Source organism: Diadema antillarum, unplaced genomic scaffold, assembly GCF_040938485.1.
Source record: "Diadema antillarum isolate AM-2024a unplaced genomic scaffold, OU_Dant_1.0 seq00000503_RagTag, whole genome shotgun sequence".
Classification (NCBI taxonomy): Eukaryota; Metazoa; Echinodermata; class Echinoidea; order Diadematoida; family Diadematidae; genus Diadema; species Diadema antillarum.
This window is the reverse complement of record NW_027271460.1, coordinates 250,118-473,484: the sequence shown is the minus strand read 5'-3', so window position 1 is coordinate 473,484 and position 223,367 is coordinate 250,118. Positions and strand designations below refer to the sequence as shown.

The window sequence follows — 223,367 nt, the reverse complement described above, 5'->3', positions numbered from 1 at the left end:
TTAATGGGTCACGAACTACTCAGCGCGTCTAAAGTTAGGCCTATTATATTTGGCTTGACAGATGGGTCAAGGCCCTGTTTTCCATGAAGAGTTATGACTTCTATATGTAAGTCTGTGGTGGCCTGTGTGGTAAGGAAATTTATAATCGATTATATTTTTTGATAAAACGGGGCCCAGTACATGTATAGGCAGAAATCAACAACAATCATAAAGTTCAACCGTAGCAACCTTCCTTGTGCCACACATCATTAAAAAAAAAAAAAAAAACTGCTTCCAGTAGTTGTAGTTTCATATACTAGTAGTAAGTATATAGAGACTGTCTGATAATGATGATACATTGGGTACTTCCTGTCATTTTATATGGTAATCGACAGGGATTAAGAAAAACAGTAAGCGAGTTTTATTCTTGTTACTCTACCCACACACGGCGTTAAAGGGATCGTAGCATGATTGCAGCCACTGGACTTTTTTTTCTGTCTCCCTTTATTGGGGGGGGGGGGGGGGGGGTAAACGTATTTGCGTCCGGTCGTGAGACTTGAACGTAAACCCTCCTAGGTGATATTCCTCATTCCGAAGGTTCGTTGATCTTAAACAAAAGAAGATGCGTATGTAGGCCTAGGTCTACTTACGAACGTTCGGAATTACGAACCCTATAGCTTTCGGATTTACGAACCTTCGGAATAACGAACCCCTATCCATTTTCGGATTAATAAACCCTGGGAATAACGGACATTCGGAATAACGAACTATAACCGAATTTTGCCACGGGGATGAGTGGATATGTTTAATTTAAGTGTAATCTTGATCAAGACAAGAATGTTAAAATGAAGGAAATTGGTATTGAGAGTGTAGTAAAAGGGATGATGTAGTTTTGGTTGAGATGGGGCTTCAGGTTTCCGACCCTTTTTATGTGAGATGAGAAACCGTTTATGAAATATGGAAGAACATCCAATTCTTTGAGGAATTCAAAGTTTATTGATGAAAACTGGTTTTGAAATGGCTGAGATATCCAAAACAAAACGTATAAAATATCAGTATTGTGTTCTTGTTTTTAAAATACAAAATAGTATTATACCGACACATTTAAAACCACTGATATGTTAACGAACTGTGGTATAAATTATAGGACACGTTATTCTGTGAAATGCCCCTTCAACTTCCCCGCCCATAAGGGCAGAATATAACAGACACTCTTTTTCGTATCTAGCGCACTCCCTGTGTATGTTCAAACATATGCACCCTTTATGGATAAAAAAAGGTGCAAAATTTTATATAACGATAATATAATCAATCGACTCTCGATGTTTATACTGTACAAAATTACCTATAATCATGCATGATAAATGTATTTTGTATCTTTATGTATAAGAATGATGTTTGTTTTTACCGCAGGGCGCCTTTGGAAAGCAGTTTTACAAAACTGACCAGGTCTTACACTTAGGCCTGCAGTATAACAAGACAAAATGAATAACTGAATTTGATAAATTATAATAAATCGGTGTTATATTGTGCTTTTGGATATCTCAGCCATTTCAAAACTGATCTTCGTCAAATAAACTTTGAATTCCTAATTTGGTTTCTGATTATATCGTAAAAAAGTTAAAAGCTGAATCCCCATCTCATCCAGAACTTTATGCCTTCCTTTTTGTTTGTTTGTTTGTTTTTTGCTGTTCTACTGAAGAATGCTCAATCTGTTGAAGAGATCAGTACAGATCAAACGTTTAATGTTATTCACGGATAGTAACAGCAGAAAAGAAAACCTCTTTGACTCTTTGTTTTACGCAGGTGCGTGCTTTAACAGCCATTTTGACGATACCCTTTCAAATGATGAGATAATGTCCGGTCAAACTTCTCGTTTATAAAGCTTATAAACAACTGTATCGTAATGTCCAGTCCCACACACTCAAAAGTATGTAGGACCTATTCAGGGGCGGATCCAGGAATTCTGTAAAGGGGGGGGGGGGCAACTAATATTTCTGGTGCCACATCCGGGTTTAATTTCATTTTTTTTCTATTTATTTCGGTTTCTGAGCGTGCGCCAGTTGCGCCCCCACCCCCACCCCGATCCTCCACTGCTATTCATGTGAAGAGACAAGAGATCGATGCTTTGATTATTCAATCAAACTTTGATTTAACATCTCCCCTGAATGATAAGAAATCAGCGCGGAAATCGCCATCACTAATCTGGTAACACATAAAACTGCATTATGAAGGAGTTTCTCTCCTAAAGAGACAGTATACTGGTTGAGGTGAGGATTCAGCTTGTAACGTTTTGCGAGATAATTAAGAAACCACTCTATACATAGAATTCTAAGGGAAATTAAAAGTTTGATGAAAATCGGTTTTGAAATAACTGAGATATCTAAAAACAAGGTAAAACAAAGAGATCCTAATAAAAATCTTGGCCTGTCAATTTTATTAGGATCGCTTTTTTGGATATCTCGGCCATTTCAAGACCAATTTTCATCAAATAAACATTGAATCCTTCTTGAAATCACATGCTATTTCATATTTCATAAGAGGTTTCTCATTATCTTACCAAAAAAATGTCAATAGCCTGATATTAGGTCTCGACCAAAACTATACGATCCCGATAATGTCTTATACGAGAGAATAAGTCTTGAGCTACAACTACAGCAAGAATCCACCATCAAATATAGTAAGAAAATGGTATTGATTATCGATCTCTATCTGATCCTCCTCTCTACGCTTCTCTTTCTTCTTCTAGTTCTTCCTCCCAATCACCATCTTCCTGTTCTATCGCGTTTTCCTCCTCCTCCTCCTCCTCCTCCTTCCTCCAATTATTATCATTACTGTTACATCTAAAAATAAATTACAGCTCACTGAAATAAAAACAAGTGGGACTATAATATTATCATTCAAAGTTTCTTCGGCGAAGAGTATTATTTTGAGAAAGATATGGAGAGGGTGAAATTACACACCTGTTCCACAGTCCATCACAGTAGAGGCTCTGAAACGTTGTTACAAAGATTACAGAAGCGAGCGCTCGTTCAAATTTTGTTTTTGTTTTTGTTTTTGTTTTTCTTCCTTTTTTTTTTGGGTTGTTGTTTTTATGAAGGAGCTAGTCAGAAGTGCCAGAATAAATCTGCAAGTTTTAATGTATTTCTTTATTCGAGCAATGTGAAAAAAAGATCAGCCTTGCTTCGATGATTATGAACCCATACGACACTCGTTGCTTTGACCTTGGAATGAAACCACGCATAGTATAAAGGGCCAAAGACATTAATTTCACTTCAGCGGTTTCGTGTTACAAACAATTATCGTATCTTGAACATGATACTTAATTTTGAACGATAAAATCCCACGACTGATTTATGGTCGACAGTTGGCATCACATATGTCACAGTATGTTATTTTCGTGAGAAATGAGCCAGCTGTGCGTTGACAATTGTAAATACAATATCAAGGTATATTGTCGTTCACACTTTTTGATCGGTTCAGTTCCATCATGTTCATGGATGGAAAACGTTTTACGGACACCGCAACTACAATTTCAGTCTCCTGTGACACTCGCTCCGGTCGTATTTCCTTCAAGGACTCATGTATAGATTATAGGGTTGTGATAGGGTTTAGGTTTAGTTTGATGTGAGAAGTAGGATTAGGATTAGTTTGAGGGTATAGAATTAAAATATGTTTGGCTTAGGCGTGCAAATATTTCATGGGAGCTATTGTCGCAGGAAAAAATGTCACGGAACCATAAATTTCTGCTATCTCGCTCATCGTTAAAAAGAAAAAGAAGCAATGGGATTGCCACGTTGGTTATAACGTCAAGCAATTAAAGCACAATTTTGTTCCCTGTTTCAGTTAACTATATAGACGGAATGGTGTCAGCCGAGCAGAATGGTCGATGTTCCATTGAAATCCGATCGAAATGCTCCCCATCTTAATCTTTAACTCGATTTTAACTGGGACCTACGCTCAACAAGCTCGCTTTTAAGTAGGTTCCTTCACATTTCTTTAGCATCCATTCACAGATTCAAAACGTCATAGATCGACCACTATATGTTTTATATATTTGCAATATTTTATGTATGTCTCCAGCTTGACATCATGTATTTCATTTGATTTTGTTATATTTGATGTATTTTTTCATCGAGAAATATGAAAATAAATCGAAATCGAATCGAAATCGAATCGAATCGAAATAGGAAATTTGTCGATATTGAAGTTTCATAATACTTCTGATCAGATATCAGATATAATTATCCGCATAGACAGCGTTCTGTTGCCGGAATGACGTCATCAGCTTACAAGACAGTCTTCTCTTGAACTGTACACAATTCTGAACCAAATTTCCATTATGACATGAAATCGAAAAGATTGCAATGTTTCCTTCATACTTAATCATTTCTGTCTGGGAATATGAATCTTTAGTAATGAATGAATTTCAGGGGAAAGAAACACCGTTGCTAAATCATCGGCAGAAAACATGATATCATCTGATGTCAGTCTACTAATTTTTGACAAAACAAAAAGATGTGAGATAATGATATCACCACCTTCTCCGATTTGCATCTGTGGTTGATACCAAAAGTACTATTTCTGTGAAAATATATGAAACTATGTGGTGATGATGTGTAACTCCCTTCTTCATGCCTGACGCAAGTCTGTTCGTCTAGTTTCATTCTATTGTTCACAACTGTCAACTCTTACATGCTGATGACGTCATCGCTAAGCAACTCTCCCTTGTCTCGTCCAAAAATGTACACAATTAATATTTCATTACTAATTCAGCATCTGGTGACACGACATTTGCTCCTGCGACAATTGCTCCGGTCTTATTTTCTCTAAGGACTTAGGGTTAGGGTTAGGGTTGTGATAGGGTTTTAGGTTTAGTTTGATGTGAGAATTAGGATTAGGGTTAGGGTTATATTTATGGGTTGAATTTACGTTTGGATTAGCATGCAGATATATCATGGGAGTAATTGTCGCAGGAGCAAATGTCATGGAACCCAGCATCTATAACTTGTCCCTAAGTGGTCTTCCTGACTAAGTAACTGGGGACACTGTCAATACAATGCGCTGATGCAAAGGACACGTTCTATTTTGTCTCATTTGACTTCGATAGAAAATGAATCTTATAAATCTTATAACATCCTGTGTGCAGGTAAGTGGTACTGGTATTAGAATTGTCGGGAGTACAATCAAGTATTTTCTTTAAACCTGTTTCATTTGTTGAATTAAGCGTGACATTAATACTGAAGTGAAATACTTTCTGCTTTTGCATAACGTGAAATTTAATCATTTCTGTGAATTTGATTGTATGAATTATAGAAGTTTTACTGGCGGCGTTTAAACAAAATTTAAGTATATGTCATTGGCATTATGTGTGGATAGGATATATACACTGTGTGCATTAGAGGGGGGATAGGAAGGGAATTGAGTGTGTGTGTGTGTGTGTGTGTGTGTGTGTGGTTTGTTTGTTTGTTTGTTTTTAATCTGTGCATGATCTTTTTTTTTTTCTTTTTTCTTTTTTTTTTTGGTGGTCTTGTGTATTATGGATATTTAGATTTGTCTGACAGGGAACAACTGAAAAACAGCCCGAGACTGAAACATGTGCCGTTGCTAAAACAGCTGATATTCGTTAATCCGAACATGTTTTTGTTTGTTTTTGTGTGTGTGTGTGTGTGTGTGTGTGTGTGTGTGTGTTAGTGTGTCGTTATTCCGAAGGTTTCTTAATCCGAAAATGAAATAAGATTCGTTATTCCGAGAGTTAGTTAATCGGAAAATGAAAAGCAGACTAGTAGGCCCTTCTAAACGAACCTTCAGATTAAAGAATCATATTCAGTCATTTTATAATGAACCTCGGGAGTAACGAATTCTCGGGTTGACGAACCTTAGGAATAACAAACCTTATTCATTTCCTGATTAACGAACCTTATTTCATTTTCTGATTAACAAATATTATCTTATTTTCGGATCAACGAATCTTCAGAATAACGGCGAACCTGGGGAATAGCGAACTGTGACTGCTATAACAAAATGGCCTGAAACAGTGAAGTTGAGGGTGTGATTCAGTGAGCACGTCGGTCCTGTCTCCTTGGCCTGGTGACCGAGACATAGCTTACGCTATTCCTCTCTCCTCAGTTGCGCCATTTCACTGTAAGCCTCGAAAGGTATTTTCTATGACTGTGCTGAAGAGATACATGTAAAGGGTGATTATATTCCATGCTAATACACACCCATGGAGACGGAAAAGATGGACTGCGTTATACTGAATGTGATAAATAAAAATCATGTCTTAGTGTTATATACATAAATGTGTGTGTTTGTGTGTGTACTGGTATATAAATCAAATGAGGATTTATGTGACGTCACATCACATGACAGACTATGCATATAATTATACATATTATGTACATAGTTTAAAGACTCTATTTGCACAACGAAGTGAGACGATAATGAATTTATTTAATGGTACATTGTAATATAATACTGTCCAATTTAAGTCGAACTTCCTGCTCTCTGTAATGTTCGTATGTGTATATATGTGAACATTTCCCAATACAGATCCTATAGTAGATGGGACCCACGAAAATGAATAATTGAATAAATAAAGTAAACTCAGTCCTTCCGGAGAAGATTTTTGCTACTCTCTGTTCATGATTTCTTGTGGTAGTGAATATAAAAGGAAGGATAAAAGGAGAGCATTTTCTTTTACACTTAAAACAGCAAATAAAACTCTGTAACGCCAATTATTTTTCGAGGTCACCTCCCCAGATTACTAACCCCTTGTACCAATCTATGGCTTGTTTGTGTGTCTGTATGTCTGTACACGTGTGTCTGTATGTCTGTACACGTGTGTGTGTATGTTGGGGGTGGGGGAAATAGTGACCCCTAATAGCACTAGGAGCACACAGAGAAACAGAGTTCATTAACTTCAACTTTAGTATTGTATTAACATTAATTGCATGTACATTGTATATTTAGAATACAATTTTTGTCACAGATAATATGGCGATCTAATTCTGTGTTAAAGAGCACAATCATTTTCTAGTGTAGACGAATTGCTAGTCCAGGAAATAATTTCTGTCTTTAGATGTATGCTACGGCAGCCACGAAATTGAAAATGAACCATGTCAATAAAGATCTGTCTCGTTACTTTCTGTTTTAGTCACGTGAGTTGAAAGGGGTCAAAGCCACTTGTAAAGTTTAATGATTAATCAATCAAATGGTCACTATAAAGTCGTATCTGCCCATCAGACGTTCTATGCAAGCTCACTTTCTTTTGCCCCTCGTTACAAAGTGTCTGGATTCCATTTTATGCCCAAACTCCTTCCCGTACTGTCTTTTTTTTTCTGTCTGAAATTCAGAATTTAAGAAAGCTTTGCAATTCAAAACTTCTCTTTGCGAAATTTATGGTGGCTTTGTATCGACGTATTGTGTTGAACTGCCTACATACTGACATGAGCTTCATGTCAACCAACCTTTTTTGTAAATCTGTGTGACTATTTGCTGGTACATTGTATTAGGTTGTTGGATATAGGGAGAGCCAAAATTTAATGTGTCAAAACTAAGACCTTGTCACACTGTATTGGTGATTTTTATCAACATTTTCTGGCAATGATTCACTTTGTTTATAAAGTTTTTGTCTTCTCTCATGGAGAGAATTACGTCCAAAGACTCTTCCTCCTTGACCTATTTCACACATTAAATTTGAATTGAATTTATATTGGATGGTGTCACCACCTCACAAATTTCCATACTTATCAAAAATTGAAAAAAAAAAGTTACAAAAGTGTAAAACGTGTTAGATATGGCTGAATATCTTCAAATAATGATCAGTCAAATAGATTAGGATTTCAGACTGATGGGGTATTATTGCATTTGAACACACACAAGAATAGAATCCTTCCAAATTTCAGGATTTTGTGTATAGACTACAACAGGAAAGTTGTGAGGTGATGACATCATCAACTCACCCATTTGCATGTGATATGACTGTTCAAGAACTGTTTTGTAAAAATAACCAAAAATTCATGATTTCATAAGTTCCTCAGTTTCTATCCAATATCTATCAATTTTTCACTATTGTGCTTTTTAACATTTTACATTTTCTAATCAGGCAAACTTTTAACTGGTCTTGAATTTTCCTGTAATCAACAAGTAAAAAGTGAACAACTTGCACAGCTACGTGGTCGCTGTGAATGGGGAGGTGAGATAAACACTCCCTGCTGTGACTATACAGCAGACCTTTTTGGTAGAACCTCTTGTTCCACCCCAACAGAAAAGAAACAACCCTACTAATTGTAAATCCCTTTGTCTAGAGGAGATTGTATGAGGAAGAAGGTGCTTTGTCACAAAGATTGAATAGTGACCATGCATGGCTGGTTTGGTTCTAAACCTGTACGCCCAAATCTCCGAAATCTGCATAATCGCCCAGTTTACAGGTCATGAGGACTCAGGAAGTTCATTCAACTTCGTCCCACCTACTATTGTACCATCAAAACACTGGCGTAGCCAGGGGGGGGGGGGGGGGGGGCGATGGGGGCGATCGCCCCCCCCCCCCCTAAGATTTGGACCGGGGATTTGGGAGGCGGAAAAAAAAAAATGCGTGTATACTGTATATGCATGCACATGAAGCGGGTCTCCTTTGCAACCTTTCATCAAATAAGATATTTTTTGAATATTTCACTCAAAGTGTGCACCAGATCGTTGAATTTCAATTCAAAATATGCAAAATCTCTCGTGCTTGGGAGGGGGATACCCCCTCCCAAACCCTCCCCCTCTGTGCCTCTTTCCCTAGCCTAGTACACTTTTTAGATTTACAAAAAATTATGAATAATTCTGAGTGCACAAGACTTATCACTTATATTCCGAAAACTCAAGGTTCCCTCATGTATAAGGGGAATTTCCCCTTTTAATCGACCCTTTCCTCCTCAGCCCCCCCCCCCATCAGTTTGTGCGTGTGTGTGTGTGTGTGTATTTCCCAAATGTTGATTCCATCAAAAATGCGTAGATGAGATATCTCAATTTCAACCTTAAAAAGGCAAAAGCTCGATCGGAAGGGAAGGGTGGGGATAACACTAGCCCACGCCTTCTCCCTGCTCCCCCGCCCCTCCCCCCCCCCCCTTCCACCATGCATAGAAGTATAGACTGTGGCTATACCCAGATCGCTTTATTTCAATTCTAAAAACGCAAAAGCTCCGCGAGCGGGAGGAGGAATCCCCCTTCCTCTATACCACTTTATGCATACACACAGATGGTGCACATTCGGAATAAGAGCTAAATTCCGTGATTTTATCACTTCGATGAAAAAGTATTGCACCAAAAATTTGCAACAGATCGCTGAATTTCAGGTCTGAAAACGCAAAATCACCTTCGTGTGGGAGGGGATATGCCCCTATCTACACCCTCGTGTGCATGCTTTTTCTGTTTGACTGCTGAACAGACGGTGTTCATGATGTTCAGTGTAAGAATTAATACAAGAAGATTATTTAAATGATACCATTCTATAGGCAAATTGTTCAATAATAATATACACTAAATTATACTGTAACTTTAAACAAGTGGGACTGTTTCATCACGTTAAAACACGCAAAAACATGCATCAAATTGCACCATTTGCAACATCAAAATGCAAAAAGTTCTCACCGTGGGAGGGGGACACCCCCTCCCACCCCCTCCCCTCCCCCTTCACTCGCTCCGCTCTCTTGGGTTCAGTCGCGTTCATGATATTCAGTGAAAAGAGTTAATACAAGAAGTGTATTTAACTTATAGCATTTTATAGGCAAATTGTTCTATAATAATCTACATCAAAATAAACTGCTACCTTAAACAAGTGGGACTGTTTCACGTCGATATAACGCGCAAAAACATGCATCAAATTGCCCCATTTGCAACATCAAAATGCAAACAGTTCTCACCGTGGGAGGGGGACACCCTCCCACACCCTCCCCTCCCCCTTCACTCGCTCCGCTCTCTCGGGTTCAGTCGCGTTCATGATATTCAGTGAAAAGAATTAATACAAGAAGTGTATTTAACGTATACCATTTTATAGGCAAATTGTTCAATAATAATCTACACTAAAATATACTGCTACCTTAAACAAGTGGGACTGTTTCACGTCGATAAAAGGCGCAAAAACATGCATCTAATTGCACCATTTGCAACATCAAAATGCAAAAAGTTCTTACCGTGGGAGGGGGACACCCCCTCCCACACCCTCCCCTCCCCCTCGCTCGCTCCGCTCGCTCGGGTTCAGTCGCGTTCATGATATTCAGTGAAAAGAAGTAATACAAGAAGTGTATTTGAATTATACCATATTATAGGCAAATTGTTCAATGATAATCTACATCAAAATATACTGCAACCTTAAACAAGTGGGACTGTTTCAACTCGTTAAAACACGCAAAAACATGCATCAAATTGCACCATTTGCAACATCAAAATGCAAAAAGTTCTCACCGTGGGAGGGGGACACCCCCCTCACACACCCTCCCCTCCCCCTTCACTCGCTGTGCTCTCTCGGGTTCAGTCGCGTTCATGATATTCAGTGAAAAGAGTTAATACAAGAAGTGTATTTAACTTATAGCATTTTATAGGCAAATTGTTCAATAATAATCTACATCAAAATAAACTGCTACCTTAAACAAGTGGGACTGTTTCACGTCGATATAACGCGCAAAAACATGCATCAAATTGCACCATTTACAACATCAAAATGCAAAAAGTTCTCACCGTGGGAGGGGGACACCCCCCTCACACACCCTCCCCTCCCCCTTCACTCGCTGTGCTCTCTCGGGTTCAGTCGCGTTCATGATATTCAGTGAAAAGAGTTAATACAAGAAGTGTATTTAACTTATAGCATTTTATAGGCAAATTGTTCAATAATAATCTACATCAAAATATACTGCAACCTTAAACAAGTGGGACTGTTTCAACTCGTTAAAACACGCAAAAACATGCATCAAATTGCACCATTTGCAACATCAAAATGCAAAAAGTTCTCACCGTGGGAGGGGGACACCCCCCTCACACACCCTCCCCTCCCCCTTCACTCGCTGTGCTCTCTCGGGTTCAGTCGCGTTCATGATATTCAGTGAAAAGAGTTAATACAAGAAGTGTATTTAACTTATAGCATTTTATAGGCAAATTGTTCAATAATAATCTACATCAAAATAAACTGCTACCTTAAACAAGTGGGACTGTTTCACGTCGATATAACGCGCAAAAACATGCATCAAATTGCACCATTTACAACATCAAAATGCAAAAAGTTCTCACCGTGGGAGGGGGGACACCCCCCTCCCACACCCTCCCCCCCCCCCCCTCGCTCGCTGCGCTCGCTCAGGCTCGGTCGCTTCGCTCCCTCGCAGACTAACCGCCCCCCCCTAAGATGAAATCCTGGCTACGCCGTTGCATCAAAAGCTGCTGTTTGTGTGTAAGCAAAATAAACTGTACGATGAACAGCACCATGTAAAGCCGGGGTTATTTTTGTGTTAAAAGTTGAATGTAGCAAGTAGCCTGTTTAAGCATTTTTTCCTTTTTTTTTTATAAATCAGAACATATGAGACCATCCAGCTAAAAACCAACAAAAAATAAGCCAAAATGAATTTCCACTTTTGTACAAATTTCAGGAGGAAGCTCGGAGCTTTAAAATGATATATATAACTTGTCGAAATTGGGCTATCCTAACCCATTCAAAAAGTGACTGAAATAAGAGAGAGTCATGAGGTGCAGTTTCATACAAAAGTAAGAAAAGAGGATTTAAAGATTAGGGTCACTTGGTCGTGCTGTGCAGGAGTACCTATCTATGAAAACATGTTTAATTTTACAGTGAAAGCAGCATGGCTGCACCTGTCAAAAAAAATGAATATATATATATATATATATATATATATATATATATATATATATATATATATATATATATATATATATATATATATATATATATACATAGATATATATATATATATATATATATATATATATATATATATATATATATATATATGTATATAATTATCTTCCAAAAAAACTGCTAATATCTCTATTTTGATTGTGTTTTAAAGTGCTAAATTTTCACATTACAGAGAAAAGATCACTCTCCTAGGTAAGGCTAACTTTAAGAATTGGAGTCTGTGAACCCAGATGACATGTTTTGGTCCATTGAAGAGAATTCTAATCTGCAACTTCATGGGTTTATCTTAGAGCTGGGTGGTAACATATTATGTGACACATTTGTTTGAGTGCATTTTGATCAGTTGTTATTTTTATTTCTTTCTCTCTTTTCTTTTTGAAAATACTATGTACATACACACAAACATACGAGCAATGCGAGATGATTAGTAGAATTTGCTGTAAACTAAAGTCTGGATGCATTTAGATACACAGCCAACCTCGTTGAAGTCAAATCCAAAGGGACTGGATCAAATCCTTTGACTTATGTAAATTTCAAATTACACAAATAGAATTAAAAAGTTTATAGCCATTCAGATTAGAATTTTTCTTTGATTTAGCCAATATTTCAATTGTGCCAGGGGGATGTAGGCGAGGTTGCCTGTATGTAGTCTAACAAATTCTGACCTGGACGGACACAGACAGGCAGACATCACAGACATCACACACACACATGCGCACACACACACACAAACGCACACACACGCACACACACGCAGACACACACGCACACACACACACACACACACACACACACACACACACACACACACACAGCTTATATTTTCTCCAGTCAATGTTTCCACAAAGTCAACCTTTCCATTGGACAGTACACACAGAACATAACTTGACACTGGGAATATAACTGAAGAGAGAAAACACGTTTTGTTTGTTTTAATGCTTCTTCATTCTTTGTGTGACTCTACAGCAGGAAAGATAGACATCCAAAATCTTCCTAGAATCATATGCCTTGGTTACACCTACATGGAAACATCACTTAATCTGTGTCTGAGCAAAGGCTAAATTTAATTGTTATCCTGGGGTATGCTAAACAATATCTACTCAAGCACCAAGCAACACACTCTGATTGCAAAACTGTAACAGACAACAGAAACATAAGAAGGAAAAACAATAACATCCCATTTAACCCACCAAGCCTCACCAGCTAACATGCTATGGACATTGTGCACATACAGATTGCTGGTAGTAATGACAAGGTTAAGTTAGTACCTCAAAGCACTTGCAATTTACATGATATAAAAGGAGCAAACATATAAACAATGAAACCAGTGCAATACCCACAGAATGCAGATAACTGATGTGTTTCACAATAAATAGCTATGACAGAACACATCTCTCTATTTACATATTTAAAGACATGTACAGGTATAGTTTCCTTTAACAACTGTAAATGCATTTTTTCCCCTTCTCTTTCTTTTTCTTCATTTCAAATAGTTAATGCATGTGAAGTACCATTATATCCATGTTTGGTAGTAGCCCAATGGAACAGATGCACACTGACAGTAGTGTTATGATCAAGTAAGTCCGCAATGATTCAGAGTAAATATTGGACTCCATCTTTGAAGGACTTTACATGACAATGGTACAGACCCCTCAGTCAGTGTGTGGCTAAGAGATACAAGCTTACTGTTGTGCATGTGACAATACATACTGTATCTACAAGCATTGCAAATTAACTTGTCTCATCAATAATTTGAGTTATTTTTTTTTCTTCTAGATTTCAAGGGTGCAATACTGTCTCTATATGAATAGACAGTTGACTTATCAATAAGGACCAGTTCATGCATTAAATTCATAAATATGATGAATACAGTTAGAAATAACTTTATATTATTATCTTTCACTTCTTCCTGTTCATTTACTTAAAAAATATAAAGGGCAGAATAAACAGAATGAGATGCAACTTTAATATCATTTTACACTTTAAAGACATTACTCCTCCATAAATATCCTAAAATGAATTCACACTATCTGTACAACAAACACTGGAGTGAAGAAAATGCTGGGAGTGACTTCACATCAACAAAACTGCAATTGAAGAAATATCACCCAAAAAAATTATTCACACTTTGATGAGTCAGTTATTGCTTATTTTTAAGATAAAAAACACGAACTAAGGTTTTCTATACATTTTAGTATAATACACATGTGAATTTCTTTGCCTGAATACAGCCTCTCACTGTAATCATCCTACATAAGTGCATGTAAATCAAACAGGAGTAGAATGTAGTTACATACACTTTCACAGTGCATCAGAGGCAGCTTGCAATCAAAAATGAAAAGAACAAAACATAACATCAAAACAAGAGTGGAGACTTACACTCTCAAATGCATACCAACAGGTATTTCATATGTGATGCCTCTGAGTTAACAATCTTGCAAGAAAAGGCAATTCAGTGCTGTATGTATGCATTCTTTTTTTCTTCTTCTTCATTAAGTAGATATAAAAGTTCAACTGAATGACAATCATTATAGCAACTTTTAAAGCACAAATTCAGAAAGTTGGACAGATCCAGAAAATTTGTTTCCCACTTGAGAGGTATCTACCCAGCCTCAAACATTGGTTTGTGTTACACAAGAGATATTTGTGTTACACAAGAGATATTTGTGTAGCACAGGGAAGACAGATACATTGCCTCAAGACATGAAAGATAATCTCATGGATAAGACTCTTTAGAATTCAAAACACACCTCTGATGAAGAAAGGGAACTAGTTCATATACAAGGACAGCATTTTACATGACAGTTCAGAAAAAGAAAATCACTACACTTCTCATCGTAGTCTTTGCGTATCTGCATTATTATACAGAGTGATTTCTCTGCAATGAATGAATATTTCTTCAAATGGTCAACACATGACTTCCTTAACCCTATCATGGATTGACTAATTTTGTTGAAAACTTGAGCTCTACACATAAAAATTCATGTAAACACCAAGAAAGAAAAGATTGCCCACTCCCATCAACAGCAAACAAAGTTATTCAAACCATATTTTAAACTCAAATTTCAGTTAAACCATGAGAAAAAAGAAAATTGTATGAGATAAAGGGATATTGTCTATTAAAAATAATGACAAAATTTGCATTGACAAATATAAAGAGAGTGTAACAAAGTAAGGAAGCTATAAAACCAAATGCCTATAACCATGTATTATCAGGTCTTGGGAAGTCTAAGCTGTTTTACATTTCTGACTTCTATGGGAATATACAAATGAAATTGACATTGAAACTCGGGGTTGTTTACTTGTGCTCTTTCTTTTATTTTGTGGGGCTCATTTGAAGTGGAATCAAAATTTGGACTTGGCATAATCTAATATCTGTACTCTGTAGGCCTTATTAGGAAATTATTAACATTATCAAATGAATTTCAGACTGTCTATTCATACTGCATACATATGCACACATTTTGCACCTCACCAGTCAGTATAGCGTGCCTGAGGCCTCTGAGTGTCATGAACATGCCTCATAATAAAAAAAAATGATAATTTTCCTTGGATGATGATGAAATGAACAGTGACTGCCAACATGAGGGATGTCTTGCAAAGCAGACTATTAAAGGAAGTTACTTTTTCCTTGTTTTTATCACTTTACGGCATGACAACACACATCAAGCTAGTAAACATCATTATAAAACTGTTTTTGGGTGACCGCACTGGTCTTTTGTTTACTAAAGAGCTAAAAAGATTCAGATGATTACGAAGAATTAAACAAGACTCTTAAGCCACCTCATACAATCAACATTTGTTTCCTGAATTTCATGCAATTTACACTCAAAATATCATTTTTAAAATTCTTTTTCTTCTTTTTGTTTTCACATCTGGGACATACAGGCAATGTTACTCATGATGCATGCTGAAAATATCCCCAAACACACACTCATGTACAACTTGCATAATTCTTTGAACTAAACTGTAATATATTCACATATTTGAAAACAAACATTATAGCACCACAAAATTATCAGTCAAAATAACCTTTTTTTTCTTTCTTTTGCTGTGCAGTCAAGAGCATGTTCATTTTCTTTTTAGCCATTTGTTCTAAGGTCCTACCACTCATCATTGCTTTTTCTTCTTCTTTTTTTTTATTCATAACCGAAGGTAACTTTATAAAATAGTCCCTGCTCACTGTGTGAAAATTTCAGTGTTACATCATCTAAGGCACTACAAACATTGTACAGTTTAATTCCACATTGAATTTATGTGCAAACTGTACACAAGACTTTCATATAAGGCAGTCTTTGATAGCAATTTTTTTTTTGTATATTGAACAGGTACAATGACTTTGCTATTCTTTTCCTTATTAGAACAATCATCTAACCTATTTCAACTGTTCTTTTCCTTATTAGAACAATCATCTAATCTTTTTGCAACTCTTTTACAGACACTTACAATGTATTTACATCAGAATTATTTTCCACACATTTCTGCCATTTTGTTCACACAAAATTTGCTACTAAGCTTTTTCCTACCTCAATGTGTACCTCTGACAGCAACCACCACACTACCACACTACATGAACACTCTATGCTGAAATTTCATGAAAAATCAATCCAAGTTGATACATGATTGGGGGGGGGGGGGGGGGGACAAGGTCATCTAAGTGGACACACAACCTGTGGTGTGATTAGTCGAAGGAAGTCTCCTCAATGATGCCATTTACAATGATAGTCTTAATTTCTGTGGTGTGAGGTACAGTCTTTTCCACATGATTCCCATTAGTCAACTTGGTCGGAACCTCAGCTCTCATTTTATCTCTGTCACCAATGTTTACTGACTGACTGACTTTAGGGACCTCCTCATTAGACACACCCTGGTTGACAGTATCTTGACTGGTTTTATCCAACTTGCTACCATTCTCATCATTCTTGCTCTGGGATTCGGGTTTAGCTACAACATTTTTGCCTTCCTCCCTATTGCTATTGCAAAAGTCGTCTAAATCTGTGCTGGCAAATGGTGACAGGGAAGAGGATGTCGTCATCTCCTTGACAACCACTGTCCCTTTCTGCTCCTGGGAGGAACGGCTGGTCACCTGTTTACTGCAAAGTGTAATGGACACTGTACTCGGCTCAACTGGCTTCATCTCAGTACTGACATTGACTGGCTTCGCCTCCTCCACTTTCGCTGTGGGAGACGACACTGAAGGATGAACTGGGGTGGATGATGTCTTCCCTGCTGGTGTTGATGTTGCTAATGGTTGCTGTGGTGATGGGGAGGATGTTGCAGCTGATGATGAAGATGATAATGCTGAAGGTGTTTGCTGAGATGGTTTGATTTCCTTCTTTTTTGGTGATGGTCCAGTGGCTTTGATGGGCACAAAGGCAGACGTCTTTCCACCCACCTTGCTAGGAGTGGTGGACTTGTCCCCTCTAGGAGAGAGTGGTTTAGGCTTGGTGGCAAAGCTTCGTGATGGGGACTGTGGCAACCTGATATGGGCATGCACAGGTTTCTGGATGGTTCCATTTGGTGAGGAGGGGGAACTGTGATGCAAAAATTGAGGGGATGACTTGGGGTGAGTTCTTCTACAGACAAACCATGCAGTGCATGATGGTGTTAGGGAATGGGATAACATGAAATAGGTTAACAGCATCATGAACATGCAAGACAGGAGGAAAAGACAAAAAAGAAACATAAAAACAGACCATTCAGTGTCACATTCTATTCACCATCAAAAACGATAATCACTAGTGTTTGTCTGCACAATTGTCCTTCAAACAAAAGATAAGCTTCATAAACTTTGAGATACTGATTTGCAATTGGTATGATAGACTTTATGAGCTTTTGAAGGAATTACTCATCCATGACTTTGAACACAGAAAGGAATCAAACTTGAATTGCAATAAATTATTTCTGCATTATTAGGTATGAAATTTTTTTTCTTCAATAAAGTCAGTTTGCCAACCATGCTTTTTGTTTTTTGTGTTGTTTTTTTTTTCAAATAGCAAAACAGAAAGATGATCACACTAATTTATAATTCAAGATTAGGATTTGGCTAGAAAAGTACAAATTGTCAGACAATAATGTATCCAATTTGTCATCTGAATTATGTATTCAGTTCTCTTGGTTTGCAAGAAATCAACATTCTATTCCTTTCATATTAGAATTGTTCAAATCATTACAGACTTTAGACCCATGTAAACAAAATCCATTCCATAACACACAAAATAAATAATCATTCGTGCAGGAGAAAGATTCTGAGCTTGCACAAACAGAAAAGAAACAAAAACTTACAAAATTGGCAACTATGCAAATAAAATGAAAAAGTCACAAATCAATACTGGAAGAATAACAAAATGATAAACGAACAAAAGACCACAACAAATCAAAGGATAGGGTAAGGTAGGTTTGGTATTAAGCTAGACTGTAAGGACTAAAAGTCATTTACTTGTGTATGTGATGCAGTGAACACATTATGCCCTGTGTGGGAATAGAGATTGAAAAAAAGAGAAGAGAATAGCAGATCACATGACATTCACAAATGAAAACAGCAAATCCACAGAGAGTGAAAGACAAGATGGAACGTAGCAGTCAAAAACAGTGGTAACTACAGCATCACTTCTCATCACTTTATAACAGTCTCTTTTTCAATGCAATCTTTCACAGTGGTAATACACTAAGTTACGACTGCCTTGGAAGAGAATACTTAAGAATAGAATAACACTGTCTTAACCCATTCCACATTTCAACACGTCGTGATCTTTACATATTTTTCATAAAATTAATGTATGGTAGCACCATAGGATTGTCCTCTCTCCAAAGTTTTGAAATGAAATATGTGATTTTCATATAATTTGGTTAGATTTGAAATTTTTGATGTGGTTGCACTAGTTCTCATGAAGATATGATTTAAATTTAAACCTGAAAATGAGTTCCCTCTTGTGTACGAGGGCACAATCAGAGACTATGCATGGCTACTACTATTACTTGCAATGCTGATGATATGATCATGATATTATGATCATCACTGCTAATGCTATTGTCATATTTATCACTAGTATTCCCAACTGGTGATAGTGTAATGGCACTGAATGTTTTCTTCTACATTTTATTTTATTTATCATCTATTTTCTAAATCCATGATGGTTTGAGCTTTATTCCTTATGCAGGGGCAGATCCAGGAATTCTACAAAGAGGAGGTGCCTTTACAAAATGAAAGGGGGGGGGGGGCATGCACCCCTCCCCCCATTTTTTCTTTTTATTTCTTTTTTTTAAAACAAAAAATAAAGAGGGCGCGGCGCCTGGTGCGCTCCCCCCCCCCCCCCCCCCCCCCCCCCCCGGATCCGCCACTGTTATGTAAGATAGTTCCTATCTTCGCATTTATTTTATTTATTCAAATCCCAGTAAATAAAGCACTACAGTTGCAGCCAAGTTTGACTGATTCATAGTTTCTAGAGATCATGTCCCATTTGCCGCTTCCTGAACATGACAATGTTTTAAGGCATATTTCCTAAATAATAAATACCAGCAGTGGGTTCTTCTGATTAATGTCTTAGAAGATTTGAAATTAAGATAAGGCCATTTCCTTTGACACCACAATATTAGTAACCATAAATTGTTTGTCATCTTACGGATCTTTGCTCCCAGTTTCTTTATGTTTTCATTTTTCTCTTTATACCCTTTTCTTTCTGCAAAGGTAAACACATAAATCCTGCCATTATGGCTTAAGCTGTCATATTTACATGACCTCAGAAAGTTTTATTCATACAGAGGAGACTTAAAGGGGAAATCCAGTCCAAATATAAGTTAGTCTGATAAAAAAGGAGTAAAATCTTATGAGTTCAACAGTAAAAATTGAGTTCAACAGTAAAAATTTGACTAGAATTAGATGAAAAGCAAGGAAGTTATGAAATTTTGAAGTTTTGCTCATTTCAGCAAAATGGTTCTTGTACAGGAGATATGAATATGCAAATGAGTGAGCTAACATGTCATAACCTCACAATTTTCCATTGATCGTGTACACAAAAATGACGAAAATTCAATGTTTCTGTAACTGAAGTCTGAAACATATTCTTGGTTGAATAACTTCAGAATAGTGATCAGTTAGATATAATACCAAGATTTAAGCCTCGGGCATAATTGTGTTTTAATGAAAAACTGGAAATTTCAAAATTTTATGTACAAACTATCTGGCAAGTTGTGAGGGTATGACATTCTCATTTTGCCATTTGCATATTCACAAGGTCCATTCAAAAACTGTTTCCTGAAAAATTAGCGAAACTTCAAAATGTCATAACTTCCTTATTTTTCACCCGATTTTAATCAATATTTTACTGTTGAACTCGTAATATATTACTCTTTCTATTCAGACTATCTTATATTTGGACTGGATTTTCCCCTTTAAAGACAGGTGTAGTGCTAACTAATGGAGGTTACTCTCACAGTCATATGATTGGAAGCAATAATCTGGCAATGCAGCTACTAATCAGGAGAACACAGAAAGGTGTTGGTAAAGAATAAATTTTCTTTAAAACTTTATTACTGGAATCTCCTACAAAAATTTGTCACTGTATCCATATCAGGTTGCTTTCTACAGGACAGGATTGTTCACTTGATATCAAACCCCCAACCTGAGGAAACAGGGATCAGAATATGTCAGACCTCTACCATTCACTACAGGCCTACCGGCATAATGGGCAGTAATCAATCTCCTATATGATAATGTTTTGTGGCCCATTCAAACACACCCAAAATAATGGTTTTAAAAACAGATCTTTTTTTTTCAATGTGATGCAAAGATTGATAATTCTTGTGTACACACACACACAAAAGCACACAAATAAATGTAATAAATCTAGCAATCTGTGTTGTGATGCAAAAATCGTTCCATCTTGATTTCATTTCAAGCCCTTGAAAAACCCTTGTGTGTGAATAGCACTTGAAGAAACAATTAAATCATTATTCTGAAGAAGAAAAAAAATCCACAATTGAAGCTTACTACACTCAGGTCAAGGGGAGATTGGGATTAGAAATGGAGAGGTCAGAGACTCAAATTTCTCTGTTTGAAAGAGTCAGTTTTTGATGACCCTATGTGAACCAGTCAAATAAAACTGATGGTTCTGATATCACACTCTAAAGACCAATAACTCTTGTGTGTGAATAGGCCTTTGGTCTTCTGGTCAGTTTGCAATGCAAAATCAGTTTTATTTGTCACCATTAATACATGCTGTGCAGGAAAAAATATCGTGCTGTTTTTGAAAAAAAAAAAAGTGACCGAAAACATAACCCCTGGCATTCCAAAAGTGTGGATCTACTGAAGTGGGTTGCATTGTGAGAATAAAAAAAGAAAGAAAAAGAGAAGAAGTTTCTCTTTGTGTGCTGTTCTAACACACCGGCCAGGGCAAATTATGGTAATGTTTCAAAAAAGAAAAATCAAGCAGGATTGGTTTTTGGATCTCAATGCAAACAGCGATAATAAACAATTTCTTTTTGTGTTCATCAACATAAAATAACAGTGTTTGTGTCGTGTTGCAAAACTAAAGTTTCAAAAGCATTAATTTGGGTGTGTGTGAACAGTATTGAAGGCATAATTTACCATTTGCAGATGAAACGAAAACCCAGCGTTAGTGCTTCAAAATAGTTCTAAAATGTGAGTTAGGGATAGAAACAAGCAATGTAAAAATGTGAATCAGTAAAACTGATGTTAAATTTTGTTAAATATACAAAATGTGAACAACACTTATAACAAGAATGTTTCCAGACTAAACCGTCTACAGTCATGGTTTATTGAGAAATATAGTGATATCTCATATTGTAGGCTTCATTGTGAAAATTTCATATGGTAGGATGTTTCGTAATACAATTGACCTACACAGAAATTATGCATCAAATGTGATATCTTGAACACTTTTAAAATCACTGCTCCCAAAGGTAAACAGGACCTTTAAAACCTTGTTGAATCTTACCTGTCCTTGATAGCCTGGGAATCCAGAGAGTCTTCAGTATCAGTAGCTTTGAAGGCAAGGCTCTCCAACTCATCCAGGGCTTGGTTCACGTCCTCAACCTGGTAGGCTGACCTCGTAGTCGTGGTGGTGGTCGTCGTCCTTGTCGTGGTTTTCATCGACTGCGGCTTGGCAGCAACTGGTGGAGGTGATTTCAGTTTTGTTTTCTACGAGGGGAGAGTTAGAAAGCATCAAAGTTGGAGTCTCTTGTCGGAATTGAGTGTAATGGAAATATAGTGGCACGCACACATTTCTATCATGCATGCATGAAAACTGACCCACAAAAACCATGCATGCACATGAACACACACACTTCTTTTGTTTTTCCTTGATATCTATTGATTTAATTCACACACACACACACACATGTAAGCACACGCAAACACATGCATCCACACACACACACACACACACACACACACACACACACACACACACTGACAGGTATGAATGATATGGATTTATCTACCTGTTGGCACTACAGCTGCACAAACCTACTACACCATAAGGAGAAATGTCTCTAGTCTGCTATCAAATGCCTGTGATCACGGACACCTTTGCAATTTAAACAAAACAGTCATTCAGCATTTTCGTTATAATTGATTTACATATATCAAGAGTTCTCTTCACTTGAATTGAAAAAAAAAGAAAAGAAAAGAAAAGAAAAGGAGAAAGCAGTCAACATCTGCTAGGCAGAGCAATTATTAGTCTGATCTACAGAGGAGTGATTCTACATGGAGTTAAGAATTACACTGACTCAACTCTTCATGTCAAATATTTTAGGGTGAACCCCCCCCCCCAAAAAAAAAAAAAAAAATTAAAAAAAATTAAAAAAAAATAAAAAAATGAATAATGAATAAATAAAAAAAATTACACTTTCTAATCTTTGTGTATGGTCCATCATCTTAAAGCTATTATTCCAAATCAGCATTGTCATAGCTTTTGCAAAGTCACATGTTTCTGATGGCAGACCTTTTCTGTTCACATTTCATTAAGAATAATAGTAATGATAATTATGTTGAGTGCTGGTAAGAATGACCCTATTCTGTAGAATTAAATGGCATGTGAAGGTGCATCATAACACTGGAATTCACCCCATCTTGGACTTGCAAAATGCTAACAAGAAGTGACAGAGGCTTTTCTATAACAATCTCTGTAAAAACAATATCACCATGATATCAACTCATTGCCCTGCATTGAAAGATAAAAGGAATCAAAGCAGCTAAAAACTTCATGGGTCAGAAATCAACTAAAATAGCTCTGTGCTCTTAAGTTGCCCCAAAGAATACACCTTAGTGCTTTTTTTTTTAAGGTGGATCAATTTGGGGTCACTGTTTGATTTTCCTATTTCTATCACTTCACAGGTATACAAAGGGAGAATGTTTGCACAGAAAGAAATAGATATAGAAAGAGAATACAGACCTTTGAACACCTTGAGCAAATATATGCACTAGAGGTATTTTGCTAGGAAGTGGGGGAATCCCAATGATGATAACGCTTGGGATTCTAATTCTAACTTTAAAGTTTGTTGTACAAAGACCTTATTCCCACACCAAAGTATTAATTTCTTGGTCGGTTTTATGAATTGTTTGCTGTTTTTGCTCGCTGTTTTTGTTTGCAGCTTGTATTTTTTATGGAGTTGGGGGATGTAATGAGGTATGATTCATTTAGATGGTGGAGTAGTTCCAATTTGCAAATAAACTCAAATAATTTAGTAGGAAAGTCTTGAGCAAAGGCAAAAAGCTGTGAGAACAGAGACACTTAGCTTTCATGGTCTACTCATCAAACTTTGTTTCACAGCAACAAAGCAAACTGGTTGTATTTATGGACACCATTATCAGAGGGCAGCAAGGAATTGATTGAAGAGCTGTTAGTGGGCCAACATAGATTATTGATAACTTGGAATTTAAACAGTACTGATTCTACTGACAAAATTTTTGCTTAACCCTGGCAATTGGTGTGTATAGGTGCCCCCTCCCCACCCTTAGCCCCACCAACTTCCTAGGGTTAAGCCTAGCATTGCATCTGTTCTCACTGGTTTACTGGAAAGTGGGTTAGCCACACTGATAGTATGGGACAAACTGCTTGAATTAGCACCGCGATTAAAAAGCCAGTGAAAACAGAAAGAGAAATACAAAAGTGCAGGGCTAAGGAAGTCAATGAAAAGAGGTTGTGCTGGATGCCAGATGAATCCAAGACAAAAAAGGGCTTTGATGCTCTTTGATCCTAAGTAAGTGGTTGAGAGCAAGGCGGGCAATGCATAGGGCTGGCAATGCATAGGGCTCACAGAATGTTGAACTCGTACAGTACAAAAATAAAGATCTTCATCACACGTTTTCTAAAAAAACTCCTACTTTTACAGATAGAAGATTTTTCATGAACATGGCTATAGCGAGAATATGCTTAATCCCTATCAAGCTAAATGATTCTGTTCTAATGGCCTGTTGAGACCATTTAAACCACATTCACACACAGGAGTTAACAGCTTTTGCATAGGGATGCAAAAATCAATCTTATTTGCCACTGTTCACATACACTGAACATAGGGCAAATTATCGCAAGTTAACCCCTCCCCCCTCCCCCCCCCCAAAAAAAAAAACAACAACACACACACACACACACACACAAAATAAAAATAAAAAATAAAATAAAATAAAAATGAATAAATATATAAAAATAAATAAATGAAAATAAATAAATAATAAAAAAAAATGAAATAAAATGAAATAAAATAAAATAAAAATAAATAAATATATAAAAATAAATAAATGAAAATAAATAAATAATGAAAAAAATAAAGAAAAAATTGCCAGTGAGCAGAATGTGACCCCAAGCATTGGAGTGTGGGGACAACTAAGAAGAATTGCATTATGGGACAAAAAAAACAAAACAAAACAAAACAAATGTCTCTGCTTGCCCTTCAGACACACAGCCCAGGGCAAATCATAATAATTACGAAAAAAATCAATAGAAATAATAATAACAAGGGTAGCAATGATAATGATAATACTAATACCATCAATAATAACAATAATATGAATATCACATTTTGAAAGTATTATTGCTGCTTCTAGTAGTACCATGTGAGCTCCACCTCTTTCACATCATGATAAACTGTACTCTAGCTAGAAGCTTATGAAACTGCTCAATCTTACTACCTGGTTACAACATTGATAGAAATACAATCGATACTGGTAACTTTTGTAAACTACATGATTACGCAGTCCAACCTGACAGCAAAGGTTTCTATCGATTCCTCATTTCTGTCTTTTGTAAGAATTTCTTGATGATGTATGAGTTCTCTTGAGAGCAGAGAACATGGGTAATTTGTCTGTCAAAGTCAGCATGTCTTTATGGCTTGCTGCTGCTGTGACATTCTTGCATTATTCCCCTCCCTTTCCTCCCCCCACCCACATCAATATAGGTAAAGTGACTATTGAAATATTCCAATCATCTTCCCCATGAATCAAATTGATCTCAATGAACATAAATATTGGGGAATTCCCCGTCTCCATGCATCACATTGACCTTCACACTGTGCATGCTGCCTTAATTTACAGCAAGATAAGCATGAGTGCATACATTTGTAGTTTTCAATGGGGAGATCTGTTCAATTTGTTGCTTAGCACTGCCGCACACAACAAAACAACATTCAGACATATTCTTTTATTTCTTCTAACAGACACGTGTCTCATCTCTTCAATTCAAATGGAAAAAGATATCCTGAAAGCTGCAATAGCTCTAGCACATGCCAACAGAATAGTGAAGATATTAAAAAGCAGCTTTGTGATGCTTCTCTGATTAATTCCCATTACACTCCCACGCATTATAACTGCATGAAACCATGCTCTGTTGAGAACTAGAAATCAACATTTGCAGGTAGGCCATCTGAAACGATGCAATACAAATAAATAAAACAAACAATAGAACACAAAGCTTGCATACCACGGCACCAATACCGTGTACACAGTGGCCACATGTGGCGCACACTGAAGCAGCTGATGATTGACTTGTCCACAACTTGTGCGGCGCGGATGTCAATGCGAACACTCACATCCCATATAGATTTTAGGCGGTGTGGTCAGGTCCTGCATAAACACCATCTAAAACTACTCCTCCTGCTGAGGAGACTTTATTGTGGAACTGATATCAGATCACTGCCACTGTGAGCCCAGCTCAAGAAGAGCCCAGACCTAGACAGAGGACACTTAGAACTCCGTCTGAATTTCTCAACATACGCCTTTGAATGCCAAATATCACTACCTGTGCTTGGTCACAAAAATCAAATCCAATTAGCATAGCAAATCCAATCAGCATAGCAAATCAGCAAAATTTGTGCTTACACATTTTGCACGGACAGCGGATGGCCAAATTAAGCGATTCATTGGTCAAAGTGACCAGCTAACATACAATTTGTAGTTAATGACTGAATTATTCAATAGGAGTGATGCCTTGGTTAGGCTTTCTCCCAGTCACTGATAATAGGAAGCTTTAGATTTTCGCAACGGAGACGTTCAGAGGAAAAAAAACAAGAGACCCACGGGTCTAGCGCTCACCTGAGTATCGCAAGTTCACCTTTCACGCAGTCACTTATCTAAAATTCACAGCTCTACCAAAATTTGACCAGGCATTGTCAAGTAGAAGATGAAAATGTATAATAAGGGCCCAAATTTTTAAAGATTCCCTAATTTGGGGGGATTGGGGCCCCCTGGGGCCCTCTGGGTTGGGCATGGTGCCCATTTTGATAAATTGAGATCCTGACCCCCTAGGGATGCTACCTGCCAAGTTTGACGAAAATCCATCACGAGGTTTTCAGGAAGAAGATGAAAATTTTGGACCTTCCCAAGCAACCACCCCTGCCCCAAGAGGGGCACCCCTGGATCTGCTATAAACAAACTTGGAACTACAGTCAGTAATGTACTCACTCATAGTATTAACTTAGCTCTATAACTTCTGATTCTAGAGAAGATTTTTTAAGATTCCTTCATTTTGGGGGGTTTGGGCCCCCCCCCCCCCCCCCCGGGGGCCCCCTGGGTAGGGCATGGTGCCCATTTTAACAAATTGAGATCCTAACCCCCTAGGGATGCTACCTGCCAAGTTTGGTGAAAATGGGTCATGGGGTTCTCAAGAAGAAGATAAAATTGTACAATTTAGGCCCCATTAGGACCCCTTCCCACCCCCTCCCCTGGGTCATAAGGGGGGGGGGGCACCCCTGCTTCTGCCATGAACAAACTTGAAACTACAGTCATCAATGTACTAACTCATAATATTAACTTACCTCTATCACTTCTAGTTCTAGAGAAGAAGATTTTTACAGATTCCTTCATTTTGGGGGGTTTGGGGCCCCGTGGGGGCCCCCTGGGTGGGGCATGGTGCCCATTTTACCAAATTGAGATCCTAACCCCCTAGGGATGCTACCTGCCAAGTTTGGTGAAAATGGGTCATGGGGTTCTCAAGAAGAAGATGTAAATGTACAAATTTAGGCCCCATCAGAACCCCTCCCCACCCCCTCCCCTGGGTCCCAAGGAGGGCACCCCTGATTCTGCCATGAACAAACTTGAAACTACAGTCATCAATGTACTAACTCATAGTATTAACTTAGCTCTATCACTTCTGGTTCTAGAGAAGAAGATTTTTACAGATTCCTTAATTTTGGGGGGTTTGGGCCCCCCTGGGGGCCCCCTGGGTGGGGCATGGTGCCCATTTTAACAAATTGAGTTTCTATCCCCCTTGGGATGCTACCTGCCAAGTTTGATGAAAATCGGTCTCGGGGTTTTCAAGAAGAAGATGAAAATGTGAAAAGTTTACGCACGACGCACGACGGACGACGGACGACGCACGACGCACGACGGACGCCGGACGAAGGGCGATCGCAATAGCTCACTTGAGCCTTTGGCTCAGGTGAGCTGAAAAAACTCTGATCTGAGCATGCGCATGCAAAATCATTTTATATCAAAAGCGATGTATTTATAGCTGACATCATCCAAGATTTTACTATGTGCTCTGGGCTATTTTTACGTCTGCTCAAATCACAACGTAGAGAGTGTACTTGATGCACTGCTCTTATGGGGGTGCCATTTTATTTTTCATAGTGTGCGTCCTCGCGTAATCTAAAGCTACTTTGCAACACGATGTAGGGAAAGAGGAGAACATCCAACGCAATTGTCGTCTCAGACGTCTGCATCGCAAATCTAAAGCTCCCTATTAATCACAACATCATGCTGACGTGCTCGTCTTCGGATCTGTACATCTTTGCTCAAAACTGTTCACACCAACAACAACGTGGGGTCTTTGAAAAGAGGCTTGGGGCTGTCCCACTGGTGGGGAAGACCAGCTCCTGGAACAGACATAGCTAATTGTCTTCACACGCATACCTTGAGACACTAAAGCCATCACATACCACAGAACAGTGCTCTGTTCAATGTGAATATTCCACATGCTTTGTGCTGGCAGCTATAATAACCTCCCTACGTCCTCAACAAAGTCTCACTTTAAACCTGGTGCAATGGTTGTAAACTTTTTCTCAGTCTGTTAATGTAATGCTCCATATCACCAAATGGATGAAGTGTGATCATGTAACTGCCTGTAGTTCTAACTTAACTTAGGTCTACACAGACATATATAATACATAAAATCAAGGGATAATGCAAAAATACAAAAGTTGAATAAATGCTTCAGAAGTCTGCTCAGGCCCTACACTGTTCAGAATACCATGGTACAGACTAAATCACAGAGTCTGCCCCAGTGGGCGGAGAGAACGAGTACAAAAGGTGTGCTCCTGTGAGGTGATGGACCAGCATAGTAGGCCTACTGGTCACAAAGTCATAACACTAAAAAACAACGGGACAACCCCTGCTATGAGGATATTAAATGCAGAATACTGTGTAAATATGATGTCTGCTTCCAAAAAGATTTGACCTTGATGTAACCTTCCCACAGTGCCCTGGTGCTTTATCAACTACATCACAGTTGCCTCTTACCAATAAATATATACACGTACCATACTTTCACTCCTATTGGTATCTACTTTAAAAAAATAAAAATAAATAAATGCTAAAAAATACATGTGCTACCTATAGAGAGATAATTAATAATAGCTGAAAAGTTGCAAATAAATGTTCAAACGAAAAAATCTGCAATATAGAAAAGGTAGCAAGAAAAAAAAAAATCAGGGCTTGACAGAAAGGCTCTGATTACAAGTTTGAAATCTGAAATATTAGGAATTAATAACGCAATCATTTACAGACCAGTTCACCCTGTGAAGACACCTACGGAAGAAAGCAACAACAACAACAAAGTGTGTATTTGTACAGTCAAACCTGTCTATAGTGGCCATATGTGACCGTGCACCTCAAAACGAACATAAAGTCGCACACACTGATTTTGCGTGGGGACTGAAAATAAGTGAAATGGGTCAACCTAGCCGAACTTGACTTTTTCATATTTTCTGAAAGAGCGGGTCTTCTTTTACATTATGCTAAAATTTGGTATCATAAAACGGGCAGGAAAGTGTGTTTTTTTTTAGCAGTTTATCTCGAACATTTTTGGTAGAATAGTGTGATTAGGTGTGTCTTTAGAATCCTTTTTTCATTTCTGAAAAACCTTGTCCACACTCTTCACTTTCAACTCTAATAACTTTTGAAAGGATAGTGCTACTGCTTTGAAAGTTGGCATTGATTGTGGACAGAATGTGATGATGAGGCATGCTCAATTTCACTTTAATCTGATAATCCCTTCATTGTTGTTACTCTGGTGGTTTACTTCCTGTTTTTTGTCCCATTCATAGCACAGCCAGCATGGTTTGGTAAAGATTAAGTGCTTGAATAGACACTGTACTTCAGAGCCTCTTTTCTCAGTTCACACTTTTCCTGAGTTTGTGCTTTCTTTCCAATATTTAGATAGGTTAGGAGAGTCCATTTGATTTGAGTTATACATTATTTTAAAGCTTAAAGTCTGCTCTTTCAGAATATGGTCTTAACTAAAAATTCATGTCCGGCGACTTTTTGTTTGTTTTGAGGTGCAGGGTCACAAGGGAGACAAAATAGTAGCTGCTATAGACAGGTGGCCATTATAGAAAGGTTCTATAAAATGGCTTTTGTTGGGTTTTTTTTTTTCAGAGGGAATTGTTTTTAGTTGGTTGTGGCAGTGGTAGTGGCAGGTGGCCATGATAGACAGGTGGTCACTAAGACAGGTCTGACTGTATCTGGGTGGTGCTCAGTCTTATGAATGCCAGTGACTCAGCACTCTAGGTTTCCTCTTACGATAGATAGTGAGTTACCTTACACACAATAGAGATAGCTTGTGGCTAGTACCTTTTATTTGCTGAGTACACATATGTGTATACACACATACCAAAAGAAATAAAAAGAAAAAAAAATAGACCACAGAAGAAAAACACAAAGACACCTGGACTTCCATGGAACTTTTTGAAAATGTTGGGCTTTCTGCATCTCTGAAAGAACAAAGTTTGAATGCAGTAACTAATATATATCCATTTGTATATATTTGAGATATTCGATATTAGATCTGTTAAGAAAACAACTGATAATAGAATTGAAATTTGTGATAATTTCAATAATATTTTCAAGAATATTTCTTCTCATTTAACAAACACAATATCACTGAAAATACTTTCATTTTTATACATTTGATGATGACCTTCCTTTTAAAAAATGTGAAAATTGCTACATTGCTTTTTGCATTCAAACTTGTAATAATAAGATCCTTGATGTTCTAGGACCAAAATCACGAGAACACGGAGTTATAAAAAGTGAAATGAGTGACTATTAAAGCAAAATATGGGGATCTTATACAACACAGCTATTACAAAGTGTGTATCATTCAAACCATTTCATTCTGAGACCTCCCAACTTTTCTAACTGAAAAGGAGTGATGATTTGGCTCAAAAGTTGGAAAGAAAGAATAGCTCCCACAGAAGTGTGTAGTAAAATCATCTCGAAAAATAAGAAATTTTTATTGAAACAAAGGTTGGGAATGGTCAAATTTCAGATTCTTTCCTCCAAATGCAGAATGGTTGAGAGGTCTGCATTCATTACATCCATTTATATTTCTCTCTTGATTTATCACATCAAATAAAAAACAAAATTCTGTTAAAAGTTAAAACACATTTGCCCTTTATAACCATTGTTAGTCACAAAGCCTCTCAAATGGTATCCTACAGAAGTTTACAGTCACATGACTCCTATCACATGACTACTATCACATGACTGCTGTCACATGACTCTGCTACTGAGATCTGTCACTTATTCCTTCTGTGAAAAAACAAAACAAAAACTAGTTCTTGATGCAACGAGTTTCCTAGAATATGCACAGGACTTGTTACATATCCATTTTTACACTTGTCTCTCTTTTTTTTAGCAATAATCCATAAAAATAAAGTTATTGATCTATTCCATGTAAAGAAATTTCACGGATGTGATTTTTTCCCCCTGTGTTTTCAAGGTACAGCTGTAAGATGTACGGGTGAGGGAATGGGGTAGAGTTACTAAACAGGATGTTCCATCAGTGATTCATGACTAATTAATAATGCCATACCTCTCTTGTCATTTTAGCTGATATTGCTCCCACTTCACTGGTGATTTGCTCATGTTTCATGTGCATTGATCTAGATTTTTTTTTTTTTTCAGGCTGCTCCCCTACGAGCAAGTGATGGGACTAGACTTCAGAGCCAACCCCCAATGCTTCTAGATCAAATGAAGCATAACCCCCCTCCCCCCCATGATCAGATGCTTAGCTATAGCTCTCAACAAGGACAATCATTTGGAGCAGGGAGGTGTTACAGAGATGGGGTGGCAACTCTTCGTAATTCATGCAAACACATGTTTGGGTTCAAGGCGTTACAATTGGATGTCTAGCATTCCACTACGCTTTGAAGTCATGCTCGCCACCGCTCTAGTTGCAAGATGAAGTTCGGAGACGAAGAACGCATTTCACCTTTCGTTGAATTACAAGCTTTATTTCATCATAAAATTTTAAATGAAATACTCGAATTGATTTAGAATAGTTTAGGAAAGAATTCAATATTATAAACACGTGTTTCTAGTTTCTTCGTAATGCGCAAATCGAAATGAAATGAAACTTAGGCCCTCTTAATAACCTAATATTTTTCTATAATGCGCACATTTCTGCATATTTGTTTTTCTATCTTTTAATCTGGGATATTTTGATCTTTCAACTAAAGTACTCCGCTGAAGCGTGTTCCAGTGTGCTTTTGAACTATTTGCTGTTAAAATTGTCAGTTTTACACTGCATTTTGATTCGCTGCTCCAATTCAAGGTACACAAATCCATTGTTGCCATCACATTAAAAGAGAGAGCGAATTGCAGCAGGGGCAGGTATTTCTAGATGATAGAGCGCTAGTCCTGATTATTGATACTCTCTTTTGTCAAAGCACCTGGTTTCCACCTGTAGTTAAGCGCATAACTTCTCGGCGGTGCCGCGCATGACTTCAAAGGAGAGCAGGAGTTGCATCTCCTTCTCAAGCACCTCCCTGTTTGGAGGATCTGTCAAGTTAATCTATTCATGCAACATATGAGATTCATTCATTTTGGGGTGAAGTTTAATACAAGCTATGAATGAAAGCAACATTTGGTGTAAATTTGAATAGAATCAGAACAGCATTAGGAATATTCAGGTCATTTCAATGTGAGGAATCATTTACATGGCAAACACAGAAATATTTTTAAAGAGTTGCTGCTGCATTATCACAAGAATCAACAAAGCGCAAGCATGACACCAATAATGTCTTCTTTTCTTCTGTGATGTGTAAATAATTTCATATTATACAAGAAGGCATACATGAATGTCACTGTCATTTCAGACATCCTAAAGGCCAACCAGTTCTTAAAACAACACACAAAATAAAGTGATGGAATATGATGTTTTGGTCACTGTGTACAACCGTCAGACATGTTAGGTACAAATTACAAAAATTACAAATCCTGCAGTCTTCCTCAAGTACGCTATGAAATTATCGCAACAGCGAGTGAGAGAAAAAAATAATAACTGTGTAAACATGTAGCCTATGTTGAAAGTTATAACAATGTGAAATTCATAAGTTCCCAAAACCTCTCTTAGTTGACCATACATCTTCTTTTCTTATTTTTTTTTTCTTGTTGTTGTTGCAAGAAATAGTATTTATCCATCTAGATGTAGGACATAACACCTGAGAAGAATGTTGGCTGTGAATATTTGGGTTATAAATAACTCAGGGTCTATTTCCTTCCTACCCTTTGACACATCCAACATAGTGTTCTGAACTTGTTGATGAATTTGAATAAGAGTTTCTCCATATATTTTTGGAAAGCTGCCATGAGAACAATCTGTGACCTGCTCAAACTCCTAGATCTATGTGATGTCATAGTATCAATTCAAAGAGGAGACATGTGGTTTCCATGCCTACCATGCTATTTTTAGACTGTTCACTTCACAGGATTATCTCTGCAGTCAATTCTCTAGGAATTCAGTACATAAATACAGCAATATTGTAGTATAGTTACATTATTATATAGTGTTTTCTTTTAATTTTCTACAAAAGAACTGTTGACCTTTTTGTTCATAACTCATTCCCGCAAATATGTATCTATGTACATTAAACAATCATAATGAATGGAATGTTATATGAAAGGATGTGGCAGATGGCCAGGACAGGAAATTAAAAAGAAATAGAGTAAAATCTGAGTGTCGTTTTGTTTTTGCTGTGGTCTGATACACAACTGTTTCTGTATTCAGACAATACTGATGATTGTAGCCTTTTTTTTTTTTCTTTTTTTTTTTGCAATAAGCTTTTGCACAGATCTTTGGTTTCATACAATAACAGAGAATAGTTCTCTCTACATATGTCAACATGTCCGTTACATTTCTGGTTTCCCTTTCATGCAGGATATAAACAATACAGTCCTCATAAATTCTAGTTACTTTACAGTATATCTGCACAAGCTTTCATAACTTTGTCTTCCATAGCAGCTTTTGCATGCACATTATGTGAGCCAGCCAGATAAACTTTGAAGACATAAACAAGAAATCTGCTGAGGTAAATCCCCTTTCTAGAAGCTAGGTCCTGGCCTTCTTTTGTCTACCAAACAACATGACCTTCCTTAAAAAGTGCAAATAAGTTCAGAGGTCAGGTGAGACAATTGGCATTGTAATGTTACTACAAAGTAAAACAAACAAACAAGCAAATGAACAAACAAACAAACTAAAGCAGAGAGATTCAATATTATCAAGTTCTGTAGATGACTCTATCATTTGGTATGGTCCAGTAGGTGTTATGGTCAATGACACAATCACTGATAAGAGAAACAATTATTGCTGCCCACTTACATCCCTCCAATGCCAATAAAGGAAAACAAAGCTAATGTCTTACTGACTGTTTTACGTTTTATTGGAAAGCTTGTCATGAGTGCGATCAAACAAATTCCTTTCTACAAGATTGCCAGTTTAGAAGAAAAAAAAAATAACCATAACGGGATTTTCTACCTATGGTATTCAATATTCACTTTAAAACGCTGCGATACTGGTTTTTGTTTTTGTTTTTGTTTTTCTAATGTATCTTTTTAAACATTCCTTGAAGTCCATGTACTACTGATAAACAAACTGAAACAATATCCTGAATGTTCTCAGTCTTTCTTGTTCATAACATACTCTATCATAGAGGTGTATCTTTATGTTATACTGGATATATGCCATTATTAGAGGATAAAATTTTGGTGATTATAAAGGCTTAAAGATTAGTGAAGGGAGACATGAAGTCATATGTCAAATACAGAGATGTAGACTTTTTACGGATTCTGTCCCTTTGACATCATTACACACAAGTAATAATGTATCAAAAAATACTTTTTCTGCAAGATGAATCAAAGATTAGGTGTATTCTTCAATTTTCTTTTAAATTCACAAATGTGACTTTGGAACACAGGACAAAGGGGACTTGGGTGTGTCTATTTGGGTATGCACTGTATACATGAAGGCACAACACTGTGCATGCTGTGGTCTTATTGGTACTGCAGTGAATATCTCCATAAGTACCTTGTTTAACCCATACAATATCAAGGACAATGACAGTTAGCTTGCTGTAGGGAACTTCCTACCAATGGTTTTTGATAAGCTACACGTATTTCAGTGAGTTTAAAAGACTTCAAATGAAAATGAGGAGCTAATAATCTCCCTCAAAACTACTGTATATCAAGCTCTTTAGATGGACTGTACTGTATGCTGCCTCCTACACCAGTCATGTTATTTACTTGTATAATAACATGAAATTCAAAAAGGAAAAAAAAAATCAAAAGCACAAAGTTGCATATAATCTGATCTGGTTCACATGCACAGAACTACTTTGAATATTGTTTGTAAAATTCTTAACAGCCTTTTGATTGGAGTCAAGTCTGACGTGAACTAGAGCGTATTATCTGACAGACAACTTGTAAACAGGATGTGAAGTGCCCTTTATACGCACAGTCTCCATACAACTTGCATTTACCAGGCAGCACATCTGTCCTTGCATTTTTCCTGGATTCATAAATACTTTAAAAAGCCTGTCATATATAAAGATAGATATATACAGAAATGCATGTACATAATTACATACTCCCACATGAGCATAAAGGGCAGAATTATGTTTTGCATAAATGAAAAAGTCAGCCTTTCAGAGCACATGTATAGAAGTCATCTCATAGAGCAAGTATTCCCACGCGGTAGGACCGGGTCTTTGTCTACTTTCATTAACACCCACAAAATCATTTCAGTATTCCTGGAAATAGGGTGATAGCAAATTTCTTACGTCATTAGGACAGACTGTTACAAGCTCAGAATTGTGGGTGGTGCGTGGGACAAGGATAACGAGTCTGGTACCAACACACGTAATGAATTTATGTGAGAAGAAGAATACAGACATTGCTACATAGCTGAATATAAACCATCCATCTGTCTCTTTATCTCTATATTTCTACGGCTATCTTTCTATCCATGCATAACGTATGAGGCATCTACATAACTTGTAAATTACCTAGGATTGAATATCAGTGACTGTAATAACAACATCATAGAGATCGATTTCTGCATTGTTACACATCTGTATATCAGACATGTGGTGATGCATAGTTTACAAAAAAGAAAAAAAAGTGGGCCTAAAACAATATTTTGTTTCTGGTAAAAAGATTGTAATATTGCATGTATCAAGCATGCAAAGTCAAATTTTATTAAAAACACTCCAAAACAAATAAATGAAATACACAAACATTTTGCTGTTTTTTTTCTCCATCCAAAAAAACATGTTTTTCATACTTTTGATGAAAAGCAAACAAATGTTACAAAAATACATGTTTGTACCATTTAGAGAATAACATTTGTCCGATTCATCTCAAAGGTAATGATTAACGTTTCCCATCTGAACAAGAACTATTCAACTGTTGTGCATGGCTGGACTGGGATGTCTCAACATCTCACGCATTCACAATTGATAGTAACCATAACAACATGCCCCTTCATTATATCTTAATGATGCTCTTTGGTCTTGAGCACCTGGCTGCTGAAAATGACTGCCAAAAGTTTCAAAAACTTACAAATCTGAGACACTCGATTTGCCAAACAAGATATATTCAAAGACAGTAGCGTGAGAATTTGGGGAAGATACTTTCATGGTGATATTTCTGAAATCATCACCAACACTGGATCACTTCAAACAAAATTTGAAGACCTCCTCATTTTGATGACCCTATATATGTACTGGACTGGTACTGTCACTGCCTGGTAATATGTATATATTTATCTCCTATGGCGTATCCAGTGGAAAAGGCACTCTAAAAATTTCACCTATTATTATTATTATTATTATTATTATTATTATTATTATTATTATTATTATTATTATTATTATTATTATTATTAATATTATTATTAATATTATTATTATTATTATTATTATTATTATTATTATATTATTATTATTATTATTATTATTATTATTATTATTATTATTATTATTATTATCATTATTATTATTATTATTATTATTATTATCATTATTATTATTATTATCATCATTATTATTACCATTATTATCATCATCATCATCATCATTATTATCATTATTTGTTTATATATAGATAAAATAGTGACAGTGTAATATCTAAAAATTTTGTACGCTCAAGTTTTTTTTCAATTCACATGAACAACTATGTCAGCCGAGTTCCAAAAATGTGTGAAATTGAGCTGTCACAATTCTAAGCTCTGTCTTTAACCATCAGTACATGACTGAGTGGGGCATCAAGTTGAAATTCTATCACACCTCAGGCTAAGAGAGAAAATAAATCAGCAAGCAGTGCGTCATAGGTACACTTCCTCTTTCATGACGTCATGTTCAGCCCCACAGAAGGGGAAAGCTGGCTGTGGAGTAGAGACCAAACTGACCAGTCTTGAAGCTTGATCACATGAAAGAGAAGAAGCACCTACCAAGTGAAAGTGTTTTGTTTCTGGTGTCGAGTTACTGATTTCCCCTTTTGTTGAGTCATATGTCTGGTATGTCAGATTTCCATCAAAACCAAGACATCCAAATTCAAAGTTTGTTCATTCATATCCTGGTCCTTCAGCTATCACTGAGTGCACACTAATTCATTGACTCGTGTAAAACTGAGTGACACATTCACTCTTACAGGAATATTCAAATTAAAGAAAGTAAAATTGGCCTATCTTCAGCAACAAACACAGAGAATGATAAATGCACTGATATGCAGAACATTCATGAATGCATCAAGGAATAGATTTTACATTCAGCATTTGAGTGTCTAACATTGCTTTCAATGTTCTGGTGGCTACATGCACACAGAACATCTAGAAATTGGTTTCACTTTCTGTCCCCTATTAAATTGTTATGACATTTGTGTGAGTTAAAGAAAACAAATCAGGGGGGCATTTCATGAAGCAATTTGTCAGATATTTTGTCTGACAAACTGTTAAAAGCTACTGAAATCCTTGCTTCTGATTGGCTGAAAGCAAATTTTGTCCGACAAGTTGTCGGACAAAATGCTTCATGAAATGCCCCCCAGTTCAGTGCCCCGTCAAACTTCCTATAGGAAGAAAATTGGAAACTTAACAGAACAGTGAGACAGACAAATTGACAGACATACAGACAGACAGACAGTCAAACGAGCCATCAGTTAAAGGGATGGTATAGTATTGGTGGAGATGAGGATTGGGCTTTCAACTTTTTGCGAGATACTAAGAAACCACATACGAAATAGCACAGAGCATACCATTCTAAGAGGAATTCAAAGTTTATTTGATGAAAATCGGTTTTGGAATGACTGAAACATTGAAAAACAAAGTAAAACAAAGCAATTGTAATAAAAGGTGGGTCCCACCTTTTATTAGGATCGCTCTGTTTTGGATATCTCAGCCATTTCAAAACCAATTTTCATCAAATAATTGTTGAATTCATCTTGGAATTACATGCTCTTTCACATTTCATATGAGGTTTCTCATTATCTCACCAAAAAATTGTTAGAAACTATACTATCCCTTTAAAGGAATGAAAACAGGAGAGATACAATACACATAATAACAACATAGGGACCTACCTACTTGGTTTTATGACACATCAACATCATAACCATAGTGGAGACTGTTACATTAGCCACAAGGTGTCATGAAGTACAGATCTCCCAAAAGCTACATTGTACTCATTGCCTGGTATATTACTCACATGTAGTCATTCACTCATCCTATCTCCATCAGTGGAAAGTAATTATCTCTTCCTACATTGAATAAAATTTACTATTGTGTAACGAGTAGAAGCCAGCCATCTCACCAGCACACTGCCAAGACTGGCAGGACATCATGAGGTGGGTGCCACCACTCAACTCTTTGTTGGAGTGAAAGGTATAAGTCAGGTCAATGAAACATGTTTGAATTAATTTCTTCATTCATCCAGACATTCACCAAGCCTGGCAGCCATCAGATCATAAGTCTATCAAGCAGTTCATCTATCCATCCATCCATCCATCCATCCATCCATCAATCAATCCAATAAACAATCTATCTATCTAACCAATCATATAGAATGTGAAAGTCCCATAATATCTCAATGTATCAGCTCCAGACTGTCAAGCATGTCTGGACATGTCTGAAACTCAAAACTCATCTCGAAACCATCTCGAAACCAACTCAAAACCATATCTCAAAATAGAGAACATTATAAGATTTTGTAACTGGCCTCCAGTTTTGGGCTGCAAAAAACCAAACAACAATTTTCCAGAATAGACGGAAACACATTGTTGTATTAACCGTTTTCATAGTAATCAGATCAAAGAGAGATTTTTTGTTTTTTTAATGCAATTTAAGATATTATAGGAATGTGAAGTATCCATTAATAAGTCTTCACTATATCACTTAAACAGTGTAAGTTCCATAGAGGAATAAGCTTTAGAGCTGACAGCACTGTTCTATCTCAGGACCAACACATTGTACATTAACAACAAATCATTAGAACTTTACAGTACAAATATAAAAATTCAACCAACTTAGCCTCCCCACACCAGCAAAGAAAAGGGATGACATGGCTTGTTAGTTAACAGGTGGAAAAATACAAATAAAAGGTTATTTATATTGATGGTATTTTTACATACATATATATGGCTTCTGCCAAAAGGGCTATAAAGAAACTCCACTTCAAGTCAACATTAAACATGAAATAGCGTAAAATCAAAGGAAACTAACAATTCAAGTTCTATTCAAATTTGGAAAACAAGTATGAGATTTTAAAATTTCATGTTAAATGAAATCACTCACAAAAATTATGCAAATTGGATAAGGTGATGACAATTTTTATTCATCCAAAGTGAATTGAAAAGGATAACATCTTTTGCAAGAAATCATTCTGGAATTGCTCTAATTAAGTGATATGATAGTTGAGGGGTAAGTATAGTTGCAAAAGCGATATTGACCAAGAATTGTGTACTCTTGGTGTATCATTTGTATGTATTCATCACTGAGAAAACTGTGAAATGCTGACATCACCTCATGAAATTTGGCAACATGGCTCTGACCAATATACCACTGTGGTGTGAAAATATGTCAAATGTTGCAGAAAAAAAGCCCATAATTTTCTTGTTACTTGTCGAATACAAACAAAAAACTGACAGCTTTGTAACTCTTTGAATAACCTCTTTTTATCACAGTTAGCTTGAACATGAAGTGGAGTATACCTTTAAAGGACAAGTTCACCTTCATAGACATAAGGATTGAGAGAATGTAGCAATATTAGTAGAACACATCATTGAAAGTTTGAGGAAAATCGGACAATCCGTTCGAAAGTTATGAATTTTTGAAGTTTTTGTGCAGTAACCGCTGGATGAGAAGACTACTGCAGTGTGTGAATAACTTAGATGTCACATGCGTACAACAATATAGGAAAATATAAAGAGAATTTCACAAAATTTCATCTTATGAAAAAAGTTCACATTCCCCCGACTCGTTACCGACGAATGTCATGGGTAATATTATTCCCCCTGCCTTTAGAAAGAGCCAAGTCAAGTGCTCTTTTATTTTGTGAAAAAAAGTGAAAATATGTTGAATTTTCTTTATATTTTCTTTATAATGTTGTACGCATATGACTCACAAGCTGTAGTAGTCTCCTCATCCAGCGGTTCCAACACAAAAATTTTAAAAATTCATAACTTTTGCATCGATTGTCCAATTTTCCTCAAACTTTCACTGATGTGTTCTACTAACATTGTTGCATTTTCTCAATCCCTATGTTTATGAAGGTGAACTTGTCCTTTAAGCCTAGTGAGAATGTCGCTTTGCAAATTATTGGCAGCAAAGTGTATACTGCAGTGTATATGTGTGCAGCTTAAGTTGGTTTTTAGGTTTTGGTTTGATGTAAGCATACAGATGATTACCCTGTGATAATATGATTACATGCATTTGAAATCTACCAACTGTCATGACTGAGATGCAAGCAAGCAAATAAATGGCTTGGTGGACAAGTTGTTGGCAAGCAGTGCATTTCTAGAAGAAGTCATTTCGCTCCTACTCAGAATCACAATGTGGGTGAATAACATCAAGTTTTCTTGGAACACACTACATTGTATTTCCTGGAGAATCCTGGCTACATCCGCAAGTCTACTCCGCTTTTTCTCGTAAACTATATGTGTGTTGCTATACAGCTGTTACAGCTTTTTCATTCTTTTCTTTGGGCATTTTGGGCATTCTTTGAGCAAGAAAATTTCTGTTTTTTAACAATTTCTCATTCTTTATAAAAATATTTCTCAAAATAATTCGTAAATAATTTTATTATGTAATGCTGGGCAATACACTCCAATAGATTATGATCAAACTGAATCGAATAGAATTAAAGAGAAAAAGAAAAAAATGAAAGAGGGAAACATCATTCCTTCTACCATAACATATACAATATCTGTGTTGTCAAATGTTCTCATTGTAATGAAAAAAAAAATGCTTAGTTCAGCTTTTTTCTTTAATGACTTTACTTGCTTAAAATGCAGAAAATGTCCATCCACATATTGAATAATAATAACTTAACTAAATTGACTACAGTATTTGACTGTGTCTAACATTCTTCATCTTCTTGTTTGTTTGTTTCGTGCAGTACTGGATGAAAACAGATACACAGTGGTGCATTGTTTGCAGTATAGTCTCCAACAGCTTCTGGTGAAGTTTGTGAAACTTGTGATGTTTAAACTACACAGCTGCCTTTAGCATACGACACAGGTAGAGTTTTTACACTGTGGAATGGAAGACTGAAAGCTGCTAGACTTGTCTGGATGTGTTCTGACAGGAGAATGAGGTTTCAGATCAAGGAAACAACTGACAAGAAATACACTGCTCACTGAATGCTAATGTTGTTAAACGTTATTGATACATAAAGAGCAGCTGAAAGAATTAATATGTGGTAGTTTTGTATGGTGGAACTGATACAGCCTGTGATGCGGTGTACACATGTATGTGTCAGTGATGGAGCAAAGTTGGATATCTATGATGTGCGTGTTAAGGTGTCTTTAATTGGCAAAAAACAAAAGAAAAAAGCTCATTATAAAAAGAAATAGGGGGAAAAAGAGACAGCAGAGTAGAGCCCAGTTACCACAACAAAAAATAATTGAAATGAAAAACAAACTAAGCGAGAGCTGTGACAGGAGGGGGGCGAGAAAAGAGAAAGTGTTGCTGGCTAATTTCAGTTTGCTTCACTTGATAAGGAGCATATTTCTGCAGAACGATGCGGTGGAAGCAGTGGTTGCAGGAAGTCTTGCCTCGGGAGAAGGGGTAGGGCACCTGGGGTAGGGCACCTGGGAAAATGCACTAAAGATAACATTTTCTGGAAAATGAAAGCAAATTTGAGCAAGGAAGGGTGGGGCCTTGATGCTTTTCTTTCATTCTTTGAAAGTGGAATTTTTGCTACTAAAATGAAATCACCTCATTTTGTGGTGCACTGGGTGCAGTCTGGTTACACTCTGCTGCTGAGCGATCTGCCTCTGGGTTGGGATGTGTTACCATGGCTACGGCAGGTTGAGAGGCCACTTTCTTCTCCGCATCCGTGCTGTCACGACATTGGGCAGATGATGCTTTTTCCTTGGCATTATTTTCTATCTGCATCTGGCGAAGTTTGGCATACTGGGCCTTGAGTTGTAACGTCCTGGAGTCCTCCAGCCCAGCCGACATTGACTTTGCTTTGGGACGAACAGAGGGCTCAGTGTCCCGTCTCTTGGTTTCCACACTGGAAGGCACTGATTTGGGCGACTCACCAGTCGATGACTCCGACAGGGTCCTTTCAGGAGAAGAAGGTGCCACCGTCATGGCCGTATTGCGCAGGGCTGAGGTACTAAGGGAGCGCGAGTCCTGGATGATCTGTTGCTGCTGCACATTGTAGATGCCTTCCGGAGGGTGGAGGTCGTGATCCTCCGGGGAACTTGACAGATTGAGATTCTCTGCAGACTTTGCCATCCTGCCCTGGTTGGCCACACTGCCAGAGCGCTGAGGGATGGTTACCTGCTTAGCATTGTTGTTGACATTACCATCATTGCGGATAAACAGCTTCTTGGTCTGCTGTGTGGGTGAGTCCATGCAGCCCCGAGGGGGTTTGGGAGGGGGATCTGATTTGGAATTGGGACTGTTTGCCTTCTGTGCACTATCTCCCTTCTCATGGTCCCTCCTAAGAAGCCTGGCCAGGGCTCCACCCATTTTCTTTGACTTTGACTTTGAATTGCTACTACCCTGCTGTCCACTTTTGGAAGGACTTCTACTCAGAAAGGACTTTTTGCTTTGTGATTTGGTCACTGTGGGCTCAGGTTCTTTTGCTACCTTATCACTGGAATGTGAAACACCCCCATTGCCTAATGATGCCAAGTTCTGTGAATGGAAGGATCCATTGACTTCTTGAGGGGTGTCTTTGACACCAAGAGATGGAGTGGATTTAGATGTCTCTTGTGATTTGATTGTATTTGTGATTGGAGGGGGATCAACAGACACGGCATGAATCAGGCAATCAGCAGAGGTACTTGGGACGGCACACAACACTTTAGAGCCGGCAGCAGCGCCCCCACACCCACCCACCTCACCCATCTCTCTCCTTCCCACAGTCCTCTCAGACTCCGCCACTCTCTCAACCACATCAGGTTCAGACTCGGTCACAGATTCAGTCCTGGACTCAAGGGGGGCTGTGGCCACTGGCTCCACCCTATCACTAGGCACCTTGTTGGTGGGTGTGGTCTGTGTGCTGGACCATGTGATCTTCTTGTTGCTCTGCTCCGGCACGGGTGATGCCGGGAAGTGTTTCCTCGGTGGAGGAGGAGGTGGTGGACCTTTCTTCTGACTGCTGGGTCCCGTAGCGGCAGCTTCCTTCTGCGCCTCTCGTTTGGCCGCCTTCTCGGGCGTGATGATTGGAGTCATGGTGTCATGATTCTCCTGGTCAAACAGCTCTCGCAGGGTACGCCTGTGGCGCACGGTGTTGGCGTCAACGTTGTGCGTCTGGCGCAGGGCTCCCTTTGTCTCAGACAATGTCTGCTCAAAGAGGTCCCGTTCCAGAGGGGACTTGAATCGGTGTGGTAAGTCATGCCGGACCACGGGCTCAGCCTGCAATGTTGGGATGAAAATGTTAGTTGAAAGAGTGCAGTTAGAGGATAAAAGAGAGAGAGAGCAGCTAATCACCAAGCAGTGTATCAGAGAGTCTGATAAGTAGCAATATATAACATATGCCTCAATGTACAATGTGCTATAGTATACTGACATGTACATGTATGGCATATATATGAAGGTGATGATCTATTGCAATGTGAAAATGCTTCTACAATGAAAAGCATAATGGTGCAAAAGTGATGATGGATTTTAAAAACACACAGACAGGAAAACTCTTCATTATATACATGTATTCATCTAGCTACACATGTATTACATGATTACTGAGAAATCATATCAATATTACAGAGTATAATACATATGTACAGGTATGAATCAGAAGGATATTGCAGAGGTACAGTATATAATATGATATCTGCTTGATAACATCCATCACATTTCATACATGCCTGCATGATGGACAAGTTGCATGCATTAAGTGACAAATGTAAGTAACATGTTCAACTTGGTGTGTGTCATACACTCCATAGACTTTCAACGCAAAGCCCTGACAACGCAATACATAAAAAGCAGTGAATACTAAATTCTAAATTGGATATTCCGTTCATTCATCATGACCAGTCATTCAAATAAAATGAATCTATGGGTCATGACGTCATAACAATACCCATCTGATGATACAATACAATGCAAGCTTTCCTACATTTCATATTTGTGTGCCTTCAAACTTGTCCTATTTTGGATGAGTAGACTCAATGATGCTATTGGACAAGGTAAATATTGACTTTTATTATCCACCTGAAGAGCCTACAATGGGATACACTTTGAATTTACCCTAAAGTCTTATCTACTGACATTGCTGAACATGAGAATATGCCATGTTCAAAATTGACTTGATCTCGTCATCATGTTAGCTGAGACAAATGGAAATAACCTTTCTTTGTTTTTACTATCCCTTCACTTTCTTGATCTCTCTCATATTTTTAGTAGGCCATACAGAATCTTTCAAGGGCTGAATAGGAAATAAGTAAATCAGTGAGGAGCACACATCACACATTGCATTGCAATGTGAACAGTGATATGTGTAAATACTTGATGAAACATCAAATCAAAGGATTCTACCTTTTAATACTTGACATGAATCATATGTGTATGTGTGTATGTGTGTGTGGGGGGATCCAAAGGTAATGAAGTTTTGTAAATTATACTTCAAGTGTTGGTATCAGCTGTAAATCTCTGTTCATAACTTCCTTCTATGTTTTCAAATGTAGGCATCTATGTTCCTTTAACCATTTAACCCATTGAGGATGAGCTGACTTCACTCTAACACACACTTCCCATAGACACCTGCTCAAGAATACTTGAAACAAGTCTTCACTGGGTTAAGCAAAATCACAAAACACAGCCATATTTACATATGTATTCTGATTTTATCCTTGGCAAAGTCCTATCTTCAAAAATCAGCCCACACTATGACAATACTAAGGTTATCCAAACATACTTCAGACTTGTGAGAAGAGGGTGGTGGAGCTGGAAGTTCATACCAGTTTCATCAATTATCCTTTGGCTTGGACAACATGTTATATCATTGCACTTGTTTCTTCATAGGGCCTTAATGTGATCGTGTCATAAATATTGTCTGCTCTGTTGTAGAGGAAACACCTAAAGCTAACTTGGCAAGCACTGGTGTGGATGAATCTTATTTCATCTTCCTGCAAAGGTTAGAGTCAAGCTATGCTGCACTGGCTCTCATTCAACTTTAACTAGAACAGAGTTAGAGGGACAGGGAAATGGGGAAAGGGGGGGGGGCAAAACCTAGAGGTGAGGCTAATTTAGGCTGACTGTCATGGTTCAAGTTTCAGTGAAGATGGGTGAATCAAACAAGAATCAGGAGAGGGGTAGACAGAACTTTCAATGCCTAGGATCATTTTGGGATCTTACACTACGACACTACATACCATTGGAACAAACCCTTCCATTATAGCTGGCCCACACATCTGTCAATTTGCCAAAATTGTGATGACAGATGAATAAATTGAGAGTTGGGTAAACGAAGAATTATGTTTCTATAGAAATTCAAATGTACCAGGAATGCTGTTACTGTACTAAAATGCATTGACTCTAAGCTATCATGCAGTGCAGCCTTGGCTGTAGAGTGAATTTATACACTGGACTGAAATGAATTGAATCAAACTTTGTGTTAGTTCAGAATCTCATACATCTGAATATTTTGCATGCCATTTCATTTGTACACCAGGAACTTGGAGTATAGTCCCCTCCCCCCATTTTCCTGGTATCCCTAAAATCTCACTGCCCCTAATCCAATCCCTCACTATTAATGATGTCTACGTGCCAGTGAGTGTGACATCTCACATCCCTATTGGCTCCTGGCCAACCATGACCTTTGACCCTATCGTTTTCTGGCATGACAGGTGAAAAGTTGTGGTAAAGATTCCAGACTGAGCAGAAAGTTTAGTTTGGAACAGATTCTGGGTCATGGTGACTCAAACGGATGTCTCATCATGTAAATAAATAACACTACATCATATGGTTTGAACTTTTACCCTAATAAAACAACTCATCATGGTCATAAGACGACATTGAGGTGATGAACTCACTTAAATTCATCCAAAGGAAACAGAATGTTGCCAAATCAGAAAAGGATTTTCATATTTGTACTTCATTGAACTAAATCTGCATACAGTGAGAGTATGATTGAATACAGACATACATGTTCAATGTATTTCAATAAATTTAGTGAATAGAGGTCATCTAGTAGTATTTCTGGTTTATTTCTGCTTTATGCTGATCATATTATTACTGATCAAGCCAATCATACCTGAATGATATTGATGGGGGGGGGGGGGGGATTGTGGGGTAAATACTCTCAAAGAACCCTGCAAGATTTACAATGTCAAACATATAACAGCTCCTAGAATAGATGTATTAAAACATTCTTGATGCAGTTTAAGTATCCATCATCAATGCATTCTTGGATGTTACACAGTGATCTGTTAGTTCTGGATTTTCAGAAATATGTGATATTGAAGTACAGGTTGTTTAGAGCAGAACAGACAATTTTGATGGGTTATGTCATTATATTGTTTACTTATGCATAGATAATAAGTATGGTGCAGCATATGTGTTGGTGTTTGATATATACTATTGAAATAGCATTGCAGAATATATTATCTATTGTACAATATATCTAAGTGCATGAAGGTATACATTATATAGTATAAATGATCCCCTATGAAAACATGTAAATATTTACATATAACAATTCTTCTGTGAATATTGTAAATACGTTATATTATAATCTATATCACTGAAAGGACTAGCCTCGGCTAGCCTGCACGCTATTGCCAGTTCTTTTTTGCCAAACTATAATTCAACTATTCATTGGTGTGACTTTGTTGACCATGTTTGTTTGTTTGGTAAATAAATTTCATTTCATTTCATTTCATTTCATTTCATTACTTTTAAGTTACAATTGCATTACATCTTTGTAAAATGGATATGAGTTATCCTCCTTGGAAAATAACCAATTAGTACTTAGTGGTTAATTATTTGAATACTGATGTTGATTAATCATTGCATGGTGCATTTTCATTGTAAATGGTCTGATGATATGATTTAGTCATTCAAAATAAAAACTTTGTAGCTTAAACCAGAGAGGTGGGACCCATCTCCCCGCTCAAACACACTTTTATTAATTATCTATAAACCTCTACTGCCCTCCAGCATTCACTCAAATACACTTGCCAAGACAAGAAGACAAGGCTGCATCAAAGTCTGGAGCAGAGCATAATGACATTAAGAATAATACTTGCACGAATATGATCATGATATGGACAGCATAGTAAAAATAAAGCAAGCGTTATGATTAAAACAAAAAAATAATCTTACCACTGAATATATGAAACAAGACAATGAAATGAAACGTGGTAAACTTTATCTTTGATTCGGCTAGCAAACATAAGTTATGACTGCAAATGCAAAATGGATTACAAAATGCAGAATGGAAACGATGAAAAGTCAATCTGAAACATCTGAAATGATGTAAAAATGAGACTTTCTAGGATTTTTACCTCATCATCAAGGATGGTCTGGCGCTGGATTACAGCAGACTGTGGGTAGGGTGCTGTGTCCACTCTAACCACATGCTTACTGGTCAATGTGGTGGATGGTGAGACAGAGGCTAATGTCGGTGAGATGACGTACGGCTCATCGTGTGTAGCGGCCATCCTGCAGCATGTAACAATCATGGCTCACTATGGCAAGGTATGTACGTCACAGCACAGCATGAAGTTATTCTCTCTCTTTTTTTTTTTTGTGGACATTTTAACAGCCATTTAAAGGTCCTGTTTACCTTTGGGAGCAGTGATTTAAAAAACGTTCAAGATATCACATTTGAGGCATATGTGTAGGTCAGTAGTATCACAAAACATCCTACCCTATCAAATTTTTGCAATAAAGCCTAAAATTTAAGGAGATATCACTATTTTTCTTAATAAACCATAACTGTAAACGGTTTAGTCTTGAAACATTTTCATTATAACTATTGTTAACATTTTGTTTATTTAACAATACTTAACATCGATCATACAGGTTTAAATGTTTACATTGGTTGTTCCTATCTCTAACTCACATTTTAGAACTATTTTGAAGCAATAATGCTGGGTTTTTGTTTCATCTACAAATGGTAAATTATGCCTTTTATGTCATGAATAATCAAGACTATTCACTGATACATTCTAACTTAAATCTTTTCAAAGTCAATAATCATATTTTAGCACTGGATAACTGAGTCAACCTGTACAAAATAAAAACACACTGTCTAGCCTCACATATGTTCTTCACAGGACCAAATGCCACATGTACAACTTGTTTCCAGGAAAAGGGGGGGGGGGGCAATGAATTCTGCATATGCATAACAAAGATGGCAACTTACTGGTAGTTACGGTGTACTGTCATTGTAATGAACTCAGCTCTGACAAAATTTTCTTACAGTAAAGTAAAAGGTCAGGTTCAAAACTGATCATCTACAATTTGGACATATCATTAATACTGTTCAGCTACAACAAAATTTCAAAATAACAAAAGAAAACTGTCAGTGCCCTGGACTTTTGAACAACAGGAGTCCCCTGAATACTGGCTTGAGCTCGCAACATGAGAGCTGTGAGAAAACTGACCTCTTGAGTGTGTAGAGAGTGCTGGTGACTTTCTTGCATCTCTTGAAATGGTCGTCTAGTCGCTGCGGCTCGTGCTTCATCCAGCTTCATGTAAAAATCACGACCATGGAGAAAGATCAAACAAAGAAGAAAATATATTACAGCAGAAATAAAAGAATTATCAACATCTTCCGAAATCTATTCACATGAAAGCAGTCTGTAAAAGGCTGACCTATAAAGGTAGACCTGTAACGGCTGATCTACAAACATCACGTTAAATAATTCCAAGTCTCCATCCTCCTCTTCCTCTCCTTAGTGTGTGCCCACAAATTAATAGAGAAAAATGATAAATCACTGAGTAAGGATGCTCGATCCATACAAAGGTATTATTAACCTGTTCCGAACAGGAACCTGGTATATCAGCTTCCTGTGGCATCAACTGATATACGGGAACCTGGTATACCAGGTTCCCAAAATATAGACAGGAGTGCCTGCATCGTGGCCATTCAGATTAATTTGTGTTGTGTTGCCTACAAAAGTGGCTGTAACAGAAACATTTAAGTTTTTTTATATCAATATCCGTTTTCTTTCTGTATGAAAATGGCCTACCTCCAGTTTAATTATCCTGTTAAGGCCGGTATGATTTTGCTACAACACGCATTTCCCATAGAAGCTTGCCCGAGTATACTCGGACTCGTCCTCAATGGGTTAATGAATCTTGGCATATCATCACCACGCTTCTCATAAGTTGTCTGTCTCATTTCTCTTCTTCCAGATTGTGATGTTCAAAACACCATTAATGGCATTTGTGATCTATTTGTCTGGAGGGAGATGCATGTACAAACCTCTTATGGGAATGTACACTGAAGCATGCATATATGATCACATACTATTGTCATTATTTCAAATACAACTTATGAAATGATTTAATGTACTTTCTTGTACAGCAACACATCAAAATGCTAGATACACAAACTTTAATATGTCTATGATATATCACATGGACTGTATAAAAACAAAACAAAACAAAAAAGCGCCTGGAAATAACAGATTCCTTTGAGAGGCAAACCAGAGCTAAATTCCCCACTAGGCCATCAGCCAAGTCAAGCCATTCTTATACTGGTCTCCTGCTTCCTTGTTGAGTCAAATGCACTGCCTTTCAAGACTTATACAACCACAAACTTTTATAATAATAATGCTGCAGCATTTCATGAAATTGTACTTTTCTGCAGTTACGCTTTACTTAATTCTTTGCAACAATATGATTCTATTTTGTTTTGATTTGAGAAGCAGAATCAATACAAATAAACAAACAGATGTGTCAAAGATTCTGGGTTTCTACAGTAGCTGTATTTCGATGACAGTGATTTATAACACCAGCTTACTTTTCTTCTCTCACGACGATCTCCATCTCTCCCTCTTGCACTGTTTTCAGCTTCTCGGCCAACACTGGGAAGTTTACTGCAAGGTAGACAGAGGTCAAGAGGTCATGATTATCAAAATCAATGATTAATCATTCATAGAGTGTTAGAGTCTCAGCTTAAGACAGTGTAAGAGCTTAAATAGCACATGAGCTTTATGCATACCACTCCAAGAATAAATTCTCGACAGATATGATTAAATTCTTCAGATGTACATGTATTTGTTGTTAGCTTTCTTTTCACGTGTTGATAGACACGTCAAGTTGTGAGACTTGACAATCCCATGCAAGATGTGGCTCAATGTAAAAGAATAATGCAATAATTCTTTAATGCAGAAACAATGCCCAATGAATGTCGACAATGAATATCTTCTGACTGCACTATTGTCATTTCTTCATTTTCTCCCTGTCATTATGACTGGCAGTCATGCTTTTGTGGAAGGCTACTCAAGATAGGCCATATCACAAAGGCAAGCATTCAGGGATGTCAACCTTGTAATGGCATTGCAGTATTCTGAGGGCTGAAAAAATAGTATTTGTACTTTTCCTGCAATAGACATGTGTAGTAAAAACATTTGAAAAGATAGATTTTCTATTAAACCTGGGCACTGTTTTATGAAGAGTTAAAATTGATTGTAAAGTTAATTTCTATGGTATGTTTATGACAGCCTGTGTGGTAAGGAAATTTAAAATTGATTATATCTTTTAATAAAACGGGCCCTGCAGTATTTTGGGCAAAAAACAGTACTTGATATATAAAAAAGTAAAAATTCTGAGCATTCATTTATTTTAACTAAACAGGATGACTACTTGACTTGAGAAATTAGGATTTTGAGACCACAAGGCACCCATACCTTTCTGTTCAGCAATTCTTCTGCTGCTGTTGCCTAGCAACTGTGCTAACTGGTCAATCTCTTCAAGGTTCACATTGCCACGCTTGTTGATTGTGTGGTCTCTCAGCTTGTCCACATTCTCATCTAGCTCCCTGCATTTAGCGGTATGACAGATGGGTTAAGTGAAAGATGATTAATTTCATGGTAATTATAGATATAATGTAAACGCAACTAGATGGTTATGATCAGAGAAGTCATAATGATCGTCACCTGATACATGACACAACCAATATAAACCACAGTTATTGTATGCTGCACAGAGAGACAAATATTCACTTATTACGTACTTTCATAGAAGTAAACATATGATCACATCAGTTTGAGTTTCAAATATGATAAAAACATGGATGTCTGCATCACAAAGGAAAGAATTTCAATGGAAAAAATGCTGAGAAACATATCATATTTCACATTATGCAGAGCATGTTAAAGATCATTTCCAAACATGTCCTTTGATCATTGCAAAAATTTGCGAAAGCAAGAAAACTTCAGAAACCAAATGTACAATTTGTATGGGTGGAAGAAGCAATTAGAAGTCAGCAAGTACATGTAAATGAATACATTAGTTTCATATCTCAGACAGTAGATTGAGTAAGGAGTCCAAGACTTACTTTCCTCTTAATATCTGGGGTCATTTGAGAAATATGACCTATCTGATAATTTGCTAATTACAGCAATAATATAAGCCTGTAGACACCATGGAGACTATCTGGAACATTGGCTCATTTTGTGAGTTTACCTGAGCTCTCGTTCAATGGTCTCTTGAGTCTGAAGATATCGTAGGTACTCCTGGTGCACCTTGGCACGCTCGTTCCTGATTGGATGGATATCTGAACCTGGGGCGCCCTCTAGGGCCATACGGATCTTGTGCGATGTTGACTTGAAGTTGTTGTTCATCTGCTGAACCTAATGAATCCAAGGAATATGAAACATATTCATCAAAAATCACATCACAGTCACGGCGTCCAGAAAGCAATTGCTGTGGAACAGCATCTGTATATTTTGATGTACATGTATACTCCCAAAATACAAATATGCAAAAATATAAATATCAACTCTTCCCCTCATTGAAAAAACAAAACAAAACAAAAACAAAAAACAAAACATCCCAACTTCTACTTGATAGCTGCTACAGTAAAGTATCACTTAAAGGGATCACGAGTTTAGTCTCCCATTCATACTTACTTATCTATGCTACAAAGTGAAACACAGCAAGTTGCCAAATGATGTTGTAGCTTTACCTCTACCTTTAAATCTGGTAGTTTAGAGCAAAGACTATCCTCACGTGAACATACAGTCAAGGAAGCTTTACATTCAATATAAAGTTAACACTCACCCACTTAACCCGTTGAGGATGAGCCCTGAGTATACTTGGGCAGGGGTCTATGAGAAATGTGCGTTGTAGCAAAATTAGCCCGTCCTTAACGGGCTAAAAGCCAAAATGGTGAGGAAAATATCCTGAAGCATGGAAGCTAGACTATCAAAGAACAGAGATCATTTTATTGACATTTTGCTTCTCACCATATTAAGGTGCATCTTGCGGACTTGTTTGAGCTGCATGCGGAGGTCAGTGACCCGATGCTTCATCACCATGGCGCTACGTTGGAGGTTGACCCCTGGTCCTCTGGGGCTTGTTGGAGCTCCAGGGTGGGATGATGGTCTCAAGTGACTATCAGGGGTGCGGGAGTGACCATCAGGGGTGCGGGAGTGGAGAGGTGGCTGGTGGGTGGGGGTCCTTGGCTGCTGTGTGATGGGCATAGCCTGCTGTGTGATGGGCATAGCATCTAAGAGACAGAGTCAATAAATAATGTCTTAAAGGTGAAAAGAACCATTTAGAGTTTCAGCATTGGTTATGATTAACTGAAAATAAAAATGCAACATTTCTACTAATAAAGTTCAGGAGACAATAGAGCCGGTAGAAGATATATCTCTTGGAATACAAAATTCTCACCACCTTGAGATGTAACCCTCACGATATTAACAAATATTTCACAAGAGAAGGGCTCATGGTTGTGAGTCAGCAGATATCAACTATTACATCATATTTTATCCCCATTTGATAGTGTGAACTTAATAATAATGTGAAATGTGAAGTTTTCTGTACTATGTGACCGTGCATCATCACAAAACGAACAAAAAGTCGCACACACTGATTTTGTGTGAGGACTGAAAATAGGTGAAATGAGTCAACCTAGCCCATCTTGACTTTTTAATATTTTCTGAAAGAGCAAGTCTTCTCCTACATTATGCTAAAATTTGGGATCATGAAACGGGCAGGAAAGTGTGTTTTTTAGCAGTTTATCTCGAACAGTTTTTTTGGGGGGTAGAATAGTGTGATTAGGTGTGTCTTCAGAGTCCCCTTTCCATTTCTTAAAAACCTTGAACACACTCTTCACTTTCAACTCTAATAACTTTTTGAAAGCATGATGCTACTGCTTTGAAAGTTAGCATTGATTATGGACAGAATGGGTTTATAAGGCATACTCAATTTCAGTTTAATCTGATAATCCCTTCAGTGTTGTTACTCTGGTGGTTTACATCCTGTTTTTTGTCCCATTCATTGCACAGCCAGCACGGCTTGGTAAAAATTTAGCGCTCGAATGTACACTGTACTTCAGAGCCTCTTTTCTCAGTTTACACTTTTCCCGAGTGTGTGCTTTCTTTCCAATATTTAGATAAGTTAGGAGAGTCCACTTGATTTGAGTTATACAGCATTTTAAAGCTTAAAGTCTGCTCTTTCAGAAGATGCTCTTAACTAAAATTTCATGTCTGGCGACTTTGTGTTCGTTTTGTGATGCAAGGGTCACATATTATACATTTTAGAGTGTGCTTGGACTCCAGGCAAGAAGCTCTGTATCTTGTGACTAATTGTCTTCATTATATATTATATGACATAACATTCTCATCCAAATAAATTTTTTCAAAGATCACAAACCTACACTATGTTGCAATCAAGAAGTGTTGCTTAGACAACACATTTTTTTAGGTGCCTCCCACGAGATGGAGTAGGAAAAGAAATCTCTGCTTGATTGAAGAGTTATTGAGAATATTATCCGCCTCCCACGAGATTGAGTAGGAAAAGAAATCTCTGTTTGATTGAGGAACTATTGAGAATATTATCCGCCTCCCACGAGATGGAGTAGGAAAAGAAATCTCTGCATGATTGAGAAGCTATTGAGAATGTTACCTGCTTCCCACGAGATATGGAGTAGGAAACGAAATTTCTGCTTGATTGAGGAACTATTGAGAATGTTACCTACCACCCACGAGATGGAGTAGGAAAAGAAATCTCTGTTTGATTGAAGAGCTATTGAGAATATTACCTGCCTCCCATGAGATAGAGTAGAGAAAGAAATCTCTGCATGATTGAGAAGCAATTGAGAATGTTATCTGCTTCCCATGAGATGGAGTAGGAAAAGAAATTTCTGCTTGATTGAGGAACTATGAGAATGTTACCTGCTCGTACAGGAGGTACTGGTCTGTGGTCTCCAGCAGGTCTCTGGCCATCCTGCCATGTAGAATACAGGAAAACAAAATTAGAATCATGACCTGATTGAATTTGACACAACTCTTACCAAACTAAGCATAACTTACACAATTTTTTTTAAGGGATTGTATAGTTTTGGTTGAGACCTAACCTCAGGTTTCTAACATGTTTTTTTTTTTTTTTGTGAGATAATGAGAAACCTCTTTAGGTAATATGAAAGAGCATGAATTCCAAGAGGGATTCAACATTTATTTGATGAAAATTGGTTTTGAAATGGCTGAAACATCCAAAACAGAGCAATCCTAATAAAAGGTGGGAACCACCTTTTATTAGGATCGCTTTGTTTTACCTTGTTTTTGGATGTCTCAGCCATTCCAAAACTGATTTTCATCTAATAAACTTTGAATTCCTCTTAGAATGGTATGCTCTGTATCATTTCTTAAGAGGTTTCTTGGTATCTCACAAAAAGCCCAAAGCCCAATCTTCATCTCCACCAATACTATACCATCCCTTTAACATAACAAGGTGTAATACATGTTAAACATCATCATGTGATGTTTACATATTGTATCCCTATTTGTTTCAATCAGTACAAAGATAAATACTAAGCTCAGATGTCTCACCAGTAACTGTGATATTTATACAAGTGCTGGTAATTTCCACCCACTCATGATATTTTGAGTAAGGCATGTACATCAAAACACCTAATCAAATAACATTATTTGCAAAAAAACAAACAAAAAAAAACATGTCAGTACTACTACAAACAGAAACATGAGCCAGTGGAATTCAACGTGATAAGATTACATAGTTATCTCTGATGTTGTGTCTCACCTGTGGGGGCGGTCCCTTCCTGGGGGAGCCATTACGGGTACCAATAACAGAGCGAACCATGCCTGCAAGATTGGCGATCTGCTGCTCCATGGCTGAGATTCGTTCACTGTACAGTTGGTGAAGCAGCAAAAGAAAAATGTGACAGTGTGCTATTTCAATATTTGCCAAAGCATTTAATCAAGTTCCACTTCATGCCATAATTGGTTTGGTAACTTGTAGAGTCAGTCAGTTTAGCCAAACCAGTGGTCTATGGCCCTTTTGGGCAACTCTTCTCATATTGATGTGTCTGAGCAATCTCATTTGTCTTCTTCCAGAAGGAAGACAAACATGTCAATCATCACAGAATTCATTTTATTTCTTTCTTACATGTTTCATAAGGATCATCACTCAAAAACAGTGAACATTGTCCTGAGAGGTCTTCTTGTACCATTATGATGATTTAAAGAAACTTCAAGTTGCCTTTAATAAAGAACTCTACACTAAAAACACAGCATATATGAGTATATGGAGTATTTCACCAGGCTGAATACATTTGCTACCTCCTAATTTGAAATTATGTGGGGAAAACCGTTACATTTTCTTTGCCTACTAAAGCACAAGATACGTCCTAAAACTGTTAAAATTTTGTGTCAAAAGTTAAGGGTGCAGTAAGCGACTGTCATGCAGTTGCATTGTTAGTTACATTACATGCTCTGAAGTTGGTAAGAATGTTTGGATATATATGGCAGGGTGTTAAGCCTCTCCTATCTGGTGCTACAAAGAGGAAGCTAGCCGTACCATTGCAGTGATACGGTGTGCTTGGGAATAAAACAATACACTCTTACGTATAGTGTGCATAGTGTTTGGGACGATAAAATCTGCATTCATAAGTGGCTCCATCATGCACTATTGACCATGCCTACCCGATACAATCCAAGCAGCTCCTGGGTATACCTGATTTGAGCCATTTTATGTTTTTGCTTTAAAACTAATTATCCTTTGTAATCATGCACACACTTTACCAGGACTCCACATCAGGGGATTTTCCCTCAAGTTTTGTCAAAGAATAGAAGTGTGGAATCTACAGTGTACCTCTTCACAGACATCATTCAATTGTAAACAGATGCGCTATTGAGCCTGTTGGTTTGATTGTATCATTTCATCTGAAAGCAGAGCCATAGCAAATGGTATTTCCTTCACTGAACCAGTCCAGATTCCAAAAGGAAATGACAACTCACTTTTACTTTAAGATGATTTGTTGTGTTTAAAAAAAAAAGAAGTAGCTGAACTGAACATGCTTTTGAATCCAACATGGCTGAATTTAGCAACAAGCTTTGGTTGTCAAGATAGTTCCAACAGCTAGTGTAATGAGGCTGACAGCAAATTTGAAAGTGGAGGGGGAGGAAACAAAAAAAACAAAACAAAAAAAGAAACAAAAATCCACTTTATATATGAGTTCATATGATATGTGCATACATTCAAAGCAGGCAAGATGGGTGGGTGGATTGGGGGATGGGTTGGATATACATGTATGATTCAGCAACCCCCTAGCTAGACACATACTTTGTGTTTTCTTCCATAGAGTGCGACCTCATTGGTGGGAGTGGTGCAGGCTGAGAGTAGGGCCGCTGGGGCCCCGCCTGATGGCCACCGGCCCGCATACCCAAGACCTCATCGACTGAGGGAGCGCTGTGAGGCCTATACATGTGTGTACAGCAATTAGTGGAGTGATGGCAGCACAAAGCACAAAACAGGTGAAAAACTTAACCCTCTTAACCCCACAGTATCATTTTGACACTACATGGAGGTACACATAGTGTACAACCAGATATTTGTTAATGGACGAAACTTTTGCAAATTTCACAAGGAGCCAAGATTCATGGAAGTAAAATGCACACAAAAGTTTTTGTCTACACATGGCATTTAATGCCACTGGCAATTTGCGAAAGTTTCATGTCACAGAAAATGTCATCAGCTCCAATCTGCAAAAGTTTTTTTTTTTTTTACAGCTACATCTCTGGCTAAAGTACTGTACATATAGGCCTTTATGTAATATGGCCAAAAGTGCTGTTTAATCTATAACAGGCCAAATAGTAGGTATAGTTGGTGACTGTCTGTTTGAGTCTGTCATTATCCAAACACATGGTAAAAAGAGGGCTAAGCTAAAGAGCAAAAGCTTTACAATGGCTCCCATTCTCACTCTCTGAATGCACTTTTCTCTCTACCAACCCTGTGCTTTTTGGTTAATTTTCTGTTCATTGGATAAGTGTATTAGAGATTTCTACACTCACGAAGCAGTAGCCACTCTGGACTTAATCTACACAGTGTCATCACTTCATCTCACGTACATAATACCAGTATCTGAAATAGTGCACACTGCTTCCAACCATCTTGGAGACTGAATGCCTTTCTAGTTTTTGACTACAGAGGGCACTATTCAAGTTCTTGCAAACTCCATCTAGACCTAGACACTGACAAGCCCTTGTTTTAGAGACCATTGAATCTCAGTCTCAGTCAAATTTCAATGCAACAAAATCGATGATTTAATGTCAGTTTTTTGTTAATAATGTTGTTATCTGAATGTGAAGTTTGCAGTGCTGCCATGAAGTTAAGATATATATCTCGGCATTGTTAGATGACTATGCAGTTAAGCATAATAGCTTTCAATGGCTATATAAGTGCTTTCATATAGCGAGACTGGCAGAGCATAACATCACCAGCAAGCACTACTAACACAACTCTGAGGGTGCCCCTCACCAGCTCCACAAATGGTACAGTTTTGTGAGAAGGAAAGAATGACACTCTTGCAGAAATAAAGAGATAAGTCAATGAATTATTCTGAAATAGCATCTTTCATGGCTCTTAAAACCATTGCCACATCACTTATACTGATCATCATTATCACATAAAATTGGCTTGCACTCAAAAACTTACACTGGCATCAATAAAATTATATTATGCAATTGTAAACATTTCAAGGTTTGGGTAAGGCACTGTTCATGGGGATGTGCCATTAAGTTTTGGACTTGCTGAGCTCTTTTCTCTGGCAAAAAATATAACCAGCAGGATTTTTCATTTGTCAAATCATAAATGACTAGAACTTTGATTGACTACTGGTACTGGTTCCTGAAGTCACATCACGGATGTTTTGTAACAAAAAAAAAGTCACTTGTTTTCAGAAACCATCAAATGGCAAGGTGTCAGTAGATAAAATCACAGTAAAACATTTATACTGGCCTAAAAAATTCTCAAATGAGATTCATCTCAGCTATTTTTGCTATTCTGATTGTATAAATTTGTATCAGATACAAAACATTTCCATGATATGACAAAACCAGAGATATCTTCTTTTGGTGATGTCTGCAGTAAATATGTCCATTCAATATTGGCTTCTTTACTTTAATACTCCAGTCTGGCAGAGTAAGCAAGGAGTTCCAAAATAATCGATCAGATTTTGGAAGAATCTCTTAAAGATAATAAAAAGTTTTGGTACCTCAAAAGTTTCCTTGAATTTCCTTGTCTTAATTTGTGTTTCAGGTTAAAGTACCTTTCATATAACTAACACTGTGAGACTTACTCGCCCCAAAGTGCTCTCATGTCTTAGTAATCATGCAATTAACTGCGACCAGCAGCCCCATACGCATAGCGACCAGCAGTCCCATACGCATATCATAATCGGGCTTCGCATTGTAGCATTCAGGATAATGACAGATTTAGTATCGCAGGATAAATGTCAACTTAAAGTCCCCAAAATTCTTCAATTTGAAGACTTACCAATTAAGGTGAAGTACTGAAAACAGGCTTCGGGCAACGTTTGGTTCTGCCTATAGTCCCTTTCTGTTCGAATTGATGACTGAATGTGACTCGGCCGAGAGGACCTTGGGAGAGCTACATACACTGAATACTACAGCCAGTGCATGCGAACACATCACATGCGCACAAATTTCAAATCCATCAACAGATAAGATGTTTGTGTGCGCATGCGCTGGCCGTAGTAGTCAGTGTATGTAGCTCTCCCAAGGTCCTCTCGACCGAGTCACATTCAGTCATCAATTCGAAAAGAAAGGGACTATTGGCAGAACCAAACGTTGTTTGAAGCCTGTTTTCAATACTTCAACTTAATTGGTAAGTCTTCAAATCGAAGAAATTTTTGGATTTTAAGTTGACATTTACCCGCGATACTAATTCTGTTATGATCCTGAATGCTACAATGCGAAGCCCCATTACGCTATGCGTATGGGGCTGCTGGTCGCAGTTAGCTATGCGTACAATGGGCTGCACGCTGCTGGTCGCAGTCAGTGGTTTCGTACAATATTTATCGACGCTGTACGGCGACGGCTCTGGTACGAAACCATTATTGCATGATTACTAAGACATGAGAGCACTTTGGGGCGAGTAATTCTCACAGACAACGTACTTTAACGTGAAACAGAAACCAAGACAAGGAAATTCAGGGAAACTTTTGAGGTACCAAAACTTTTTATTATCTTTAAGGAAATTTGGCAATGAACATCAAACAAACCAAACAGGCACTAGTTCACCACAATACAGCCAGACAAACTACAGACAAACAGACTAAAGACAAATTTGATGGAAGAAGAGCATGTAAAATCAATGTAACAAATTAAGACGATCCTGGTTTGATTACCATTTTCCTTTCTTGTTTTGATATTGAATCGATACATGCTCTTCTTTCATCAAACTCGAGCTTAAATCATATACATCCAGAGTATTAACAAACAGTACCAATGGCACAGCAAGACTCTGACTGAAAATGTCTGCTTTTCCCATCAAATTTGAGACCTCATTTACAACAAATACCCTGAAATATGGAGCTTACAACTTTCATTTGGAATGTAGACTTTGGAAATAAACAACCACACTGTTGATACTTCTCTGATACCCAAAAGTCAATAATGCTACATGTATGCTCTCTTGTCAAATATGCTCATGAGAATGATGGTTGGGAGCGGACTGTTTTCAATTCAGATAGCAAAGTTGAGAGTCAGAAGGAGTTAAGTGTGCATGAAACCTGTGGATTTAATGACCTTCTGGTCTAAACTTCTATAAGAAGAGATTGAGCCAGCTGCACACATATAAATATTCAAAATAGTTAATCAAACTATCCATTCAAGCAATGATTAGTGGTATAATATTTTAATTAATAATGACAAGTTATCTCTGGACATAACTTTATGATTATGGAATGCTATACGTTTCCAAGAAAGCATGAGTGAGAAGTTATCTCTTTGATGTTCAGTTTGCGAAACATTTAGTAACAATATTTTGGAAGATATTGTAGCACTGACCTTCAAGCCTGTATATACTAAGAGCCTGAGAAATGCTCATCTTTGACTAAAGCATAATTACAGCTTTACAAATGTTACGCACATGCATTACTAGGGAACACAATAACAATGTCAGCATGATGAGAAATTAAAGGAAGGATTAAAAGGAGAGAAACCAGATGGCTGTCTTTACCTGTCCTGGAAGGTTCCATCATGGCTACCATGGCGACGGAGCGGGGCCTGACCCCGAGGATGCCCAGGACCTGGTCCTGTGCCGTTGGGCATGGGATGCCTCATTCCAGGAGCACCATTCCTAGGCAAGGTGCCGTGGGGACCCATCGGGCGGCCAGGTGGTGTTTGCTGGTGAGGGTGCTGCTGGGGAGGGGGGCCACGCTGGCGGGGATGGCCATTGGGCATGGGGGCTGACATGACCTGGGGCTGGGGCCGTTTGGACACTACGCAGAGGGAGGGGAAACAAAGAACACTTGAGAATGCCATGTTCACAAAGACTTAAGATATCTTCCAAGACACAAACTGTATTTTAAATGTTAACAAATAAGAAATGCAAAACTGAGATACAAACCATGACAAGTTAATGTCACAAATAAGACATAAAAGTGGATTACTCCTCCCTCAGAAAACAGACAAAAAAAAAACCCGACCAGACTTACCTGGAGTGACATCCATGCGTCTCATATCACCACCAGAGGGCCTCCCGTCCACCATGGTGGGCCCTCCCCCTTTCTGTGATCGGGGGATGGTGGCACTCCCCTGGGGCCTGGGGCCCAGTCCATGGTGTGGGTCATGTTGGGGCATTCTCCTTGGCATTGTGGCACTGCCCTGTTGATTTGGTGGGGGGCCCCTTCGTCCATATGGGCCCTGGGGTCCTGGGCCATGACCGGGACCAGGACCCCTCTGGACAGGCCCACTGAGGGTGGCCCTCTCAGGGGCCAGACGCTGAAAGGCCTGGTTTTGTGCCACTGGACGCTGTAGTGTGGCACTTGCTCGTTCGGGAGTTCCACGTCTGAAGTTTTCCTGCAAGAAAATATCTTTGATTATAAGTACTCACAGGTTACATTGATTTCCTAATTCATTACTCATACAATGTCCAGTGTGCATATTGAATCCTTTACATTAAACTTTTTTTGTGATTTGAATCATTCAGATGAAATTCATATGATTTTATGCTATTATCACCTAAAAAATTGGCATTTTATAAATGCTTCTAATATTAAATGAAGATGTAGGTCACATCGGTACATTGCAATGATTCATCCACTGTGTGTCCATTGTGTCATTCCAACTAAACAACATTGAAGTTTCCAACTCTCAGAGAGGAATCCAATAAAGCGTGATGTGATTTATATGACACAGTCATACCTGCCCAATGATCAGTCACTCATTGGAAACAAGAAGTTGGTCTTTATAGATAGGTTGGCAGCAATGTTTTATCACATCTCAATCAATATTTATGACTTACATACCTCATGTCATTCACATGTTCAATTAGAAAAACACTCTGAGAGCACAGACCTCCGCCAAGCAGCTAATTTCCACCAATGATCTTGAACTTCCATAGAGATCAGTGATTTCCACCCATATGTATGTATGCTAAAAATCGCCCCAATTCCCAATATAGGAGTCTTTTGTTACGTCTCAACCCTCAGCTGCGCGGCCCGCCTTGCAGTAGAGCATGCACATTAGTGCACGTATGATGACCTAAAAAATGGGCAGCTTGAACTCCCAAGTTCATTGACCCTGCCTGCCAAAATATCGAAAATCCTTCATAAAATCCATAAAAATTTCTGGATCACTACCAAAATTTAATCATCTGTTCCTTGTGTCATTCCCGACCTTTCCTGCAAGTTTCATCTAAATCCATCCACAATCTTTTGAGTTATTATGAACACAGACAAACAAACAAACATTAACGAAAACATAACCTCCTCCCTTGGCGGAGGCACATATCAAGTCACTAGTTTTGTCATATCTACAATAAATGAGTTTGCAAGTCAGCAAGAAATGAAGCAAAAAACCCTAATGATGTGCTGGGTGTCACTGTTAGTAGTCACTATACTAAGTGGAATATTGACTTCAGGAAACAAATGGAGGGTCATCAACCACACTAGACAGGTGGCCTTTGTACAAAGGAATCTTCACCCAGCTTTGCTCAATGGGGGAATATCTTGATGTTACATACAGCAGGTGACCACTATAGAGAGGTGACCACAAACACAGGTTTGATGTTTTGATGACAGGTGTCTTGATGACAGGTGTCTTGTCTACTCCATCTTACCAAAGAACCAGTGTGTTTCCGATCCTGTGAAGGGTTAAGGTTCCCCATAGCTGCCTGCTGTCTGGCGCCCCCATCAGGCTGCATGTTGCTAGCTCCAGTGCGGGGCAGTGTCATGGTGTTGTAACGATTCTTCCGTACGTCCCTCTTCTGGTGATCAACCTCTGGTTCGGAGTAGTAGTCCAGCTCCACGGGGGTAGAAGTCGTGCTCCTGGGCGACGAGGGACCCGGTGCATTGGGGTCCTCCACAAACCCTGGCTCATAGATCTTTAGCACTGTTCTGTCGATGATTTCACTACAGGACACATCGGGAGGAAGAGGCAGGAGTAAAGAAATGAGAGAGGTCACTTTTCATTATCATGTCCGACTGCTTCTCTGCTATTTTCATAACCCAATATTTTCGCGCAATTAATTTTCCACGCTGAGCTGCTCAAACACATACCTGTATTCAAGGGTTCTTGAATTCACACTGTGCTATTGTCAACCCATTCAAAATGTGCAGAAAAAAATCTGAAGATATTTTCTCTGTTTTAGAATTCACACTAGCTAAAAGTAGTACAAACTGTGCTGAAATTATTGTCCCACAAAAAAAGTCTCTGTGTTTACAGTATCAAATAAAAGCACTGATTTCTGCCAAGAACTTCTGACTGATAGGAAAAAAATGTGTATGAGGTCTTGTGAATGAAAGCTTCTAATGTCAAACTTTTAAAACTCAAAGAGCTATTCAATGTTAGTGAAACTTCATTATTTCTTTGAAGCTTAAGTTGCCCTAAGCAATGCATAAGATTCCTAGTCTTATATTATCTTTTATTAGATATCTCTGCTGCTTGTAGCCATGCACTGTGCTAATGCCCATAAGTATTAAAAATGCTAATATGAAACACTTATCTTCTTTGCCTCCAACATGAGGTCCTCTCAATGTAAGTTTTATTCCCTAAAATTATGCCTTAATGTAAAGAAAGAGTCATACAAATTGGCAATGCCAACATATCTTCTTAGTTGTTTAAACTGGGTGCATATGAATACATTTCAAAAGACTTGATTCACTAACTCTGTGTTTTCAAGCTCATAGAATATGTCCGTGGAGGGGTCCATGATGTAGATTTTCCTGGCAGGTTGCTCAAGCATGGCCATGGTGAGTTGTTTTGGGAAGGCTCGGACATAGAGTGCCCTCACGGTGTCAATACCCGTCACCTCATTGGGCATCAAAGCACGTTTAGTTTCATTCTTGTACTGAAGGAAAATGAGACCTGCAGAAGTCAGGAAAGAGAATGCACTCACATCAGACTTAAAAAAAAAACCAAAAACAAACAAACAAACAAACAAAAACCCCATAAAACACACACCTTCCTTTCTTTGTATGGGGAAAGAATGCCCACTCATAAACTTCATGGTGTGGTCACATTTCGTAGCTGACTTTTGTGGGATTTTGTGGGGGGGAACCTTTTTCATAACTGCAAGCTTTAAATGAATTTAAATGGCAAGGTTTTGATTGTAAGATGGCATGAACACAAATGAAAGAGGAAATACAGTCAGATAATTGTGCCATGTGTATAATATTTCTAATCCTGATACACAAAGTCAAACTCAACAATATAAATGGGATATGTTGCCTATATTTCACAATTCTACATACTTGTTCATCAGATGGAGATATAGTTAACTTTCAAAAGGAAATTACATAGACGACAATTTCTGAGAGACTCTTGTTTCTCATACACAAATCTCATATAAAATTGGACAAACACATTTCCCATGCTGAATGCTCTCTACTAATGACATTTACTGAATTCAGAGACTCTAGAAAACACACCAAAACTCCATAAAGATAGCATCTGAGAGGTCCGACCCCCCCCCCAAAAAAAAAGAAGAAGAAGAAGAAGAAAGGAAATAAGGTTTATGTCCTGGTCTTACCTAATGGCTTCTCCTTCGTCTTGTTGACAACAGATCTCACGACCGGCATGCTGGACCTCAGTCGGCCCCCTCGCGAGAATCCCGTTGCCTCTGTGTTGATTTCTGACATCGTGTCCGTGTTATCCAGATCCGTCTCATAGAAGCCGTTGCTCATCACTGACTACAGGGGAGAGTCAAATCGCAAACGAGATCCCAGGAAACATTAACACCATGCGGAAGACCGTCTCCCAATCTAAGACACAATGAATCCTGACATCCAAGTCTTCTTTTCAACTCTTTGTCATAGATTTCAAAATAAGATGAGATGACAATGCTTTCCCTCCTCTCAAAGTTTAACAATCTTCCTCACTACAAACATCATCATAAAAGATTAAATCAGTTATCTCAGGCAACTGACTTTCTACGGAAGTATAACAGCTGCATTCATTGGGGGAGAATTTTTTACCAGTGTCAAATGAGACAAGACTGTGCACATGAATGATAGAGCGCACTTCTTGTAAGTGTTAGGTGTGATGGGAAAGTCCATAAAAAGGGGCTCACGCTGCAATAAATTTGTTCCTCAGGACCGAGGCAGAAGCACCATTATGTGGAGAAGCTTTGCAAACATCTTTCCTCTCCTCGAATTGATAGCAGCCGATTTATTGGGCATCAGTGAGATGTAGAAGACACAAAGATTTCTTTCTCTCTTTTCCCTTTTTACACAAAGAGTATGTTAAGTGATAAGACACTCAACATTACGTGCAATCATCTTCAATCCTCAGAGTCGTCATCAATGTTTATTTAAAGCTGCACAATCAATTATTTTGCATCACACACTTTAAGAAGAGTACTGGTGAGTGGTTTTACATCTTCTTCATATCCAACTCAGTCTTCATATTGATTGATCCATCAAAATGAGTCTTTCATACATCAATGAAATATAAATTTCATCGAATTTTTGTCTTTCAATCCCAATATTATGAAACAAAATTATTTTACATGTATCTGAAGTTGCCGAGCAGAACAAGCTCTGAACAATAGATACATTGTATAATCTTTCAGCTGTGAGGTTGCCCATGGAATGAAACACATTTACTGACATGTAACTTGTGGAGGATATTTCTCAAAATAATGCAAGTCATACTGTCTTCATACTGCCACTGATGTGGTTACCTTGGCAACCTCATAACTGGTCTACAAATTTTGAGTCATGAGTCCAACTGACATTCCCAGAATGTGTATTATACTACAAAGAGAACAGTGATTCTTGGCACAGAGTTCAATGGACTATTTGTAAGGATCACACCAGGGAATGAGTATCTAAAACCCATTTGAATACATGGTGGACATGACATATAAGTCATCAGAGCATCTATTGATACAGCTGTATAAAAATTACCAGTTATAATAGTATGAAATGTTTGATATGGGAGATGAAAGTGGGAAGGAAAAAATAGCAGAGGGACAAGCATTACTGGATACTACTTCAGTGTATTAGAAATGAAAAAAAAAAGAGTTCATATATAACCCTTTTTATCAATGAACTACTCTGTAGTCTTCAATTCTTTTTTTTTTTTTTCAATTTCAAATACATTTGTAAGGCTAAAAGGGCATTAAACAAGCATTTAGAGAGGCCTAGCAAGAAACTCCATAACAGGAAAAGAAAAAAAAAACCAACTAACACATTGCAAACCCATTTACTCTATATAAATAGCCATCTTAATTATATGAAAATAAACAATTTTCCATCTTTTCTAGGTCTTTTAGCATCTGTCTCTGGGTTAAAAAGTGCACGCAAGCCCTGAGGTCATGTCAGCCAGTTCAAGAACACTTTAGTATGCAGACAAATGCCTTTCCACCCACAGTCTAAATAGAGTAGGCTAGGCCTTCTTCAATACAAGAATTTATTTTGTCTTTCTCTCCTCTCCCAAGTTAGCGCCATTGATATTTGTTCTAAAAACATCGCAGTTGCATTGAATGAGGAGAAAACTGTTTACACTTAATTGAGTCAGAAGGCCCAATTTAGAGGCTCTGGGAGTAACTGAGTGTAGGAAAGAAAAATATCATCCACGAAGTAAATGTGCCATAGCAAAATATTTGCAAACTTTTCCCTTTGCTAAACCTCAAAATTAAGTACTACAAGGCATTTCCTATTTGTGATATTAAAGCAATATGTTTGCCTCTGTGGTGAATATGCCAGGAAGATTGTTGCACAGGAATGTCTCATGACTTTTAAAATGCACACATTATGTTCCATAACACCAGTGAAGTATTGTGAACCTTACATTTAAAATGCAGAGTAATAACTATTTGATTTGATTTATTCACAAAATGCATATACATACATTATTCACAAATATGCACATAGTTTGTACATGAAACATATTACACATTTTGTCTGGATCGTCATAAGCTATGAAAAGCTTGACTGGGACGTCCAGTATGGATAACGTACACATATTATTATGTACATAAACATCATTTTTTTTTAAATGTATTATGCGCGTTCAATTTGTTCATAGATAGGAAAATGAGAGAAAGAGAGAAAAAGAAAGAAAAGTGAGAGGAAAAGATAAGGAGAGGGATACTCTATATCATGGTAGTTAAAGGTATACAAGATTGACAATTCTGGTAACAACTAGCATCTAAAGACTCGCTGCTATTATGTACGTAGTGTACGTATGACAAAATAAACCTGTGAACCTGGGGTAAGACAGCAGGCAAGAACCATGCAACTATGCTATGCCTCCTTTTATAGGTATTGCATTTCCTCAGTAGTGACATATGTAGATGTACCTTTTGGCCTTCCTGATTCAACATCCTTCAATCTCAAAAATTGCACTACCAAAAAAACAAAAAACAAAAAACAAAAACCAAACAAACAAACAAAACAAGGCTTCAAATCTGCTCATATCTTAATGCTGAGGTAAATTACAGTCACATTTTTAAAATGTTTCCCACTGTAGAGACTGGAGACAGTCATTATTCACTGTAACAAAAATTCTTTTCAGCTCTGACAGTTCAAATATACATGTACTTATTGTTCAGCAAGTATTGATAACATGTTTCTAGAAACATTAGCTCTGTATTCCATTTCAACCAGTAGAAGACATCATTTCATTTTTCTATCCTTCAGTTATTTACCCTAAGTCTTCCTACACCATCTCCTCACCCACTTACAGGTGCAAGCTTCTGCCTCCTACCTTTCCTTTCCCTTTGGTGAGCCGAGCCAGCTCTCTCCTTCCCCTCCCAAATGAACCAGATTAGTGACTTGAATTTCTACAGTGACATTCAGGATGCCCAGCTGCTCGTGAGATGCCTAGCTTGCTAGATGCCACGGCTGCTGGCCTGCTATAAATACTCATGAATTCTTATTTGGACTTGTCAAGTACCGCACAAGCCTTTCGAATAAGGCTTTTGCGTACTGCACAATCCTTCCATAAGAGACAACTAATTTAATTCTTCTCTCAGGAGTTTTACCCCCTCCTGTAAACAAAACTAAAATTCACTCTTGCTTTTTAAGAAAGAAGGAAATATTTCTCAGTATCAGTCACTAACCACTGAATGTGTCATAGTATCACCACAAATTGAACTATCTGACAGTAAACAATGGCCCTGCCTGTTATCAATCCATGCTTTATTTTTTTTCAAATGAATAGAAAACAAACAAATAAACAAACAAAACTCAGTTTGGGAGAGGCCTGTGGTTTCTTTGGCAGTCTTCAAAATAAATGTCAACATGCAGCCTTTGTAGCTGTGGTATCTGTTAATACTGTAAAAGTTGTTGCCAGAATTATATCAGATTTAATGTCCATATTTAAACATGATATACATGATTAATGCCATTGAATGAACAATGTTCTCCCTTCTTTCTTCTGACATAAAAATTCACATTTGACTACCATCCTTGGCCAACACACACATACATGTACACTAAAAATATGAGCAAAAGAGCACCAAAGTTCTTCTCAGAATAATGATTTCTTGATTCTACCAGCATAAGACTATTTTCATAGCAATTATATAGAATCCTGAAGGACACTTAATGAATCCTAATTCAACAGACAAGGATGCCAGATATATCATACCTCCAAGCATATTGTCAACAGACTGAACAGTCTCACCTGTAAAAGAGGACTGAACACAGTGCAACTATAGATTTAAGTGCCCACTTCAGAAAGCACATGATATATTTGTAGAGTATCATAAAAATTAGAATCATGAGGAGAATTCCAAAGAACCCAGGCTTATTCCCTGCTCAAGTTTTCATGTATTTTTGACTTGTTTCTAGATTTGGTTCAAGCCTCTGGATAACTTTCCTTTTCATTCTGCTGTGGAGTAGTCACATTTAATAATCTAGAGTTGTTTTACAACCTTATTAGCATGAAACAGAGCATGTTTTAGAGCCACTTCCTTGTATGGGCATATGACAGTTTGTAAAATACATGACAAAGAGTGCAACACCATTTAAAACATCAGTTAACAGTATGCTTCCTATAAGGCATCAAAATACTTTATATCCCCATATGACCCATTTCAAGAAAATGTATATTTTATTAAACTATTATGTGTGAAATTAAAAAAAAAGACAGCAAATACTGACATAAGATCTTAATATTTGACTTGCCAGTTTTAAAGATAGTTCATTGGGTAGAAAAAAAAGACAGTCATGACTATCAGGAAAAATCATAATCTGAACATTTATTTGGAGAAGAGACACAGGAAGTTTCATTATCAAGGTTAAATTCTATTGAGAAAAATCCACTGAATTGCAGGTGCACATGGGGGTCTAGTCACAGATACGCTTTGTGAATCTCCACAACACATTTTAAGCAAAGCAATTTAAAATAATGTAGCACTATACAAAACTCTCTACATATCATGCCAAATTAAACAAGACTATTCATAAACCACATGTGCACACGTAAAAAAGTGTGATTTTTTTTTTCTGCAATGAGATAAAGATGGTGTTTTCATACCCTCTGAAGTTTTTTTTTTTTTCCTTTTCCAACAATGAAAGAAATATTCACAGAAACTCAGCCACTGGCAAATGCAAACAAACCGGTGTGGTATGAATGGCTGATCTTCCCATGAAATATCTCAAATCCTGTTTGTGCTGGGAGAAGGAAGATGCCATATCTTTCTCCAAACAATGCTCACAGACATATCAGCAAGGGTCACAATCGTCAACCCTGAATCCTGGCTGACTTGAGAATGGAGATAAATGGCACAAATTTATGGGGCATATACGTGAGACCTGGTGTAGCTGAAAGCATACTAATGCAAGCACAGTTACAGCATGGCATGCACTACTGAATAGGAAGATGTAAAAGTTGTATGCCTAAGTTGTATCTATACTGTACAATGTAGCTGCCAACAACTATTACTTTGTTGTCTTTATTCATTTTCGTGAGCATTCAATAAAAAAAAAATACAAGCATGTGTCATTTTAGGTAAAATTAAGAAAGAAACACAACCACACACACAAAAGGCAATAAATTGATGAAAATGCAAACTAATTAGACAAATGCTAAGGAAGGTGCCACTGGGTGACTGACTAGCTGTGATCCTGTCAATCTTTGTAAAAATCCAAACATTATAAACAATTGTCAATTGATAGTTTCCAAAAACATTTTCAAGTGAAACATATGAAAATGCAAATCATCTACAATTTTTACTGAACTTATTGACTATACACGAATTCATGAGGTGATAGTAAAATGGTGAAGCGAAAGCTCGAAGCAGAACGCCGTATGTGAATTGAACACGGCCTTTGAGGCACTGTGAGCAGGAGCAGGCACAGAATTGAGGTAATTCTACTGGTCACTATGTGATGTACAGCAATGCCGTCAAATCTCTCTTATCTCTCTTATTATGCATGCGTCTCTGGAGTCCCCTAATGAAAGGAATTAATGGAACCACTAAACGACAGCAAATTTAGTTCTACTCTGCAGGGAATTCAAGGCAGTTTCCTCCAACATATTAAATCAGAATAAAAACACAGACAGTAGTGCACATACGCTACACTCAACAATTTGGAATTTTGTGTCTTGGTGATTTATTATCCAGTGGTCTTGTACAAGTCACAATACAAAAAATGAAGTCTTTACAGAAGTAGGTCCTATATATTTGGGTTCATTCCTAAGTCATTGTAAATGAATTTCTACACTTTCTCCATCATGGTGTAAAACTCAGTGAAAATATACATAAAAGAATTTATATTTCAACTATTTTTAAACAAATTTTCAACTATTTCACTTTGAACTTTAGGTTGAGAACAGGCATTTAGGCTGATTAAAAATGGCACAGCAAATAAAGAAAAACAAGTACTACACTTGTATGTGTATGTGTGTGTGTGGGGGGGGGGGGGCATTAGAGTTTAAATGTGACCTACAGTAACATACACAAAATCATATTGTGATGATTTGACAAGTAGGCCTATATTCATGACAAATCCAGGCATGTCCCCATATCTATGACCTACTATGAAATATTTAGATTGTGATGAATGTTGATGGATAGCATGAGGTCACAAACTCTGTTACTCCGTAAAATGCACTGCTACTCTATAACATAAAGATGTTTTCTACAGCCTCTCTGGTGTCATTTTCAATTGTTCATCATGTATGACATTTGCCACTCCTACTCACAGCTAGATAGTTGATGTCAATACAGGTGAATAGGATGGTTCATTATTCCTCCCCAAAAACATTCAGTAGAATGTGTACATTTCACTTGAGCTTGACTTCCCATGATGAAGAGAACAAAAATCTTCGGTCAAGTGTCGGAGCCACTGTTTGTATTTCCCAAGCACTTCTACAATAGCACCACTCTACTGAGATATCTTTGTGTACAACTGCATGCACGCTCCATGTGCAGAAAATTCTCCAGGAGCACACACACACACACACACACACACCACACACACACACACACACACACACACACACACACAACACACACACACACACACACACACACACACACACACACACACACACACACACACACACACACACACACACACACACACACACACAAACACACACACACACACACACACACACACACACACCACATACAAACACACACACACACACACACACACACACACCACACACACACACCACACACACAAACACACACACACAAACACACACACACACACACACACACACACACACACACACACACACACACACACACACACACACACACATACACACACACATTCAAGACATAGAATATTGATGATTCATGATCTCATCCCTGACATAAAACAATCCCACAAAGGACAAAAGCCTGGGAAAAAAGTATTTCCCATTCCCAGGATGAAAAACCTCCATAACTTTGCCTTCAAAACTCTATTGGAATGTTTCTGTGATGATAAAACATCCATCAAACCAAAACATCATGGAACCAAGAACTGATCTACTAGGAGTATGGTAATAATGTACCGTAAAATGAGGAATTTTCGCGTTCATTTCAATTTCGCGAATTTCGCGAGCGCCAAGATTCGTGAAATTAAAATGCATGCGAAAGTTCTTGTCTACACTATATGCATTGAATGCCAATTGCAGTTCGCGAAAATTTCATGCCATCGGCTCCAATTCGCGAAATTTCCATGCCGCGAATATATCATGTTTTATAGTATTACATGAGACTGTCTGCATCAAATAGTGAAGACTGCACAGCAGATAATTCCTTGTTTGTCCAATGGCAAGATCAAGGGTCGGACAAACCTGGAACTGGCTGAGACTGCTCACACATGTTTAAATTAAAAGTATTGATAATACTTCATAAGCACCCATGGATATTATTACATGAGGCTTAAAAAAAGATGTCATGCTTTGACCTATAACACCACAGACTCCTTGCTCAGTTTGCATGCAGTAACAGAAGGTCATTACACAAGATATTCCTCCCACTTGCCCCAATCAGCATTTGGGCAATTGATCAATTACATTAATTCAATTCATAAGTACCTATTAGACATTTGTGAAATACATTTTTGTCAACCTAGGCAAGCAGACAAACAGGTTTGTATCATCCTGATCACATGAATACACTGCTAAGTCCTGATCACAATGCTGATGAATACACTGGTTAGTCTGGTAAATATTTCCAGTGTGAAGGGGCTCAATGATTTGGACAACTCATTGGCAATATTTTTAAAGGAAAGTAGATTTGAGATGCATGAAACAACAGGTTTTACTTTTAATGAGAGACAAACAGACAAATACATTGTAGACTAATAAACAGATAGATGACAAATAAAGGATGGATAGATAGAAAGATAGGTAGATAGACAGATAAACAGATGAATACAAAAATGGTAATGATCAGATAGATAAGTAGATTCAACCTGTTCAATACATTAATAAACCAGTGAGACGATGGCAAATTGATACATTAGGAAAAGATGACAGAAGAGATATATAAGGTTTAAATTACGTTTTATGTGTAAATATATACTTGGATGGATAGAAGAATAAAATCAGATAGATTGCTTGATGGATGGAGAGGATGAAAAGAAAACTTACCCCTGAGGTCCTTCCATCAATCCTTTCAGCATGTTCAGGGTATTTCTTCTTCAGGTAGTCCATTATGACTGGACTTTCTTTTACTTTCCCTGATGAGGTAGTCTGAGATCAGACAGAAGAGATGAAAGAGAAGTGATGTGGAACCCTGATTTCACATAAAAAAAACCCACCAACTTGGGATGAGGGATTATAAAAGTATGACATTTGACGCTGAATGTCAAAACTTTTACTGCTGAACGAAGACAAACAAGGAGAGTCAGCAACATCAACAAACAGGGCAGCTCTACATTTGGCAGGCCTTCCACATCCCATGAACTTTGCAGCATAAAAAGTTTTCACAAGGAGCACCTCACAAACATATCGCAAGGTTTCACTTTTTATTTTGACGGCTTATATGAAAGAATGCATTGTGAGTGCAAGTATTGACTTTGGACTTTAAAATTGCTTTGTTCAGAATTGCATTAAGTCACGTAACTGATGTGAATGCACATAAAACCTAGAAAAAAATATATAGTTGAATTATACCTCAGCCAACCTACACAGTTATTCTCTATTATGGTGGGATTTCTTCATTCTATTTCTTTTATTTGAAAATAAGTCTTTTGAAATGTGTGCTTTTATTCTTCTTCTTTTTTAATTTGTGTATGGCTAGTCTTCATGATGTCTTCTTGTCTATATACAAAAGCAAACTCCAATAAATGTTTTGTGAATACATATTTGCTGCTAAACTCTACCTGGGATTGGCCCTTTGTAGACATGATGATCAGACTGGCACTACATGTATGGCTCATATGGGCCTAGGGCAATTGCCCCCGGAGCAATTACCTCAGACCCTTCCCCTGACCCTAATCCTAATCCTGAATCCTGAACCTTAACCTAAACCTACAATGTAACTCAAACTCAAACTCTAACCCCAAACCTAATCTTTAACCAGTATTGTTGTTTTTTTTTGTTTGTTTGTTTTTTTTTTTTTTGGGGGGGGGGGTGTAAAACTGCTCCCTGGTTTTTAGGAATATTGCAATGTTGTTAAATTACTTTAGTTTTCTCTGCCTGATCTTCCAGTCAGCCCTGTGATAAATCACTGGAGTTCCTCAAACAGAATGTTCCACAAATAATATGAATGGAATGTAACGCCAGGTCATCAACCTACGTACAAGCACATTCCCTGCTGTGACTTATGCACTTCTTTTTATATGCAATAAAAGCCAACCTTGGTTGATATTTCTGAGAATTGTAATATATCTCCTAGCAGCTAACTGGGAATCAGTCTGGTAGCAACCACAAAAGAAAACAAAAAATGACATTGAAGTTTGCTCTTGTATCAAGAGACAGAGGGCATTTACAATGGTGTGCTGGAGAAGTTCATGCCAGTAAAATGCCAGTAACATATGTTCAAATTATTACCAGTTATTTGCTACTCACAAATAACAATTTTTTTTTTCACACCAAACCAGTTTCCATCATCACTGCATGTCCAACATCCCTATTTCAAGTTGGTAGCTTTTGAAAAAAAAAATAATCACAGAATGTTTTTATTACCGGTATTCTCTTTTAACATTTTCCTTGGGTCACATGACCAAAATTGTGGGCATTATACACACAATCACTGTACTAGCAAAATATCAGACTGCCTTCAGGTGGCCTTGTACTATTCTATCCCTAGTAAATTAATCTGTATAAAAAGGTCATCATTCATATAGCCAAACAAAATACTCTTACACTGTATGTAACAACAAAAATACCCCTATCACTCCAGAAATGTTTGTACATTTGTAGGTGTCATGTCTCAGTTGTTATAGGCCGACTCAGTGTAGTGATACCACATGATGCAGACGTAACAACATTGGAACATATGCAGCACACTTTGTGAGCTCTAAGAATCAAAACTCAAGGATTGTGCAAATACTGACAAGTTTTCAAACATGTACTCAAGTAGTCATCTTTTCAACTACAGTAAATATTGCATTTATGATCTTCAAATATGTGTTAGAAAATTAAAAAGACCTATAAACACACATGATATTGTTGTACAATAACTATGTATTATCACTTTGAAGTGTCTCTGAGAAACAATGCTTGAAGAAAACAGGATTAATGAATTGTAATATGTGAATATAGGCCTACTCTAATAGGCCTACATGTAAGTCCCATTCAAATTATCACTAAATGGTCCACTCAAAATACATCTTGATTTACATGAAATCTCACATTTATAAGGGGTGGAATAAACAATGATGGATATTACCAAAATCTCTTTATATTCCACATTCTTCTTTGCACCTTGATTATCAACGTAGGTTTGCACTGTGTATTTTGGCCTTGTTAGATCCCTACATAGAAAACCACCAAACGCTCTCTTCATTTACCATTGTTTACGAACAATTCAGGGGATTATGTTTGAGCGGATCCAACGTAGCTTGACGCAAGTCATTGGAGCGTAGTACAGTGAATAATGCACCATGTCTTCATGTGCATTGACAGTGTTCTGCCCTGCTGAGTCTACTGGTACCATAGACTTATTGAGTAGTAATGCACAGACGCACTAATTATTTGACGGCAAGACCCAGAAATGTCACTGAGTGCAGAATGTGCAATATCACCGCATGATAATGTCAAACACAATAGCTGCAATTTACCATAAAACAGAACTGTGATCATATCAGCTAGTAGTGGAAGAGAAGTTAAATCTCTCATCAGTAATACAAGCCAGTATTAAGACATTAAACTTAATTTAAAATTTACAGGGATCTGAGATATCTACAGGTTGTACCCTTGTTTCCTCCTCTTAAACTGTATGCATGCATATTATTCATGTGTGCAATTTCATCTTTATAAAGAGTTTACAACTTAAAGGAGGTTTCATTCAACATATCACTACATAAAAGGGGGGGGGGAGGGGGGCAAGCAGACACACAAAGGCACTGCACAGGTTTTCACCGTATAGTATCAAATCTACTGAGAATTTAGTGGGCTAATTCATCTTAAATCACTGAAGCAAGTCATACATTGGTACATGTATGTGTAGGCCTACAAAGGTTGTGAGGTGATATAGGCCTACATGTGTATCTAACATAAACAGACTATCAAACATGGAAATGTATGTGAAGTTTATCTCTATGTTAAGATGATATACAGCCTGTATAGACCCGCTTCAACTCTCAGCAATATACACTGCCGGAGACTGCCTACTCTATGTTATCATTTAATGAGATTTCTAATTAAGTCCATGCTGTATGGTATGTGACAGTACATTATAAGGATGAATAGCTTTTAGAAATCCACTTTACTGCATAAATCTTGCATAGACCCACCTGTGGTGAAAATTGTAAGTTCTCTAGGTCCTCTGCATTCTCAATGCCAACCAGCGTGTGTCGCTTGTTGAAGTCCTTGCGTTGCTGTCTCCTTCGCAGTACCTCACTGGCAGTGATGCTCTCACAGTCAGCTGACAGTGAAGACTGGCTGTTATAGCCCTGGCTCGCCCTCAGTCCTCCCTTTTTTCCTGCAAATTGGCATGAAATATTTAAACTCAATTACAGCTTTACAACAAATTAAACTCAGCCATAATCTAATATGAACTCTGAGAGCCATTGGGACATATTTGGAGTGTTGACTCACCCACAAGACGTTGACTTTAGATTTTCTCTTGTTTACATTCATACTGATATGCTTGTTCTATCATCCCTGTATCTCTACACGGCCAGAAGGTGATAATGCTGAAATGTAAAGAGGGTGCATTCCTTCTGCATCTTTATTGGCAATGAGATCCATGCACCAGCAATTCAACCCAAGACAGATATCTACCGAGAGGCTGTATATAATCACTGTCTAAGATCATCTTATATGTATGTGCGCATCATGGCACATCCACCAGTGTGGCCCTGCAAACCTCAAGGAAACCTCACGAAAACCTCAGGAAAACCTCCAGAAAACCTCATTCATGATGACTCCAAAATCTCATCCATGGATTTGCCTCATACTCTTGGACATAATGTAAATCAGTGTATGCCACAAACCCTGGGCGAAATGGGTTCAATAGACGTGGGAGCATGAATAGAGGATGAACAAAAACAGAAAAGATGGTCGAAGTCTTATGGCTTGTAAACATCTCAATATGCTTGCGGGAGAAACCTACTGTAGCTAACAGAAAAGGTGCTTTAGAATGAGAATTGTCACATCAAATCAGGTATAAAAGTGAACAATTAAAAAGAAAAGAAAAAATGGTGGAAAAAAGGAATTATAGATTTCCATGAATTGAGTTCTGGAGGTTTGGGTGAGTGAGATCCTTCTACAACTGGAATAAAATGTTTCAAATTTCGAGAAGTGAAGATGGTGTCCATGGGGGGTGAGGCCCTCCATTAGATGATGTACAATGTAGTCAAAAGATGGGGCTATATCAGATAAAAACTGAAGCCTCCAACACTCCGAGGTAACATTTTGAAATCCATAAACTCCTCACAATATACAAGCACAAAACTGAGGTGTAGTTGATGTACATGTCAGAGTGAATTGCAAAATAACAGAAATATAACTGAAGAGGTTGATATAATACAGGGTACAGTTACTAAAATAAAAAAAATTGTAAAATGGCAAGTAAATGTGAAGTCTTCAGCAAATGTAAACAAATCAAATCCTGGATACAAACAAACCATCAAACAAATCCTGTGACATGTCCAAAAGACATTCAGGGTAATAACGTATGCAAAAACAAACAAATATCCTACTAATACATGTAGACAGCATCAATGCAATCAGTCCATCACAACAGTCCATCACATTGTTCTAGCACTAGCAAATATCCGTCAAAGGCCGTCGAGTCAAGAGTCAGTCATTCAGAACCATGCAGCACTGAAGGAAATACAACAAACACCAGTCACTTCCCACCAGAGGAGAACAATAACAAACATGCCTGTACTATTACAGCATGGATTCCCTACTCATCATACTGGAGACCACAGCACTCTTGATTTATTGAAGGACATTACCATGACAACAGTTACTATGCAACAGAGGGACGGGAGGGGATATCTCATTCATAAGGTAATGAAACAAATTGGAGGAAAAGAGAAAATAGACTATAATTCAGCAATTATTCAGTTCATTGCAACTGTTGGTATACGTGTAGGGGAAAGGAAAGGTAAACATACAATATGAGTATGAAGAGGAATAATTTCAGAAACATCTTTAGATCAAATGCAAAAAAAAAAATCAAAAGACACCCCATCAATTCTGTAGGAATTACATTGAAAAAGGAAAAGGAATTCAATGTAACATCAAAAGTCATGATTGTGATGTGTACTACTGAGGAAAGTGGTGAAAATACTATCAATAACAATGACAGAAATAACAGCAAAATGATAACAACAACATGTTAGAAAACAAGTAGTGATACAATTCATCTCATTCAATTCTACTTATTAGAGTACTGAAGGAACCAAAATAAAATCTACTGCTCCCAAACTCATCAAGCAATGAGCAAAAGGGTCAAAACATTGTAATTTTCTGTGCAATTAAGGGTGATATTCACAATTGTGCAGTGACCTGTAATGGAATTTCCCATTCAGTCAATATTAAAAACACAAGGTGGATTCTTGTCCTGATCAACAACTCGGTTCAGAAACAAATAAAACCTGATGTAAACTTGCAAATCATGCAAGTCATGTCACAGACAAAGCAGCATATTCTCAAGGGAAAACACAGTATGTGGACATACAAGTAAATGTATTTTGCAGAATTTTTAATATACCGGCATACCATAAAGTCACAGATTTTTGTTCTCCCCCTCCTTTAAAACAAGGGGAGCCATTCTAATGGGTACTCCAATCATGAGTGAGGGTAAAGTCAACTTTAACAATATTTACTCAAGGGGTGGTATAAGTCTCGTTGATACATTTTAGAATCCCCTAGGAATACCACAGAAGTACAGACTAGACCTGCACTGAAGTCCTGTGTTAGCCCTTAAAGCCTCTACCTTCGGTATGGGTTTGATGTGTTTTGATTCAAGTTCACCCAGTGACTTTATAAGTTTGAAAAAAAAAAAATGCTTCCATATATTGGTAGCGGATATAATGAAATAAGTAATGTAGAAACTGATTGAGTTAAGTAAGCATCATAGTCATACTGCGTAGACCCCTTTATGGTCACTCTTACTGAATAATTTTGTGCATGGAATTGAATTATTCATTTCATTTCCTCTAACATTAGGAAATTTTATCCTTATTTCCCATCAAATATTCATTATTTTCTTTGCCTCTTTGCTGATACCACAATAACATCAAAGAGCTCATCACTGTATTTACCTGTCTGGTAAACCTTTCAATGCAATACATTTTCTTTGCAAGTTTAATTTTATACTCGCTGCCAAAAATACGGCCCCTGCTTAAAAAACATATCCACACGTACAGTCATATTGCCATGCAATGAGTTTAAGGATTTGGGGCACAATATTTTCCTTACGATATGAATATTTGATGGGGGAGGAATGAAAACTAGTTTGTTTAATTTTTTTTTTCATCCTTTCATGGATGCATTCCACCTTTAAGGATCATCTCTGATTTCAAGGTTGATGGCCAGCACTCAGAGCTCCCAGCTAATGGTGGGAAACTCTCAAGAGTCGCTGAGGACAAGTTTTACCCAATCCCTGGACCTGGGTGGGTTCCCAAGAAAGCTGATACTTCCACAACAATATCATCTCCTGCTCAAAGTGTGTTTCCAATGGAGAACGGAGGAAAAAATCTCTTCACCAAGGGAGAGAGAAAAGAGAAAGAGAATAAAGAGAGAGAGAAAGTAGAGATGGGCTCCTTTCAAGGAGCTTTACTTTCTATGTATGACTGATGACACTTAATCCACTGTTTTATCCACTTTCCAGGAATAGACATAAAACATATCTCATGAAAGCACCATATGTCATGGCTTAGTCTGACTTCAGTAAACACACAGTGATTGTACGACCAACACACCACAACACATGATGAAGACTGAAGTTCAAGAAAACAATTGTAATCTTTTTAGTGAGTACTTCCCTATGTAGGCCTACATCAGTTGGGGGGATCTTTCTGGATTCAGGATACAATTTCATGTTTGGCTCATGAGACCTTTGTGTATGGCATGAATACATCCTCAGAAGGCATTCATTTACTGTTAGCCTAGATGAGGAAGGAACCCCATCGTTGGCTGCAAGGCAAAACAATTCCTGCAGTGTATTTTAATAGCACAATACAGCATTGTACATCAGACATGCTGCTTCATGTAGGTACTCCACAAACACCACTGTGAACTTTATAACCCTACCAGAAAGCGACATATCCTGCTGTTCAACACCAACACTGTTTCAAACACTTACAGTGTACATGTACGGCATATATTTTCACACAGTCAGACCTGCACATACATGTATGGTGAATACTATTGTACACTAATCATCCTTGAATCAAACTCCATGACCTTCCAAATCAATTATGTAAATTAGATACCGGTAATATCCATTGGAAAAAAAATGCATAAAATGTGAGAAAGTACTATGAAACAGTGGGCCTACGCAAATTCCATTCCTCCTAATGGAAGGTACCACTTCATACAAAAATATGATTCAATCATAATTTTACACTGTAAATGCTTATAAATACACTTCTGATAGTACATTTTAGTTGGCATTCTCACCTTAAATGCATACTGCATGTATCTGTTTGCAGGCCAAACATATGGAATCATACTTGTACTACATCTGTACAGAGTATCTTTTCAACCTGGGAGAATAAAAAAATGGGTCAGTTTCTCTCCAGATGACTTTGTTATCCACATTGTACTGTAGCTTTAAGAAGAAAAAAAAGAAAGAAAAACGAAGACATCACAGGTGATCTCTACTGTACATGATGGAGTAAAACATGGAGCTGTCTTGGTCTGGTATTACATTTGACTTGGCAGCTGAGAAGTGATACTGTAAAAGTGGATATTTTTGTGCGACTCATTTTTCGCGCTTGGCCGGGTAAGAAGAGTTTCGCATGTTTTTAATTCTGCAGAATCAAGACAACACACACAGGAACATGTGGCACGCAAAAATATTCACGTGCTTTAATTTTGCGCTAGTTTCTGATTGCGCGAAATGCGCGAAAATATAAACACCGCGAAAATTTCCACGTTTACAGTACACACTATGTGTGCATGTATGTTGAAGCTGGTCAGGGGAAAATGACACGTTTGACATCAATCAAACTGGCCTAGGCTTTCTGTGTATCAGTCCTGGGCCCCGTTGCTAGAAACTTTGCGTTTAAACGCAACTTGCAACTGATCGTCACTGGCCAATCAAAATCATTGTTGCATGCATGTCTTCTTAATAGGGCAGACCCTGAGCCAATCAGAATGGTTGTTTCAAAATTAGCAATTATTTGCAATTGATTGCAACTTTCTTGCAACGGGGCCCTGGAAGACAAACAGGGCATTCAGACGCAAAAAATCTATACTAGAACGGTATAGCTATACCAAAATGGTATACATGTAGCTACACTGTATACAATGAATTTACAAGTTTGAACGCTGACTAACGAAACGATGTTTAACGAAACGACATATAGCGAAACGACGGTCAGAGCATCGTTTCAAACTAGAACTCGATAAAAAGGATGAAAAGGACTACATGAGTGCCTGAGAGTGAGTGTTGCGAGTTTGTTGAGGTTTAATTATGAGTAGATATGTCCAGCTTCCAATACTTACTATGATAAAACTTAAATATTTGACTCATAAAAAAAAGAGGAATTTTAATGTTTTTTATTGTTTTGGGGGGCCACCAAATTTTTCTCTCGGGCCACCCAAAATTTGAAATTGATGATTTTGGTGGCCCCATCGGGCCACCAAATTAAAAAAATTAGTGTGTCTTGCTTCCCCTTGATCATGATAGCATTGGAAGGAAAACTCTGAAGGCGGTTTTCTCGAAACGCTGATTTCCTAAACCACTCGACATGTGCTAATAAAATCATCGATATCTCCGCAACCGAGTACTTTTATGAGTCATGTTACAAATGTATGACATTAAAGTGGAAGAGTAAGGGAATAATGTCATGTGATTCTCAGAAAATTGTCCTCCCCCGACTTTCGGATCCTTTTGTTGCAGCGGGTCACTATATGTCCTGATCTGTTTTTATTGAAACATGTAAAAAAGGCACATGTAAAAGACTTTTGATTGTCGTCTTAATAATATTTGTATGCTACATGACTTCTAACGTTAGACTAAAAAGTGTTGCCTACATTTGCATAAAACATTAACATATTGTATGAGTGTACATGTGTACACCTGCTCATTCTAGCCAGAATGGATAGCGGATCAGTGTAAGCTGCATCAACACTAATGATATTTGCACAGCTTACAGTTGCCTGGCAGCAGGTGAATACACCTACATGTACAATACGTAGACATATGGTGGTAATGCTTAGTACTGTTATAAATGTGATATGAACCTGCCGTACAAAAAGCATAATAAACAGTAAGTCTGTGGCCACAGCAGTGAACACACACACACACGCACACACAAATGATCATATTCTGTGTATTTTTTGCACACCTCTGTCACAAGGACATTAATCAACTTCCAATCATTACTGGCTTCTGTTTGACACATCAGATGAAGCATAAATCACTTGATCAATTTCTCACCATTCTATCCCACACAAATGACCTTGCCCCATAGCGTCATTACTCATATTATATGCACTAATAAACTTGTTTACTACCATATATGCGCAACAAGGCTTTGACTTCCCAATAAAACTACACAGTACAAAGTGTACATGCTTTCCAACTCTACACATATGGTACAAAGACAGAGAGAGAGAGAGAGAGAGAGAGAGAGAGAGAAGGGGGATAAAATTTCGTATCTTGGCTTTTAAAAACTTACATAGTACATGTATATACAAATGTATTCACACTAGTACTGGTAAAGCAGAATTTGAATACATCTTTCTGCGTTTGTCACTTTCATAGTTTCATGGTATAAAATGGAAGAAGTTATAATTTGCAACACCCAACAAAGTTTTGTAGAGAACGAGAGCAAACTGGAGACTAACGAGTGAAGGGAATATTCTAAGAGCAGCTGGCCAAATTTTCTTTACATTTTACTTAAAAATGAGTGTTTAGGTATATCTGTTAGTTATCACTGGGACTGTAATCAAATAGAAAAAAAAATGCCTAAAATAAATTCAATGAAAACTTGTTGACACTCAGGAAACATAACTGTGTCAAAAGATATTTTCTTATGATGGTCCAGTGCTCTACTTTCTTTTATTGCCAATTATTTTACCATTTTATAAGTCATAATTGATGGTAGAAATGGTACTTTTTGTCCCTGCCCAGTCTGCTGGACATGCTGCACAAAGTTCTTTTTACATAGAATTATGAATGTTTTGGCAGGAAAAACAGTTTGCAATTGTGCATCTCATAGACTTCAAAACATACTCCAGGTGCCTCAAATTTTGAATACAATGTGTGCTTTGGGTAAATTGCTGCTTACAGAGCAGTGTGGAAGGATTTCAGATTCTGTCTATAACAATCACAGTTCGCTCACATCAGAGGGAAAAGTACTCACACATTGTTCCAACTTATTGGCCCTGTGTGCCAAGTCAGTTTTGTTCAGAAGCGAGTCGCACTTAGAAGGTAAGTGTGACCTTTGTGAGACTGATTTCTCTAGAGAACTGGGCATAATTCAGAATGCCCTTTGGTGGGAATTGATGAAGGAAGAGGAACCAGAGGGGAAATGCCTCCTTTTCCAGCAGGACGGTGGCAGCAAACAATGTCCACATCTCATATTCAGTATACGGCATTCATTCCTCTTTACTCTACTCCACTCCACAAAGATCCACAGAGATCCACAGAGACTGTAAAAGGGTCTACTGTAAAACAAGATCTTCTCCTGGCATGAAATTTTTGCAAATTGGAGCCGACGACCTTTTTCATTCCATGAAATTTTTGCAAGTTGCCTCTAACATTCAATGCATATAGTGTCGACAAGAACTTTCATAATGCATTTTAATTTTACGAATCTTAGCTCTTGCAAAATTCAAGAAATTAAAATGCACACGGACATTCCTCATTTTACAATAATACATTAGGCCTATATCTACAGAGAAAGGGAGAGTGCCATGTACACTAGGGATGTATAAATCCCCCCCCCCCCCCCACTATCATCACTTGTTGATGATGAAATTGTAGCATCTGGGCTGTATGTTTATACCAAAGATTTTTGGCTTCATTGTGGAATAAACAACATCATTCACAAACCTTTTTTTTTGTTTTAAATATGCTGACAAAAAGAGTGTACAGATTGAGTGAAGAACTGAACAGGACTACATTATGGAAAATGTAGCTTACATGGATGGCATTACGACATGTTTTAGGGTACTTTTCTCTCTGATACCCTAAACAATACCTTATGGCTATCAGAAAATATGTACGTCTTTGTCCCAAAGGTTGAAATAATGCATCAAACAACAGTGAGTTTGATAGCATCATCTATCAGGCCTACATTCCCAAAGTGGCTCTATACTGAAAAAAAAAAATAATTAAATATCCTAGAATAAGAGAGTAACAACAAAATCAAAACCCCCAAAATATCAGGAGAGAGCTACAGATGTACAAGTTATTGGCCTAACTGTTTTTGTGTTAGCTAATAAAATAAAAAGCATACAAGCATGCAAATCCTTCATTTTGAGCTCTGGGTGCTGCATAGAATTTTCACACGAGCTGGATTCTCTAAATACCACATGAGTGTATGATGGATGCAGTTCTTCTACACTTAGAGCAGTATCACAAAACATGATGAATAGTTTCAGATTTGAAAGTCATTGTGGTGGTGTGGGGGTGGAAGTACAACTTAGAGGAAGGGGAAGGGGGGGGGGGACACAGTTTGATGATAAATAGTGAAGCTGTGGGAATGACATTAAAAATGAATGCTGAGAATAGAGATATTTGAACACGTAAACATGACTTAGGAGGATATTTAACTGAAATGTTCAGAGGATAAATATAGCATCACATGAGAGCAATAAAACAATGGCAGCAGATACAATTGGACCAAAATCAGGTAAAGTCCACTGAATTTACAGCCACATTAAAACAAAACAAGAAATTATTCTGTTCTGGGTTCTAGTGACATTTCAAGAAAAATGTTTTGTCCATCTGCCAGGCCAGAGAAAATAGACACTACCATAAAGATTCTAAAAACAATAAATTTTGGGTCCTGTAACTTCATTTCAATCAAGTGAAGTATCTGAAATTGCAGTTGTATGTGCAAAAAATTGATGACACTTTGAGAGGAATTTTGTTTGAAGACATACAGATTCATGTGTGGCTGATGCAGGACTACTTGCGACTAGACACACTGAGAAATACAAGGGGGGGGGGAGAAACAAACAGGTTAATTGCTGTTCAACTTCAACTATTGTAAAACACAATATTTTCGCGATATTAAATTTTCGCGAATTGGCGCTGACGTCCTGTTTCGCGGCATGAAATTTTCGCGAGTTGCCTCTAACATTCAATGCGTATAGTGTAGACAAGAACTTCCAAGTACATTTTAATTTTGCGAATCTTGGCCCTTGAAAAATTTGCAAAATTAAAATGCATGTAAACATTCCCCGTTTTACAGTAAAATTCACAACAGTCAAGGCATACATTTTGTAATAAGTATATCAAACCATTAATTTGTTTTGCTTTGACATTCTATTTTGGTTTTGGGAGGGACGTCTGATTTACAAGTTTATTGGGACAATAATATTTACATTGATTTATGATTCCAAAACTTGAAAATTATGAAAGGCTAGCAAACATCAGTGACACATATGTACTGAGGAATGAACAGACCCAAGAAATATAAAATACAAATGTAATGTGCAACACATCATCAGCACACAATACACTGTACGTGTATATGTACTGCATGATGTGTGAGTAGTACTTTTTTTTATGTAACCTTAATTGTAAACACACAAGTGTTCACCCTAGGGAGAATTAACTTCAGGTCAGGCAGTCATGGGGCGTCCCAAAGAATGTGCTCCATGTATTGAGGTACATGTACTTACTTTCATTTAGCTCTCTAGGGATCAAATATCCTACCATCTCAAGGTGGTCACAGTCCTCAGTTTGAGTCCTGTGTTCAATGAAAACATCAGCTGCAGGTTATGCAGTAACACACAAAGACTTCGCTCCTGAAATCTTGAAGGCATACAATGTGCACTGCTGTTAGGATTTTACCTCTTGTATAAAGCACCACTTTGAACTGTTTGAGACACCATCAGTGCAACTAAATAATAGATCTTATGAGATGTGAATTGAATTACATCATATTATACTGTAAAACGAGGAATGTTCACTTGCATTTCAATTTCGTGAATTTCGCGAGAGCCGAGTTTCGTGAAATTAAAATGCACGCTAAAGGTCTTGTCTACACAGTATGCATTGAGTGTTAGAGGCAACTAGCGAAAATTTCATGCTGCGAATAAGGCCATCGGTTCCTATTCGCAAAAATTTCATGCCGTGAAAATAATATGTTTTACAGGACTTAGTATGAGGATATTAAGTTGAAGCTGCCTTTAATAAACTTTGCCCCTTAGAAGCAAACCTTTGCACTGTAAAGTTTGTCTGCTTTCTCTTTTTATTTTTTGTCCAATATCATAAAGTAAAAAGAGGAAGAAGAGGATTTAATGTTGACATGTCACACTGCATGAGAAAACTCTACAACCAAATTATTTACCTACACTGATAAGAGACAAAACAATCCATCCGTCTATAAAGTGTTTGTCATTGCTACAGTTTACTCTTTCATGAGTCATCAGCCACTTCACATGCCAGTAAACCACCATCTTACCATGGACCACAGTAGGTAGGTCCATGGTCTAACCCACAAACACATAGCTGGGAGTGATGGCTACACATACCACAAGACACTGTGGAATCCAAACTCTGCACAACAAAGAACCAAAACTTGAATACCACAACAGATACCTGCATTGTTCTGAAATACATAAAACCCTCCATAAATGACATCTCCAAAGGGCAGGGAGGGAAAAAAAAACACACTCCTCAAGATCTGAGCAGGAAGTTCACTGACCCTGTGCACACTTGTTGACCTCTCCGTGTGGCACTGTTCAGCAAGAGAGTGATCACACTGTGATGTTGATATGCTTGAAGAGTTTTTGAAGATATCTGGTAATTGCAAATTATTTAAGACTGATCACATAAAGCGGTCTGATTGTGAACATTTACATAATTACCCACGCCGATGAAAATCGGCAGGGGGTTATGTAAAGGGTTCCGTATGTTTGTTTGTTTGTTTGTTTGTTTGTTTGTTTTTTTGTTTTTTTTTTGTTTGTTTGTTTGTTTGTTTGTTTGTTTGTTTGTATGTTTGTTTGTTTGTTTGTTTGTTTGTTTGTTTGTGTACAAGATAACAAGAGAACGGGAAAACGGATTTGCACGAAATGTTCAGGGAATGTTTGGATAATGACAGGAAAGAATCGATTAGATTTTGGTGATAATCGGTTGACCCTTGCAAATTCTGTGTGACCTTGAAGTTTTGACCCCATGGTATAGTGACCATTCCGAAAATTTCCCGTTTCTCACTTTGCGATTTTCCGCTACCATACGAAGACATAAACTCCCCAACGATCCGACTTCGCTGCTCAAATGTTCGTAAGAATTCCGAAATTTACGTTTAGGCCTATTTGAGGGACTATGTCCTTCTAGATTTATGAAAGTTCGTTCTCCGTCATCACAAACTGGCCCGTATTTTGATGATTTTTCAAATCAACATTGATTGTTTTTTTCGTTGGAGGAGCATTTTGCTCGGTCGCAGTCACACTGCACGATATGCGCGCTCAATGTCAATGCGTGTGCAAGGCCGCTGAAAATGCATCGCGCTCTACACTGTTGGTGCAAAATTGCACCGGGGACGTTGCGGCGCTCGTTGGTGGGCTAATACTGGTGCAGTAGACATTTGCATTCAACCCTTGCATTGAATAATTCCCGTAGACACTAATCATAGGGGTAATTGCCTAGGGGGTACGTAAATTTTGTTTTTCTTTTTTGCTTTTGTGGATACCATCAAAGATCGTACACTCATACGACCTTTGATATTTGATGATTTTTCAAATTAACATTGATTGTTTTTTTCGTTGGAGGAGCATTTTGCTCGGTCGCAGTCACACTGCACGATATGCGTGCTCAATGTCAATGCGTGTGCAAGGCCGCTGAAAATGCATCGCGCTCTACACTGTTGGTGCAAAATTGCACCGGGGACGTTGCGGCGCTCGTTGGTGGCCGAATACTGGTGCAGTAGACATTTGCATTCAACCCTTGCATTGAATAATTCCCGTAGACACTAATCATAGGGGTAATTGCCTAGGGGGTACGTAAATTTTGTTTTTCTTTTTTGCTTTTGTGGATACCATCAAAGATCGTACACTCATACGACCTTTGATATCATCACACTCTCGGCTTGCTATAATCAAAATATCCCGCAAGAAAACGGCGTATTTCTCGATTTTTAGCGCTTTTTCCGCGACCCGTCGCGTAGACAATACTCTTAAAACTGGACTTAATTCGCGCGCGCTTGGAAAAGTTCCGATTCTGCACTTTTGACGGTGGAATTTGGGATTTTCGATGGATTTTTGGAGGAGACTTAAGGACTTTCCTGTACGTGAATGAGTGTTAATACCGTATGTGTAATTATGTGATTTGCGTGTGATGTGACTGTAGAACCAAAGATCGTACACTTCAGTGTACGATCTTTGGTAGAACTCACTGGCTGGTGATAAAGCACACTGGCAATTAAGTGGCCGAATTCTGGTAGATGACCGAATGCACATTATGTTTACCCCGACTTTGTACTTAGGCGTGGGTCTGCCGCCTTTGACGGCCCCTCTCTAGTTATTGAATGAGGAAAAAAATGAAAGGACAGAAGGTTCATCAAGAACAAAAGGATCATCTTTACAATAGCACCCACCAACCTTCAACCTCCAGATTCCTTTTGCAGCAAACACACCGACATTGTACACAAAACAAACAAGGAAATGAAGACATGATCGTTCTGTAGAACCTATGTATGCCTACATATAACCCTCTCTGTGTTTATGACACTGTAAAACAGCTTACCTCTCCTCTTTCGCCACGGCACAAAAACCCTCCAGAACCAAGATTTGTCCCGACGCTCCATATTCCATGTAAATAGACGACTTCAACAAAAAGAGTAGGCCCAAAATGGGTTAATAAATCATGGCTGAAACGGGTAAGTGAGGAAGAAATCCACAGAAATCAGCATACACTGATCCAAGGAGGCCAGCTGAAGCTAAAATCCTGTAAATTTCAATGATCAACTTGACAGTAATTCTGCATCCACCTGCAAGGAGCAGCTTGGTTCATCGTTATGACGACTAAGGCATCCCGACAGAGGCACTCCCATCACAGCGAACTAGATATTCCTCAATATTCTCATTATTTTCTTCTTGCATTTCGTGACAGCTTTACCCTTCTCCCAGGGCACGATGTAAGCTCAGCTATTCAGCAACCAGGCAAAGTACAAGCATGCCTGAAGAGATATTGGCTGCATGTAAAATGGATGTTCTCCTCACAAGGGAAGGGCGAAGAAAACAGGGTCACCTCACACAAAAAGTCATAAAACCATGATGAAAACCACCTCCAATCACCACCTACAATTTCACAGGACTGTACAGATGAAGACAAGGCACTAGAATGAGTAGAGAGGAAAGAGAAATGCCAGGCCCTGTGTTCTGAGTGGAATTCCAGTCAGCTAACCAGATAATGAGCACACTGGTTGTACATAGTGGAGAATGCTGCCGTTAAATCCATCTAAGGGGTGCGTTTAGCCTCCTTAAAGCTCCTCACCATGATCTTTGCTCACACTCTATTCATTTCTTCTCATCTCAAAACCCCTCATCACTTTTCACAGAACTTTCTAGCCATGCAACTAGTCTAATTCTTTAGCTCCTGTATAATGCAAGACTTATTTTCTTCTCAAGATTACCATTTCTCTCTTCTTTCCATTTCACTTTCTCTTGTTCTCCCACTATTGTACCCGTACAGGTACGTCTTTCTTATTGCCTGTCGCTAACAAAAGACCTGGAATTAAAGGGTCTTTGACGCATTGCTAGTCAGAATTTCTGCAAGTTTTTAAATAGTTCCACCTGCAAAGATTCACAGTCATAGAATGATGTCATCCATAGGTTTGTACTAAATGTACAATTTATGGGATTGCACAAAATGTGGACATCAAGCAAGTACAGAAATGTATAGCATGCACAAAAACAATGTACTGTCAGTGCTGTCTCTAGAATGGACAGCTGAATCACATTAATCTGAACGATCAACTTATATCATGATGCTATGCCTGGTTACTTTTTGCTTGAAATCCCAACTATGCAAAGCAAAGGCAACATCTGCACATTTTTATTTATTTTCTTTTGTTCAAAGAGAGGCAGTTGTATCTTCAAATGAATATTGCTACATTACAATAATAATAATAAAAAGATTTCTATAGTGATGTTAAAGTTGATAAGATTTTTGTTAGGTTTATACTGAACTGGTAAAGGTGACCCTCACAGAGTTTAATTTACATTATGTAGGTTTGCTAAGGACCACATAAACACTTGTGTAGTTGGCTAATTTCAATCAATCATTAATGCTCCTACACTAACCACATATTTTTTTTTTAATGGTTATTAAAGTCTGTCCTTAGCTTGAAGTGACATGAAACATTTTTTTTTTTTGTCCCCCTACACTATTTCATCATCAAGACAGTCATAGGTGTCTGCTTGGATGAATTTGATGGGTACGCAATGAGTGAGCCAGGCCATGTAGTTTGTACAGCATTTAATTAAAATTGGCTCATGGAGCAGATATGCTACATGCATCATTAGTCATAGTGAGCTTAAACTTAACACCCCATGACATGGAAATTAACAGCACCATATCAACACAGACATGGCTCTTCTCTATGTCCATGTATCCCAAAGTCAGTACGTCTTAATGACAAAAGAAACAAACTGTCTAACAAAACTATAAAACCTCTGGGTGGAATTGACCAAATATGACCATTTTAGCCAGTCTTGGTCCAATGACCATCACATAACCATAGTGTTTAAGACAAAGACAGCTGAATCTTCAGGATTTACAAACATTTCTATGGGCTAAATCTACACGGTGTAATCATCAATTTTCCCATGTTAGTTAAACAGTCACTGACCTCATGCTTCTGTATCAATATTTCCTCACATCAAATTTATCCAGTGACCTCTAAACAGTTAAAGGACAAGTCCACCTTCATACATACAAGTTGTACATGTGGATTGAGTGAAGGCAACAATATTAGTAGAACACATCAGTGAAAGTTTGGGGAAAATTGGACAATCCGTTCAAAAGTTATGAATTTTTAAGTAACTGAGCGGTCACTGCTGGAAGAGAAGACTACTACAAAGTATGATGTCACATGCGTACAACGATATAAGGAAAATAAAAAGAGAATTTCACAAAACTTTACTTTTTGAGTAAAGTGCACATTTCTTTGACTTGTTACTGACGTATGTTAAGGGTAATATTATTCCCCCTGCTTTCTGAAAGAGAGAAGTCGAGTGTTTATGCGAGAAAAGTGAAAACATGTTGAATTTTCTATATTCTTTCCTCATAAATATCGTTGTACTCATGTGACATCACAAGCTATAGTAGTCTTCTCATCCAGCCGTGACTGAGCAGAAACTTCAAAAATTCATAACTTTTGAACGGATTGTCTGATTTTCCTCAAACTTTCACTGATGTGTTTAATGCTGCATTCACAAAACCCACATGTCTATGAAGGTGAACTTGTCCTTTAAAGATATGACATACTAAGATTTCTGCATCAGCCAAGAAACATTTTGGAATGTTAGATTGTGGATGTCATAAAGATTCAGCAAATCAATATCTTCTAGGAATATCAGAATTTCAATGATCTTTATCAACTCTAATCCACTTAGAAATTATAGATGAAGTTCCATACTCTCCATAGATGACATATACTGGGTTTTAAAAAAAAATAAAACGGTAAAAGTGGATACTATGTATTTTTGCATGAGTAATTTTTTGTGCTCGGCCAGGTAAAATGAAATTTGTGTGTTTTTAATTCCACAAAATCAAAACATTTAATAGTGGTACATACTGTCACAAGTAAAAATATTGTGTGCTTTCACACTGGCTTCTGCTTGTACGACATGCCTGCAAATTTTCACACCACAAAAATTGCCACTTTTAAAAGGTCACAATAGGATAATCATGGAGACTGCCCATGGTGTAATATTGGATAGGAGTATCAATTCCATTAATTTCCAGTCTCTCTTATAGCATTCAACCATGTATAGTTTGTTTTTCTGTGTTGTTATTCTTCCATCACATTCCTAATACTAGCAGTCACTGTAAGGAGACTTACGTCATCCTTATGACATCACAGCACAGGTCTCTCCTCCAACATGAACACAGCACATAACAGCGGTTTGCTTGGGACATCTCTCGTAATCCTACATTATTTTGCTTAAGATGATTTGTGAAAATGGGTGACAACTCCTATTTGTGAAATACTTGGTATGGCTGCTTTTTTTGTTTTGTTTTGTTTTGTTTTTGTTTTTTTGCTTTGATTGTTTTAATTTTATGTATGATTTGTTTTTGAAAATCAATAAAACACATAAAGAAAAAAAAAGCTACTGTAGTCTGATAGTACTGTATTCTAGACCCAACAGTGCCCAGGCATGATATGGGCAATGACCAACTTAATTTAGCACCACAAAGCAGCTTTGGTATAAACTAATGAATTGAATACAACCTTACTCTGTAACCTTTAAAATGCTGGCAAGCACTGTCAGACATTTTTTTTTCCTCTTGCAAATCCTGTCATTAACACCACAATCTACTTCTCTGAAATGTTCCATCTAAACAGTTCTGCAAGATTTCCGTTGTAATCTCTTCCAGACAGTCAACAATAATCCTTGCATGGAGACTAGCCATAATCCATCTTAGGATCAAAAGACCATTTTTCCCTTGAAAGAAGATTAGTGGACCTCAAGAAGGGGACTCTTAAAACTCAATGGCACTGGACTTATTCAACATGGAAAAACAACAAATAGGGCCTACAGACCCTGAATGAGAATAATATGCTACATACAGGAACTACTGTAAAACGAGGAATGTTCGCGTGCATTTTAATTTCGCAAATTTCGCGAGTGCCAAGATTCGCGAAATTAAAATGCATGCAAAATTTCTTGTCTACACTATATGCATTGAATGCCAGTGGCTATTCGCGAAAATTTCATGCCACGAAAAAGGCCGTCGGCTCCAATTCGCGAAAACTTCGTGCCGCGAATATATCATGCTTTACAGTATGTCACAGCAAAAATATTTACTAGCAATGCCTTCTAATTAATACTAACACATCAAACACTTGTTTGTTCAAATGTCATAAGACAACATTTAAAACTCATGCAGGAATGAGACGGAAGTATTTGAAACCAGATGTCGGCTTGTTCTCAGATCATTTTGACCTTAAAGGAAACCCAAACCTAGTAAGTGAAAGCGGCAACATTAGTAAAACACAGCAGTGAAAGTTTGAGGAAAATCAGACAATTGATGCAAATGTTATGAATAAACATTTTGGTGTTGGAACCGCTGGATGAGGACACTACTAGAGATTATGACATATGTGTAGACAACAATATAAAGAAAATATAAAGGGAATTCCACAAAAATTAATTTTTCATGAAAATTACACATTCCATCAACTTGATACTGACATATTGTATGTTACAGGTAGCAATCATTCCCCCCCCCCCCCTGCTTTCTGAAAGCAGTTAGTCAAATGCTCTTTCATTATGCTAGAAAAGTGAATTTTTGTGGAATTTTCTTTAAATTTTCTTCATATTGTTGTCCACATAATTTGTACATCATAACCTCTAGTAGTCTCCTCATCCCACGGTTCCAACACCAAACCTTAAAAAATTCATAACTTTTGAATCGATTGTCCAATTTTCCTCAAACTTTCACTGATGTGTTCACTAATGTTGCTGCTTTCACTCAATCCACATTGCTCTTTGGGTTTGGGTTCCCTTTAATTCTTCCTGCTTTTGATGGGGTCAAGGAGCTATATGATGTCCTTCATATGTTGGCCAATTAAAGTAAACAAGAGTAAATTTGTTTTGAACTCTGAGTAACATAATTCCACAAAATACAGATAAACAGACACATAATGCAGCCTGAGAATGAACACACTTTAAAGAGAAACATTTCACACCCATTGCTATAGTCAATTTAAATTTGAATGAGAAATGACCTCTTTGAAATTTAGATTGCACCATACATGTATTTTATGAGGAAGGCAACAGTAGATCAAGCATGCGGACTCTCCTATTATTGCTCATTATATAGTATTCATTGAAGTCTCTTTCAAGACTTCCACAGTAAAATGTCCCTAAGTTCTGATAAAAAGGTTTCCCTACAGCCTGTTAATATTCACATATAATGTATATTATTCAGTAAAGCTGTCTCTTGTACTTGAATATGATTAAGAAATTATCATAGATTTTTGTCATTTATATTTCTTGCACTGGCTTCAGTGAGTCATACTGGAATAAAATTGAATAATTATTTTGCAACTTAGTGAAACATTACTTTGTATCTCATAAATCAGACACGCACGGTACAGGATGGCTGAACAGATTTTTTTTTACCTCACAAGGAAGTACACTGTAATATCAATAAAATAAAAATGGCATGAGTTTCTCTGGCACATTGCATGCATCTTGCTTGGATCTGCTCGTCTCTGGGCTCTCGTTACATCTGACTCACCCTTATAGGCATCCCTGGGCAGATCGTCAAATCTCTGATTCAATTTAAGCAAGCTATTGCGACACGTGTACATCTCAGAAAAAATTTCATCTTATTCTACATCCGTCAGGAGTCATGCCTGATAAAATCATCACCCACAACCATAGCGATGCTGCCAAGTAAAACTTTTGGAGACGGACAGACGACAGCACAAGTTACAATTTTCCTGTCGCTCTGACTTTAACAATGTACTTAAAATCAGGAAATTACCCACTGAGAGCTTTCAGGACTCACTTTCCTGCATTTTTCCACTTTTCTCTGCTCTTCAATAAAATACATTATGAACCTTAAATGAATGAGTAGACAGAATCTTTTTAATCCTGTATACAACATGTAATTCTATTCAAATTCATATCTAAATTCAATTTATGCTATAAAGCTGCCATATAAAAAGGTTTGCTGACTTAAATCATTTGAGTGTACAGTACACAGATGGATAAAGATGTCTCTCTCCAGTTTGCCAGTGCAGTCAAACCTGTCTATAGTGGCCACCCAAGGGAGGCGAAAAGATTGGCCATTATAGACAGGTGGCTGCTATAGACAGGTTATCCGACTTTTGTCTACATGTACATGTACGTATAATCATTGTATTCATCTATAAGTACTTACTTACATGTGTATACGGCTGTACGTACATGTATGCACACATGGTGCCTCATGCATTGGACAATACTGCTGGTGTTGATCAAGTTGTTGCACAGTAGCATGTGTACAGTCGTGAAGAAAGCTTTTATACACTATTAAGTGCATTATTATGACTGAATGAGTGATGAATGCAGCGGTGGGATCACTGAATGTTACCCATGAATGACTGGCACGGCTACAAAGCAGAAACACACACTGAATTATCAGCTCAGCTGCGGCTCCATGTGGGTCTGTGGCTGCTATAGACAGGTTAAAATCTACTGCGGGGAAACAAAATTTGTGGCCGCTGGCTGCGTTAGACAGGTGGCTGCTATACACAGGGAGTTCAACAGGGCTTTTCTCTCACGGGATTTTTCAGTGGCTGAATATGGCAGGTGGCCGCTATAGACAGGTGCCCGCTAAAGGCAGGTTTGACTGTATTTGCTAAGAATGAATAGACACCAACATCATACTACATAGTGTACAACATCACCGTGTAATAAGTGTTCAATTTTCCCACCATCCTGATAAACACACAGACTTCATCTGATACAAACTGCATCGAGTTTTGATCACTGGTTAACCCATCAATTGACTTTTATAAGCTGCGAATTACTGTAAAATTTGAAAAATTGAACTTTTAATGTTTGTATGGGGCAAAGTATTGATAAACTGAACGATTTGCACAAGCTTCATAGTGAATGAAAAGAACCTGTTAAACTGGATGATTTTTCAAACATAGCATGAAGAAACAGGAAGAAGAAAGAGAGAGAGAGAGAGAGAGAGAGAGAGAGAGGGAGAGAGGAAAGGAGATGGTATGTGAGAGAGATGGTAGGAAGACAAAGCTGTCGGGTTGTGATGGAGGAAGGTAGAAAGAGAGATCTGACCCACAAAGATCCAATTTCTGCATGCAGTTTCAATAATCAAAAGGGCTTTTTACACTTGTGTTTCTTAACCCCGGACTTTCTCTGACCCAGGACTATCGTTAGTCCCGTACCAATTTTTTCAGCTTTTTACACTCGCCAATTAGTCCCGTACTATCTCTTGTCCGGGGCTAAGGAGAAAACTGAACTTTTTACACTCGTATTTCTTAGCCCCGGACTTTCCAAACCACATGAATATTCATAATTACGCTGTGTACTGTACACGTACACGCACGCACCGGCAGCACTTGATTACCTCGTTTTTCTGATTGGTCAGTGAGGGTCGGACTTCGTCTCCGTCGCTTAGCCCAGGATTATTTTTTCGTTCTGTTTACACTCACTTGCTTGGCACCGCAATTGCGGTGCTAGCACCGCAATTGCGGTGCTAACCCCTGCTATTTTGCAGGGCCAGATAGTACCGTACTATCGGTGGGGCTAGCCCACTTTGGCAAAAACGAGTGTAAACAGAAAGTGGGCTAAGGATAGTCCCGTACCAACGGTGGGGCTAAGGCCCCCCCTTAGCCCCACCGTTGGTCCGGGGCTAAGCAAAAATTTACAAGTGTAAAAAGCCCTAAAGTGTTCCACTGGACAGAGAGGGCTTTCATATTTACTGACAACTTGCTGGATTAAACATATATCTTTATTATTAAAACCCAAAAGCTTTTTTGTGAGAACTAAATCATAATTCAGAATGTGTTTCTCAAGTCATAGCCAGCCACAGTTCAGAGGTGTTTTTGACCTGTTGAGGACGAGTCCGGAGTATACTCAGGCAAGCGTCTATGGGAAATGTGTGCTGTGCACAGCAAAATCAAACTGCCCTCTAAATCAACTTTGCTCAAATATGAATCAGTGCATACAACCGTACAAGTATTTCTGATATGAATGCTTAACCCTCCAGAATAGAATCGAGGAGTTGGAGCTGAGCAAGATCTTGCACTTGATGGAGCCATGCATGGTGCCTATGGTACGTGCTCTTGCATGTACGCATGTACACATCAAAAGATACGTACTCATATGGTTGCAGTTTAGAAACATCATTCCAAAACGAGTTTAGTTTCAGTATGAAAGCACTCCCTGTACACAAATCATGGAGTGAGTCAGGGCAGGTGTTCAGGGGGAGCGCCCTGTATTCCTACACCCTCTGGGATCCCCCTATCGCCTCCTCACTCAACTCATCCTTTGTCTGATACACATTGCATTGGCTCCATTTACACTACACCACTGATGAAAGCTAGCCTCGTTCAGAGAGCCTCAAGTGTGTGGGCTTTACACTGTACCTTTCTCCATAAATGACCTCCCCACAATTCTAAGGGCTTGTTTCATGAACAAAGACAAGAAATGTGGCTGAAAAGGGTGAGGGGAAGGAGGTACAATGTTGTAGATGAGTCTGTAAGCTGCACAGGTGCCAATAGATATTGTCAGTGCAGCTAAAGAGGCTTCCCTCAATGTTGAAGTCAAGTGCAAAGACTTGATGATGAAATGTAATCAATGCATCACATCTATTAAAAATAAATGTAAAATGAATACCTCAAACTTGTTGACTCTCATTCTAAATTCTAGTTACAAATCAACAACAAATTTATAATGCTTAAATTCAATTTCAATTGTTTGAAATTCATATTATAACACAGAAAGAAAAAAAAAAGAATCGGTTCAATCTTAACTGGCTGAGTACTATGGCACATTTGTCACTTTGGATCCAATACATTCACATAAGATTTTCAATGCACTTAAACCAAATAAACAAGTTTTGTTTGAAGTTTAAAATGGCCCAAAATGTCAACTTCTGTGGTCACATCAAACAAGTTACTCAGGATTTATTCAGGATCTCATCCAGATATCTCTGTACAGCGTCATCGTCCAGAGATGAATTACTGACCAGGTGTACTGCAATTACTGAAACAGTGGAAATTTTCACCGTGCGGAATTTCTGCGCATTTCGCGCAACCAAAAGCTAGCGAAAAAATAAAAGCATGTGAGTATTATTGCATGCCATGCATAGAATGTTCCAGTAGGCCTAATCAATGTCCTGATTCTACAGAATTAATAACACTAGAAATTAAGGTTACCCGGAAATTACTCACACGAATATTATCCACTTTTACAGTACCTGACATCACTCGCAATCTTCCCACATTCTGATTGATTAAAGGAGTGTGCTTTGACACAAATTTTCAAACAAACAAACAAAAATATGATATGGTAAACATCCTCCCCAACAATATAATTTGTGAAACATGAGTTATTTGGACTAGGGCTCTATACACAGTACAAAAAAAAAAAAAAAAAAAAAAAAAAAAACCACTACGCACTTACAAGCAGACACAGACAGACCTAAAGACAACTACCGGTACCGAACTACTGGCCTACCGTAAAAGGTGACTATTGGCCATAAAAAAAGAAGATCAATTGACAACATAATGTTATCATCCAGCTAGAACTCTTCTGGATCATTCTCAAAGTTTTTAAGATTAATTTCTTTAGATTACTGTTTAAAAGTGGAAATTTTCTCGGTGTTGAAATTTTCGCACATTTCGTGCAACCAGAAACTAGTGCGAAAATAAAAGCATGCAAATATTTTTGCATGCCATATATTCCAGTACTTACTGTCATGATTCCGCGGAATCAAAAACTCACGAAACTCTTCTTACCGGGCCGAGCACAAAAAATTAGTCCCGCGAAAATATCCACTTTTATAGTATAAAGAGAGCTCCAATACAATGATAAAAAGTATTTGAACTTAAATGCACATGACTGAAAAGAGCATCCTTTAACACATAACTGGCAGTAGAGAACAAACCGGTAAAAAGAGGATTGATTAATTATATGCCAATGATTAAACACATACCTGAGAGCCAGCCAACAAACAGCGTATTGTACATCAACCTACATGTACTACCGTGGCCCGTGGGTAAATAATCCCTATCAAAGATGCAACATTCAACATCACAACGCTCATTTACAATTGTACACAATACATTCCATTCTTGCATATTCCAACCCATGCACTAAAATACACAGATAAGGTTTACGCAGAACTACAATTTGCATGTGGCCCTGGCTACCACTCTACGGTTGTTTTCTAGGAATGACAGTATTTTCCACATTTGTGCCCGGATCCAGTGCAGTCAACCCACAAACTAATCCACTTACACACAAGCTGATGTCGATCACAACGAAGGACGTAATCCATGTCTGAAATCCAACAAGCACACTTGTGTTCCTCTTGATCCGATATTTTCACTTTTGTATAACACGTTTAAGGAATTTGCTGCACTAAAGGGGGAAAACCGTTTGCTTCCAATATAAATTCAACCTGAGAATTTTATCCATCCCTTGTGTACCAGTAGTACGATGACAACGAAGCAGAAACTGTACACAGACCACACAGTCATCAATCATAAAGTTATTGTGTACTTCCAAGCACCAACTGTAATCAAACTGTTGATGTTGTTACACCCAGAGAAGCCATGTAATTTGCCACCAACAATGCAGTTTTTGTCTAGTATGTAATGATTCCAAGCATGCAGCCAAGGTTTTTCGGGCTCACCAAACCGTGAATGAAACAGAGCTCAAGGGGAATGCAGCAGAGCATTCATACAACTCAAATCAACAAATGAGAGAAAAGAACCTGAGGCAGCGTAGGACAGGAGTAAAATTCAGACTCCACACCTCCTACTCCAGCTCTTGTCCTAAAAATGCTGCCCGCAAATTTGAAGTACATGAACAATGAGGTCATTCCCAACAGCTCACCTTTTTTTTCTTCCGTCCACCATTCATCAGAAGTAAATCCCTTGACCAAAGCAATGAAAGAAGCACTTGTTTAGTTGTGTACTGACACCACACATCACACATTTTCTGTGTGTGGGCTGTGTGTATCTGACATGTGTGTATCCCCCTATGATGTCATCCCTAATGTGCAAAGATGGATTTTCTTTTTTTCCCCTGCAGTCATGCTGAAATGTGTGTGTATGTGTTGCATGATATGTGCACACACTACAAGTGTGTGTGATGCAACTCTCATCCAATCTACACCACAACCAGCATCCACTTTGGGAGGAGATTGGGCTACTGTTATTACCTTGTGAACTGAAATGGCTGAATGCATCTGAAAGAAAGAAAGGACAATGGCCAGTCTGGAGGTAAACCCAAGCAAGCTGGCTGGCTCCTATTGTGTGCCTATGGTCTATTGGTTTTATAAGGACAAGCTGATGGTCTATGACTAATAGCTCTTCCCACTCCAGATTGAAATGCAGTGAAGACAAACTTGAACCTGATATAAACAATGAGGATCTTTGTCCTGTTCATGCAAGATTAGAGTGACTTAAAGTTAGAAGGAAACAACAATTCTACAGTAATCTAGCACTCAAAAACATCATACAACCTGCCACTATTCTGAAAATAAAAAGTGATAATTTTATCTTTATCTCAGAAATTGGTTATATCTATTCATTGATCTCATGAGGATACACAAGCATGAATGAACATGTATCATAACATATTCAAGCTTTTCTTGCTCTCTTTTTTTTTATAGAAATAAATCTCTTTGATCTCTTTAAGGCTTAATAAACGTGAAATATATATATGCAGAAATGAATGAACTTGTATCATAATATATTCAAGCTTTTCTTGCCTTTTTTTAAAGAAATAAATCTCTTTAATCTCTTTAAGGTTTAATAAACATGAAATATATGCAGAAATGTTTGTACAATTTTCAAGTCATATACTGCACCCACGATATATATGCCTCACTCAGTCTGTGTCTATTTGTTTAAAAAAATCAAGACTACATAAGGCTCCTAGGTTGGATTTTTTTTTCTATTTCCAGAATTTCTGTCTCTTGTTTGTTTGTGTATTTTTTTGCATCTACCCTCCCCCCCCCCCCCCCCAGCTCATTCAGTCTGCGTGGATGTGAGCAAGATGTAATTCCTGTTAAATGGCAGTTAATGCATTTTCAAGAATACTTGGTGATCTCTTGTCATTGTGTTTGTCTCTCAGACAGAATACAAGAATCACGAGATCAATCAAAATTCAATTTGAGGGTAATAACCATCATCTTGACAATGTAGACTAATGCAGTAGCCAGATGTGTCCAAGATTTCTCTACCAGATTGGCCAGAAAGCATCAGCATTTTGTGCATATGTCAAAAGTGTGGATCTCAGCCAAGTTTAGCAGATTTCTAAACCATCTGCCTCAACCATCCTCACCTGTCTGTAAAGTTGTGCAGTAACTTATTATGTATTGTGGTATAGTTTGGCCAAACTGGCAAATGATCTGCCCTGATTGAATTCTATCTATATGAAAAAAACGAAGCCACAAATCAGACAATTGATGCACAGAATATGGAACAAAGTCAGCTCTGCATTCATTTTCCTAAAGACTATGATGCTTACAAGAAATATTATGGTATCTGAATGAAAACTATACGAAGTGAATAACTTGGTATATTAGTTACCTACCGTGGTATTTTAATGAGAATAGTGCTAACAAACTACCATACTGTGGTATTTTAAACAAGGCTTGACATTGCAGTGGCCCAGTTGCCTGGGGCCAACAGAAGTTGATTTCAGGCCACCAAATTTGTCTTTCAGTGGCCAGATCTGGCACATAGTATCCAAAATGAATTTTTATATTTCCTATTATTTCGAGCCACCAAAATTTCCAATTCAAAGATTTTAGTGGCCCAAACAGGCCACATGAAAAAAAAGTTAGTGTCCAACCCTGTAATACCATGTTAATATTAACAATTATGAATGTACCTTAAGTGCGCAGAACTCATTCTATTGAGGAGTATATCACTAAGAAAGAAAGAAAGAAAAAGATTGTTTTTTTCTCTACCTCAAGAGGTTGAAATCAATGCGATACCTGATAGAGCAATGACCCACAAACTGAATACTTTAGTTCTCCATGCTACCAGTCATGGACAGAATGCATCTAACAAGATTAACATTCCAAAAGTCACTTCTTTACACCAGGCTATGTGTCTTTATCCTCTCTAGTATTTCTTACTGTGGTATCCATTTCTGCTGAGAGATTCTTAGTATTTTAACTTAATATCCAGGGTTCATGACCAAAGTTCTCCTCTTGCAGACAAAAATGATAGAGTTGTGAGTATCATATCTCCTCCTGTTTTGCCTAGGACTTGGTTGGGAGCTATGATAATACACAACCATCTGTCATCTTGGTGTTTCACAACTGAAATGAACCAACTGACAACACAGATTACCACGCTTCTGATTTAGGACAATAAATGACACATTCACTGCCTCACCTATTTCTCTATGTGCTTTTTTTTTAAGTTTTCTTTTTATCATTTTTTTAGAGCTAGCCAAACAATATACTTATTAGTCTACTTCTTTTGGACTTTTCCCCCCACAAATTTGAAGGGGAGCTTTACTTGATTGGAATGATTTTTTCTTTAGAATGAAGACTCTTAATGGCAAATGCTTCACAGTATGCAGTCGTTGTAAATAGCTTCTTGGTTTGTGCACACATTTTGACTAGACTAAACTTTAACCCATTGCGGACAGACTGATTTTGCTACAACACACATTTCCCACAGACACCTGCCCGAGTACTGTAAAAGTGGTTTCTTTCGCGGTGGTTTTATTTTCGTGCTTTTCGCGCTTTGAGGTTGAACCACGAATTTAACATCACGCGAAAATGTTTTGAACTCGTCGCTTGTTACAACGCTATCATTACCGACCGCAAATTTAAACACACGCGAAAAAGTCGGCACCGATGGAAACCGCGAAAGTTTCTGTACGCGAAAGAAACCACTTTTACAGTATACTCAGAAGTCATCCTCAACTGGTAATATGAGAGTACATTCTACAGTATTTCACTTACGTGTGGTCATGCCCGCACTGATTCTGAGGGGAGATCCTTATGAATCATGGAGTAGGATGTCGTTATTGGGAAAAGCTGCTTTAATCCGTGCAGGTTATTGAGCGAGTAAAAACAATGATGTCCAGGAGTACAGATCAGGATTTGAATGATAGCATGGAGGACATAGATCAGGCTGGCATAAAGCATGCTGAGTGGTGTGTTTGCGCTTCACAAACACAGACTTTGCCCTCTTACCTCCAGATGACCACTGACTCAACCTAATGAATCACTCATTAAACCATGAACCCTTATCACACCTGAACCTTGTTTTTTCAATTTATATCATTAGAGAAGGTGTTGATGGGGCAGTTTAACCTCACACTGAGGCATAACCTCCTGCAAAGTCACAGCGTCAATACATTTTGTGAGAACAAAGTTGATAGACTTGTCTATTTGAATAATGGTTGTTGCTACGTCAGGGACATGAACTGTTGTGTTATGAATAAAAAGCTGTGTGTGTCATTTAATCTGCTGAAGCTTACAATCAAGTTATACTGGTATATTAGAGAACTGTACTTTGCAACTGATTATAGAAATAACCCATTACTACAATCAGACAAAACAAGGAAATAGATAAATGTACAGAAACACAAAGGCTAATAATGGTAGAAATGCTATGTCTCATCTTGACGAAGTCTCCCATTTTTAATCTCTCCTATCAAATATCACAAGGGGATGTCAATTGTTTCAAAATGTAAGAAACAATATTCAATATTCTTTGAATTGTGTGGAGGCTCTGTAAATCAAGCAACCATAAACTTTTATTTAACGTACCCCATATGTAAACTTGTCCATGCTGAAAAATACTGCAATGATGAGAACAAGTCAATCTGCCTTTGATATATAGGCCTACTACACAGCTGGTCATCTTATTTCCTTATTTTGTCCAAGGAAGAAAAAGAGAGGAGGATACAAACCCATTGGTGAAAACATTTCTAATTCTGAGAGTCCTGCTTCTGGCTCATCTGTAAGTTCTGCAAGTTGTGTCTTTTTGGATGAGAATTGACAGAAATTAAACAGGCTTATGGAGAAAGGGCCTGCTTTTGACATTGTAGCAGCTTTCAGAGTACCCATGGTCCAGTGCTTAAGCCTACAAGCCCCCCCCCCCCCCCCCAGTGATTTTCTTTGTAAATGCCTTCCACTGAGTGACAGCGATGGCCCAAGACCATTTTTTGTTTCCTTCTTCTATCAAAACCACAAAGCTACCATTCTCCTTCATATGGGGGGGGGGGGGGGGGGGGGGGGGGGGGGGGTCTACCATGGTCCTTCCTTTTTTCTTTACGGCTGCCTGAGTTCACTGACCTCTGAGTGAGAAAGGACACAATGGTCTAGCTGTCCCTAATGTCATCCCTTTTCTGTTAGCTCCTTTGTGACCCCATCACCTGGTAGCTCCACAGGATACCTCTTGATTATTACCCTAAATCCTTAATCCCCTAATCCAAGGGATTAAATCTCTCAATATCCACAGTCTCTAAGATGGACACAAAGTATACCTTGGTATTGAGGATGTTTGGCCCTACAGCTTGCATTAATCCTTAAGGCATGATAAGCTTGGCAAAGTGTGTGTACTGAGGCAAAGACTTCCAAGCACTTCAAAGAGTTGTCTCATTGAAGATGACAGGAAAATCTTAAATTGACATTTATTTCTGGATGGCAACATCACTGAGATTCTTCATGCTAGGTATTTAATACAGTACATAAATTATGTTAACCATAATAAAAAACAGGCTACTCCAGGGGCTTTTTTTCCCCATATATACGCAGTCAGATGATACTGAGTTTATGTCTGTCTTTTTTTAGTGAAAATCAGCTATTTGCATCATTGACATTCAAGGATGTCAATTAATTCCAGCTCCAGATAGTAAAACCAGGTCCAGTCGTAAAAGGTATTTTTCTTTTGACATAGGGCTTATATTGTTCTTCTAATCATACCAGACCAAGCTGCACATACAAAAAGCAGAAGTAAAAAACAAATCTAAAAATCTGACACAGAAAGCAATTACAAGAAAAAAAATCCTTTTCTGGTGCAATTCATGCTAATGAGCTGACAAGCACAAATGGTGCATCATTAAGGCTGAAGAACTGAAGATAATTTATGCTGCCATTGTATGTGTGTGTTCATCTATCATACAAGTATAGCAGATGACAGGCATGTACAACACATCTATTATGTATAGATAATTCACTATGAATGTTCAACGCAGTATTCTGTCATAGCAATCATTGCAAAAACTGTCCACAGATTTTTTTATTTTTTTTTTATTATTCCCAATCAAAGAACAAGAAAGGAAAGAAGTGCAATATGGCTTCTAAACCTCGGTATGACCAAAGTGAACACTATAACATTCCAATAATAGAGTTAATGTAGTTTGTGAGAACTACTTTGAGCAAAATGTTATACATAGAACTGCCATGATAAGTGTGAGAGATGCTGTGACATTGTTCAAACAGTAGATGACCCTGAATAAATCTTTAATAAGACAAGGATCAAAAAGCGTATCATTAGCATGTCTGAAATCAATCTCCATCTACTCATTCAGTCCTATGCTGGGTTTCTTTCATTGAAAAGCACAAAAATCACTTCTCAAGGCAGCCTACAATGTGTATTTGTCTGATCTAGCTTAAAGGAGAGAGAGAGAGAAAAAAAATCATGTCTCTTCTAATTCTGTCCTACTACTGTATACATTACACTCGTCAGGGCCTTGTACATTATCACCAGGAATATATTCCAAGAACGTCTGGAGAGTCAGCTATTGAGTCTACTATTTAAGTCCCTACCAAGGATGACATCCCAAGGAAGATTAGCTAAAGACCATTAAGAGACACTGGGGGCTGATCAAAACAATTTGTCCCCGTTCCTAGGCCACAAATACAACCAAAACAACTGACTCATGTTTGACCATCTGATACGAGACATTCCTCCATTTAAAGGAAGTCTTGCAATATCACTGTCCTTCTATAGTTGATTATACTTGGAAAATCAAATAAGAAGTAGCATCAAAGACTCAAAGCATCACACTTCAAATTACACCGTTACGAAACCAGAAATATTCGTGGCATGAAATTTTTGCGACTTGGAGCAGACACGGCCTTTTTCACAAAATGAAATTTTTGTGAATTGCCACTGGTATTCAGTGCATAGTGTAGACATGAACTTTTGCATGCATTTTAAAGGACAAGTCCACCTTCATATACATAAGGATTGAGAGAATGCAGCAACATTACTAGAACACATCAGTGAAAGTTTGAGGCCTGAAAATTGGACAATCCGTTCAAAAGTTATGAATGTTTTAAGTATTTGCGCAGTCACTGCTGGAAGAGAAGACTACTACAGTGTATGATGTCACATGCGTACAACTATATAAGGAAAATAAAAAGAGAATTTCACAAAACTTTACTTTTTGAATAAAGTGCACATTTCTTCGACTTGGTACTGATGTATGTTAAGGGTAATATTATTCCCCCTGCCTTCTGAAAGAGAGAAGTCGAGTGTTCTTTTGTTATGCGAGAAAAATGGAAATATGTTGAATTTTCTTTATTCTTTCTTTATATCGTTGTACTCGTGTGACATCACAAGCTATAGTAGTCTTTTCATCCAGCCGCGACTGAGCAGAAACTTCAAAATTTCATAACTTTTGAACGGATTGTTGGATTTTGCTCAAACTCTCACTGATGTGTTCTACTAATATTGCTGCATTCATTCAACCCACATGTCTGTGAAGGTGAACTTGTCCTTTAACTTACTTGGCTCCTCATGAAATTTGCAAAAATTTCATGCACATGAAAATTCCCGGTGTTACAGTAACCCAGCCCGTGATTTGGAGATAGCAGTCCTAAGTATCCATGTCCATATAATCTCGTCTAAATCCCTGAGGCTGATATACGGTATACAACGTGTATGTGCCATTTCTAATTGTGAGTACTGGTATTTAATATTTTGCAAATTGTCATGACACAATTTCACAGGTGATTGATTTATAGTGATTTTCCAGCTTAGATTATGTTATCACAGGTCCTATTCAGTGTATTTCTGTTATAGGAAGCAATATTTTCTTTAGTTGTTGATTTTAATCCCATGCGTTACACTCCTTTAAATATGAACACTAAATGAAGGACAATATGTCATTAAGTTGTAGTGAAAACCCAACTTGATGCAAGAATTCAGCACTTTGAAAAACTACACTTCTTCACGATAAATCTTACTTCTGTATCTGGAGGCTTTGATAACTGAAAGGAACAATTCTTCTTTTTCTGTTGATGACTGCAAAAGTCCTAGATAATTACAAAGAACAGAATAGACACTGACTCCTGTATACGGCATATATTTAGCGAGTCTAAATTTTCGCGAATCGGGACTTCTCGACGATTTCACGAGTGGTTAAATTCGCAATCGTGGAGTACTGCACTGAACGAAGAAAATCGTATACCCGTGTGCGTCACATTCATATTGGGATCAGTGACATTATTTTTGCGTGTCTTTTATTTCTCGAATAGCACCTGACTTGCAAAATTTGCGAAGATAAAAACCTTGTGAAATATTCTGCATATAGGGCCTGCAGTATATTGCTGGGATATGATCTGTTCTCCTTGAAGGAGAACATAGCTTTAAGAAAGAAGATGATGGGGGTGGGGGGGGGGGTAAGTGTATCTGGGAGGAAAACAAGAATATCGAGGACAAAATAAGAATTGTTTGATACAGTGATAAGGGCAGCTCACTGTGGTAAACAGTGTCATCTTATTTACAATCTTCTCTTAACAGACACTTACTAATGTTTATACACTAGTATAACATATGATGGATAAATGTCTCTGCACAGAAAAGGCATTCACTGCACTCAAGACAGCTATATCACAAAAGTCACAAGAAGTACTTCAAAACAATCATTGCAGCATGAAATTTTCGCAAATGGGAGCCAGCAGCCTTATTCGCAGCATGAAATTTTTGCAAGTTGCCTCTAACATTCAATGCATATAGTGCAGACAAAGTCTTTAGCATGCATTTTAATTTCGCAAAACTCAGCTCTCGCAAAATTCATGAAATTAAAATGCATGAGAATATCCCTCATTTTACAGTATGTGTCAAACTTGACTGTCATCTTTTTCAGTGAAACATATCAAGGCTCAAAATGAGTTTTCACCTTCAAATCATTTGTTTGGAGAAAAACTGGCTAAACTGGTCTGCATATACAGTGCAAATTGATTACTTCGTTATTTCAGCAAGCACACTTACGAAAGTATTCTGAAAACTCATGAGATGGGCACTAATTAGATTAAAGGTTCTTACTGTGACAAGAACCTAGGCTGTATGGCATCTCACTTATCTGACATTCTTTTGCAAATGGATGTTTGTTTGTCTGTTTGTTTGATAAAGGGAAAGGAATGGATCTGGCAGAAAATAACAACAGGTACCTAAAGCTTACTAACATCACAAGCTGAGTCACCATACTACATGCCCCTACAGTACCAGCCTCCCCATCTTTACTAAACATGAGCAGATTTCTTGGAATGTCAGCTGTATTATGATTTGACACATGGGATATGCCTTGGGGTCAGACATAGAGTCATGTGACAGGCTGTATCAACAGCACCAGTCAGCCATTGTTTGGCTGCTGAAAGCTGAACATTGAAAGCTGAACATTTTCAGCACACAGGACTCCAGCTATTTCACATTCCATCGTCAAATGCAGGATCAGTGGAGAAAGTTTCAAATAGAGTGAATTATAATGAACTTTCCTCTTTTAAAGCAAGATTTGGTGCTACAAACAGTATAACGAGGAATGTTTGCGTGCATCTTAATTTCGCGAATTTCGCGAGCGCCAAGATTCGCGAAATTAAAATGCACGCGAAAGTTCTTGTCTACACTACATGCATTGAATGCTGGTGGCAGTTCGCGAAAATGTCATGCCGCAAAAAAAAGGCCATCGGCACCAATTCGCAAAAAATTCATGCCGCGAATATATCATGTTTTACAGTAGCACATAAGAAACAAGTGTTTGACAGATGCAAAGATAATGGAAGAAGCACATTCAAGTCTGATTAGTCCATGGGCCAGGCCAGATATTGGTACCATCTGAGGTGGCAATACCTTTTTGGTGTCATTTTGTTTGTCGGGCATAGATATGCTTATCAAGCTATGATAGCATTTCCAAATGAGTAGCTTAGTCATAGTAAATGAATTTTAAACCAATTTGGTCTCGTTGTTACAGTGTATATCCCTGTACTTCTGAATCGAGACCAACCGCTATACAAAGAAGAGCACTGTCTTCTGTATGTTCACAGGTGTTCTGTTGTAAACGCGGTGCGCTTAGTCTTTATTCAAGGCAGCAAAGGGAATATCCAAGGGTTATGATGTCCACAGCGCTTGAGTCTAATATTCAAGACTGCGAAGGGAATATCCAAAGCTTATAATACAGAGTATATCCCTTTATCTAAAAACAACAACAAAAAGCAATTTCTAGTGAATTCTAAGCGTATTTTTCAACTATTTATCATTTTCCGCTGAAAACGCTACGGTGAAAACGCTAATACCACGCCAATGTCGCTTTATTTCCATCCAACAATGAAAGATTATGCAAAAACAATGTACCGGTACACTACAATACATTATAATTAATAATGTTGTAAATGAACAGAGTGATTTTTGTTTAAAACTGATGTATTTGTTGAGAGGGTGGTATAAAAACAGTATAGATAATCCCTTTTATTAGGAACTTTAGATATTATTAACGGTACATTGTTGGGCAAGTCCAAGATAAGGTCCCCTCAGAAGGCAAAATTTCATCTTTGCTCAATGTTGACATGTTTGGTATCATTTTGAAGCTTATGAGTTGAAGTTTTGATTTCCGTGGAGGAAAAAATGATATTATGTAAATTTATGCAAATTTCAAGGGCTTCATTTGCATAAATGTGAAACACAGCGTTACGTATGGGACATTTATAAAAATTCATATTAATTCAAAGGAAAGCAAATGATATTTGATTAATATGTGGACATAAGAAGTTCATCACATAGTTTAACTTTGTATGAAAATTTAGGGATTATGCAAATGATTATGCAAATTAGCTCGTGTCCTATCATGAGATGTCCCATACGTAACAAAATGAGGTCATTTTTTTAGGTTTTTTCTGAAATTGCTAAGGTTATTTTAATGCCCTTTTGGAAAGTTCTAATTTATTGTTTAGAGAAATCAAATACCAGAGAAAAAAGAAAAAAAAGTAAAAGAAATGTTTTTTATTAGGCATTAAAATAATGTTACGTATGGGAAAAATGCGTTACGTATGGGACATCCCCATACATATTGCATGTGAATGCATGTAGCTAGCTGGGAAGGTCTCTCAGTACACAAATGGTCAATCATCCTGAAGAAAGCATCCCAACTTTGTAGCTACTTTTTGAGTTTGAGACACTTGAAACAATACATGTACTTGACTGAACAATTTCCAGAAAGGGGGAGGGGAAAATGGCAAAATACACAATGAAAAATCAACATTAAAGGGATCGTATAGTTTTTTGTAGAAATGGGGATTCAGTTTTCAACATTTAAAGAGATGATTGGAAACCAATTACTGAATTACTTAAGAGCATAAAATCCTAAGACTAGAGGAATTCAAAGTTTATGTGATGGAGATCCAATTTGAAATGGTTGTGATATATATAGAAAAAAAATAAGAAGTAAAATGATTTTTTTTTATTGCAAGTGATACACAAATTGTCCTTATTCAGTTTTCAGTAGTAGCCACAACAAAATTCATGGGTATACAATACATACTGAGGTGTGACTCGCATCAATGACCTGACTGCTAGACAGCCATCATATATCTCCTCGATCACTGGGGTTCCACGCAGCAGGTATTGCTTATTTATTAAACTTAATATTTCTTGTGTCAAGTTGTTTTTCATTGAAATTAAATGGCAAATTGCCCTTCATCAATGGAAGTAAACACTTTATTAAACTATTCAATTTTTTTTTCAGTAGGAACTATCCTGATAAAAATAGGGCATACATACTCAGGTTGGTCATAAAAAATATAGAATATGATTGAATGTGATTATGATGGTAAATATCTGGGGAATATTGTTTCCTTGTCAATCTGGATCAGCATTTGAGTAATTTCAACTGATTCCACCTCAATAATTATGCAAAAATTTGTTTATGGGTATTTTGCAAAATTATTTTGCAAAATATCCATAAACATGGTTCTCCACACACTAAACGAATGGGGGACAAAGGGCATGCGTACCCAGGTTGGTCATAAAAATATAAAAATATGATTGAATATGATTATGATGGTGAATATTTGGGGAATATTGTTTCCTTGACAATCTGGATCGGTATTTGAGTAGTTTCAACTGATTTTACTTCAATAATTATATGCAAAATACCCATAAACATGGTTCTTCACACACTAAATGAATGGGGGACAAACTGTCCCATACGTAACTGTCCCATACGTAACACGTCATGTCTGTCTTTAATTAGAACCTGTCATTAGAGCTTTTTGCCTAATGACATGAAACTTACCTGTGATAATCTTGAGTGTTGTGACTTTCATCACAGTGAGTTACAAGTTGTAGAATGATATACTTTCAGAGAGTTTTGAGGTTGAAAAAAACGTTCAAAAAAACAAAATTTTTCTGGTCCCATACGTAACGGCACATATTTTCTCTTCTAGAATATAATTGTCAAGGTCATTTTTTCCAATTTTTTACATGATTATACTTCTTCTAGATATCAATCACCATGATGAAGATCAATATGATCAAAGGCCATTAACACTATTTTTCAGGTCATAAAAGTCTCTGAATGTCCCATACGTAACGTGCGTGTTATCTTGGACTTGCCCTGTTCTAGATAAAGACTAAGCGCACCGCGTGACAGCTGTGGACATCATAACCCTTTGGATATTCCCTTCGCTGCCTTGAATAAAGACTAAGCGCACCGCGTTTACAACAGAACACCTGTGGACATGCAGAAGGCAGTGCTCGTATTGTATAGCGGTTAGTTTCGATTCAGAAGTATAGGGATATAAAAACGAGCCCAAATTGGTTAAAAATTCATTTATTATGACTAAGCTACTCATTTGGAAATGCTATCACAGCTTGATAAGCATATCTATGTCCGACAAACAAACTGACACCAAAAAGGTTTTGCCACCTCGGATGGTACCAATAACCCATTTTTCGGCTCTTGGCCCATGGACTATATGGCATAAGAAGCAAATCCAAGAATGTAATCCAACCAAAAGAATGTGAATTTCTCAGATTCACACAGGTGAGACAGGTGAAACAGGTGAGACAGGTGACAGCAGTAAAATTAATCATTTATGAGCACATACTTGATGGTAAGGTGCAGGTTGCCATGACAACCTCTTACACAAGACTTGTTGTCATGGAGATCCTCTGTGATAAATGTATGCATAGTAACATGGCATTTATAAAAGGAAAGTCCAGAGTGCTGCATTCAGATTAAAGAAAAAAAGTAATAGAGAAAGAATATCCCATTGACTCAGTGGAATTGAATAAAATGAATAATATGTCTTTAATATGGCCTTTTTCTTAGTGGAATTCTTTTAAGTGGTCATATACAGCAGGTGGCCATTATACACAGGTGGCCACTAAGGCAGGTTTTACTGTAATCATTAAATCAGATCAAAGAAGAGTTGAAAGTATACCAACAGAGAGACAGTTATAGGCCTACTCTCTAAAAAAAATCGAGTGAAAATTTTCACTCTAAAAAGAGTGAATACAAAAAAGAGTGAATTTCGAGTGAAATTGGAGTGAATTTTGAGTGAAAATGCTCATTTTCACTCATTTTGGAGTGACGTCAGGGATCACTCCAAAATCTTCGAGTGATCCCTGACGTCACTCCAAAATGAGTGAAAATGAGCATTTTCACTCAAAATTCACTTCAATTTCACTCGAAATTCACTCTTTTTTGTATTCACTCTTTTCAGAGTGAAAATTTTCACTCGATTTTTTTTAGAGAGTACACATTGAAATATGCACAGCAAAGTCAAGCAAACATATTATGTGACATCAATATACCAACACCTAGACATGAGATAGTGAGCACTGAGTGACAGAGAGGTCTCTAATCCTGAAATCTTGACACCTTGGCTGCTTTTGGAGTGGAAGAGAGAGAGTCATGAATAATTCATGATGCTGAGGGATATTGATTGGTGAATGCCTCTACTACTGTGATACATCCTTGATGCAAGAAAGTTCACACCTCTCAATGAAATGAACTTTCTGTATGCTGCTGTGCAATCATGCTGATTTCCCCCCTAAGTGAATTAAAAAGAAACTTTTTAAATCCTCATTTAATATCTTAATTAGCAACTGAATTCCATTAAAAAAACAAATGAATATATACATCAATGTGTCCCAAACTATTTTGTCTAAGGAATATACACACATGGGCCATAATTGATGTTTGACTGCTTGGATATATTACAAACACAATGATTTTAATACTAGCACTTAGATAACTAAAAATGAACTACCTTTACAATATCATGTAGGCCTATACACCAACTGTATTTTACCAGCATTTTGTCTTGAGCACTCAATGTTACTAGTAATTTGCCTGTCATCACATGAATAGCTATCTACTGGTGAGAAACCATGAACAGGAAAATTCCAATTTTTATGGTCATTTCTGGTTTGACATAATCAGATTGATATGGTAGATTCTGCATTTCATAGATTTTCAAAATTATTGAATATAAAAATAATAGACTGTATTTTCACAAATTGCTGTAAATCTGCTCACACAGTTCCTCTTTTTTTCTTTTGAGGGAAATATCTAAAATGATGCCAGTCATTACCTTGATTTATCCTTATATCTTAAGGAGAAATGGGACAAGTATACACTAAGTTTTGAATTTCACAGAAGAGGGGATAAAATAACACTCATACCTGCCACTTCATCCCTTCCTGGTTTTCTCATTTCTTCTTCCGCACAAAACTCAAGACAAACAGAGGCTATACCACCATGAGAATGGATATCACTAAACCATGACCACATTTCCTGTGTAAACATTTGTCAGCCAGCCAAATTCCACATTTTTGACAAACATGATCTCATGCTCCAGGCCGAGAGGTACAGACTTCATGGCAATGCGCTGTGGTGTGTCAAAATCAAACATACAGACATCAATTCATGGAAATGAAACAATGTATTCCATTGATATGTCATTATTAAAACAAACAGGACTTGCCTGTTAGTCATATTTCTTTGGAGAGTAAACAATATGCGAGCGATCACATTCATGGATGAACCCCAAATCAAATGCCCTTCAAGTTTTGATGGTAAACTTTAATTACTAGAAGTGACATAACGCTAATGAAACTACTTCAGCAGTGAAACTTGACTACAGATTGTTTTAAATATTGGGTATGATAATAATGTCCTCCCTATTCCTCTAAGGTATCCAAGTAATGCTTAAAATGTTGAAAAGGAAACAACAACACAATAAGATATCTAAACTAGAAATCATTCCTACTTTCCTTGGGTAATTTGCACCTTTTTGTCTTTCTTTTCCTTCCTTCCTTTTTTTTTAACAGAACAAATGAAAACATTGTTGTTAGTGGGGAGCAAGGGGTTGAAGATTCATGGGAGGTCAACATGCAGTCTTTAAATTCAATCCTTCCGCTTTTGTCATTGCTATTTGCATAAATATCGTTACCCTTTAAATGCAGCCAGACACTATTGAAATGGGAACAATAAAGACCAGTTTCCAGAGGAAGGGAAGAAAAGGAGAAAACGATGCGATCAAATAGTGGGGAGAAAATAATCAATACTATTCACAGTGGAATGGTTTCACAAAATGCCCAGTGGGAAAAAAATGGCGTCCCAGGTCACACGGCATTGATGTGTACAATATATGTCACTGCTGCATGGAAGAAGAAGATACAGGATTTTACATCTGAGTTTCACTGTCTCTTTTTACATCTTAATTTCAGCTTTGAAGGACTTCAGTTTCCCACTGTAAACACAAAGTACACATTTGTGAATGCAGAATGGGTGAATAACTTCAGAAACTATACACTTATGATGGTATCATCCACTGTCATCTTCATTCAACTGTCTTTTTCTTTTTCCGAGGGGTTAAAAAAAAACCCAGTAGACTGAGAAGTTTGGGCACTGTCAAACTCATAAACACGTCCCAACTGTAAATGCCATACAGCAGGCATAAAGCTGTGATTTTACAAGTACAGCCACCAGGGATGTTGACTACACAGGTCGAAACCTTGGCCACCTCCATGGAGTCACAACAAAAATCACAAATTCTACAGCAAGTGTTAAACTAGATTCAGAGTCCCCAGAGAATCCCAGTCACTGACGAGCAAACCTGCTAAGAATATCAATAATCTGACGTGACATATTTAGAGCTAATCTCCTTCTCTCTATCTCCTTACTAGCAATTCCTCCTTTCTTTACCTCATCTTCATCCTGGTATTAGGAAGAACTCAATGTAGCAAAGGCTCAGAAAGATCACAAATAATTATTGGTAACATATGAAAGCAAACAGTTTCATAATGATATTCATTACCTTTCTGGAATCATCATATCAAATATATCAACAAATCCACTGGGTTCACAAAAATCAAAGCAAACAGCAAAGTTCACTTTCATCATATTCTGTGGAAAAAAAAAATCTGATGATGCACGAAAAATCTGAAGATGCATTTTTCTCATCTACTCAGTTGGTATTGCTGAATTTTACATGCAAGTAAATTCATGACATAAAAACCAAAGGAAAGATGTCCTTCAGATAGTGACAAACATGTAGTCTAAAACCCTGTGATTATGATTCATACTGTTTGAGTAAGCAGCCATCTGTATCAATGTCTGTGATAAGAAATCCTTGCCATACATACATTGTATATCATGCTGTGAAGCAGTGCAAGTGGACCTATTATTCTCACACTGGAAAACAAAACTCTGCATTCAGTCATACCTCATGAACAGCAAACCAATCATGGGATCTTTTCACTGCTGCGTGAAATGCACAGTTCCATTACAATCCACTTGAGTATGATCTCTCCAGGCTTCCACGACTTTGCTTCACCAAAATTTGATTTCAGTCATTTGAACTCTTGCAATGACGCATGTAAGGGATGAAATCTCCCACACATTGAACACAAATTCTAATAACAACAAAGATCTACTAGGAAGGGTGCGTACAGAAGAAAAAAAAATCAATGATTGATCTTATTATCCCATTGAATGAGTTCATTGTGTTCGATTTCTTTTTTTACCTGGAAGCAAAGTGCATCATGCCTGAGGAATGTGCCCCAGGCGAAGCAACCTCAAAGGAACTTCAGATCCTGCTGCCACTGACCTTTGACCTTGGCTTCCAAATTTGCCAGTAAATATTTACCCTTGACAACAGTCTGCCACACAAATGACACCAGAATAGGGCATGAATTAAATGTCTTTTCTTTTTCACACACCTCTTGACCTCTCTATTTATCCCAGTGTAAATATCTACACAGCCAATTTGTGTCTGTGCAGTATACAATGGTGTGCACAACACATTGCTAGTGTTCAACCATGGTAAACTAGAAGAGCCCGAGTCGGGGTATATCACATTTATGAGCTGTGAATCATAATTAATTTAACTGAGATATTAAATGTGTCTACATACATTGATGGTTTATGCTGGTATATCTTGGAATGCAGGTTTTCTTGGATTCATGCCAGTATATTTTGCTCAGACGTTTGATGTTATTTTGTAGACAGTCATGAAATATATGTGAAGATAGAATGTCATTTACACAACATAGTGCTTTCAAACACATCAAAATGATGGTTAATAGGATATACAAAGCTGGAAGCTTTTTTATTCTTATAACCATCACACAATACTTTGCTGGTCATTAAGCCATACAACATAGGTAAGAATCACACACAAGAGGTTTTCATCCCCTCTGATTTTCAATAAACATGATATTGTTTCAAAGTATAACTATTTGTATTCAGAATAGGCCTGACAATATGACACTTTCTATAAAAGAATAATTGGATTGTCAATGAATGCACTGGTGTAGGATGTCTAGATTCACCTTCAACATAGGGCCTCATTAAAGTATGCTTGCTGTCCCTAACTTTAGGTAATTGATACTATTTCCTTACAATATGGATTCAAAATGAGAGAACATGTTCAGAAACATTTAAGTGAACACTCTGATAAAGTGATTTATAAGGTCTCCATGATGGTCCTGGTTGCTCTCATATTATTGTGTGTCCATTAAAATATGTTTACCTTTTTCTTCCACTGCAATGAAGTGTGTCAAGGGTAGCTATCGGCCTACATGTTACATGCTATGTTCCTTTTTTTGGTGTAAAGTAGTTAATTTTTTTTTCTAGACATGTCAAGAGAAAGACAGCAATATTGGATGACTTTGTAGCCGCTTTGCAGCGGGCAGTCTATGAATGACCTCAACACTTATCTCCTTTTCAAGAGATGTGTCTTCATCTGATGTCACAAAAGGCAAGTCTTCTTAAACTTAAAGGGTTTCATCAGACACTGGGCAGCCACTAATACCAGAGGGGGGTGGTGAGTCATCCTGGATTTGTTCCGGGCAGTTCTTGAGTCTCAGAAGATGTTTGCATGCTAAGAAAACTTTTGTCTGCGGTTTGTTGATTTTGTTGTGGTTATTTTTTGTTCTTTTGAGACAATAGCACTCAACTACCTTCTCAGGGTTTTTTTCTTTCTTTCTTTCTTTCCCTCTGTGCCCTGCATCCGGTTCATTGCGTGGTGCAGACACCACTAAGACTCCCACCAAAGAGAGAACATCTTCTCAGACGAAATGGTCCAGTTACATAGAACAATAGCATTCACCCAGTCATCTTTGTGAAGGCATGTTCCTTGGTGGGGCACCTGTTACTGGTACATGACCCATTTAATATGGGTGGATGACAGGATGAGTGGAAGGGAATTGGGATCCTTCTGTCCCAGATTCAACATCTCATAAATTTTACATCATGACATATGTTTAACAATAGACCTCAGTGCATCAATGTGTTTGAAAGGAAGCATTCCTTATTCAAAAGGGTAATTCAATTTTATCTTGAAGTATTTTGTTCAAATTTTGTTTTCTTTCAATAAATTAAAATACAAAATGTACAGTGTAAGCTTTGACCTTGAATAATAATAATACAATAGCATAAAATCGACAAATATCTCTACCAGTCACATGCAACTCAAACATACTTAGCACAATTCATTTCAAGTTAGTGATAGTTTCTTTGGTACATATTCTGTCATATACACAAAGAATATTTGCTGCTAAGCAGTGATCCCATCCACTTTATTAAAGGAGAGTTGGGTAGTTGGTACATTCATTAGTTTGAAATATGAAAAGCACATTAAACACACATAATTACAAACATGGCCACTATCCACCAAGTTCAATTACAAGATTGTTTATAGTAATACTTCGGGAATGGAAAAGAGTTGAATCTAAATACAATATCATTACATGATGAACTTTCTGCCTTTCATTTTCACTTCTAAGTGAAAGTTTCCACACAGTCCCTGAATGGATGTTTTACAGAAATGCACAGCAAGAAATGATCCATGGAGAGTCAAATCTGTCAAAAACAGCCAAGAGACAGAAAGAAACAGATGTGACAAATGCACAGCCAAATGGCCTTTATAGACAGGTTTGCTGTCAGTGATGCCTATTCTCTGCTTCAGATATTTGTATGGGGTCACTCTGAGCAGGTAGCCACTACAGCTACTATGACACATTTGACCACACTGATAAGTACTCCAGATTTGCACAATGAATGAATTGGCACTGAAATTGATTATCAAATATCCTCAAATCGTACAGCTACTGTTATCATTCATAATGCGTCAAAATTTGCACATCATGCCTTGGTATAGCGTGATGTGACCGAGATGACTGTGGTAGATTTCCATTGAAATCAACACAATTTCCTTCGTAATTCATCAAATTCTACCCCGTACCAGGTGACCTGGTGAATGGGAGGTCCCACTGAGCATCACAGGGGATCAATTTAATGAGCAGGAAATGAGGACCAGGTACCTAATGGGGGTGAGGGAGTGTAAATTGAGTTTCTGAACTTGGCTGATGATTGCAGTGCCAGGTGTCATGAAGTACATGCAGTCCAACCTGAGATAGGGGCAACTTGCGTACAAGGACCATCTGTTCAAAGACAGATTTGATTTTCTATAGTTGTAGGTGTTTGTGTGCAATTAGACCTGTGTATAAAGGCCATCTGTTCTCCACGGCATACTGACTACTCTCTGCAAACTCTGAAGATTTCTCCTACCTCTAGGCAATATCAATATTTCATTGTATTTGCTGGTATTTATCTCATTGAAATAAAATCAATTACAATGACATGTAATAGAAAAGTTGGCTATCACATTCCAATTCTACAATAAGACTTTTGCTGACAACTACAAAGCATGTCTGAAGCTTGATGACATAGCTGTAACTTATGCATGCAAACTGGATCCAAGACATTGAAATGCAATAGAAATACAGGTGGAGGGTATCAATTATTACTAACCTCTCATACAAGGAAAATGTCTCCAGTATTCTGACTTGAAATTTGACTACATTAGTAAACTGGCCAACTTAAGACACTACGGAGTTATATATACTGTATACGCTGTAATTTTCGCGTACATAAATTTTCGCGAATTGCCGCTGTCACACATTTTCGCGAGTGGTTAAATTCGCGATTAGGGAACCAGAGAAAATATGAAGTGGCAAAGAAAGTATGAATTTTCAACTTACGAGCAAATAAGAATGATACTAGTTATACACCGCATGAAAAAAAACTTACCAAACTCTGCGAACTAGTAAGTTAGAATTCAACATTTTTGAAGTGGTTCAGTCCATCGCGCTAGATTTCTGACGAGTGGTCCCCTTGCGATAATGGATTGGCTCTCTACAGTATTCGTAAGTAGACGTGGACGTGCGTAAACAAGCTTAGCCAGTATGGTCTGTTCGGTAAGGCGTGACATGGTATACTAGTACTGAAATGTTCGTATCATCAAGGCAAGGGATTCATTTTGGAAGGTAATATTTTCGCGTGTTGTTAATTTCGCGAATAGCTCCCGACTCGCGAAATTCATGAAAATAAAACCCACGCGAAATATATAGCGTATACAGTACCATAAAAATCAAAAGGCATGATCAAAGAGACCATATGCAGCACTGTTAATTTTCATGAATCCTTTAAATATCAACCCTTGTGAAGTATATATCTAAAGACTTCTCCACAAGAGAATTCTCACACAAGAAATTACATTACTGACTGACGAGTGACATGACAGAGATAAATTTAGACAGGATATAAGACATCCTTCCACGACAAGCTGGTCTATTCATTCAATTTTCTTCAAATATTGTGACGTGATGAGATGACATGATCGACGGCTAAATGTATCTCTCAGATATGCCATTCCAGGTTGTTGTTTTTTTTATGGTCACTGAAGCCTCTTTTATTTCTTCAGGAAACTCTGGAGATATTTGAACGCAAGATACCACAGATGGTCAAATGGTCAAATTTCAGCATTTGATCAGCTGAATTCACACTTTGGCTACACAATAAAACACATGTACCATGATATTTTACCAATGTAATGCTTTCAGTGGGACTTCACAGTTATCAGATTTTTATATTCTTCTTTTTATTTTTTGGTAAACAGGCTTCAAAACACATTTCATGCTGATCAAGTTATTTTGAGAGTCGAAGCAAACTTCCATCTAATTTCCCTTGGCAATTGTGCTAGCTCTTCCCATCAAGTTTTGCTCAATTCTGGGTGCTTATATGTAACCTGAATGGTTTGACATATATACTGCACACGATTGGGGAGATAGAACTCAGCTTGACTTTATATTCACGATCACCACGATGCCTAGATATATGACATACTCTTGCATGTAAGTGCATTGAGAGTTGAGTGTCTGATTGAAAAGACAGAGAGTTGGTGACAGCCGTTATATAGAATGTTATTTGCAGTTTGTGGTGGGTAAAGGAACTCGTTTCACAGCTTGTCAGAGCACTCCATAACTCTTGAAACATTTGGAAATGTGTTTCGACACATGATACGAGATAATTTCTTCTCGAGTCTGAATGAAGCTTCTCTCTGTTTGCCGCTGGAAATCTTCTGCTAGTGTTGGAATCATCATGGAGACAGATCTATTTGGTGGGAAATATTAGACTGGTTTGTCCATCTGTGTACAAATAGAAGCTTTCCCTTGAAGAACACTTTAAAGGTTTCCCAATGACATCAACTACTAACACCTCCAATGACAATTCATACTTTGTATTATGTATTTCAGATGATGTGACCATGCTGATATATTGAGAGTGACTTTAATCATAAGAATCAAGTTTTATTTTTCTTTCCCTACAGCAGCAATAAGATTGATCTTGTAGAACATGAAATACTGAAAAAAAATTGTAGAATTCTGAAGGAAGGATATTTGTACGAGAGCATCACTTTGATATGCACATTATGAAAGAATGTTACTGCCACTTGAAAAATAATCACAGCTTTTTTTTTCCTCATCCACTGTTTTCATGTTCTTTTTTATTTTTCTTCTTCTCTTTTGGAGCATATCCTAATTCTGTGGGATAAAGAACTGGCAAAAATGAGGTTCAATATCAGAAAAAACCCTGTCGTCTGGCTTGGAACGTATCTCCTCCATCAAAAGGAGTCTATTGAGTTGACACTACAACAATACATAAGTAAAGAGTAGTGGTTCTTTTAGCTGGTACACCATGGCAGTCTTTCAGCAAGATTTGGGATGGTGATATACCATGCACTTACACCCCCTAGCTCAAGGCACGGCAGTAGAGAAAGACGGGAGTGTACGATTACAACGAACAGTTTTTGGCAATAGGTTCCTCAACAGTACACACAGAATCCTGACATCTCAACACTTGCATTCAATGATTGATGCAGGGTATCCGAAGAGTCGTCATAGCAACAAACACCTAACAATAAACTCCTGCCTGGCTTGTGTCAAGGTACAGAGACAGTGAAGCAAACAGCAGGCTCTTACACAATTTTTTTTGGTTGGAACTATGGGAATCTATTCAAATAGTTATTTATAGTCTTCAAATGTTCACCACAGATCATTGAGATTGTGAAAAAGAAAACAAACCCTCAAGCACAAAGTTACTCACGAATACAATCAGTAAAATCACAGGAACACAGAGCATTTCTGTCTGTAAAATCAAACGAGTTGTCTTGGGTGATGTCCTGCATGATAAGATCCCATTCAACAACCTGCTTGGTTCTGGGAACATTATGGATCAGAAGGGTAAAAGAAATATTTATATTCCTACAAAGTATTATTTTTACTATAAGTTATTTCATTCCACAGAAATGAACATGATAACCAAAGTGATACAGAAGTGGCAGATATATTGAAGTTTAAATGGAACCAGGCAAATGCTATGAAGTACAGATCATCTGAGCACACTTGCAACATCTTACGACATCCATTGTGTGTTCTGAATTATTTATTCCAGTCATGTGACCCTATCACACCACAAGTATCTCAAATATTCTTTTTGACAGCTTTCTAAAGACAGTTTCCTCATACCTTTTCTCACAGAAGAAGAAAGCAGAATCAATCCAAAGACATCATGAATTTTATCAAATTCTTTGTATTAAACAGGAGTATTAAAATCACCAGCATTGCTCACTCAGGAACATAAAGATTATTGCTGCGTATTTTTGGTGTTGCTGATTTGACCTTACATGAACTTTCAGCAGACAGGCTTCTATTGTTAGCTGAAAGCAAGCATCATGCACACATGAATAAATGTTTTTGAGTTGTTTGTGTATTCATAAGCATCATCATGGTCAAAGTGCTCTGACAAGAGTACCAAACTTGGATTTAGTACTAGATTACCACTTCTATCTGCCTCCTGTCACCTGTATAGAGCAACCATCTTTACACAAGGGGTGTGTGTTCTGTTCCCTTTGGAAGTTTCCTATCAAACTAGCAGGTTTCACATTTTTCCTTCAGCTTATCTTGAGTGGTGTGTTCCTAGCAATTGAAAAAAATATAACCTTTGACAGGATCACCACTATTAGCATCAGACATGTGGACACAAAGTTTAGAATGACTCTCTACCTCTTCATTTTTTTCTCTTAAAATAAAAGCTGTTGACTATTAAATCACTCTGAAAATATTGCAGCAACAAAATATATGTTTATCCATCAAAATGCTGTAAAGTTGAAACACACATTATGAATGATGAACAAGACATATAAAATCATAGTAAGAAGATCTCACTCACTCACCTTCCATACTTCTGTTTGTAGTGTTACCATTAATCACAGGTGAAAGAGGAGGAAACGATGAATCCAGAGTACCACCTCAAGGGTAAACAAAATTAGCTCCACATTCAAGTGGCTCACTCTTCACTGGGGATACTCCTCTTCAGTCACACAGCGAAGTGCAGAAAATCAGGCCAAGCAAGTTTGTGGTAAGAATTCTCTAAAATACTGACGAGCAGGCACAGCAGGGGTGTAGAAACACTTTCAGGCAAACATACGCAGAAGTTTGCATACGATGTCTTGCTTTCCTCTACAAACTGGCAGTCTTCAAGGAAAGAAATGGTGGTTAGGTGGCTGATCGTATGATGAGCGTTCCTCCAGTTCAATGTTTCTTTGCCTATTGTAGTCTAGTCTGGTCTCCCTCCCTGTAGCTCGTCACAGTCAGAGTTTGTTGTCAGGCAGGACCTGACTACACACAGGGAAGCATTTGTCACCAATACTTTGAACATGCCAAAAGACGAGCAGGGTCGTCCCGAGGAAAGAGGGGGGAGGGAGAGACAGAGGGGGGAAAAAGTGGCTTCTACCGTTGTCAAGTGCAAACTGCAGGTGCAATCTCACCAGCTCTGCTATGCAGAAATGCAAGTTCAGAGAGCGCAAGAGAACAGAAGTTTGTCAAGGCCAAAGTGTCTCTACGCTCGTTTGGAGTTTTGGGGTAGGGGTGGGGGAGCTCCGCAGAACAACTCCGCTCTGATCAGAGGTGACAAATGGACTGGCAGGCTACTGTATGCTTCTCTTCAAAGCTTGGTCCTAGCATAGCGTGAATAAGTATTTTTCCCCTTGGCTTCTATGATCCCAGGCCAATGTGCCTGCAGAAAGCAATAGATCAAACTCAACGAGGATCAGGCCAGGTAATGTCATCCAGTCGACAAAACGAGAAGGTGGCTTTTCTGTGCCAATAAAAAAGAAACCAAAAACCAAAAACTAGGTCTGGACAGGGAAGCACAACGAAGGAAAAATGTAATATCCACTGACTCGAGCTGGGATTGTCGTGGGTTGAGACAACAAAATCTCAAATATGAGATAGTTTTGTGTCATCACATTTTCATCAATTTTTCACTCCTGGCCATTCATCCATGCATCCATTGTGAAGCGTCGACAAATTTTCTCAGGCGATTGTGATAGCTGCAATAATATTTGATAAAAAATGCATGTGATTCTGCTGCAGATGCTAAAAAAAACAACAACTGATGAACAAAGGTCACAGTAGTCACAATATGTCATCAAATGGATTATTTTTAGCGTTATGAGCAAATTTCTGACAAAAATTTGACAGATATCACTTTGGGATCTGACATAATCCAGTGATTCCCATGTTAAGAAGCTCCAAACACTGAATTATCAGCTAACAAATCCAATCATTTCTGACGAATGTATGCAGGAAGTCCCAAATAGTTGCATTATTCTCCGGCCGACAGAGACTCCACGGCAACCACGGTCACAAGTATGAATCCAAAATCAATGCGGGAGTGCTTGTGAGCTAGATATCACATTCTGTTTTGATGACCACGAAGGCTTAACAGGTAGCATCCTCCCACGCTGACTAGGAGGTCATTGTACGAATCGTCTACAGATGGACAGCCAATCAGAGATCGTGTGACATAGAAGTTCCCTGACCCTGTCACTGATTGGACAAGACAGGAAACAAGTTCATAAAGCTGGGAGTCCAATCCTTAGCATGTGTCAAGATAAGGACACCACTGTTTTCTATCAGACATAAAGTTGACACTTGTGCCCCATCTTACAGACACCATAGAATGCCCTCCTCACCTGCTGTTAATCTGTTTGTCAGTCATATCATTTGCTGCAGACATACTGTATGTACTATCCCAGGTACCAAGTATGTCATCAGAGTGTTTGCTGTCAGTCTGGAATTTGACAATGGAAGTATAAACATTACCATCATCTGGAAGCAAAATGACAGAAAAGATTCAATTCTCACAAGCTAAATGAAATCAGATTTAGAGAATCTGTGATGAATACCGGTATTCCATGGCAATAATTACGAGCATCGTAAACAATCGGTTTCCCCGGAGTAACTCAAATTTTCTTCTCATGGATACTTTCTACATTCTCCAATATACAGCTTGTATGAACTCTGTAAACATATTCATGAGATGTCTTGAAAAGGAAAACCACTTCTTTCAGGAACTGCTGAGACAAGATGCACATTGAATGTCCACTCCTGATTATTGATGGGTCAATCTGGTCAGTGGGATTAATGTCAATCCTCTCCTGGATGTCACTCTCCACAGCACACCTTGGAAGATGACTGGAGGTCAGTTTTCAAGCTAAGTTCTGTCCAACTGGAGTTCAGGCATACTAAAGTGGTAGTCAATCTTTCTGGAACATATGCACAGATGCAGGCAATCCAGAGCAGAATGGAGAGCAGCTAAACTTGAGAATGAACTCAACACCAGAGCCCATGTGGTAGGCTAAACAATTCCTCCTCTTTTATACTACCCTCACATTTCCTCTCTGGCCAAGCAAACGTTCACTGGGTTCCGTCATGGGAAGGGAAACAACGACAACACAAAAAGAAGGCGAGCTCAAACACTCCTTTTCTTCGATTTGTACGTTCCTTCACGGTGGTTTGCTCAATACACACTCACTCACACCCAGGCCAGACAAGCGTATTTGCAAGGAACAAAGCAGGTGTAATTGTAAAGGTTTTTAGAGCTTGTAAAATGGGGGGGGGGGGGCTTTTGTCACCCCCTTTTTCCACACCCCTAGTGATGACAATAGGTGCAGGGCCACGAACATGCCCTCTTTTTGTTAAATGATCGCTGATCATTAAGTAAACAGAGTATTAGCCTCACTCTAGCGATGAACCGTACGACGTACTTGGAAGACGTTCCAGTGCTAAATACAGACAGGATTTGGATTATTCACATTAAGTTCATTACTGATTCTAAATCCCACACTTTCTAATGGAGACTGACTAGCATTCACTGTCATGATAATGTGGGAAGAAAAGTGTTGCTATCTCCTAAGATATGTCAAGATATAAAAACCAGCACAGACACTCATCCTGGCTTCACACTTTGGCATCATTACGACATGATCACCTCTCAATCAACTATCTTTTACAATCACAAAATAAAAGTGCATGTGGCTGTAAAGAGTACATATAGAAAATGAATAGAAGGGAACAAAGGTCAGATTATCATTGATGAAGAGTACAAGTACATGACATCTTGTACAGATCTGATCAGTGGTCTAGAAAAGGAATGAAGAACTAATATCTATGGTAGAATCTAACTATTTCTATTTCAGTGCATGCATTTTCAGAGAATCTATGCAAGCTTGAATTAGGCAATGGCAGATTTATTTTATTGTGACAAAGGTTATTTCTAGACAGTTAGGCAAGAACATCCCTACAGGCTCCTATCCTCCCCTTCATAACAACGTGATCAAGGGGCTTTGAGGCAGTTTATGAGCTGTAGACTTGCCATCTTGCATTACACGACATCTTACCAAACCCTGTAGCATGGCTCGATATCAAACTCCCTCCACCTCAATGATCTGTACGTTCTCATTCTGAACTCATTTTCTTGTTATTCTGTTTTCAAGCTGCCATCCCATTCTGAGGAACAAAACAAAGCAGACATATTGCACAGAAATGAAAACAGCTTATTGAAGAAGTAAAAAATATGTTGGGTTACAGCTGCCTTTGTCCTTAGTTCAAAACATCTCCCAAAATTCATCTTTACTCACAATAGGGGGAAAACTCTTGCACACAATAGGACAAGGACATGCAGTTTTATTGTTATTCAGAGCAGCATTGAAATGCTCATCCCCACTCTCTTTACCCCTTACCCCAAAGAGGAGCTAGTCTGCAAACATCACTCCAGCTCCGTCTGATGTCTGAGAAGTGATTACTTTGTGCGTGAGTTCACCCTGCCCCAATCCACTTACCCCAATAACCACCATTATTACAGGGAGCATCAACAAAAGCCATACAAAATCTGGAGGACAGTAATTGCCTTGGCAATTTTCGTACCCCTAAGGGTCCGTCATTGTTGGGCCTGGATGGTTCTCAGCTTTGTCCCCATTCCCAGGCATCATGACCAACGTGATGCATCGTTATCAGCCACGTGCTCCTGATGACGAGTTTTTTGTTGGTAACTAGCCCAGGAATGTTAGCTATGATTTAAGATCTTAATATGTGTGAATAACTGGTTGGCTTAGTAAAGCACTGATTACAAAAACCCAAAATGGGTGAAAGAAAGCGTACATTAAGTCAATTTATAAAATTTATGGCTGACAGAATATAGCAGTCTATTGAAGGCCTTTGGTGCCATAAAAAAGGCTATTTCATCACCAAAAATAATTACTCTTACAGTCGTGATTCCAGCACATGTTCACCAAATCTAGGAGATAATTACAACAAGTCATAGGTGTTAAAAGGTCAGGATTCTGGATAAAATCTTTTACTACTAGTGTACTCAATCGGCCAAAATTATGCCAAGAAGTAAAGAGCTTTTGATTAAATTCTACAATCAGATTGCACATACAATATAACTCCTCATAAAAAATGGATTTCATTTATACTTTAAAGACTATAACTCACTCTTGATAATTATTGCTTCGTCATTACAGTCTAGAATAAAGTGATATCAGGAATAAACTCCAAAAAAGTTTATTTACTATTAATGTGTTTGGCTCTATAAAGTTGAATTCAATGAGGACCAAAAGAAATAGAAAATGCCTTGATACAAAAACCTTGTAAGAGAAGAAAGTCAGGGATAGGGATAAAAGAGTGTTGTTTGTTCCTTCTTCCTTTATCTCAGTCCTAAAAAATTATGTTTGATTTTGATTTCAGACTAGGACACTTCCTGCCTCAACCACAAAATAATTCACAAGTCTAGTCTCCACATCAGACTTTTAATGCATTCCTTTTAACAGTTTGAAGTTTGTCATAGGAATATATCTGTTCTTACAAATTGATTTGGCAAACATGTTAACTTCAGAACAAAGAGATGCTGCACAAATATTGATTAGAAAGCAGAACGACCACATCAATTCAGTGAATTCTGTCTGTATCTGAGGTGAGGATAAGGGGGGGGGGGGTTGGTGGGACATTCAGCTACTATCCCACACATGTGATCAGTATCTCTCATTGTCATGAAATATGGCAAAATAGAAAATACTCTCTCCCATACCAGACGTTCACATGAAACAGACATTCTTCTCCAGCTAGCTTCATAGGAATTTTGATTTGATAAGGGAAAATCTTGACACCAACCTACATCAGCTTTGACTTATGATGATAAAGTAGAACTTCTGGGAGACAAGATTTCTAGTCTTGATCATTATCTTCTTGTTATTCTAGAATGAAAAGTATGAATGCTACCAAAAAAAAAAATGAATTTGACAAACTGTGGAACCCTTAGTTGTACATGATCTATAATCATCAAGTACATGTACATTTTTAAGAAATGAAGAGTGCAAAAACCGATAAGTCCATTTTTGACGATTTTGAAGTACAGTCTCTGTCATAAAGTACAAAATAATACCTTTTAAATGATATATTGGTCACCACATATAAAGGTACATTTTTAAAGTTATGGTCAAAAGAAGCAAACATTTTCTTATTCAATTCAATTCAATCATAGTTTATTTCCAATCATCGAAAATCAAAAAACATAGTACAAAGTATACATGTGATGAAATATTGTTCAAACGTTTGCATAAGATTCATGTAATATATATACGAGACATATTATAGAACAACATATAACATGTACAATATTTAGGAAAACACTGTATAAATACTTTGTGGGCGAGCGGAGAATAAATTCGATTATGGAAAATAGTGATCCACTAAAAAGCATAGCTTGTCGGACGTGGATCGCTAGACAAATAATGAGTAAATTATATACTATTCTATAACAATATACATGTTATTAATATTATTCTCTTTATTTTTCTTGACATGTAATCGCAAATATCTCTATTTGGCTAATATGGACTTATCAGTTTTTCGCAAACAAACTCTTCAAATAATCATCACTGCCACTATCAATTTCTTAGACTTTATTTGTGGTACATTCAGATCTGCAAACAACTCACTAAAAAAAACCCAACAAACTTGGTTTTGATATTATGCCATTTATATTTGCAGAAAAAAAAATATCTATATTATTTCACTTGGCAGAAAACATTTTTGTTTTCCTGACCATACCATATGCCCTCCTTGGTGGTGAGTATATAACAGGGATAGGATATAAATATACAGAACTAGATTGCCTCATGTTAGGAGATTCATGGGAAAAAAATCCTAGGTGGATCCTTTATTACAGGCTTCCATGCAGCTAACTACACTGAAAGCTAAAATGTCAGAAAAAGCTGATTTTTGTTTCTGCCTGTATACATTTCCTTTTCATATGTAATTCAATAAAGTAAATATGATTCTAATAACCAGTTGCAAAATAATTGAGCGGTGCACCCATGAAATTTAAGTTGAATTATGTATTTATTTTGGAGCAAGCGCCATGAGCGCCTGACTTGGCGGATACCGGCGCTATACAAGACTTCATCATTATTATTATTATTTGATAGTAGTCAATCATTATTCACGTAATATTCATGTTGAAATCGGAAATAAGAGATGATCAGCTGGAACAGGTTGATCATTGCCCTTAAAAGACTGTAAACATGTTAGATTCAGCATGATGATGAAGTGCCCTTATTTGTCTTTCTCAGTGCAGTAAGGTATCAAGTCACGCTGTGAGAGTCATGTTGACATAAAGACTCATGTGGTTGAGAATGCTAACTCTTCATCAATGATTGCCCCCATTCCACAAACAGTCCATCTCTTTCTCTCTCTCTCTCTCTCTCTCTCTCTCTCTCTCTCTCTCTCTCTCTTTCTCTATCTTTTTATGTCTGTCTTTGCTGCCAAAGCATTCTCCAATAACTTCAAAGGGATGGTATATAGCATTGATTGAGGTGAGAATTTAGCATTTAACTTTTCGTGAGATATTTAGAAACCATTTTGTCAAATGTTTGCTTGATTCCACATCTACTTCAAAAATTAATACCCACACACAAAAGGCTTTGACTAGAAAGATCTGATATATTTAAACTTGAATTGTAATGCTCTTTCACATTGCATTTAATGTGACAAGTGTTCTATCCAAGTTACAGTTCTTTATTGTTAAGTAAAGAATAGGTGACCTTTTGACCCCAGCAGTTTTAATTTTCCAACTATAAGACAAGTTGAAATAGAGAGAGAGAGATAAAAAAGATAATGTGCTTGAAACAATAGGCCTCACTCTTGCATGGAGATGCATAATGTTATTCAGACATTACAAAAGGTTTGCATACCAACCTGATGAGGCTTCATGACTGTATAGCACTCTGTGGTACACATTGAAAATCTACCACCATAAAATGTAATATGGAACATAGCAAGTATATCACCAGACAAAAAAGGGTACATAGACATATAAAGTTTGAAGGAAAAAAAATCATAAGCTTGAGGGCATAGAGGATCAAAGAAATGTTTTTACATTACAATGATTTTCTGTTTTCTATCTTATCTCTGTTCTTCTCTTCAATGAAATTCTGCCATGTTAAAAAACTGTGCTATTTCACCAGATGGCAAGGAGGGCATGGCATTTGCTAGATTCACCTGACTCTTGTATTTGTTTGGCTAACCATATCCTGCCTGTAGACAAAAATCCTGAGGCTGATTTTTCGTGACAAGAGACAGGTATGGTTACTAATTCAGGATAATGAGACAATTCTTCTGGTCCATGGTTCTCTTTATGGTGTTGACCTGATTAAGGTCAGCCATTGTTTATCAGGAGCCACTCAGAGAAGTCTAGACTTTCCAGCTTGCTTCCAATGATCAAATTAGGGCAATATGTCAGTTAAATTGGTGTGTGTTACCCTTTTAGGCAGCTTGATTGATGGCACTCCAGAATTTTAGTTGTTCCAAAGTTCTTACACTCTATGTTTCAGTTGGCCATATTGCAACATGGGTGAGTGCTGCAATGGAATAGAGCAAATTAGGGAGCGGGTTGGCACTGTACGTGCCCTATGCTTCACGGGTATTTGATATATGATATTTCCTAAAGTGGAACCTGCAAGACAATTTTATGAGTAATAAAACTTACAAGGGAGAACCACACTGCTAGAATGGAAATAAGTATTATCCTTTTTTTAAGTACTAGGAAAGGAGGCGTCTAAATGAATTCTGAGTATTAGCTCCATCTTTGTACTGACTTCAGTAAGATATGAATCCTTCAACATTTGACCAAAATTCAGAAAAGGGCTTTTTTTAGACAACCCATGTTATTTTGCAGTTTCATGGAATTTTATTAGAGTAATGCAATGACAGCTTAGTCAAAAACTGGCATAATATGAGAGTATCCATAGTGGGTTAACATTGAGGTTTATACTGCATCGTGTGAATTAGAATAAACCACCAAGAACTTGCTTTGGTGGGGATCAAATAAAGCATAAGGCTTGTCTGCATTACCTGTTATCTATATGTACCATTAAGATACAATATGGCTTACCACAAGTTGGAATATTTTGTTGATCAAGCAAGTGTACACTGATGAGAAATCTGTCAGATCAACATAATTATAGTAATGTATTGACGATATGAAATTTGCTACAGTTTTTACAAGTCAGAAATTTGGCTCTCATTTCATGGAGCAGTTTTCAACCATTGCAACACACAATACATGTTGTTTCCATGTTGGCAAAGAGGCATCAACCAATTAGTTATGCTTATTTCATTTGTCACCATGGCAACCATAATCATCATAACCAACCGGAATGTCCACACTCTAAATGAACTGGGGCCCCAGACATGCAGCCTCTAGTACAGCATATATCAAATGAAATGAATCCATCTGTATTTAATGAAACTAATCGTCTGCATAAACTGTGGCAAGACGGTGTTGAGTAGGACACAGCATACTTCTAGGATGAGATCACATCTCACTGATCTCCATCACGACAGCAGGAGGAATAGATCTTACCACTATCCTCGTCATACTCATCTTACCCATCCTACATCTCCTCTCACTGACAAGACAATCTGTTATCTGATGACAAAGATACTGAGATTCATTCTTTGATTACATATTCATTTTGTGTTATTGTTTTCATACATTGTTTTGTTTTACTGCTTTATTGACTTGTTGATATGTTCTTGTTCTGTTTTATAGTTTGTGACCAACTCGATAATATAAGAAGTTAGCATAGGAAAATAGATTTTAAAGGAGGGTTTGGTCAAATGACAATGAAAGACATATAAAAGAAAATACAAAGATGAGTTACAGTGCAGTTTCATCCACTTTTTATGTTGACGTTAATAAAAATATTAAAAATTAGATGACAGAATGGTACAGGTTTCATCAAGTTTCAAACAGAAATAAGTTATGATATACAAATATAAAAATATTATCTTGTATCTAAAAAAAAAAATGTATAGTAGGGCCTCCAACAGAAATGTATAAAAAGGGCGCATAAATCTTTATGAAAATCAACAGACTAGCAGGGTGTTCAAATGCAAGAAATTTATACTAGAATGGTATGGCTATACAATGAATTTATACGTCTGAACACTGACTAACAGAATGACGTATAACGAAACGATGTACCGCGAAACGACGGTCAGAGCATCGTTTCGAAATAGAACTCGACAACGAATCAGCATTCCATTATTTCCATTGTGCGTCTGAACGTATGGCAGCCATAGAAAGGTATAACTGGGCAGGGCTTAATGGGAGCATGCATGAAAGGTGACCCTATACCTACAAATGTATCACTCCAAACCATAACAGCATGCACGGTAAGAAAACTGCACATCTCTACAACGTTTTCCAGAATGGTTGAAATTAGCATCTGAACGGTCTGTCAGCTATACAATGATTCTTTATACGTTGTTTCATTATCAAGTTTTGGCATAAACTGGCTTGTGTCTGAACTGGGGGTAGATGTCCCCCTTCTGAGGCCTAATGACTGTAAGTATTGAGGGAATTCTAGGGCAAATATAACTCAATCAGTTATCATAATTCCAGGAGGTCAGCTGGCTTCAAGCAGTCAGCTAGTCTTGCTTCAAGACTACCACAACAGCTAATCCTACCTGCATGTCTGCTGAGTCTTCTGTCCAATCAACCTGGCATCTACTCAAAGTTTAGTTTACTTTATCAAATCAAACTTACTTAAACAAACATGTGCAGGTTTCATTGAAACAAAACAACAACGACAAACAGAATGTTCAGAAGTTTTAACATTTCTACAAACCAAGATGGATCAAAGGGATAGATCAGATATGATGACATCATATATTATAAGGCATAACCTCTTAGAAGTCATGAAACCTACTTTGTAACTAACATACAATTTTGTGATTTCCATACACAATAATTTCAAAACCCAATTATGTTCTTATTCTGTGCTCAATTAAGTGGAACTAAAGCTTTTCCAGACTAAAACCTGTACAGGTTTCAGGGGTGTATCCAGGATTTTTTCTGGGGGTCGTAATCACAATTTTTGGACCTTTACCTTTGTGAGGGAGCGGAGCGACCAAGTGGGGGAAGGGAGTGGGAGGGAGGTGTCCCCCCTCCCACAGTAGGGAGTTTTTGAAATTTATATCTTAAAATGGGGCCATTTGGTGCATATCAAAGTGACTTTTTTTACTGTTGTATGTAGGGTAAAAAGCCCTCGAAAAACAAAAATGTCTTTTACAAAAAGTGGACCTTTTGAAAATTGGGGAGGTCGTACGACCCTCCCGACCCCCCCTTACATACACCCATGGGTTTCTCACTCAGGCTATTGTTTGTTTGAATTCAACATTAACCCATTGAAGATGATTCCTGAGAATATTCAGGCAGATATCTATGGGAAATGTGTGTTGTAGCAAAATCAGTCCATCCTCAATGGGTTAAAAAGATCCCTAGAAAAGATCACAAAAGTGGTGTCCCTGAACACTAGTCCGATTCAATTTATCTCGTAAGTATCTCACATATCAATGCCATCATTTTCCATCATATCAAAATGAAGGAAATACATTAGGTATAATTGGTATATAAATTCATTCATCATGTTTTAATGACAGAATCATTACCATAGCCTTGGATTTTAGTTGGTTTGGTAATTGCGTGCTGGGGTGCGAGTGTGTGTGTGTGTGTGCATCTGGTGACATCCAAACCACCCAGAACACACCAAGTTCACCCAATATGGAGTTGGTAGGGGGACAGGCCAGGGAAAATAAACCCATATGCTTGTTGTAGTAGCAACTTGGAGTCACCTCATCAATCGTCCCTGGTCTATGATTAATGTCCTCTGCCCTACTACATTCAGCTAGGCATAGCTCTCCACAGGGTGTTGAGAGAGATGGAGGGAGGAAAGGGGAAGGGGAAAGAACAGGGAGGCGTTTCATGAACGTGTTCGTCGGAGGTTTTCACCGACAAATTTGCTATCAGCCAATCAGACGCAAGGATTTCAGTAGCTTTTAACAGTTGTCAGTGTAAATCACTGACAAAAAGTTTCATGAAACGGTCCCCTGAAGTGAGAAAGATGAAGCTAGAGAGGAGATAGAACCAACAGAGAGAGTGAGATGGAGTACAAGAGAACCAGGACAAAAGATGACAGGCCTGTTCACATTGCTTAGGATGTAACTCTTCATCTTTCATATGGCTCAGTGTAGTAGCAACCTGTAGGACAAAAGGACACTGAATCAAGTGTTTCCACAGTAATGGTACACCAAACTAATTCTACTTGATATATTTACACACTCTATAGGCATATCAGTTCTCATCGTGTGTCTTTTTCTGGTTTTTTTTCTCCATTTCAAGGGGCCACATTTAACCTGCCAAGTAATGCTAACCTCACACCCATTCATGTATTGGTCTGTCAACTGTGATTCTCTGTAACCTATAATGTACAAAATGATGCCAAGCAAAAACTGAATGAGTCACTGTTTTTGACCTTGACTAAAACAAGGTATGCAATGTTGAACAAAGCATTGTGAGTTTTCACAATCTATTCCTCAGACAGACAGACAGGAGACTCTCTCTACCAAGGGACCATGGAATACTGACAAATCTTTGAAAGACTTGGATATTTTGCCAAAGCTTCATATCTCCCTGTTTGTCTTGTGAGGCCAGTCAGAGAGTCATATGGGGACAGAAGATGAGATTGCTGGCATACCCTCAGTCCCATGTGTTGTGAATTGTGTGAGTTCATGACCTGCATTACTCACAGCCTAGCACACTTCCCTTCATGCACCAAACAGTTAAATCATGGTTTTTGGAGGGGTGGGGGTGAGTAGCTTTGTGGGGGAACTATGTGCCACATAATGCTTTCCTTGAACCTGTTCAGAAGGGAACAAATACAGTCCGAATATTATGTTGAATGATAAACAGCATTTTAATAGGCCCTATGTGATGGTAGTGTGTTAATGAAAACATCTGACACTTATGCTGTTTATATCCGTCTACCTACATTCCAAAAACTCAAAGCATGGCACTACAACCTTGATATCAATAAATTTTAACATTGTAGTTTGGTCTTTGATACATCAACAATATCTACTTGCCAAGTGACCATGATAGCATAATGAAATGATAAAAGTATACCACCTTTGCGTTCTGTATGTTCAATTATAATGTCACTAGCACTGTACTTTTTACGGTCAAAACCTAGCATAAGATCAAAAGATATTTAAAGTAACAGAGAACAAATGGAAAAAGAAAATCTCCACAGCCATAATATTCAACAAAGGTCTAGATATCCAGCATTTACTAATGCTCAAAAGTGTTCAATGATACAAGAGTGTCCTCAACTTCAAATCTGATCATATATCTTTTGTGTGTGTGTGTGTGTGTGTGTGTGTGTGTGTGTGTGTGGTTATTGTTGTTGTTTTTTTTTTCTGAAAGTGGAAAGTAGAATTAGAAAAGAAAGAAAGAAAAAGTTTAAAGTGCACCAAGGTTAAAGGGATGGTACAGTATTGGTGGAGATGAGAATTGGGCTTTTAACTTTTTGCGAGATACCAAGAAAACACTTATGATATAGAACAGAGCATACCATTTTAAGAGGAATTTAAAGTTCATTTGATGAAAATCGGGTTTGGAATGACTGAAACATCCAAAAACAAAGTAAAACAAAGCGATTGTAAAAAAGTGTGGGTCCCACACTTTATTAGAATCGCTCTGTTTTGGATATCTCAGCCATTTCAAAACTAATTTTCAGCAAATAAACATTGAATTCCTCATGGAATTACATGCTCCTTCATATTTGATAAGAGATTTCTCATTATCTCACAAAAAAAAATGTTAGAAACCTGAAATTAGGTCTCAACCAAAACTATATGGCCCCTTTAATGGTTAGGGGTAGAACTTTGATACAGCACCTCTCTACCTCCATGCCCAACCCTGGTTACTGGGTGTATGACACACCTTCAACAATCATGTTTCCTAATGCCACTCTCCACACAGCTTCTGATATCCAGAGCAGTAAGTCAAGCTCTCTAACACCTCTCTTGCCTTCTGTCTTGGAAGATAAGGAGAAATTAACCTGCTGGAGACCGACAAAGAAATATCCCAGAATGAAATCTACACGGAGAATACATGACACGTGAATACCATGTCACATCTAGAGTACATTCCAATCTCATGCTGATAGCAGAATGCAGTCATGGCCGCCTCTGCTACTCACACTGACTGGTCTTAGCAGGTGGAAAGAATGAATTCAGAACTCAGAATACAGGACAATAATGAGCTGGTACATACAAGGTTCCTTACCCTGGCATAAGGCAAGAAACAGACTCCACTTCCAAGATGGCTGTCAAAATTCAAATCTTACAAAATTGTATTCCTTGCAATCCTCTTTCAAAATACTGTGTCACAAATAATGGACACTATGATGAGCTTCATATATTTGAAGCAAGATAAAACAAAATAATGGGAAGTTCCTTTTCAGTGATTCTTTTTTGTGTGTGTGATGAAATTGCTTCTGACAAGACCATATCAATCAAAGATCAATATTTGACGGGCTGAACATAAAGCTCCGTGCATAATTTGTATAGATACTGGAGCTTGCTCTTTGCATGTCTACAAATCATTATCCCCTCTTCCTGCTTCCATGTAAAATGAATAGTTCCGTATGGACATGCAAATAAAAGGCACAGCATATACAATCATGTCAGTAGGCCACAAGGCGAAATCATCTGGCTCTTTTATTTTCGTCATAGAGCAAGCATACTTGGATCACCAGGGAGCAAGGGCAACGTCACTTGCAGCGCTCCTTCCAGGTATATTTATAGACAATAGTGAGGAGCATCCAATAAGTGTGCAAATGGATGTGTGCTCATTCCTTGACAGCAATGATGAAAGGACATATAAATCTTGCCAAATATCTGGGGGGGGGGGGGGGGGACCTTTGCTACTTTGGGTATATGAACTCGTTTCTCAGCATGGAATCAATTTGAACAGGAAAGGGAGGTATTTCATTTGGAGCCGAGAATGGCTGATGTCCATTGGTCCGATGGACAGAGGATATCTGGTGGAAATTGGGGTGGCGCCATTTTTCATGTGAGTGGCTGCTTTTGAAGTCCGCATGCATTTAACGAAGCTTCTTCCTTTTTCCCTTTTATAGAGATACAGAACTATATCAAGGATAGTTGGTTTTTGCATCAAGCAGGCCTAGTTTCAAATACCGCAACCTTGTATCATGAGAGAAGCAAAACCATTTAGGATCAAGTTTCATAGCACATATATACCACACACAAATTTAATGAGTTGGAAAAAAATACTTGTGCATTAGCCAACAAACCTGTTAGCGATTCAGTTTGCATCTTGTGAGTTTAATCTATAAAAAAAATCCAAATAATTTGCTAAATAAATTGATAAAGCATTCAGAATTAACACTGATGTAATTGCCAAACAATTTGTGTGATTACTCAATTAGAATAAATGAATATCTTTTATACTATATTCTTTATTATCCATGTCTTACAGGAGCAAATACGATGGAATAAGACACATGGTCACAGTTTCATTCTTGTTGAAGCAGGAAGATAATTATGATGGTGTTTGATGCCAGGAGAACAGAAAGTTGATGTAAACCAGCAGAAGAATAAACCTGGGACAAGTGATGGTCAAAGAAAGGACCACTAGATGCTGACCAGCTGGGGAATTCCACAGCTCATCAGGATGGCATCAGACAAGAGTCACGACAGTTGTATCACCACTACAGGATGTGTGCCTGATCCCACTTTACCTCAATCAGTCCAAAGCCATGGCACCCCATCAGGCAAACACACCATGTGCCCCCTTCAACTGTCACAACTTTTAGCCCACTTCACACTTACCAAATAGGAGTGGCTTTCACAGGATTAACCTTGATTGAATACAATGATGTGAACAGTGTAAAAGACATTTGACATATGTAGCATCAGACCCTTTCTCACAGCATGATATGTTCCTTACCACCAAGGGAAGATAAAAGCTTGGTGACATAGAATGCTTTTCACATCACTATTTCTTGCTAGAGGAGGACGTGAGACTCAAAGAGCTGGTCCTTGAGACTCAGAACAGTTGTACTCATAAGTACTCAGTTTATGGGATACAGTTTAAACTTCAAACTAAGCTTTGACAAAGAGAGATAAGATGTGCTATATCTAATTCAATTCCCACAGTATATGTGATTTAATTATTAAGGATATCATCAAAGCTCTTATAGATCATTGCTTTCCATTACATTCCTGTCTGGAGTATGTATAGTCCAACCATTAGTTGAGCATCTCCTGTATTTTAATTCTTGCTAAGGAGTGTTATTCAGATTCAGATTCAGATTCAGATTTATATAAAGCAATAGCCAAAAAAGAAAAATAATAATAATGAACAATATACAAATGCTCAAGAGCATGAAAGTACTACACAATAATACTCAATATTAGCCTTTTATGGTTAAAAAAGAAAGAAGTTCACATGTAACTTGCACAATACACAGAGCATAGCAGTGTCACTGTTACATAATTTAGTATGTTTCATAGAGAAAAAAATACTGGGCTACTTGTGATTATTTTGTGGGCAACAGAAACAAAATGCATGCTCAATGTCTACTACCAAAGAGAGACTGAAAGTAAAATGAAGATCAATTTGGATTTTAATTCTAAGAATGATATCATTCTACAGCCTCAAGGCAAAGGCCTGATCTTCACTTCCAAAACTTATTTATTGGTAGCATCTGACATTGAAAACAGTGATTTCCAAACGATGTCAGATCTAATATTGATGTGGTGCAAGTAGATTTTTAAATGATAGAAACATCTGTCAAAAAAAGACCAGATGTCTATGGAATGTTACCAATGATCAAACATCAAATAATTTAATGGTCATATCTATCATGGCTGCACTGATCAGTCAACAGACGATGCTAATAAATCATTCGTCTTAATTGTCACAAGCAAGCTAGTGGTAGAGACGATAGTAGGCCATCATACACAGTGTGGTTTCATCAGATCTATTCCTGCTCCTCAAACTCTGAGAGTCTCATTATCATTTCTCTCCTTGATGTATTTACCATAGATGTCGTCTGGACGGTATCCACGTCAGAGAGATTGGCCCATGTTTACACTGTATCATCACTGATATGAAATATGTTGGGTGGTCTCTAACATTTACCTGACACTGTAGCTCTTACTGGATGCTGACAGAGTGAACACATATCATAGCATGCTGTACATATTTATCATGTGTATGTGACATGAGGCATTAAATATGCTCTCCAAAGTCAAATGGTGGATATCCTAAGCAGTATTATGAAATTAGAGGAAAGTCCAGAAATTATTTGGCTTATCATTACGACAACTAACAATGACAGAACTCTACTCTGGTAAAAAGTTTTGCTGATAGGAAACGTTGTCTTCGGATTAAGTGCATGCATCTGTTTTGTTCCTCATCATAACAAATAAACTAATTTTGTGTGAAAGTTTGATTCATTGGGTAACACATAAATGAAAGCAGTATAAAGTGCAACCTGTTTCCTCGTCTACCATATATCTCTTTCAAATTTTATACTCAATACCTGTTGACTTCCGTGGCAATACCCCTCTGTCACAGCATATTGGGAGATGTCGAAACTGTGGGAAAGGTATTTGAATAGCCCACAGTAACTCGAATAATCCTTGCTCCTTCCACATCACCAAGTAGTGCATAATCACATCCTGGGGCATCACTTGTGAAGATGTGTGTAAATGCAAAGAGGTCATGTTTAGTGAGGCTGAAACTTCTTGGTGACAACCAAGAGCGCTGGCTATCATCTATCTGACTTGACATTAATCATATTGTTCATGTGATTAGAGAAGGCACCTCTTATTTCAGAATCTTATTTGTGTTTCCCCATGATGACATACCAGTATGCACAACTTCTGTATTCCAATATTTGTAACCTATACACAAGACACATGACATTCACCTGTTTTCTTTGTTGAACACTCTCAACAAGTCTTACTGCTCGTATGCAAACACATGGGTCCTTAAAGGACAAGTTCACCTTCATAAACATAAGGATTGAGAAAATGCAACAATACTAGTAGAACACATCAGTGAAAGTTTGAGGAAAATTGGACAATCGATGCAAAAGTTATGAATTTTTTAAATTTTTGTGTTGGAACCGCTGGATGAGGAGACTACTACAGCTTGTGAGTCATATGCGTACAACAGCATAAAGAAAATATAAAAGAAAATTCAACATATTTTCACTTTTTTCGCATGATAAAAGAGCAACTGACTTGCCTCTTTCTAAAGGCAGGGGGGATAATATTACCCATAACATTTATCGGTAACGAGTCAGGGGAATGTGTACTTTTTTCAAAAGATGGAATTTTGTGAAATTCTCTTTATATTTTCCTTATATTGTTGTACGCATGTGACATCTAAGTTATTCATACACTGCAGTAGTCTTCTCATCCAGCGGGTACTGCACAAAAACTTCAAAAATTCATAACTTTTGAATGGATTGTCTGATTTTCCTCAAACTTTCAATGATGTGTTCTACTAATATTGCTACATTCTCTCAATCCTTATGTTTATGAAGGTGAACTTGTCCTTTAAGAAGGCACATAAAGACTCACATGCATGAATACATGGCAAACTTATCCTTTAGCTCTCAAGGAAAATGTTTCTTCTGGTAAATACCATTTGATGGCTGAATGCTCCCCCCCCCCCCCCAATAAAAAAGAAAAATGATAAAACAAAAACATCAATGATTGATGATTCCCCCCCCCCCCCCCGAGGTCTAGTTTGTCTTCATGAGAGTTCTTCTATGGCATTTGTTTGAATATTGGTTCATAATTTTGTGTTACATCAGAATAAGCTGTTTCCATGGTGATAGGAATACCTTCCATTGAAGAGGATTTGTAGTACTATAGCGCATACGAGGAATAATGCCTGTGGGCTGCACGGGAAAACTATAGTCACGATGGGAAGTTGTGACTGTCAGCTAATCAGCCCAAGCAGCACACTGTGGAGTCAGCAGATGGGACAGTTTACATTCAAACGTAAATGTGTCATATTAAAATATACACTAGGATGATTGATGGTTCTAGATATTTCTCAGATGATAATCGTCTGTAGTGACAAACATGGGAAAATATCTCCTCTCTGGGGTTCCTGCCAAGACCTTGTCATCTTGACATTGAACACGCAGTCATACTGTGAGACCAAAAGCTATTTCATGAATCCCTGAAAAATGCAACATTCATGTACACTGAGGCTGATCATGAAATACATCATGGAAACAGGAGAGTAAGCAGGTTATGAAATTTGCTACGAACATATTTAGAGTATCGATGTGATAAACACTTGGCACAAATCAAGAACACACAAAAAAAAGGTCAGGATGACATGGACATTTAAGAGAAGACAAAGGAAAAAGGAAGATGAAGAATAAGAAGAGAATATGAGAGAGATGATGGTAAATGTAAGAATACAGTGGAGAAGGAATGAAGACAATTAGGGTGTGTTTATGCTCAATTTGCAAAGGCAGAATCAGCGTTTTGAAACGCTGATTCAAAACGCTGATTCAAAACGCCATTCACGGGAGCACTGTTTATGCTCACTTTCTTCGAGTCTCGGAAAGAGCATTTGCGATTGCTTTGCTGACCTCAGCAGAGGCAGGTCAAATTGGGGCGCGCGCTTTTTTGGAAGTTCTGGCCTGTGTGTGTGTATTGTTCATGCATGTCTAATAAAATCTCGATTGCTTTACTAATGCACCTAATACACACGTACATGAACTGTAGACAATGATAGGAAATACGAGTATTTATTTCATCTACAAATTGTGGACAAAATCGGAATGTAATATGATATAATAGTGAGCTCTTCATGCATTAACTCTGTCACCATGTAGGCCTACAGTAATGTACCAACAGGGAGCTCAAGGGATCAGCACTTGCAGCACAGTACAAGGTCGGCTGGCCTGGCGCGCGAATTTCAAGTGAACTGGAAAGGCGATGGAGATGACGTCATTTAAACGCGTTTGTGATGTGAGTTGCGTTTATGCTTCCCCTCGAACAGCGTTTCTGTACGAACGCCGATCGTAAACGCACTATTTTGTGCGTTTTGAAACGAAGTTTTACATCAAAATGAGCAAGGACGCAACCGCGTTTTGAACTAAACGCGTATCAAAACGCTGATCCTGGCCCGAAAAGGGGAAGCATAAACACGGCCTTAGATGATCGAGAAGACTCTGATAGAAAAAGAAAACTTGATAAAAAATCACAAAAGAAAGGCAGGATGTCTTGTCATGCAACTAACCCACATAAAATAAATCTGGTAAAGTATTGTCTTGAACTCACAGCCCCAGGAGTTGAGACTCATCTGATGTTTTTACTATAACTGGTCTGACCATTGACAGTCTAATGTCTTATCAGGCTGTTATGTGAAGAGAAGACTTGAGGGTCAGGGACAGAGAAAGTGAATTTCTTCCTTTTTTTTTCCTGAGTGTAGGTTTGTCATCCACACCCTTGTTATCCACACCTCTTCCTTCTTCCGAAAGTCCAGCGGAGGTCAAGTGCTGTGGCTTAACATCCACTCTTTCAAACTCGTTAGCCAAGCTCCTTGCTGAAAGACAGGGACAACTCGATAGGAATCCACAAATGAAAGATACTTTCTATCCCATTTTCTATTCCTTTCTTTTCCTCACATCTGTGCACAGTTTTCTCTATCATCAGTAAAAGTCACTTAAGTTTGTATCAACTTGTTTCATGAAGTTCACTTCTTTTGAAATCTGCAAAGAATAAGGACAGTGTCCGGTATGCTTTCCAGATATGAATTTTGTGCATTTCTAAATTGAAAATGATTTTTATCTTTAAACATTTACAATACATGACTGAGGACATGATGTTGTAGCTATGGATACCACTCAATAAATAATTATGCATGTGAACTGTTTTTCAAAGTCTGTCTTGCAATCATTGAGCTCTGTCCTATACTGCTTATAATAACAAGTGAATATTTCCGTGGAGTTTGTTTTTGTTTTGTTTTGGGTTTTGTGTTTGTTTTTGTTGTTGTTGTTGTTTTTTGCACTGGGCCAGGTAAGATCAACATTATGTGAACACTAAATCATATTTTCACAGGTATGATATGTGCTTTGTTTCATGGCAAATGTTAGTTTTCACTAAAAACAGAAATACAAAAAAAAAACACAAGGAAAAAATGCAGTTACCTGTTTCTATACAGCAAGATGAAATGTACCTCAGCAGTGGAGAGAAAGCCACTCAGCTGTGCTACGTAATAATCCACAGGAATGAGGTGCAGTTAGATTGTCCTCAAGAAATGGAGGTAGATATTCTCCCAGCTGTATATATATTCAGTATAGCTACTTGTAGTGCTTCAAGAGTCACTTATCCATTTCCTTGAGTAGTCCAATATTGGGTTCTTCTGAGGGAAAAATCAGTCTAGAAGTGGTCCTCATTCACCTATGCATACTCCTCCTCTACCAGATGAGGAGAACTTCTCCACCTTCTTCTTGAAAACTCTGAGCAAACTTGTGTTAAATGAAACAGCTCTAATACGACGACTGCTGGATGCAGACGTTCACTCGGTAAAACTGTGGACTGACGCCTCGTTTGCTATAGCTCTGCTTGTTGCCAAATGCCTACTGACGAGGCTCATATGTTAATGCAAATTACCACAAAAAGGGTAGAATTAATGAGCTGTCACTACACTGTAGAGGAAAGTTCGAAGTGGGAGGAGGAAAAATAGAAGAAAAAACAGTTCGTAGGATTCGGGTGATGAAAGTAAGCATTATTACTCAAGCAGCTGGAGATTTTTTTCCCATTTTCTCACAGCGTGGGGGATATAAATATGGAATAAACACAGCTGTTTGTCTGGGAGGAGAGTGTAGGAGTTTTACATATGGCAGCCACACTGCCGCTTACACGCATTTTCAATGAATGGTATTGCGGTAGGGGGAAATAGTAATTTGTATCTTTCACGTCAGAAACCAATCATTTGTTCATTATCTGGCATATTTGAATGCTACTTCCTAACCAGATGTGAAATAATGGCGTGTAGTTATAGGTCTGTTGACTAATTGATGCCTGTGTAAATTGAGGAATGGCATGAGGAAAGAGGGGATGAATAATATGGTGGTAAGTTGAAATATCCTGTGAGTACAAAATATTGGTTGTTAATTTCCACACTACTATTCAAAGTAAAACCAGTGTACATTCACTTCTGAATTTGGACAGGTGAACAGGTAATTGGTTTGTGGAATATGAAATGCCAACCCATGTATAAGGTGGCCTTTGGTAAACTGAGATAATCCAACAAACAGAAAGGCAGAGATGTTTCATAAAAATCAAATGTAAAGTAAGAAAATTACATGAATGAAAGATTTCTATGGTTCTATAAATTAGTTAACTGTGTGCAGGTTAATATAAGAATTGTGGGCATTGACATCATTGTCTCATCTAATTTGAATATTGGTATATGGTTAAAACTAAATATCACTGAACCATGAAAACTTGTGACTCTCTGATGTTCAACATCTTCACCAGTAATGTTCCATATGCCATGAAGTGTCTACCAATCTGTGTTTGATTTTACTTCATTTCATAAAGTCTTTAACTGGAACAAAGAATGGAATTTTCACTTCAAAGGAGAATTTTCATCTAATGCCAACTAGAATTAATTGACTTGACATCTTATGAACTTTGAAAGACTTTATATGATTACTAGTCTTCGCACTTCTTGACACCTCTTTGAACTTTAAACAACTGAGATAAGGAGGGCATTCCATCATCAACTCACTTGATTTGAGATGTACATGCAATAGCAACACAGGCCCTTTATCATACTTACACTTGTGTTGGCATATCAGTTGTTATCTGAACTAAGAGCTAATAAAATATACATCTAGATTTGAGTTATGAGAGCTGGACAGCAGAGAAAAGTACATAATCAATAATGGAATAGAATACATTATCTCTCTACCCCCAGCATTCTAGTTTCATATCTGGTGCCTTGACAGTGTCAACACCAGTGACCTTTGAGTAAGTATGTGACCTATATTAAAAGATGGAAAGCTGATATAGTCTACAAATATCACTATCGGAATTTTAAAATCAATAATCTTCTTTTTAAGGTTACAATATCTAGGCTTTATACAACTTATCTCTAAATAGTCCCACTCTGTTTACATAACTTACCATAAAGTAGTATGAGAGGCACATCAGCTACATCATACAGTTTGGGCAAAAATCGGTTGAGATGTAGCCGACAGGCTGTCCGGGCAAGAAAGAAAGTACTGACAAAGACAGAACAGTTGAACAATGTGCACACATAGTGTGCTCTCACTTTGTTTGAGAGGTATTGGTGATTAATTCTAATGAGTTTAAAGTTTCAAAGCGAATGTGTGTCCAAGCTAAAGACAGTTGGTTTGAGATGACCATCATGTCTATTACTTGACTGAAAAATGAATGCTTTATCAATGATAGCTGTTTTCAAGGATGAACAAAGCTTAGGGCTGAAATGAAACAAGTAATAAATAGTATACATCTGGTACAGATTTACTGTAATTGCAGACTATATGACTGGTTCTCCTTTTGAAAGTACTGCTCCACTAACATTAGTGGTTTCAGGACAAGGAAAATGGTAGGAGGTGTCATCCAAGGACCACTGTTGCCATGGGACTATCAGGCTGTGTGCCTCCTTCACATTGATTCATATTTGGTGAGAATCCTAGTTGTTCCACAGTCATGTGGAAAACAGGTTTTGCTCGTACTTTTTTATATGTCCAGTAAAATATATTTACCTGAGTAGCATTATGAACTTACAATATAAGTACAATAACTTTTTAAAGTATATCATCGATTCATCATTCACATGGGAACATATTCGAAAAGATGCATTATTTGTCATTTTTGACAATTAACATATCAATCTGCAAATGACTTACATTAGGAATTTCAACCTCTTCTTAAAAGATAGAAAGAAAATCAGATTTATTATGATATTAGTTTCAACTGGATATCAGTGAGGAACGATTCTTAAACGTATCTAATACAGTAAATTGACAGCTCACAAAAATTACAGAAACAAGAGTCCCTACAAATTGATGTCTGCATCAGAGGTTCAGATATATTATAATTATTGGATCTTGGTATCAGATTTGATCTTGATTTGATTTGTGTGTAATAGTGCTCAGAATTTCACATATTTTCACAGTTCTTGTCACAACAGACACACCAGTATCAACAGAATGCAGCAACAATGGGGTAGTATGTAAATTGATCTCAGAAATGTTACGTTTATGCGCAACAAGGGTGGTAGGTATCAGTGACATTAGAAACATAATTTGACACCAAGGATGGATTGTGGGGGGAGGGGTGGTTTATGGTGAGAGTGATGAAATTCCCCTTTTCAGTTGATAACAGAAAAGGGGACCATTACATTAACCTCTGAAATGAAATAGGATGAATGAAAAGAGCTGCAGGCATTGAAGGAGGAAAAGAGCTAGAAATTCCTGCTTGGATGTTTAGATTGCACCTAAGGAGAGTCAGAACTGAGATGTATGTACATTGTTGGCTGGTCAATAGCCCCAGGCCATGCATGGTGTGCAGTGACGGCTTCTATGGAGTAATGTCACACATGACAGAAGGCGTGAGATTTCATAGACAACCAGGACGAAGGGAATCGGCCACTTGATGTCAAAATAGCTCCACACTCTACACAAGCCTACAATGTGGAATCTTTACATTTGAGCTAGACCATTAGTCCAGAAATAAATCTGGAGGTGATATTTATATAAAATATACATGTATTCTATAATTTTCTAAAATATAGCTCTTCCTTTAAATGTTACAGAATTCAAAGCATCTTTTTGAACCATAAGGCCTTGTCATTAAGCAAAGTTACATTCCAATAAATGAATTTAGCACATAACAGCATGTTTAAAATGACATCAATAAACGCTGTCATGAATAGAAGTTTGTACATGTAAGTATTGTAAGCCTCCCTCTTACACCATTCACTATGAGCATATTGTGGCTTTTGTGCATTTAACTACATTGAAACTAACCTCTGCAGGGATGAAAAAAAAAACAAAAAAAAACAGTATCATCACAGGTCAAACCTGAGTTACCAGTTTGTTTTAAGACAACCTGATTCAAAACATCCCACCTACCACCCTCTTATGCACTGAATTTTTCAACATCTTCATAAGTTATCTCAATTAAATCTACTATCTATTACCTGCATTCATCACCAAAACAATTATACAGGAATAGATGGACACTTTCCTTCCTTTTTCTTGCATGTTATAGTTTGCTGAAGATAGAAAAGGGCAAAAAAAAAAAAATCATGCATAAATGTTGAAACATACTCGATTCAGTTTGACAAGTCATGAAACTTGGAATTGGTATGGCACTGAAGAGGACCTCTAGAAATAGAATATTGGACACAGGAACTAAACACCAAAGCAGGAAGAGGAAAGAGGTTGTATTAATTGATATTTCATGTGTTGAAATGCCTCTTAAAGAGTGAATGACAAAGTTGAAACTGAGTGAGAAGAGAGACAGAAGGGGGGGGGGGGTGTTACCATATAATACGTGGAAATGATTAACCCTATCACTACTAAGGCAAGACTATAATGTGCAATAGCAATGGGCATTTAGGGCAGTGGGATTTAGAGAGTTAAGATGCAATATAGATGAGAGCAGGGGGAAGGGAGATAGAAAGGGGTGGGGTTGTGAGAATGAGTCCCTTGTAAGTACACATGGAGGGAGCTGGGGAGGGGCCTTGTGCCAGGAACCCTGTATACATGCCCATAGGGGCTTGAAACTTTATATCGGTCTAAGGAAATGTCTGCATCTTATCTTACGCACGCCATGATGGCAAAGTCTCTCACCCAGCGTTTATATTATCCTCGCTGCATTCCACCTTCTATGGAGCGATGAGAAATGATGGAAGGAGCTAGTAAGACCATCTCAAGAAGTAGTAGCTTGCCTCCAAGTGGGTCAAAATGAATTTGATCGCTGATCTTGGCAAATACAAAGAAAACAGCTTGCAGCAGTGACCTGTAAAACCATTCCTCTGCCTTCTGTGTGATGTTTGGGTGTGAAACTCAGGTCTGACTTCCATGTTCACCCTTTAAAGTGGCACACTTTCACACTCTAAAAGCAAGTTAAAATGTTGGCATACTTTAATCAGGGCACAATGTCATATTCCTAAAGGAACTTTCTGAGGGAATCATTACATTTTAGTGACTAAGAATATGCCCATCAATTTCTTTGCACCTTTTTCAGTGGATGTACAAACATATTTTGTGAGTTAATTCATCTCATGGATTAATTTAATTATACCCACAGAGGAATGATCAAATATTAATAAATTGCATTCCTACAGTAAGTACCTCACATATTCAACAAACTCTACTTCACAAAAATCATTATTCTTGACGAGCATCTATAAATGAATGTTTCAAATCGAAAGTAGATAAAATGTGAATGATATAAGCTTTAGAATAATCTTCTTGAAACTAATCTATATCTAACAATTTCATGAGTTTGGCACAAATCTCCTTTCATTTTTTCTCCAAAGTATGAGGGAAAACCACTCCAACAGAGAAAGGGGGTGTAAAAAAAAAAAATCTAAAAAAGGTGTCATCCAGAACACATGCATAGAACGTGGGGATTCAGAACTGGAAATGTCACCTACAAATGGTATTCAGCACTATGTTCATTTCATATGGAAATGAGACCATGAGAAAGGTGATACAGGCACAGGTGGGGAGAAAGTCTGGAGTATGTTTACTAGAGAAAAAGGCAAGAGCTCATAGGGAATGCATTGGCCTGACAAGGCTTCACTTACCAAGTGAATGCAGTCACACAAGATTCCTTACATCAAATTTGACTCTACCTCCGCTGGGCAGAAGAAATCATCACATAAGCATCCAGGCTCTCATTGCATGAGTACGATCTTCATGGCACGCACATTGGCAGACATAACACAACAACACATGATCTTTCCACTCTTCATTCAGTAGACAATCAGGGGAGACATTACTAAGATGCACCAATATAGCAACATAGCCTCACTTCCAAGACAAGATGTGATTTATCTCCCATCACAAACATTACATATAATACACAGTGAAAACACCGGTTGTAAGATACAGATCACACATTGTGTTGCTCCTTCAGCCGTGAATATATCAAGATATGATCAAGTACTGAAAATTGATCATATTTGTTCCTTAATTACATGTATAGCAGTAGGCAGGAATAAATACTGTCCTGTTCTGGACGAATTTCCTATCCACAGTCTGTATGTCATGCACTCTTAATGCGACTGCTTGGTTTCCTTTTCACTTTCACCCAACTCACAATGTGGTAAGTTTGGTATTTTAAACCTTATAAGGAGTCAAATGGGATAATACAGTTTTACTGTAAAGCAATATGAAATGGATCAATGAACTGTATTGCAAATATTCTTTGTATGCCACCAGCTCACTGCAGAAAATTCAAGGAGAAAACACAGAGTAGACTGGAACGTAGGCTAAGAAATGAGAGGGATGTGAGATGGGTAGGACTAGTGCTTGGGGACTGTCTGAAACTTGATGTGAATGATGAATGGGGGGAGGATGGGCATTCCTCCTGGAACCTGAAGAATTTACCAAATCTGCTGCGCAATTCTGCCCCTTCTTCTCTTTACCAACGACAGCCGCCTCTCAATCCATGTGGAATCCTGGTAATGTTAAAGTATGTGATATCAAATTATGCACATTTTTCCTCAATCAGTCAAAGTATTGAATGTTTGAATTGATAAAGGCAAGCTATCAGTCATTGGTATGGTGCCTGTATGCTTGCATTCAAGCATGAATATATCATCATGGCAAACAGTTTTACTGAGGAAGTTATAAGCACGATTGTTGTAATGCTATAAAGTCAAATTTTCAATATGAATGCTACAGGAAAGGATCATAAAAATTTCAATTGAATCTAAATCTTTAAATGATGCAGGCTTATTTTGCATTTGTTCCTTTGTCAAAAACTTGGCAGTTTCCAATATCACCACATTTTCCTCAAATAAATGGAAATGTGTGGAAACAATGCCATTTATAGGGCAGATTATCATGCCACATCTATGTAATTACTATGTGCTGGTTTATAACAGAATTCAGATAATTCAGCTAATATGTACCTATAAGTGTTGCTTCATACTGAGAATAATTTGGTCAATCTTTACTTTACATATACCATGAAAGATGAAACAAAGGTTCAAGTGACCTGTTCAAGAATAAGTAAGACTGCTGTTTTACTCCCATCCCACTACAAAAAAAAACCTCTCTGAAATACAGATGTAGTTTTTTCATCCTAAAACAAAATACTCTTATCCAATATACCTCCATTCAGGAATTTTATGGTTGTAGAAAACATTTCCAAACAATAAGGGAAAGGAGTTGTACAATGACTGATTACAGCTTTACTAACCAGAAGAAATCACACAATAAAAATGTCACAACAGTTCATTCACAGTCATGTAAGTTTGGTGGTCAGACTTTAATGATTGTGTCAAGGGAATGTCTAGAGAGAATAGAATGGGGTTTAGATGCTCTCATGTTTCACTGCCAAAAACATAAGATGTTTGCGCTCACACTTGACACTCCCTCTACAGATACTACATGACAGGTTGAGACAAAATAGAGAGGAAATCCAGGGAGGTTTGGAAGGAGAGTTGAAGGGAGGTCAACTGGTGTAGGCTTTCTTAATCACTCCCAGAGGTGTTCCTTGGAGGTACCAACCTGCTCCTACCTTGATGTAGATTCTTTTACCTCTGTTTTGTCTCCAAGCCATAGGCAGCTAAATCATTCATTGTTAGGAGATTGCTATGTTATGGGTTTAATAAGTGTCAACAAAACAATTCACAACACCTAATGAGAGTGTTTTCATAACATTCTCGCATAGTTGGTCATGAATCTCATCTTTATTGCTTCATTCAAGTTTACAATACAAAATGGATACTTGATACAAGCATACTTTTTGAAATATATCAGGAAGAAGAAAATGATAAGAGATAGGTTCAGGTTTCAATGAGAAGTTGTTGCCCTATGACATCACAATGAAATCTAAAATCAATGCATTCTCATATTATGTCTAAAGTCCATACAAGGTGAGAACGAATGCAGAGAGATTCAAAATTGGGGAGGAAACCAAACAAAGAGGGAACATATATCTTTTACCCCTAAACCAACATATATCTTTTACCCCTAAACCAACATATATCTTTTACCCCTAAACCAACATATATCTTTTACCCCTAAACCAACATATATCTTTTACCCCTAAACCAACATATATCTTTTACCCCTAAACCAACATATTCTACTGAATATTGCAGGCAAGGAGATCATCAGTTTGTATTCATCCAATTCCCCTTCCAAATCTCTTAGAAATGTATTTAAAAAAAGAGCAACAAAGGAGGCCAGTTGTGGAAATCCAGAAGATTTAATGATACATACTCAAAGATAGGTAAATGACAGCAACTTGTATGGAACTTGCCTAAAAAGTTCACTGCTGATGTGGCAAGGTAAGCGTCATGATCGATTCCTGTTTATGGATTAAGATACAGTTTGAATGATTCTTTTTGAGAAGATGTACACATCTATGGGGGTGTGTGAAGAGGTCTGGCTGCTACGGGGTTAAAGGGAAGATAAACCCCAAGAGCAATGTGAGTTGAGTGAAAGCAGCAACATTAGTAGAACACATCAGTGAAAGTTTGAAGAAAATCGGACAATCGATGCAAAAGTTATGAATTTTTAAAGTTTTGATGTTGGGACCGCTGGATGAGGAGACTACTAGAGGTAATGACGTATGAGTGGACAACAATACCAAGAAAATATAAAGAAAATTCTGCAAAAATCCATTTTTCATGAAAATTACAAATTCCATCAACTTGATATTGACATATGTTAAGGGTAGCAATTATTCCCCCTGCTTTCTGAAAGCGGTTGGTCCATTGCTCTTTCATAATTCTAGAAAAGTGAATTTTTGTTGAATTTCCTTTATATTTTCTTTGTATTGTTGTCCACTCATACGTCATATCCTCTAGTAGTCTCCTCATCCAGCGGTTCCAACACCAAAACTTTAAAAATTCATAACTTTTGCATCGCTTGTCCGATTTTCCTCAAACTTTCACTGATGTGTTCTACTAATGTTGCTGCTTTCACTCAATCCACATTGTTCTTTGGGTTTACCTTCCCTTTAACAAGTAGGCTCCCCTCAATCATCCTTATGGAGAATGAAAGTACACTGTAAAAACATCGGTGTTAGATTTAACACCACGGGTGTTAAATCTAACACCGATCAAACTTCAATAAAGGACCACACCCACAGGTGTTGAAAATGCACTGTGATGGTGTTGAAAAGTGTTCACCTGACACTTCGTGGTGTTAATTTGACACTGTACTGGTGTTAATTCAAAAATGACACCACATGGTGTTGATTTGATATTTGTTGGTATTAATATCAGTGGTTTAACACCCGTCCAGCTTCAATAAGAGACCACACCAGCTGGTGTTACTTTGGTGTAAATTTATTTTCACATTTTTTCAAAAATCTAGTATTTTGATGTAAAATTCTTGATCGTCTTGTTTAAATTAAAAATCAATAAGAAGTGCAGTTACTAAGAAACTCTTCAAAAAACAGTTTAAAATTTGGAAATGACACCCCGAGGTGTTAATTTAACACCATAAATGAGCACCGAAAATTTAACACCAGCTCGGTGTTCACTATTTAACATCGGACTTTTTGCAGTGTGTAAATAATGAAAGCTTTGTATCATTATTGAGCAACTTTACATATTTAAGTTACCCTATGTGAAAACTGTATACAGACACAAAACACATCTGGTATTTGACAGTGATGTGTTTTGGTATTTGTTCACTTCACAAATCAAACCTGTTAATTATCTCTCTCAAAATCTTTCTCTGGTTGAACTGTATAAACAATGTTTTTGAAACTTGTAATATGTTATGTGAACCAAAAGATTCTTGGTGTCCGAAGCATTAAAATGGTAAAATGACGTGACATGCACCTTTGCTTTTTTCATATCACATTGTGAGCTTATTTTCAATTGGTTCTGGTATCCACAACAAATGTCATTTGTAGGAGAAATCAACATGAATTAATCTTGACATAACCTGGGTCCAAAAACAAAAATTGGCATCTTATACAAGCTGACTGACCAATGAGATTAAAGGAAGGCAAGGAAGATGATTAAAGAAAACACAGAACATGGAGAAAGTAATTAACCTGCTCCGGAGGTTGTCCTTAAAGCTCCTAAATATGGACACCCATGGCAATCATCTCCTATATATTCTTTAGGAATCCCACTGATGCAGAAAGGCTGTGAATGTACCCAGCTATGAAATTAACTCAGCATGTGAAATGCCAGCTATCTGAGTAAGTGATGTGCTATCATCTTCAGGAGGCAGACATGGTTAAGAATCAGAGAGAATATGAGGAAGGAAGGAAGGGGGGTTGGTCAGGAGCCTATATTTTGAAACCGGCCACAGCCATTTCCCTAGTAAGGGGTGCCATGTCCCAGAGGTTGACATCCCTGTGTGAGCCTGTGATGAGGATCACATAAAAGAATTCTCAGTCATGACAGCATTACCCCTCCCCCCCCCCCCAAAAAAAAAAATAATAATAATAATAATGAATAAATAAATAAATAAATAAATAAATAAATAAATAAATAAATAAATAAATAAATAAAGATGTTCTGAATTTTTTTTTAAAATCTTCATTTTTTAGTAAAGGGAACATTTTTCTTTTTTTTAAAGTATCCTTTCACATTTGTAATGCGCCATAAAATATTGTTTGTTATTAAGAAGAGTAGCACATGACTTTCATCTGGCCTACAACATAGTCCAGTAAAGTTAACTGACCACTGACCCTGCAGTTGACCCTAAACAAGTGGACCTACAGATTACAGCAAAATATTACAAGCTCCCCATCCCTGTTTTTCTAACTTCTCCTAATACTTGGTAGATCTGCCCTTTACCTTCTACCTCTGTCCAATCTTGATGACAGTATGCACCAACCATCAGCTGTCAAAACCACTTAACTCTCAGACCTTCACTCCACATTGTTGACATTTCAAAAGGAATCAGACAGGGTTTGATAACCTTGTGGACAAATTATGACTCATGAGTTATGCACACTGATGGCAGAAATGAGATCATCTTTTTTTCTCTCACTCTCACTGTATATAGGATGACAGTTAAATGTGATCTTGACAGTGCATGTAATGTATTCCACTAGCAAATATATAACCTTGCATTGGAATCGAACATCTTTTATTGCTAATAGTTGGACAACATTTTTCCACTTTATTCAAGCTATGATATGAAAGAAATGATTGTAAAATATTACAATTAGTTTCATCACATCAAATAAAAACTCCAGTCCAGTTTGGAGACATTATTACCCAAAGTTTGTTCTAAATTGCAGAATAAACATGATAAATCCTCAAGTTTTATGAGAAAAGTTAAAACAAAATAATTTCAGATGCTGAAGATGAATTTTTCGCGAATTGGTGCCGACGGCCTTTTTTGCGGCATGAAATTTTCGCGAATTGCCACTGGCATTCAATGCATATAGTGTAGACAAGAACTTTCGCGTGCATTTTAATTTCGCGAATCTTGGCGCTCGCAAAATTCGCGAAATTAAAATGCACGCGAAAATTCCTCGTTTTACAGTATGATGGACCGATTGATAATGTTTGAATTACAAAAAGTATAAGGGTAATTTAATGGACATATTGATAATGTTTGAATTGCAAAAAGTATTATGTCAATCATTCACCTGCTGGTTGTTTGCTGTTTGCTTCAGTTGGTTTTCTATACATAAAACAAGTTTTTGATACAGACACAATATAATATTTCCATTCAAATCAGTATGAAAGAGAATAATAGCACAGTTTAGTGATTTTACTTCCATCACAAAAGGTTCTTCAAGTTTTTCATTTAGATTAGTTCACTTGTATTTCCTCCTAACAAGCTCTTGAGAATATGGAAAAATCTGCTCTTATTTTGTTTCCCTGAGAGAACAAGAAAGTATTCAAACAGTCAGAGGTCTCACAGGTGAGGCTAATGATGAGTTAAGCACTATAAACTTTATAGTAACCACAAAGACTCCCAAAAGTTTTACATTTGTGATTATGAAACTGAACCCATGTCCATTCAATAGCACTATTCATTTAATTCAGGCAAAATATATATCACAAAGCTCCATTACAAGGGACTAGGCATCAAAACTTATTCAAAAATATTATGAAGGACCATACTATTACACTGCAATGGATAGTTCAAACAGCAAGTTTTACTGCTTTGATGATCAAGAGAAACTGTTTGACTTTCTAAATAACTTCCCAGCATGTATACAAGAAGACTACATAAGGACTGTAATTCCCCCACAGGGGATAGAGATTGGAGCGAGCCTTTTCCCTTCATCCCTAATGGTTTGATTGCAGGCATGCAGATTTCTCACTGGGTTCCAATAATACACAACATTCTTGGAAGAAGAGAAATATGTCGGGTATGTGGCTGAAAGTCGCTGTCAAGGGACACAGGAAGTAAATATCTTATATGAATCATTGGTAGAAGAAAATGGACACGTCTATGAATATGGCACTAAACACCATCAGAACATATGGACAAACAGACTCTTGAAATGAATAGAGTCAAAGACGGGCATATCCTTCTATTTCTTACCAATCAAAACAAGACAAAAATCAAACAAACAGGGAAGCTGACCATAAATATAATGTGAATGAAAATAAGCTTCTTTGGTACTTTCACTCAAAAAAAGAAGAAGAACAAGAAGAAGAATGGTATAATCAGTGAAGGATTATTATCAAACCAGGGGAACAGATCCCATACAGTCCTCTACATACTAGGACTGTATCAGTGGGATTGAAAGGTACTATGATATAGGCAAGTTCAAGTAGTATTTTTTTTTTCATATTTCAAGACCTGTCCACACATAGGTTGACAAAAGAGTAATTTTGAAGTCTACTTTGATTGATGGTGCTCATAAATAAAAAAATGGGTAATTACAGAGTGCAGTTAAAAGTTGAATGGGCACTAAATCTCTCATGTAAGTCCTGCTGCCATTATAGACCGCACTAGGAATATGCCAAAAGGAATGATTAAATGGCAAAGACTCTTTGAGTAAATTTCCTCACCAAACAAAAAATAGACAAATACCAGCACAGGTGCACAAGCCAGAGAACATATACATACCTTTTTTCCTGGTTATTTTCACCCGAAACTTTTTCATTCCTTCATTTTGTTGCGTTAGATACTCGCCCTAGATCCCCTGAGCATCACATTTGAATACTAACAGACCGTGGATTGGTGGCCGAATTTCATCGCGTAGTGTTGCCCCCTTCTTTACAGGGCTTAGCGCATTCCAACATGTGCCCTATGACATTTTGCCCCTTCCAACCCCCTCCCTCCCTCCAAGACAAGGAGAAGTAGGAGGAGAAGGCAGACTGGTAATGTATGAGGCCATTTCACCCTCCTATGTTCCTCCCATGCACGTATCCATTCACGCACGTTTCCTGAACAGAATTTACACCTGGGGTGAATTGTGACAGGGAGGCACTCCTTTCATGCTGTTGATGGAAACAATATCGAACTTCTTTGCCACATTCTTGTTTGCTCCATTATGCTCGAATCCATTGGAAGATGGCAGAAGTGAGTAGGGTTACACTTAAAGGGATGAAACATTTACAACAGAAAATTATGATGCACAAAGAACAGAGGTATGAAATTCCAGTGAAATTGTAAAACACATTTTTAGAACGCTGATTCTTATGTCAAAATCCCTATTGACCATCCTTTATTACATGACTTTGAAGTCAGTGGTATGGTACTGGTAACTATCATCTACTTTGCATTCAAAGAGATCAATACAGTATATAAGATACACTAGGTTTGTGGTTCACCATGTACAGTCCTTAGAAGGACTGTTGGAAAGAAAACAACAAACAACTTCAAAAATCATCCAATACAGTGCATTTCATGAATCTTTATAATAGGTAAAATTTTTGTGACTTCTATGTTTTCCATTAACACAATTTCCTTGACTTTGTGCAGAAGCTTAGAGAGGCTGCATCATAGATGAATGATCCAAACATATGAGATACTAGAGGACATGGATTACTCTTATGTTGTCTCCATGGGTTACAATGTTCCATGGCTCACTGGCATCAAAAGATGTATAGGGTTTTTGAGATAGATTTTCTGTGCTTGAATTTGTATGATGGTACCAACATCTTTGTCTTTAACCTGTTGAGGACGAGTCGCACATACTCGCGCAGGTGTCTATGGGAAATGCGTGTTTTCAGCAAAATCAGTTCAAAAGTTATGAATTTTTGAAGTTTTTGTGCAGTACCCGCTGGATGAGAAGACTACTGCAGTGTATGAATAACTTAGATGTCACATGCGTACAACAATATACGGAAAATATAAAGAGAATTTCACAAAATTTCATCTTTTGAAAAAGTACACATTCCCTTGACTTGTTACCGACATATGTTATGGGTAATATCATTCCCCCTGCCTTTAGAAAGAGGCAAGTCAAATGCTCTTTTGTTGTGGGAAAAAAGTGAAAATATGTCAAATTTTCTTTACAGTTCCAACACAAAAATTTCAAAAATTCATAACTTTTGCATTGATTGTCCAATTTTCCTTAAACTTTCACTGATGTGTTCTACTAATATTGCTGCATTCTCTAAATCCTTATGTTTATGAAGGTGAACTTGTCCTTTAAGTATGAATTGATGGCATTAAAATGGGCTTATCATTGAAGAGACTGTTCCAATTTTGAATTTCCAGAGGGAATATTCCTCTTTTAGACTTCTGCTTTGAGTAAAAACACGTATTAATACAATCTGTGCTGGACAAAAGATATGAGAAAGTATCTCCAAGACACTACCTACAGCAGAATAACATGGATTTACATCCTGACTCTTTGTGACAAACTGAAAATTGACAGAGACAGGAGGAAGAAGAGAGTTCAAGCATAAACAGAGCAAGAATTAGGTCTAGAGTTTGCAAGGGAAGAGTTGAGGTCATGTGATCTGGTTCAAGGTACTTAGGTTGAGTCATGTCACAGCCTACAGCGAATAGTCCCGTCTCCCGGGACACGGGACTTGTGTTTGTAATGAGTGCTAGTCTCAGAAGTTTACAACAAAAAGAGGACTGGGAAAACCCTGCATTTCAAACAATAATGCATATCAGAGAGCAGTGGAATGAGAACACGTGTAGCATAGCATGTCAAGTGCCACTGAGTTCTAATGTCTCTGTGAAAATGAGTTCATGAAATGTAGATTACATAAAAGACCGTTTAGACAATTTATCATCTAATTTATCAATGGTAGGTCTATGCTACAAATAATCTTTTAGATTATACCATTTTTGGCTCTTACATCATACATAGGCTCTTGAATATTTTCTTTAAAAAAAATACAAACTGAAGATTTTTTTTTCTTTCTTTACATCTAATAGGTACACTGACAGAAGACAACTTTGCTTATGAACCAGTAGGGGGACCTATCTCACATTCTTAAGATTGTCATGGTAAGTAAATTACAGCTTTTTGAAAATTCTAGGTAAATTGCTTTCTGATTCTTTATTCTGGAATACTGTATCTGATGTAGAATCTAAATAACACAGAGCAGGAAGGCAGTGTCTGCATCATACATGGGTATAGGCATACATTTTCTTAGCATACTGTAAAACATGATATATTCGCTGCACGAAATTTTCGCGAATTGGAGCCGACGGCCTTTTTTGTGGCATGAAATTTTCGCGAATTGCCACTGGCGTTCAATGCATATAGTGTAGACAAGAAATTTCGCGAATCTTGGCGCTCGTGAAATTCGCGAAATCAAAATGCACGCGAACATTCCTCGTTTTACAGTATCAGGTCTTGTCATATTTCTCTTTGCATAACAAATCAAGTTCCTGTTTTTAAATTAATTTTACAGTGCAACTGTAAGCCTGTAATACTCACAAAGGGTCTGCTACGAGTGCATGTGTAACAAAAGAACATTTTTCTCAAAATGCACAGCGGTGAAATTTACTATAGTAGTACATCTACATTGCACCTTAGATGTATATGGAACAAGGTTCTTGTCACTGAGCTGCTTCTTTATATTCTTCACTAGGCAACAAACGCTGGCATGTAAGAAAAGAGAACTTCCTGAAACCAATGAGGTATGCTTACCTGGTACCTCCTTGCTGTAATAAAGAGAATGTGTACCTTCAGGTGCTTAGCTCAGAAAATTCATTGATAGTCAATGTGATCTAGAACACCTCCAGACTTGAGTTTGAATGTTGAGAAGGGGAGATGTTTCTTCAGTTGTATGCGACAAAATATAATATCCTTATAAAGCAAAGAGGACTTTCTCTTGTGGCATCCCACACAGAATCTCGGAGTACTGTCTCTCTCTTTATGACCTTCTTTACAGCGCCTGAAAGATGCAGAGGTCAGTGAAATTTATGACCTCCTTTCATAACTCCATCACAGCGATAATTTCAGCCCACAAAGCCTCGCCTTGAGCTCTGAAAACCACATATGATCTGTTCAGTCTACCTGACTCTCACTACTTAAAACACAAATTATCTTCAACTCAGCAAGGGAAAAATAAAAACATGGAATCTGGGCTGTAAACAAAGCATGATGACATATTGTATTTCTTCTCCCAATGACCTCTTTCTTCAAAGTTAAAGTTTGAAAGCAACTGATTTATTTGCTTATAAAGATGGAATATTACTGTATCAATTATTAGAAAAAATACCTACCTGAAGTTTTTGAGCAAAGATTAGAAAAAGAGCATTTAATCACTCTCATCCTCCCAGGCCGAGTAAGCTTATTACCTCCAATTTGCTCAAACTGTTTTTGCGAATAAGCCTATAAGGTTTGCAGGACCTGAGTGTTGTAACAATCATGCCCCTAAAATAATTCAGAATGCATGTATACTGTAGTTTCTTACATGTAAGATGTAGGCCTATATGCTTCAATGAGCATGCAGCAGAACACAAGTTTTGAAACCAATATGGCTCAAAGTGTTTTGAAAAGATAATTCTGCATAATCTCAGTTTGCAAAGCTGCAGAGCCCTCGGAAACTAGAACACATTTTGCATTTTAACTGAGGGATGTAGTTCTGATACTTCCCTAACAAAATGGATGGCTGGAGTATTCTTTTGTCGCACATCACCATTCTAGAGATCATTCTCTAGGCGCTACCCATCCATTCTTTACATTGTCACTTTTGCAAACTGTAACTAATAAAACTTTAGATCAATGGGATTATGGTAGTGTTATTGTCTTCCTCTGAATCCTTCTTTCTGTCATTTATCAGTATTATGCTCATTTTGAACAATATGTCTATTCTCCATACATGGAGACTTTTTTTGTTCATTGTTCATTTTTTGATCCTACAGATCTTCAAGGCCACTTTCAATCAGGTTCCATCATTTTGTACTTCCTTTCACTTGCTTTGAGATCACATCTGCATATTTCACATTTGAATGGCTATGGTGTTACATACCAGTATATCTGCTTTTTCTGATGGGATGTCAATTCATATAGGCCTATTTATCATGCTGTTTTAATGTTTGTTTGTTTTTTTAATTTTCAGAATTATGAGAACAGCTACATTGAATTACAATTCAAATGTATCAGTCATCCAGTGTTATAGATGGTGATCCAAATGTGTCACAATGCTCACAATATACAATGGTGATGCATTCTCTCATAGGTGGAATAAATAATATACAATTCCTTTGAAAATTAAAGATATGATTTACCATTTGCAGATAAAGCAAAAACCCAGCATCAGTGCTTTAAAACAGTTCTAAAATGTGAGTTAGGGATAGAAACAACCACTGTAAAAAACTGAATCCATGTAATTGATGTTAAGTATTGTTAAATACACAAAATGTGAACAATAGTTATCATAAGAATGCTTCGAAAATAAACCGTCTACAATTACGGTTTATTGAGAAAAACACTGATATCTCCTTATATTTTAGGCTTTATTGTGAATATTTTATATGGTAGGATGTTTTATGATACAACAGACTTACACATATGCATCAAATATGATATCTTGAACAGTTTTAAAATAGCTGCTCCCAAAGGTAAACTGGACCTTTAATAAATCAGAACAGTTGATATCAACTTACATTCAAGACTCTGTTAAAGGTAAATATTTGCTTTTAATTTTTTCTACATATCAGAATATGAAGTGAATTAGATCAGATGCTAAATCAGACCAGATTAGTTCCAAAGGTCAAATTTCTTAGATATCAATGCAATTTCAATGACCATTGCCACTTATCATTTTATCTGAAGTCTAAATCACCTAAACCTACCAATAAATGTCAATTATGTCTCAATCTTCTACAGCATGTGTCAAATTCAGCCATCATTGTTTTACCAATGAACTTGTGAAAAGAGTGGCTATAAAAAAAATGTAGTGAGTGCCAATAGATGAAAGTTCAGTTTGTATGATTTGCTCAAAATTAGATTTCTTTGCAAGCACCCCAGGCAAATTTCAATGCTAGGAAGTTACGACTATCAGAAGGGAGAAAATATACACACAGTCATAATGGGCAGGTTGCTAACATCTCTCTCCATACTGCAGCACAAGTTTGTCATACTGCCAGGAGAAGCCTGGTTCTTGTCATCAAACCCTGGAATGGACACATGGAACTGACCTTTGAACCTTGGAAGCTTTTCAAAAGCCCCTCCCAAGTGGGTAGCCCAGAGATCCCTACAGAGTATGATCACTGGCAGGCAGCAACGAGAGACTGGAGGAGAGGCCCCGGCTCTATCACTTCCTCTGACATCCAGGAGAAAGAAAGATGCGGTGCAGAGTAAACAACATCAAGGGTTGTCTGCCAACTTCAATGAGCTTCTCCTATTTCCTTCTCAGATGTGTTTAAAGCTCTCTGGCTCCTACACGTTCTTTCTCTCTAGCTTCTGGAAATGACATAGAATCAGGGCCCCCTACTCCTTGGATCGCCTCTTGTGGTAGCAGAGGATGGATGCTGCTTTAGATAGGGGTCAGGAAAGGATGATGATGATGATGATGCTCCTGAAGGGGTTATAAAAAGATATGATGCAGAGAAGAAGAAAGGACGGGAGCTGGTCGCTACGCCAACCTGGGTGATGCCTATCTTCATCTCCCAGCTGAACGCCAACATCACCCTGTGTGTCATCTAAATTGGAGCCTCATACTTCAACAGCTGTGTTTTCTGATCAGGCAAACACACAGTCACACACACACACACATTATGAGAATGCATGAAGGTTTGTGTGTCTACCCATTGGGCCCCTTGGTCACAAATCTAGTTGTGCAGGACAAGAGGGTTGACTTGTTATGAAATGAATTCCTTGATTGAAATGTTTGGGAAAGCATACCAGCATCTGCAATCACACGCAGGGTTTAGGAGAGACAGAAAAGAGAGAGAGAGGGAGCGAGAGATGGAGAGGGAGAGAGGAGGAGAAGAGAGTGGAAGAAAGGCAAATAGACAGGAGGGGGAAACAGAGGTCAAATGAAACAACTTTAGAAAGAGAATAGAGAAAGAGATAGGAGAGAAGGAGAAAAATAGAGGAAAAGAAGAGAATAATAACATAGCTTGCTTATTAGAACTCAAGCAAAGTTGTATGTTTTAGGCCTACACAGTATTTTGCTTTTTGGTACGGGGAAGTTTCCCTTAATGCACATCATGTATATCAAGATGAGATATTTGGGAAATATAGGCAGGGAAATATATGGCAGGGAAATATACGGCAGGAATCTAACTTACAAAGTTAAATCAGACAAAGCAAGTTATGCTTTATTAATGGTGTGGTGGATTCCAACAGCCATCCTCTTCAGACTGAAACTCTAAAACGATTGGTGATGTCACAATGGTAGGACAATATAGAGAAAAATAAAGATACCCCCCCCCCAAAAAAAAAAAAAAATATATATATATATATACATATATATTAAAAGAGCCCTTGACCTAATTCATCTGGAAGACATGGTCAATATTTGTCTCAATATATCTCATAACAGGTCAAGGTAATGATTCAGTTTCAGTTTTAGCTCGTTTTATTTTGTAACTTGTACAAATAAAAACTAGAAATGTCGCTACAGCGACTGGTTATACCCCCGTCAAACAACATTTCATAAGCTTTGGTCAAAACAACATTTGATAAGCTTTGGTCAAAAAACTGAGGAAGTAGTTAAATCCGCAAGATCTTTCCTTGATCTTCTGCCATTAATATGCCGTTACCATGGCAACGTACTTTCGGGTACTATCGAAAAATGCGTCTTGCACATCTACAACCAAAGGCACACGTCTGTACCAAGTTTCATGGAAATTGGGCAAAAACTGAGGAAGTAGTTTGCAACACAAAATTTTCCATCATTTTGGCTCATAATATGTGAGCTGTTACCATGGCAACATACTTTTTGTCACTGTCAAGAAATGTGTCATGCTGACCTATATCCTAAGACAAACATTCAATATGAATTCCATGAGAATTGGAAGAACACTGATGAAGCAGTTTTGCCATGAAGCATTTTGCCCTATATTTTACCAATAACATGCCGTTACCATGGCAACGCACTTTTTGCCACTGCGGAAATATGTGTCTTGCACATTAACATATTCAGATGAACATCTGTACCTAATTTCATAAAAATTGATCAAAAACTGTGGGAGGAGTTCGCGACGCAAGATTTGTACCCATTTTTGCCCATAATATGCCGTTACCATGGCAACGTACTTTTGAGTACTGTCAAAAAATACGTCTTGCACATCTACAACCCAAGGCACACATCTGTGCCAAGTTTTATGGGAATCGGTTGAAAACTGAGGAAGTAGTTCGCGACACAAGATTTGTACCCATTTTTGCCCATAATATGCCGTTACCATGGCAACGTACTTTTGGGTACTGTCAAAAAATACGTCTTGCACATCTACAACCCAAGGCACACATCTGTGCCAAGTTTTATGGGAATCGGTTGAAAACTGAGGAAGTAGTTCGCGACGCAAGATTTGCAACGGACCGACCGCCCGACCGCCCGACCGCCCGACCGCCCGACCGCCCGACCGACCGCCCGACCGACCGCCCGACCGACCGTCCGCTGATTCCTATATACCCCCTTCAAACTTCGTTTGGCGGGGGTATAATAAATGCAATTGATCAACAACAACTATGATAATGACAAAATCAATGATAACCATACACTGAAAACAGTTTATTGAAAAAATCCCATTTTACAACTTTGAAGCAGATTATCTGATTTTCGACAAATTTTCACTCAGTGTTACAGTGATTAGTCAATGAATCCACAGAACTCTAACAAGATTAAAAAGAAATTCTGGTTTTATGGCCTTCATAGTAAAGAAAAGTAGGTTAGAGTCAGAATTAACCACTGACGACAGGCAGACCCATTCAGCAAGCACAGTGATTATTTCTTTTGTTTCTTGATTACTTCATGTGGCCCCACGATACAATCTGTGAGCAAAGCATGAGAAACATGCTAGGAATCTAGTTCTCCATTCATCACTTCAATCTGGCCCTGAAATCCATCGCATCTTGTCTCCCCTTCATCTTTTTCCCCCAGTGAAAAGTACGAAGCACAGAATGAACCAGCTCTACTGCTACAGTGCACTCCTGTGATAATGAACACGGTGTTAATGAAATTTCCTTTTTTACAATGAAGTGAAAACTCAGGTCAAAAATTTATCGTCTACATACCTTTGTAATACTTCATTTACAAATGTATTTGACTATAACAAAATTTCAATATAATGAAAGAAAATTGCCAGTTCTGAAGATTGTGTTGAAACTGGATTCACCTGTACTGGATTAGGCTATGGGAGTCTTTGGCTTTCCCTGAGTTTCATGGGCTGATGAAAGAATAAAGGAGCTGCATTTTACCTAAAGATAAGACAAGGAAGTAAACATATTAACAATGAGAATTTTATCATTACTTTCAACTCTTGATGACAGCCTTGGCATGAATTTCGATAAACATGAGAACTTATATCACATAGCTTGCCTTTATTTTATACCAAAATCAGTGAAAACAATCTCTATTACAATCCTCCTCCTCTTCTCACTCTAAATTTCTGATTCATCTTGATAAATATTTATCTAACCTACCCCACTTTCCTTCAAGCCATTTATCATCCCCTACCCCCCCCCCCCTTTTTTTTTTCTTACACACACACTCTCACCCATCCTAACCTCCTTCTACCCATCTCCCTATCTGTCTGGACCTAACGATGCATGGCATATCAATTACTAAAAGGCAGGTTAATCTCTAGAGGGGGAGATAGGAGTAGATAGCCATAGCATGAGACTCTCATTACAGCCACCAATCTGTGATTACCAGACTGGTGTACGAGCAAGATGATACACACCTCACAGAGATATTGTGTCTGCATGATACTCTACCACTCTCTGCATTACTCGCTTTCAGAAAAAAAAAAAACTAAACAAATTCAACAAGAATTTTCGCCATGCGCCATTACCGTAAAACAGACAAACATAACACATCGGATTTAGGATGCGAAAAGAACACTCCACTTTATTGGAGATCCAGGCTGTAACATGGTTACAATACAGTCGCCTCTAGAGGGCGTCTAAACAACACACAATATATACTGGCGTGACTACTTTCTTTCTTTCTGTTTTTCCTTCCTCTCTTGGGAATGGTGCAAACATGTGCATACCATGAATAATGAATACATATGGGAACACTTTGTACTCCAACAAACTAAAAGCAATATGTACTGTACGTAGTGCAGAATAATGTATCACAAGTATGGGAACACTTTGTACCGTACTCCAACAAACTAAAAGCAATATGTACTGTACGTAGTGCAAACATGTGTTGCTTTTGAGACAGAACTTTCTATTAAAAATAACTAACAATAAATATGATGTCACGTGTTCCACAACCTCACATAAGACGTGTAAAATCACACGTGCATGATGTTGGCATCAAAGCAGCCTTTTACTTCACCAAACTTTCTTTAATATGTCATCTTTTACCTTTCACGTATATACAGGCCTATTGTATAAACTATAAAAATACTAAAAAACTTGTGAGGTACTATATTCTGAACTACAGGTGTACTGCCATACATACTATACATACACGTTCAAAAATAACTCAAGCAGTACTTATATGCATCCAATATCTACTATCTTCTGACAATTTATGTGATTAGCCAACCAAACCAAAAAAACAAGGATTGACCGTAGTACGAGTGTAGCGCTAAGATCACAATACACATGTACCATCACACAACATCTAACACTGTATTCCATGAAAAGAGAGGGGATAATATGCGAACTGTTTTTATCAATCCAGTAAGCCCAAACTGGAACCCCTAAATAAAAAACCCTACATTCACCGAACCATTGTATATCTCCAAAATATAATACAACATACACTTATGTATTGTAAGTGCTGCATGCTACACTTTAACATATTCAGAATGCATCAAAAACTGCGAATAACTCATGAAATTATCTCCCTTCTTCTCATCCATACAACTTTCAGCATTTTCTTTCATTACACTGAAATTTCTGCACATTACTCTGTCCTGTCATTACATTGTACCTCACCACATCTGACATTCTTTTGTCCTATGACAGTAGTCAATTACTGTATACTATCCATTAAATCATAACATCATTCTTTCCCTCAATACAACATAACTTCTCTATAATCTTCTGTCCTATCAAAACACTGTGGCTTCTGTATACACATCATAACTTCTCTTTATTCTTCTGTCATAATATCTTCATTGGTCCTATCCACACACACTACTTCCCTTACCTCCTCTGTTCTTTCACTACCCGAACTTCTATACATATTTGCCCCCATAAAACAAGTACACTGTATAACTGCATTGTAAGCTATACGCTCTTCCCTTCTTTTACCACGTTCCATATCCCTTCCCCTGAACTATTCAGGACTGTGAATTGGAAAAAATAACCACAGACATAAAACTAATTAAAACTGTATCATCACAGCATACGACATGTACATAAACGATAAAAGTACACAAAAATACTTATATCACTAAAGCCTTCAAAAATACAGTGGTCAATAAAATACCTCCCAATGGAGAAAAAAAATCCCATTAACAACATTACAGTAGTGCTGTAATATTCTAAACAAACCATCAACAAATTCGCAGAAAGTTTTTTTCAAGTGTAGGAGTATGAGCGTAAGAGACAATAAAACAAAGTACACACAAAAATTCCGACAACCTGCACAAATGATAAAGTCATACTTTACCAACACTCAGTACAAACAGGAAATGATTGGTAAATATGTAGAACCTACATACACATAATATATAAATCCGAGCACCAAATGCATGTGTATTAAACAAGCAAGAAGGATTTGAACAAAACTGTCTGCTCAGTCAAAAGTGGTATGAAGAAATGAATCAACATACAAACAGCCGGCAGGCTACCATAACTATCAAAAATATGCAAAAATACATCATCGTATATGCGTTAACATTTCAAAGCAAACAGGCAAAGCCTGCAACTAAAACAAGTTTTTACAGTCCAGTGCCAAAAACATGCTGTACAATGATCAGTGCAAGGCAGCAAACATGGATTGAGTTAGCACTGAGACACTTAGGAGATATTGTGGCAAGATAGTGCAGATGATCTCAGGCATCTTCATTGGTATGCAAAGATACAGTAACAGCAACCCTAGTGCTGCAGTGGTGGTGATGTCATTTTGCAGAATGTCCGGAGGACGACCTGGAGGAGATGACATGTTGTCACACAGGAGGTAGGTTCCACAACAGCTACCCTTGACAGCAACAAAGGTAGCACCACAGGCAGGGTGATAGTCAAGGACATCAGGGGGGCGGCCTGGAGAAAGGGTCGCAATGGTGTCAGGAACAGGAGGGGTGGAGTAAGAACCGCTTGTCTGCTGGCAGCCGGGGGTATCGGGAGGGCGGCCTGTAGGAGCCCGATTCACATCGAGCTGAAGGTGGGTCCCATCAGCAGGGGTAGGGGAGAGCGGGGTGAGTTGGGACGCGGGTCAAGTGGGACACGTTCTCTGAATTAAAAACTATTCAACCAATCAGCGATTGGCTTATATCTACAATAAGCCCCCAACAACCATACATCACACTAAGAAAGCCATGCAGTTCGGCAAATTCTAAGTATGTATAAAATGCTATTGAAAATTTTCCCCAAAATATGATATTTTTTTGAAATCAGGTTAATTAACCTGTTGTCTTTGTATTCATGATTTCAAGGGCACAATTGAAGCTGGTGGTGAGCCTTATTGATATGCAACTAATATAACTTGTTTTTGACAAATGCCTGCATGGTTACTGAGCAGTCGTAGGGGAGAGCGGGGAGAAGTGGGACATTATTTCAAGTTCGCCGATTTTCTTCTTATATCTTTTTATAGAAGAGATGATTACATTTCCTTTCGGGCTTGCATGAAGGTTCATATGGTAGGTAACATAAAGAGCTATAAACTGGGGGTGGCACTGTTTTCAATTTTCTGCAGTTAATAAAAAGAAAAAACCTTATTTTGGGGGAGAAGTTGACCCACCCGTGGGTCAAGTGGGACAACGGCAAGGGAGAAATGGGACGGTGTTTGTAAAGTGTGACATCCTATAGAAATGTCGGAAATGCCAAAGTTGGAAGGCGTAATGAAACATTGGTAATGAAAACAGTCAAACATGCTTTAAAATGATCTTTATTTTAACAAAACAAGTTTGAACAACATGTTTGAAAATCTGAACTGTTTTACATGTAATGCTATTATTAGGGACAAATGGGACACGTTGTCCCAACTGTCCCTCACATGGCATATACATGAATATGTACGACTGCTCAGTAACCACGCAGGCATTTGTCAAAAACAAGTTATATTAGTTGCATATCAATAAGGCTCACCACCAGCTTCAATTGTGCCCTTGAAATCATGAATACAAAGACAACAGGTTAATTAGCCTGATTTCAAAAAAATGTCATATTTTGGGGAAAATTTTCAATAGCAATTTATACATACTTAGAATTTGCCGAGCTGCATGGCTTTCTTAGTGTGATGTATGGTTGCTAGGGGCTTATTGTAGATATAAGCCAATCGCTGATTGGTTGAACAATTTTTGATTCAGAGAACGTGTCCCACTTGACCCGCGTCCCAACTCACCCCGCTCTCCCCTACATATTTATGTATATGCCACTTGAGGGACAATTGGGACAACGTGTCCCATTTGTCCCTCATAATAGCATTACATGTAAAAAAAAAGTTGAGATTTTCAAACATGTCGTTCAAACTTGTTTTGTTAAAACAGAGATAATTTGAAAGCATGTTTGACTGTTTTCATTACCAATGTTTCATTACGCCTTCCAACTTTGACATTTCCGACATTTCTATAGGATGTCACACTTTACCAACACCGTCCCATTTCTCCCTTGCCGTTGTCCCACTTTACCCACGGGTGGGTCAACTTCTCCCCCAAAATAAGGTTTTTTCTTTTCATTAACTGCAGAAAATTGAGAACAGTGCCACCCCCAGTTTATAGCTCTTTATGTAACCTACCATATGAACCTTCATGCAAGCCCAAAAGGAAATGTAATCATCTCTTCTATAAAAAGATATAAGAAGAAAATTGGCGAACTTGAAATAATGTCCCACTTCTCCCCGCTCTCCCCTATCAGGAGGGCAGCCTGAAGGAGCGCGATTCACATCGAGCTGAAGGTGGGTCCCATCAGCAGGGGTATCAGGAGGGTTTGTAGGAGCCCGATTCACATCGCGCTGACGGAGGGTCCCATCAGCAGGAATATCAGGAGGGCGGTCTGAAGGAGCCCGATTCACATCAAGCTGAAGGTGGGTCCCATCAGCAGGGGTATCAGGAGGAGGGTTTGTAGGAGCCCGATTCACATCGAGTTGAAGGTGGGTCCCATCAGCGGGGGTGTCAGGAGGGCGGCCTAGAGGAGACCGATTCACATCGAGCCGAAGGTGGGTCCCATCAGCAGGGTAATCAGGACAGTTTGTAGGGGCCCGATTCACATCGAGCTGAAGGTGGGTCCCATCAGCGGGGGTGTCAGGAGGGCGGCCTAGAGGAGACCGATTCACATCGAGCCGAAGGTGGGTCCCATCAGCAGGGTAATCAGGACAGTTTGTAGGGGCCCGATTCACATCGAGCTGAAGGTGGGTCCCATCAGCGGGGGTGTCAGGAGGGCGGCCTGGAGGAGCCTGATTCATATCAAGCTGAAGTTGAGTTCCCTCGACATCGACCATAATGGGGGTGGGGTGGACGGGACTGGTTGGCTGGTACATGAAGATGTGCGCGTCATCAAGGAACGACTGCGCTGCTTTGCGCCAGAGATGTTGTGGACGTGTATCCCAGAGACAAGGATGATCAGGAACTGCAATGAGCTGGACCTGGTCTGTGTGGGGCTGGGGAGCATCAACACACGGATAGAGCTGGCCGTCTGCCGTAACGTGCTTGTGAGTAGCACCCAGTGTGGGGGGTGGACTATCGAGCGGTGATGGCTGACGTGGAAATGGCTGGTCCACGTACAGATCCGGATGATGTGTGCTCAAGGCATTGGCTGGACCGGTGTTCTGCGTGATGGCGAAATCGTGATGTTCGCTACCAAATACAGCGTGCATGTTGCGTGAGTGTGAATGCTGAGTGTGTGTACGCCTAGAGTGCAGCATTACAGAACACTGGGACTCATCGACACAAGAAGAAGAGAACTGAGCCTGCAATACAGGGACGCTACCACTAAACTCCGCTTCTTTGACAGTTTCACCCTTCTCTACTGGCCCAACACAACTAAAACAGTTGTCAACATTGGCAGTAAACTCAACATTACTGATTTCTGACAAACCAAAATGTGCCAACATGTGACAAGGGCAGTCGTATCCAAGAGCGAGTTCAAGACCATGAGAATATCCGAGAATACCCTCATCTAACACTGACACACTCTCCACATGCTTATGATCACCAGGAATATTGGGAATGTCATCAGGGAGCTCGACTTTATCTACTACCAACCTCTTGTCAGTGTACGTGCCATGTTGGCCTAGACCATAAGGGGGAACAGCGGTATGATCATGATCACAGTCTGCAACAGATCTAGATCCTGTGCAACCAATGGGTAGAGCTACACGTACAACACGTCCAACAGACATATCCCAACTGGTACTGCTAGTCAGTTCACTTTGTGACTCATCCAAATTGTGACTAGATCTGGCATAACTTATCCCATTATCTACACTTCTCACATTCAACCAATCATGATTGCTTTCTTTATTTGCTCTGGGCCCAATCTCGTATTCAGACTCATCAATGATTCTCAGTTCACTATCATTATAATCCTCTAATGGCCCAACATCATTAACTGGTTCATCATCACTGGCAACAGATTCACCATCAACAAAATCACAGTTACGTACCGGTATGTCATGATCAACTACTTGTCTATCAAACCCATAGTGGATGCAAACCAGGTGCCAAATGTCTGCCAGGGAAGTTGAATTATTGACAATCGAACCTCGAGAAATGATTGGGCAGAAAGCTGAAATTTGACCTAGCATCAATTCTAGCAATTGAACTTTCTGCGCGGCTGTCTTGCCGCCAGACAAGTCAGAGGAATCATCGACGAAACCGCGCAAACGATTTGCCTTCGACTTCCTTTTCCAAGAAACCCCCTCCGCTAGGAATGGAGAGAATTCCGGGTATGCACGAAGTGTGCTCATGAGACTACTCTTCCACGCTAGGAAGGACTCGGGAGTCTCGTCCCGACATAAGCGCCATTGTGCGGGCGCATCCGCAGCTGACCGCGCCATCGTATCGTATGTATACGTGGGGCTATCAAAGCGTTACCTGTGTGTCGCTAACGCTGATGGAGGTGATGAACAGCCAGTTCAAATCGCAAAAATCACGACAGCTACTGTATCTAACTGTTGATGTGTCGGCCATATGTGGCCTGCAAGCCTTGGTTGATGGGTGGAAAACGATCCGAGCGCTGCCACCACGCCATTACCGTAAAACAGACAAACATAACACATCGGATTTAGGATGCGAAAAGAACACTCCACTTTATTGGAGATCCAGGCTGTAACATGGTTACAATACAGTCGCCTCTAGAGGGCGTCTAAACAACACACAATATATACTGGCGATGAAAGAAAGAGTGTGTGTATGTGTGTGGTGGAGCTTTGTGAAAGTAAGATAAGTATATATTTTACTTGCAAAGTCTGAACAATCAAAATATGTCAAACTAGCTCACAAGAGACAGCCAGAAGAACAAGATGGCTCCTTGGGTGTACTCCATGTTTAGTGAATCACTGCTGGTCATTCCACAGGTCATTATTCTTCTCATGGTATCACAGTCTGGAGTGGAATAAACTCACTTTATCCAAGGAGCTTCAAACACAGTGTTTAAAGCTCCTTGCTTTATCTGAGTACTATCCTCGTTTGGAATAATTTTGAATTTCACTTGGGCTTTGTCTTGCTACAGAGAAAATTCCTTAATATCTTAGTCATTGTTGTAATAACTTACTGCAATATAGCAACACAATGCATTAATTGAACTGATACATAATATCAAATCCTGATTTTTGTGTATGAATATCAGCCTAAACAACAGGAATGATGGTGGTCTTTACAGTTTTTATAAAATCCAAGATGTAGAAATAATGCCTCAACACATATTGGGAAATCAGTGTGTACACGTCTGCCCTACAAACCTTCTTTTTGTACCCCCCCCCCCAAAAAAAAAAAAAAAAAAAAAAAAAAAAAACGCTCCATTCTAGCAATGAGTACAAAAAGATTCATCTGGGTTACCTGCCTCAAAAAAGTTTCTTCTATACATGGTGCTCGACCTAAAATGACTAAACAAAGTGTGATTGCCTGGGAATGATTGAATACTGTTGATAGAGGGAGCTATACATATTCCATCAGGCCTGGGCTCAGAGTTCAGCTTTCATGCCAGTCAGTAGAAAAGGCAACCCCAAAACACTCAACTTTATCTTGCCAGAGAGACTGCAGAAAATTACAGAAAATTCACAAAAATTATGCACTGGCAGCTCAACAAAAACTAAGAGGATATGTTTGATGAGGGTATGTTGTATCAATTGAAAGCTCTCGATTTAGAGACTGGACCTTTTAATTCAGACAGACTATTTTCATTTCAGCATTATTTTAGTCACAAAACACATGCAAGTTGTGAATGTTAAAAACTGCATTCGTCCTTTAGCAACCTCTGAGCTGAGTTTGAATGGAAAAATACCCTAGCTAAAATGAATCAGAAGAGAAATATCAAATATGAACCAAGAGAAAGAGTATGGATGGGAGGGGGGGGGAATATAAAAACTATTTTATGTTCTACCCGCAAACCATACTCAAAACTTTGAGACAAGCTTGTCAATCCTTTCCAACCCTCACACAAATGTCAGGAATTCTCAAGGTAGTAGATTTATGAAAGTCTTTTCATATCCTGGAAATACCACCACATGAAATATGGTTTGAATAGATAAGATCTCATAACCACCGTATGAAATGTGGTTTGAATAGATAAGATCTTCTGATACTCAGCTAAGGAATGGAGATCTAGAACCAATTCAGACTGGCAAGAAAAAAACAACTGTTGTCGAATGTGTTTAGAAATGCACTGCATGTTGATTTAAGCAAATTTCTGTTCATTTAATGGTCAACTAGAATAACATTTAATGATGAAGTTTTGCACATGTGCAGATTATTCTAAACGAAATGTTAATTTTCAAGCTAATTTTTAAAGTTCTGTCATCATACATGTAGGTCACAAGCTTGAACTCACTCATCAATTCTAATTATTCTCTCATTCTGTGTGAGTCATCATTTTCTAACAGCATGTCTTTACTTTACTCTTCTTGCCTTTTCCTTTTCGATCTTGGGTTACTATAAAAACAACATGGCAATACCTTTAATATATTATCATTAAAATCAATTTATTTTTTTTGGTATTTGTTAACCCATTTTCATGTCTTGAAAGTGCACTAAAATTCTTCCGGTCTCTCCATTTCTGGCTTAGAATATCGTACACTCCTATAAAAATCATTGATTTCTCTGTAAAATTGTACACTTTCATTGAGTCTAGCACATCTGGGCTAGAATCTGTGACACCGTAAACTGCCCATAGGATCTGTAGTGTGTATACAACGTGTATCATGTGCACAAAAAGCCCCTTTAAAGGTAATGCACCTCTTCAAGAATGATGATTCAGAACCATGTTTACACACAATGTATGTTTTTCAGTGTGAAACCCCTACAGGTGACTTCAAGCACATGTTAATCTCCTGTCATTCATTATTGGATGTGACAGCTATTATAAACAACAACGATACCAAGAAAAAAAATTCCAGGGACCTCACAGATCCGATTTGAGGGTCCAAGTAAAGGGTAACTGAAATTGTTTGCATAAACAAGAGAATTAAGTACTGTATACGCTATATATTTCGCGGGGGTTTTATTTTCGCGAATTTCGCGAGTCGGGAGCTATTCGCAAAATTAACAACACGCGAAAATATTACCTTCCAAAATGAATCCCTTGCCTTGATGATACGAACATTTCAGTACTAGTATACCATGTCACGGCTTACCGAACAGACCATAGGTACTGGCTAAGCTTGTTTACGCACATCCACGTCTACTTACGAATACTGTAGAGAGCCAATCCGTTATCGCAAGGGGACCACTCGTCAGAAATCTAGTGCGATGGACTTAACCACTTCAAAAATGTTGAATTCTAACTTACTAGTTCGCAGAGTTTGGTAAGTTTTTTTCATGCAGTGTATAACTAGTATCATTCTTATTTGCTAGTAAGTTGAAAATTCACACTTTCTTTGCCATTTCATGTTTTCTCTGGTCCCCCAATCGCGAATTTAACCACTCGCGAAAACGTGTGACAGCGGCAATTCGCGAAAATTTATGTACGCGAAAATTATAGCGTATACAGTATCACCATGATTAAATTACTTTAATGGATTAATTGACTTCCTGCATGAGAACAGTGTGTATGATATGGCGGCTTAGATGTATACACAGCAAAAGCAAGAACAGACATGGTTCTTGCAGGGAACATGAATTAATTTGATACAAGGGTACTGCACATAATGAAAGAGTTCTGATTAAAATTAATCATTGCAACAGCATTCAATTTATAATGCTGAGAGGATATCATCTGATATCTAAGGACTTGCTGATATTTAAACAGTCTTTGTTTTTGTCTTTCACACCTGACTGCATCCCAAAGACATTTTTCTCCTGATAGTTTCTTTTCCCTATACACATGGTACCTTGATTTCTTGCTGTTTGAAGGCACTAGTTGGCTGAATATGTTTCTGAAGATTTGTTATGACACAAACATGCAATGTTTGATATATCAATTTTAATTATTTTTCATTTTTTTAACAATAAAAAAAGAAAGAAAAGTACAGTCACTGTGTTGGCAAATCATCCACATTGGCAAATTCCTAAAGAGGTCATCCCTTGAACAGTGTCTGGCCTTGTGTATGACTTGACACTTTATCCATAGCTTACAGGACCTGTTGGAGCCTGTACAATGTTTATGGGCCTTGAATTGTCTCAAAGGGAATGGCTTATGTCATAGAAGACATGAAGACCTATCTCATTAACTCACTTTTGTCTTGGTAGCGTCCAAAGAAACACATGGTGTGTCTTGTACTGGGTAGATGCCAAAAGCCATCAATAGAGGGCGACAGAGTGGTGCCATGCTTTCAGATTTTTCTTACTGTGATACCTCTTCCATGAAAACATTACCAATTCTCTCCTTCGGATCTCTACAAGTTGTCAAATTTTTCGATACTTATTAGATAAATTGTACCTTCCTTCTTTTATTGATATGGGCGAGAATATCTGCTGTCAATACACTTATACTACAAGTTATCAGCTAGCCCTACAAGTAATTGACTCATCTTTAAAGTCAGCAGTGCTGAGTTATTGCAAGTCTACTATAACTTGATAATGGAGAAATAATCTGTTGTTTTTAGTCATTTCAAAAGTGGGAACTTTAGTGGAGATAAGTGAGCATGCCAACAGCAACCTTGTAATGTAATTTTATCATCAAATCATCTAATTTACCCATGCTGATACCATCTAGAATCTTTATGATACCACAAAAATTGTGGAAGGGTTTCAAACTGCAGCTGCTATCTGTAACCCTCCATTAAATGAGATAATTTCTCATGAAAATACTTGTCATGCTTTCTTTATCTCTTCATGATTTCATCAAGGAGGGTCTGCTTGCGTGCAAAGGATAACAAGTGGTGCAGGGTCTCAGTCTGGGTGACTGCCAGAAAAAATGTCAATCCAGGAACCCAAAACGACAGAGAAAAGATACAGAAAAGAACCGTTAATCTCACAAAGTAACTTTCGGCTATCTCAAGGAAACTGTAAAAAGGCAAATTATACGATGTTTACATAAATGAGAAAACAGTCAGATGAAATTAACCCAACATGGCATTGATACTTTAAAGGCAAGTTTTACCAGCCATTATATGGTGTTTGAATATATGGGCATTACCAATGCTCAGTGAATTTACTTTCAAGTCAGTACTGAAAAAGTAAATCTACACAGAATTATATCAAAAGCACTGCCATGTAATTTCATGCCTGAGGTACAGAAGAATGCAAATCAGATATGCATACTGTCCTACTATCCATAACAGTAATGTGTCACATGGCAGACCATCAAAGCCTATGACAAATTTGGGAATCCCATGAACAGTGATGCTGCTAATTTTATAACCAAGTGATATCTTTGATATTATCATTACTGTCTGGTGGGAGACATAATAAACTATCTGTGCTGTGTGGATTAGAGAAAACTTGCCTACAAACCACATCAATAAATACATGGGCACCAATACGAGAAAAATACAATACATTATAGATATTCCCTAATTGCCATAACAGTGACTTCAGCACACAGTGAGTTCAATATTCTCACATTTCTTTCAAGTTTGCATATTATATCCTGTTGATCCAGTTGATGAGAATACTTTCATGAGTGAGAAGGTTATAAAGTGCAGCAAGTTTTTCTCAGAACAGGTTTTTCATGGGCAAAACTACATGTAATAAGGGCTTTATACCACCTAACACAATCCAGAAAGTTTTAGACAAATAGCATCACAGTACAATAAAAGCTAGATGCCTTCCAACAATTGTATACAGGCCTCCCATTTTCCCACAGATGCACAAACAAAATTGGTCTGCCTGTATAAATCAGCATCAGGGTTTGATATCTATGTTCATTAAAGTACAATGATTTGTTTTACCATGATGTCAGCAATGTTTTCATTTGATATTGATGATGATATCAAATGCAGCAGGGTTGCTATCTGTTATGAACAAAGTATAAAATCATTTTGCATACATGAAATCCTTATTCTTTATGATATGAATGATACACTGGTTAAACCAAATGTCATTTTTTTCTTTGGCAAGCTTTGAACTACATCATGCTGGTCAGTGGTATCCCATCAACACAATGCAATTAACATTTCAATCCTTCAAAATCATAAGGAGAAAAACTATCCAATCTCAACATACATTTTCCAACACTTCATAATGGACCTGAAAACACAACATGTTTTGGAATAACATGCTCTCGAATTCAAGTGATTTTTATTTTCTGTACAAAGTAAACTTTGCTTCATTTGGCAATACAACACTCTAAAACAATAACTGCTGACATGTATCATACTTATGCAAACCTGTCTGAGAGTGTCAAAATCCCATACAATATTAAAGCCCAATGCCTAATCCTACCCAGAAGTGATCTGCCGCCCTCTGTAGTTAAGGCTACTGCCAATTGCATGGTTGACTGCCTGATGAAACTTTGGACCAATAGCATGCAAGCACTGTCACCTTCTGGCTATACTCATGATGTACAGAAATCTTAGCATTTTAAAATTATATGCCTAAAGAACTGAGACAAAACACATGATAAGCTATACTCACTATAACATCCTCTTTACCTACTTTGTATTTACATTAACCCGTTGAGGATGAGTTCCGAGTATACTCGGGCAAGTATCTATGGGAAATGCGTGTTGTAGCAAAATCAAACCGTCCCCAACGGTTTAAGTCACTCTTGCCATTAATACGTGGAGATAGAAAAGTAGGACTGGAAGACTAATCTAAAGGAGCAAAGAAGAGAAGGTGCACTTCAGTTTATTTTTCAGTAATCATGTAGATTGTCTTAAAATTCATCTATTTAAAAAAGAATAGAGTTTAACCCTTGACAATGTCATTGGAAGGGGTATGAATACTACATTGCCATCAACATGGTCTTTCCAGGGTTTTGCTTTCTTTGATTTTTTTTTTCACACAATTATTTAATCTATTTACATTGCCTTCCTTGTCCTACTCTACCAGTGTCATGATAATTTATGTCATTATCTCCTGTTGTGGGAATAAACAGAGATTGATGAGCCACCGAATGAGGAAGATGAGTTGCAACTACTTGCATATATATTTTGGCTATGGATTGCCCATTATTGAAGAATAAATGACAAATAAATGTTGGAAAGGGATAGAATCATTGCAGTTTCATGGCTCTTGCTTTCCCCTGGTTAACATCAACACATCTGGGCTACTGCTCCATCATGAAGTCAGGGAGATTTATTGGCCGTAAAGGTAGCCAGGGTAAACTTGTGAGGAAAAGGGGGACTTTAGGCAGGAAGCCATGTCTGCCTACCTGTTCCTTGCCACTAACAGGCTACACATGTTCCTCCAGGCAAGCTTGAAGCACCCATTTTGTCTGTTGTAAAGATGACCCATGAAATGCCAAGCGACCAATGTACCTACTAAATGTACAATAGACTTAATACACAGGTCACCAGGTTCCCGTATGGAACAGATTATTATAGCTAAACTTGCTATGATACCATAGCCGTATATTTTACAGGGTTTGTATTCCTGCAAATTTCATGAGTCGGGTGCTATTCACAAATTCAACAAAATACAAAGATACCAACTCTGATCCCAAGATATTAAATGTGACATGCACTGGTACATTTCTCTGTTTATTACTGTAGCCCATGACTGTGTATTTGACCACTTGCGAATGGTCAGGAATTCCCCTTTAGCGAAAAATTAGCGAAATATATGTGACCCGCTACAATAAAAGGATCCGAAAGTCAAGGTCGATTTACTGAAAATGACATGACATTATGCCCTTACTCTTCCGCTTTCACTTCATGTATAACACGGCTCTTAGAAGTACTCAGTTGTGGAGATAGTGATGATTTTATGAGACCATGCTGAGTGGTCTCGGAAATCAGTTTTTTGAGAAAACCACCTTCAAAGTTTCTTTCCGATGCAATCATGATCAAAGGAGGGTAAGAGTAAGATGGATTTCACTTTTTGACTATAGAAGGACCGCTTAAAGCAACCTGCGCAATGTTCATTCAAGCTTAACACCAGCAGTCTACGCACGACCAATCAGTAACAAGGATGCCTCACATTGACTGATAAGATCACTCCCTCATTGCTAGGGGCAGAGTCCATCTGCAGTGCTAAATCCAAATCTTCGGACACATTTCTGTTCCATTGAAAGTCAGAAAATCATGGCCTAGAAAACGCTAATTTCTTGCCTTTCCTTTGATCATCTAACTTCCAAATTTCAGTAGATGATAGACCAAACATGAGGCTACAGCATTATGCCAACAACAGAAATTTGATGGTTTTGACCGATTTTGTTGATCTGACTTCATTTTGTTGATCTGACTTCAAACTCGATTTTCTCGGCTCAGCCGTCAGCGACTTTCGGATCCTTTTGTTGTGGTGGGTCACGTACTTAATGGCGTAATATACAGTAGGCCTATATTAGACCCACTTGCTCAAAGTTTTACAACCAAAGATGCAATGACACTTCCATGTGAATAGAACCTCTTTTTTGGAGTAATACTACCATTCTTCTTCTTTTGTGAGTGTGAATGGGCCAAATTCATTTCTTCTAGCGGAACGGGGACCATGTCTTATATAATCATCTGATGAAGTAAGTTTATACTCAAACTTAAAGTCAAATAATTTTACGTAGATTGTCTCAAGTAAATTTTTTTTTCCCACACGGTTAACATAACAAGAAGCACTGCCAGTTGGCTAAATTCCTTACATATGAAGTATGACGCACAGGTCTGCATATAATCCCTGAAAGATAATTGTTCTTATTTACACTTTCCTTTCTGAAATGACAACACAAATGACTTCCAACACATTGGCCTACATTTGAATGATTAATCAAAAGTCTCTAAAAAAAGCAAACATTACATTTAAAAAAAATCCTATGATGCACAAGGATTAATGTGCCTTAGCATCTCTCTCTTTCTCTCTTTCACACACATACAAATGTCCTTCACCAAAATATGTAGTAAAAGAATTTTGCAGCATCTTTTGTCTTGATATTCAAGCAACTGCATCCTGCAGAAACATTCTTCCTACATACTTGTAACTATCAAATCACTCTCATAATAAACTATCAATTTCCAGCTGGATCGTGGAAAAGACTCATAATTGAAGTAAATAGAAAAAAATGTATATATTGTTGGATCTGTCATCACTGCCTCCAGAAAAGAGCCAGAGTGCAGGAGAGAAAGAAGTCAGAGTAAAGATCAAGGTCAAATGCATCTACATGAGAAGAGAGAATATTAGAGGTGGGACTATGGAAAGAGAATGAAGGAGAGGAGTCTATTTTAGGAGCTTTGGGGAAGCCTCCGGCCATCGCAAGCATTTTTTCCTCAGATCCTTTCCTCTCTCCCTTCCTAGGACAGAGGCAAGTTTGTGCAGTGTGGAGAGATAAGGTTATTCCCCTGCACAGATGGAATATTTGCTAACTAACACTGAGTGCAATCTCACTCTAACTACAAGTTGACTTGACGAAAACAGAGAAAAATGAAACAAACTGAAAGGTATAAGTCACAACTAGACTGGACATATTACAAGAAAGTTTTCAAGATAATCATGTCAGAACTCCATGTGCTAGGAATTTAAAAAAAAAAGCAATCATCTGACAAAAATGTGGACATTTGGACATGGAGTCTCGGTTGAGTTTAATAGCCAGCAGTGAACACTAATATCATAAATCAACATCAAAAACTTTGAAATACATGATATAGGAAGCAAAGAAATTTCTTTGGCACACAACAGGACAAAACAAAAGGGTTCATTCACTCTTCAGATTTGATATTTGCAGAAATAATTATACGTATTTGAGATAAATTCATAGTGATATCTCATCATACACACATTTCTCATCAATTCTGAGAATCTGTGAAAGAAGACTGCATGAAATTGGTATCGACTAAAACAATGTGTCTCTTTAGTAAAATTTACCATTAACAAAATTGTAAAATTTTCATTTCTCATCTTGAGACCACAAGTACTGGAAGCTAAATATGACACATAAAACTGTCTTCCGAAGAAATCTACATGTAATGATAATTACAAAAATGTAGGGATGAGGCATAACAACCTGAAGCATGCAGGGGGAAAATACCCAGTTGTCATAAACATAATTTTATGATACTCACATATATGTCACATGATACTAACATTAAACACATGATGCAATCATTGATTACATGATAATGTGGAAAGAGGCATTGAGATGTATTAGAATTGCTGCCATGGTATTGACACAAATACAGTGTACATCAAAAAGATGTTTTTCCTAGTCATTCCAATTAAATAAACATGTGACATTACATACAATTAATTTAATGAGGCCATATGCAAGATTTTTGTTTTCGAGTGGGGGTGGGGAGACTAGAGTACATTGCTCCCTTATACTAATGCACTGTATGCCATACATTTTCAAATTACACATATCTTAATTTGAGGTATAATATTTGTCAACTATGTAGGATAACTATTTGTCACATTTCTGTTTAATTTCTAAGTGCATATTCAGGCATATTATCATCTGTATCATAACTGAAATATAAAGAAACCCTGAAAATTTCAACTGCTCTTTCTAACCCCCTGTTGCATATGGTCCTGGATTTCACCATAAATACTGTATACAGAAGCTGAGAATCAGGCACAAGCTGTAAAAGGGACGTGTATTTCACACCTAGCAGTCGTACACTACATAATTCTTCCTAATTAAAGGGGCTATAACATGTGGGGGGTCTCAAATCCGTCGTTCATTAGGGTCTCAACTTCCCAATTTGAGTCTGTCTGCACACGCATGCTATCTTTCACCATGTCCATTAATGATCCAGAATTGAAGTTTACTTCATGATACTGTGGCAGAAAGTCCCTAAATGGTCTATACCCACAAAGGAATCCTAATTCAATATTTCCCCAACCCCCATGGCATGCCACATGGAGGTTGATGAGCAATTCAAAGTCATTGACAAATGGTGACCAGTCGTACCGAATTCTCACCAATTCCCAACATACCCTCCCCTTGACTGCCCAGGACTATTGGGTGGTTTCAACCAGGAGCTATATATAGAGCACAAGAATGAACTTTATTTACTGGAGTTTTGATAGTAACCTTCAGACCACAAGCATTACCAGTGATTAATGATTTGATGAGGGGCATCCAGTATCCTAGGAGCTTAGTCTTTCAAAGCAGCCAATTCTAAACCTAACATACAACTTCAGCTTAACCCATTAACACCTAGTCGTTTCTGGCAATGGTAACTACTAACTGCTAAAGGAAATAGTACATTTGACACTTCACAGGGCATATTAAATTGACTGCGTATGAGGTTGACCTGCAGAGTAATATTGTCATGGTGATATGGACTACTAAAAGAAACACCCCACTATCCTACACACAAACAGACACAGACTCACACACTCAAACATCCAAACTCACATGGGGGCAGCTACAGACAGTTCAAGGGCTAAAAGGTTAAGTGTAAGGGCTAATTTAACCCGTTGAGGACGAGTCCCGAGTATACTCGGGCAAGCGTCTATGGGAAATGCGTGTTGTAGCAAAATCAAACCGTCCTCAACGGGTTAAGTGTCTTATCCTTTCAGAAAAAGGGTTAGTGTGCTATATGAGGCTTTAATGCAATAACCACACTATTAATCCAGTTTTACAGGTTGAACATAAAAATTCAGTTGTTCTAGTCAAAGATATATTTATTATGAATTCCACATATAACTGGAATATTGTATTGATTTGAAGAGAAACAAATGTTTCTCTAACAAGTAAATAGATGTTATGCTCCCTGCATTGTAACAAGGGACTATCCAAGGAATTGGACAGTAACCTACAAGAGAGCAGCATCAGTTGGTGAAATTCCTTCAACTGCAAAAATAGAAATTGAATCCACTTTTCATTTACACCGTAAGATATATTTGATTTCAAATCAATTGAATATTCTAACAGTACACTTCTGAGGGAGAAAATAAAAGAAGGCAACTTTTTCAAATTTGTGTTCCTTGTCATGTTTTCTCCCCTCAAAGAGATCCTGATTCTTTAGAGGGTACTGTAAAACATGATATATTTGCGGCATGAATTTTTCGCGAATTGGAACCGACAGCCTTTTTCGTGGCATGAAATTTTTGCGAAGTGCCACTGGCGTTCAATGTTTATAGTGTAAACAAGGACTTTCGCGTGCATTTTAATTTCGCGAATCTTGGCGCTCGCAAAATTCGCAAAATTGAAGTGCACGCAAAAATTCCTCGTTTTACAGTAGTTTCTGAAGATGTTTGCTGATCTCGTAATGACCTACATTTAACCCACTGAAGATGAGTTCCGAGTATACTCAGGCAGGTGTCTATGGGAAATGCATGTTATACCAAAATCAGACCGTCCTCCATGGGTTAAATTTGGCAACCCAAAACAAATGGGAGGGAAGACAAGCAATTCATATGAAATGAAGAGGTGCAGGACAGGGAAAGTGGTTCCTTAAGCTTGGAAAGTTTGATGGTTACAGAGAAGGGAAAAGTCTTCCCTACCCCCTTCAATTTCATCGCATGCGAACAGAGCACAATTGTTGTGAGCTGTGGTTTATGATTCATGAGACGACAATTAGTTTGCAGTCTTCAAACTACGTAGATAGAACAGGCTCATGAGCACTGCCTCATTGTTGTTAACACACGCACACACAAGTCGCTGGAATAAAGTTGAACCAATTTGACATCGGCGTATATATGATAGTTTGTTGTGTCTGTAAAATGTGTGACGTAGAAAGGATCTGGCAGACAGTGAGTGACATGTCCAGTCCTGTACAATCACAGTTGTGTCTTCTCACTGAAGCTCATTTCAGGATACAAAAATCCACACCATTCCACCCTTAAATATGTAGGCCCTACCTGTGAATACCTAAAGCTCATACTCTTATAAATCACTTTCATTTGAAGATAAGATACACTTTTAATATGCTCTTTAGCACATAGATCAGGTTGAAAAAAAATACTGCTACAAGGTATAAAAGTAGAGAAGATAAGTAACATTGGAGCTCTACAACCATATCTTGAGGTAGGATACACTTTTTGTGCAGGCATCCAAACTTGAGAAAATTCTATTTCCATACAACCTATTTTGTGAGTATGATTTGTGGAAAATTGTAGTGTAATATACATTCTGGATAACATGTCATCTAGATCAAGTACGAGACTTAGAAAGGTAGTTTTATTCTCTGCAAAAGACATGTCTCCTTGCCTTCTTGAGGAAATATCTTACTTCAACAGCAGGCAAAATCAAATAGGCTGCAATGACTCTTTTTGAGGCTCAAAAGCATCTCATATGTTTCTCTAACTACTGTTTCTCATGTGCAAACAGACTTGCACCTCTAAATGTATCTCTTTGCTGGGAGGGGGTTATGACAGATTGGATAGTAGTGGGGTAGAAAACAAACAATCAAATTAGGCCTAGACATAGGAAGCAACATGTATTCCCTCCACCCCTTCTCCTCCATGCATACTGGAATAAGTCATTCATTCATGATAGAGAGAAAGTGAGGGGGAGGGAGAGGGGAAGGAGGGTTGCTACATCCTTACCAGTCTCTCTCAATCTCTAAGAAAAGAGAATATAATTACCGGGGCTCGAAGTATATTTGTAAGAGGAATTTGACTGACCATGTGGGCTGGTAAGTATCCTGACACGCCTGTTGACCTCCTTTGTTTCCTTGGCAACCGATCCGCCTGAGCTACCGTCACTGACCAACGAAGACACACTGTCAATGCTGGAGAGTAATGGATTCTTGGCTTTCCTCCCCTTGGCCTTCCCCGTCTCCACCTCAACCTCCTCCACTTCCTCCTCTTCCTCTTCAGCTATCAAACCGTTTTCTTGAGACGTGGCATGGCGACGTCGAATGTACAGAGTGCCCTCTACCAGTGCCATGTGAACTCGCCTTCGCTCTAACGCTAGGTGAGGGGCAGACTGGGTGCGTCGTACCTGCCTGGATGCCATCGTTGCTGGAAGAATTATCTCCACACACAGCCAGACACAGAATCACAGTTTTTTCTTCTGAAATGTCATTCAAAAAAAAGAGAGAAAAATCATTACATAATGGAAAAAAGAGACAAACACATATAAAACTTAAAGATACACCCACTTTCATATTCCATTAGAAGTCTCATAGTGATAAACTTTGAGAGAAAATGGAATATAGGAATATGATATCATGGAAATATGACTCTCATTCATATTCAACACAGATATTGATAACACACAGCTCCAAGGTTGAGAAATGAAGGAATAGGACTATATGTTTCACCTCAGCATGACCAGAAATGTTGCACCAAATCTACTTTGCCATATTTTTACATGATTGTCAAACCATTACAATGAGAACAGAGAAAAATAGTAATGAGTTATATAGAACACCTCTAACTGGTGTACATACTGATCATATCATTTGCTAATTAAGTTCTTTTTATGAATAGTTCAAGGTTTAATGTACACATACATGTATACAACATGGAGATTGGAATTTATGAAATATCACTTCTCTCCAGTTGCCACTATGCTACTCGAGTATTTTGTCCAAACAATACACAAATTTGGGCTCAACAAAAGAGACAATTGAATGCAAAGCTTAAAAGGATGGTATAGTTTCAGTTGAGATGGGGCTTTAGGTTTCTAATTTTTTTGTGAAATAAAGCTAACATCTTGTGAAACATGAAAGAGCATGTAATTCTAAGAGGGATTCAGAGTTTATTTGATGAAAACAAAGTGGTCCTGACAAAAGGTGGGATCCACTTTTTATTAGGATTGTTTGTTTTTGGATTTCTCACCCATTTCAAAACCAATTTTCATCAAATATACTTTGAGTTCCTCTTAGAATTGTATGCTCTGTAACATTTCATGAGTGGTTTCTTGGTATCTCAAAGTTAAGAGCTCAATACTCATCTAAACCAATGCTATTCCATCCCTTTTAACTTCTTTTTTTAAAATTACATGATACTCAATTTGATAGAAAAGGATAGAAAGAAAGATACAGGAAGAAGCAACCAAAGTCAATACCACTGGGAAGGAATTTAGGCAGCATTTAAAAGAGAAATGACTCACATATAATATGATACACGACATTATTTTAATCAAATGGCTACTCTAATCTAATCCCTACTCTCTAAAAGAAATCGAGTGAAAATGTTCATTTTCACTCATTTTAGAGTGACCTCAGGGATCACTCGAAGATTTTGGAGTGATTCCTGAGGTCACTCCAAAATTAGTGAAAATGAAAATTTTCACTCAAAATTCACTCTTTTCTGTTATTCACTCCTTCACGAGTGAACATTTTCACTCGATTTTTTTTTTAAAGAGTAATAACCATTTTATCTGCTGGTCTGAGGTAAGGCTGTTCTATCCCCCCCCCCCCTCTTTTTTTTGGGGGGGGGGGATTAAAGGGGTATTCTCTTGTACTGAAATCAGCATGACTTGAAAAAAAAATTCAAAGTTTTTCCTTAAATAAAGTCACTTCCAAAAGAAAAGGCTGCAATGCAGCTCAGTATTGGCAAGAAATTGTCATCTGATAATGACTCATGTATGAGGCATTGCCAACAGAGGAATGTGTATTGATTGAGCACCATGACATTTTCCTAATGAGGTCCCTAGACTTTTGGGAAAATAAGCCATACAAGTGAGTATTTTGACTATCAGCTGGCAATCTGGCTCTACCCTTGAATATGCTCTATATATGCTACGAGAACGCTATTGAAAAAAAAAATAGGATATTGAATTTGGAAATGGAATTAGTATTTGTGAACATCAAAGAATATCAATCAAGGAAAGTACAACCTTTATGAATGTTTGATTTGAATATGAGCAGGAAGATAGGAGCAGTAGATTGGTCAAAATTCAAATTTCACTTGCAAATCCAGCTTCATACGCAGACATCATAGATAATCTTACTGGGAGTAAATCTCAAACAGCATCTGATAACATTGCGATAAATGATAATTGTTTTTGTTATGTAACCCTCATGGTCACAAGGACAGCTTATTAATAACTTGTACATAACATGTCAGCAATTTCATATTTTCTTTGAATTAAAGGAGAGTTATGGAAAGAAAATTAATAACAATATATAACTACATATACTGCCACAATATATAGACTGTAAAATCATCTTTCATTTCACATGTTGTGAAATATTTCACTGTACAGTAATCACGTCTCTTGTTTGACAGCAGCTGTCTTTGCATCCAGTCTGTTCAAGTTTGGCTTGTGGTTTTTAACTTTGAGGTAAAACCCGCAGACAATGACCATGAAAACAGACTTGCGGCTTACTCAACAGAGTTCAAACTTGTCTGATATTCCTGCCATGTTCCCATGAAAGCTTGAACAATCAAGTTTAGCTTGTGGTTTCACACATGGAGGATATACTCACACAGACCCATGAGAGCTCTATGTTTAGATACTACTGATTTCTTTAAAATCTTAAAGTAACCCATATCTAGGGCAGTGGCTACATACCAGAGATCAAAGCTTTCATTCAGAGAGACATGGTAACAGTTGAATCAAAGGACGGTCAAGTGCTTCATTCTTATTGTATTCAAATTCTGACTGTGAATGTTCTCTCTTTAACCCACGGAGTCATGATTATATACAGGTTACAAAAATAAACACATGTTGCTATTGGCAACTGCCATGAAATTATGACACTCTTGTGATCTAGGGGATTGATTTGCAATGGAAAAAAAAGATCACTGTTTCAGGAATGCAGATGAGAGACATCTTACATTCAAAAAAATTTCATTGATCCCTATAAAATGTACATATGCGACAATACATTCAAAACCACAAACACTGATAAATTCATGCATGAAAACAATGGCTTAGATGAGTCTCAAAGGCAAAATAATCTTAACGTAATCACACAACCCATTTCCAAACTGGCATGAGCAGTCATTACTGTACTGCCATGTTTTATTAGGCGTTTTCACATCGGCCCGATAAAAATCCAAGCTCGAGATATTTTTCATTTCCTATTCACATCAGCCCGAAGAGAATAAGCCCGAAATTTTTTCGAGCTAATTCGACAGCTGAGCATGCGCAAACAGTGTCGGGTATACCAGTAGAGCGCACCCTTTCCGGTCACACACGCTAGGCATGATGGGATGCAATGTGCTAATTTCTTGAGGTGATTTCACATTTTCAAATAGCGCGCGAGTTCGCTATGTTATCCCGCTATTTCAGAAATTTCCCGAGTTGGACTCGAGAAATTTTCTCAATCAGAGCGACACAATTAGCGCGCTGATTTGTGTTCACATTGTCAAATAGCGCGCTATTTTGTGATCAGGTCAATTTCCCAAGTTAGAAAATAGCGCGCTATTTCGAAACATTGGGCTGATGCGAAAACGCCTGAAGTATGTCAGATTCATGCTAAGCCATTAACTTTCTGCACTTTATAAAGAGATGATGGGGATCACTGAGGGAAGTAGCTTTAAAGTTAGGATTCTGAGTCAACCCTCATGTAGCTCACTACGTTCTAGTCTGAACTTCCACATTTAAGTTACCATGTAACTAGCAACCGCTCCTGTGGTTATATCCTACACTGATAAAAATAAGCTCACTGACAATGCATCTCACCCACCCCACCCCCCTCTATCCCTACCCTTCCAGATGGAGGTTTGTCAGAATACAGTATTCAAAGTTCATGATCAAGTGTGACCCCTGTTAGTATCAAAATACAGCTGTTCAAACACACACACACACACACACACACACACACACACACAAAATATAGTTCTCCAATCCCCACTGTGAAGCAAATATCAGTTCATCTTGACTTTTTGTGGAATCTTTTTGTACAATATCTATAAAGAATTTTGAAGACTTCAGTTTTCCTTTAATATGAAAGTGATTGCAATTGTTTTGGCATATACGATGTATGTACATAAAAAGAAATAAGAAATATGAAATGTGACATTAAGAACCTCCATGTGGGCATTGAACAGGAAAACCTCCATCAAAACTTTTAGGGCAGAGTGAAAACAATACACCCAGTGGGCCTACCACTCACCTAGGTATGACTGTTTCACAATCAGGACAGTTCAAAGGAGATGGTTCCCAACACTTGGGGAAAAACAAGAGACTTCCATTCAGGATAATGTACAAAGTAGTCAACATGTGCTTTTCAGGGTTGGGAATGCATCACAATCAGTTCTAGAGACTCTTCTTCAGTGCCTCATCCATATTTGTGCTTTTTTTTTAAAGGTAATCTGGGACTAAATGATTATGACTGCTTTTCTCCACCTGATCAAGTTCAATAAGATATCCATTGGTTGAATGACATATTAAACACTGCTAGAACTGCTGTCATGTTACTGTAGGGATAATAATCATGTTAACAGTATTATCCTAAGGGCTGAAATAACATATTGTCAGTGGAAAACAGTATTTAACCTTTCTTGCAATAGACATGAATAGTAATACAAGTTGGAAAACACATAATTTTTAATGAAACATGCCATACTTTTGGTTTAAAAAAAAAAGAACTATAATACAGCATAAAAGTATCTACCGTACTGTCCTGTTTACTGTGAAACCAAAAAGTCTGCATTTTAGAAGTGAACTTATCTGAGGGTGCATATGAAGGGTTTGTTTGCAAAAACCGATAAGTCCATTTTTAAAGATTTTGAAGTACGATCTCTGTCATAAAGTACAAAATAAAACCTTTTAAATGATGTATTGGTCACTGCATATAAAGGTATATTTGTGAAGTTATGGTCAAAAGAATCACACATTTTCTTATTATTCTCGTTATTTTTCTTGACCTTTAATCGCAAATATCTCCATTTGGCAAATATGGACTTATCGGTTTTTGCAAACAAACTCTTCATATATATCCCCTAAAAATTTGATTTTTTTAAATCATGATCATCATTTACCATCCTTTCTGTTCACACTGCATAAAAGAAAAAATGTGATGTTATGGCACTTCAGAAAAATTGTGGGGTTTTGCCACAGTAAATGCAGTGTATGCGGAATGGGCTTGGGCAGTCTGCAACCCACAACTACAGTTACAGGCACACTAAGCAATACTGTGGAAGGCTGGCTGCACATTTTTTGAATGGTCACAAGAAAGATTTCAAATGTGGAGTCAAAGTCACTAATATTTGACAAAATTGTGATTTTCTCTCCAGCAAGCATTTTCATTGCAAACTGTCACAGCTAACTTCACGCTGAGTTAGAAAAGAAAATCACAGTAGTACTGTATGACATGTTTTCTGGGGATATTTAGAGTGGTTTTATAGGTATGCAGATTCTTTACAACTTTAACTAAATTTTTCCCTTATCAATTTTCCCTGTCACACTGTAAATGGCCCACTACACACTGTATACTGAGTGACCCTGTCATCCCCTAGCTGCCTGATGTAGGCCTTTACAGTAAGTTCAGTTTGTAAACAGGTGTGACCACGGTGAGTTGTAAAAGAATTAAAAGCTGTGTAATGATTCAGAAAATGCCATGACTCACTGTAGTTTGATTCTATGGGGCTGATCAACCCTTAGCCATCTACAGTTCTCTTTCCCTCCCACCCATTATCTCCCTCTCTCTCTCTCTCTCTCTCTCTCTCTCTCTCTCTCTCTCTGTAGAATGTACAATGTATATCTAAAACCACTTGACTGGGTGAAAAGGGATATACTACCAACAGTTATCTACATTTCATTTTAGATTGAGAAAATCATAATATCTATTTCAACTTTCGTTGCTTGTACATCTATGGTAGCCATACAAGTAACTCCTCGTAAGTACTCCAAGTAGTCCTACCTCCTGTACACTACTTGCTTCCTGGTCAATTTCTACTTATAAGATTTTTTTTTGCATACCTATGGTTGTTCCATAAATCATATAGCCCTTTCAAACACAGGAACAATCAGCAGAATATATAGCATGTTCATATGCAAGCAGACTATATACCATGTGACAGAATATCTCAAAGCAGAATTGAAAAAAGTTCCATGGACATGTGACTGTGAGGTCTATGACTACATTTTGTGTGTTTGGAAGCAAAATTTTCAAACTTGGTAGTTTGTGAGTATCTAGCCTGCAGGCTCATAGGTTCAATATATTCACTAAGATCAAATACTAATCTTTCTTTTCTTTTTCAGGAAAAGGAAAATAGATATCATGGATTTATAAAACTGAATTATAGGAAGTCAAATTTAAAAAAAAAAATCACTCAAAGTGTTTGGTTAATCATTTCATGGCCATGACATCAAAAAGTATTTGTTCAAGTTTGGCAGTCTAAGTTTTCTCAGCCTTCGATGGTTTATTTACTTGTATATTTACAAATAGGTGGGACTAAAGGGCACACCAAGCTTTCTGCTTCACTGGATGTCATATTGTCTCTGTGCATTTAATTTGGGATGCTTATGAAAGTCAAAAGTTTTATCAAAATTTCAGGAATGTAAAATTGCTTGAAGTAGAAATACTGACTGAACTGGAAAGTAACCACTTTCACTCAAAACATGAAATGCCTTATACATGTCAAAATACACTGTAACATCACACCATGGTATTTAGGGTGGTAACTTCACACAAAATATGCATGTTTATACGTGTAGAGTTCAGTTTGACATGTGTCACAAAATAACACCAATCATGCACCTGACCTGACACACTTCATATCTTTTCCCTGTAAGAGATATGCCCTTACACAATGCCTACCAGAAATACCATGGTATTTCATGAACATTGTTAATCAAAACACTACAATGACTTCATTACTTTTATTCTACCTAAAAATTAATCTATACTTTGTGCGAAGATCAGCGGGAGATTTGTGAGTTGGTAACATAATCAGAACATGCAATTCTTTGTTAATAATTTTGACCAACATTACTGTTTCCTGGAAGTATAAGTACATGCAACTTTTATGTTTTGTGTGATTTCTTATTCTATGTCCTATTTCTGTGACACTTAAACTATTCTCCTTGTTACATGTACAATAATGTATATTCCCTTTTATGAATTAAAGTAGACTTGATTGAGGAGTGGTACTGCACTTCAAGAAATCATTCATGCTAGCCCCGTATGGATGGCAAAACCTAAACAGATGAAATGTCTCCACACATTCACGTCCCTAATCATCACGCACCTTGTACATAGTAAAACAAACAATGGCTTTTACCTTATCAGCAACAAGCTAATAACATACCTTTGGGGAAAAAAATCACAGCAACAAAAAAAAAAGTTCTTTCAAAACAAGATTTTGTTGTGGTTATCCTGCTAACGCAATGTGCCATGAGGAGTTTGCACCTGTAGTTTAGCTTCCTGAAAATATGATTATCATCAATCCCTGATGTGAAAGAAGCTTTGCTATGGGGAGGGCTTCCACCAAGGAATTCTATGTGTCAGCATGCGTCACTCATCATCTTAGGTTTTTTCTTTCTTTCTTTCTTTCTTTTTTTTGGGGGGGGGGGGGGTGGGGGGCTTGACCAAATTGATGGTACTCTCTAAAAAATATCGAGTGAAAATATTCACTCTTAAAAGAGTGAATACAAAAAAGAGTGAATTCAGAGTGAAATTGGAGTGAATTTTGAGTGAAAATGTTCATTTTCACTCATTTTGGAGTGACCTCAGGGATCACTCAAAGATTTTGGAGTGATCCCTGAGGTCATTCTAAAACGAGTGAAAATGAACATTTTCACTCAAAATTCACTCCAATTTCACTCTAAATTCACTCTTTTTTGTATTCACTCTTTTAAGAGTGAATATTTTCACTCGATATTTTTTAGAGAGTAAACCTACTGTAAAATTCTGCTGGTTTGTCCCAATGAGTAAGACCAAGGGCTTTTTGAAGCTCCTTGGTAAGATATAATCCTGTGGATATAAACCACAAGTCATCAGTGATAAATCTCCCTGTGAGCACAAGTCATGGTAGATGACTATAACTGTGTCTAACAGCACATATTACATATAGTGGGGACATCACCTGTCACATTCTATCACATTTTGTTGTATGCATGAGGTGAGGTATTACTACATAATTATGGTAATGTTTATAACTACATGCACATGTGGAGGCTACAGCAGCTACAACCTATTTTGAGAATTACTCTCGCTGAAGTGTGCTATATTGAGAAGTGGATAAGGAATACCAAATATTCCATGAGTCTGACTTTGATTGATGCACATAAAGACAGGTGATCCACAAAGGCATACAAAGCCAGGTCACATAGATAGAAATTGTGTGGGTCTACAAATTTAAAAGTTTCATGCCCCATCCAGTGAGACTGAGAGCTCGGGATGTAGTAAGCGGAGGTAAGGTTAATGACTTGTGGCAGTGTACAGGAAGAAGGATCCCAGAACGTGGCAGAGGTAAGGGAGGTAACAGGTAGTGCTACCTCCTAGAAAGCTTATTGGGACTATGGGACAGGATTTAAAGGTGCTCGCTACTTTCTACAGAGACTTTAAAGTACACATTCACATCATGGACAAAAATGGCTTTAACCCGTTTAGGACGGGCTGACTTTGCTACAACATGCATTTCAGATCTAGACACTTGCCCAAGTATAATCGGGACTCGTCATCAACAGGTTAAAGAACAGAGTATTAGTAAAAAACGCAAAATGGCAGGGATTTCATTGAAATTAGACTTAACTCAAAAAGTTGTGGAATTGTAAAGTTGTATATGTTCTCAATGAAATCAAGATATTGAAAGCTAAAACTTCACTGCAAAATATAAGATGAGGTAATGACAGCATGGATTGAAACTTGGTATACTGACTTGGAAATGTCACACAAATCTTCAACACATTTTCTTGTTTGGACATCAAATACAAAAAAAATGTACAGTAATCTTTTGTTGCATTGTAATAACCTGGTTATTATGACTATAGAGGGAAAGGGTTTATTCTGCTGCGATATTATTAATCCCCCTAAGATGAATCTATGATTTGTGTGTGTACGGTACGTGCGAAACTCAATGGGATCATTGTGGGTTCATCCTGTAAGGTAATTTGCAACAAATATAACTGTTATGTGGAGGAATAATGGTGGTTTCTTATCATGCTATGTTCACCCATTGGTGCCAGTATACATGCTGAAGTGCTTTCTTTGCTGACTGAGACTGACATCTGAAACTAATTGTGAATGAATGAAGATTACCTGATCTTATTGATCCATGTTATGCCACCATGGCCCTCTTGTTGGACTGAGGCAAATTGCTACAAGTTAGAGGGCTTATTAATCTATACCTATAGGTCTAGATTGGATTAATGACTGAATACAGATTAAAAAAAAAAAAAAACCTTGTTGGGCACAACAAAATGGTTGAAAATAATCCTTTCATTGACTTCAGGGCAATCTTGGATTTTCCCTGACAAAGGATTATTCTGAATAAAGGTTTGAAATGTCTGGAAGCATGTCAATTCAACAATCTTCTCCTACTCTGTAACTCATCTGAGATTATATACTCAGTTTAGTATTTATCACAAGGATCACTCATGTAATTGTTGTTTTTTTATATGGGAGACAAGTTGTACTTTATACCTTTTTCACTCAATATATGTTTATTTAAGAGAAAGGTATGAAACTCAGAGCAAAATCAAAGTGCTTTGTTTACAGCTGTAGGCAGTAAGTTTTCTCCACATTGTAATCCTGGAGGGCAGAAAACATAAGTTTAGCTTTAGCTGTTTTGACAGCCAAAGTTCTCATGTGGCCCATAAAGGTACTGATTTCCTTTCCTGTGTCTGGTGAATCAGGTATGTGCAGGTTTGCAGGTGAGTGAATGCTGACATTCATATGGACTTCATAACATTGTGTTGAATTACAAATTGATACTGAGAATGCTGAACTCTTTTTTTTGGGGGGGGGGGGTGGATCATTGTAACTACCATCTATATTCCAATCAAAATATATTTTCACTATTCTTTTTGCCTCCTGACATACAAGCAAACCAATCTATCAAAACCATTGATGTTTCAAACAATGTTCTGTCTACAGTCTCTTTGTTACCATCTTAGTTAGATGAGCAGTTCTTTTCAGATACAAATCACAACAGTTTGCAAAAGGTGTATCAATTTATTCATGTTCCTTCTTCACAAAGTATGGCACAAGCAGCAAGATACACATTTCTTTCTGTTACACATGAAAGACTAAAAAAAAAATATGATGATTAAAAGTAGTAGTAGTAGTAGTAGTAGTAGTAGTAGTAGTCGTCGTCGTCATCGTCGTAGTAGTAGTAGTAGTACTAGTAATAGTAGTGGTAGGTAGCAGTAGAATATGTTAGAATAAACTGTAATTTGCACAAAACAATACAAGAATAATCCAACAAAATAAACAGGAATTCAGAGATTTTCAGAGAGGAGCTGCTTTATGTGCATACAGAGGGAATTTAAGATAGAGAAATTGTACAGTCATTCCAAAGCTCTGGAAATGATTTTTGTTTTTTAAATCTCGTGGTTTGGCAGGTGATACAAAATAAAAATCAGAAATCAAGAGGCTGGTTTGAAAGATCTGGTTATATGTACAGTATATTATCAGACAATGAAGACGTTGTGATCATAAGATAAGGCCATTGCCAGTGCATGAGTATAATTATGCCTTCCTTAGACCTGGTATATCAGAATCACTTATCAACCTGTAACAGTTGCATTACTGCAGATTTTTTCCATTTTTTTTTTATTTCACTTCAACAAAATTATTGTTTTTGAAGTGAAATCGAGAACAGGAATTAAACGACATAACTGAACGGACTAATAATATCACCATACAGAGTTGTTTCTTGAATCGTGAAATTTGTCATTTGCCTTCACCACATTCTTTTCACATATAACTAGCCAGAATCTCTAGGCATTGTCTGTATTTGTTGTAACTTATATAAATATCTAAATGTACTTTTAGCCACATATGATATCATAATACACAATGAAAACATATGGAGGCAGGGATGGATGGCCACAGGGACCGAGGATCAAACCAATAAATCAGACACTACAGCTAACCACAGCAAAGAAAGGAACCACTAGAATGAATGGAAAGCTACAGAATGTTCTTGAAAACTGGTACATGCACTTGCAACATTGTTTATTTCTTTGACAAGTTCACCCCTTATAGCTCTGCCACTCTGATCACAATTCAGTCTTTCATCTCTCACATATTGGGAAACTGACATGCTATGAATACAGTTCAGCAAATTACCATTGTATGTTTACATGGTATGCAATACTATCAAGATCTTCTCCAAAGCTTGTCTTCCATTAGGAAAACTCTTGCCAACTTGGTTGCATCACTTAATCACACTAACTTCTGTGTCACCATTTTGGCACATTGGTTTGCCCTTAACATATGTGCCATTCATCAACGCTGGATATTGAGGAATCCAGGTCATATCCATGCCAATTTTTCCCTTTTACCTGAGTCAGGGGAGTGACCAATGCTCCTGGATGAAGCCCCTCTGCACCATCCATCCAACCTCCAAAGAAAAGACCCAACCTGACGGGCTCACAGCAAGGGTGGTAGCCAAGTGGGACTGTGGGGATTATTAAGGGGAAGCTGTTCATTCCCGGATTTCCCCCAGTGCTCACAGGTGCAAGGGAGGCATTAATGGGGGTGTCAAAATGTGAATTAGTTCAAAACTCTGTAGCTTAGGCATGTCTATTCATCTTTCACAAACCCCGATTGATCTGAGCTCAGTCTATGTCCAGAAAACTGTTTCTGGAGACCAGTTTCTATGGTATTCAATCTTGGTAACACACCATGTGAATGGATGGGGTAGAAGTATTGTTGCTACGCAAACTGTGACAAAGCAACCAATGATATGACTGTATTCAAACTGTGACAGAGGGCATGATTCACGGAAGACAAAAACTAGAGCAATGTCAAGGCCGTGGAGTGAATGGTCTTTGCTTCTCTTGTAATCATTGTATCTGCCATGAGTACAATGTGTGTACTGTAACAGCCTTTCACTTACACTTTGATGAAGTTTATTAAACTTGAACAATGACTGAGAACTGACCTTGAACTAATCCTCTCTTCACAAAGGAAATGTTTCTTTGAAATATTTCTTTGAAATAAGGTAAAATGTCTGCAATGCCCTAACAACGATCATAGGAAATAGTTCATATCCATGGACAACACATTTAGCACCATTTCAGTGACCTCTGACCTTAAACTTTCACCTTTCCCTCTATAATTTCAGGCAAGTAATCATCCAATATTTCTATAATTAAGTTAGAGTGGAAAAATTTCATGCAAAGTACAGTGATGTTGATCTTGATCTATGCAGAGACTCCAACCCTCCCGTTTTCGACGGGAGATCTCCCGCCGAAAGCCCATTTTCGCAAAATCTCCCGTTCTCCCGTTTGAGATTTGATTTCTCCCGCCCTGGCTCTGTGTCTCCCGATGGAAAGGATTTCTTACTCATTGCTATTGTATGTTGAAAAAATAAGCCTTAAGGCCACCGCACACTACACGATCAGACTGGTCTTAAAGTCGTAAGCCAAGCTGGGTCTTTAGACCAGTCGTACGACCGGACACCGCACACTATACGACCGAGTAGGCTTACGACTGTAAAGCGCGCGCAGTGCGCACTGCGTGCGCTTGCATTTTACTGCATTGTGAATGGCTGAAAGCCCACGACCAGTCGTAGAAATTCAACATGTCAAATCTCTACGACTGGCGCTAAGATCCAGTCGTACGACTGGAAACTGGCAAGACTGTGACGTCACACTTCTATAGTCTTAAGGTCTTAAGACCGGTGAATCGGGGCAAAATCGTGTAGTGTGCGGCGGGCTCTAGATAGCACCAGAGAACATCTAAAACCCTAGGAACTTCGCGCTTCGCACACATCAACTTGGAGTCTCCCGTTTGTTAGGGGTTTCGGGCGGGAGAATCTCCAGATCAGAAGGTGCTTGGGGTTGGAGTCTCTGTCTATGATGTATTGCTACTATCATGTCCATGCTGATAACTCTGTATTTTGTTTCATTACATTGCAATTAATACGTAATCTGAGTATTATACATTATCAATATGACAAAAGCAACCTATTCCTCCAAAGTTCTTGGGTACTGGTGTATGGATGACTAATAAGGCATCCCAGCTCAAAATTACAGAAAGGGATGTGGCTACCTTAACCCACTGAGGACGGTTTGATTGAGCTACAACACGCATTTCCCACAGACGCTTGCCCGAGTATACAGGGGACTTGTCCTCAAAGGGTTAATACATGACACAGATGTAAAATCTGTTCAAGTGAGGGATTAAGATTTGCAAGAGAACTTCTTTATTCACTTTATGTGTCCCTTTGTGCCTCAGAATAGGTCACTAGATTGATGGGGCATTACAAATTATGAATTATTTCTGAAGCACATCTCTACATCATGGATGTGTGGACTTGTACATGCAGTTAACCCATTGAATACTCTGAGTGCCAATTGGCACATTAAAACAACAACAAGGGAACATATAAGGATGTACACACTGTCAAAGTACCTGGTACAGAAAGGGTTAACATAAAATCACACAACCCTGCAGAAGAGTATGACTGTAGACAGTGTCGCCATACAGATGCAACTACAAAGTATGTAGGGCCTATATAATACTGACATTTGACCTTGTTTGACATTTATTCAAACTAATCATATCATTCTTGAAGCATGGTGAATTGTTGTTTGTCTTCTTTTTAATATCTTCAATTATTTCATATGTAGTGAAATTTCAGATTTCAACACAAATTTGTAACCGCACTCTTTCCCTATTATGTCACTGTACCAGCTTTGTCTATTTTGTGTGGGGTTTTCTTTTGTAAAACACACAAAAAAAAATGATCAAAGAATCAAGACTTTGGGAAAGGGTAGGCTGCTAGGCAGACATCCTGTACTCTCAGACACCTTACATGGAACAGGTCTAAAAAAGAAACAGAGAAAAATGTGATCGTGTGACCATGAGACATAATAGTGGCAAAATCTCATTGGCTCATTTTGCTCTCCTTGTAGGCCAACTCCGACATTTCTTACAAAATGAAAATAGCGACACAGTACCAGTCTCCCTCCAAATAATGAGTATGTCTCTTTCTTTCTGAGTCATTGAATAAGTCACTAAGCAAGCAGGTGGCAATCTAAAGGCAAGCCATTAAACTACTTCCACATCATTCAGATGATGTGAGATGAACTGGGTTCTTCTCATGGCTTGGTGTTAGCAGACAAAAAGGAACAATGAAGATTTTATGGTTGACAGTTCCTGAACAAGTGTGTGCCAGAGAAGTGCCTCCTGAGTGATGAGCCACTGTTTGCTGTGCAGACAAAGTGTTGTGGTACAGACAAAAGAATGGTATCAACTCAAAACTAATATCATCATATAGCATGGTTACCACTTTTTTATTTTAGTGTTTCCCCTAAAGCTCGTTTGAAAGTTCCAATCATAAGGGATGAAAATGATGAATTGTTCACTTGGAGAAATATTTCAGTATTGATATTTACTTGAATACACCTTGTAATAAGGCTGGTAAGTTTATGAGGTGACTTACATGCAAGTGGTGATTTAAAAAAAAAAAATATATATATATATATGTATATTCAAATGGATTTAAATTCTTGTGCAAATGTCATATCATGATAAAAGAAGGAAAAAAGAAATATTTACTTTTCATTTGCTCATTCATAATCAATTCATTCCTGTATGTCATTTCATTTCACTGCAACTAGATTTTTGGGTTGTTTCATTACATGAAGATTATACAATATGATATTATGAACAAGACAAACTGAAATAGATCACTGAAGGAAAGTACCTGTACATACAACTAAACTGCCTTTTGCATATGATGTCATGAAGCAATTTGTTCTCATCATATATTTTCTCCTTTGCCAATGAGACTTAACTTCTACAAGGTTTTAGGGCCCCGTCACACTACAGCGAATGCCCAACGAATGCCAAGCGAAAGCCCAACGAATGCCAAGCGAAAGCCCAATGAATTCGAAAATGTGAAGACAGGGTGCATGTCTGACGTTCTTTGAATTCATTAGCTATTCGTAGGGATTCGCAGAGATATGCTGGAGGTTTTGGACATGTTAAAAAAAAAAATCGGCTCCAGCGTATCTCTGCGAATCCCGACGAATAGCTAATGAATACAAGGAACGCCAAGCATGTTACGAACTATTCTAGTATTACCAACGGGTGTGAACATATCTTCAAATTCTCAAATTTATTGGACATTCGTTGGGCATTCGTTGGGCATTCGCTGTAGTGTGACGGGGCCTTAAGACAGGCTCCTCCAAACCGCACACTGAAAAGTCTTGTTAAGATAAATGTACCTTTGTCCTCAGTATTAAAATAACACAACTTGAGCTTCAGAGAAAGAGAGTAAGAAACTTATGTAAACCTGTAAACTTTCAATGTGGAAAAGAAAAAAAAACAATGACAAAACAGTAAGAAATACATACAAGAAGTCATCTTTCTGCATAGCAAATCAAGTGCCTGTCTTACACTGTTCATTATGATTGACAGGTCATGTTAGACAAAATACTACGAGGTAGTAGGTGATTTTCTTTGTTTTAATAATGTGTAAAATGGACCGCTTCACCTGGTTTTTATCCTACAGATTGTAAGAAGTAAAGTGAATTTTACTGACAGGGAACTTCTGGTTTTGGCGGTCTTCTCCAGGGGATACTGTTTAATAACAAAGAGGGGCTGGTGTGATGATACACAAACTGATAACATGGAATTCAAGTGGGGATTTTATGGGCCAGCTCACTGCCCTTGGACTGAATTGATGTCACCAATGGTATGAACCATCCACTATCCATGGTTCTTTTCATTCTCTTACATGCCTCCCCACTTCTTTTCTTAATTAATAGACAATAAAGGGCAAATTCTTTTCCAGCCCTGGATGGTTCATGTCAGGACCTCATGACATGGTAAAAATTTGTTCTTTCCTTTTTCTCTGTCAATTCCCTGACCAGTTGTCCCCCACTGTCCTTCATCACCTGGACAACAGCCAGGTGGCAACAAATGGCCCAATGACTAAAAAGTATTAAAAAATTGTAGGTATCTTTCTTTTCTTTTTTTCTTTTTTTTTTTTTTTTTTTTTGCAGTTGATCAGCTCTTCTCTTCTGATATATTCATCTCTGCCAAAGTACCTGACAGGTTGTGATAGTTAGATTGATGCGAATGAAGGAAAATGGTTTAGGCCTTTTCATCGTCTGGAGCTTTGTAGAACTAGATCTTTTTGTACAATTGTAACTTCAGCAGTATTAAGTTCTTCAGGTAAGCAGAACTTGAAAAAAAATGCTAAAGGAAACTGCTTTTAATGACGCAAAACTCATATTCCTCCTGGTTGCCACAAGTCTGCTCAGAGTTAGGTCTGAAACTTGTAGGTCTGATTTATCAATCACAAATTGATAATCTCAGAATAGATAATTGTAGAAATACGGTAAAAACTTTGTTTAACCATACGACCCGACAGATATCAAACATGTTTGTTCTTTTTTTTTAAGGACAGATATTTTTTTTTACTTTTAATACCTGTTTCAGAAGTCAGGGGAAATGATATTACCCTTACAACTAACAAATCACTGGAATGTGTAGGCCCTACTTTTCATTAGCCTATGTGGAGTTAGTTGTGATACAACTGTACTCATAGAAAATAAAACAGGTAACAGTGATTATTCAAGACTTGTAGTTCACATTTATGTAAATGATTTTATATAGGGGCATACATAGGACTATGTAATTTCATGGTGTACATAATCATAATGAACATTAAATATATTCATCACAATGGCCACCACATCAAACCTGCCTACAACCACCACCTGTTTATAAGGACCATATTTCTTGTTCTTTTGAGTGGTCCTTATAGACAGGTTTGGCTGTGCAGATATCATTGTTTGTAGATAACACCTATGCATAAATGACGCCTAACTCAATTTTTAGTCCACTGACTTCTCTAATTTCCTTGCAGTAGTAGGGACAATCCCCTACTAACACACTGCTCAATATGAGGTGATGACAGACACTTCCAGACAGAGGCAAGGAAATTAGACCAAAGGAAGACACCAAGGATTGTGCTGGATATTGACAAAATGATTCACTTTACTTCCCCATCATACATCACCTACAGAACAACTCAACTGGGGGTGAAATTCTCCTTCAACAAAGTGCACTGACCTCCGTCATAAAGCAGTAGAAAAAAGAGGGAAAATTCTATGAGGACTCCACTCTCTTGGTATAGTAGCATAATGTGCCATGGAGTGACTGACGGGAAATTTTCCAATCAAGTCTAGATTCTGGCAGGAAATAAGATATGATGCTGTTATGGAGCAATGAAAAGACAGACAAGTTGAGTGTGAATCTACCTCAGTCATGTGCTTAAAATGCTTGTAGTTTTAATAGTCATTGATTAATTAGCATTCCACTTGTTTGGCATCATCACAGCAACTGGTCTTGTAAATGTTTGACAGGTAGATGGGATTGTGAGTGTCCCACCATTTCAAGGATGCATCACATTGTATCTCCTTAGCCTCACCAATAATCAGGTGTAAGGTGAAATGGTGTCATCATGCCCCCTCAAGTTTATGACAAAATGAAACAAAGATCAGAATCACCAATGTTTTGTGAAACAGTGTGTCTTAATGCAATTCACACTGTCACTTTTCTAAACTTACAAATATACTTTCCAAAGACATATAGTTTGTCCTATTTCACTTATGAAAAGCTATCACAAAAATTGAAAGACAACCATCCCAGAGACAGTTTAGAGAAAATCGGCTTAGAAGTTCAAATCAAATCAAATCTAATTTCCAATTTCACAAATTCTTTCGATGTAAAAATTACAATAGACCATAGTAATAAAAAATACATAAACAAACAGTTGACAGTAGAACAGAAAATGATCAAGTGCATAACCTATATAACATGATTTGTTGAAAATCACCGTTACCTGGAAAAAAAAGGCTATAGGTAGTTTCACATTCCTCAAACTACACATATAGCTGTAGTTTGTCAGTAGTGTGATTGTGTGCTAAAAATTTGGGGGAAGTGATCGGGAAGCAACCTGTGCCTAGTTTCTCATAAAATGTAGAATAAATGTAGAATAAATGAACCATTTACCAAACTTTTCTAAGTTGATACCAAGAAGGAAGGTAGAATTACGTCACATAACATCCTACTTGGCATTTGAAAAGATCTCATGCACAAGTGACTGCAATATTTTAGCATTCTTGGTCATATTTGTTCATCCCCTACCCCCCCCCCCCCCCCACCACCACCACCACCACCACCATTTCAAACTTTCTGTAAGCATGTGCGTAGGGTACAGGGCATAGAGGAAAGTTTCTTACTCAGGAAGATCAGCTATTTACTTTTCTTAATAACTTTCTTTCATAGGGAGCATATATATATATATATATATATATATATATATATATATATTGTAACAACTGACATTAGCATAAGAAATGTGTTTTTCTGAGTTCTCCATTTCTATAGGGTAGGTTTTGTGAAATGTTGAAGTGAGTGAGAGAGGCAGCTGTTATACTACTTTGACCTATTAGTCCCATTGAAAGTAATGACAATGCATTGTTTTGGGCAAAATTCAGGGCAACCCATTTCTGGCATTATGGCTTTTGTAACATTTGAATCAAAGGTCTAATTATGACCTTGTAATTTTTTAATTCATTTTTATGTGATTATGCTTGATTACTGACTGGTGTTATCCTGACTCAGTCAGTATTCTTGTTCAATAATCATTACTTTATCACTTGTTTAACTTTTTCTGTAAAGTGTTTAGATATAAATATGGGTAATGAAAAAAAAATCATAATGAGCTTTAACTATAGTATCATAAAGAATTGGGGAAAAACTGACTGATACTGCTATCAATAGGCAACTACTTTTGCTATAAGCAAGCTGGATTTACAAGCAATGATTTTCAATAAACTCATTAGTAAGCCTATTTGCTGTTTCATGTTTAGAGATGAAAATTCTTCAAGCTAAGAAAGTCATTAAATCATTGTTAGCCCGCACAAAGGCCGCTATCACGCAACACTGATACAAAGTTAGTTATACCAAACTTGCTGATAGCGGCTTTTGTACGGGCAAGCAACGAAATGTTTGTTTTTTTTTTTTTTGGTTTTTTTTTGCTGGTTCGTGAATAGCATGATACATTGTCCCAAACATGATTTCTCTTAAAAACAAAGAATGACATAGTTTCTCTTACATTTCGTTAACACTTTCTGAGTGAAGTGGATTCAATAGATGAAACAACCTTATGAAGAAAATACATTACCAATACTATTGAATTTACACCACTAATTAATATGATACATACCTTTTCAATTACTCAACGCAGGTTGACAGGAGTAAAAAATAAAATCAGCTCTATTCAAAAGCAGAACTCCAAGTAAGCGGTCATTTGGTGAAAGCACAAATCTGAATCCAAGCACTCATAATCCAGATCTGCAGGATAGGGGAATAGTCCAGTGATCGTGTCCTGAATACTTTGGTGAGAATTAAAAACTGATGCCAACTTTAATAAGAATTCCTCCTCACCTGTCAGGAAGGTCAATCAAAGCTACCCACACAATCCTCTTTAGATGATACACAGCACAATTTGGATCTCAAGTAATGACAGTTAATATTCCTTCTCTCTGTGTATTTACCATCTGGTCAAATTCCTGTCAACACATTGCAATAAGTTTTAGTGTTCCAAAACTGCTGGCGTCAAAGAGATAAAATCTCTGTCGGCTTACGAACATGGAGTGTGTAAATAGTGGTCCAATGGACAACGCTCAATACCGGTACTTCACGTTTCAAACGAGAACATCCATGAACTCATGAAACCCACGCATCACGGTAAACACACTCACTGATGCGGCTGTTGGAAGAGTCTCGCAGGTCTTCAAATGCACAAGTGGTCACCAAGAGATGGGCACGTCACGTTCTGTTTTCTTTCAGTCGTAAGCAGCTGAAGTGAGACATAAATTGTACCTGACGATGAGTCAGGAAGGTAGAAGTAAGAAACATCAGCCTTCAAAGAATATTGTCTGACCATTCAACACTTATAAACTTTCCCTTACCAAAAGTCTTTTAGGTTGGTCGTCCCTAACTTTCTCGCGATCGTAACTCCCGCAACTTGGCCGCGCGCCTGCACTGAACTGCACGCCCCCAGGAGACCAGACAGAGTGTGACGGCAATTCCTATCGTGGCTGGTGGAAGAGGAGCACAGAAGGGGGAAACCACTGTGGTGTAGGGAAAACCATCGAGCGTCAGGTGGTATGAGTACCTCAGCACCCCTGTCGGGACTCACCTAGCTCCTGCGTTAGGTGTAAGCACGGTTTGGATAAACTTCAAACACATGTCCACAAACACACAAACATTTCCTCCGAACTTTTCAAAGTCACACAAAGAAACCAAAACAATGACGAAGGATGGTGTTTGTGGACATTACTTTTGGGGCATCCATTTTTTAGATGCAGAAAATGAAGAATTATTTGACTTCTGAAAATATACAAAAGTGACATCAAATTCTATTTCATAAGAAAGGTTTCAGAGTTAGCTTCTTATTTGTTTGTACAGCTTGACTTCGTATGAACATGGGTGGGAGATCCCTCATCTCACATCGAATGAACTAATCTGGTTATCAGGGGAGAATCGAACCAAGGACTCGTGGCATATAATATAATTACGTATATAATATATAACATTATTTTTTTTTTTTCAAACCATTTAAAAGACACATGCTTGACTGGGGAAAAGGTCTCTGAGACGATTTCCTATTTTCGGTGTGCTTTATTTACTTCTGTTTATACTACTTTATTTTTTTTTTTTCATCGAATTGAATCGAACTGATTTGTTTGTAGTACGTGGCCGCTAAGGAAGCAGTCTTGGAAATTTGCCCAAGTTGAACGTCGTGCATGGGCTAAAGCTCTGGGCATTTTTATTGTTAGTGTTGGCATTGTGTTTAAATTATGTGGTCGAGCTTTCGTGTGATGGGACATAGCCAAATGCGTGTAAATAAATAGAAACACATACATGGGTAAATCGATTCAATCAGCGCCACAGATTCTCACACGATGCGACATTGCCCTTGAAAATCCCACATTACGCTATCTTGAGAAAAACGTCAGTGCGTGCATTGTAGTAAACAGGTCAACGACATTACAGCAGCTTGCGAGTGTAAATAGGAATAATATATTCAAGATGTTTTCTTTCGTCTTCTTTTTTACTGAACACTTTACTCAGAAAAAAAAAACAGCGAAAGACAATTCCCAAACGAGCAATACATTCTAGCCATGACCTGACCCCTGTATAAAGCAATATAACGTGTTGAAACTACAATTGTATCTGTGACCTATGGTCCTGTTCCCTGCCTTAAAAATTATGTCGTAGTCTCAGTCATCATCCAGTCACAGCGAGTTTAGCAAGTGACCATTATCATGGGACTCATGAAAACAGTTTCAGTTTTCGTATAAAAGATGGCGCTTAATAAAACACAATCCAGGCGTTTATCCCCACCTCAAAAAGTACAAACAAATAAGAATAAAGATAAATAAAGAGAATAAATTATATATAGATCCAGAGAAAAATAAATTCTTTGTTCAACTGAAGTTATTATGTAAGTTATGGTCATCATTTCTAAATCATTTTATCGCTATCATCGATTGCACCTTTATCAATGATATTCACTACTTTGTTGCGAATTATTGAGAATTCAAGCCCGTCATAAGAGTCAGGTTATGATGCGATTTAGAGAAGGTATCAACAAAATGGAACTTTCCAGGAATCGTTTGAATTATAAACCCAATATGAGGACAAGCTCTGAGGTACGGTCAATTTGAATCAGACCAAACGAAAATTATGAACCTTATTTGAAATCACTCAATAATCAAGATAATGTTGCAAAGAAAACAAGGAACACATTATATTAAATGGGTTAGTCAAATACCGGTTAGTGATTGGCTGAACACAGTCACGTGATGGAGGTACATTCGTTGTGTTCGCCCATGGGCGAACATTCTTGTGAATGTTCTCCCATGGGAAAACATTTTCACGTAACAAATTTAATGACAGAAGGCCTAGGACCGCGCGCGCACAGTGAATTTGGCTCTGCATGCGCGATCGAGCGACGCGCACGAGCGATCGAGTGCGTTGTGCATGACTAACCCATATAATATAACAGATGATGACTTTTGTTGTCGGGAACATGTACCAAACGTTCCACCCTCAGGGTTTGCAAGGTTTGAAATGCTATTTCGGGAGGCTATAAGTCTCTCGACTTCGCCTCGGGACCTATAACCTCCCTCAATAGCATTTCAAACCCTTCGGGTGGAACAATCGGTATGTTCCCTCCCCCGCCAGTCATCATCTATATAATGTTAAAAATCAGCTGATCTGCAACATTTCTGGTTACTTTCATGAGTATACGGCCCTACTGCTTTTCAAACATTAGTTGAGAACGTGCGCTCTATAATATGAAGTACATGTACGTATATTCATTTTTGAAGGACATAAAACTAAACGGGCAATATACCCGCTCTCTTGGATTTTCAAAGGCTTGTTGGATGCAGATTTAGTTTAATGTTAAAAGAACACTCGATCTGTATTGACATACCTCTTTTATGTTGACATCTCTTTCCTTATATTCACGTTGTACGTATGTGCTATTGATTTATGTTGGAGATGGAGAAAAAATAAACTCGAGCTTGAACTTGAACTTGTATTTAAGTTGACTCAATCCTGGGTAGAGTATTCTCAAATAAACAGAGCAGTGAAAACGATCGAAATCGAACAAGGTGGATAAAGAAGATTCGAAATTATGAAGAACAGTAACAATCGCACATGATTAAAGTTAAACATGGGCGATGATGCCTAGCCTTACAATCTCCAATTGTAGGCCCTACATCTAAAACACAGAAATACAGAGTGGTAACTTTTGTCAATAATTCAGCAACTATCACCCTTCCGTGTACAAAATTCAGTGTCATCGATGCTGAATCGTAATACAACTCTTTGTGAAGAATATGACTTCTTCTTCTGAGTTCACATCACAGGCAATGTAGTGAAGACTTGTGTGCAAGTGAATGGCACACTTGTAAAAAATCATCTACACTAGCATAGCTCATCAAACCAGCACCTTGATTGTCACCGCTGGTAAAATTCTGTAAAATCATGTCAAATACTCCTATTCAATTACATTTGGATTTTGTCTGATTGCGATGTATCTTTTAATGTTTCATTTGTTTTAGATTTTACTTTGGGGTCAATTTGAGTTATTATGGAGTTGATATTCAATTCAACCTCATGCATGGCTTGTTATAGATAATGAGCCAGAAAGTCAGATCGTTCAATTTCCTTTCATTTCTTCTGCTTGCCTTATATTCCATCTACGAGTAGATTTTACAGGGAGAAATGTTAAAGACAAAACTCATGTCACGTATGAACTTAAGTGCTGAAAGTTTTCTAAGGACTAGGACATGAAAGCATAATCCGTAAATTCTTGGTTTCCACTTGTTTCAAGAACAGGTCAAAGTTATACGCGGGATAAATGGGAGGATTGATGATGTCATCGCCTTCCAAACTCATCCCTCTGGTTTTCAAACAATGTATACTATTATTATCATCTTTAGTGAATATCCTTCTTGAACCGAATACAAACGAAAAAAAAAAACACATCCTTCGAATCACTATCAAGGCCGATAGCAAAGTAATGATTGAAAAAATGATGACTTTTCTGAGGTTGCTAAGTTATTAAAGGAGATTTTTTTTTTTTTTCCACAGGTGTACCTGTTGTGTGTTGCCACTTAAACGGATTTCTTTCGTCCAACTCAAAACCTCTCACACCTGATTTACTGGAACTACTCTGAATGATGCTAGTATCAAAGTCAAAAATCAAGAATAAATCAAAGAACAAAATCACATCATTCATGTTCAGGGAGTGTCATTTCCCTTTCAATTTCGTCTTTCAGTCGGATTTTATCGCATTTCTTTTATCATGAAACACTGTCTCATGCAATATCGGAAGAGATTTCAGAGAAAATGCGTCGCTAATATCGTGCATTTTCACATGACAATTTGTCTCTTAAAATTCTGGGGTTCGCATAAGACATCCTGGATGAAATTTTGTCACGATAGCCGTCACGAAGTCATGACATCCAGAAACCCCGGAGGAAACCTGCTCCTGAAAACCAACCTCATGGGGTCGTCCGATTCTCGAAGGAATTCCAGAAATAGGAAATTATTTCTGAGTCACGCAATTCTCCCGAACTAGCCTGAAAGCCAGGTTCAAGTCTGTATCCGCACGCAGCGTCCAGAGGGTTGAGGGGAGGAGGAAAGTGGCCAATTTGCGGGTTAAGTAGATATCTTACAACAAAGTCTATTTCCTCGATGCATGATATATCGTCCATAACGCCACACTTGGCAAATGAGGGATCGAATTTCTTTGTGTCTTCCATGAAGTCCCTGATTGCAGACAAAATTCTAAAGGAACAGAGAAAGGAGGCCTCTGAGTATTTGGAAGGACAATTCCTTGACACCGATAAGTCTTCTTCCGGCTTTTACCTCGCAGTCAAGGCTGGAGAGCTCTGACTTTAGTCGGCAATTCGGAAGAAGGCGCGTTTGGGGGATGGGCTGTGGAATATCACTGGGTGGATTATGTGAAAAGTGAAGGCCTGGTGCTGACATACATAATATATTAAAGTTGAATGGTCATTATGATCACATGAGCTGTGTTCATTTCTACGCAGACGCAACGAAAACTAATTAGTATTTACAAGCACGTCTGGTCCCGTGTTTGTTGATTAATGTATGTGTGTGTATGTGTGGGTGTGAGTGTGTGTACGTATTTATGAATATTTTCCAGCCTGTTTCAGTCAACTTAAACCAACTGATATTGTATTTAAAGGCTTTCACATCTTTTAGGGCCTTTGCCCATTCCTATACCCCCCCCCTCTCTCTCTCTCTCTCTCTCTCTCTCTCTCTCTCTCACACACACACACATGCCCCTTTTCCTTTCCTTCAACTTCACACATTCTTAAAAGGTGTATGATGACAGATGGAGAAGGGATGCATGTTACCCTTGACGGTAATCCTTTGAGATTCCTCTTGAGTTTCTAACATCTCCCTTGTCAAAAGTTCAAAGGTATACCGAAACCCATTAAACCTGGCTACGGAGCACTGAACGCACCGCTTGATGAACTAGGAGCAATGTGTGGATATTTAACTTAAATCCTCTGAATAACTGCACAATGGACTTTTTAAATGATTTGACCATACAAGAGTCTCTCATTTTTGGAAATCAATTATACATGCGTGATTCACAACCACGGTTACAGTTCGTTATTCCGAAGGTTCGTTATTCCGAAGGTTCTCTAGTCCGATGGTTCGTTATTCCGAAGATTCCTTATTCCGAAAGTTCGTTAATCCGAAAATGTGATGAAGTTTGTTATTCCGAAGGTTCATTAATCCGAAAATGAAATAAGGTTCGTTATTCCGAAGGTTCGTTAATCCGAAAATGAAACAAAGCTCTTTATTCCGAAGGTTCGTTACGGACCCTATATCATTTCGGATCAACGAACCTTCGGAATAACGAACCCTATTTCATTTCGGATTAACGAACCTTCGGAATAACGAACCTTCGGAATAACGCCACAAATGTTCGGATTAACGAACACTTTTTCATTTTCGGATTAACGAACCTCTAGGTATAGGGAATTTGTGTGTTTCGGATTAACGAACCTTCGGAATAACGAACAGCACCCCACATCCACACACCTGTCCTCATATGTTGGAACACAGAGGAGCGAAAAAGCTCGTTCAACAAACTTTGAGCATGATGATTTTTGGTTCGTCTATCAATGACATTATCACTAATACAGAAAGAATTTTAAAGGGATACACCTGAATGATTGAGATTACGTCGTCGATTGTTTATCATTGTGCATCTATATTGCATTTGTATCAAAGTTTATTCTTTTATAATCTATTCTTTTAGTTAAGTTGATACGAGAATAAGAGCATCCAGAAAGACGAATCAAGGAAAAATAAATAGAAATATTATAAGTTTTAAGATCAATTCTTCTATAATATTGTACCTTATGTCAAACTTTTATTGAATCTGTTCGTCCGCGGGAGCGTTTTAATAGTAGGGTTGTCTGACAGATTTGAAACATACCAACTAACAGATTTGAAATATACCAACTAACAGATTTGAAATATACCAACTAACAGATTTGAAATTATTGATATAGTTTCCTCTTTCGAAAATAAACGAAGTTCTGGTTACGATGAGATAGATAATTTTATACTTAAGGGTGTTATTTCCTCGGTTGCTGATCCACTTGCTTATATATTTAATTTGTCAATTTTTAACGGTGTGTTTCCTGATAAACTGAAATTAGCTAAAGTAATCCCAATATTTAAGACAGGCGATAAGTTTGAAGTCAGCAATTATCGCCCAATTTCATTATTATCGTCGTTGTCTAAGGTCTTAGAAAAACTTATTTACAAGAGAATGATCAATTTTTTGAAGGTACATGAAGTTTTTACGAATTCTCAGTTTGGTTTTCGTGAGAAACATAATACTACGCATGCTCTTTTCCATTTTGTTGATAGAGTTCTTCACGCAATCGATAATCATTCTCATTTAGTTAGTATTTTCTTGGACTTCTCCAAGGCCTTCGACACTATCAATCATGATATTTTACTTGATAAGTTATCGCATTATGGAATACGTGGGAATGCCTTGGAGTGGTTCAAGAGTTATTTAGTTGATAGAAAACAATTTGTTACAATTAAAAACAATGATTCCGTTGTCAGAGAAGTTAAATGTGGCGTCCCACAGGGAAGTCTTTTAGGCCCGTTATTGTTCATTATTTATATCAATGATTTTTGTCGCGTATCCGACGACCTCTCTTTCATTCATTTTGCAGATGATGCTAATGTATTTTTAGCCCATAATGATATTGATTTTCTCGTTCATAAAATTAACATTGAATTGAAAAAAGTGACAAACTGGGTCAGGGCCAATAGGCTATCACTCAATGCTCAAAAAACGAAATATATGCGTTTTAGTAAATATACTGTTGATAGTTTAAGTACAAATATAGTATTAGATGACTCTCATCTAAAGAGTCTCACATATCAAATCTTTGGGTGTCACTGTGGATGACAAACTTTCCTGGAAATCACATGTTTGCAATATAATTTCACGTAATATAGGCATTGTAAATAGATTGAAATTTCATTTTCCACAAAAATCATTACTTATGCTATATTCGTCGTTAATATTGCCTCATCTTAATTATGGAATATTAGTTTGGGGCAACGTTTTTGTTTGATTTAGGGCAATTTAAGTACAAGTATTGTAATAACTTGCTTCCGTCTATTTTTGATTCTATGTTCCTCAAAAATCAATCATTTCATGAATACCCCACTACATAGGCGTTCCAATGAATTTCATTTACAACGATTTTTGCCAAAAACACACTTATTTATGTAGGCCCAAATTATTGGAATTCTTTGAATCATCACATAAAAAACGCTCCATCCATATATTCTTTCAAGAGGAGACTGAAGTCTTTTTTTTTATTGCAATCGTATGACTCTACAATACTGAATTAACCATTTGGCCTTTTTTCTTACATACTGACCTGCTCACTTTGTCCCCTCTTCGAAGAATTAATGGTATTTTTTTCCTGGATGTTCGCAGTGTTGTCATCTATGCCCTTTTGCCCATAGCGTCTTGAAGTTGACTTTCCGTATGTTACTCCTGTTCATACGTCCCTCTATTTTCTATTTTCTTGTCTTTTTTTCAGGCGTCAAAATATTACTTTTTCCCCACAACTATCTTCTGTCTCTCTTGGCATGCTTCTGCCGAAGATCGCTGTTTCTGTTGTTCTGTTTCTGTTGAGCATTCTTGTCTGCTATTTCGTCTTCAGTTTGTCAGTCTTGTCCATCCCGTTTTGTCCTGTACAACCTTTTCTTCAGTAGTTGTCTTGTTGTCTAGTCCTGTTTCATGTTTGTTCGCGTCTACGAAAGTGTATATCTGGTAATCTAATTTTCAGTGGGCTTCCAGACTTCTTCCACTTTGCTATTTTTTGTATCTACGATGATTCAATTTATCTTTCCATCGATGTTCTTTTCCAGAGGGGCCCACATACTACAAGCTCTGTCTTTTAGGTCCCTCCATTTTTCGCACTTTAAGCAACGGTATACATGTACTTCACTTTGATCACTTCTGTTTCTTTTTTACTATACAATGTATGATTACTATAGGTCCTCAATTGTTGTACAGTCTTTTCATTTCACTATGTTCTATTTACCTTATTCTCTGTTATCAAAAGAAGTGAAACATGTTTTGTCGAAAAATGAAATAAACTTTGAATTGAATTGAATTGAATGTCGGGGTACTGTCGGGGTATAAAAATTACCATAGCTGGCTAAGGTAGAACAGGGAGGTTGTATCTCTCTTCCACCTCCCTGGGTAGAATTTGGCAAAAGTTATCGCGACAAGTAACATTTTGCGGGGACCGTTTTAACAGACAGGGTGAAAAAAAAAAAAAAAGATTACCGGGACGTTGTAGCGGTAACTATAGTTTTCAAGGCTGTGTTAAAACGGGACTTTAGTCTATAGCTAAACCAATTCGTAAATGTCTCTTTTTCAAGGACGTGAATAAACTAGATCCGTGAGTTGTATCAGACCAACTCTTGCATGCCCTCCGCGTCTATCACGGTTACTACATAGTTACGCCAAAACAAATTCATATACGCAGAAAGGAAACTTAGATCAGCCCAGTGTGGTGTACGTTGCTAATCAATTAATGTATACATGCAAAAAAAACAAAAACAAAAACACAACAACAACTCCAAGAAGAAAGTATAAATTAGATGCAAATTATATATTTTTATTTCCCTTCTATATAGATTTGCATTCCCTCTTTGCAGATGCCTTTCCGAATTTCAATTACTACATCAAGCCAGAGCAACGACTGACAGTGTTGCACAGATCTCATAGAGTCATTAGCTACTTTTGTCAGTGACCGTGAACTTCTCGCGAAACTCCCTCACTCAAATTAGGGGGTATTTCCCTGGACCCCGGCCAATCTTCTCGATGTTTCTCCAGTCTGAAGGCTCACAAATGAAACTTTGCGAAGTTTGTCACGTGATCAATCCACCACCTGTTTGTGGGCGGTGCCTCCGAAGTGCGCGCTCGTTGGAACGCACTTGTGTGCATTGTTACGTCACAATCATTAGCTGTCAGACGGCAAGCGCTTCCTTCTTTGTTGCGCATGCGTACCAGGGACCTAACTTCGAAAACTGAAGTATCGATAACTAGTTTAGTTCAGTTCGGCTGCCAGTGTAGACGGAAAATCACGAGGCTCAAAATTCACGAAGACCTTTGATCTTCTTGATAGCTCCATGGCTCTGTGCGGAGTTAACCTTGTCCTGCGAGAGAAGGCACTTTACGATTCACTAACGTAGAGGGCGCTGGTGGTGTTAGATGGTAAATGCCAGAGTGAATTCATAGAGAATACTGTAAAAGTGGTTTCTTTCGCGTACAGACACTTTCGCGGTTTCCATCGGTGCCAACTTTTTCGCGTGTGTTTAAATTGGCGGTCGGCAAAATCTGTGAATTCACAGTCGGCAAAAACTGTTTTATTTTGCACATTAAAACCCAAACTATAATCCAATTATTGTTTTATTTATCAAATAGAAATTAAAATTAAATGCCGGCTTACCTGAAATCCCGTCTCTCGAGTACTTTTTGATATAACATGCTTGTACCTACATTGCGCGGTATCGCTGTGTGCGTGTGTGTGTTGACCATCAATACACTCAATACGCGGAATCTTCGTGTGTGCATGTGCCCAATAGCGTTGTACCAAGCAGCGAGTTCAAAACATTTCCTTGCGGGGTTAATTTCGCGCGACTATTCAAAACATTTTCGTGTGATGTTAAATTCGCGGTTCAACCTCAGAGCGCGAAAAGCGCGAAAATAATAATAATAATTACAAATTCTTATATAGCGCATTTCAGACTTGAAAAGAATTTCAATGCGGAATAAAACCACCGCGAAAGAAACCACTTTTACAGTAACTCGCAGCGGCTCCAGAAGTGAATTCAGCTTCCCGTGCATGGTAGCCCATACGTACGTGGCTGCATAACACGGAAATGCAGAGTACCAGTCAGGTGACGAGGGGCAAGGCGAAGAGATAGTTCAAGCGATTTAAAACCACTGTAATTTTGAAATTGTTACCTTCATTCATTTCATTCATTTCATTTTATTTTATTTCCGACGGAAGTATACAATATGACATTTGCATAATAAACAAAGTAAAAACCTTCACTCGGTATCTGATGCACACCGATTCTGAGTACATTCTTGCCATGCGCCATCCGAGATTAGAAATATACCCGTTTAATTGACAGAAAGTGACAAACTGGACATCAAGGACAGTCAGTACTACAGGGGCGGCGAATCTAGGAATGCCTTAAAGGGGGAGGGGGCACAAAGCAGATTCTATGAACAGCTAACAAGCAAAAAGAAAAAAAAGAAAAAAAAAGTGGGGCCTTATCAGGAATCTTCTCATACCACTTCCAGGGTTAATCGGCTGACAAGCAAGCACACACACACACACACACACACACACACACACGCTTAAGTGCATTTTCCCGTTTTCTCGTACCACATCCGGGTTTCAAAAAGAAAAAAAGCATTCATGTACTTATATTTTGAAAAATAAAAAACAAATCTTTATTTCTTTTATTTAAAAGAAAAGAAAAGAAAATTAAAGGGTCATGCCCACCCCCCACCCCCGATCCGCTATTGGTGCCAAAATCAACATTGGATTATCATTCGCCTTTACTGCACATGCTTTACTACGTTGCAATTCACTTCACTTCAGTTTATGGTTTTCTCAATCATTCTTTTTTGTCTTTTTGTGGGGAGAAATTCATTCTATTTTCTTGTATGGGATGAAAAAGTTGCAAATTAAATGTAATAATCACAAACTTCTGTAAATGAAACAATGTTGTGTTCATTCCATTCCAGGATGCAGATGGTAATTTGAAAGAACTTCAAAAAAAAAAAACATTACTCTTCCTCGCTTCCTCCATACCGTAGATCCAAAATATAAAAGTATGCAACCTTTCAGGGCATAATAATTATCTATTGTCTATGATTTACGTATTCACAGTGTCAAACAGGAAAACAATAAGAGCGGGAGAGAAAGACATCCAATATTGTCAATCTGCACTTCGATCCTTTCAAAATCTACTGACGATTGAGTCAACACATTGAGGGCAATGGTGTATCATATAATACATTCATTTGATTTGGAATGTATTTTGTTCTGTGTTGGCAATGATTTTTCACAAGCCCAGTACTAGTATGTGAAGGAAATCACCAGTAGAGGGCAACATAACTGTTTTTGCAGAAGGTTGACTGAACCATTGTTGAATGGACTACTGCATTACCTCCTGATCTTGTAGAAGATTATACTCATCAGAGAGAGAGAGAAGGGAGGGAGACAGACAGAAAAACAGACAGACAAAGAGAGAGAAAGGGAGAGAGAGAGAGAGAGAGACGAGTGAGTGTGTGTGTGTGTGTGTGTGTGTGTGTGTGTGTGTGTGATTATGTAACTATATTTACTATAATGTGTAGGCAAGAGCAGTTAACCAAATTAGGTGCATGTGTATGTGTGTGTGTATGTGTGTGTTTGTGTGTGTTTGTGTGTTGCATGTGTACAGATGGGGTGGGGGAGGAAACAGGAAGGGAGGGAACTGGTGGGGGTGGTCATAGGGACTCAGTAAGGGATATGAGTTAGTAGGTGGGCGGGTATTGGTTGATAAATAATATGGTTCCATTATTTATTACTGTATAATTTTGCTGCATAATTCATTTGGATGATTTTAAGATTAATGCTAGAAGAATTGAATTATCACTGTTAAATTTAAGCAATTTTTTTTGAGAGCATAGGGGAAGTGACTGTATGTAAATTGATAATTGTTCATGAAAATGTAATTTTTGTTATGTCATTATGTACAGCAATAGCAAATTTGCTATTATGATCACAAATGTATATTTTCGTCATTTCAATTGTAGCAAATGAAAATTGTTATTTTTTTTCTATTACTTTGAATGGAACAGAATAAACATCGTTGAAAAACAAAAAAAGTGATGACAACTCTCTTAAAGGCCCTGTATACGTGTGGGAGCGGTGATTTTAAAAATGTTCAAGATATCACATTTGATGCATTTGTGCAGGTCTGTCGCATCACAAAACATCCAATCACATAAATTTTTTACAATAAAGCCTAAAATATAAGGAGATATCAATATTTTTCTCAATAAACCATAACTGTAGACGATTTAGTCTGGAAACATTTTTATTATAATTATTGTTCACATTTTGTATATTTAACAATACTGTACTATAACATCGATCATACTGATTCAAATTTTTACAGTGGTTGTTTCTATCCCTTCCCATTTTAGAACTATTTTGAAGTACTAAACCTGGGCTTTTATTTCATCTGCAAATGGTAAATTATGCCTTTAACGTTGATATTTGTCAATTAAAAAAACAATCCCATACAAAGCAAAGGTTGGAAGCATCTTCTTTTTTTCAAATTATAGTAATATAGATTATGCTGTGTATATTTTTGCATTATTTACATACAGATGTTCCTGTTCTTTTTTATCCTTGTAGTGTAATTGCGCAGAAGATGAAAAGATATGAGACAAAAGAGAAAATTGTACAATTGTATTTTGTGTCTCACAATGACGGCAAAAATGATCAATTAAGAATGCAATGTCATTATCATTTTGTATAATGACCAGAGATGCTTTCACAAGACGTATCGAAAAATGATAAAGATAACTCAAGAATAAAGGACATTCTGTCATGCCAGTATAGAAATTCCAAGGCAAAAAAAAAGCCAAATTATTTCTTTTAGATTAAAAAATAAGCAAGCCCAAAGCATGTTCTTCGGAAAAGTTGATTTTTGGGGCTTGTTCCTGAACAGTATAAGAGTGGATTTGCTTTGTTGTTGTAGTAGTAGTTGTTGATGTTGTTGTCGTCGTCGTCGTCGTTGTTGTTGTTGTTGCTGTGCAATCAACTGCGTTGATGGAAGTAGTCAAAAACACTCAGTGAACTAAATTGAAATGAAAAAAAAAACCACAAACAACACTACCTGAACTCTTCCTCCTGCATGGCATTATAACCAAGGAAGAATTATACAGCTTCAAAACTGGATGATTTGTCTGGAATTACGCTAAGTCGCAGAAGTTTACAATTCGAAATTAATCACGAACTAAGTAACTAATTAAATACTTTAAAAAAAAACCCTTCTTCCGACACGATAAATTTAGTTTCAGCTATATAAGTGTGTGTTCTGCTGATGTTTAACATTCTCCATTTTCCATTTTCAGCAGATTTTCACCTCTCGTTTACTATAGGTAGAACTCATAATCCCTTAATTAGATATAATCTATCCTTCAATTCTTGGAAGCAGTTCAAGAAGGTTGCCATTTACACAATCGGTTGGTATTCTAAAGCCAGCGTGAGTAATTGTTTTTAATTTACACTTCCGAAGCAATGCATTGTTCTCTTGTTATCAAAGAGGCGTGAAAGGCGCTGGGGAAAAATGCCAGAGAAGTTAACACTTTAATATCATGAGGCAATAACCCATTCCGTAGATTTAGAAGGAGATGTTGTATACACAGCACGCATGGTCACATGACTGTGAGAGCATGTAATATATTATACATGATATTATAATTTTTTTTTTGTACAGAAATATTATCAAAATTAGTTTTATTTGTATCTTGTTTCTCCTCAGGGAAGATACACACATATACTATGTTTTGTATTTAATTATTCAGTTTTGTTTACTTGTTTTGTATACATAATAATGTCTTTTGCCTTCGTTATTTTACTTTGTATACAACGCCATTTTGTTTTTACGTGAACCCCTTTAACAGTCAGTCTTTAACTGAAAGGACCATCACCCTGTAAATGGGAATAGAATTACATCAGGAAAAAATTTAATACTGTAATTCTTCACCTCGTTCTCATATCATTTTAAAGCAATTTGAAATCAAAGCCTAGCGTAAAAACTGTCCCGATAGGCATGAATCAGATTAAATGATGCGATATCTTTTCTTTTTTTTTTGTTGTTGTTGCGCATTTTTCATACGCAATTTTCGGTCGAATACTCCTTAAACAGGAGCGAACGCATAATCTATGAGCATTAAAAAAAAGCAATGGATGAGATTGATTATTGGACACAAACGAGTGAAAATACTAACGTAACAAATGGATATTTCAACGAAAGTCGTATCAGTTATCCATATTCATACAAAGAATAACAATCCTGATGGGTTTAGTATAGTGTATATACATATAATGCAAACTTTTTGTTCAAACAAAACTTCTATATTTTTTTAATCTCAAAAGACTGTTCAATTCGAATACTTAAAACATCTTTGCCTGTATTTGTTTGTTTGCTTTTTTTTAACAGAAATAACTTTGAATCACGGAAGGAATGTTGGTACCACATATACACATGCTAAAAGCTTGGAATGAGAGTATATTGATTGATGTGCTATTATATCCGTAAATTAAAAATTGTATAATTCTTTGCTTTGCTGTTCTAACATATCAAAAACAGGTTACCAGTTAGTTATTCCCAGTGTTTGTTATCAGCTGAAGGTTCGATTCCGAAAATGGAAAAAAAGTTATTCCGAAGGTACATACCCACCTCTTTTTCCTTTTTGGGGGTCATTTTCGGATTAATGAACCCATGGAATAACGAACCTTTTTTTTTCATTTTTGGATTAACGAACCTTCTGAATAACAAATTTTATTTTATTTTTGAAAGTTACGAACTTTGTGAATAAAGAACCTCAGAATTTTCGAAGTAACGGTCCCCATTTCATTTTCGAATTAAAGACATCCAGGTACTACATAGTATACAGACTTTATGTGTTTTGGAATAAGGGACCCTCGGAATAACCATCCTTATTTAAATCATTTTAGGATTAAACCTTCTTAATAACGAACATCACCCTTCAAAATGACAGACGAAATCGAATCTGAGGAAATATATATATATATATATATATATATATATATATATATATGAAGAGTTTGTTCGCAAAAACCGATAAGTCCATTTTTGAGGATTTTGAAGTACGGTCTCTGTCATAAAGTACAATTAATACCTTTTAAATGATTGGTCACTACATATAAAGGTACATTTTTGAAGTTATGGTCAAAAGAAACAAAAATTTTCTTATTATTCTCTTTATTTTTCTTGACCTTTAATGGCAAATATCTCCATTTGGCAAATATGGACTTATCGGTTTTTGCAAACAAACTCTTCTCTATAGGCCTATAAGAGACATGAGAGAGGGGGAGAAAGAAGAATATTGGTCCGTTCACGCACAAAAGAAAATTAAGCTATTTGAAAGAAACGTCATGAGGCATGTTTAATTTGACTCCATAACACGCCCCTAATCATATCAAAACTGTTCAAAAAATCTCGCGGGTTATAAGATAATAAACATATTGATATTATGGGATGAATTATTATTATCAATCATGGTTTATACGGTGAGGACAATGTTTCCTATTTTCATATAATGAATAACAAGAACGTGCATGACTGTAATTTGGTATCTTTGATGGAGAGCATGGCATCATTGTCGTTCATTCAACGAATGCTTACATACTACTCACGTTCGTAGACAGACTGGCTAGTAGGTCCTACAGTTTTGCTTACAATGCTACACTCTCCCTAACACAGATGGACCTATAACATGCATGACAATGTTTATGCAGGGAGGTGCTATAAGATGTTGGTTCTTATAGCACCTCCCTGGTTTATGGTAGGCCTGTAGTACGG

At 37.7% G+C, this 223,367-nt stretch overlaps 1 protein-coding gene across 1 annotated transcript; it reads right to left on the bottom strand.

Moving 5' to 3' along the window:
• Positions 1-16,530: 16,530 nt before the first annotated feature.
• On the bottom strand, positions 16,531-158,552 carry LOC139733915 (uncharacterized). The gene is made up of 20 exons (XM_071644728.1): positions 158,251-158,552; positions 77,099-77,286; positions 73,788-73,889; positions 65,266-65,425; positions 64,403-64,601; positions 63,355-63,646; positions 61,730-62,093; positions 61,252-61,513; positions 57,334-57,468; positions 55,792-55,897; positions 54,927-54,978; positions 52,992-53,254; positions 52,210-52,376; positions 51,432-51,562; positions 50,543-50,618; positions 49,179-49,262; positions 48,075-48,231; positions 42,325-43,980; positions 21,844-22,046; positions 16,531-17,421 (listed from the first exon to the last, which is right to left on the bottom strand). Exons 1-20 carry the CDS (start codon positions 158,285-158,287, stop codon positions 16,569-16,571), a joined length of 5,487 nt encoding a protein of 1,828 aa, XP_071500829.1. The 5' UTR covers positions 158,288-158,552; the 3' UTR covers positions 16,531-16,568.
• Positions 158,553-223,367: the final 64,815 nt, after the last annotated feature.

Bases quoted from the DNA above. Each gene is read 5' to 3' on its own strand.
- LOC139733915 (XM_071644728.1), bottom strand. From the start codon at position 158,287: ATGAAAAAGTTTCGGGTGAAAATAACCAGGAAAAAAG. The intron at 73,890-77,098 runs GTGGGTCTATGC...GTCTGATCTCAG, and splicing joins ACTTACAATTTTCACCACAG to ACTACCTCATCAGGGAAAGT. The intron at 65,426-73,787 runs GTAAGTTTTCTT...TCTCCCCTGTAG, and splicing joins TTGATGGAAGGACCTCAGGG to TCAGTGATGAGCAACGGCTT.